The sequence below is a fragment of the Bos javanicus genome, chromosome 4 (genome assembly GCF_032452875.1).
Source record: "Bos javanicus breed banteng chromosome 4, ARS-OSU_banteng_1.0, whole genome shotgun sequence".
Taxonomy (NCBI): Eukaryota; Metazoa; Chordata; class Mammalia; order Artiodactyla; family Bovidae; genus Bos; species Bos javanicus.
Window position 1 is genome coordinate 112,920,311 of NC_083871.1, and position 282,891 is coordinate 113,203,201.

General features: G+C 48.5%; 7 protein-coding genes, 2 long non-coding RNA genes and 8 other non-coding genes across 25 annotated transcripts; 7 read left to right on the forward strand and 10 right to left on the reverse strand.

Annotated features, from left to right (window-relative positions):
- Positions 1-15,043: 15,043 nt before the first annotated feature.
- PDIA4 (protein disulfide isomerase family A member 4) lies at positions 15,044-32,685 on the reverse strand. Its single transcript, XM_061415032.1, has 10 exons — positions 32,309-32,685; positions 26,877-27,054; positions 25,736-25,941; positions 23,591-23,729; positions 22,956-23,161; positions 22,693-22,851; positions 19,928-20,079; positions 17,433-17,586; positions 17,000-17,233; positions 15,044-16,290 (listed from the first exon to the last, which is right to left on the reverse strand). The coding sequence occupies exons 1-10, from the start codon at positions 32,394-32,396 to the stop codon at positions 15,875-15,877; spliced, it is 1,932 nt and encodes a 643-aa protein (XP_061271016.1). The 5' UTR covers positions 32,397-32,685; the 3' UTR covers positions 15,044-15,874.
- A 14,846-nt stretch (positions 32,686-47,531) lies between these two features.
- Positions 47,532-75,473, reverse strand: ZNF786 (zinc finger protein 786). The gene is made up of 4 exons (XM_061415484.1): positions 75,296-75,473; positions 60,115-60,378; positions 51,909-52,061; positions 47,532-49,792 (listed from the first exon to the last, which is right to left on the reverse strand). The coding sequence occupies exons 1-4, from the start codon at positions 75,471-75,473 to the stop codon at positions 47,958-47,960; spliced, it is 2,430 nt and encodes an 809-aa protein (XP_061271468.1). The 3' UTR covers positions 47,532-47,957.
- Positions 75,474-75,625: 152 nt separating this feature from the next.
- ZNF398 (zinc finger protein 398) lies at positions 75,626-102,362 on the forward strand. Of its 2 annotated transcripts, none has more exons than XM_061415034.1 (6): positions 75,626-75,937; positions 79,151-79,507; positions 86,053-86,179; positions 87,174-87,287; positions 94,960-95,073; positions 96,317-102,362. In XM_061415034.1, exons 1-6 carry the CDS (start codon positions 75,914-75,916, stop codon positions 97,462-97,464), a joined length of 1,884 nt encoding a protein of 627 aa, XP_061271018.1. In that variant the 5' UTR covers positions 75,626-75,913; the 3' UTR covers positions 97,465-102,362. The 2 variants fall into 2 exon arrangements, with proteins under 2 accessions (XP_061271018.1, XP_061271017.1); XM_061415033.1 differs by having other exon boundaries at positions 75,815-75,937; positions 79,112-79,507.
- Positions 102,363-103,312: 950 nt separating this feature from the next.
- Positions 103,313-109,023, reverse strand: LOC133246603 (uncharacterized). Its single transcript, XR_009736086.1, has 2 exons — positions 108,218-109,023; positions 103,313-103,643 (listed from the first exon to the last, which is right to left on the reverse strand). It is a non-coding gene; the product is annotated as an uncharacterized LOC133246603 (long non-coding RNA).
- ZNF282 (zinc finger protein 282) lies at positions 108,966-134,945 on the forward strand. Its single transcript, XM_061415035.1, is given in 10 exon segments — positions 108,966-109,499; positions 112,369-112,788; positions 121,196-121,322; positions 121,834-121,953; positions 125,824-125,943; positions 127,542-127,655; positions 128,940-129,053; positions 132,343-132,435; positions 132,438-132,512; positions 132,515-134,945. Coding segments are annotated over 10 exon segments (2,028 nt in total). The 5' UTR covers positions 108,966-109,334; the 3' UTR covers positions 133,195-134,945.
- Positions 134,946-143,722: 8,777 nt separating this feature from the next.
- On the forward strand, positions 143,723-160,496 carry ZNF212 (zinc finger protein 212). Of its 2 annotated transcripts, none has more exons than XM_061415037.1 (5): positions 143,723-143,985; positions 156,120-156,504; positions 156,606-156,732; positions 157,697-157,786; positions 158,562-160,496. In XM_061415037.1, exons 1-5 carry the CDS (start codon positions 143,738-143,740, stop codon positions 159,371-159,373), a joined length of 1,662 nt encoding a protein of 553 aa, XP_061271021.1. In that variant the 5' UTR covers positions 143,723-143,737; the 3' UTR covers positions 159,374-160,496. The 2 variants fall into 2 exon arrangements, with proteins under 2 accessions (XP_061271021.1, XP_061271022.1); XM_061415038.1 differs by having other exon boundaries at positions 143,866-143,985; positions 156,115-156,504; positions 158,562-160,495.
- A 6,557-nt stretch (positions 160,497-167,053) lies between these two features.
- ZNF783 (zinc finger protein 783) lies at positions 167,054-182,458 on the forward strand. Of its 5 annotated transcripts, none has more exons than XM_061415039.1 (8): positions 167,054-167,489; positions 168,217-170,806; positions 170,907-171,308; positions 171,394-171,520; positions 171,683-171,811; positions 176,360-176,488; positions 177,498-177,650; positions 179,406-182,458. In XM_061415039.1, exons 2-8 carry the CDS (start codon positions 170,747-170,749, stop codon positions 180,227-180,229), a joined length of 1,824 nt encoding a protein of 607 aa, XP_061271023.1. In that variant the 5' UTR covers positions 167,054-167,489; positions 168,217-170,746; the 3' UTR covers positions 180,230-182,458. The 5 variants fall into 5 exon arrangements, with proteins under 5 accessions (XP_061271023.1, XP_061271025.1, XP_061271026.1 ...); XM_061415041.1 differs by having other exon boundaries at positions 177,540-177,650; XM_061415042.1 differs by having other exon boundaries at positions 177,573-177,650.
- LOC133246607 (uncharacterized) lies at positions 177,963-178,876 on the reverse strand. Its single transcript, XR_009736087.1, has 2 exons — positions 178,480-178,876; positions 177,963-178,039 (listed from the first exon to the last, which is right to left on the reverse strand). It is a non-coding gene; the product is annotated as an uncharacterized LOC133246607 (long non-coding RNA).
- Positions 182,459-191,474: 9,016 nt separating the features above from the next.
- Positions 191,475-191,546, forward strand: TRNAC-GCA (transfer RNA cysteine (anticodon GCA)). The gene has a single exon. It is a non-coding gene; the product is annotated as a tRNA-Cys (tRNA).
- An 11,337-nt stretch (positions 191,547-202,883) lies between these two features.
- Positions 202,884-202,955, forward strand: TRNAC-GCA (transfer RNA cysteine (anticodon GCA)). The gene has a single exon. It is a non-coding gene; the product is annotated as a tRNA-Cys (tRNA).
- Positions 202,956-204,185: 1,230 nt separating this feature from the next.
- On the forward strand, positions 204,186-204,257 carry TRNAC-GCA (transfer RNA cysteine (anticodon GCA)). Its single transcript has one exon. It is a non-coding gene; the product is annotated as a tRNA-Cys (tRNA).
- A 4,912-nt stretch (positions 204,258-209,169) lies between these two features.
- Positions 209,170-209,241, reverse strand: TRNAC-GCA (transfer RNA cysteine (anticodon GCA)). Its single transcript has one exon. It is a non-coding gene; the product is annotated as a tRNA-Cys (tRNA).
- A 1,603-nt stretch (positions 209,242-210,844) lies between these two features.
- Positions 210,845-210,916, reverse strand: TRNAC-GCA (transfer RNA cysteine (anticodon GCA)). The gene has a single exon. It is a non-coding gene; the product is annotated as a tRNA-Cys (tRNA).
- A 13,353-nt stretch (positions 210,917-224,269) lies between these two features.
- Positions 224,270-224,341, reverse strand: TRNAC-GCA (transfer RNA cysteine (anticodon GCA)). Its single transcript has one exon. It is a non-coding gene; the product is annotated as a tRNA-Cys (tRNA).
- A 6,039-nt stretch (positions 224,342-230,380) lies between these two features.
- TRNAC-GCA (transfer RNA cysteine (anticodon GCA)) lies at positions 230,381-230,452 on the reverse strand. Its single transcript has one exon. It is a non-coding gene; the product is annotated as a tRNA-Cys (tRNA).
- A 6,071-nt stretch (positions 230,453-236,523) lies between these two features.
- Positions 236,524-236,595, reverse strand: TRNAC-GCA (transfer RNA cysteine (anticodon GCA)). The gene has a single exon. It is a non-coding gene; the product is annotated as a tRNA-Cys (tRNA).
- Positions 236,596-251,288: 14,693 nt separating this feature from the next.
- Positions 251,289-279,282, reverse strand: ZNF777 (zinc finger protein 777). 3 transcript variants are annotated; one of them, XM_061415046.1, is made up of 6 exons: positions 279,196-279,282; positions 273,008-273,868; positions 271,631-271,757; positions 269,535-269,648; positions 255,693-255,944; positions 251,289-252,820 (listed from the first exon to the last, which is right to left on the reverse strand). In XM_061415046.1, exons 2-6 carry the CDS (start codon positions 273,851-273,853, stop codon positions 251,661-251,663), a joined length of 2,499 nt encoding a protein of 832 aa, XP_061271030.1. In that variant the 5' UTR covers positions 273,854-273,868; positions 279,196-279,282; the 3' UTR covers positions 251,289-251,660. The 3 variants fall into 3 exon arrangements, with proteins under 3 accessions (XP_061271030.1, XP_061271028.1, XP_061271031.1); XM_061415044.1 differs by lacking the exon at positions 279,196-279,282 and adding an exon at positions 278,407-278,586; XM_061415047.1 differs by lacking the exon at positions 279,196-279,282 and adding an exon at positions 278,025-278,191.
- Positions 279,283-282,891: the final 3,609 nt, after the last annotated feature.

A 282,891-nucleotide genomic window follows, 5' to 3' on the forward strand; every position in this document is an offset into this window, starting at 1 on the left:
TAGGTTCACTGTAATTAAGGTGGTTCATTCCTAAGTATATGTCCCTTTCAAGGAAGCAGTCAGGTGCACAAGGAAGGGCGCAGGACCTGGAACACCCACAGGCTTCCTGACGGTGGTACTCCTAACGCTGCCTTACCTCTCTACCGGGTCGACTAAACAAGATGGTATTTGTGAAAGCACCAAGGAAATCCTCAAGGTACCTCGGATTGCTTGCACTTGTAAGGACAAACCAGTTTCCTTTGTTATATACCCATTTGTGAGAGGTACGCAGTAGTATGTCTCACTTCTGATGCTGTTAGGAATTTACATTTCCATCTAGCTAAGAGGTAGGAAGATACTGTTTTGCACCCCCCACCCCCCACCCCATGTCAGATGGAAGAGGCTGCTTAATGATTTTCTTAAGGTTATGCAAGAAAGTAAGAACAGAACCAGGATGAGAAAATGGCTCCAAGGTCCCACCCCGGAGTCCTACAATGTACTCTGCCCGTCTCTCACTTTCTTCTATATTTCCAGACTGTCTTGGAGTTGGGTTTTCTTTCTCCAAAACGCTCTCTCTTTGAGAATGTTCACGTCTCTATCTTCAAAACTTAACAGGATTGTCAACTTTGAAATGTCTCCTAATTTTGTTGATTAATCATTCATCCTATTGATATTCAAAGCATTTTAAAATCCTTACATATCTTTAAAGACTTTTTCCCTTTTTTGGCAAATGATTTAAAGGATGCAGAAATTAAATAAAAAAAAAACCCACACCATGAAAAATGGGAAAAATAAAATCCTCATTCACCCCCCCGCCATTGTCCGATTTTCTTTCCTTGACCTCTTAGAATATATACTATCTTTCCCAAATCTATTTGAGTGGGGGTATGGGGGCGTCCCTGAGGGGTGGGGGAGCTTCTGTGCTGGCTTTCCTCAGATTCATTGTTGGCTTCTGGAGGGAAAGAACTATTTTTTTAAAAATTGCACTACCAGCTCTTGTCTCAATGATAAGACAGTGTTGACTTCCAAATTTTTTTAATCAAAATCAAGACAAGAACAATGTATTTAATAATTAGAAAAGGGGACAGATCTGCAAAAGACTAGTCAAGTGCAGTAGTGAGAAGGGGGGAAGAGTAGAACGAGGAGTTCGATCTGTAACTGACTGTGAACAATCAATTGAGATAACTCACTACCTTCGGACCAGCCGATGTACATTGCAGCCGCCTACAGTACTTAAAGCTCAAGTATTCATTCACTTTTACCTTACAGTGATATTTCAGTTGGCATCTATAAAGTACAACACTTGCAATATGAATAATATGCACCTCTTAACACACACACCCCCGCCCCGAGAGCACCTATTTATCAAGAAATAACAGAAATGTGTTTAATGACAAGAATCAGAAGCACTGCTGAGCATCCTGGGAAAGAAACATGCAAAATTAGCATCTCGTCACTAGGGCGTGTCTCAGTCCCGTTGGTCGGGGGAGGCTCAGCTGTCCAATCAGCGCTGACCTCCTTTGTCTGTTTACCACACGTGACCGGCGAGACCGCTCAGCGAAGTCCGCAGAAAGCTGTGAGCCGGAGCTGATGAAGTCTTGTGCCTCCCCACGTCTGTAAATCCAGGCGGAGCCACCACACCCTGGAAGCAGCACTCTCGCATCTTGGAGTCGGCTCCCTCCAGAAGGGCAGAGGTGTTTCCGGATGACTCAAGATCTGCCCCTCCTCCTTAAATCCCAAGTGATTAAAAAAACAAACAAACCTGAGACCACCACAGGGATGGGAAGACAAGCCTCTGAAACACCCAAACATATTGGGTGCTTCTGAGGATTTCAGAATTTGAAAAGGTCAAAAGACAGAAGCCGAAGGTCAGAAGTGAGGATGACGAAGCGAAGGCAAGAGGGACAGATTTCTGTAAAAGCCTCAGAGAGGCAAAACTCAGAAGGACCTGAAAGTTCACCCCAATGCAAAGAACAGCACAAGGACTGCGGAAATGCGTCTGGGACAGCCAGGTCAGGAATATTCTGGGGCGGGAGGAGGAAGGCAGGAGCCAGAGGGCAAGCAGCTGCCCCTTTGGGAGTTCAAATCTCCAGACCCAGACCAAACACACCCCTTAACCCCTTGAGAAATCAGAATTGCTGGCTGCCCGCCTGACTCCCCTTGTTGCCTGGTGTATGGCAAATGCTCAATAAATGTGGTGAGGGAGTGAATGAGATATGGAAAATGGACAATCCCAGAAAACCAGATGCAGGCAAATGTCCCAATTTTCAAGAAGGGAAAAAGAGTAAGACTTTCATAAACCACAATCTCTAAATTGATATTGGTCTGGGGCAAAACTCCGGAACAGATTATTTAGGACCTCCTAAATAATTGGGACCCAATTTGAAAGTAGTAAGAAAAAGTCAAGCATCAAAATAACTGAATTTCTTTTTGTTTATAAAGGCACTGTTTGACGTGACTAAATTGTTCCCATCTCTTCTGCTTTTTTGTGGGCTGGAAGTCCATTCAACAGCCAGAATCAGAGGCTGCTGATGGGGACTGAGGCCATTCTGGGTGTGCCGAGGGGCTGTCCCTTGGCCGGACCTTGTCTAACCTGTTTTCATCATTCACGTGAATGAGATATCTCATTCACATGTATTGAGGACACAGTAGGTAAGATGCTGTGAGAATCAGGAAGGCAGGAGAGATTAACAGCAGGGGCTTATTTCACATTATCTGGGCTTGAGTCCTAGTTTTCATCACCTACTAGCTCCGTGTCTTTGGACGAGTTGCTTACCTTGCTGGTGTCTCAGCCTCTCCACCCTTAAAATGGGCATAATCAGAATATCTATCTTGTACGAGGTGTGGAGGATGGAGCGAGAAGCCTTGGAGAGAGTTTACTTCTGCACATAAAAATGTTTGGTAAGAATGTTAGGTCTCAAGGTTCAGAAGCATTTCCCCTGGCTGAACAGATACAATCTAATGAGAAACTAAGAGATACAAACTAACAAGATCAGATCAGATCAGATCAAGATAACAGACATAAATTAAATTTCTCTTTTCAGTTATAAAGGAAAGGAAATCTGAGCAGGTACAAGAGAATCTCACAAAAATGCAAAACCAAGTGGAGTTACACAGAGGCTGTCCCCAGGAAGTGTTCTCTGCTCAGGGTGAGCCCAGAGCTCTTTTTTTTTTTTTTTAATTCAATTTTTATTTTCAAATTGAAGTATATTTGATGTACAAATTACATTACAGGTTATATTATGCAATACTATATACAATATTATACTACAGGTTATGTTACAGGTGTACAGTATAGTGATGCAGAATTTTTAAAGGCTATACTCTACTGTACAATATATCCTTGTAGCTAATCATTTGTACCTGTTAATCCCAGGGCTCAGTTTTTTAAAAGACACTGGCAAACTGGAGTACCCAGGGGAAAGTGACTGAGGTGGGAACTTACATTTCCTCACACTTTCTTGTCTTTGCAAACATGCTTTCAACTAAGTATTCCATTAGATTTGGTCCTCGTGACAATCCTGAGAATGGAGTAGGATTGACAATATTTTTGCTGGTTTTATGGCCGAGAAAAATGGGCTGGAAGTGGTTCCGGGGTTTGCCCTGTTAGTAAGCTCAGTGGTGGCAGACGGGTTTTGGAAGGGGTAGTACCCGATTCCAGGGACAGCTCAGTCCCCGATGTCCACCCCGATGTCCTCCCTTCTTCCAGTCAGCCAAGGGTCAAGGTGAGCCAGGCTTCCCTGACCCTGCTGGCTCAGAACCCTCCCCCTGGGGCTCAGGCCACCCTGGCGGACAGCCCTGCAGAAGGCGGAGGGGGCTGTCTGCCAAGGTCCGTGCTCCCTTGACGCTTGGATTTGTGGGCCTGGTCAGCCCCCCAGGTTGTCCGCCCCCCAGGTGGGCGCAGTGCAGCCTGTGGTGCTTTCCCCAGGAGGCCGTGTCTGTGGGCTGGACCAAGGAGGACCCACCGGCCGGGGCGGGTCTGCGTGGGTAATGCAGGGTTGCTTTGAATGTTATCATAAGCAGACAGTGAAAGTACTTCATTGAAAACCTTTTGACAATGTCTGCCTTGAAGTTCTAATCAATTAACTTATGGCAAAGAGAAGAGAGATCACCCTGATTTTATTAAAGATTACTCTCCAAATGGTCCCAAAGTGCTGTATGAGGGCAGGATTTTCCCTGTTTCCATCTCTGTGCTCTCCCAGGCCAGGTGAATTCTCTCAACCTTCCCTCCTTCCCTTCATTCTGAATCTATCTGGGAAAGGTCCCCTTTGGTCACATCTCCTCCCCCCCGCCTTTCCAAGATGGGGCCCAATGGCCAGCAAGATTATTTGTCCCCAAGGTCCAAGAGTCAGGAGCCCGTGGTCACCACCACACACTTACCCAGGTTCCTATTTTTTCAAAGCCCCAAATTTAGGCAGCCTGGGGCCGAGCAGGTGGGTGAGCAAGGCCCCTTAGACACTGAGGTCAGGCAGCCACCCTCAATGGGTCTCAGAATTCAGTGGGGGCACACCATCCACCCTCCTGTCTGAGCGTCCTTAGCTCCTCACGTGTTACAGCCCTGGGTCACAGGGAAACAGACAGGGAACCAGAACAAACAATCAAAACCTGGGGAAATGACACTTAAAATTGTATGAATACCAAAGACTGGGGCAGAGAGAAGTCATGTCGTTTTCTTATAACTCACTGATACCCACCTGGGGAATTGGCTGAAAATCAAACATCTGCCTTCTTTAGCCCCTTGTGCCTTTGAATTGTGAAAATAAAGCTAACAATATTTTAAAAATGGATTAGGGACATTCCTATTCATGGTTAAGAATGATTAAGAAATGCCATTCCTTAACCGCTGGTCCAGTGTTTAAGACTCCACACTTCCACTGCAGGGGACTCAGGTTTGATCCCTGGTTAGGGAGCTAAGATCTTGTATGCAGGGTGCAGGGTGCATGGGAGCGGGTCTGACCTTGGCATCCAGCAATGCGAGCCCTGGGGTCTGAGTGGACCACTGCACGGGGATTGTGTGTGGTCAGACCAATAATACCAGTTGTCATAGTTGACTTGGGAGCTATAATGAAACAACAAACTGGGCTGGAGGTCCAAGTCCCAGCTGATTTGGATCTTGGTGAGGACCCCCTTCCTGGCTTGTAGACAGTCAACTTCTTGCTATGTCCTTACGTGGCCTTTCCTTGTTGAAGTGCCCGTGGAGACAGGAGGCGCTGGTCGTCTTTCTCTTCTTATGAGGACATTAATACCACCATGGAGGCCCCACCCTCAGAACCACATCTAAACCTAATGAGCCCCGAAGGCCCCACCCCCAAGTGCCATCACACTGGGGGTTAGGGTTTTAACATACGGATGTTGTAGGGGGGACAGAAACATTCGATCCATAACGCTGGTACCCACTTGGATGCTTTTTCTGTCCAGATGGTTGCAAAGCTGGAGTGGTCCCAGGAGTAAAGACAGACCAACTTGGGTGCTCCCTGCTCAGCGCCCTCCCTTTCACCCGCCCCCCCCCCCGAGATCACAGCTCTCAGTCCCTTGGGTGCATGTAAATCCCAGGCTTGGGCATCTGGAGCACTGGGTCCCAACCAGAGGGCTTCTTCCCCAAGAATCTGTGTCCATGGCTTGACTTGTTCAGTCACTCAGACGTGTCTGACTCTTTGGGATCCCATGGACTACAGCACGCCAGGCTTCCCTGTCCTTCCCCATCTCCCAGAGCTTACTCAAACTCATGTCCATTGAGTCGGTGATGCCATCCAGTCATCTCATCCTCTGTCGTCCCCTTCTTCTCCTGCCTTCAATCTTTCCCAGCATCAGGGTCTTTTCCAGTGAGTCAGCTCTTCACATCAGGTGGCCAAAGTATTGCAGCTTCAACTTCAGCATCAGTCCTCCCAGTGAACATTCAGGACTGATTCCTTTAGGATTGCCTGGTTTGATCTCCTTTCTGTCCAAGGGACTCTTGAGAGTCTTCTCCAGCACCACAATAGAAAGAATCAATTCTTCGGCGCTCAGCCTTCTTGATGGTCCAACTCTCACATCTGTAAGATGACTACTGGCTGCTTTCTCATAATCTCTCAAAACACGAAGGCCTTGCCTGTCCCCACAGTCCTGTGCCAACCCAGTGACACCGGTGGGCACAGGGACAGGAAGCTGCAGTGGCCCCGGGTGACTCCTTGAGGGTCCCTGAGGTCCTGCACCCCCACCCCACCCCCAGGCAGCACTTCCACACTCACCCAGGAGGATGAAGACCCCAAGTAGCCCTCCTTAGGCATCTCTGGACTTTGGGTGGACGCGGTCTGGGCTTTTCACGACCTCAGCTGCTCGGTGTCCTCTCCCTCCCAGATTTCATCCGTTCCCCAGGGAGGGCCCGGTCCCCCACATCCTCCTTATAAACAGACCTCCTAGGGCCGGAGGGAAGGGCCACGGGTGCCAGCCTGGATGAACGGCGGGCCCTGGAGAGGTCTTGGGAGGACACTGCCCTCCTTCCAGCCTGGCCCTGCCTCTGTCATCGCGCCTCCCTCAGGAGAGTTTCCTCAAAGGCCTTCTGAAGAGTCAGGCCCACCTTTCTCTGACCGCCTATGGGAGGAGCGGGATTGTCAAAGCCGCTTTTTGAGAGCAACAGCTCCTTTTCCATGCCTTGGTCTCCAGACTCCGAAGAGGGGAACCAGAAGGGAAGAGATGAGAGGGAGGCAGAGACCTTTCAGTCTGATCAGACTCTTCGGTTGGGGGGCGGGGCATGAGAGGCGGAGCCTGGACATGAGGGGCGGGGCCTGGCAGCCCCGAGGTCAGAGCATCCGGAACCTGGGCTGGTGGTAGCAGCCTGTTTTCACCTGTAATAATCCTGCAGTGACAGCCCAAGGCATTGAAACAAAACCGTGGATGGGAGCTCCTGACTCCTCGCAGGTCTGAACGGTTGGAAGTGCCCTGGGCCAGGCCCGCCTCTTCTCTGGGCCTCAGTTTCCTAAAAAGGGAAAAGTTAGAAGTGCTAAAGCTCTGGCAGGAACAGCAGATGTTGATGGGGGTGGGGGAGTTGCCTCCAGCGAGTCCCACCCCCAGGGACCTTCCCTGACCCCAGTTAGCCTCGGGGTGACCAAAAAGCAAAGGGGTGTGCTTCCAGGGTGGGGCGATCAGAGAAATAAGAGGAAGGACTCTGACAAGCACAGCTAGCTGCTCCGGACACCTGTCGAAGTGACCCATGAAAGGCAGTGCTTCTGCCCGGCCAAGTGGCCATTCTCATGTTCAAAAGTGGTCGAAGCACAGACCATTCTGTGCACCCAGCAATCCATCTGAGCAACCCTGACAACTCAGCCCAAATTCCAGCAGCAGACTCAACTCTTCAGCTTTTCTAAAAGAATTCCATTTTTAAGCTTTCGTTACACTCAGGGCATCCTCGGTGCTAGTTTCTTTCTTGTGATTATAAAACAATCAGGGAAAAAAAAAAGTGTTGGTTGCTCAGTTGTGTCCAGTTCTTTGAGACCCCATGGCCTGTGGCCTACCAGGCTCCTCTGTTCATGGGATTCTCCAGGCAAGAATACTGGACTGGATTGCCATTCCCTGCTCCCAACTCAGGGAATCAAACCCTGCTTTCCTTCATTGCAGGCAGATTCTTTACCATCTGAGCCACCAGGGAAGCCCCAAACTCTGGGCCAGTTTCTAACCAAACCCAGCTCTCAGATGCCTTTTTTTTTTTTTTTTTTGGCCTCCACACAGCATTGATACAATAATGTGAATTAGATCCAACACTTAAAAATTAGGGTATTTCCCCTTATATGTGGACTCTAAAAAGAAATGATACAAATGAACTTACTGACAAAACAGAAACAGACTCAGACTTTGAGAAGGGATAGTTAGGGAGTTTGGGATGGGCATGTACACACTGCTGTATTGAAAATGGATAACCAACAAGGACGTACTGTAGAGCGCGTGGAGCTCTGTCCAATGTCATGCGGCAGCCTGGATGGGAGCGGGTTTAGTGGGGGAGGGGTACATGTATCTGTATGGCTGAGTCCCTTCACTGTTCACCTGAAACTATCACAACATTGTTAATCGCCTATATCTTAATACCAACTAATACATTTTTTTAAAAATTTAGGGGATTTCACATGACAAGGTCGGACTTTTCTGGAAAAATCAGAATAGCAACGGTAGGACCCGAGTCCTACGGGCAGCAAGTGCCCCCTGCAGGTGGGACCCAGAATCGCAAGTGTGCCCTGGTTACCACCACTCCCTATCACACATCCACCCCCCAGCCTGAGGTTCTTTGAACACTGGAGTTTTCAACCTCTGAACTGGAAGGCCTTTTAAGTCTCCAAAGGTATCACTTTTCAATCCAGCCTGAGCTAAGCTCACACTTCTTTATATGAGAAAAGCCAGAAAGAATAGACAAGAGTTCCTTCTCTTGCTAAAAGGCCCCCAATCGCAGTCTTTACCAATAAGTGGTCCTTTGTCCTCCTCTCTCTGCCCCGGTATCTCTGTAATCTAAGGTGGGAACACCATTAATTAGAGAACTGTGCTTTTTCTGTCCGGTGGGGCTGAGCCGAGTGAAAGGCAAGGAGAGGCAGCAGCTGAGGGGGGCCGTGTTGGGTGAGGGGAGGGCAGCGGGCCCCTTTCTGCCTGACCCTCAGGCCTGTGGACCCAAGGATCTGAGGTTCTCCACCGGTTCATTCAAATCGGATTCTGGTCTGTGCTTGGTCCTGGGGGCCTCCTGGATCTCACTTCAGCTTCCCCGAGTCCTGTGCTTTGTGCAGCTGGCCACGTGCCACGTGGGTAACCGGACAGACATACAGTAGGACGGATGCTTTGCCTTGGGAAAGACACCAGAGAATGTCCTTTTAACATCTCTGATTCATCCTGACAGGAAGCAAGAAAGCGCAGTAACACGCCTTCTCGGGTTTCATACCTTTGCTCCAGCTGATGGGATCTTGAAAAGATGGGGTAAATATACCTGTGACATTGCCGCCGAAGTACCCAGAGATGGGCTCAGGGGTCAGGCTTGTCCTCAGGCTCCTGGAGCCCTTCCTGGCCCACATCTGTGAAGTGGGTGGAGACAGAAGAGAGGGAAGACACCAGTACTTGCTTGTGGCCTGGGGAAGGAACCAAGGGCTTGTGTGGTGTCACAAAATGCACCTGTGATCACAAGGCTCAGCACCAGGAGCATGGGTCATTGTGGAGCCCCGAGGATCCATGCAGGGGACAAGCCAAGGCAAGTCCCACCTGCCCCAGGGACTCCAGCACACAGGTGCCTTCCAGGCTCTGACAGCTTTAGCAAGAACCGCACACTTCAGTTCAGTCCCTCAGTTGTGTCTGACTCTTTGCGACCCCATGGACTGCAGCACACCAGGCCTCCCTGTCTATCACCAACTCCTGGAGTTTACTCAAACTCATGTCCACTGAGTCAGTGATGCCATCCATCCATCTCATCCTCTGTCATCCCCTTCTCCTCTTGCCTTCAATCTTTCCCGGCATCAGGGTCTTTTCAAATGAGTCAGTTCTTCGCATCAGGTAGCCAAAGTATTGGAGTTTCAGCTTCAGCATCACTCCTTCCAATGAATATTCAGGACTGATTTCCTTTAGGACGGACTGGTTGGATCTCCTTGCAGTCCAAGGGACTCTCAAGAGTCTTCTCCAACACCACAGTTCAAAAGCATCAATTCTTCAGCACTCAGCTTTCTTTATGGTCCAACTTTCACATCCATACATGACTACTGGAAAAACCATAGCCTTGACTAGATGGACCTTTGTTGACAAAGTAATGTCTCTGCTTTTCAATATGCTGTCTAGGTTGGTCATAACTTTTCTTCCAAGGAGTAAGCGTCTTTTAATTTCATGGCTGCAGTCACCATCTGTAGTGATTTTCAGTTCAGTTCAATTCAGTCGCTCAGTCGTGTCCGACTCTTTGCGACCCCATGAATCGCAGCACGCCAGGCCTCCCTGTCCATCACCAACTCCTGGAGTTCACTCAGACTCACGTCCATCGAGTCACTGATGCCATCCAGCCATCTCATCCTCTGTCACCCCCTTCTCCTCCTGCCCCCAATCCCTCCCAGCATCAGAGTCTTTTCCAATGAGTCAACTCTTTGCATGAGGTGGCCAAAGTATTGGAGTTTCAGCTTCAGCATCATTCCTTCCAAAGAAATCCCAGGGCTGATCTTCAGAATGGACTGGTTGGATCTCCTTGCAGTCCAAGGGACTCTCAAGAGTCTTCTCCAACACCACAGTTCAAAAGCATCAATTCTTCAGTGTTCAGCCTTCTTCACAGTCCAACTCTCACATCCATACATGACCACAGGAAAAACCATAGCCTTGACTAGACGAACCTTTGTTGGCAAAATAATGTCTCTGCTTTTGAATATACTATCTAGGTTGGTCATTACTTTCCTTCCAAGGAGCAAGTGTCTTTTAATTTCATGGCTGCAGTCATCATCTTCAGTGATTTTGGAGCCCAAAAAAATAAAGTCTGACACTGTTTCTACTGTTTCCCCATCTATTTCCCATGAAGTGATGGGACCGGATGCCATGATCTTCGTTTTCTGAATGTTGAGCTTTAAGCCAACTTTTTCACTCTCCACTTTCACTTTCATCAAGAGGCTTTTGAGTTCCTCTTCACTTTCTGCCATAAGGGTGGTGTCATCTGCATATCTAAGGTGATTGATATTTCTCCCGGCAATCTTGATTCCAGCTTGTGCTTAGGAGCCCCCAAAATAAAGTCTATCACTGTTTCCACTGTTTCCTCATCTATTTGCCATGAAGGGATGGGACCGGATGCCATGATCTTAGTTTTCTGAATGTTGAACTTTAAGCCAACTTTTTCACTCTCCTCTTTCACTTTCATCAAGAGGCTCTTTAGTTCTTTTTCACTTTCTGCCATAAGGGTGGTGTCATATGCATATCTGAGGTTAAGAACCCCACAGAAGCATTTATTTTCATTCCAGTATTTCCAAAGCCAAATCACCAACAGGATCTAATGTTAACAGAGTATCAGTCTCCTTCATGAGCATTCTGCCAACACATCTTGGGAGATGCTGGTGGAAAGAACACTGGGTCCAAGTTCCTGTTCTGGTTTCTCAGTTTACTGTGTGGCTCTGGGCAAATTATTTAGTCCTCTGATCTCTCTTTACTGCCTTTATTTTGTGACAGAGGTCATAAGACCTGTCCTGCCTACATTTCACATGAAATGTGCATATTTGGAAGCTTCTGAAATCAGATAGTACCCAGTAACCCTGCCAATCTGATTCCCCAGGCCAGAATTGAGGTCCAGAAATCTGTGTATTATACAAACACAGACACACGCCCTCCATCTCGGGTTTATCAGTGTCTGAACAATTGCCAGGTCAATGGCTCCATCCTGGCCCATCAGAACAGGTGGGAGAGGGACTTCTCTGGCAATCCAGTGGTTAAGACTCTGCACCTCCAAGGCAGTGGACACAGGTTTGATCCCTGCTCGGGAAACTAAGATCCAGCATGCCATGAGGCATGGCCACACACACAAAAACAGAACAGGCAGGAGAGACAAAAAGATAAGTGGTTCCCAAAAAAGGGGAGAGGAGAGGCCTTGGATTCAGCATTTCAGGGGCTGATGTTCTTTGTGTACCAATTTCCTCTTTCCGACCCAGGGGATCACATAGCAGGTCAGATGACAAACACTTAGGACAAGGGCTGTGACTTCTTTAACCAGAACACCCACCCTCCCCGGAATTCCCACACTCCAGGAACAAAGCTAAACCCCGGGGAACACGTCATCGCATTGGAACCTTATGAATACTCTGCAAAGGAGGCTGTGTCTTTACCTTACAGATGGGAAAACAAACTCTGAGAAGAGATAAGTAAGTTGCACTATGTCACACAGCCCAAGAGCAGAGTCAGCTTGGATTGCTGCTTTAATAACTCGGAATGGAGGCTAGTCCTGGGCACCTGTCATCAGTCTTATACAATCTGGTACTATTTATTCCTTCTGTCTGGATCTCTTCAATTTCCACATCTCCTAGGTATACCACCGAGACAGTGACCGTTGAACGTTCCTTCCTCAAAACTCGTGCAAAACACAACTCAACTGACCCAAGTCATTGCGCCATTTTCTTCTGAAACTGGAGCAGTTGTGGGAAAAAGAAGAGGTGACAGAGATGCTCTAGCTGAGATGCGACAGCTGATGAACCAAACAGGCTAACTGTAAAAAGACGTTGTTTGAGAAAAGTGGGGAAATCCGGACAGGTACTGGATGAAGTACTGCTTATTTTCGTGACTGTGATAAGGCACTGAGGTTCTGTAGGAAAATGCTTTCTCAAATGTGTCGGGATGAAATGACATATCCTGGCTGTGTCATTAAAAGAGGGGATATGAAAATGTAGCCCTTGGAGTTGCAAAGAGTTGGACACGACCTAGTAACTGAACAATGAAAATGTAGCAAGATTTTTTTAATTGTTTTAGGTGGATGATGAGTAAAGGGCATTGATTATATAATGTTCTTCCTTTCTGGTGTATGCTTGAGAAGTTTCCTAATTAAATAACAAAAAAGTTGATTCAGACCCTGGATGTGATACCCATCTTCTCAGGTCCACTCACTCACCCGCCCCAGCTCCTGCTGGCCCCCGACTGTTAGAGCCACTCGGTCCCAGAGCAGCCTCGCTCCTTGCAGCGGGCCCTGGCTCCCCTGCTGCTACTGCACTGGCTTTTCTATAAGGGATATGCCCCATTTTGGGGTGGGGCACAAACCCCAGGTCTACCTTTGCAGACACGCACCCTCTTCCCTTCTTCAGCTGTAAAGTAAGCACAAGGGCGTCTCCCTCACAGATCACTTAAGTGGGATAACCCAGCAAACTGCTAGACACAGGGCCTGGCTTTGCTAAATGTCCAATAGATATTGCCTATGACTCCCGCGATTACTCAATCTGATCACACCACTTACCTACTTAAAACCATCAGTGAGTGCATGCTCGGTCATGTATGACTCTCTGGAGCCCCAGGGGCTGGAGCCCACCAGGCTCCTCTGTCCATGAGATTTCCCAGGCAAGAATACTGGAGTGGGTTGCCATTCCTTTCTCCAGGGGAATCTTCCCCACCCAGGGATGGAACCCGAGTTTCTCCTTTGTCTCCTGCATTGGCAGGCGGATTCTTTACCACTGAGTCACCTGGAAAACCCCAAACTATCAGTTCAGTTCAGTCGCTCAGTCGCTCTTTGCGACCCCATGGACTGCAGCACGCCAGGCCTCCCTATCCATCGCCAACTCCCAGAGTTTACTCAAACTCATGTCCATTGAGTGGGTAATGCTATCCAGCCATCTTATCCTCTGTCATCCCCATCTCCTCCTGCCTTCAATCTTCCCCAGCATCAGGGTCTTTTCCAATGAGTCAGTTCTTCGCATTAGGTGGCCAAAGTATTGGAGTTTCAGCTTCAGCATCAGTCCTTCCAATGAACACCCAGGACTGATCTCCTTTAGGATGGACTGGTTTGACCTCCTTGCAGTCCAAGGGACTCTCAAGACTTCTCCAGCACCACAGTTCAAAAGCATCAATTCTTCGGCGCTCAGCTTTCTTTATAGTCCAACTCTCACATCCATACATGACCACTGGAAAAACCATAGCTCTGACTATAGGGACCTTTGGTTCCCTACAAATTTCTGACAAGGTCAGAGTCCTGACTTCCTGCAAGAGGACCCCAGCACAGGGCCCCACGTCTTCCTGCCTCAGCTCCTCTCGCATCCCTGCTTCCCTCGTTTGCCATGCGGCTCGGTGCCTCTTAGCCTCTGCACCTGCTGTCTCAACCTGGAAAGGTCTCACGCTCCCCTGGGCTCTCGGGGCAGCCTCTCTGAAGGGCTGGCTCCCAGCTTGGACTCCCGGGGCCAGCTTGTCTCCACCCTGGCTCTGATCACACTGGACTGTCATCAGTTGCCTTGCCAGTCCCCTTCACCAGCCTGTCAGCTCCCTCACCAGCCTAGGGTCAGCTCTCCCAGGGGCCTGCTCTCTACAGTCAGTACAAGATGACCTCACCCAATCCTCCATCGGACCACTTGGCTTCCAGACTGAATATCAGAAGCGGATAGATACTTTGACTTCTGCCTCTGGGTGTTTGCATTCACTGTGTTAAGTCTGCTGGGCTCCTCTTAAAAGGGCAGATTCCGACTCGGCAGGTCCGGGGCCCAGCCCAAGACCATGTGTTTCTGACACACATCCGGCAAATGCTTCTAGTCCCAGGACACGCTGAACTGACTCCCACCCTCTGCTGGGCTCCAGCCAACTCATCCTCGGGTCTCAGTTCAAACTCCACTCTAAAGGCCATCTTGCCCCTCCCAGCGCCCGGGCCTCCTCTGCAGTCCCATGTGCGCTGTGTAAAGTCTCCCCGACCAGCACCGAAGTCCAGGTGAGCTGCATGAGTGCCTCTAGGCTGAAGGACAAGGTTCAAGCCCCACATCTACACTGCCTCATGTGAGCTTGTGGCCCAAACTCGGGGATGGGGTGGGGTGGGTGGGAGGAGCCCTACTCATCCACCTGTCACACTGGGGGACTCACCGGATACCCTCACCCGCCCAGTCCCCAGTCCACCTTGGCCAGACTCAACTAGCAAGCGGATCATCTGGGAAGGCTCATCAGGACTGCCCCTTCCCGTGCGGGCTGCCCTCCGCCCTGCCACGCCCAGCTCCTGCAGCCAACACACCGGCCTCTGCTCAGAGCAGCCTCCAGCTCACCTGTTCTATCAGCAAAATTAGGAGCAGGTGAGCGCAGACAGCACACCTGGGGAATGAACTCCCGAGTGAAGCTCTCATCACACAAATCGTGCAGAGCTCTGAGGGCCGGTCCAGCTTCCCATCCCAGCGGGTGCCCTCCGCCCGGCTCCAAGGCACACCCAGAGCCTTGTCCTCCACCACTGCCCACCCGCACACAGGAGCAGGGCCCACCGATGGCCTCGCCCGGGTCAGGAGCCCCCACCCCCAGACGTTCACAACTGGGGTGAAGCCACACGCACGCTGCAGGATGGGCGGGCTGGGAGCCTCCCCTCCAGGCCCAGACCAGGTTTCTCCATGTCCAGGGCACCGAGACCCTGGGACAGGATTGTGTTCTCTAAGACAGCGATGGACGCTTGTTTTCAATCATTTTTTTATTCCACCACGTCAGCCTACCTACCCTATCCTTCCTGCCACCCCGAAGTCTCCACTTGGGCCCTGGCTCATCTCGCCTCAGCCACGGCGGTTCTGAAGGCAGTGCTGCTAGCCTTAGCAGGGCGACCTCTCGGAGGCTGAGCCTCAGGACCTGGCTTCAGGGGCCTGGGGGCACCTGCAACAGGCTCCTGCCCGCGGTCCTCGGTCTGGGAGGAGAAGGCACGGTGATGCCCACGCCTGCAGAGATGCTGCTTCTCCCGGTCTGGCGGCGGCTCAGAGTCGGGCCGAAATCACGTCCTTGGCAGGGCGCCTGGTGACCATTCTCACTTCGTGCCCCGACGGGAAAAAAAAACAAAAACCAGCAGTCCCATCTTCAGCTAACAATTCCTCAGAAGACGATCAAATAAAAGGCAAAAGGCAACACAATTTGGCAAAGGTTTCTTAAATTTTAAATTAAAAAAGGAAAAAAATGCACACAGAATTCAACTTGCCTGCTTTGAAGAAATATATTAAAGATGGTGAAAAGTTAAAAAAAAAAATCAAACCCCAAATAACAATAAAAATAGATGTCTCCTCTGTAAAATTCTGGACTAATCTACTGAGTCATTCATATCTATTTAGTATTCAGAGCATGAAGGCAAAATACCAGAGTATAAAAAAATTAAAACACAAAACTAACCAAAACACTTTGAGATACTGCCTGTGAGCAAGCCTGCCAGGCTCGCAGCTGGCGTGGGCCCCGCCAGTGACCACTGGAAGCTTCGCTGGGTCCGGTCCCTCCCGCGCTCGCCCTCTGCAGACCCCCAGGGCCTTCAAAGTTCTTCCTTGGTTCTGCTCAGTTTTGTGGCATGTTCTTCTATAAACTTGCTCAAATGCTCCAGGTCTCTGTTTCCGTCCTCAAATTTAATTGGGTTCTTTTTGTCCCCACTGGGGGCGAAGTAGATGGTGGGGAAGCCCTCGACTTTGTAGCGGTCGCTGGTGACGTCGTTGGCCGTGGCGTCCATCTTGGCGATGACCAGGTTCTTGTGGCCCTTGTACTTCTTGCCCAGGGAGGTGTACACTGGCTCCAGCTGCTTGCAGTGCCCGCACCAGGGCGCGTAGAACTCGATGAGGACGTCCTTCTTAGGGTCCATCACGATGGAGTCGAAGGTCTTCCCCACCACGACCTTGACCGGCCCCTTGTTGTTCTTGGGCACCGGCTGGGATTTGATGACTGGCTTCAGTTTTCCTGCCAGGGAAAGCAAGCAAGGGGGGGTGTGAGAGCCGAAAGGCCAGCCCCTGGTGGCCACGACTGGACCAGGCAGGGAGGCTGGCCCGACGTGCAGGAGGCTGGGGCAGACAGACATCGCCACGGCCAGGCTGGGCCTTGTCTCCAGAGCCCAGCCCCTGGTTCTGATTCCCCCAAATCCTGTACTTTCCAGTCCCTGCAAAGGCCAGAGGGGGTGCAGATGACCAGTCGCACCAGAGGCCTAGCAGACACGATCCTCTTTCAGAGGGGCAGTCACAAGAGAGGCTGCCAGTACAGAGGGGTCACTAAGAGGGCAGTGTGCAGGCTGGAAGCCTCGGCGGGCAGCAGACTGAGCAGACAGGATGGGCAGGGAGGTCTGCCCACCTAGCGGTTGCAACAGCAACCCTGAGCCACGTGCCCAGTCAGATCAGAAAGACACTGCATTCAAGGCCAAAGCAAGTTTACCACATACAAGAAACTTATCTGTTGCACTTTAATTTTTAAAATAAGGTTTTTTGAGATTTCTAAGACACCTGTTTCTATTACAAAAACAGAGAAAATGGAGCAAAGAACAGGGATTCTCCCATTCCCATGCTGTGCACCCTTGGGTCCAAGAGGAAGCACAGGCCTGGGTCCCAAAGACAAGCTGGCAGGGGCTGCAGAAGCGGGGTGCGGGTGTGGGTGTGGGGGTGGCGGGGTGCGGGCCCACCTTTCTTGAAGGCGGTGACGAAGTCGCGCAGGGCGTCGGCGTCGAAGTCATCGGGCTCCATGGCAAACCTGCGGCCGCCCTCATCCAGGATGGCCGCGTTCACCTCCTCCCCGCTCTCACTTAGCCCCAGGTCCTTCAACTCCGTGGCGAAGTCCTCCTCATCGGCCACGGCGAAGGTGTACTCGGGGAAGTCCTTGGCCACCCCCAGGACCTTGTTCCGCCAGAACTGAGTGGCTGAGAGGGGACCGAGGGCTTGGGCTCAGGGCTCCGGGGGCTGGTCCTGCCTGATCGTCCCTGCGGCTCGAGGAGGGCCGACGGGACTCCCAGCTGCCCCCCTGATCAAGCGGGGAGGGTAGGCGGTGGCAACTCCCCCGGGAGGAGGAGGAGGACCCCCGAGGCCGTCCTAACCCGCACCCCCCAGCCCGGGGCTCACCCGCGCGGTAGTCGAAGCTGAAGTCCACGCTGTAGTAGACGACCACCAGGGGACGCCGCGTGTACCGCTTGGCGTCAGCAGCCTTGCGGTGGCCAACCAGGGGCAGCGTGTGCTTCACCACGTGCTCCGCGATGGCCGCGGCCTCCGTGGAGTCCTGCGAGAGAGGGGCAGGTGAGGCGCAGCTGTCTGCCACCGGCCTGGGGAAAAGTCTGCCCCTAGGGACGTCACGGGGCTTCCCTGGTGGCTCAGAGGGTACAGCGTCTGCCTCCACTGCTGGAGACCCGGGCTCAATCCCTGGGCCGGGAAGATCCCCTGGAGGAGGGCATGGCAACCCACTCCAGCACTCTTGCCTGGAAAATCTCATGAATGGAGGAGCCTGGCAGGCTACAGACTATGGGATCACAAGAGGCGGACACAACTGAGCGACTTCACTAGGGACATCACAGGGTCCCTACTCCCCCAGTGAACCCCAAGTGAGCCTCTCGGGTAGCCAGGGCGCCCTTCCCTCTGGGTCAGGGCTGGCTGACCAGGTCAGTTGGGATCTGCTGGGGGGAGGCCTGGCTCCCGGATGACAAAGGTGCGAAGGTGAGCTGAACTGGGCACAAGGTCTCACGTTCCTCTGGCTGAACCCCACAGTAGCCTGTCGGGGACACTACAGGATGAGATGATCAAAGTGGCCGTTGGGGCTCTGGGCTCTGCCTGCAGAAAGCCCACCCCTGACTACTGGTGACAGAAAACCCGGGGGGCCTGGGGAAGAGCAAGGGGCCAGACACCTGCACCACAGATGCGGAACCTGAGGCCTAGGAGGGTGAGGCCATCTGCTCAGCAGGAGAAGTGGTGGATGACCACCTCTTTCCCCTAGAGTCTGAGTCCCATCTGGATGGACGGTCAGGGAGGCAGCAGGGACAAGACAGAGCGGGCAGTGGGGGCCTCTCTCATCAGGATGGCCCTGGACCGCTCGTCGCAGAGAAGACAAACTCCGGGGGCACCCAGGACGTATGTGCTCCACAGCGGAGCACTCAGCACCCACGGGCCCAAATGGGAACTCAATGCCTGAGCCCTCCTCACTCACGTCTGCAGCAGACTGTCTCCTCACCTCCAGGCTGTGTGTGCTGACTTTACATCTGGCTTCATCTTATCCGTCCTGCCCTTGTCTTCCCTTTGTCCTAACGCCTAGATCCATTTTTTAAAATTGCATGTTATGTTACGTAAATTTTTACAAAGCAGCCCTTAAATAATTATGGGGACAAAATTGGTATATAAATGATACCAATACATTAATAAAAAATGGTGAATGTAAGATCAGGCCGAAGCAAAAAGAGCAAAGTAGCAGTGATGTGTTTAACAGACTGCGGATCTCAACCTTTCAGGGTCAGGGGCCCCTTCGAGAATCTACTGAAAATTACAGACAGACCCCTTCCCTGGGAGCAGGCACACCACACAGAACTGCGTCTGGTTCCCATGGCCCCCAAATCTCAAGTTCATCAGGGCTCCTCTGTGGACCCAGAGTCAGTATCTCTGGATAACAGAAAAGAAGCTGGAGGGGCAGGGGTGATGAGACCTCTCCCGTATGTCTTGGTTGGGGACAGAGCACACCTGCCCGTCACCTTAGTCTCCTCCTAAACGGCTGTGGGACTCTCTAGGCGTTAGTTCACTTCTCTGCATCCCAGTCTCTGCTTGTCAAGTACAACATCTGAATTCAAGATGTAAAGTCAAAGTTGCTTGGTCGTGTCCGACTCTTTGCGATCCCATGGACTTTGGGAATTCTCCAGGCCAGAATACTGGAGTGGGTAGCCTTTCCCTTCTCCAGGGGATCTTCCCAACCCAGGGACTGAACCCAGGTCTCCTGCATTGCTCGCAGATTCTTTACCAGCTGAGCCACAAGAGAAGCCCAAGAATACTGGAATGAGTAGCCTATCCGGTCTCCAGAGGATCTTCCCGACCCTGGAATTGAACTGGGGTCTCCTGCACTGCAGGCAGATTCTTTACCAACTGAGCTATCAGGGTAAGGTTTCCTCCAAATGAGAGTATCTGTTCCATGGAGCTCATGGCCCCTGGGAAGCACTTGGAACATGAAGTGGGAGCCAAGCTCACCCACCCCTCTTGAGATGAGTGTGTCACCTCTTTAGGAAGACTGAGAGCAGGGGGGGGCCCAAGGAGGAGGGAAAGGCCAGGTCCACAGGCCACACCCACAGCTCTACCCAGTGAACAGAGCAGCATGTCAGTGCTTCGTAGCCCTCAGCACCCAAGCCACCTGCCGGCGAGTGAGGCTTCTCTCCGAAGGAGCACCACGGTCTGGCCAGGAGCTGGCCCACCACGAGGTACGGAGAGGGGGCCACCCTCCTGCAGAAGCAGGTGGAACTGCGCCAGGGCCTCAGCCCCACGACCCACTGGGCGTGTGAGGACCTCCCCCATCCCCGCCACCCCGTGACCCTGACCTGACCGAGAGAACTTCAGGACGATCGGACGCCCCGGGGCTGGCACCCCTCACCCACCTTGATGTCCATCACGTAGCTCTTGGGCTCATATTTGGACTGGAATTTCTCAGGCTGCATGACGACCAACTTCCCCAGAGAGACCTTCAAGAACTTTGCTATTTCAGTGCTGAAAGTGTGGTGGAATTTGTAATCCTCTCTCAGGCTGTTAGCTGAGGAATTGAACGATAAATAACACACAATTTATTAAACTGCTTAAATGATTTAGATTCAACTCTACCCACATCAGCCAAACCAAATGCCCAGAAAATGGTGTAATTAACCATGAACGCTGTGTGGATAATATCCAGAGCTTAGACACTTGAAAGGAGTTTGGATTAAAAAACCTGGTATAGATGTAATACTTTAAAATCTATGTATATCTGAATTTATTTTTAAAATAAATCTGAAAAAAAATGAATAAAAATAAACAATCAGAACCTTCACAGAAAAACTTCATCTCTCGGATTGACTGTGGTCTCTGACGCTGAGAAGCACATTAACCCAGACCGCCAGCCTGACCCTCCTGAGTCTGGCATGAAAACCCTCCGTCTGCTCAGGAGCTCACTTCTCAAGTGGCCCGTTTGGGCTGCAGTTTTTCTGCTCTATGGATATGTTGTGCTGTACTCAGTTGTGTCTGGCTATCTGTGACCCCACGGACTGTAGCCCGTCAGCCTCCTTGGTCCATGGAACTTTTGCGGCAAGAATACTGAAGTGGGTGGCCACCTCCTCCTCCAGGGGATCTTCTCGACTCAAGGATTGAACCTGCATCTCTTGAGTCTCCTGTATTAGCAGGCACATTCTTTACCATTGTGCCACCTGGGAAGCCCTACGTATTTTAATTTAAATTTCGGGAAACTCTCAATGCAACCCCATGGAGATACTCCAGAATGGAGGCTGGCAAACTTTCTTAAGGACCGGACAGGAACTGTCTCAGCTTCGTGGACCTCATGGTCTTGACAACTCAGCTCTGTGCTGACTAGCATGCTGTGTCCCCAGGGAACTTATAGAACCAGGTGAGGGCTGGGTTTGGCCCGTGGGCCAGCCTATCAACCCCTGCCCTGGACCCCGCAGGGGCACCACCTCGGGCCTCCTGCTCTGTCCTCACCAAGGCCTCCGATCCACCCTGAGCAGAGTCTGCGGTCCCAGGAAGGTGGGCCTGTGACTGGGTTACCGAACAGGCAGCTGAGGGCACGGCACGTCTCAGGGGAAGCAGGGCGCAGTCTGGACAAGCTCAGACAGACTTGGACTCAAATCACAATTTTGGAGCTACTAGCTGTGACTTGAGGCCTGCCAGCTACTCACCACCCTGAGCCCCAGTCCCTCCTGTAGAAACAGGTCAGGGAGCTCTCAGACCACCGTTAAGAACAAAACAGCCACCCAGAGGAGTGTTGCAGGTCAGTCTCCCACCTGTTCTAAGCTACTAGACACGTGGGTATCTGTGATCAAGTGGCCATGGAGGAGACAGCATCACCTCCAGAGCTTCCTGCCCGGCCCCCTCGCTCACAGACCCCATCCTCCTGCCAGGACCCCCTCTGCTCCTGCCCTGTCAGCCCTGTGTCCCTGGGGCGGTCTCTAGTTCCTTCCCCAAAGTCCACGCACCAGGCCCCGTGACTGTCACCCCTACCTGAGCCTAACCTGCCCGGCCACAAGGGGCCACAGGCATCAGACTGGATGTGCGGCGGCTAGATGGGCAGCACTGGGGCCCCCCCAGCCCTGAGCACCAGCACCCACGTACTGACACGATCCCTGGGGATCTACAGGCACCCAGATGTGAGGGCTGGGGCTCCGTGGCTGCCTGTGGCCCTGGGTGGACGAGGGGACCCCCTCTGCAAGTTTTTAGAACAGCTGGATGACCCGGTTCCTGAATCAGTGAAGACTGAGGAAGCACGAATGGACTTCAGCCCCACTGTAACTTTTACAACGTCAGTCTGCAACTGACACATGCACAGCTAGGACCGTGCGGCACAGACACTAACACTAAGTGGCAAGCAGAGCATTTAACAGATCACGATTACGACTTCCAAGTAGAAAACCAAGCTGTTGTGGCGTGTATGATGGGGTGAGGGGTACAGGGGACTCAGGAGCTGCTGGGGAAGACCAGGAGGAGCCTGCCTATCCCCCAAAGACCGTCTTTGGTTCATCACCCAGGGGCCATCCAGGGCGGCGAGGGCCTGGCCCTCATGGGGCACTGCTGAGACGAGGTGGTGGTTAACTTTGCCTCCCAGACCAGCCTCACTGGGCACTTGGCATCACCGGGCACTTGGCTGAGCACTTCCACCACTTTATCTCCACTAATGTAACAACCTTCCATGCAAGACAGGTCTCCCTGTTGGCTGTGAGATCTGCGGGTTGACCGAGTCACTGACTGCCCACTTGGGGCGGCTAATCACCCACAGAACAGGGACTCCAACCCAGGTCTGACGCAGAAACCCTCCTTTCTGGTCAAGACCCTCCCCTGGCAGCGGGGCTGGCTCTGAGAAGGGGCCCCAGCAGAGGAGGAAAGGAGGTAATGACTTTGGATGAACTTGACAGGGCCCCTGCCCTCCTTTCAGACCCAGGAAGGAGAGAGCACAGCCTTCTCGTCTGCTTCCTGAGAGATCGCATCACTCACGTGCAGTTAAGGCAACCAAGAACCAATCCCCAACCCCAGAAAGGAAAGCCCATTCCCACATATGCAATCTCGATCCTTCCTCAAGCCTAAATCGACGCCCAGGGGTCTTATACAACAGCAGCGGCCCCAGAAGGCCTGGGCGCGGGCACACTGGCCTGAGACCCCTCCTCACCCGCATCCTGGTACAGCTGGTAGGCAGGGTCACTCTCCGACTTAAAGACTCCGATGATGATGACATCGTCCCCGTCCTTCAGGAACTCCTGGACCTGCTTGAGGGCCAGGATCTGCTTGGAGGGCGGCCCAGACTGCTCCATCATGTAGTCGACGATCCCTAGAAGCAGAGCGCACGCCTGAGCGGGGCTGGGGGCTCGGGGCTCTGGGGCGCCCGGAGGTACTGGGAGCTCCCCGCACCGAGCCCAGAGGCGGCAGCCCTACCGTATTTTTCCCGTGGGCCGTTGTAACTGAAAGCCTTCCCCTTGCGGAAGATCTTCAGGGTGGGGTAGCTGGAGACGTCGAACCTCTTGGCGAGGTCTGTCTCCGCTATGGCGTCAACCTTCGCCAGGGGGATCGGGGGAGAGCTCTTACTCAGCTCTTTGGCGGCCTTTTCATACTCGGGGGCCAGTTTCTTGCAGTGTCCACACCTGCGAGAGTGAGCAGCTCTGTCAGGAGCCTGTTCCAGAGTGGACGCAGCCTCCCAGCTACAGGATGCGCAGACACCCAGCCTGAGTTCCCGGGTGACTTGCAGAGATCTGCCAAGCCAGAGAAGCCCCCAGGCAGTGTGGAAGCCTGACATGGGCTAAGAGATGGGAGAGGCCATGACAGTTCTGTTGGTTGGACAGCTGGAGGGGGGAGTTTCAACCTATCCTATCCCCCAGCAAAGACTCTAAAACCACCCCTCCCAGCCGCGCCCACTTCACCTGGTGCACGGTGGGCACTTGGCACCTGCCAGCTCCTCGGCTGGCTCTACCTCACGTGCAGGGGTCTGTCTCCTGCCACCCCTGCCCCGAGCTGCAGCGGGTACAGGATGGGCCTAACCAGTATCTGGTCACAGGAGACCGACACCATCTTACCAGGGAGCATAAAACTCTACCAGGATGATGTCGGCGTCATTCACCACTTCATCGAAGTTGTCCTTGGTCAGCACGAGTGTGACTTCTGGTGGAGGTGTCCAGTTCGGCTGGGAGACCTCTTTGACCTTGGCCACAATATCTGGAAGAAACCCCACAAGACTGAGCACGTGAAGGCCCCTGGCTCCAGGGGCAGGTGGAGAGGGTAGGGAAGAGAGAACATAGGGCCACAGAACAGGACACGCTTGATTTCCTGAAACCCAAGCCCATCTACTGCAAGGAGACCAAACCAGTCAATCCTAAAGGAAATCAACCCTGAAAAGTCACTGGAAGGATTGATACTGAGCTCCAATACTTTGGCCACCTGATGTGAAGAGCTGACTCACTGGGAAAGACCCTGATGCTTGGAAAGATTGAAGGCAGGAGGAGAAGGGGGCCATAGAGGATGAGATGGTTGGATGGCATCACCGACTGAATGGACCTAAGTTTGAGTAAGCTCCAGGAGATGGTGAAGGACAGGGAAGCCTGGCGTGCTGCAGTCCATGGGGATGCAAAGAGTCGGACATGACTGAGCTACTGAACAACAAAGCCCATCTATAGCCAGGGCCCCTCCGCAGTTTGGGGACCATGGTGAAGAGCCCGAAGGTCCAAGGTTTCCAACCACCACCCATCACATGTCCACACACACTGCTCAAGGCAGTCTAGCCCAGCCTGATGAATGAGACTGTTAAGCACGCCCCGAAAGGTCACCTCGCAGTGTTCAACCGCATATGCCTAGTAATAGTTTGGGGAGCATTCCTCTCAAGGCGTACAAATACATCTGTGTTTAGACACGCACACAGAGCACTGGCACGTTACACACAGCATAAAATTTAACTGAAGTTGAAAAAAATGGGAGGAGCAGTAGCTCCAAGGCCACCTAGGCTGCACCAGCATTGCCTGCAAAGCAGTTGCAAAAAGGCCCACTTGTGGCCTAGGTGCCCGGAGACTAAATATATGCTCACAAAGCACTTCCCAAGTGGTTCTCAGGAGCAGCGGCTGCCCACTGTTTCTCTCCCTTTGTGGCCCTGAAATCTGCCCAGGAGCCAGGTCTGAGAAGCACTGCGGCGAAGCGCCAGCTTTCAGACTGGAGCGCGAACAGCAGTGCCTCCTGGTGCAGGCAGATTGAGGCCCGGGGCGGGGGGGGGGGCCTCAACTTGGGGGAGCCCCTTCTGAAGACACATGGGAGGTCTGGTGCCCAGGGAGCCCGCTGCGCCAAACACTGCCCTCAAGATGCCAAACCGGACCACGTTCCTAGCTGTGAGGTGTCAAGGGCAGACCAACCCCCCCACACACACACATGCCTGCCTGCAAAGGTCAGACTCTTGAATGGCTCGAAGCGAACCTTGAGATCAAGTCCACGTGACTCACGCTCGGATGAGGAGCCCAAGGCCCAGCCAGGGGGGCCCTTGTGGGGGACACAGGGCTGTGCGATGGCAAGAAAGACCCCAAACCTACTCGGTGTCATGCCCACTGTGCCACACTGGGAGTGAAAAATGCAGCAGAAAGCAATCTATTTTTTTTAAGCCTTCAAAATGCTGAAGGCTACCACGGTGTTATCTGTCCATTCATTTAATGAAACTGATGTAGTGCCTGATGCAAGCCAGGTAGAGCTCCAACAGGCCTGGTTTTAGAAATGCCACCTGGCCCCACGCACCTGGTTTTAGAAACACCAGTGGTTCTGTGAGCTCTGGACCCACGGGCTTGGCCAGCCCTGGGTGCTCATAAGAAAGAGACTATTGAGATGGACCTGACGCTCACTGAATCAGAAGCTCTGGGCGAGGCCTTGGCAGTCTGTCTCAGAGAGTCCCCCACCCTGGGTGTCAGGCCCAGCTAGACGCTGGTCCACAACACTAGCGAGGCCCGTGGCCTTTAACACAGCAGCTCCAGATCTTGAATTTCACGGCTGTCAAGTGTACCCCCTTCTTGTCCAGGACAAGCTTATTCTGATCAGAGTCACTGCGGACGTTCCAGCAGGTATTGCTGCCAGTCCACTGGGCTGGGCTTCCTCTCTGTTATCCAAGTTGCCCTCCCCTCAACCCCTCCCCTCTCCCTTCATGGGGAAGGGAGCCCCGGCCCCCACTTCCTCTGGCGGCTCCGGGCCCTCACCTTCCTGGGTCCTGGAGCCCTCGTAGTCAACCTCCTGGCCCTTCTTCAGGATCTTGATGGTGGGGTAGCCACTCACGTCAAACCTGCTGGCCAGCGCCGACTCTGAGGTCGCGTCGATCTTGGCGACAGGGATGGGAGGGTCATTCTCCTTCAAGGTGGCAGCGATTTTTTCGTATTCTGGAGCAAACTGTTTGCAGTGCCCGCACCTGAGAATGAGATTTCAGGGCGGAGAAGCAGGTTAACTGTACCCAAGGAGGCTTAAATCCAGCTGTATGCACAAAAACTGGGGCACTGGAACCAGAAACGTTTGCGGTTAGCGAGAAACGCGAAACGGGGGAGGCTGAGACGGCTCGAAGTCAAACAATCCCAGGGTGAATCCCAGCTCCACCGAGGGCAGGTACTTTCAAGATCTCCACACCCCCACGTGAAGAGAAAACTCTGCCTGAAAGACGCTGTCTTTTCCGCTCGTCTCAGACGTGGATGGCGCTACAGGACCAAGAGCGATGTCAGCGTTCTGATGCTGACGAGTAAGGGTGTTACTGCCACTTAGAAATGAGTTTTTCCCATTTTCAGTTTTAAGTTCCAATGTGGTAACTACTGATAAACGTGACCCACATAACAAGCTAGCTGAGGTCCTCAGTATTTAAGGGGTTAAGGTGTCCTGAGACCAAAATGCTTGAGAACACATGATCTATAAACCAGGAATGAGGTAACTTCACAGGTTTGCCCTGAGGACTGTTTAGAGACTTTATACGAAGCATCTCATACTATGCTGGTCAGACAACATTATGTATATCTTCACTATTTTGTTCTCCCCAGTGGACTGAGGAGGACAGGAGAAAGCAAAGACAGGATTATGAGATGGAAAAACAGCAGAAGAAAGGTGAGAGAAGGAGCCCAAGAGTCACCACGAGCTGCCCGATGAGGGTGAAAGATGGGAAAGCGGGGCCGGTCCCCACAGGGTCCAGTCTGCGTGCAGCTGGGCGGAGGAGGGGCTGAACCTGCACCAGGGGACGCATCTGTCACCCCTGCAGGGCTGTGTCATCACAGCTCATGAGCCACCCGCAGCTGCAACTAGCAGAGGACGGGTTCACGTTTTTAACCACCTAGACCTAAAACGAGGCAGGGCGCGTGTCCTCACCACGGAGCGTAGAACTCCAGCAGCACCGTGTCTTTGTCGGCCACAAAGTTATCGAAGTTCGCGTCATTTAGGATCAAGACGCCGTTTTCCTCCTTAACTTCCAAGTCATCGTCGTCGTCATCGTCATCCTCGTCCTCCTCCTCGTCCTCCTCGATGGCATCCTCTTTGTCAGAAGAATCTGTGCAGAAAACGCCCAGGCAGGTTAGGAAACTGATGACCTTCCTCCTTAAGTCTTCCCAGGACCCCACACCTTCAAAATGGTCATGAGTCCTGAGTGGTCCCTGAGGGTCACCACCACGAGAAGAGGCGGTGACCGCGGGCCTCCCGGAGCCCATACATCTGCATGTGGGGTGGGCACCTCAGATTTCACTTAAAGGGAGGTGATGGCTAAAAGATGGTGAAAACTAACTACAGGTCTAGAATTTAGTCTAAACACTGCAGCAGGACTTGGGGGTGAGGTGGGACCGGCCCCCACTCAGATGGAGCCCCCCGGCCCAGCACAGAGAACCCTCCTTCCCGGCACACAGGTCTGATCCGCCCTGTAGCAAAGCCCCTCACCCACATCCAAGCTGTGTGTTCGGGCTCCTCCCTTTGTAGGTCCCCCCACGTCCGTGCTCAAGGTCCAGGCTAACTTCTACAGACATGTTCCCCTTCCTCACCCTCTCTGCTTTCCACAGGAAAGAAGGACTTGCCTCCAAGATCCCATCCTCGCCCCTGCAGATGACTGCCTGGCCCCCCAAATCAGTACAAACAGGAAACAAATCTTGGTTCTCAACTCTTTCTCCCTGGAGGTTACTCGGGCTGACTTTGTAAGTAAAACATGATTCCCCACCTCCCCCCTCCACACACCAACCTTTCCCTGAAGGATCAGAACACCCATGGGGTATTTTTTATGCATATCTCCTAATCCGAGATGGATTAGCAGTCCATCATTCATAACGAAAAGCTGAGAACCGCACTTATTTCCTGTTAATACTTTTGTGGGACACCTGGCGGCAAAGTTCTCTTCCCCAGAACACAAGAATATAAGCACATCTTATCACCAACAAGGCTCGACTGGATTTGCTGCTGAACTACAGGTATGGAAACCCTGAACGGCAGCTCTCGTTACCCAGGTTCCCAGCTGCTTCCACATAAGCAAACAGAAATGCAGGTAGCACGATTTCGTCAACTCCAAAGGCAGAACGTTTCAAGGGGCCCATTACTTCTCTTTGGAGATGCTTCCCGGGAGAGAAGCCAACACTGACAGCAGGGCTGACGTTAGGGCTTGAGAACCCGCCCGGGAACCCGGGAGCCCCCTGGGACTTGCCCTATCTCAGCACCCACGTCCCCAAACCAGACCCACTGCTGCCTCTGCAGCTGCTCAGACACGCCAGGGGCTGCTCTGGGCAGGGCGGCAGCTTTGCTTGTTATCATCAAGATCTACCGACCTGTACACTTATTACCAAAAACAAGCTGAAAACCCACCCCGCCCCCCTGAGCCCCACTTCCCTCCACACTTGTCCCTTCGAACACCCACAGCTTTTTCCTTTCACAAGCCCCTGTCCTCCACTGTGGGGGCTGGAGTAAACAGCTCTAAAATCCAAACAGAAACGCCACCAACTTGAGAAGGTGCCTGTGTACCCTGGGCCAGGCTGCTTCCCCGGCCCCCCATTTTCTTCCTACCCTCCCCGAGCCTGTCAGCACGCCCACTTCTCCAGCCACCTCGCCACCTCCCTCCTCCACAGCGGGGGCCCTGCGGGCTGGACAGGCTTGCAGAAGCCCCAGACCCCCAGCGCTGTCAGCGGGAGGCTTGGGGAGAGCGATGAGAACCAGGTTCCCTGGATGCGGAAGGGGCAGGACCCAGAGGAAGACAACCGGGCTCAACCCCATCTCCACCTCCCAGGCTGGTGGCCTAAGCTCATTTCTTTTTTCCTTTAAATTTATTTATATATATTTTTTGGCCACGCGGTGAGCATTTGGGATCTTAGTTCCCCCGCCAGGGATAGAACCTGCAGCCTCTGCATCAGAGGCTCAGAGTCTTAACGACTGGTCCGCCAGTGAAGTCCCAGGGAGATCTAAGGACCTGATGCTCTTGAGAACCTCTGGGTTTACACCCGCTGGCTCCGGGCTCCTGGTACTTCTAGGAACACTACCCACAGCAACTGGGCAGGGCAAGTACCAGCTGGCCTCTGTTGGCCTGTGGAACCCTAATACCGGCTTTCCAAAAGGCTGGGCCGACGGCCCCTCACCTGAAAGTCCCACCTGAAACGGCCTGCATGGGGACCGCAAACCCAGAGGCTCAATGCGGGGGGCTGTGCAAGGTTCTCTGCTCCGGCCGGGGTCCAGGAGGCAATGTACGCCTTGCCCCAGATCTGGGAGCTGCTGCGGGCAGTGAGGAAGGCCCCAGGGCAGCGCAGCTGCCAGGGTGCTCAGCTCAGCCTGAGAATCAAGCTTATCTGCAGGCAGATGGAAAGACTGGAGGAAGGCTGGAAAGAAAGCTCAGAACTTAATCCTCTCTTCAAGCGAGGAAACAGCTTGGGGAGGAAGAGGGACTCGGCTGCCAGTTCAGTGCACAGAGATAAGGCGAATTTTATAAAAAGGAAAAGCAAAGAGGTTTCCGACCTAGCCCCAGCCCACAGTGGTCTGCAGCACTACAGCGATGGGGTGCTCACGATTAAATGGGGACCAGGTTATGCTGTGACAGAGCTCCTAATAGGGAACTCCTTCATCGAAACTTTTTTAAGAATGGATTTTCATTCTGCATTTTTAAGGACAAATAAAATGACAGAACGTTCCCTACATAATGAAGGATCCTCAAGCACATTAAGGCACAGCCCCCACCTTCCGCTGCTCCCCAAATTGCCAACAACTCCCAGGGTTGACTCCTCTGCATCTGGAGAGGGTGCTGGCTCCGTATTCCCCCGGACTAAACGCCCCCACCCCCTGCATCCCAACAAGGAAGATATCTCACAGTTTAATGGGGAAACCACCTCTTACAGGGCTCCACTTTTAAAGCTGGACACTCTAGGACAGAAGTATATGCCCAAAGCCTCCCAGCCCCTTCTGGAAGGGTGCCATCCTCCTCCGAGCACCCCTCCTCAACAGGCCTCCAGCATCATCTCTGCACGCTGCTGGGCCCATCCGCCAAGGCCACTCCTGAAATGCGGGCCCCTCCTAACCACGTCACTGCAACCCCAGTCCACTCCCAGCAGGACACCTGACAATGCCGGATCCCACCCAGCCTGGACTCACGCCACTTCTTCCAGCATCTCCTCACCTGCATCCTCAGCTGGCGTAACAACAGACTCAGGAATAACATCATCTAACTGATCATGTTTCATGGGCCACGCACTGTGCTGAGCTCTTACACAATGCTCTGAGCCCCTCTGGGGAAACATACTACATGCCCTTCACCAAAGAAGAAACAGAACTTCAGTCACCTGCTCAGGAGCACAAGGCTACTGAGGGGAGGGTCTTGACCACTCAACTGCTATGCCTTGCTGGCCCATCAGACTTTCTTCCCAGGATGCCCTAAGTTTTTTTAACCTTGTTTGATAATTACTTCCCAGAAGTGAAAAGCAGGCAACGACCCACATCAAAATATCTCCTTTATACTTTTCTGGTTGGCAAGATGTGAGAACAAGTGAGAGGCCTGATAACCCGAGGATCACCCATCAGGGCTTAAGTTCTATTTAGTAACCGTTCTTGGGGGCACTGATGGGCCCAGACACCACTATGCTGTTTGAGTCTGACATGCACAAGAGGCGGGAAATTCCCAGGTGGTCCAGTGGGTAGGACTCCACTCATTGCAGGGGGCACTGGCTGCATCCCTGGCTGGAGAACTAAGATCCCGCAAGGGGTGCAGTGCAGCAAAAATAAATAAAATGCACAGGAAGCAAAAAAGAAGGGGGGAACCCCTTAAGACTGGGACCATCTGGGGTAAAGGGAAGTGTGGTCCCAAAATAAAATCCACAGGAGGAGTTACCTGTGACAGAAGCTAAATGTGAAGGGAGAGGGATGGGAAAGAGTCAAGGTAACCACTAGAAGCCCCACTCCAACCAATTGACCACAACGATCCCTAGGCTCACCCTAGAGGCAACTGCCTCCCAGGGTCTCCAGTGCATCAGTGGCCTGTGACAAATGACAGACTCAGTCATCCTAATACCCGTGATGTCCATCCACGTCTGCCACTCTTCCAGGCCCCTTGAGGCTCCCCGCAAGACAGAATCATCTGATCGGAACCAAGACAAAGCTACTCTGTTTCAAAACTACCATCCACCTCCACTGGTCCTCAAACATTAACGAGTCAATGAAATGTGTTTAAAATGCTGACCTGAGGGCCCACCCTTGCGTTCTTCCGGTTGGATATATTCTGGGACTCCGTATTTAAATAAGCACCGGGCAATTTGGATAAAGGTCCCAAGACACACTTATAGGTGACACTGCTCTCTGGTTCTTGTGGGCAGGTGTTCTTTTCACCAAGCGCTGGTTTTCAACTTCCTTTTCTGTGTGGGTAAAGACTCTTGAATAAAACTTGTATAAGAGTTACTCAATCTGAAAGAGTATAAAGTTCGCACTTCCCTTACACACTATCTGAAAAGGGGGGTTATTTATATTGGAACAAACTCAAGAGGAAAAAACACTCTAGTTATGCAGAGAAACGCCAGAGGAAGGAGTTAAGGCCAGTAATGTGCCGTCCTGTTCTCTAGCAGTAGCAGTCTTTTCTTAGGTTTTCTAATTCTCAAAGTTCTCACACACCACTTATTTTTAGCTAGCCGATTCCAAAGAAAAATGCAGGACCGATGGCTGGTAGGAGCGAACGTTCCTCCCAGAGCCGGCGCTTTATGGGCAGAGGCCACACTGAGCCCTAACTCCCGGACCTGGCGCAGTGACTAGCACATACAGTCGGTGCCGAATACATGCTTGCCGAAGTGCTACCTACCTCCAGTTTCCAAAAGCCATCCCTTTCCCCCTCAAACCAGAACCCTCGAGTTAACTTCTATCCAAACCTACAGACCACATTTTTCAGGCGTAAAACGCTTGCTGCCCGCGGCTGTCCCCAGGGCTCCCATTCGGGACGTCACGCCCTCGCCCTGTTTTGAAACCAGCGGCCCCCTCTCCCTTCCCACTCCTTGGGCATGTGAACCTCAAATGCTTAACCAGTTCCCAAGCTCCCCTTCCCAGGAGTGGGCAGTCAGCCTGGACCCGAGGAAAATCGGAGCAGAATCAGGGCGAAGGAGCCAGCGTGCAAAGAAGGCACTTTACACCCTCTCCGCGGTCCAAGCCTCGGTGGCAGCCCCGGACTCCTCGCCGCCCTCCTCTCCCGGAACTCCCAAGCGATCCTGTCGCCCCGCTACAACCTTCCAACTCCAGCAAGTTGCTGGTCCGCGCGGCGCCCCCACCCCGTAACGCGCGGCCCGCAGGCCGGGCCAGACGCCGCCGCCGCTCACCTTCGTCCGGGGCCCCGGCGCTCGCCACGGCCAGCAGCTGCGCCAGGGCCAGGAGCAGGACGAGCATCCAGGCTTTCCGGGGCCTCATTGCGGTGGTGCTGAGCGTGGCCTCCTTGCACGAGCGGCCACTGGGCGCTCCCGAACCTCGGGCTCCGGTCTCGCGGAGCCAAGCGAGAGAGAAAAACCGCCCCGCCCCCGCCGAAGACCTCCCTGGCAATTAACTGGAGGGCGGGGAAAGACGCGGGCCGGCCAATCCCAGTCCGATCTGGGGCGCGGGCCCCGAGCGCCGCGGTGCGCGTCCAAGCTCGGCTGCACCACCCTCCGCGTGGAACCTCCTCCCCGGCCTCCTCCGCGCGCCCCGCGGCTCGCGCGTTTAAAGCTCAGAGCGCTATCGTGAGGTGCCCCCTTCTGATTGGCTGCTCCGCGGCCTCCAATCAGCGGCTGCCACTCGGTTTACCCGGAGCGCACAGGCTGAGAGAGGGAGCTGGGGAGAACAAAGGCGGCGGGCCGGGACCCGAGGGGCGGGGCCGGGCTACGCCTCGGGCAGCGATTGGCAGGCAACGCGGCGGGCGGGGCCTGGGAAGCGCGAGGTGGGCGGGGCTCCAGGCGGCTGAACAGGGCTGGAAGAACACGTGTCCTTAGCGGAGCTAGGGGCAGAGGGGACGTCTGAGCTTACCTAGGGGACCCCGCGAGGCTCAAGGGCTAAGCGGAGGAGGGGCCTGAACTAGTCGGTTGGTGGGAGAGAGAACGGGACTCCCCAGTCGGCTCCCTGTTCGTGATCTTTTTGATTTCTGCTTGAGCGACTGAAAGTTTGCGTTTCTTTCCTGGATTAAAACACAGATTGGCTTTGAGGGCGGGGTAGCTTGCAGTAAAAGTGAATCCAGAACTAGGGTTTGGGAGAAACCTTCTTTCTAGGGTTTTATCTAGGAAAAAGCTATCAGGTGCGTGTCTAAACTTGGCTTCATGTCATCAATTTCTCTCCTGATTTTCTGCAAAACTGACATATCGGATAGGCAGTATAGTGGTTTATAGAATTCTAACTATAGACTTCAGGTTTTCCCTCCTGACAATTTAAGAGGAAAAAAGCTAGGTTAAGATAATGACTTTTGTATATAGAGCCGTGATGTGTCTCGGGGTTTGAGGTTTCTTTAACACCTGGAAATTCATATACCTAGAGTTACAGAAGACAGGTCAAAAAACAAAACTGGAGAGTCTAGAAGTATTTTTCTGTGTATATAGATTGTCAGAAGAAAGAAAGCTAACTACTCAACAGGCTTTAACAGTTAGAAAGTTTTATTAAATTTAACGAATTTCTGTCCAACTACTGAATCTGATAGTACCCCTTTCATTTTTTGTAAGGCAGGAAGACATTACTTAATTAACTTCAAGGACAGGGTGAGTATGCACTAAGTGATTTGTCAGAATGCTATGCATGTAGAATATCAAACAGTTCAGTATCATTTTAAGAAACTCTTCAAAAAGATAGTGTCCCAAGCCAGAATTTTTATCTTTCTTGGTAGTTTCCTCTGAATCCTTATGAAACTGAGGATTTTGAAACCCATTTGTCCAGATGTGGCACAAATACTACCAATTTCATTAAGACCCTTTGTTGATGCAAGGTATGAGACGAAACCTCTTAAAATGCCATATATATATTTATTTATTTATTTATTTATGTATACACACATACATGAAATCAGTATCGTATTACTTGTGAGATTAAAGTAATATTTACTTTTTAAAAAAACATTTAGTGTATGACAGAAGCTTACTCAACAGCAAAACATTAGTTTATCAAGTTGAAAAGCTCCTAGGTTTTTTCTTTATCCCCAAATCTCATCCAATTTGGTTATGGGAACAAGTAAGCTGGGAGAATCTGTGTTCAGGGAGAGAGATTTTCCTGATGATCTCCAAGATCCTCATAGCTAGTTGTGAATAAAGGAAGGCTTCCACAAAGAGCTGGCTCCTGGCTTGTCCCCAGGGCTGCCATTTAACAGTTAGCTTATGTTTACAGTTAAATTTGAACATGTGCTTCAAATGCACTCTCTAGAGAAGTGGCCTCTGGGAAAATAATCTTCGCCATCTAGATAGTCTCCAGGTGGATCTGTGACAGTGTCATCACCAGCTTGGCACTTGTGTCAGTTTTCACAGGCCAAGAATATATAGTCAGAAACCTGTAAATTGAACCCAGGCAGCTGCACATCTGCATGCCCTGAAAGCACAAGGCCAATGATCCATCTCTTGGGGACTTAACCCCTGTAGGATGAATCTGTTTCTTCTCTGTGCTGGAGAAATCAGGAATGGTCCTGACTACCCTCCCGTGGTTCTGATACAGTTCTCTTTCAGGAGAGAGGGGAAAAGCTGAAGTTTTTGAAAATAAAGGGATTCATTTGCAGGAAACTCTGCCTCTTCAGGCAAACACCACTGTAGCCAGAGATACAATTAGCATGGACTTTTCTACATTTTTAACTTAATATCACATCATACTCATTTCCCTCACGTTATCTTTTTTTTTTTTTTTTAAGGAACTGAGCTCTTTCTAGAAGGGTCCACCCTGACTCATGAAGATGAGACACTGAAATGAGGTCATGCCCACACTCAGACTTCCTTTAGCTGCTCAGGCAGTTACCTGAGTATGCCTACCATATTCCTTAACTCCATTTCTTGCATAGCTGAGACCTGGTACCAGACTCTGTCATTCTCTTTTAGGGTATAATGTTATTCAGCTGCTGCCAACTTTTATTGCATCTTCCAATGATTTGTGTATTTATTGCCCTTAATGTGATTCAAAATAGCAAAATGTTCACACATACAGGAGTGGCCAACCATTGAGAATAAGACTAAGCTGACATTTTTGCAGGAGATTGTGACAAGACATTCTTTCCAAGTTTGCAGATACAGGTAACTTCCACGGCCATTTTTTTGTTAAGCCAGTAGTCTTGGCCACCATTTCTCACTGCTCTGCACTGTAAGAATTCTTAAGATGATGTTTTAAGACCCAAACTCAGAATATTTTGAGGATTTTTTGATATGGACCAATTTTAAAGTATTTATTGAATTTGTTACAGTATTGCTTCTGTTTTAATGTTTTGGCTTTTTGGCCTCAAGGCATGTGGAATTTTAATTCCCCAATCAGAGTTCGAACCCTCACCCCCTGCATTGGAGGCTGAAGTCTTAACTACTGGACCACCAGGGAAGGCCCAAACTGAGATTATTTTAGTATTCAAGTTTTATTGTCACTAAATGTTAGAAGTTCCAGACATTTGGGAGCTATAACTAAAAAGACCTATGCCCTTGTGGAAATTAAATAGTAAAACTTAAACACAGAATACTTTTATATTAGAAGCAAAAAATATTCACTGTGTTTGCTGTGAAAGGTTAGAAGTAGAGGTTCTGGGGTCAGACTAGATGGTCTTGAGTTTAGACCCTACCAACTTTATTTACTCATTCCATATGTATTGAGTGACAAGTGATTTTCAGTGTGCAGACTTACACATATATTGTCATCAGTTTAGTTCAGTCGCTCAGTTGTGTCTGACTCTTTGTGACCCCATTGAGCGCAGCACACGAGGCTTCCCTGTCCATCACCAACTCCCGGAGTTCACTCAAACTCATGTCTGTCATGTTGGTGATGCCAGCCAACCGTCTCATCTTCTGTCATCCCCTTCTCCCCCCGCCTTCAATCTTTCCCAGCATCAGGGTCTTTTTCAGTGAATTAGTTCTTCACATCCAGGTGGCCAAAGTATTGGAGCTTCAGCTTCAGCATCAGTTCTTCCAATAAATATTCAGGACTGATTTCCTTTAGGATGACTGGCTGGATCTCCCTGCAGTCCAAGGGACTATCAAGAGTCTTCTCCTATACCACAGTTCAAAAGCATCAATTCTTCGGCGCTCAGCTTTCTTCACAGTCCAACTCTCACATTCATACATGACCACTGGAAAAAACACAGCTCTGACTAGACAGACCTTTGTTGGTAAAGTATTGTCTCTGCTTTTTAATATGCTGTCTAGGTTGGCCATAGCTTTTCTTCCAAGGAGCAAGCATCTTTTAATTTCATGGCTGCAGTCACCACTGCAGTGATTTTGGAGCCCCCAAAATAAAGTCTCTTACTGTTTCCATTGTTTCCCCATCTATTTGCCATGAAGTGATGGGACTGGATGCCATGATCTTAGTTTTATGAATGTTGAGCTTTAAGCCAACTTTTTCACTCTCCTCTTTCACTTTCATCAAGAGGCTCTTTAGTTCTTTGCTTTCTGCCATAAGGGTGGTATCATCTGCATGTCTGAGGTTATTGATATTTCTCCCAGCAATCTTGATTCCCGCTTGTGCTTCATCCAGCCCTGCATTTCGCATGATGTACTCTGCATAGATGTTAAATAAGCAGGGTGACAATATACAGACTTGACATACTCCTTTCCCAATTTGGAACCAGTCCATTGTTCCATGTCCGGTACTGTTACTTCTTAACCTGCATACAGATTTCTCAGGAGGCAGTTAAGGTGGTCTGGTATTCCCATCTCTTGAAGAATTTTCCACAGTTTGTTGTGATCCACACAGTCAAAGGCTTTGGTGTAGTCAATGAAACAGAAGTAGATGTTTTTCTGGAATTCTCTTGCTTTTTCGATGATCCAACGGATGTTGGCAATTTGATCTCTTGTTCCTCTGCCTTTTCTAAATCCAGCTTGAACATGCGGAAGTTCTCGATTCATGTACTGTTGAAGCCTAGCAATTGGAGAATTTTGAGTACTGCTTTACTAGTGTGTGAGATGAGTGCGATTGTGCAGCAGTTTGAACATTCTTTGGCATACCATTGAGATCCCACATGCCAGGGAGCAACTAAGCCCATGTGCCCACCATTACTAAGCCTGTGGTATAGAGTCCAGTAACTGCAACTACTCGGAGAAGACAATGGCACCCCACTCCAGTACTCTTGCCTGGAAAATCCCATGGACGGAGGAGCCTGGTAGGCTGCAGTCCATGGGGTCGCTAAGAGTCGGTCACAAGTGAGCGACTTCACTATCACTTTTCACTTTCATGCATTGGAGAAGGAAATGGCAACCCACTCCAGTGTTCTTGTCTGGAGAATCCCAGGGACGGGGGAGCCTGGTGGGCTGCCGTCTATGGGGTCGCACAGAGTCGGACACAACTAAAGCGACTTAGCAGTAGCAGCAGCAACTGCAACTACTAAGCCCTCACACCACAACTGCTGAAGCCTGTGCACCCTAGAGCCTGTGAAATTACAAAAATACAAAACAGACAAAAAGGATTCAATGAAGAATTTGGGACTTTCCTGGTGGTCCAGTGGCCAAGACTCCCCACTCCCAATGCAGGGGGCCCAGGTTTGCCACAACTAAGAGCTGATATGCTGCCACCAAAGAAGATCTCACAGTGCCGCAAGGAAGACCCTGTGCAGCCAAATAAGTTGGTATTTTTAACTTAAAAAAGAATTCAGTGAAGAATTTTAAGAGGGAGAATGCCATGGAGTTGTATTCATTTTATAAAGATCACTCTGGTGGGCACGTGGCAGTGGAAACCGACTGGAGTCAGGAACACCAGGTAGGAGGCGGTCTCCTGCTAACCCAGGTGAGAGATGGTGGTGGTAGCTGGGACGAAGAAAAATAGTAATATTAAAGTGATAACAAAGATGTGTAAAAATTGGTGATTGACCAAGATGTAAAGGGGAGGGGAATGAAGAGACACTAGCACAGCTGGTGGTGCCTTTCAATGAGATGAGGAACAAACAGGAGGAACGTGTGACTGGCAGGCAGGGACAAGCGGAGGGGTGAAACCAGCAATGACTTCAGTCTGGGGTGTGTTGAGTTTATGATGCCTGAGGCATCCAAGAAGAGATATACAGTGAGTGTATATGTGGGTTTGGAGCTTAGGAGAAATACGAGTATATGATGGGCAAGTGAAGTGTGAATGGACGAAATCAGCCATGGAGAGGGTGTTGAGGGAGAAGAAAGTGGAACATGCAAGTCTGGGAAGCAACATTCCAGGGATTGTTCAAGGACACAAGGAGGTAAGAGTGATCATTTTGCTATGAAGGAAAAATTTCATGAGAGAACAAAAAGACAAGGAACAACAACAATGTATATTAGTTTTTCAACAGAGAAAAATACCTTTTTCAACAGAGAAAAGTACCTCACTTTTCATGAAGTATTTAAAAATAGTAATACATGTTATTTGTGGAATATTTGGAAAGTACAGGAAGGAATAAAGAAATATCAGAAGGAAAAAAATTCCAAAGATTACTTCTGTGAATTTTGTGGTTTATCACCAATCTTTTTCTGTCAGTGTGCATATATAATAAACACACCCACATTTTCTTTTACAAACTGAGATACTATGAATCCAGTCTTGGATGCTGTTTGTTTTCTTTTTCCATTAACATTATATTTGAAGCATTTCCCCACTTTCATTGGTACTTTAAATAATTGGATAGAAAGCAAAATAGGTATGATTTTTTTTTTTGAAAAGGAAAACCATTTTAGAGAAAAATAGGAGAAAAAAATCTTCCTTTTAGGTAAAGCCTACTCTGACTTAAGGTATACCACCTTGTCCTTGATACTATGCTGAATATCCATCTGAGCTAACGTGTCAGTAACAGAACAGAAAACCCAGATGAGTAGTTTTTTCTTACTTTTTAAAAAATTTGGCTGCACTGGGTCTTAGTTGCAGCAGGCGGGACCTTTTAGCTGTGGCACTTGGGATCTTCAGTCAAGGCAAGTGAACTTGTTGAGGCATGTGGGATATAGTTTCCTGAGCTGGGCTCCCTGTGTTGGAAGCACAGAGTCTTAGCCACTGGACTACCAGAGAAGTCCCAGAAAACCCAAATGAGATGATCATTTTTAGTGAGGGGAAGGCTTTGGACTGTGGCAAAGCTAGATTTGCACCCTGTAACTGGATGCATAAGTGTAATACCTATTGGGGACTTTCCAGGTGGCTCTAGTGGTACCTAGGCTTCCCTGGTAGCTTGGACTGTAAAGCGTCTGCCTACAATGCAGGAGACCCAGGTTCGAGCCCTGGGTTGGGAAGATCCCCTGGAGAAGGAAATGGCAACCCACTCCAGTATTCATGCCTGGAAAATCCCATGGACCAAGGAGCCTGGTGGGCTACGGTCCATGGGGTCGCAAAGAGTCGGACATGACTGAGCGACTTTTCTTCTTCTTCTTCTAGTGGTAAAGAACCTGCCTGCCAACACAGAAGACATGAGAGTTGCAGGTTCAGTCCCTGGGTAGGGAAGATCTCCTAGAGAAGGGGATGGCAACCCACTCCGGTATTCTTGCCTGGAGAATCCCATAGACAGAGGAGCCTGGTGGGCTACAGTCAATAGGATGGCAAAGAGTTGGACACGACTGAAGCAATTTAGCACACATGTACGCACACCACCAGATAAGATGCAATGAGATAAACACAGCATCACATCTTGGCTAACTCTCAGAAGGCAAATAAACTGAACATAATCATGAAGATACATCAGGTACACCCAGATTGAGGAACAGTCTACAAAATAACTGCCCTGTAACCTTAAGAAGTATCAAGGCCTTTACAGCCTAAGTTTGTCTTTTTTTCTAGAAACTTACTGAGGGCTGAAAACAAGCAAGTTGCAACATCTGAATTTTTTTTCTTCCTGACAACTCCCTAATGCTCCATATTAGTATGCACATGGTCTAAGTCCCAAGGCACTAGAGATGACAGCTACTACCTAACAAAGACTGTCACCTTCTCAGACCAGGACAGTCATTACTCCTTTTACTCTACTTTTTCTATGCAGCCAAATCCAAATTTTAGGATCAGTTACACACAAACCCCCATCCTGTTAACAATTTCTATGTCTTTTAGGACTCTCCATTTTGTAAGAGAAAATGCAATTCCAAGACGTTTTAAACGATAAGGAGATGTTACTGGTTCACACCTGTGAAGAATCAGGGACAGAATAAGCTTAGGAACTGCCTAATACAGAGCTCAAACAATGTTACCAGGATGAAGTTTCCTGATCTCTCAGTTCTGCTTCCATGTGTTGGTTCAGCATTTCTTAGGGCTGCCTCCTTCCTCATTCATATCCATCAGGAAGGAGAGTGTTTTTTTCCCCATGTAAATCATTCTCAAAGGATGAGGTAGTTATAACACAATTCTCAAACAGCAAAAGTATGGGTAGTTTTCTCCTCTCAAAGATGGCATATTCTACCTTTAACATCAGCACCATCAGCATGAAAACTCTAAGTGGATGATTTTCAGTCCAGTTACACTCTTTAACCACTATGTGGATGACTCAATCACTGCTGAATCTTCAACTGCAAAAGTGACTTGACTAAAAATATATGTGACTTTAAAAGACACTGGATGGGTAGGTCAAGTTTGTTGTCTTGTTAAAGGCTGACCAAGTAGCAAACAGAAAGTACGGATGACTTGCTGAGACTTGCTTATCCTTTGATTTCATGAATTACTCTCAAATTTTCAACAAAACACCTCATGTCTACAGAGATCAGTCTCCTCCATACCTCTCATCACACACATGTGAAATTCATTTTGCTGCTTATCCAGATTCTCTTACTCCTGTGCTCAGAAATAGATTACCATGTCATCAAAGGGCACTGCCACCTGGACCCCCAAACACATTTCTTTCTGTCTCAGTAATGTTTAAAAGCCTTCTACCTTTGTTTTTATCAGGCAGGAAGTTATGACATACATCTTGAGAAGCCAGACATGCAAAATGGGCAAGGCTTGCATGACCAGAAAGAGCTTGTGATGGTTTTTCTGGTCGTCTTTCCAAAATTTAATGTTTGTTGCAAACAAAGCAGATTTATACCCTGACAGAGGTGGAACATTCAACATATAGGCCCTTGTTTTACAGGAACAGTTATGGGGGGCAGGGGATTCATAAAGAAGTCAGTCACTGGAACTGCCAGAGACACTCATTTCTGACTGGAGAAATACAACTGAAACAAAGAGTTTGATTCAATAAAAAGGACATTTGAGTGCATCGCCTAAGACACGTCACGTAAGTACCTATAGTATGGCAGAGTTGTGTAAATGTGTTTAAAAAAAAAAAGTGTGATAAAGGACACATAGAACTGTCTTCAACATCTCCTGTGAGAAATCTGAAACACATTTATGTTTCTAAGAAAGTTACATTTACAGAAACTTCTACAATTGGTAGTCTGACTCCACTAAAATGAAATTTAAACTGAAAACTGACCATTTGCCCCGAGAGCACGTTAGGAATGTCAGAAAGAAATGATAAATCATCCACAATCTTTTCAAGACCATTTGCATAATAAAATCAAAACCCCAATTTCCCCAGAAGATGACAAAGGGGAATAAGGAAAATGCCCTCTAGCTTCCTGACAACTTGAAATATGTGAAACAGAAGCTTAATTAAGCAGCCCCAGCCCAAGAGAAACAATACTGTTGGTATTAATATTTACTAAAGGAAAGAAGCCCCAATAAATATTAAATATGTATTGAAGGGAAGGGAGGAGAGCACAGAACTGGAACTCTACAAACAGGCTATATTCTCAATCATGAGCTATGTGACCTGGGGCAAGTTACTTCAACCTCTCTGTAACTCCCTTTACTCATCTCTAAAATGAGGGAGTTGGGTTATGATCTCTAAAGGTTCTATTCTAAATATCATTTTTTTGTGTGTTAGTGTAAAAGACAGTAAGAAATTGTCCTGTTCCTTGAGAAATATTAGTTTCGATTTAAACTAAGTGTCTGGAACCTGAGTTACTGTCACCCCTGGGGATCTTTGAAAGATTTGAAACTAAAATAAGAGTTGCAACCATCATTATCGTTTTCTAAAGAACTGCACTCCCTACAATTGCAATTTATTAATAGTATTATACTACATGCCCCCCATGGGATCTCTTTCCCTTTCTCAGCCGTAATTCCTTCAGCTCTCTCTCCCACGCTGTATCTTTACCAACAGTACTCCAGCACACAAACTGAGCTTCAGAGAAACAGGAACATTCAGAAAGCCCTGGACTGACTGTAAAGTCAGTGACTATGAATAGGCCTCTTCCATTCATTGATTCAACAAGTATTTCCAGCTGGGGTCACACATCACATGGGTAACAAAGATTTTTAAAAATTACTTCTCTGCTGCAAGGAACTTAAGTGTACACGGCTGAGAGCATGGATTTCCCTGCACAGCCCCCTCTGGGCAACACACAATCTCGGCTAAAGCTGCAGATTTCAGTCAGTTCGAGCATCCAGGACCGCGCCTCCTCCTGGCCGGCTCCCGCCGGAGCAGACTTTTACTCCAGCGACTGCGCACTGACCCCTCTGCCAGGCCGAGCGGTTACTGCTCCCAACTGACACCTGCAGTCTGGGTAGCCCCAGATCCGAAATATGGCCGCTGAGCCAACCACCGGCGTGGTGCCGGGCGGTATTCCAGATCTCTGCGGGACGCAGGGTTCCCTTTCCCAAGGCACCGCCGCTACTGCCGCTGAGAACCAGGCTCTAGCGGCCGCTGGGCGGAGGGGAGGGCGGGGCCTGCGCCCCGCCGCCTTTCTGGTCTGGCTTAGGGCCTGGGATCCCACAGCGCCGCCTACAGGCAGGAGGAGCCAAGAATCTCCAGAGACATCCTGGTAGCAAGGCGCCTTCAGCTAGCTGTTCAGTCGCTAAATGCTGTCCAGCTCTTTGCGACCCCAGAGACTGCAGCACGCCAAGCTTCCCTGTCCTTCATTATCTTCCGAGTTTGCTCAAATTCATGTCCATTGAGTCGGTGATGCTATCTAACCATCCCATCCTCTGCTGCCCCTTCCCCTTTGGCCTTCAGTCTTTCCCAGTATCTGAGTCTTTTCCGTTGAGTGGCTCATTGAATCAGGTGGCCAAAGTACTGGAGTTTCAGCTTTAGCATCAGTCCGTCCAGTGAATATCCAGGGTTGATTTCCTTTAGGATTAACTGGCTTGATCTCCTTGTAGTCCAAGGGACTCTCAAGAGTCTTCTCCAGCACCACGATTCCAAAGCATCAATTCTTTGTCAGGGTTCAGCCTTCTTTATGGTCCAACTCTCACGTATCTACGTGACTACTGGAAAAACCATAGCTTTGGACCTTTGTTGGTTAAGTGATGTCTGCTTTTTAATAACACCATCTAGGTTTGTCATAGTTTTCTAAGGAGCAAGCATCTTCTAATTTCATGGCCTGCAGTCACCATCTGCAGTGATTCTGGAGCCCAAGAAAATAAGATTTATCCCTGCTTCCGCTTTTCCCCCTTCTGTTTGCCGCAAAGTGATGTTAACAGATGTCATGATCTTAGTTTTTTTCATCCTGATGTTCATCCAGTAGGTGTCCATGACTCCCAGGATGTCTTGACTGGGAGTGCTAAAATTTAATTAAACTCTGGCCTCTTTCTCCTTTGATAATTACACAAGGTTGGACCTAAAATGGACAGGCATATAAATCAGGGAGGGGCATCATGTGTAAGGTTGTCCTTTTTCTGCCTCAACTTTTGGTACTCCAAACTACTCCTTCTTGTCTGTGAAAAAAACTAATCAGTAGTTGACCTCATAGAAGACACAGACATTTTTATTTGAACCAACCTGAGGATTATGACAATGGAGACAGCCCTTCAGAGAGCTCTGAAGACTGTTTCACCTGTCAGAAGTCAAAACACAGTTATACAGGTTTTTGAAACAAAGGGGTATACATCAAAGTACTGTAATGAGAGTTTATATATAGTCCAACAAGGCAACTAGTGGGTTACTGTGACCCCTTTGAGGACAGAGAAAAGAATATTAACTCCTGGGGCGTTACACTGCTGGTGCCAGGAGGAAACTGGCCAGTAGGCACTCCTGTGTCCTCTAAGGGGATCTAGTTAGTGTGTAACGCAGGTGCACAATGCACACTAGAGGGGGGAGAAATCGCAGAGGGAGACTTTTCTCTTTCGGCTATGCTGCATGGCATGTGGGACCTTAGTTCCCTGACCAGATCATCCTGAGCAGTGGAAGCTCAGAGATCTAACCAATGGATGGCTATGAAGTCCCCAGGGCAGAGAGACAATTTTATGTTTAAAAACTTTCTTGCCCTGTCTTAAAAATAACTATTTCATCACCCTCTTCAGGGCTTTCCAGGTGGGTCAGTGATAAAGAGTTTGCCTGTCAATACAGGAGATGCAGGATCAATCCCCCTGGAGTAGGAAATGGCAACCATCCCCAGTACTCTTGCCTGGAAAATTCCATGGATGGAGGAGCCTGCTGGGCTACAGTCCATGGGGCTTTAAAGAGTCAGACATGACTTAGTGACTAACCACCACCACCACCACCAACTGGTTATCTAGCTGATTCTCTCAGATGTTTCAGGTATATAATCATACAATGCATTCCATAATGTTAATAGCTCAGCAGTGATCTTGATTTTAATGGGAAAAAATGTTTAAACCACTCTGTCACTTTAATATGATCATTGTTGGGCAGTCATATTTATTATTCCTTTGTGTGCTGTGTGTGCTTAGTTGCTGTCATGTCCGACTCTTTGGGACCCTATGTTCTGTAGCCCGCCAGGCTCCTCTGTCCATGGGGATTCTCCAGGCAAGAGTACTAGAGTGGGTTGTCATGCCCTCCTCCAGGTGATCTTACCAACCCAGGGATCAAACCCAGGTCTCCCACATTGCAGGTGGATTCTTAACTGTCTGAGTTACCAGAGAAGCTCAAGAATACTAGAGTGGGCAGCCTATCCCTTCTCCAAGGGAACTTCCCACCCAGGGATTGAACCAGGGTCTCCTGCATTGCAGGCAGAGTCTTTATCAGCTGAGCTACCCAGGAAGCCCATTCCTTTGTAGAAGACAGAACTTTTCTTTTTTTGGAAGTCACAGATTCCACCATATTGTGGTAGCATTGATTTTTTAAGAAATTTTGGGTAAGAAAGGAAGAGAAGTTTTAGAAACTTGTGCTTAAAATAATACCTTCGTTCCCAGAAATCCCTCAATTCTTTAGACACCACTCTGGTATCTTTTTCATTTGTAATGTGGGCAACCTGGAGTACTTGGGTTTAGCTGGGTGGTGCCCTTTTTCTCAACTTCCTCCACAACACTTCCAGTTTCTAATAAGATTCAAACACTGGATCTTTTACTGCCTCTGAGATCCTCCAATTCTGTACATATTTAAGATCTACTTAGTCGTGCCAGGTCTTAGTTGTGGCACACAGATCTTTGATGCTCACTGTGGCATGCAGGAGCTTTGGCTGTGGCATGCAACTTCTTAGCTGCAGCATGTGGGATCTAGTTCCCTGACCAGGGGTTGAACTGAGGCCCCCTGCATTGGGATTGTGGAGTCTCAGCCACTGGACCACCAGGGAAGTCCCAGGTCAAACCAGTTGTAACAGGTAGTATGCGAGAACACCAAATCGGAGGCCCTGGCCTTCAGTCTCCCTCAAAGCCTCTACCTTATCACATCCTCCTCCTTCCCTTTCCCCACTGGGACCCTCCTCCTCCTGTTCCTCCTGCTCCCTCATCATGGGCCCTCATCTGTATCAGGGCCCCTGACCCTTCTTTCCTCATGCTTGTGAGGCTGGCTGCCCCATGATCACCACTGAGATAACCATGTATCTCTAGTGATTATGTGTGTGCTCAGTTGAGACTAAGTCTAACTCTTCCAATCCCATGGACAGGCTCCTGTCCATGGGATTTTCCAGGCAGGAAGACTGGAGTGGGTTGCCATTTACTCCTCCAGGGGATCTTCCTGACCCAGGTACCGAACTGGCGTCTTCTGCACTGGCAGGCAGATTCTTTACCACTGATCCATCTGAGAATCCCATAAATCTGGGTAAATCATATCACTTCTTAATATTATCTAATATTATGTAATATCTAACAAATTTGTTAGTGTCTGTCACATAGGAGAGTGAGCTAAAATCAAAGATTTATTCTGATTTGAAGTTCTATTTTGTCACTTAAAACTGAAGGCCTTCGTCCTCTGATACTCTCATTATTAACAGACTAAGAGCTACTTGGCTGGAGCCAGGGCTATCCTTCAGTAACGTTTTCCAAAGTTGAGTCCTGCAGAACTCTTATGTCTACAGATCACAGTGTTGGGGTAGGGGGGAGATGGGGGAGAAAGGAATCCCATGATCAAACAAATTCAGAATATTATAATACATAATGTCTTCCTCTTGAGAGTCATAGATTGTGTGTGTGTAGGAGGGAACTGTTTAACTTATTTAAAGTAATCAGCCATGTAATTCTTTTTTCCCAGAATATCTTTGGATGCAGTGTTTCAGAGAAAAAAATCAACTACGAACCATTGCTTTTTTTTTTTTTTTTTCCTTCTTTTTCTTGGCAGCGCCTCAAAGCTTGTGGGATTTGAGGCTAGTTCCCCCACCAGGGATTGATTTGGGGCCACGGCAGCGAGAGCGCATGGAATCCTACTGAACCACCAAGAGATTCTCAACCTCTCAATCGTTGCTTTATAGTAATGTCTATTACAGTCTAAAGATGTTTCATTTTCTGTCATCCTGCAGAATTGCAGGTCAGCCATTCTCTTACGTGAAACATGAACCCTCTAAAGTCAGGAATTCTTTGGATGGAGTACAACTCTCTCCCTGAGGTATAAACATTCTGTTCTCATGCAACCTGCACCGAATGTGACAAATGGGGTGTTTTCCTGTATTTCTATTTGTATTATGTTACTTTGAACGTTTGCTTGAAAACTCTCTACGCAGAACTGTTGTTGCTTGTCATGCTTCCTGCTTAGCTTTATTACTTTGTCTTAACTCAAGACTTTAGTCATCTGCCTAGAAAGTCACTCCTGGAAATCTTGTTCACTCTCAGTTGCAAACAACATCTGTGTTCTGGAACTCCCAAACCTACCCCCTGTCTCTATCTCTTATATAAGTTCTAATCTGGGGGAGGGGGAGGTAAACGAGGAGTCTGAGATTAATATATACAGCAAAAAGAACCTAACAGCACAGGAACTATACTCAATATTTTGTAGTAACTAATAAGGGAAAAGAATCTAAAAAAAAATAGACACACACACATATATATGTATAACTGAACCACTTTGCTGTACACCTGAAACTAACACATTGTAAATCAACTACACTCCATCTGAAAACAAAAAACAAACTCTAGTCCCATATAACTTATCACCTTCAGTTTTTTCTTCAACCCAGCTTAACCAAAATTTTCTTAAATCATCTTTTCCTTAAGGGTAACTATGCATAATCACTGTGGAACCTGCTATGACACTTCAGCATTCACATCGACACACCCCAATTCAGAGAACTCATTTTATTGCTATTAGCTTCAAATAAATGAATCAAACCAAACTCAGTATCATTTCAGACCTGCAACAGAATTCACTGGATTGAAGCCCCTGCTTATGTTCATACTATGAAGAGAAGAGCTGACATTTAACAGTCACCCCATGCTTTTGAGAACAGTACTGGAGGGCTTTCCCGCTGCCTAATTCAAGTCAGGATTTCAGAGTTAGCTTATTAGCATGTGGTGGGAAAATGACCCCATAAGATGGTGGGAAGAATAGATTAAAAAAATATTAATAGCTGGTGATGTTTTAAATGAGAGAATCTTCGTGGTTTCTCCTATTCCTAACTCGCATTCCATTCTTGCTCTCTTACCAGACGTGGGGTTCGGCTGTGGCTTCCCAGGCAACACCGATTCTGCTGACTGCTTTGGGTGCCCTCAACTCCAGTCGGCCTCAATCATCTCAAACAGCTGGCTGAGCCTTTTCTTAACGTCAGGCTCTCTGCGGACACGGCAGGATTTCGTGTGCACTCGCACGTGTTCGGCCAGTTTCGACTTGTAAATGAAGCCCTTGCCGCAGTCCGCACAGGCGAACGGACGGTCGGGCCGGTGGATGCGCTGGTGCCGGAGCATGTGGCCCCTTTCCCGGAAGTTTTTGTCGCACTCAGGGCAGCGGAAAGGCCTCTCCCCGGTGTGCAGGCCTTGGTGGCTGAGCAGCTGCGCCTTCAAGCGGAAGCGCTTGTCACACTGTGGACACTGGAAGGGCTTCTCGCCTGTATGCGTCCGGACGTGCTCCACGAGCTTGGACTGCTTGGCGAAGCCCTTGCCGCATTCACAGGAGAAGGGCATCCGGCCTCCGTGCAGCAGCTGGTGCGCCTTCAGGTCGGCCTTCACGCGGTAGCTCTTACCGCAGTCGGGGCACGGGAAGGGCCTCTCACCCGTGTGCAGGCGCCGGTGGCTCCGCAGCTGCCCCTGGAGGCGGAAGCGGCGGCCGCAGTCCGCACAGCTGAAGGGCCGCTCGCCGCTGTGCACGCGGAAGTGCTCAGCCAGCTTGGACGGCCGCGTGAAGCCCCGGCCGCACTCCGCGCACTGGAAGGGCCGCTCGCGGCTGTGCGTGCGCTCGTGTGCCTTCAGGATGCCCTTGAGGCGGAAGCTCTTGCCGCATTCCGCACAGCAGAAGGGCCGCTCGCCGCTGTGCACCCGCAGGTGCTCGCGCAGCTTGCACGGATGGGCGAAGCCGCGGCCGCACTCGTCACACGCCAGCGGCCTCTCACCTCCGTGCCGCAGCCCGTGGGCCCGCAGCGCGCTCCTCAGGCGAAAGCCTAGGCCGCACTCCGGGCCTGTGCAGGGCGGCTCATGCGAGGGCGGCTGCCGGTGGAGCCGCAGCCGCCCACGTTGGCGGAAGGCCCGACCACACTCAGCGCACCGGCAGGGCCGCTCCGCGCGGTGCACGTGAGTGTGGTCGGAGAGCCTGCATCGCTGGGAGGGTCGCCGGCTGCACGCACCATAGGAGGGCGGTCTCTCCCCTCCGGGGCCAGGCTTGAGGGCCTCCGGCCCCCCAGCCCAGCGGCCACACTTCCGACCAGCTAGGTTCGAGCTCGGAGGGAGCTCGTCCTGCTCAGAGGCCGCCCCGGCGCCCTCTCTCGGGGAGACTGGCCTCTCCATGCCCGGGGGGCCCCGGGAGGCACCCTCGTCGCAACCGGGGTATGGAGACGGCCTTTGCGGTGTCACACGCTGGCCACACGTTTCTTCACTTTCGAGGCCCAGCGGGCGGCTCTCCTCAGCCCGGACCGCCAGGGGGCTAAGCAAGTGCGGTTTCCGGTGGAAGCCCCGCCCACATCCCGGGCAGCGGAAGTGAGTCTGGCTCCGAAGCTGCTGTGCCTCGGGTTGTTTGCTGAGTTGCTTCCAGGCCTTCGAGTGGCTCCCCTGGTGCCACTCTAAGAGGTCCTCATTCCAAAAGCTTTCCCCACAGAAGGCACAGGACTGCTGGAGGCCCTCCCCTGAGGCGGTTTTCTGGAAGCCTGGGATACCCAGGGCCCTGGGGCTGGCGATTTTATCTCTTTGGGTGGGTTCCCTGGAGCTGTGGACCGCTGGGAGTAGAGCCCAAGTGTTATGTCTCTGTGGGTTCACGAGGACGACGGCTTGGTCAGGCCTGAAAGAAACATCTTCACTTTTTTCTGATAAGGGTTCACAGGAACGGTGGCTCTGAAGAGGATCTACTTGGAAATAGTAATGAGCTTCTTCTGAACTCACAGCTTGTTGGTTTCCTAAAACTGAAAACAAGATTCAGTCAGTGTCCCAGCCTATGTCATGGCTAAGGCTTTTGTGGCCAGAAGCGGTAATCTGAGGTGGCCCAGGAGCCCAACTTTCATTGAACTAAACCAGCAGCTCCTTTCAGTGGCAGTCAGTTTCATGACCAGGAGAATCATGAGCCCTAGTTTAGGACTAAACTGAACAGACCTATCTTGGAATACTAAAAAAAGGACACTTAGGTCACAAGCGTAGGGCCTAGTCTCTGGACTCAGACTGGGTTCAAATCCAGTCTTTTCACTGTGCTGCCTTTGTCAAGCTAATCTCCAGCTTCAGTTCCTTTTCCTGTTAGAAATGGAAACAGCAATACATAACTGTTATGAGGACTGTATGAGTTAATGTGTGTAAAGTGCTTAATGTGGGCTTGGGATGCTGCAGGTACTCTGTAAATATTCACCATTATTATGACCTGGGGACCACCAGTCTTGTCCCATTTGGATGTGCAGACATTCCTGGTTCAAAAAATAATGACGGTACTGTTCCTGGCAGCATTAAGCCCTGACTAACACTATGGTTGGGATTCCCGAGTGGCTCAGTGGTGAAGAACCCGCTTACCAACACGGGAGATGTAGGTTTGATCCCTGAGTAGGGATCTCCTTCCTGGAGAAGGAAATGACAACCCATTCCATGGTTCTTGCTTGGAAAATCTCATGGACAGAGGTGCGCTACAGTCCTCAGGGTCACAAAAAAGTCAGACACAGCGTAGAGACTACACACCACCACTATGGTCACGTGTAACCCGTGAGCTGCCCTAAGACCAGCTGCTTCTCCCTCCTCACCTCTATTCCTATCAATCTTGTAAAAAGGTTTCTTAGAAGAACTGATAACAGATGGTAAAAAGTGAAATAATTTGTGAGTAAAACTCTACTCTCCTGAAAGAGGCAGCTAAAAAGTAAACTATTGACAAGATTTCTTGGAATGATATTCCCATTTGACTTTCCTTACTCTGTTAAAGAATCTGCCTGCAATGCAGAAGACCCCAGTTCAATTCCTTGGTCAGGAAGACCCACTGGCGAAGGGATAGGCTACCCATTCCAGTATTCTTGGGCTTCCTGCATGGCTCAGCTGGTAAAGAATCTGCTTGCAATGCAAGAGACCTGGGTTCAGTCCCTGGGTTGGAAAGATCCCCTGCAGAAGGGAAAGGCTACCCACTCCAGTATTCTGGCCTGGAGAATTCTATGGACTATATAGTCCACGGGGTTGCAAAGAATCGGACATGACTAAGTGACTCACTTTTTTCTTGCTCTAATACTGACTGTTAAGAATCCAAAAATCTTAGACTTTCTTATCATGACAAGAAACAAAGGAGTTGCTGATTCCCCCTGCCTGAAGAATAGCGCGTATTTGCTGAACTCTTTACTGTGTTGCCAGATATCATTTTAACAATCTACATATATGCTGCTACTGCTAAGTCACTTCAGTCGTGTCCGACTCTGTGCGACCCCATAGACGGTACCCCACCAGGCTCCCCCGTCCCTGGGATTCTCCAGGCCAAAACACTGGAGTGGGTTGCCATTTCCTTTTCCAATGCATGAAAGTGAAAAGTGAAAGTGAAGTCGCTCAGTTGGGCCCGACCCTCAGTGACCCCATGGACTGCAGCCTACCAGGCTCCTCCGTCCATGGGATTTTCCAGGCAAGAGTACTGGAGTGGGGTGCCATTGCCTTCTCCATCTACATATATAAACTCATTTAATCCGACTCTTTGTGACCCCATGTACTATACAGTCCATGGAATTCTCCAGGCCAGAATACTGGAGTGGGTAGCCATTCCCTTCTCCAGGGTATCTTCCCAACCCAGGGATCAAACCCTGGTCTCCCACATTGCAGGTGATTCTTTACCATCTGAGCCACCAGAAGAGGATGAATAACTGGCCCAGGTTACCTGGAAAAGGCAGGACCCAGACTCAGGATGCAGAACCCATAATCCTAGCTACTGTGCTTTACTGCCTTTCTCTGGAATATACCAGATGTTAAGCCTCAGTTCAGTCAAACAGGAAGGCACCACCAAAGAAATGGAACTAAGAAACATGAATGTGATGTCTTAAGGACAGAGCCTTAAGAAATCATCTTAAAACTCACCTGAAAATGGCTGTCCCTCAATAAGTGGATCAAAATGCAAATCAGCAGCAGAGCAAATTATGTTTCTTGATTCCTGTGATTCTCCCCATTTCTTAAAGAGTTCTCTCCCCTGCTCAATCCAGGATATTAGTTCTGGTTTGGGAAGTCCATTATCTGTACAGAAAAGTCAGAAAAAGTAGTTTGGTTTCCTTGAGCACTAAATTTAGAAGCACAGTAAGTTGTTTTTAAATTTCCTAAATCTACTCCTGGTAAAATATATGAGAAGAGATGTTTGAAAAATAGAGTATAGGTTTACACAAAGAGAAGCAAAACTGCCCACATTGTGTAACACTGCTTCCTGACTGACTGGGACCTTTAGATGAGTTGTATGTTTAATTTTGTTTTGGTCCTTGTAGAGCTAGCAATGCTGCATTCTGTCATGGGTTTATTAAAACTTACCAGTAGTGTGCTTTGAGAATGCTGGAACAACACCTGAGACAACTGGCAGTATCTTGGGAATACAGCGTAAACAAAAATAAGAGCAAGAATGACTGTTCTAGGAAATTTCAATGTACCTAGCTTCAGCTAAAACATTCTCTGAGGAGTACTTTCGGTAACATTACAATCACAACCTAAAACACAGTAGACTTCTGCTAGAATAGAAGGGGTTGCAATGAATGAACAGATGAAAATAGTTACAAAATTCTCTAATATATGACCCTAGTCCCCTGGAAGAAAAGTTTACTCTATTTTCAAGTAAAACTTTCTTTCAATTATATTTAAAAGAACCAAAAGTATGCTTCATGGGTTGCTAAAGAGAGATTAACAGAAGGTCCAGATCAGAGAAAGAGGATAAGCTGGGTAATGCCTTAGGGATAAAATGTCAGAGAGTAATCATGTACATGTGGAAACTGAGCACACTGTGCCAGATTCCTCACTAGCCCTCTGAAATCTGACTTCAACCCCAAATTAATTCCAAGGCTCCTTTCATGATAAAAGGAATCACTATCTTTTATTCAAATCCAAATACCTATTCTCAGTCTTCATCTGGGTTGAACTCTCTGCATCTTTTAAAATAAAACCATCTTCCTAAAAAAAAATAAGAAAACAAGTCCATGTATAACCATGTCAAAAAGAATAAAATACTACGAATAAATTTAATAAAAAAATAAGATACAATAAAAATCATAAAATGTTGAAAGTAATTCTAAAAAGTCCTAAATAAATGAAACGGTATGAATTGGAAGACTTAGTATTGTTAAGATGACAATATTCTCCAAACCCCATCTGCTTTTTCTTTTTTGGTAGAAACTGACAAACTGATGGTAAAGCAATGGTTAATTCAAACAGTGTGGTATTGGCATAAGGCTAGACATAAAGATCGAAGAAGCAGAATTCAGAATCCAGAAATAAACTGCCATTTTTATGGTGAACTAGTTTTCCAAAAGGCTGTCAAGATAATTCAATGGGGGGAAAGAAGGCTTTCCAAAAAACGGTGTTGGGACAACTGGATATTTATATGCAGAAGAAGTTGGATTCCTACCTCACACCGTGTAAAAAAAATTAACTCAAAATGGATCAAAGAAGGGGAATAAAAAGGATCAAAGACCTAAATATAAGCACTAAAACTATAAAATTCTTAGAAGAAAACATAGGAGTGAATCTTTATGACTTTGGATTTGGCAATGGTTTCTTAGATATGACACCAAAAGCTCAAGAAACAAAAGAAAAAAATAAACTGGACTTCATCAAAACTTAAAACTTCTGTGCTTCAAGGACACAATCAAAAACAGACAACCCAAGAACCAGAGGAAATAGGCGCAAATCACATATATGATGTGGGTCTAGTATTCAGAAGAAATAGAGAGCTCTCATATCTCAACAGTAAAAAAAAAAAAAATTTAAAAATGGGCCAACTATTAATATTTTAATAAACATTTCTCCAAAGAAGATATACAATGAAAAGATGCTCAACATGATTAACCATTTAGGAAATGCAAACCAAACACACAATGATACACCACTTCACATCATTTGATCTTGATGCTTGAACATTTCTTTTTGGGTGGCACAGTAATCATGACTGGATTATTTTTCTTTCTCTATAGATTCAATTAACTGGTAACAATGAAAATAATGTAATATCTTGGATTAATGTTTTAGAAATACTCCATAGAAACTAGAAAGCTTGATTATGGTAATAAGACAGAATGTAAGTATCAGAAATGCTGCAATATAAAAGAAGTGGTCTGGCTGGCAGGTGTTGGCAGGAGAAGCAGAGGGAATATAGGAGAACTAATTACCTTATCTTTATAGACTGAAGGGATCAAGAGATATCAAGTTGATGAAACATGATCTAGAAGTTTATCATTTAAATTATAAAGGTAGCAAATAGAGGCACTAAAAAACTATCAAAATTTGAGAAGATGATAGAAGAAGGATAGTACACAGTAAGGAGTTAAGGCTGTCTAGATGACACCACCCTTATGGCAGAAAGTGAAGAGGAACTAAAAAGCCTCTTGATGAAAGTGAAAGAGGAGAGTGAAAAAGTTGGCTTAAAGCTCAACATTCAGAAAACAAAGATCATAGCATCTGGTCCCATCACTTCATGGGAAATAGATGGAGAAACAGTGGAAACAGTGTCAGATTTTATTTTTTTGGGCTCCAAAATCACTGCAGATGGTGACTGCAGCCATGAAATTAAAAGACGCTTACTCCTTGGAAGAAAAGTTATGACCAACCTAGATAGCATATTCAAAAGCAGAGACATTACTTTGCCAACAAAGGTCCGTCTAGTCAAGGCTATGGTTTTTCCTGTGGTCATGTATGGATGTGAGAGTTGGACTGTGAAGAAAGCTGAGCGCCAAAGAATTGATGCTTTTGAACTGTGGTATTGGAGAAGACTCTTGAGAGTCCCATGGACTGCAAGGAGATCCAACCAGTCCATTCTGAAGGAGATCAGCCCTGGGATTTCTTTGGAAGGACTGATGCTAAAGCTGAAACTCCAGTACTTTGGCCACCTCATGCGAAGAGTTGACTCATTGGAAAAAGACTCTGATGCTGGGAGGGATTGGGGGCAGGAGGAGAAGGGGACGACAGAGGATGAGATGGCTGGATGGCATCACCGATTCGATGGACGTAAGTTTGAGTGAACTCCGGGAGTTGGTGATGGACAGGGAGGCCTGGCGTGCTGCAATTCATGGGGTCGCAAAGAGTCGGACACGACTGAGCGACTGAACTGAACTGAGGCATATGGACACCACTGTAAAAGCTGACAGGAACATCATCCTGGAGGAGGAACTGGCAACCCACTCCAGTATTCTTGCCTGGAAAATCCCATGAACAGAGGAGTCTAGCTACAGTCCATGGGGTCGCAGAGCTGGACACAACTGACCACAGCACACACACACACAGAGGAACATCATAGGTTAAAGATACACAGGGTAGTTTATGGATATGCATAAGGCATGTGTCCATGTGGAAAATCATGGCAACCTCTGAGCACACAGTGATTAAAAGTCCTGACGTGTATTTAGTCATCTCTGACCATGTTATATTACACACTGTCGTAAGTATTCTCATGCAGCAACATCTACCCTTGAGTAAGGGTTAGCAATACTTACAGATATTAATGAAAGTCTCTGGGTAAAAGTGCCTTTTTGAGTTAATTTCTGAGAAACCTGGCGAACTGAGAAACAGGAGTTATCGAGTGACTGAGACCCCTAACAGGAGCCAGTTCCATGCATTAACCAGAGTTAAAGACTTCTTACCTAGAGAAAGGAGAATCTCATAATTGGCTCTCATTACTTGCTTGTAAAGCTCCTTCTGCCATGCCTCTAGATTCTGCCATTCTTGCTCTGAGAAATAAATGGCCACATCCTCAAAAGTCAGAGGTAACTGAAATTATAGACATGATACATATACAGTCATCAGTTCAGTCGCTCAGTCGTGTCCGACTCTTTGCGACCCCATGGACTACAGCACACCAGGCTTATACAGTCATTATTGCTTCAAAACCCCACTGCCTTGTCATCAATTTAAGAATTTCATAGTGTAGTGTTTTTGTCTGTTAGGCAGCTTCTCCCTTGGGAACAGCTCCTCCCCTACTCCCATCGTGTGGTTCTGTTTGGTGACCACAACCACCCCTTCCACTTTTTTTCTCTATGCTTCACCCAGCTACGAATGCATATGTATAGAATGGAATTCTTTCATTTTTCCTTTAAACAAAAATGGGAACAAATCACTGTATAACTTCTTTCAGTGTCATCTTCCTGAAAAGTGAAAGTGAAGTCGCCCAGCCGTGTCCGACTCTTTGTGACCCCATGGACTGTAGCCTACCAAGCTCCTCTGTCCATGGGATTTTCCAGGCAATAGTACTGGAGTGGATTGTCATTTTCTTTTCAGGGGATCTTCCCGACCCAGGGATCGAACCCGGTCTCCCGCATTGTAGAGAGACGCTTTACCGTCTGAGCCACCAGGAAAGTACTAGGTCAATTTATATAGGCAAAATCGGGTTTTTCTAAATTGCATTATTCATGGGTACACATACCCCACTGATGATACGTATTTTCCATTTCCTTTATAAATTACCAACAATGCTCTGATATGCTTCTTTATATATGAGTGGTTTTACTTCTGCAGGAAAAGGCTAAAAATGAGAACTACTAAATCAAAGGATAGAAACACCTTCTATTTACGAGATATCACTAGACGGCCTTCCCAAAAGAATGCAGCACTTAACCCTTGCCAATAAAGAGAGACATTTTTTTAAAGAGCCCCTTTAGAATGCCTTGTAGGGCCCACTTTAAAATTTAGTTATCTGTTTGTGGCTGTGCTGGGTCTTGGTTGCCGAGTGGGCTTTTTCTCTAGCTGCGGTGAACGGGAGCTATTCTCTAGTTGTGGTGCTTGGATCTCTCATCGTGGTGGCTTCTTCGCTGTGGCGCACAGGCTCTAGGGTGCAGACTTCAGTAGTTGTGGTTCCTGAGATCTACAGTGAAGGCTCAACAGCTGTGGCGCACTGGCTTAGTTGCTCCGTGGCATGTGGGATCTTCCTGGACCAGGGATTGAACCTGTGTCTCCTGCATTGTCAGGTGGATTCTCTACCACTGAGTCACCAGGCAAGTCCAAAGGTGTAAAGGTTCTTCACACCTTTGCCAGCACAGATGTTCTTAAACTTTGCTTGTTTATTTATTGGCGTATGTGACAGGTAAAAAATTTTATTTCATTGTTTTAATTTGCATTCGTGAGACTTTGCAACCTCATTTCATATTTGGGGGGGTTCCCCACATATCTTTGCACATGCTTGCTCTCATCCTTGGCTCAACATTTTAGTGGGCTTTTATAATCTGAATTAACTTTCTTACATTAGGGTTAACAGATGACTTAAAAGACTTTCCCTATTCTAAAATTATAAAAGATATTCTGAAATCTTCATAATGTTTTTTATGACTTTATTAGAATGAAATCTTTTTCCATCTGGGACTTATTTTTATATGTATCGTAACAAGAAGGGACAGAATTCTTTTTCCAAAGAGATATTCAGCTGTCACAAAACATACTGACTAGTCTGTTTACCACGGATTTGGGATCATTTTTTCATAAACTAGTTTTCCATTTATACTTGGTTATATTTTTGTTCCACTGGTGATTCTGTGTATTCTTGCTGTGATACTGCACTGTTTAGTTCTTACATTTTTATCAAATTATTTGCCATTTAAAGGGATATGGCCATCTACCACCACCTAGATCCTGATCTTTTAATTGGAGGATACTTGCTTTACAATGTTGTGTTGATTTCTGCTGTACAACATTACAAGTCAGTCATATATATATATGTGTGTGTGTGTGTATACATATATGTGTGTATGTATGTACACACTCCCATTCCATTGAGCCTCACTCTCATTACCTCCTTTTTTTAAAAGGAAATTGTCATGACTTTTCTTGTCTGTTTCCTCTTTTAAATAAACAGAGAAAATATTTTGTCAAAGTTATACAAATACTATTGGGATTCTGATGGGAATATACTAAATAAGTGAATTTTTATTGAACTGGATCTCTAAATTATGAGATCTTCCCATCCAGAAACATATCTTTCATTTACCTAGATTTTTTGTGTTAGTAAAATTTAATGTTTTCTTTGTACAGATCTTATATAAGTCTTGCCAGATTCATTCCTAGGAATTTGAGAGTTCTGGTTGCTACTATGAGAACTGAACCGAGTAGGAATATACAAAGTGCACACATGCATCCCCTTAACACCGTCTAGCTGCCTTAGATTACCCTGTGGTGAGCCCTACCTATTCCCACTTGGTGTGACAACCTTCCCTCTGAGTCCAGATAATGCTCCTTCACTACTTTACACTAATTCTAAAGCTACACCCCTTCTAATACCCACTTTTACAAGCAAACTTCAGATCAAGGAGTAATTTCGACTTGCAAGTCTTATTATTTAAGGAATACATTTCATCAGGCTAAAGTACTTCCTCTGATGTGTCTGGGCAAAGTAAATAGAAAATCTAGAAAAAATTCATCCTTCGAGGTGCCACAAAGAACATTCATGATTCATGAAAAGAAGTCAAAATATCGACATTAACAGGAGTTTGGAAGAAGTTGACTCCAACCATCATGGATAACATTGAGGGGTTTGAGATTTCAGCAGAGGCAGTAACTGCAGATGTGATGGACGTAGCAAGAGAACTAGGATTCAGAGTGGAGGCGAAGGTGTGACTGAACTGCTGCAAACTCGTGATAAAAGTTTAACAAATGAGGAGAGGCTTCTTATGGATGAGCAGACAGTGGTTTCTCCAGATGGAATCTACTCCTGCAGAAGATGCCATTTAGATTGTTAAAATGACAAGAAAGGATTTAGAATATCATAAACTTAGCTGATAAAGCAGTGGCAAGGTTCAAGAGGACTGACTCTAATTTTGAAAGTGCTACTTCAGGTGAAATGCTATTAAACAGCATTACATGCTACAGAGAACTCATACCTGGGAGGAAGAGTCAATCCATCCCCCAAACTGCACTGCTATCTTATTTTAAGAAATTGCCAGTCATGCCAACCTTCAGTAACTACCACCCTGATCAGTCAGCATCCATCAACATGGAGCAAGACCCTCCAACAGCAGTAAGATTACAACTTCCTAGAGGCTCAGATGATGGTGAGGACTTTTAGCCATAGAGTATTTTTAATTAAGGGTTGTACGTTGCTTTTTAAGACATAATGCTGCTGGAAACTCAACAGACTATAGTGTAAACATAATTTTTATACATCGTGGGAAACAAAAAAAAGAAAAAGACTTCTTTTATTGTGATATTTGCTTTATTGCAGTAGTTCTAAAACCAAACCCAAAATATCCCTGAGGTATGCCTGCATCTGTAATTTTCACTATAAATGTGTTGCATATCTTTTGCATATTTAGGAATTACAGTTTTTGCTGAGATTATTTATTATATTTTTCGGTCTTTTTTGTTGTTGTTGCTATGTTTTGTTTTGCTAAGGTCTTTAACAATACCTTAAAAGTAATCATCTTATGAGTTCATTTAGTAATCAGCTATAGCCTTATGAAATGTATTTCTTAAGCAGTAAGACTTGAAAGACGAAATTACTCCTCCATCTGAAACTTGCTTGTGGAACTCGGTGTAAAAACGCTCAATACGTAAGCTTATAAAACACAGGAAGACATAAAACCTCAATTTCAACGAAACACTAAATAAAATAATGTATATCCTACTTAGGTCTTTATATTCGACTTCTATTCTTTCCAACGTGTCCTCCTTCCTTCTTAACACACTTCAACACATTAGGGTTTAATTTTGACCTTGCCAGCTATCATTTCAACCATTCATAATCTAAACTTTAAAAAATATTTATTCTAAATTCGGTAACTTATAATGTAAAAACCGACTTAACTTTAACACCCAGCGCTCGCCCCACACGAATTTTGATCCCTTCCCTCGTCTGGCCCCATCACTCACGGGCTCCCATGGCCCAGACTCTGCAGTTTCTCGGTCGGCTTTGTTCAGGGTTGGCCACGGGGGAGTGGAGGTCACCGGCTCGGTCCAGGGTCCAGTCCCCACACCATGCGCCTAGCGCGAGCCTCACCCCGCCCACCAGTCCGCGTCCGCCGCGCGAGGACCCCAGGACGCTGACCCACCGAGCCGGAACCCGCGGACCCTCCCCGAGCCTGGGTCTGGGCGTCCGCGCGGGGGGAGCCCGTCTTACCGGAGCCGGCTCGGCCATGGGCTCTGGCGGTCCCACCAGGTGCCCGGTGGCACCGGGCTACCGCCAAGCCAAGCTCCAGGCGGCCCCGCGGCACCTCCCCCGCGGCGGCCTCGCGCCCCGCTCCGACCCGCAGGCCCGGCCCGGGCGCGGTGCACGCTGGAACTCGCGGGCACCTCCGCCCCACAGCGCCCCCTGCGGCCGGGAGGAACGGGCGCCGCCCATTCTGTGCGGACCTGGCATCTGGTGCAAGCTGGATGACCAGTCCTGGCAGTGTGTTGGGAGAGTCAGGGGAGGGAGACCGAGACGAAAAGGGTGTGCGGTGGGGGAAATGCAACGTCAACTGCAAATGGAAGGAGAGGAGACTTGCTCTTTAATGAGACGGAGACAATGAGAATTAGTGCAGGGGTTTGATTCCTCGCCAAAGCCTTCCTTAGTCAAGGATTAGTTTCAGGGGGTCATCTGTGAAGTGGTCCCAGGAATCAAGTGAAGGAGGTGAGAAATCAAGGGGGATTAACGAGCAGGTCTCCCCTGCGGGCAACTGGGAGTCCATCTTGCTGGGGACTCAGGGTGCAGGCCACTCCTGAGAACAGTTCTCCCAAGGGAAAGGAGGCTCGGTATTCATCCTCAGGATGTCAGGCCGGGGCAAGGCATCACTGACCCCATGAACTTAAAGTAGGAACACGACTCACAGTCTGTAAAATCCAGGAAAAGGTCTATAACCTAAATATGAAATGGATCTTAAATTTACTCTGCCTTTCACTTTTAAATGGAGTATAATCTATAAAAATATTGAATCACAGTGCTGTGCACCTGAAGCTAATATAATATTGTAAATCAACTGTGCACGCATCTGTGTGTGTGTGTGCTCAGTCACTAAGATGTGCCCGACTCTTTGCGACCCCATGGACTCTAGTCTGCCAGGCTCCTCTGTCCATTGAACTTTCCAGACAAGAATACTGGAGTGGGTTGCTATTTCCTTCTCCAGGGGATCTTCCTAACCCAGGGATTGGACCCGCATCTCCTGCATCCTGCGTTGGCAGGTGGGTTCTTTACTACTGAACCACCTGGAAAGCCCAAAGCAACTGTTCCTATCAGTTCAGTTCAGTCCTTCAGGTGTGCCTGACTCTGCGACCCCATGGACTGCAGCAAGCCAGGCTTCCCTGTCCATCACCAATTCCCAGAGCTTGCTGAAACTCATGTCCATCAAATCAGTAATGCCATCAACCATCTCGTCTTCAATAAGATGAAATGAGACTGTCCTTCCCTTCTCCTCCTGCCTTCAATCTTTCCCAGCATCAGGGTCTTTTAATGTCAGCCCTTCCCATCAGGTGGCCAAAGTATTGGAGCTTCAGCTTCAGCATCAGTCCTTCCAATGAATATTCAGGATTGATTTCCTTTAGGATTGACTGGTTTGATCTCCTTGCAGCCCAAGGGACTCTCAAGAGTCTTCTCCAACACCACAGTTCAAAAGCATCAGTTCTTCTTTATGGTCCAACTCTCACCATAAATCAATTGTAGTTAATTGAAAAAAAAAGATTTAAAACTTTTTCCATCGAAAAACATCATAGAGAAAACTATGTCACAGATTGAGAAAAAAATACTTGCAACACGGAATAGCATATAAATACATATAAATAACTGCTAAGAATCATAAACTACCCTAGAGGAAAATGTGCAAAATTCACGGAAAAGAAAAAAAAATGAGTAGGCAATAAATGCACCACAATGTTCCATCTCATCATTAGTCAGGCAAATGCAATATGTTTATGAAGATGTGCATATCCTGTCATCTGGCAATTCTTATCTCAGGGCTATTTTTGCACATATACACAAGAGCCATATCCTAGGATCTCTAAAGGACCATTATTTTTAAAGTAAAAACAGGAAAATAATTTAGATGTCCAATCACCCAGAGGATTGATATCTTATGGGTTGGTTTTTTTTTTCCCTATACTCTGAAAACTAGCAGTAGAAATTAATGAACTATGGCTAAAGGCAGCACAAATGAATACTATTAACATAATGCTGGGTGAAAAAACATGTTAGAGATTACACGCACTATGGTCCCATTTACAAAGACTTTAGGACATATAGAACACTGTATATTATTTATCAGTAATATATATATAGGAAAATGATGAAGATCTGTTCAGGAATAAGCACCCAATTTGGGATAGTGGTGACTGATAGGGACTGGGGCGGAGGAGGAGTGCTGAAGAGGTGATAGCAGAAACCAGAGCTGGTCACACAGGTGCTCCGTCAGTTTGACTAATGCCTTACATCTTAAGTTGGGCCAAGGGCACAGAGGCAAACATCCTTTACACCCTTTAAATAGCTTGAATGTTTAAGGTGCATTTACATAAACTGATCAAGTTATTGGGGTTTCCCAGGTGGTGCAGTGGTAAAGAATCCGCCTGCTAATGCAGGAGATTCGGGTTTGACTCCTGGTTTGGGAAAGGTCTCCTGGAGAAGGAAATGGCAACCCACTCCAGTATTCTTGCCTGGGAAATCCCATGGACAGAGCAGCCTGGCGGGCTGCAGTCCATGGGGTTGCAGTCAGACACGACTGAGCAACTGAGCATACATCTATTTACATATGGTAATGTATATGTTTCAGTGTTACTTTCTTACTTCGTCCCACCCTCTCCTGCCACAAGTCTCTATGCCTGCATCACTATTTGCTACGCTGCAAATAGTTTCATCAGTATAATTTTTCTAGATTTCATATACATGTGTTAATACACGATGTTTTCCTCTTTCTGGCTTATTTCAGGCTCTAGGTTCATCGACCTCACTAGAAATGACTCAGATTCATTCCTGTTTATGACCAAGTCATATTCCGTTGTATATATGTATCACAACTTCTTTATCCATAAATTCATCTGTTGATAGACATCTAGGTTGCTTCAGATGTGTTAATTTTTAAGGAAACATTTTACTTTGAAATGATTTGATTCACAGAAAGTTGCAATGGTAGTAGAGAAAAGTGCATTATTATAGTACACTGTCAAAACCATGAAACTGACATTGGCACTGTGTGCAAAATTCTAGTGGTTTCATCACATGGGTTGGCTCATGTGACCACCCTGCAATGGAGGAAAAAAAACCCATGCCATCACCAGAGGTCTCCTTTGGGCTACTCCTTCATAATCACACTCACCATAACTATCTATAACTATCTGTAACTTTGTCATTATAAAAAATGAAGTCATAGCATACAACCTTTTGAAATTGACTTTTTTTCAGTCATTATAATGCTCTTGACATCCATCCAAGTTGTTTTTATTCATTATCAATATTTAATTCCTTTCTATTACTGAGTAGTATTCAATGGTATGGATGTACCATAGTTTGGTTAACCATTTACCTTTTGAAGGATGATGTAGCTGTTTCTAGTTTTTTACTATTACCAAAAAAGCTGCTGTAAACAATCCTATACAAGTTTTTGAGTGGGGGTACGTTTTCATTTTTCTGGGACAAATGCCCAGGACTATAATTGCTGGGTCATATGGAATGTTATTTGTTTAGGGTTGGGGGTTTTTTTGGTATTGGAATTGTTTAGTTTTTTAAGAAACTGTTTTCCAAAGTGGTTGAACCCTTCTACATTGCTACCAGCAACATATGAAAGATCATTTCTCAGCACCCTCACCAGCATTTGGTAAGATTGTTATTTTTTATTTTCACTATTCTAGTAGTTCTGCAATGATCTCATTGTGGTTTGAATTTGTGCTTCTCTAATGAATAATAATGATAAACATCTTTTCATGTGCTTATTTCTCATCCACATATCCTCTTTGGTGAACCGTCTCTTTATGTTTTTTACCCATTTTCTAATTTCATTTTTTGTTTGTTTTGTTAGTATTGTGTTTTGAGAGTTTTTTACATATTCTAGATAGTTGAGTCCATACTTGGCAAGTTATATTTAATTGATTGTAGAGTTTCCTGGATTAGGTTTGGGATATGTCTTTTAAACTCTAAAACCAGTATTCAAATTTTTCATTAAAACATTATTGTATTCATGGTAACTCTGAACTCGAAAAATCACTCAAACTGGTTAAGTTTTCCATCCTTTCCTAGAGGAAGCAGTCTCCAGTCTTCCTCCTAGCTTTTCCTCATTTACTGATGAAGATGGTCTTCTTGGAGGCTACATTCTTCAGCAGCACTCAGAACTTGAGCTCAAGAGAAATCAGGACATTCACAGGGCCCCGGCACAGGGCCAGAATAGCGCAGAAGCGGAGTGGACCACGGGCGAGGCCCCAGGTTTCTGCACGAGGCTCCAGCTATCATGTCGCCTTCTCCCTGAAACTCCCAGGACATGCAAAAAATTTCTGTAATATATGCTACCTACTACAGCTCCTTTTATGTCATGTTTATATCTGTCGGATTGAATTACATGCCCTCAAAGATATGTTGAAGTCTTAATCCCTGGTGTTTGTGAACGTGATTTTATTTGCAAATGGGGGCTTTGCAGATATGACTAAGATGCAAGTTGAGATGAGGTCATATGGGAGTAGGGTGGGCCCCTCATCCAGTGTGACTGGTGTCCTTATAAGATGGGCGAAGTGCTGTTGGTCCAGTGGCTAAGACTCCATACTCCCAATACACGGGCCTGGGTTCCATCCCTGGTGCCACAACTAAACGACCCAGCATAATGCAATTGAGCCAAATAAATATTAAAAAAGAAAAAAAGAGGAGGAAAAGAGAAGCAGGGACACAGAGGCACAGGAAGGGCACTATGGGATGACACTGGCAGAGACCGCAGTGATGGCGATGTGTCTACAAGTCAAGAAACACCAAGAATTGTCATAAAACCACAGAAGCTAGGTGGGAGCAAGGAAGCTCCCTTCCTGGATCTTCAGAGGGAGCATGGCCCCGTGGACACCTTCATTTCAGAATTACAGCCTACATTACTGTGAGAAACTAAATTTCTGTTTTTTTAAGCCACCCAGTTGTGGTACTTTGTTGTGGCCACCCTAGGAAGTGAGTTCAGTTCAGTTCAGTTGCTCAGTTGTGTCCGACTCTTTGCGACCCCATGAATCGCAGCACACCAGGCCTCCCTGTCCATCACCAACTCCCGGAGTTCACCCAGACTCATGTCCATTGAGTCGGTGATGCCATCCAGCCATGTCATCCTCTGTCGTCCCCTTCTCCTCCTGCCCCCAATCCCTCCCAGCATCAGAGTCTTTTCCAATGAGTCAACTCTTCACATGAGGTGGCCAGAGTACTAGAGTTTCAGCTTTAGCATCATTCCTTCCAAAGAAATCCCAGGGCTGATCTCCTTCAGAATGGACTGGTTGGATCTTCTTGCAGTCCAAGGGACTCTCAAGAGTCTTGTCCAACACCACAGTTCAAAAGCATCAGCCTTCTTCACAGTCCAACTCTCACATCCATACATGACCACAGAAAAAACCATAGCCTTGACTAGACGGACCTTTGTTGGCAAAGTAATGCCTCTGCTTTTCAGTATGCTATCTAGGTTGGTCATAACTTTCCTTCCAAGGAGTAAGCGTCTTTTAATTTCATGGCTGCAATCACCATCTGCAGTGATTTTGGAGCCCAAAAATGGGTACATCATATAATTACACATTATGCATTGAGTTGAAATTATTTGCTTTCTTGCCACTTCCCACTCCTAAGTAAAGCTATGGCCCCTGAGTAGAGAAAGTTTGTCTTACTCTACTCTTTATCCCTTGTACAATAGCTGGCACTTGGAGGTACTCATGAATGATCATAAAACTTAAAAGAAATGTTATGATGTCAATGGTCATTGCTGACTCTTCCAAAACCCAAAAGTTGTTCATCTGTTTATGCGTGCATGATCAGTTGCTTCAGTCGTGTCCAACTCTTTGCTACCCCATGGACTCTAGCCCGCCAGGCTCCTCTTCCATGGGATTCTCCAGGCAAGCATGCTGGAGTCGGTTGCCATGTCCTCCTCCAGAGGATCTTCCTGACCCAAGAATAGAACTCGCATCTCCTGCATCTCCTGTATCACAGGCAGATTCTTTACCCACTGAGCTACCTGGGAAGCCCTCATCCGTTTATACCTGGTAGGAAAAAGATAATGCTGCATACTACTGAATGTTTTAAATAATAATGTCTTTGCAATGAAAAATCTGTAGCCATCTTCAGCCATCTCTGGTAGGCTCTCTCTTCTTACCTCGTTCAGTTAACAATTTCACATTAATGTTGGTTTAAAGGCCATAAAGGAAGTAGTGCAGCAATGTGGTCAAGAACTTGGGCTGTGGGGGCTTCCCTGGTGGTCCAGTATTTAAGATTCCATGCTCTCAATGCAGGGGACCTGGGTTCAATCCCAGGTCAGGGAACTAGATCCCACATGCCACAAGTAAAGGTTCCTCATGCCTCTAAAGACTGAAGATGCTGAGTGCTGCAACTAAGACCTGGCACAACCAAGTAAATAAGTAAATATGTTTTTTAAAAAGGGCTTGGGCTGTGGATAAAGAACAAGGTCCTACTGTATAGTACAGGGAACTGAATTCAATATCCTGTGATAAACCATAAGAAAAAAAAGAATATATATATACACGTATAGCTGAGTTACTTTGCTGTACAACAGAAATTAAACACTACATTGTAAATCAATTCTATTACAATAAAACTAAAAGAAAAAGAAAATTTGGGGCTGGGAGGTTAAAGGAACTTGTATTTGAATTCTGACCTGTGCACTTCTTAGTCCTGTGACCTTGGGCGAATTATTTCACCTTTAAGGCATGTTATCTCTATTATAGACTAGTTGAGAAGGCAGGAGGAGAAGGGGACGACAGAGGATGAGATGGTTGGATGGCATCACTGATTCGATGGACATGAGTTTGAGCAAGCTCCGGGAGTTGGTGATGGACAGGGAAGCCTGGCGTGCTGCAGTCCATGGGGTTGCAAAGAGTTGGACACGACAGAGTGACTGAACTGAACTGAGAAGATTGGATTATATAATATATTTAAAGAGCGAAGAATGGTCTCTGACATTTGGTACTCAATAAATGTTAGTGGTTATTGCTATAACAAATCATTCAAGGGAAAGACTTGAAGTTTTTTTTTTTTCCCATAACCAGAAGAAAATTTAAGAATTTTCTTTATACTTTTAGATTAACATGACAAAACACAAATTTAGATGGCATGAAGGGAAACACCAAAAGATTTGAATACATAGAAATAAACTTTGGGGAACTTCCCTTGTGGTCGAGTGGTTAGGACTCCCACTCCCACTGCAAGGGGCAGGAGTTTGATCCCAGATTGGGGAACTAAGATCCTCCATGCCACATGGTGTGGCCAAAACCCAAATGAAACTTTGGAACATTAAAAGACACAACAACAACAAAAATAAAGCAAAAGTGAGATTTATATATTGCTGGTGGGAATGTAAACTGGCCTAACTTCTCTGGATAGAAATCTAGTCATATATCTCAAGAGTCTAAAATAGTCATACCTTTGCCCAGTAATCTCTTATTCCTGACAACTGCATCTAAGGAAATGATAAAAAAAAAGCTTATAAAAACTATGAACTGAGACACGAGATAGATGGTCACCCCACATCCCCCAGGATGAGCAGTTGGAGTTCGTCCTCTGTGGACCAAAATCCAAAGCGAAAATAGCAGGGCAATCGAGAGAGCAAGCTGAGCCCTGCCCAGATAAAGATAAGAGGCCACATATTTCTTATTCTCGAAGTTAAGGAGACCTTCCTGACTAGAAAACTCCTTGGAGGTCAAAAGGGGAGTGATGTCAAGTTTACCCATAGGCCTCTTCGCTGGAATCCATCTTGGTTGAGGGATGCATGTGCACACATGGGAAGATTCTGAGATAAACCAAATATGGACTCAGAACCAGATAAAGCAAGATGACTGGCCGAAGAAAACCCAGAAGAATGCGCCCTGCAAGTGATTTAAACTACCACTAGGGCATGATTCTCCCTCTGAGTCCTCCTATGTGTCTATCCACATGTATTCGACTCTTTCGCCTCCTAATAAACGCTTTACTTGTTTTAGTACTTTCCATCTTTGTGGGAATCCTTTTCTGTAAAGCCGAAGGGCCAGGGTCTTGTCACTGACCATTGGCCTAGTGGCTAGGATAGGGTGCTCTCACTGCGGCGACCTGACTTTAATCCCTGGCCAGAACCGAAACCCTGCTTCAAGCTGCTGCAGACCGAGGCCACCCGAGATCAGGAAAAGGAGACTCATCTTAAATGTATGTACTGGTAAAAATTAGAACCTAAATGTATAAATAAATTATTAAAACCTGTACAATGAAATAATGTGCAAGCAATTCATTTATATCTTAAAAGAATATTTAATACCGGGGAAGATATTCAAGTACACTTAGTAACAAAGGCAGCTTGGAAAATAGTACTTCTGGTTCCAACTATGTTAAACAAACAGACAAACAAAAATACAGAGGAAAAAAGAGGCCTGGAAGGATAGACACCAAAAGGCTGAGTGATTATCTCTGAATAAGTGCAGTTATAGGTGGCTTTTGTCTTCTTTATGAAAAAGTAAAAGTGTTGGTCACTCTGTCGTGTCTGACTCTGCAACCCCATGGACTGTAGCCCGCCAGGCTCCTCTGACCATGGGGTTCTCCAGGCAAGAATACTGGAGTGGGTAGCCATTCCCTTCTCCAGGAGACCTTCCTGACCCAGGGATTGAAGCTAGGTCTCTGCCACTGCAGGAAGACTCTACCATCTGAGCCACCAGCGAAGCCCCTGTCTTCTTTCTACATCGCTGTGTATTTCAAATATTCTGCAAAGCACGAAAAAGTATAATAAATGTTACTGGAGAAAGACAAAAGGCAAAAGTAGGGACTTCCCTGGCAGTCCAGTGGTTAAGACTCCATGTTCCCAGTGCAGGGGGTGCACGTTCAATCCCTGATGGGGGAAGTAAGACTCCACATGTTGTGCATGGCATGGCCAATTTAAAAAAAAGAAAATGTAGAGGTGTCAATTTCAGAATTCTGGTGGTCACTGGTGGCAAAAACAGAAAATGATTCAACCTATTTACATAATATAAATATAAAATATTTAAATAATTTAAAAATAACACCCATTCTTTCAACTGAGATGAATAATAGCCACTTGGAGATTTCCATCTACAATCATAATAATTTGATCACGTACAACTCCCAGGCCTTTTGCATATTCCCAGATGAGAACTACATGCACGTGTACTGGGAGGGTACTATTTTCTCTTTCGGAGAAGGCGATGGCACCCCACTCCAGTACTCTTGCCTGGAAAATCCCATGGAGGGAGGAGCCTGGAAGGCTGCAGTCCACGGGGTCGCTGAGGGTCGGACACAACTTCACTTTCACTTTTCACTTTCATGCATTGGAGAAGGAAATGGCAACCCACTCCAGTGTTCTTGCCTGGAGAATCCCAGGGACGGGGCATCCTGGTGGGCTGCCGTCTATGGGGTCCCACAGTCGGACATGACTGAAGTGACTCAGCAGCATTTTCTCTTTGGCTTCAAGTTCAGTGTTTGGCCACATTTTGCTGTTTAGCTGTGGCTTCAGCCTTGGCTGGGCTTCCCTGTTGGCTCAGATGGTAAAGTATCTGCCTGCAATGCAGGAGACCCGGCTTCGATTCCTGGGTTGGAAAGATCCCCTGGAGAAGGAAACGGCAATCCACTCCAGCACTCTTGCCTGGAAAATCCCATGGACGGAGGAGCCTGATAGGCTACAGTCCATGGGGTCGCAAAGAGTCGGACATGACTGAGTGACTTCACTTCACTTCACTTCAGCCTTGGCTATTGTAAAGTGGAATAGGTGAATGCTTGTGCAATACCATTTCTGGCGTCCTTAAACCTGTAAATGAGTAAGACTGTACTGTGGATAGATTTCCATTGAATTCCATCAGTGCACCAATCTTCAGTAACGTCAACAGGGTATGTCATTCATTGTTAGTAAATGAATATCTACTTTCAAACTTAAGTATTCTAAATTCTAGTTTTAACTTGAGGTGGCAACTCTATTGATCTGCTTTAGATGTTGAAATTCTAACAGTCAGTTGAAGTATACAATGAATGTATGTTTAATATTGCCAAAGTAAAATGCTACAATAATTACTGACAGTTATGGTAGGTGTGTGTTGAGTGTATGTAATAAATGAAAACTTTCAAATGAACATATTACCAGTTAATATGAATACTGAAAGAATGTTAGCCGGATAACTTATTATATCCTTTATGAGCCTACAGGTGTTCAGAAAAATATAAATATGACCACAGGGCAAAATAATAAAGATTAGATCATATCACAATTCTAATTACTGTAGAATTATTTGGTGAAATTGCATGCATAACACAAAGTAACCTTTAGAAACTAATGTTTAATTATTTAATTCCATGTAGTCTGTGGCTCTTTAAAAAGAAAAAGCCCTTTTTGGTAATTTTTCACATATTAGGAGGGTAAAATTAAATGCAGAATGTGAACATGGCTACATCAAAATTTCACAAGGATAAAAAGTCATGTACAAGACATGATAAATCATCTTTGATTGAGATGTGATTAAAAATACAGAGACAGCAGGGGGAGAAAAGGGGAGAGTTTAGATAAAACGAGACACCCAGTATACATTCTTCTCTGTAAACAATGGACTTTACAAGAATCCTTTTAATAAGACAGTGGCTCATAACCTGGGATCTGTGAAGGGTAATATTTTTTAAAGCTTGTAGAAATAATTACTGTAGACTGATAACCAGTTTTCAGCAATTGAAGAGAAAGGATTTTTGAGATTAGCCCAAGCTATGAATTCTAAATATTGATTCATCTTAGAAGCATTCCCAAAATCTTTTTCCTGATTTATACTTTGTTGTGCCCCAAAAGGTTATTGAAATTACGAAATATGCTACCACAGTATGTATTTCTGGACATGAAGAATCAAACTTAATTTTTTTTTAAGGTTTGACAACATAGAGGACTAAGGATTACTTCAACTGTGTCACCTCTTTCCTTATTTGATGAAAGATTCCCAGGTCTCACACACATAGTGAACTGGACTTTGAGAAATGTTCATGGAATGTAAAACTTGTAAAAAGAAATGCATAAAATTATCGACTAAGAAACAAATACGGTGAAAGCAATGAGGACAAGTGTACTATAATTTGTTTACGCTCTTCAGTTCTATATCTGAAAATGGTTATGCCTTAAGAAGATGTAATAGAAAATAACTGGCTTCAGTGATTTTGTAGACATATTGTAGAAAGATCATAGACCACTTTCAAAATTTCCATTCAGCCAATGACGAATGATATGTCACACAACAATTTTTGAAATTGTCATGTCCATATGCAAGATACTTAAACAAGATAGAACAACAGCTATTACATCCTTCAAAGGCTCATGGAATACAGAAGGCCTTAATTTTGTCTTTTCCAGAGAACATTACTAATGCAGCAACACTTACTAATAACCAGTGGTGGTCTGCATGGAAAGCACTTTGTCTGTTGATACTCGCTGAATAAACTTGAGAGTGGAAGCCTGCCCTGAGACTGCAAGCATGGCCTACAGCGCCACTGCTGAAAAAATTTCCCTTTGATTCTATTCCAGGGAAGATGCTAAAATTGATGTGCATACAAAGAAAGCCAAGATGCATATGGACACTTCGATTATTTTCTTAACTTGAACCCAGTTAAATTGTTCCACTGTCCCATTTCTAGATCCCAGCTTTAAGAACAATTTTTCTCCAGTGATTATGTGTAGCAGCAAGAACATATAAAAATATTAGTGAAGTGAAAATCGGTCAGTTGTGTCTGCCTTGTTGTGAACACATGGACTGTACAGTCCATGGAATTCTCCAGGCCAGAATACTGGAGTGGGTAGCCTTTCCCTTCTCCAGGGGATCTTGCCAACCCAGGGATTGAACCCAGGTCTCCTGCACTGCAGGTGGATTCTTTACCAGCTGAGGCACAAGGGAAGCCCCAAAACATTCAGTTCAGTTCAGTCACTCAGTCGTGTCTGACTCTTTGCAACCCCATGAACTGCAGCACGCCAGGCCTCCCTGTCCATCAACAACTCCCGGAGTCCACCCAAACCCATGTCCATTGAGTCGGTGATGCCATCCAACCATCTCATCCTCTGTCATTAGGGTTTAGAAATAAAAAATATGAGTATGACCATCTTGAATTTGCTTCTAAAAATATGCATTTTCTTCAAACAGTTTGTAAAACCTCAGTCATTAAAATTACTTCAGTAAAATGTCATCACCACCCCCCCAAATTTTGAAGGCCAAGAATTAAAAAAAAGAAAAGTCATTACCTTAATAAGCTGTTATTTGTGGTCACTCACCTAGAGCCAGACATCCTGGAGTGTGAAGTCAAGTGGGCCTTAGGAAGCATCAAAGCTAGCGGAGGTGATGAAATTCCAGCTGAGCTATTTCAAATCTTAAAAGATGATTCTGTTAAAGTGCTGCACTCATTATGCTAGCAAATTTGGAAAACTCAGCAGTGGCCATAGGACTGGAAAAGGCCAGTTTTCATTCCAATCCCAAAGAAAGGTAATGCCAAAAAATGTTCAAATTACCGTACAGTCAACTCATTTCACATGCCAGCAAGATTATGCTCAAAATCCTTCAAGCTAGGCTTCAGCAGTGTATGAACTGAGAATTTCCAGATGTACAATCTGGATTTAGAAAAGACAGAGGAACCAGAGGTCAAATTGCCAACATATGCTGGATCATAGAAAAAGCAAAGGAATTCCAAAAAACGTCTACTTCTGCTTCATTGACTATGCTAAAACCTTTGACTGTATGGATCACAACAAACTGTGGAACATTCTTAATGAGATGGGAATACCAGATCACATTAAATGCTTACTGAGAAACCTGTATGCAGGTCAAGAAGCAACAGTTAGAATCTTACATGGAACAACAGACTGGTTCCAAATTCGGAAAGGGGTACATCAAGGCTGTATATTGTCACCCTGCTTCTTTAACTTCTATGCAGAGTACATCATGAGAAACACTGGGCTGGAAGAAGCACGAGCTGGAATCAAGATTTCCAGGAGAAATACCAATAACCTTAGATATGCAGGTGATACTACTCTAAGGGCAGAAAGTGAAGAAGAACTAAAGAGCCTCTTGATGAAGGTGAAAGAGGAGAGTGAAAAAGCTGGCTTAAAATTCAACAGTCAAAAAACTAAGAACATGGCATCTGGTCCTATCAGTTTATGGCAAATAGACGGGGAAAATGTGGAAACAGTGTTAGATTTCATTTTCTTGAGCTCCAAAACCAATGCAGATGGTGACCAGAGCCATGAAATTAAAAGACACTTGCTCCTTGGAAGAACAGGTATGACAAACTTAGATAGCGTATTAAAAAGCAGAGATATTACTTTGCTGACAAACATCCATCTAGTCAAAGCTATTGTTTTTCCAGTAGTTATGTACGGATGGCTACATACATAGTTATCCATATGTGAGAATTGGACCATAAAGAAAAAGAGTTACACCATAACCTATAAATTAATGCTTTCAAACTGTGGTGCTGGAGAAGACTCTTGAGAGCCCCTTGGACAGCAAGGAGATCAAGCCAGTGAATCCTAAAGGAAGTCAACCCTGAATATTCATCGGAAGGACTGAGGCTGAAGCTGAAGCTCCAATACTTTGGCCACCTGATGAGAAGAGCTGACACATTGAAAAAGATCGTGATCCTGGGAAAGACTGAGGGCAAGAGGAAGAGGGGGAGACAGAGGATGAAATGGTTAAATAGCATCACCGACTCAATGCACATGAATTTGAACAAACTCAGGGCAATAATGAAAGACAGAGAAGCCTGGCATGCTGTAGTCCATGGGGTTGCAAAGAGCTGCAACTGAGCAACAACAACACAAGAGGAAAGAACATTTAATGGTAATGTTACCATATTATGCTGTCAGAACTAGCCTTATGCCCAGAGAAGTTCAGCTGAAAATGTTGTATTTAGTAATACAATTGTTTCTGTGCCCAGCAGTTGACAGGCTGGTAATTGCCATTCTTGCCTTGTAAGTTAAACTTTAAAATTTTAGCTTTTCTGTTGTTGTTCAGTTATTGAGTCGTGTCCGACTCTTTGCAACTCCAAGGACTGCAGCAGGCCAGGGTCCTCTGTCCTCCACTATCTCCCAGAGTTTGCTCAAATTCATGTCCATCGAGTCAGTGATGCTATCTAACCATCCTATCCTCTGCTGCCCCCATCTCCTTTTGCCTTCAATCTTTCCCAGCATCAAAATTTTAAGTGCTGCTGCTGCTAAATCGCTTCAGTCGTGCCTGACTCTGTGTGACCCCATAGACGGCAGCCCACTAGGCTCCTCTGTCCCTGGGATTCTCCAGGCAAGAATACTGGAGTGGGTTGCCATTTCCTTCTCCAATGCATGAAAGTGAAATGTGAAAGCGAAGTTGCTCAGTCGTGCCCGACTTTTAGACCCCATGGACTGCAGCCCACCAGGCTCCTCCATCCATGGGATTTTCCAGGCAAGAGTACTGGAGTGGGTTGCCATTGCCTTCTCCGAAAATTTTAAGTACTACATTTTAAATAATAAATGAATTTCCTTATCAAGAAAATTCAGATTTCCCTCCCCCTTTTTTTTTCTCTCTAGAAGTTCATTCTGTCATGGTGATATTCTGATTCAGAGAATAGCAACTTTTAACTGTCATTAGTCATCTGACCAAAATATGTTTTCCTTTGCGGTAGACCTCAAAGGACACACTGCAGGTATAGCTAGTCTAAAAATAGCTTTGTAGGCTCAACAGTAGGTGCCCCAACAGGACCCTTCTCATACTTTTAGAGGTGATTTGCATCTACTTTGCCTGTTAGGGGCATTGACTTGAATCGTTTACTGAAATACAGATTCAGGAGGACTCCAGTCAGGTTCAGCCTGTTTGAAGGAGGACTGGGCTGGAAACAGAGTTATGTGTTTTATGGTTTTTTTTTTTTTTTTTTTTTTTTTAACTGTAACACACGCTCTGTCAGCCTGAAATCCACAACCTTCGTAGATAACACTTGGTTCTTCGCTGTCGGTTAGCACAGACCCAGCAAACCGCAACTCCCGTCATCCGAGATGTAAAGACCACTGCCGAGTAAGTTTTGCTCTTGACACCGTCCACGTGGGATGGGAACCGCTTCCACTTGGGAGCCACATTTGCAGTTTCTGCCAATGATGAACGTGGTTTTCATCACAGATCTTTGTATCTTGTCCCTCATTCTAACCCACTGGCTCCGGTCGCCCCGGTCCAGCACTTAGCCCTGGCACTCCGCCCATTTCCACCTTCCTGCAACCGGCGGCCCTCCCCCTGGCGCCTCCCCTCAGGCGAGACCCGCTGATTGGGGTCTAGGAAGAAAAACACTTCCCAGAACGAGCCCCGGTTTGTGGCTGGGCCCCGAGTACCCATCTGTGGAGCACTCCCGGTGACTCGTGAGAAATCGGGACCACCTGGGTTCCAGAGCGGAGCCGAGCGACGCCGAGCAGAAGCCCGGTGGGGCACAAGTGGCCGCCGGGGCCGGCAGGGGGCGCGCTGCCGCGGCTTGCGGGCGGCGCGTCTAGGCCCGAGCGGTCCCTGGGGTGCGCTCGGTGCCCACAAAGCGCCAGCTGAGGGGTCGCCGCGGGCCCAGCGAGTGGGGCCGAACACGCCCGCCACCCGAGCTCCGCCGCACGGCCGCCCGCGTCTCCACCGCGTCCCCGCGTCCCGAGCAGGCCGGGCCCGACGGGCTAGCGAGAGCCCGGGCCGGGGAAGGCAGGGCCGGGCGCGCGCCGCCTGCGGAGAGGCCGGGGGGCCGGCCTGCGTGGGGCGGCGGCGGCGACTCCGGCTCCGGGCCGGACAGCGTAGGGGCCATGGCCGAGGCGGCCCCCGCTCCGGTAAGGGCGGCCCGCGCCGCGCTGAGCGCAGAGAGCCCGGGAGGGTCAGGGCGCCTCGGGCTCTGAGACCCGGACCCAAGGGGAGGCGGGGGGAGGGCGGGGAGCCGGCCTCCTGTCAGGCGCGGGGCCCCGGAGTTGGGCGCAGCCCCGACGACTGAGCAGAAGACGCCTCTCTCGGGGTCCCGCCGGCAGGGGAGGGCCCGGGAGCGGGGGGTACCCCGACGCCGGGCACGGGTCTGGGACCGCTCGCTCTCCGCTTCCTGCGGTCTCCGCACCTCCGTGCGAGTCCCCGTCTCCCCATCCCGTTTGGAGGTTTGCAGCAGAGACAGCCTCTTACCCCAATGGGAGGAATGAGTTCAGAGACAGTCCCCCCGCCTGGTGCCAGCCCCGCTTGCAGCCCCGCTGCAGGACACGGGGGCAGGGGAGGGTGGTGGCTTGATTTGATGTTTTCATCAGCTGTTCTCCAGCCCTGGGAGCGGACCCCACAAGAGTCACCCTCGCTGCAGCCCCCGACCCCCACACCCCCACCCCCACCCCGAGCGTCGTGCAGCCACAAATGCGGGGTGACGGCAACAGTTAGGTGTGTTGAAGGACCGCGGGAGCGCAGTGATCCCCAGTGCCCAGCGCGTGTCGGGGGATGCCGGACACACAGGAGGCCCTCTGTCGGGATTGCAGAGTGCTGGTTTCCGAGCGCGGGATTACCTTCTGCGTGTTTATTCATCCAGCGGATGTTTACCTCAGGCCGGCCGCGGGGCCAAGCCGGCTCTATCCGTGGCTAAGCCAGCCGAGCTGGCCAAGACCGTCCCTGCACACAAGAGCCTCGTGAGAACCAGCCAGGGACGCAATACCAGGACCGGATAGGGAGGCCCAGGATTTGCCAGCTAAGAAGCCTCTGCGCACCCCAAGTTCAGCCATTGTAATGGCTCAGGAGCCAGACTGGCCTACTGAGTTGCTAAGTGAGAGGAGGAAAAGGGGAGCAGCAGCAATGGGGCTGGGGACGGAGCAGAGGGGACCTATTTTTTCCCTTTCGGATCTTGTTTTTCCAATATGGTAGAGACGATCGTGTGTCTGTGCTAGCCCTGTCCAATAGAAATATAATGGAAGCCATATAGATAACCTTAAATTTTCTAGTAGTCACACTTTGTTATTTAAATTTATTTATTTATTTATTGCCAGACCCTCTGCAGTGAAAGCTGCAGAGTTCAAACCACTAGGCCGGCTGGGAATTCCCAGTGGTCACATTTTTTAGAAGTAAAGAGAAACAGATGAAATGAACTTTCATGATATGTTATTTAGCCCCGTGCATACAAAATATTTTAGTATGTAATTAGTATTAAAAAATTATCGATGAAGTTTTACATTTGCCTCCTCATAATACGTCTTCGAAACCTGGTGTGTGTTTTATACTCACCGCACATCTCAATTGAAATGAGGGCATTTCGGGTTTTCAGTAGCCACACGTGGCTACCATATTGAACAGTGCAGGTCTATCCCATGGAGAAGACTCAGGAGGGATTGAAATATTGACTGTAAAAAAGAGATAAGATCAGTGTATTTTAAAATGTGGAAGGAGGTGGCATTTAGAGCACAAGGGTTGGAGAAGGATGAATCTTTTTCCTGAGGGAAGGAAAGAAGAAAGCATATATACTAAGCGACTGATGAATTTGAAGTGAGGAGTGTGAAGAAAAAGAAGAGAAAGTTGAGAGAGACTCCCCCCATTCCCACTCTCCAGGGTCTAATTACTCTTAATTCTCAAAGTAGGTGGTCATGTCATCTCCTGAGAGGCAGGGGCCTGCAGCAAACAGGAGGCTCACTGCTCAGCCTGCAATCCCTGAACCAGCAGTGTTGGCATCACCTGGGAGCTTGTTTAAAATGCAGACTGTCAGTTTTCCTCCCAGACCTACTGAGTCAGAGTCTGCATTTTAAGGGGATCTCCAGATGTGCTCATTAGTTTGAGAAGCACTTTACACCAAGTTGAAGAGGGCCAGGGGCTTGTAGTGGCCAGTGTGGTGGAGGGGGGAAGAACCAGGCAGTGTGGTGTCCCTGCTGAGCTTAGAGACCAGGGGTGTGTGGTGACACCAGTTTACCCTGTTATGCGACTTCATTTCCTTGGGCTTCCCAGCCTCCTTCCAGGAACAGAGAATAAGAACAATTGATTCAAAGCCGGAAGTTAGCCGAGCCGCTGAGGCAGAAAGACAGAGAAGTGAAGGGTTGAAGTTAGCTGAAATGATCAGCCAAGGAAGAAAGCAAAGCCTGGAGCAGGCTGGTAAACCAGAAGCAAATGGAAGGGTCAAGGGTTCAATGGGATCGCAGAGCAGGTGAAAGAAAAGTAAGGTTGTGGGAGCCAGAGAGATCAGAGGTTGTGGCCAGAGAGCAGGTTATCAAATTCATAGCCAGAAAGCTTTGCAGAGATATCCTTGTCCAACCTCCTCTGTTGTAGGAATTTCATTTTTTTAAAAAACTACACTGATGTTTCAAAGTATGCTCAGTGAACGGGGGAGGGGGGAGCCCGTTATTTTCTTGGAAAGACCTAGTTCCATACTCATTTATACAGACCAGTTTCCCTTCCCTAAAATTCTATGTTGGTTCTAGTTCTGTCTGCCCTCTGGAGTAACACAGAGTGGATCAGATTAAACAAGTCTGTTCTGCCTTTGGTTTTATAACCTGCAAGTATTAGAAAAGAGCCACTGTGTTTTCTCCACATGCAACATTCGTAGCTTATTCAACTACTATTTCATGGTGTGGCTGTGGTTGTCAGCTAGGTGGTGGATGGGCAGGAGCTTAATTAAGTCAGTAAAGAAGGGGTTTATCAGAGGGCACGGAGCTCGGTGAAACCTGGAGAGATCCTGGTGCGCTTCGAGCTTTTGCGGAGGCAGAGGATGCCACCGCAGCCTGGCCCCTACGGGGCTGGCTCAGGGCCTTCCACCCCAGGAAATGCCCCAGGCCACTGCTTGATCCAGTTTCACCTGGTCACTGTCTTAGCTCATCCACCCCTGAGTTCTCTTGCCTTTTGGTGCCACTGAGCTCCACAAAGATGAGGCTTAAGCAGGCAGTACTAAAGCTGTACTTAGAGTAATCGCAACTGGCCACGGAAGCAGTGCTTATCTGATTTTGCTTTGGATTAGGGCCCCTTCTAACACTAAGTGTCTCCTCCCATCTCCCCACTGCGCACAGACTTCCGAATGGGATTCCGAATGCCTTACCTCCCTGCAGGCGCTCCCTCTTCCCGCAGCCCCAGCAGCAAATGAAGCTCACTTGCAGACCGCGGCCATCTCCCTGTGGACGGTGGTGGCGGCCGTGCAGGCCATTGAGAGAAAGGTGGAAGTCCACAGCCGGCGACTGCTGCACCTGGAGGGCCGGACGGGGACGGCAGAGAAGAAGCTGGCCAGCTGTGAGAAGACAGTGGCGGATCTCGGAAACCAGCTGGAGGGCAAGTGGGCTGTGCTGGGGACCCTGCTGCAGGAGTACGGGCTGCTGCAGAGGCGGCTAGAGAACTTGGAGAACCTGCTGAGGAACAGGAACTTCTGGATCCTGCGGCTGCCCCCGGGTATCAAAGGAGACATTCCAAAGGTAGGCCTTGCACTTGGACGTGGGGAGTGCAGCCCCTTGTCCTTGCTGTTGTTCAGTCGCTCGGTCGTGTCCAACTCTTCGTGACCCCATGGTCTGCAGCACGCCAGGCTTCCCTGTCCTTCACCATCTCCCGGAGCTTGCTCAAACTCACGTCCATTGAGTCTGTGATGCCGTCCACCTGTCTCGTCCTCTGTCGTCCCCTCGTCCTTAGACTGTTAGTAACGGGTGGTCTTGGTCAATCAGTGAGGCTGGAGGAACCAGAAGTGGCTCTGTGTCTGTCTATCTGGGAAGCATTCCATGTTCAATTTACATGTTCTGGTCATGGGAAATGTCAGACTTCAAACTGGAAGACTCTTCTTAGCCCAAAGCTATCCGGCAGATGGTTTTTTTTTTTTTTCTTTCTCCTACCCATTATCCCCAAGTCAGTTTTTTTCTGTATTAACCTGTCTGCTGCAATCTTGATTGGAAACAAAATTAAATATCATTGAAATCAGTCAATTTGAATTTGTTGGGAATCCTGGTTTAAAAAAAAAAAAAAAGACAGAGGAATGAGATGTAGAGTCAAATGGTTGGTGTGAAGATGGGGGGCTGTCTGTGGGGCTGGGATCCACAGGGGGCCTGTCCTTCACTCTTTACAAGGTGCACTCTAGTGCTTGGGCCCAGCCTCTCCAGAGGGAATAGCCCATAAAACAACAGGAAATAAACGCCATTCTTGAGCTCTGGAAGACAGAGGCAGCTAGTTTCCAAACATGCCTGTTTATTTATTCATTCATTCAACAAGTATGTCTTGAACACGTACTGTTTGCTTGGTATCTAGTTCCTGAAGGCACAGCAGTGAACAATTCATGCAAGCTCCCCTGGAGCTTAAATTTTAGGGGGAAAGATGGTACAAATAAATAAAATAAATCCATTTAAGTGCCTCAGTGAAAAATAAAAGTGTTATCTGGTGATTTCTTTTTTAGATTGGATGTCAGAGAAGGTCTAGTAAAGTATTTAGGCTAAGATGACAGGAAGGAACCTAGTGGGAGAAGGTCTGAGCAGGAACCTTCCAGGCAGAAAGAATACCTAGTGCAAAATCCCAAAGGCACAAACAAACTTGGATCGCCAAGAGGAAGGAAAAAGACCAACTGGCTGGTGTGCCGTGAACAAGTAGAGCATGTCCAGAGACACGGGGTGACTCGTTAGGGCAGGGCTTTTCAGCCCTGGTTCTACAGGAGTCATCTGGGAGACTTTGAAAATTCTGATGGGCATCATGGCTAGATGTTCTAACTTAGCAGGTTCAGGATGGGGCCTAACCATTGATCTTAAAACTCCATAAACGATTCTAGCATGCGACTCTGGTTATAAACCACCAATGTAGGGCCCTGGAGACCAAGGTGAGGAATGTGGTCTTTATCTGAATTAGAATGAGAAGGTTGGAAGGTTTTAAGTGGAGGAGTTGTATCTGGTTTATATTCTGAAAGAATCTCTTTGGCTGCTACCTGGAAAATGGCTCACGGGGGTAAGAACAGAAGCAGGGAGAAAAACCGTAAGGCAGCTGTCAGGGCAGGAGGGCCAAGAGCAGCTTGGCTGAGGGTAACAGCAGTGCAGGGGGAGACAAGTGGGCAGATTCAGGACGTTTTGATGGTGAAATTGACAGTAAGATTTACTGATGGGAATTAGGGAGTGACAAATTAAGAACAATACTAATTGTAAATTTACTGCATGATAATTTCTGAGCACTTACTGTTGTAAGTACTTTGGTTACTTTCATAAGAAGCCTAACTTGCCCAAGCTCATACAGTTAGTAAATATAAATAGTAGAGTTAGATTGTGACACAGTTGGCTCCAGAGCAGGTGCTCTTAACCACAGACTCTCGGGTTTTTGACTTGGAGGTCTGGGGGGATGGTGTTGGTGTTTACAGAGGTGGGGAAGGAATTAGTGCCCCTTTGGCGGCGTTAGGTTTGATATGCCTAGGATATGTTCAGGAATGATGCTAAGCAGTCTCTGAAGCTCAAAGGTGAGAAATATTTGGAAATCATTGATGTGCAGATTGTATTGCAAGTCATGAAGGCAGAAGCGATGACCTTGGGAGAGAACGTGGAGAGGCAGGACAAATGAGTCCAAGGACCAAGCACCAGGGGCGGGAGTGGTGGCCAGTGAGTGTGTGGGTCACAGGGTCAAGGGACAGTGGTTGTGTGGGCTGATATGTTGCTGAGAGGTCTAGAAAGATGAGGGTGGTGAATGTAGTTTGACAGCACAACTTCACCGGGGACCTTGCAGGAGCTGCTGCAGGGCAGAGTGGGGGATAGAAGACTGAATGTGGGGTGGGGAGCACACAGAGGAGATGGAGACTCCGTCAAGGAACAGGTGAGCAGCTGGCCGGGAAGGTCAGAGTCAGCATCTGAGAGAGAACCTTCCCCTCTGTATTTTGTGTGTGTACCTGAGTGCTTCCTGAAGTTCTTTGGAGTAATTTAAACTTGGTATTGGGCTATAAGAATAGCAGAGAAGGTAAGTTAAAGTTACTTACTGTCTTACATGGGTAAATGAATAACATTTAAACTGTCCCTCTTAAACTTCCAATTTGTATATAAAATAATGTGATTCCTCTCAAAGATTACTTCATGAAATTAAAATATATAGAAGATTTACTAGATTGAAATATGGGCCATAGGGACACTTTCATGTCCTTGATTTGCTGAAAATCCTCCTACTCTGCCCTTGTTTTTGAATGTCAAGTTCAAAATAATTCTTCTTCAAAAATCGTTTCTTAATTTTCATTTTTTGAATTGTGGTAAAATATGTGTGACGTAAAATTGACCATTTTAGGGGAGGGGGGTAAAAGAAAAAACATTTACCATTTTAACCATTTTAAACAGACAGTTCAGTGGCATTAAGTACATTTCCCTTGTTACGCAGCTATCACAAGCATCCATCTTCAGAACATCTTCATTTTGAAAAACTTTAGTGATGTACCTATAGATCCTCCCAGGACCCCCTCCCCTAGCCCCTGGTGACCCCCGTCCTGCTTTCTGTCTCTGTGAATCTGTCTGCTCCAGGTCCTCATCTAGGTGGGCTCATACTGTATCTGTTTGCTTGTGAGGGAGTATTTTCCTGGGCATGACACCTTCAAGATTAATCCATGTCCTGGCAGGTGTCAGAATTATCTTTTTAAGGCTGAGTAATATTCTACTTCTCTCACTGTTTTAAAGGCACCAGTCCTTTTTTTCATTACATCAAATGCCATTGGTGAAAAGTTTAATAACAAATCAATTCTCGTTTGTAAGAAATATTTTTTTTTCTCTATCTGGAAGCTTTTATCTTCTGTTTGTACTTGTTATGTCTTGGGTGTAGGTCTTTTAAAATTTATGTTGGGCACTTGGTGTCACCTTTCACAATCAGAAGGCTGATTTTCCGCTCTGGGAAATTTTATTCTGTGATTCTGTTTTTACAATCTTTTGTTTCCCCCGTCCACATTTGTTTTTCTGTTCTCTTTGTGAAATTACTGTTTGACAGATGATGGATGCTTGTCTTTGTCTCTTTAACTTTTCCTTCATATTTTTCACCTTTTAAACTGGAGTTCTGTTAGTTTTCTTTCCAGCCTTTCTGACTTTTAACAATTACATATTTAATTGTAAAGAATATTTATTTTCTCCTTTTTAAAAGCAGCCTGAATTTTTCTTTTTTAACGGATGCAATATCGAATGTCTCTGGGAATATGTGTTAGAGCTTTTTAAAATGTATTTTTTTAACCTAGGATTTTTTTGTAGTGTATGTTCATCTCGATGCTGTTAATTTTACTTACTTATTCATTCATTCATTTATTTTATTTCTTGGCTGCACTCTAGAGCACAGGCTCTAGGCACATGGACTCCAGTAGTTGCTGCATGTGGGCTCGGTAGTTGTGACTTGCTGGCTCTAGGGCACGTGGGCTCAGAAGTTGTGACCTGTGGGCCCCAATGTGTGCAGGCTACAGTAGTTGTGGCACACGGGCTCATTGCTCCACAACATGTGGAATCTTCCCAGACCAGGGATTGAACCCGTGGCCCTTGCTTTGGCAGGTGGATTCTTAACACTGTTCCACCAGGGAAGTCCAGTTTTACTTTTTTTTTTTTTTTAATTTAGCTACACTGAGTCCTAGTTGTGGCTCGCACTCTTAGTTGTGGCATGTGGGATCTAGTTCCCAGACCAGGGATCGAACCCAGGCCCCCTGCATTTGTGAGCCTGGAGTCTCGGCCCCTGGACCACCAGGGAAGTCCCAGTTTTACTTTTTTAATATTGAGTAATCCTTGGTTGGTTGTTCATATTTATAAGCGAAGGATTTGATTAATAGGGTAATTAGTGGAACCTTGCATTTTTCTCTACCACCGTGTCAGTCTTTTTAAGCAAAGGATCTTTCCTTTTCACGAGAGGCTCTCTCCTTAGATGCCCCATATAGGTGGGCTTTGCTTTAGGGTGCCATGCACAGAGCAAACAGGCAGTGCGGGGGGTCACCAAGAGGCCAGGAGTGAGGCAGGACTCTGAGATGTCAGCCACACCGGGATGGGGTAGGATGGGCCAGTATGGGTACTGTCTCCAGACAGGTTTTTAGGTTTCTTTAGAGATGAAGTCTGGGTTTCGGCTTTGGGGTAAATGCTTCTTTACCAGGGCTGATGAGGACAAGAGAGGGGGCCCTGCTGTTCCAAAGATAGACCTTCAGACTGCAGTTTCTAACCACTGTTACTCCTACTCGGCGTCTCTGCCAGCTTTGAGCTTGCAGTTCTCTGCATTCCTCGCTGCAGTCCCTGTGCGTTGTCAGAGACGCCGTTTCCTTGTACCCAGGCCCCAGCACTGGCGCGTCCTCTAGGTCTCAGTGAGAAGCCTGTCAGAAATTCTGATTGGGGCATACCCTCTCCTTCTCGTTCTTGGTACTGTTACTAATATTTAGTCGCTCCTGGTCTGACTTACTGTCATTTCAATGGAACTTGGGTGGGAAAGGAAGTACATGTGTGTTAAGTTCACCATCTTGAACCAGAAACCCATCCTGATTCTTCATTTTGGTCATCGTTTTATCATATGTGTTTCTGTTGTAAACCTTCACAAATCTTTTGTGTAGTGAGGTTAGATAAAACTTGACTATTGAGTTCATCTACATTTGCCCTCAGCTTGATTCTAGATGCTGAGCAGGATGTGAAATGAGTAGTTTATGATGCTAGTAGCTCCTAAGGAACAAAATTTATGGTTGATGTCACAGATGAAGCAATTAGAAAATGTAACTGCCTCACAGAATTGTATAGACCTTTGTATTTTAAAGGATATTGAAGTTTATGAAGATGAGTATCTTTTTATTGAATTTTTTAATTTGGGGAGAAAAAAAATACACACATACACACACACACACACATATGTATCAAATTACCAGGAGTCTTTCTCATTCTCTTTCCTTTTTCCATAGCATCCTGTTTTTATTTTATGGATTTAATCTCTCTCAAATCCTTATGTTATTACTAGTAAGGTTTTTATAAAGATTCTGTTGCCTAGGTATTTCTATTTTTTCCACACTCATCCTCCCCCTCTTTTCATTTTAGTCTTTCTTGATCATGCTGTAGGATTTCTCAGTGGTCACTGATACTTAAAAGTTAATTCATACTTAAGAATAAAACTGTGGAAAGCTCTCAAGTGGGCGAAGGAAGAATGAGCCGTTATGATGATGGCAGAAGTAGAGAAGCTTTCCACTAGGTGACAGTGCCCACACCTGGTACCTTAATACCCCAGGCCCCCCTTTGATTTCTCTACAGAAAGACATATCCATTTGCCTACGGATAAGCTCCTAGCTTTAGACAGCATTATGCTGGAAGGTGGGGTTCCTTATGACCATTCCCTTCATGCAACTTGACTCTAGCTAGGCAGAATCCATAATTGTTCTCTGAATGCATTCTCTAATTTTCCATGCTTAAGTGTTTTTCCCATTCCCATTAGGCCTGTTTATAACCTACCTATTAGGACTGACCAAAGTCCCACCTTTTCTAGACTTAGTCCAGCCTCTTTATAGCTGTTTCCAAAATCTGTTGTCCAGGTCATTAAGCTGAATATAGTCGTGTACTTCTTTTAGACTGAAACTGTATATTTATAATCTTGCTGCTTAAGATAAGCCTCGTACTTCACGGATATTCACTATAGGCTCTGTTCTGTGAATTAAACACTGCTTTGCATTTGTACCTCTCTCTATTGATGACTAAAACTCACAGCCTTAAAGTTTGTCACAGTGAAAACATCATCAGCTCTTAGAAGTTAGATCTGTGTCTTAAGTCTTGCCTGTATCCTTTTGGCATCTCACATAGGTTTTTTGTAACTAGTAGACATATATATATAGTTGGAGAAGGAAATGGCAACCCACTCCAGTATTCTTGCCTGGAGAATCCCACGGACAGAGGAGCCTGGCTGCCTGGCTACAGCCCTAGGGGTGCACAGAGTCGGGCACGACTGAAACCATTTAGCATGCACGCAGGCATGTAGTAGAGATGTGTTTGTAGTAGAGTGATTGAATGCGGTGAGAGGAGCTAACCCCAGTGTGTCATAATTGCAGGTGCCTGTGACATTCGATGATATCTCCATCTACTTTTCCACTCCAGAATGGGAAAAATTAGAAGAATGGCAAAAGGAACTTTACAAGAATATCATGAAGGGAAACTATGAGTCTCTCATCTCCATGGGTGAGGCTAAGTTGGCACGGTTTGAATGAGGGGACAGCATCTCCGAGCAGTCTCAGAGCAATCCCTTTTCCTCCAGTGTCTTCATTTCCCTCTGTCCTCATGCATTTCTGGTTCCAAGCCAAAGATGTCCAATTCACCCTTGCTAAATAGGAAGTCACAGTTTCTCCTTCTGCCAAGTCAGGGGACAGAGGGTGAAGTTCAAGGTTGTGGGTGTGCCAGCTGCAGTGATCTCCATGGTGTCCTTCCTATTTATGGCCTCACCTCTCCTCGCTGAGGCGCCCTCGCTCTTACTCCATGGAGGCAGCAGTCCATGGGCCTCGCCTCTCCTCGCTGAGGCACATGCACTCTTAGTCCATGGAGGCGGCAGTCGGTGGGCCTCACCTCTCGTTGCTGAAGCGCCCTGCTCTTACTTCATGGAGGTGGCAGTTGGTGGGCCTCTCTCCTCGCTGAGGCACATGCACTCTTAGTCCATGGAGGTGGCAGTCCACGGGCCTCGCCTCTGCTCACTGAGGTGCATGCGCTCTCACTCCGTGGAGGCAGCAGTCGGTGCTCAAGGAGCACACAAGCCTTTCCCACACATCACCTCTCCTCCCACTGGTTTCCCAATAGACACCGTCCATGGTTGGAGGTGAATGGATGGGGAGAGCGGTCTAGACCAGCTGTCCCCAACCTTTTTGACAACAGGAACCGGTTTCGTGGAAGGAGACAATTTTTACACGGATGGGGTTGGGGCTCATGTTTCAGGTGATAATATGAGTGATGGGGAGCAGCATATGAAACCTCACTGGCTCACCGGCTGCTCACCTCCTGCTGTGTGGCCCGGTTCCTAACAGGCCACAGATGTACCAGACCAGGCCTTGGGGACCCAAGTGATAGACTCAAAGAAATTCCCTGGGACTGTGGGCCTCACAGCCTTCCGTTCAGCTTCGATGGCCATTAGTTGGCATCCTCACTGATCACTTGTCATACCCTCTTTCCCATTTTCCTCTCGTAGATTATGCCATGAATCAACCCGATGTCTTATCTCAGATTCAGCCAGAAGGAGACCGCAATACAGAGGACCAGACTGGGCCAGAGGAGAGTGGGATTCCCACCGACCCCAGCGAAGGTGAGTGGAGGAGAGATATCCACTCTTTGTCTCCCCTTCCTGGTCAGAGGTGATAGCTCGGAGCAAAGGTAAGCAGGGGCTTCTGGAGGCTCTCGGTCCTAAAGCAAGGAGACTGTGAATGGGTCAGCAGGCCCTGGAAATCACCTTGTCCAAAGCCTTCACCCGTCAGTAGCACATGCCTGAGAGTATTGAGGGAGCATGTGTCCAGCTGTTCAGAAGTGTTGAGGGGCTGGGAGTCTGCATGGTCCCTCAGGGATGCACAAAAAGGGCAGACCTGATGATGTCCACCTGGGTGAAGTGGATTTTTGCCCAGTTTGGGAGCCAGTTATCACTAATTAACTCCCCCTAGTTTTTTTTTTTTTTTGGTTGGCAGCTATTTGATATTATGGGGGGAAGACTGCTAGCCCAAGTACAGTTGTTATTTCTCTCAAGTCCCACCTGTTACCAGAAAAATTTCATATAGATTTTGTTTGCTAGATAGAAATTTCATCCTCCAGACATCTCTGTGAGATGAACATCTCTGACAACCCACCCCTATTCCATGCACTGGTATTTTTTTCTAGCATTTTACTATGAAATTTTCAGTCAGAAAAGTTGAAATGATTTTGCAACAAACACTGAGAGACCAAGCACTTAGATTCTATCACTGACATTTTATTCTGCTTCCTTATTACATGTGTGTCCATCTCTGCATCCCTCTGCCATCCATCAACACATCCTATTTTCTGTGTATTTCACAATCAGTGCAGATAGCAAGACATTTCCTCCTAACTAGTTCAGCATGGATATCATTAACCTAGAGTTCAATGGAGAAGGCAATGGCACCCCATTCCAGTACTCTTGCCTGGAAAATCCCATGGACCAAGGGGCCTGGTGGGCTGCAGTCCGTGGGGTTGCTAGGAGTCGGACACGACTGGGTGACTTCACTTTATTTTTTCACTTTCCTGCGTTGGAGAAGGAAATGGCAACCCATTCCAGTGTTCTTGCCTGGAGAATCCCAGAGACGGGAGAGCCTGGTGGGCTGCCGTCTATGGGGTCGCACAGAGTCGGACACGACTGAAGCGACTTAGCAGTAGCAGCAGAGTTCAATACTTGTTTATATATTTTGTGATACACATTTTATATACAATGAAATTCTCAAATCTCAAGTGAACTTTCTCTGAATTTTGAGGAATGTATGTCTGCCACACATTGTTTTTAAGAATGTGTAGGTGATTATATTTAGGCAGTGCAACAGGTTGAATTTTATTAATCTCTATACCTTGGATATAAATAATGAGTCTAAAATCATATCACAAGTAAAGATGGGTTATTTGATTGCAGAAAAATACCTGACATAGACCTCAGTGAGAGAAAATGAGTATGTCATTTTATTGTTTGGGGATGAATGGAAATGGTGTAATTTGGTTTTGTGATGATACCTGAAAGTTTCATTTAGCTGCCTTTTTGTCAATTTGTTTTTACCTTGGTTTTCAAGACTCCATTTTTGGGTAGTCACCTTTTATGCTTTAATATACTTTTACTTAAAATTAACAGTGTAAGCATTGAATTTATTTAATACTCTGGTTTTAGTCTTTAGAATTTTAGTTTGCATTGGTAATTACCAGCCTAGTTTTTTACCTGAACTTAAAGATAGGAGTCATAGAATTTAGACTGATTAATATATAGCATTAAAAAAAATCATGCATGTCTAACCTTTAGAACCCTTAATATTTTCCCCCTTTTAGGTTTAATTATATTTTCATGACTTTTTATTCATTTAATTCAATTGTTTTCTTTTGGTTGCTCAAATTGTCAACAACTGACTTTTAAACCATCTCCTATGTCCTTTCAGTACTGCCTCAGTACTTGTTTTCATTAAAAAAAAAAAAAAAAGTTCCAGACTGTGTTGGAGTTTCCAAGACTTCTACACTCAAGTAATTCGCTGGGAGAACACAGGCCCCAGCATATAGCCATGCTTAGGGCTGAGATTTATTACAGCAAAAGGACACAAAACAAAATCAGCAAAGATCAAAGGTGCTAGGATGCAGTCTGGAGGGAACTGGGGGCCAGCTTCAGGGTCCCCTTTCAGTAGAGCCTCATAGACCACACTTAATTTCTCCAACAACAAGTTGTGGCAAAAGACATGGAGTGTCGTCTCCCAGAGAGGCTCTCCAGAGACTCAGCACCCAAGGCTGGTCCCATAGGCCCCCTCTGTCTGGCATGTACCAAGATTCCAGACTCCCAGAAGGGGAGTGGATCTTCAGCATAAACCACAATGTAGAAACAGCTGAGACCCAGCGAGGCACTCTTAACATTGAGAAGAGCTTGAGATCAGTACATGGAACTACTGGTCAGCCAAGGGCCAACCTTGGGAGCAGGCCTTCCAAGGACAGGCAGTCTCAGGCCTGCTGTGTTGACATGGGGCTACTTTAGATTTTCCTTCTCCTAACCCATTAAAAACGTCCTGATTCCTTTCAGTGGAAAATAGTGTTAAGTGTCTGGTCGTCAAGGTGCCTAACAGACTGTCCTCGTGGATGCCAGGTGGATACTAATGCTGGGCCACTTCAGAAACAGGACTAATCAAATATTTTTTTCATTGATTATTCTTCACTCTGTTTATATCATTTTCCCCATCTTGTTCTAATAGGAAAAGAAAAGAAGAAAAACTTCTCATTATTGAGCAAGCAGCTGTCCTCTTCTTTAACATCATCATCTTTTTAAAATTAAAAATTTTTTTTTTAAATTTTATTTATCTATAGATTTTTGGCGGTGCTGGGTCTTTGTTGCTGTGCCGGCTCTTCTCTAGTTGCAGCCAACGAGGGCTGCTCTCTAGCTGTGGTTTGAGGGTTTCTTATTGCCGTGGCTTCTCTGGTTGCAGAGCACAGGCTCTAGGGCACTCGGGCTTCAGTAATGGCAGCTCCCAGGCTCTAGAGCACAGGATCAGTAGTTGTGGCACAGCGGATTAGTTGCTCCTCAGCATGTGGGATTCTCCCAGATCAAGGATCGAACCTGTTTCTCCTTCATTGGTAGCTGGATTCTTTACCACTGATCCACCAGGGAGGCCCTTCAAAATTAACTTTAACTCACTTTGTAATTTGTTAGTAGTATGTTTATATTAAAATATTGATGTATTTTTAGAAACAATTTTCTAAAATATGTTTGGATTTTATCTTTATTTCTTATAAGCCCATAATTTATTATCTTACTCCATTTTAGAGCTTTAGAAAGAACTGTGCATTATAATTAAGTAAAAATATATACAGGTAGAATAGATTTGGGGATAGTAAGGATACCGTGTGGCACCCCTTCTTTTTATGTCCAAATATCTTGGAATTCATTTTATATTCTGTCTTAGTCACCATTATCTGAATCTGATGAAGAAATTATTATTCCTTCCAGGGAGCAGTCATTGGTGCCTCATATCTTGGATAAAATTGCTTCCAATTAGTAGAAAATAGTAATGAATGAGAGAATGCAGAAAAATATAAACCTGAGATTTTCTGAAATTCTTCTTCATTACTAGGGCCAAAATGCAGACCAGCTCTGTGTGTGTGTGTGGCCATTATTTGGTCACTGATAGTTGTAATATTGAACTCCAGTATTTTAGAATTCTTTGGAGAAAAGCCTTAACCAAGAAGTTCAAACAGAATAACAATCAAAAGCCCATTATCTAGCCCGTCTTCTAGTTTGGAAGCCATGGACCTGAGCCAACATTCTAGAAAAGTAAAGTAAATTCATTCCCAAACTTGCGGTCCTGAGGAGACTTCTTTGCTCATTGATTAGGGTCCATGGCCCTTATCTCCTTTGTCACTGGTCACTCTTGTCCAGCAAGACCATCTTTTCCTAGACAAAATCAGTGACTAAGACATCCCAATATGGTAAATCTTTATTTTTGTTTAGCCTACATGCAGACAAGAATTACCCGGGAAATAAAACTTAGCTTAGTACACAAATACACAACATAGTCACCTGCTGTGTTACAGTTCCAGATCTGCTTCATGAAAGTTGCAAAAAGAGTTTTGTATCTTTACCAACGGTAGTTTCGTGTACCAGGCATTTTCATTGTCTGCTTAAGAATTCATAGCTCAGCATCAGTTCTAACTCACTCAGTTCATAACACCTTTGTACACATCCCAGAACCTCAAGGCTCCAGCTCCTTCTCAGACAGCTTGGGCCCTACCTGCTTAAAGCACACATGATAACATTCAACCAGTGTAGACAATTAATTTTATATTTTCTTGTGATTTGCCTTTCTATTTTAACCACCTCTCGAACCTAAAACCTCAGCATTTCTTGATTTCCTCTTACCTGATCAGTATTTTCAGTTTCTCTCTTCTCTAGCTTTCCCCAAAGCCTGCTGCTTGCATGAACCAGTGATTTGACTCTTCTGTGTCTCTTTAAGTGTCCACTGTTCGGGCCCCCCAGGCCTGTGAGGGTGTACTCCAGGTCCCCTTGTGACTGGGCCAGCAGTTGCCCTTCTGTCACCAGGCAGGTGACTGCATGAGGCCCCCTGACCACTCCAGTTCTCCTGCTCCTTTCATCTCACTTCTAAAGGTACTCAGCCCTGCACTCCCACCACTCCCACCAAGTGTAGTAGACACAGCCATGTTCCCTGCACCCAGTGACAGCAGTGCTAAGACCCAGTTATTTAATAAAATAAATACTTACGTCGTTGCACTAATCTAGTTAGTTAAATGATGGGAGGAACTCATTTTAGCATCAGTATTCAAGAAGACCCTGGGTTACTTTCCCGGGGTTCCCCAGGTTCAGTGAAGGCACACTGAACCAGTGACGGGAACAATAGCCACCCCATTTCTAGAGAACTGCCTTGGTGTTTCAGTCCTCCTCAGCTTTTATGGTTGGCTACTGACTAATACTGTAACAAACGACTGGAAAGAATCCACATGCCCATCCGGGGGAGATGCTGAGTGCACAGTGGTGCAGCTACAGAGAGGAATGAGGAGGGTCTCTGTATAATGCTGGAGACACGCATCCCAGAATATATTGTGAAGTAAAAAAGGAAGATCCAGGACAGTTGGTGTAGTATGCCTCTTAAAGAGGGAAAAAATGAAGATGTATGGAAGATTAAAACAAAAGCCAAGGAGGATGGCTACCTACACAAGGAAAGAGACTAGAGATGGAAGCTAGATCTCTTTGAATGTATTTTATACTTTTGATTTTGGAGCCTTGTAAATATTTTACATAGAAAAATAAGATATAAAATCAAACACATGCTGAAAAAACTAAACTGTATACCACAAAACATCGAGTCCATATTTTTGTTAATAATACTGGTATAGTTTTGAAATGTACATTCAGATAAAGCAAACATTGTGCAGTGTTATTAGGAACCAAGATTCCTAGGATAAGAGAGAACAGATACAAGTATTAAAGCAGTTAAACACTGTAGTTTTAAATATGGTCATAAATATTAATGTACATTCATTATATTTGGTTTTTCTAAATGGTATTTTATAGCTCTGTCTATTGAAAAGACCTAGAAGCAGTGACAACCTATTAACAGTTAGTGTCCTTATCATCCAGATTATGGTCTCTAAATTCCATTTCTCAGATTATTGATTGTGTGCTTGGAGCGGAAAACATATCAGATGAATCTGGTCTAGTTTGTTATACCAGAAATGGACGAAACTAGATATTTGATGATGTGAAAAGACATAGAACTGATCTGAAGGGGCTCCCCCTAGCCAAAAAGGGACAATTTGAGCATCAAAAAGAATAATGACTTGAACTTACTTCTGGAACAGAAACAGATTCACAGACACAGAAAACAAATTTAAGGTTACCAAAGGAATTAGTGGGGGGTGGGGAGAAGGAAATAAATGAGTTGGGATTAACATATACATACTACTATATATAAAATAGATAAACAACAAGGACCCACTGTATAATGCAGGAAACTATATTCAGTATCTTGTATTAACCAATAATGGAAAAGAATCTGACAAAAAATACATATATATATATATGTGTGTGTGTGTGTGTATAACTGAATCACTTTGCTGTATACCTGAAGCTAACACAACACTGTAAATTAATCATACTCAATTTTAAAAATGGTTTCAGAAAAGAATAATGACTGCAATTGATTGAAACTCACCAAATATATAACATTCTATGAGTTCATAATGATAAACTAGAGAAAAAATAGTCAAAACAACTTGAATCACATTTGGAGGTTCTAGAGCACCAACTCGTCATTTAGAAGACTGATGAATGAAGCCGTTAACATATATATTATATATATATGTTTATAATATATATAAACATATGTATAATATTTATAAAGTCTTGGAGGAAGATAAGGTTGGACTGTCGTTAGTACACTTGAGCCTTGTAGCTCAAAGTAGGAAGTGGGAAAGGCAGCCCACAATGTGTACAGAACCCTGTATTCTCCTGTCTGTCTGCATAACCTGACAGTCTGTTGGGCCTTGTCCAACCTCTTATTTCTGCTTTGTGTATACCTTTAGATCCCAACAGTCTAAAATTTAAAAGGCATTGAGCAATAACAGTGAGTTCTGTTCATTCACTAGGAATAAAACCATAACCTGTATACAAGGCTTTTTTTGATAAATAATATAGAGAGCTTGAATTTACTCTCTGGACCCTGTCAATGTGCCAGCTTGTTCTTTTAGGCCAAAAAAGGCTATATAGACCTTGGCTGGAATAGCAAGCACAGCTGTTTCTGTGCTGAACAAATGAGGCATGTTATGTGCAAAATCTTTAGAGGCTGTTCTTTTTTATTTTCCAAAAGAATCCCCAAGGCCTGAGGAACTTGGAAATACTATTCTCCCTACTCTCAGGGTTTAGGAAACAAAAACCTGTGTCATTAATAAGCAAAAGTAATATGTTGTCTTGAAAAGAATGTGACATTGGGAACCTGAAAAATGTTTCTGAGCAATCAGATCTGTGCTTAAACCTGATTTTGTAATTCTGATAATATATTTGTTTTTAAATTAACATTCTTAAAAAGTTTTTGGTCAGTCTTGTTTGTTTGGTTGTTGTTGTTGTTTCTGTATTTTAAAGTAAACCTTTGATAATATAGTGTTTTACTGTAAATGTTTCCTTACTGGAAATTTACTTAACCTCTGTGGGCCCCCTCTAACTTAAATGGAGAGGAGATCCTCTGCTTCCTTATCTCATAAAAATGCTGTGAGAGAAAAATATGAAAACACTCTGAAAGTAAGTGTGTTGATGAAATGAAAGGTACTCATGCTTCTAGGTGATTTCAGGATCTCCAAAATAAAAATTTTGATTTGTTTTGAAGGGTCGGGAAGGTCCCATGGAGAAGGGCATGGCAACCCACTCCAGTATTCCTGCCTGGAGAATCCCATGGACAGAGGAGCCTGGCAGGCCACAGTCCATGGGGTCGCAAAGAGTCGGACACGACTGAGCGACTATCACTTTCACTTTTCACCACCAAAAATAGTGAATCAAGGTGAGTCTATCATGGAAAGATTCATACATTTGGTTTCATTTTGAATTGGTTCTCTGGATGTTACATGTGTTTTTGTTTTTTTAAGCCTGATTTTGTTTTGTTGTTATAGTTAATTAGAGATAAATATTGGGGCAAAATGTAGTATTCAGCACACCAGCATGATTATTTCCACTTTCTGAGTCAAGCCCTGAAGACGTTTCTCTCCGCCCCGCCCCCCCAAACCCCCCCAAACAGAGCCTGGCATTTCAACATCAGATATTCTGTCTTGGATTAAACAAGAGGAAGAGACCCAGGTTGGTGCCCCGCAGGAGCCCAAGGAGAGTGACATGTGCAAAGGTACCTATGCTGGTGAGTACCGAGCCACCCAGGCTCAGGGTGTGTCAGACCACTGAGTAGAAACCGCAGAGGAAGTGGGGTTGTGGAAGCAAGGAAGTGGGTGAGGAATGAGAAAAGTGGGCGGGGGGAGGCTTGTTCAAGTAAGAAATGAAACTAAAATCCAACTAAGATAAATTTTAAGTGAGAAAACACACTCTTAAATGTGAAGACAAATTAGAATTGTCAGAGGAAGGAAAAGAAGTGCACACGGATGAAAAGTATGAGGGGAGAGAAGGGCAGAACATTGGAGGGTCACGTAGAAAGGGCCGAAGTGGGATGGGGGTGGGGGAGACAAGTCAAGGCACCAATGAGGGTGTTAGTGTTAGTGAGGAGCTCTCCCTAAGGACAAAACCATGACAGGAGAAAGCACCTGTCTTCTAAGACACTTAGCGCCATCCGTATTTTGCTATCTGAACAGAGGAGAATCTCAAGGTCAGAGGAGACACAATAGTTCATGCAACTGAATGCAACCTATTTATCTTTTGTACTCTGTGCTTAGACTCTGGAAAATAAAAATTAAAAGAGAAAAAGAGTTTCTGCTCTTCCAGAAGTTTTGTTGGAGGGACACATTTCAGTACTAGGCATGCCTGTTATTGAACATCAAGGGTGAGTGGGATGGATGACTTAACTTATACACAAGAAATAAGGAGTCTGGAGGACATTCCATCAGTTATCTTTTAGGTATTTAGATAAAGCCTGAGAAGGACGTGAAGCTGGAACTGGCCTTAGAAAACCGGTACCAAGTGTTTGGGTGTAACCCAGGAAGCTGGGAAGAGAGGGGTGCATTCTACAAAAGGGAGGGCAGGGTGAGCAAAGATACGGGAGCAGAAATGTGTACTGTATTTTCCAAAAGACAAAAGGACAGAGAACTATATTGAGGGGTTCATCTGACAGAGTAAGGAGGAACAGGATTAGATAGAACAGATGAGTTTACGCCTGGTCACAACAGGCAACAGAGAACACCTCAGAGTGTGCGTGCCAGGAATGAAACAGTGAAAGTCGCTGGAAAGACGGATGCTAGGGCCCTTCCTGTCCAAACGGAAGCACCGCAGAGGCTCGGTAGCGAACTCTCCGGTGATGGACCACGAGCCCTGCAGACACCCTGGTGGTTTTCTCAGCCCTCTGCTGACTTCCTGCTTTGCGCCAGGCAGGGACCCGGGAGAGCTGCGGGGAGCCTGGGGGGTGGCCGGGGGTGACCCTGAGCCCTTTCTTGCAGACGAAGAGCTGGTCATCAAGGCCGAAGGCCTCGCCAGAGCCTCCCTGTGCCCCGAGGTGCCCGTCGCCTTCTCTTCACCAGCAGCCGCAGCTAAGGAGCCGTTCCCAGACATGGCCTTCAAGAGCCCGCAGTCTGCACCCTTGGCGCCGTTTGGTCGTCCAGCCACCGACCTGGCTGAGGCCTCGGAGGGACAAGTGACCTTCACGCAGCTGGGCACCTACCCGCTGCCGCCCCCAGCCGGGGAGCCGGTGTTCTCCTGCCACCACTGCGGCAAGAGCCTCAGCCAGGACCTCCTGCTGACCCACCAGTGCGGCCCCCCGGGCGAGCACGCCGCCCCCTGCGCCCAGTGCCCCAAGCACTTGCCCACGCCAGCTGACGGCGGCCCCCCAGCCCCCGCCCGCGAGACGCCCCCCACCTGCCCGCACTGCGCCAGGACCTTCACGCACCCGTCCCGACTCACCTACCACCTTCGGGTCCACAACAGCGCCGAGCGCCCCTTCCCCTGCCCCGACTGCCCCAAGCGCTTCGCTGATCAGGCGCGCCTGGCCAGCCACCGGCGAGCGCACGCCAGCGAGCGGCCTTTCCGCTGCGCGCAGTGCGGCCGCAGCTTCAGCCTGAAGATCAGCCTGCTGCTGCACCAGCGCGGCCACGCTCAGGAGCGGCCCTTCTCCTGCCCGCAGTGTGGCATTGACTTCAACGGCCACTCGGCCCTCATCCGCCACCAGATGATCCACACGGGCGAGCGTCCCTACCCCTGCACCGACTGCAGCAAGAGCTTCATGCGCAAGGAGCACCTGCTCAACCACCGGCGGCTGCACACAGGCGAGCGGCCGTTCAGCTGCACGCACTGCGGCAAGAGCTTCATCCGCAAGCACCACCTGATGAAACACCAGCGCATCCACACTGGCGAGCGGCCCTACCCCTGCGCCCAGTGCGGCCGCAGCTTCCGCTACAAGCAGACGCTCAAAGACCACCTGCGCGCGGGCCACGGGGGCGGCTGCGGCGGAGACCGGGACCCCTCTGGACCGCCGCCGGACCCCCCTGGGCCCCTCCTACCCGGGCTGGAAGCCTCGGGCCTGGGCGTGAACCCCGAAGGTCTGGAGGCCAATCAGTGGTATGGGGAAGGCAGTGGGGGCGCGGTTTTGTAAAGCTGTCTCCTTTCAGGGTTGTCTGTGTGGGCAGGGTAGGGGAAAGAGGAAAGCCCCGCCACCTCTCACCCCGCGGTAAGGACTGCTTGGCACGTCGAGGAATGTGGGGTCCTGAACACTTGACAAGAGCCGTGTGTGAGTTTCGGAACTTCACAAGAGCACCACGTTGCGAAACCCAGGAAGACCTGGAAGAAAGCCCAGCTTCCCCATCTTTTCAAAAAAAAAAATATGACCGAAGCAGAAGTTAGAAGAATGTCGCAGAGGTTGGAAAGCAAGGTTCAGCCTCTGATGATCCATCACAGGTTAATAAGTTGAGAGTGGTTGAGCTCTATGTAGAGTCAGGTGCATGGAAGAGCCTCCAAGCTCTGAAGCCCACCGTGAGGCAGAGAATGTTTGCCCTAACCTTGCTCACTTCCTTGGTCGTGTGATGGCTGCTGGAAGCCAGTACCCAAGCCCTCCCCCTGCTCCTGCTCCCCTAGCAGAGCTCCAGTGTCCTGCCCCGCCCGAAATGATGACTCAAGACTGCCTTCCTAGGTCTCCCGGAGTAATCATTCTAATATATTTTGTTTAATATTGAGTGAGCAAAAATCTTGATGTTAAAAGCTTCTTAAGGAGAACAGTTCTTTCATTAGCTTAATTTGAAGCATCCAGGCTTTTACTGCCATTTAAGCTACTAGAAAGCTTTGCCAAGGTCCTAGTTAAGAACTTGGAGGCAGGATATGCAGCCCCAGCTTTAAAAGCTAGAGATCCCAGAGAAGTGACAGAACAGCCTAGAGTTTGTGCCTGAACCATGTTCCCGAGAGCCACTATATGCCATATTCTTCCTATCATTTCCAAGCCAGTAGGCTGGCTTTTCCATTCCTGGTGTCTGATATTCTGACAATCATCAACGGAAAAGGCTACAGCACCTTCTAGAAGCATTACAGAGTCCTGGAAAGTGCCCAAGGCCTCTCAGCTTTTGCTTCCTCAGTGGTGAGATGACAGTTACAATGCAGCTTTCTTGAGCCGGCTCAACCCCCCCGCCCCCGGTGATGGACAGATTGAGGGGCTTCATAGACCCCTGAGAGCTAAGCACCAGACGGGGCAAGGGCAGCCTCTTCCGCTGGCTTTGCTTCTGGGGAGATTTGCCACCATGTGTACCTTTGTAAGGGTCGGTCAGTCACCAGGAAGCATCTGAGCCTGGTCCCGTTCCTAAGCGACTTTGCAGCCTGGCCACTTTCCCTTTACAGATCTCACATTTTCATCTGCAATGCAAGGCTGGTGAAAGGGAAAAAGTGAACCTTTAGGATTAAAAAATATATATATTGTGGTACATTCCTTCTGCCAAAATCCTATCTATCTCTGGTGGTTATCCAAGGAAAGCAAAACAAGACAGCAAAATCAAGGCAGAGATGTTCTTGCTGAAACTTGCCTGAAATCAGTTTGATTTGTTGTTGACTTGGTTGGAGACTGGGATAGAAGAGAAGCGCGCAGAAGCCCCAGGTCCTGAGCAGAAAAGTTGTTTGTACCTCTGGTGCTCTCCTGTTTCCCCGGAACCTCCCTATGGTGACTGGGACGAGGTCTTTGAGCATTTAGGCAAGACACTCTCTTGACGAAATGATAAGGGAAGGACCCGTTTTCCCCGTCGTCACCCAGCGCACACTTCACCCTGCCTCGTTATGTGTGACTGCACTAGGAAAAAGTGTCAGCCCAGCTTTGCTCCCAGGAGGGTGCTTCCTGAACATGCTGCTTTCTGGATAATCACAGGTATAAAATATCTGCTCTGTGACATTCACAACACCACACGTCACAGGAGCCCTAAGAAATGTGTGTGAGACCTAGTCCCCTGTCATTACTACAGTTGGAAGGCAGGGGTATGGAACACACCACGAGAGATGATGAACAGAACCTTGACATACTGGATTGAAGAGTTTTCTAGCTAGAATCTGGATCCACTGCCATGGAAACGGGGAGCCCTGGGGATCTCAGTCTGAGTTCCAGCTTCACGGGTAACCACCTCCCCACCAGGAACTCAAGACTGAGATCAGCTCTGGTTTGCGTGTCCCTAACGAAAAAGAAGAGTCACAATGCTGTCCCCCATGGTGAGCTCCCTTCTGAAGAAACGGACTTGCACGTTCTCCAGGGTTTGCCGGAGAAGGCACCCCTCCCTGCACTAGATGCGGTGATGGGTAAAATGACCTGGAGAATCCTTTTACTCGAAGGTTTCCTGAGGACACAGAGCTTATTAATGAAAGAGACCTGGGGATTGAAATACTGCAGAGAGGTCCCACAGTCCCTGTTGCAAGGAACTCTAGCCACAGTTTGGCAAGAAGTGAAGAGTTCACATACCCACGAGGCAAGAGCCATGAAGCTGAGTGAAAGGGAATGGCAGGGTCCAGCCAGAAAGATAGAAGTGGAGGTTATCCAACTGTCAACCATCAAACAGACCAGGGTGCAGCCACTGTACCTTCTGGTCTCCTTTCCCTCCACAGTCTTCTCACCATGTAGAAATCCAGTCCAGGTCTAAATTAGAATTTGTTTGCTTGAGATGCAAAAGTGGATAAGTGGGAAAAAAAAAAAAAAAAAAGACCATTGGGAAAGATAAGTCCAACAGAGAGGTTCCAGTGTGTGGAGAAACTTGGCTCAGCAGGGGCTTCTGAGACAAACCATACCTTTAACAGAATCTGAGGATTGGTCATCCTGACTGGGCTCAGTAGGAAGGAAGACTGAGAAACGTGCGCTCCATCAGTCTGCCCTCTGGCCGGGAAGTGTGTACTGTCACACATCAACAGGCACCATCTCCGGGGGGTGGACCCAGCTGTTGACTGTAACCAGATTCACGCTTTGCTTCCTTACTAGATTTTTGTTATCACCGTAAGATGAACCTCTGGTTCCGCCCCCCCATGTGAACCTAAATGGAGTTGATCGTCTGGAAAGTGAAAGAAGATGACTCTGATCTTTCTTGCTGGGTGTTTGTTACTAGAATGCCCTGGCCGGGTTCTGGCTGCTTTACATAGCTTCCTAGCAGTGCTTTACAGAACTTCCCTCACCATTAATAATAGCCTGCAGACTTCCCATTGGGGGACTCCGCTGGGCTTCTTTGTGGAGCATTTTAAAATATTTGGGTATCCATGGCTATCTCAGCCAGAACCAGACTCTAGAGCTTACCCGGGAGTAATAAATGTTTACTGTCTCAGTCTTAGAAAGTCTGGTTGATATGAGAGAACCCGAGTCCCTTTATATTTGTGCATTCCAAATGGGATGGAGAACCCACATTTCCGCTCACATGTCCTTTGGAGGAGGAGCAGAACACACTGGCTCCCCGCCCCTACCCTATATCCTACACTGTAGCTTCTTAGACAATAAAAAGCATCCTCCTCAGCTGCCTGAGGACCACTGAGAAGCAGGGAGGAAAAGTGAGATTCTCCCAGAATGCTTTCCCAGACCAGGAACTCTTACCATCAATGCCGTGTTCTCTGCTCTTGGTGGAAACCTTTGACCCTGCTCTCTTCACCCTACAAAGGAAGCAGTCTTCTCACAGGGTTTTACACAGAGGACATTCTTTGACTTGGGAAGTGTCAGACTCTTATAAGCGGAAGATCCTCCAGGTGGGGCACATGGGCGGGAGATGGGGGCAGGGAGTGCTCGGGCCTCACAAAGACATGTCTTGTGGGTTAGTGCAGCTTAGTGGTGTAGGGCGTGGGTTTGGTCCAGACCTAGCGAGTCCTGACGTCGTAAGAAGTGACATAACAATTTAATCATCGTGAGTCTAGTTTTCCTATCTGTAACATAGAATGATGCTAGGTCTTGGATGTGTCAGGGTTTGGGGGGAAACTGTGAAAGTACTTGGCACAGAGCCTGGCACACAGAGGTGTCAGATCGGCAGCGGTCAGGAAAGGTGCAGGCCAACTGGAGAGGGAACTGAGGCCATGCTGCGGAAGCGCGTGGCCACTTGATGACTTAGCTCCTGCCTCCCATCTATTGCTTCCATTTAGCCTGTTCTTTTACCTATTCTGTATCTCCTGACTCCCTTAAGTTTGTGTGTGCCGTGACACCAGCTGGTTCAGATTCTAAGGTGGGGAATCTGGCCCTTCTCTTGCTATGTGTGTGTGTGTGCTCAGCTGCATCTGACTCTTTGCAACCCCACGGACTGTAGCCCACCAAGCTCCTCTGTCCGTGGGGTTCTCCAGGCAACAATATTAGAGTGGGTTGCCATTTCCTACTCCAGGTGATCTTCTCAATCCCAAGGATCGAACCCCCATCTCTTGCATCTCCTGCATCTACAGGCGGATTCTTTACCACTGCCCCGGGGGCTTCCCTTCCTCTTTCTATACCAGGCCACAGAAGTCTCCAGCCTGCCCTTGGACTCCCTGCCCTTGGGTCAGGTGCTCATCTTGGCTTAGTCAGCCATGTCAGGAGGGAGGGTCCTAGGTCCCTCCACTTGATCTGGGGTTGGTAGACTCTTGGGAATGGGCAGACGGTAGGGCGTTTCTAGTACTGCCTGGAGAGCAAAGACTCTGCTTCCCCTGTGTCGGGCTTCCTTGAAAGACTTCTACTTCGGCAGCACAGTGCAGACCAGAGCCCATGGCCAGTACAGAAAGGACCTGGAGGATGCTATTGCTGTATCTTGCAAAAGAAGTAATTTGTTACTTTCTGGGGTGTTATTCTGCCTTCCCAGCCAGGCTCCACTTCCTTTTCAAATAGGTGACTCAGGCCATAATTCCCTCTCTACACACATACACAATGACTTTTGTCACATTGCCTCTTGAAAACAAAAAATTACTCCGCCCCTTAAGACCAACCCCCACTGAAGAATGCAGAGAGATACAGTCAAATCAGAGAGGACTCAAAAGCACCGTCCTGCAATGTTCGTAAAATTGCCAGGTTACATTTCAAATAAAATATCTGATAAAACCTCATTGGGCTTTGTGGCTTTGTGTCTGCTATTAGCAAAGCCAGAATTTACTGAGAAATCCTGCAGCTGATCTAAAAATGAAGCTACCCAAGAACTGGGGCCACGTCTTGTGTGTCCCTCCTGGTGCCGCATGCTGTCAGGAACGTGGATCCTTGATGGATTAATATGACTCTGCAGTAGGAAGACCACCTGTTGTTATTTAGTCACTCAGTTGTGTCTGACTCTGTGTGACCCCATGAAGCCCTCCAGGCTTCTCTGTCCATGGAATTCTCCAGGCAAGGATACTGGAGTGGCCTGCCGTTCCCTTTTCCAGGGGAACTTCACACCTCCTGCATTGGCAGGCAGATTCTTTACCACTGAGCCACCCAGGAAGCTCTGAAGAGTAGGGATTCTGGTTGAGATTAACATTTTCTACCTACTTGGTACAATGCAAGCCACTTCGATTGTGTAGATTACACTATCCTAATTCTAATGGGCAGATTGAACAAGGTGGTAATATAACTACAATAATTGAATTCCAACTCTACAATCATAGAATTTAAGGTTTTACTAACTAGGACTGTTTTCGTTGCCTGGTTTCTCCCCAAATTCTGCCCTATCGAGTGATGCACACAGCAGAATGAACACCTTGGAGAGGTATGCATTATTACAGATTAAAGTGTCTCATTCTAACCATAGTAAGATTATTCCAAAGCCACACAGATGGACAAAATTCTAGCAAAACTATAAGAATTCATTTTAAATACACAGTATATGTTTGCATTTTTAAGCATAGGAAAACAAAATAATGATTGTTCTAGGGTGCTGGGGTCATTCAGTGGTTACTTTTTCCTGTAGATTTTGTGTCATAAGAAACATTTTGTATATAGCATTTCTAAAGTTTTTGTAAGAATAAGGATTATGCTAATGATGAGGTCCTAGAAGCAAGTCAGGGAGGCCAGAGTTTCATCTTGGTTTGGTTTTCTCATTTGTAGTATGAGGACAGTACATGCTTTACCGAGTTAACCCAAGGTGTTGTGAGGCTCAAATGAAGGAAGGTCTTTAAAAGTGCTGTGAAACATACTGCAGGCCTAAAAAGGAAGTGTCCATATAGGAAGTACAGGAGAATTACTTGTTGATCAGTCAAACAGTTTCCTGGGTGTTCCTTAAATGATGCTTCTCTTCATTCAAGAATGGGCAGTGGTTGTTGCTTCACTTCCAGTTTGCTTGCCTTTGCTGGGGGGAAGCTAGCTTGAGACTGCAATTTGGGAAGCAGTGAGAGAGCAGAAGTACTTGCGGGCAGAGACTGAAAACAAAGTTTGGTGCAAAAAATATCAGATTGACATATATAACGTGACCTATGTAATGTGTTGACTTCTACCAGCAACTCAGGCAAGATAACCAGTTTTACATATATGTGGAATGATAAAACTGGAAAGGCAGGCACATTACTGGAGAGTGTGTGTGTGTGTGTGTGCGTGCACGCTAAGTCACTTCAGTCATGTCCAACTCTTTGCGACCCTATGGACTGTAGCCCACCAGGCTCCTCTATCCATGGGGTTCTCCAGGCAAAGAATACTGGAGTGGGTTGCCATGCCCTCCTCCAGGGGATCTTCCCGACCCAGGGGTCGAACCCACGTCTCTTACATCTCCTGCGTTGGTGAGCGGGTTCTTTACCATTTGTGCCATCAGGAAGTGGTTAAACAGAATTCAAAATTAAGGATGTATGTGAAGCTGTGTACAGCAAACCAGTTCTTGGCTTTCCAATTATAGTTTTTAAAAATTATGTAAGAAAAATAATATCTGCAAGCCAACCTCAAAGAGTAAACAGCAGGACAAAAGCAAAAGAATAGTTATGTCAATAATATTTTATTAGTAGGAAGTAATAATTTAGGATGCTTATGTCCCCAGGGAGATCTTGTGGGGCTGAGACAAGGATCTGAGGACCAGCAGGGAGCTTTCTTTTTATGCTGCTTTGTTCTTGGAAGAATATTAGAATAACATGGGGAACTAAAAAAAAAATATGTCGGGGCTCACCTTGGCATGATTGAATTAATCTGGGATTGTGGTAGGGGGGCCTGGATGCTTTGTTTTTAAAGTTCTCCCAAGTGGTTCTACATCTTTCCAGATGGCTCAGTGGCAAAGAATCTGTCAATGCAGGAGACTCAGGAGGTGCGGATTTGATCGCTAGGACAGAAAGATCCCCTGGCGGAAGAAATGGCAATCCACTTCAGTATTGTTGCCTGGGAAATCCCATGCACGGAGGAGCCTGGTGCATGGACTACAGTCCATAGGATCGCAGTCAGACATGACTGAGCGACTGAGCATGCCCACAGGTTACGTAATTCTACTGTGCCTGCAAGTTTAGAAGATCATAGAAAGGAAAAGTGAATTACGGGACTGGAAATGACCAGTTAACCTGCTTTCCTAAAACGGAGCTGTGGACTGAAGATAAATAAAGAATCTTTGAATCCACAATAGAAAGTCATGATTTGATTCTACAGGCAGGACTCAGAAGGAAACAAGGCTATTGGAAAGGTTGTTAGAAAAGTGCTGATGGATCTCAATAGTCAAGTGAGGCCCTCCAGAGGCAGCATTCACTTCAGCTGTGCCCACTGCAGGCTCTGTCCAGAGACCCGGTATCAAAAACACAGACAGGAGGCTGGATGGGCACAGATGGGGACAGTGCCAGCATCTGCATCATGGTTCTCTCTCACCTTCATCAAGGTGAGGCCAGCACCTCTGTGTGAGAAAACTTTGCTAAAGAACCAAAAGGGACTGGGAGTGATGTTATTACCAGCTCAGGCTTAACACACGTTTTAATACCTTACTTGTTGCATTTAGAAAGTATTAGTCGCTCAGCCATGTCCAACTCTTTGTGAGCCCATGGACTGTAGCCCACCAGGCTCCTCTGTCTATGGGATTCTCCAGGCAAGAATACTGGAGTGGATTGCCATTCCCTTCTCCAGGGGATCTTCCCAACCCAAGGATCAAAGCTGGGTCTCCCTCATTACAGGCAGATTCTTTACCATCTGAGCCACCAGGGAAGCCCATTTAGAAAAATTGGTATTATTGTGGATGAACACTAGACTTCATTATAAATGAATTCTGGACATTTTAAATAATCAATCCACACTTATGTGTTGAAGGGCTGCCCGCTGGGAAGATTCAAGAAAACATAGTGCAGTCATCGCCAGCCTGCAGCACATCTTCTGCATAAAGGGTTTCTATGCCCTGGTGCCTGTGTGTTAGGACTGTTGAGTAGTTGGCTTAGTCACCAAGCAGTCACGTATTGAGGAGAGTACCACAGAGTCAGTATGAACTGAAGAGAAGCCAGGGAACTCCTGTGAACTCATCTCCTGTGTCAAGGCTCACAAAGAAAGTGATGGAATGCCTATTTCCAGTAGGGTGAAAATGAACTCAAGAGGGAAAAAGTCGTATTTTCTCCAAACTTGGCATAGGTATAAAACAGAACGTTACTGAGAAAGAGAGGGAGAGAGAGAAAAACGTGTGTGTGTGTGTTTGGACATCTAAAGTTTGAATTAAAATGTTGGCGAAAGGTGGATCTGAAAAAGGCAAGGGCACTGAAAACTCATTAGCAAGAGCAAATGGACCTTAAAACTGTAAAATGCAAAATATTTGACTGGGATCCACATTAACATTTTCTGCCTCTTCTAAGTTGTCTAGAGCTTCATCATCTTACCCCCAGCAACCCTCCCCTTCATAAAGTCTTGCCTCTGATTTTTAGTTATACTTAGGATGTCAATGGCTTTGAAATCTAAGGTGTTATCCTTCCTTGGAGGTCGGCCTGGAGTGTCTAAAAGTGCAGATAAGAAGTTGTAACCATGGAAGCATCAGTGGGAGAGGCGAACTTGAGGATTACGCTTAGTCCTTAAGCCTGCTTGTTAAATTAAGCAAGGAGCGACACGGAGATAAAAGGGCAAATCTGGTTACCCTCTTCACTTAGCTAAGAGGGAAGATAGAGGTTTTCTTCCTCAAAGCTTGTGGTTGTTGCAAGGACACGGAGTATACAGGAAGCACCAAGAGTTGGAGTGGTAGACACATGTATTAGGGTTCTCTAGACAGAACCCACAGGATACAGAGAGATATTTAAGGGGAGATTTATCATAGAAATTAACTTATGCAATTATGGAGGCTAAGAAGTCCCATCACCTGCCATCTGCAAACTGGAAAACCAGGAAACCAGTGGTGTCCATTCATTCTGAGTTCAAAGTCCTAAGAACCAGGAGCACCAATTTTCAGGGGCAGAAGAAGGTGGCTGTCCTAGCGCAAAGAAAGAGCCAATTTGCTCTCCTTATGCCCTTTTGTTCTCTTCAGGCCCTCAACGGATTGGATGGTGTCCACTCACATTGGTGAGGACAACTTCTTTGATCAGTCTCGGATTCAACGCTAATTTCTTCCAGAAATTAGACCCACAGACCCACCCAGAAATAATGTTTTACCAGCTACGTGGTCATCCCTTGGTTCAATCAAGCTGACACATAAAATCAGCCATCACGACACACAGATATTCTGGCATTTTTGAATTCCCTCTCCTTTGTCCTCTCTGATATCCTTTAGCTCAGCACGTTATCACTTCCAATACCCGGTCCAGAGCATATGCTATCTAATTCCTGGGTGAGGAGATGAAAAGCAGCCCGTTGAGAGACTGAAGTCCCAGCCCCGGGTCCTCCCCCTTCAAATGTTTATTAACAGTGACGCTTGACATCTATAATCCACTCCATCCAGTTGCTCGTTCTGCTCCTCGGTAAGTTAGATAACTGCCTCGTAGTTACTCAGTGAGTCACAGAGACAAGTCTGAGGACTGGCCACCTCTCCCAGCGAGGCTCTCTCCCACGCACGCTGGGTGGGATCTCTCACCCCCTTCAGCCTTTTGGTCACTGGAGTCCATGATTCCATGAACCTGTGTTGCTATCGCAGCCCTCTCCTCCTGCCCTTCTGGTTTTCCCTCCATTCCCCCCACCCCACCATTCACCACCCATATGCTGTATCCACTACTGGCTTTTGTGATCCGTGGTTGCTAGGGTTGGGAGCTATAAAAAGCCCGTGCATTTAAATTCTGTTTGAGTTGAGTAGCTTTGCTCATATCTCATGACAGTGAACTGAACTCGGGCTGCCAGGGGTGAAAGGGTGATGGCTGGCTGCAATGTGCAAAATTCATCCTCCGTGAAGGAGAAATGTAAAGTGGAAGTACTATACGGTACCTTATTGTGTAAAAAGAGAAGCAGTTATTATAATTAGTTTAATGCTTAAGAAGGGAAGTAATTTTACCTACTTAATACTGGAAAGACAGCTTAAACCCTTGGGACTAACCTAGCCTCTCTTCCACCTCTAGGAACGAGGGAAGATGCTGATGATGTATATAGATCAGAATATATGCTCTGAAATGTGTCTCATGGGCGGAAATGAATTCACCTGGAGCTCTTTAGACTCTACTTGTCTGGTTCCCCTAAAAATAGTGACATGATATTTCCAATCAGGGGCAGCCCATGGCCAGGGAACAGAGGGAAGGAAATCACTGACTTCTGGGAACATAGCCTTTGCTAACCTGTAAGCTCCTTGAGATAATAGTAAGTCCGTGAGATGCTCAGTCTGTATCCTGGACGCATGCACAACAGAGAAAGTACTTGATAACTGTCCTTAATATGGTGCTCTAAGCACATGCCTCCCTTGGGCCAATAATGCCCTTTACTAAGTGCAGTGGAAGAAAAGAGTACTAGTTTGTGGTGGTTCTCTGGCCAGGTCTGCCTCTACACAGGGCAACAGTAAGCTTTGGAGATCTCTGTCTTAACAAGACAGGGACCAGTCATTTAGGAAAACAGTGTAGACACTATTTTGAGGATAATTACAAGGACTTACCTTTTAGAAGTAAATACCTTTGTTGAGTGCCTATAAGCACTGTTGTCATCTCATTTGATTTTATAACTGTGGAATGTCTCATTAGTTTCTTCATTTATATACGAGGAGACCAAGTGAAGCTCAGAGAGGTGAAATTGCTCAGTTACAGCTAGTGAGTGGTGATTTTGGAATTTAAACTCAGGTACGTGTGCATGCTAGTTGCTTCAGTCATATTTGACTCTTTGTGACCTCATGGACAACAACACTGGAGTGGGTAACTGTTCTCTTCTCCAAGGGATCTTCCCGACCCAAGGATCAAACCCAGGTCTCCTGTGTTGCAGGTGGATTCTTTACCATCTGAGCCACCAGGAAAGCCCTGACACTAGTAGGTGCTCAGTAAATAGTTGTGGAATGAGTGAATGAGTTTCCCCTTCCCACTTTTTCTCCATCAGCCTATCTTGTCTTCTTCCCCCATCCTCCTCTGACTTGGCCTGGTGTTCCAAACTGCCGTTGACCTGCATTTAAAGGTGCCGGATGAGGCTGCTGTTAAAACCCAGGGCTCCTTTCCTGGCTGGAAGGGTCTGGCCCTTTTCTAACCCAACCCAGGTCACTTCTCTGGCATCCAGGCAAAGGCCCAGAGTTGATCCAGGTAAATCTGGATCGAGAAGAGGGACAGTGGGGGAGGTGAAGCCTGCAAAGGAGTGAGGCAACAGGCAAGGCCAGAACAAAGGTGGCTGAAGACAACTGCAACATTTTCCAGAAGGGTCAGGTCCTTTGGGATGCCCAGTAGATATTAGCCCAACGGACAGAAATCCCGCCCCGGGCTCAGGACCCTGCGCGGTTGGGGACTTTGGGGCAGGCCACCCGCACCGAGGGGCCCACGGGGCTGGAGGGCCACCTCGGGGCGGCGGTGGCTCCGGGCCTCGGAGCGGCCCCCGTCGGTCCCCGCAGGCGGGCAGGAGCTCGGAGGCCATTGGCTGGCGGCGCGGGCGGCGGAGGGGCGGGGAGCGCCGCCGAAGGGGACTGTTTGCTCCTACGGGCTGTAGATGGAGCTGTCCGGCCCCGGCGAGGGGGAAGGCGCCTGGAAAACGTTCTTCTTCTCCCTGGCCGGCCCGAGCGGGGGAACAGCGCTCCCAGGATGCAGTTTGTGTCAACACGGCCGCAGCCTCAGCAGCTGGGCATCCAGGGCCTGGGGCTGGACAGCGGGAGCTGGAGCTGGGCGCAGGCCCTGCCCCCGGAGGAGGTCTGCCACCAGGAGCCGGCGCTGCGCGGGGAAATGGCCGAGGGAATGCCGCCCATGCAGGTGGGTGCACCCCCGCCGGCGCCATGGCCGCCCGCCTGCCGTGGGGGCGGGGCGCGGGGCCGGGGCGGCGGGGGGCCCCGGGTCGCGGGCGGGGGTGGGGTCGGGGGGACGGGGGCTCGCGCGGCAGGCAGGGCCCGGCGCCCTCGCAGGCCCCCGCCCGCACCCCGGAGCGGCGGGCCCCCGAGGCCGCGTGCCGGCCGGGCCCAGAGCTGGCGCCCCGGGGAGGCCCCCGCGGGGCCGGGGATTTGCGGGGGGAGGGCCCGGAACGCGCGGTCCCTGCCGTGACCGCGTCCCCCACCCCGGCCCGGGCTCGCCTAGGGGCTGGCCGGCCGCCTCGCGCCGGGCCGGGGACGTGGGCGCGCGGGGTTCCTGGTCAGATTTTACCGCTGCGGCCAACTCAGACAGAAAGGTGTGTTTAAATGTTGTACGGCCATCATCTCTCCCCAAGTGTAACAGCGATTCACCGTTTCCCCCTGGCACCGGCTGTGATCGAGGAAGGGGCGGGTGAGCGGTGCTTTTGCCCTCTTGCCAGCGGTGGGCAAACTTGGCCGCACTGTTAGAAGCACCTGAGCACCTTTCAAGACTCCTGACGCCCAAGCCTCCTCCAGACCGGTGAAATCGGAGTCTCTGGGGTTGAGAGTGGGCACCAGTCCGTAAGGAGCTCAGGGTGCAGACGAATTGGGGAGCCAGAGCTCCAGGGCTGTGTGTGAGGCGGAGACAGGCCTCGATGGCCTTGCCAGGGGCAGAGGGTGGGAGCTGACCTCGGCTGGACTCCGCCAAGCCCCCCTCTGTCCCTGGCCTGGTTCTCAGCCAGCCAGGTTCTGACACGTCGGCCAGGAGTTGCTGTGTCCTGTCTGACCATGTTTCAGCCTTACGTCTCCAAACCTGTTTAGGGGAGCAGAATCTGCTGCCCCAAAATCTGCCTCCTTGGCACCAGGATTATTTTAAGATGGTTATTTTAGAGGAGCTGCAGGCACAGGAGACGCTCTGAAAACCAAGTAGGAGTTCCCTTTGTAGAAGAGAAACCTCCATCGCTGTACCAGGAAGAGGGCATGACTCAATCGCTAAAAACTCTGTATCAGAGGAGAAGGCAGCGACTTATATCTGCATTAACCTGTGCCCTTGCATCCTGTCCTTTCCCTGGTCACCCCCATAACTAACTCCCCAGCCCCCCAACATCATCGTTTGTCCTTAGCTGTAGGTGGTACTTCATACAGTGGTTTGGGTCATTTTGGCAGATCACTCAGTTTTCTGGGTCTTGCCCATGTTTACAGGAGGTATGTTTGTTTGTTTAGTCGCTCAGTCGTGTCCGACCCTTTGCGACGCCTGTGGACTGTAGCCTGCCAGGCTCCTCTATGGGATTTCCCAGGCAAGAATACTGGAGTGGGTTGCCATTTCCTTTTCCAATGCAGGAGGTATACGTCTTACTAAATTTGTTTTTCTCATGTTGATCTGTCTTATGGCAATTAGACTGTGAGACCAGGGAAGAACCTAGAAGGGTAGAAGGAAAATTTTTCTCCCCCAACACCTGTGAAAAGTAAACTGCGCCCAGTGACGTTCTGAACTTCCACCCATCAGCCCTTGCCCCGTTCGGTGGGCCAGGCTGGAATGACACCTCTGTGTGCCGAGGGCACGGCTTTGCTGGAGATGCTAGGACGTCTCACCCAGGCCCTGCTGCCTTTTCTCCCATGTCAGGAGTCGCTCCCTGGAACCTGTGTGATCTTCCTCTGTGGCTGCCACAGCCACTCTCAGTCTGAGAGGGCCGTGAGCGTGTCTGTCCTGACCTGCCCAGCTCACCTCTGAGTAACAGGTCTCCACTTCACCCATCCTGAGGGCCCCTTCAGCAGCAACAGAGAGAACAGAAAGTGACCCTTCCCCTGTCACATGGCAAGGAGGGACCATTTCAGCCCTGCTGACCAGCAAGCCCCGGGCGCTGGTGGGGTATGGGGCCAGTCCCCGGGTCAACAGTACACGGTGACCACCCCTCTCTTGGTCATAGGGATCAACTCTTAACTTGCATCCTGGGGACTTTGCCTTTCTGGGTGAGGACCCAGAGCTGGGGGTACTGGAGGATCAGGGCCATTGGGCACCCCTCCCCCAGGGAAGCAGGAGGGGTGGGGGGATCTTCTCTTCCTCTTAGAGATGCTCCCCCCTCGCCCCTCCTCCGGGAATGACATTTTCAGGCACACCCACTTTGGGAAATATGAATACACAGTTGTGTGAGGAGACAAGGCTGCTCGCCTGTTCTCTGGCTCGGGCTCCCAGTGTCTCCCGTGCCCCCAGCCCCATTATCTGAACTGTGTTTTTGTCAAACTGCAGCACCTAGAACCGCTGCAGTAGGCGGTGCAGAGCCGTGCTCTGGAAAGGCACTTCTCTGGGCTTCTATTTCATCATCTTTAAAGCAGAGCTCTAGGATAATCGTTCTTGCCCTAACCTGCTTAGAGATTGCTGGGACGATTAGGGGCGCGTGACTGATGTGAACATTTTTGCTTTGAAGCAGCAAACGCTGGGCAAGCTCTGCGGAGTTCACCATTAAGTCTAGCCCATGAAGACAGCAGCTGGTCTCGTCAAAGAGAGGTGGCCTGTGACAGTTTAGGACAGGGTCCACCACCTTGACCTGCCATGGGTCAAGGTGGGTGGTAGACTAGCGACCAGCCTGACTCCCGCAGGCCGGAAGTGGGAAGGTCAGGTGGGTGGGTGCCCACTAACTGCTGCGGACGTTAGTGAACACGCTGTAGCCAGAGAGGCAGGGGCTTGGCAGGAGAACGGGGATCTGCAGCATTTGACGCGTTGTCCCCTGCTCTCAGGCCACCCTCGCTCCTCACACGGGGTCTCATGCCGGCCGTCACTTCCCCTCCTCTGCCCGCAGGCTCAGGAATGGGACATGGATGCCCGGCGACCGATGCCTTTCCAGTTCCCGCCCTTCCCAGATCGGGCCCCCGTCTTCCCCGACCGCATGATGCGAGAGCCCCAGCTGCCCACAGCGGAGATCTCGCTCTGGACCGTGGTGGCCGCCATCCAGGCTGTGGAGAGGAAGGTGGACGCCCAGGCCAGCCAGCTGCTCAACCTGGAGGGCCGGACGGGGACGGCCGAGAAGAAGCTGGCCGACTGCGAGAAGACGGCCGTGGAGTTCGGGAACCACATGGAGGGCAAGTGGGCCGTGCTGGGGACCCTGCTGCAGGAGTACGGGCTCCTGCAGAGGCGGCTGGAGAACATGGAGAACCTGCTGAGGAACAGGAATTTCTGGGTCCTGCGGCTGCCCCCAGGCAGCAAGGGCGAGGTCCCCAAGGTAAGCGGTAGTCCCCAAGGAGCAGGGAGGACAGTGAGGACCATCACCTTGATTTCATTTTGTCAGGCCTTCTCACAAACGTCTCTGACGCCCTGTTGCCCAATGTCGGTGTCCTCTCAAAGCCGGCCTCCACTTAAACAACCTCGTCTGGAATGTTCTTCTGCAGGGAGGCTGGCCTCCACCCGTTCCCCATAGAGCCCGCGGGTTCTGTCTGTGAGCCTTTTGCCCTCTCTGCTCCCAGTCCCTCCCGAGGGGTCTGGGTGTCTGCAAATTCCTAAAGCTTTTCCCGCCTGGGTTTTCGCCTTGACACCTTCAAAGACCGTTTGTCATTGGCTGTTGTCTGTGCCGGCTCCTCTGCACGCAGCTGGAGAAGACCCGAAACCACTCTGAGCAGAGTCGCTAGAGTCATGACCATCACCAGCGGGCCCATCTCACGATCAGAATTCACGCTCCGTTTCCTGTTCTATTTTCCCTCCCACCTTCTCCTGGCCCATCAACCCTGCACTCTTGGTCAACGGGCTGCTCTCCAGTCCACTGAGAAGACGGGGTCCCCCTACAGAGACTTCCACGTCCAGCCATGTGTATTCTGCCTTTCTGTGGGCTCCACCCCTTCACCTGCGCCAGGAGTCACGCAGCCTCTCTCCCCTTCGCCCCCTGCACCGTCACCTCCTCCCCCTCCACTGGCTCGTCCCCACCAGCCTGTAGACATTCTGCACTGCCGCCCATCTCTGGAGTAAAACAGCTCCCTAGACCAGCGTCTCCCGCCACTGCGACTTCATCTCTCTGCTCTGCTTTAGAGCAGTCTGCATTTGCTGTCACCAGTTCTTTCCCTCCATTTTCTCTCCTTCCCTTTTTATTATAGAGAATTCAAACCTATATAAAAGTAGATAGAATTGCAAAATGAACCCTCATGAACGCATCGTCCAGCTTCAGTGGTTACCAGCTCTTGGACGGTCTTCTTTCATCTCACTCCCTACCCATGTCTCCCTCCCATTTTATCTTGAAAAACATCTCAGACAGCAGTTGTGGTTTTGTTGGCCATATTGTGACGCGTGAAAGTGTCCGACGTCAAAGTGTCAGTCTCTTTGTGACCCCATGGACTATACAGTCCATGGAATTCTCCAGGCCAGAATACTGGAGCGGGTAGCTGTACCCTTCTCCAGGGGATCTTCCTGACCCAGGGATTGAACCCAGGTCTCCTTCATTGCAGGCAGATTCTTTACCAGCGGAGCCATAAGAGAAGCCCAAGAATACTGGAGGGGGTAGCCTATCCGTTCTCCAGGGGATCTTCCCAACCAGGGATCAAACCCAGGTCTCCCGCATTGCAGGCAGTTTCTTTACCAAGGGAAGCCCATCGTGAGGCATGTGGGATCTTATTTCCCCAACCAGGGATCGAACCCAAGCTCCCTGCATTGGAAGGCTGAGTCCTAACCCTGGACTGCCAAGGAGGTCCCCAGCAGTTGCTTTAATTTTAAATATTTCAAAGTGTAGCTCTAAAAGGTAAGGACTCTCTTTTTAAAGTAAAAATCTCAATACTGTGGCTACCACAACAAAGACCTCAGCCTACTCAAATATCCAATCAGTGTTCCGATTTTCTTCCAAAAATATTTTGTTCTATAGTCTAGTCTAAGTAGTTGAGGCGTGCCTGACTCTTGCGACCCCCATGGACTATAGCCCGCCAGACTCCTCTGTCCATGGGATTTCCCAGGCAAGAATACTGGAGTGGGTTGCCATTTCCTTCTCCAGGGGATCTTCCTTATCCGGGGATGGAACCTGGGTGTCCAGCATTGCAGGCCAGTTTTTTACCAACTGAGCTGCCCAAATGTGAACTTAAATAAGTCTACACACTGTGATTGCTATGTCTCTAAGTTTTTTCCCCCTGTAAGTGCCTCCTTTGTCTCTCCCATATTCCCTTGTAGTACTAGGCCATCTGACCTGTGGACTTCCTCACTGTCTGGACTCTGCTGCTGCATCCTCCCTGCTCTCATTTATTGTGTTCCTCTCTTCTCAGTCTTCCAGTAAACTGGGGATTGGGTGATTCTCCCTGAACTCATGTAGCTGAGGTTCTTGCCACCACCTCGTCATCCTCTTGTCCTTGCCAGAGCTCTAATGGTGTCCATGATCATAGAGCCAAGGATCATTAGAACCACAGTATTAAAGTCCCAATCTTCGTCTTCCTGCCCGCTCAGCAGCGTTTCATGCAGGAGACCACCCTTCCTAGAAACACCCTTTGGCTCCCGGACACCCCTCCCCACCTTGGTTCTTTCCCTACAGCACCAGCTGCCGCTTCTCAGTCTTCTTTGCAGTTTCCTCTCCTTTTCTTACGTTTGGAGTGGGCCCGGGCTCCTCCTGACCTGCCTGCAGTCTCTCCTCCCTCCCTCGTGATTTCACCCAGGCTCAGCGCTATAGATACAGTCTGTGTGCTGTCAACTCCCGAGTGCAGTCTTTCCCTCCCACTCTTGCTCTCTGTATCCTGCCTAGACTTCCTTCTCGAATGCCAGATTCACATTCCTGCCTGCTAATTCAGTATCTCTATCAGGCTGTCAGTAAATATCTTAGATTTAACTCAAACCAAACTGGGGCTTCCCTGATAGCTCAGTTGGTAAAGAATCCACCTGCAATGCAGGAGACCCCGGTTCGATTCCTGGGTTGAGAAGATTCCCCTGGAGAAGGGAAAGGCATACCCACTCCAGTATTCTTGGGCTTCCCTTGTGGTTCAGCTGGTAAAGAATCTGCCTGCAATGCAGGAGACCTGGGTTCGATCCCTGGGTTGGGAAGATCCCCTAGAGAAGGGAAAGGCTACCCACTCCAGTATTCTGGCCTAGAGAATTCCCAGTTCATGGGGTCACAAAGAGTCGGACACAACTGAGTGACTTTCACTTACTTACTTAAACTGAACTGATTTCTGCCTGAACCCTGTTCTCCTCAAAGTCATCCTCATCCTTCCAGCTGCTCAGGCCGCAAGCCTTGGGGTCATCCTCGCCTCCTCTCGTTCTCACACCTGATTTCCATTATATTAGTAAATACTATCTGATTTTTCTTCAAAATATACACACAGCCCCCCTCCCACCCCCCGCTGCCTCCACTGTTCCCACCTTCGTCTAATTGTAACCACCACCGCCCCCTGCCTGATTCCTACTGTGGCCTCCTCGCTGGTCCCCTTGTCTCCATCCTTGGCCCCCACCCCAGACCATCTATTTTCAACAGAGCAACCAGACTGATCCTTTTGAAAAATAGTCATATCACCTCTGTTTAAAGCCCTCAAATGGCTCCCCAGGTTATTCAGTTTAAAAACCCCCATTTTGTCAGTGGTCCCCTCCCTCAAACCCACCCTTCTGACCTTATCTCCCTTCACCCCCTCTTGCCCACTCCTTGATGCCAGCTCACCACAGGGTCCCCCTGGCAGGGACTTTCCTTCACTGAAGCCGCCCTCCACCCCAGGTCTCTCCCATCAGGGGTCTGCTAGCTGTCACTGGATCAGTGTCCCCTTCATGGCCACCCAGCCCAGCACACTCTTTCCTGGGTCCCTGCTCTCATTTCCTCCAAGCAATTAAGCATTCAGGTATCTGAAATACTTTCTCTGTGTCTCTTGGTTGGCTTTCCTCCACGTGGTTCATTGCAGCATCCCAGTGCCTGTGACAGGACCTGCTTGTAGCAAAACATGTGTGCCGAGTGACTCTTCAGCTGGAGGGCTCACACTTCCACGTAAGGGCCTGGCCCTTTTTTATCTTTGGTTCTGGCAGTTAAGCCAGTGGCTTGGCCAGAGGAGGTGCTGGACAGTGATCCATCAAGGCCTCGCAGAGCTGAGTCCTAACAGCGGTTCCTCCCTAAGCCGCCTTCTGCCGCTGCAGCCCGCGGGGCTGTTCTGTGTAGAGTTTGGCGTATATACTGTGTTGCTGTGTCCATCTCCCCACACACCACCTTTTGCTCTTGTCTGTGCTCTGCACTCTGACTCAGTGCTGAGTCCTGGCCCCACTGTGCATTCTGTGTGGTGAACCACGTGTTGGGGTCTTGATTTGTACCTCACGGAACATGGCTTACTTGTGGGGTCCGGAAGCAGAAAGCTTGGGTTTGAATCTTGGCTTTACCATGTATCAGTTTTCCTACCACGGGTCAAGTATGTTTTTTGTTGTCTCCGGGCCTCCTCAATTCCTCTTAGGAAAGAAGTGCCCTTTAAATAAGTCATTCAGCAAGTGAATTCTCAGTGGGTCCCTCTGAGCTTCAGTGTTCTCGTCTGTAACATGAAGATGATAATACGCTTGATTTGTGGAGCTGCAAGGACTGCTGTGACAACACCGGGTAGCTCATTGTATTAGTTATCCACTGCTGTGTAACAAATACCCCAACACTTAGCAGCCTAAAAAAAATTATTTTTTATCATCTTACAGTTTCCATGGGTTAGGAATTCAGGAGCAGCTTGGCTGAGTGGTTCTGGCTCAGAGTCTCATGAAGTTATAGTCAAGCTGTTGACCGGGGCTACAGTCATCAGAAGGCTCAACTGAGGCTGGAGGATTGGCTTCCATTTGCTCCTTCCTTCCTGGCAGGAAGCCTCAGCTAGTTCCTCACTGCTTGAACCTGTCCTGTAAGGCTGCTTAAGCATCCTTATAACATGGCAGCTGTCTTCCCCCAGAGTGAAGGATCCAGAAAGAGAGACCAGGATGGAAGCTGTAGCAACTTTTATGACCCAACCTCAAAAGTTGTTTTACAAATTTGTTGACATACTGAGTGCAGCACACTAACAGCACCATCTTTTAGGATATTAAATAGCTCAACTGGAATTCCATCACCTCCACTAAGACGCTTGCTACTTGGAAGGAAAGCTATGACAAACCTCGATAGTGCGTTAAAAAGCAGAGACATCACTTTGCTAACAAAGGTTCATAGAGTCAAAGCTATGGCTTTTCCAGAAGTGAGAATTGGACCATAAAGAAGGCTGAACACTGAACAATTGATGCTTTCAAATTGTGATGTTGGATAAGACTCTTGAGAGTCCCCTGGACTGCAAGAAAATCAAACCAATCAATCCTAAAGGAAATCAATTCTGAATGTTCATTGGAAGAACTGATGCTGAAGCTCTAATACTTTGGCCACCTGATCTGAAGAGCTGACTCATTGGAAAGATGCTGAAGCTGGGAAAGATTGAGGGCAGGAGGAGAAAAGGGCGGAAAAGGATGAGATGGTTAGATATCATCACCAACTCAATGGACATGAATATAAGCAAACTCCAGGAGATAGTGAAGGACAGAGGAGCCTGGTGTGCTGCAGTCCATGGGGCTGCAAAGAGTTGAACATGACTTAGGGACTGAACAACCAAACAGCAGAAGTTGTACACCAGCACTTCTTTTTTTATTAGAAGCAAGTCACTCAATCTTGCTCACACTCAGTGGGAGGAGAATTAAGCTCTATTTCTTGAAGGGACAAAGAATTTGTGGATGTATTTTAAAATATCCACAACCATAAGGCACCATGAGACTTAATATTGTGGGCCATAGTTTTCATTCCTTGTAGACTCTTGGCCTTGTTAGATACATTCTCTTTGTCAGATCCAAGGAAGGCCGTTGTCTCTCAGCTCCTCTGTGCCTTGTGGGTTCTATTAATTGTGTAATTATTCATGATGATTCATGGATAGTCTTTTCTGTCTGGCTGAACTGTACGCTGCCCGTAGTCTTGGACCATGTTTCAGACTTCTGCCACATCCTAGCACAGTGAAGTTTTTACAAAGTGATATCTTTTTCCACCTGGGAGACTATGGTCCTAGAATTCTGACTGGTGAAGGGAGGCAAAGGGGTTGGTGTGTTGGAAAAGGTAACAGATTTTTTTTTTTGGCTGCACTGGGTCTTTGCTGCTGCACACGAGCTTTCCCTAGTTGTGGTGAGCAGGGGCTACTCATCATTGTGGTGCACAGGATTCTCTCTGCGGTGGCTCCTCTTGCTGTGGAGCCTGGTATGTAGGCACGCGGGCCCAGTAGATGTGGCACACGAGCTTAGTTCCTCCGCGGCACGTGGACTTTTCCCGGACCTGGGATCGAACCCACGTCTCCCGCATTGGTAGGTAGACGCTGATCCACTGTATCTCCAGAGAATTCCACCGACTTGGTTTTGAATACATTTAGTGTGAGGTCCTTAAAAGATGAATAAATGAAGCCAGTCAGAAGGCCGTTGAAATGTGAACTCTGAAGGGAATGTTGAAGAGTGTCATCTACAAAGAGGTACCCACAGAACTTGTAAAAGACAAAAGCAAAAAAAAAAAAAAAAAGGAAATTGCCAAGGGGAAAGGAAACAGGGAAGAGTGAGGGCCAGACCTTGATCTCGGAGGGAAGAAGGAGGAGCTGTAAGGAAGATGAGAGCCAGGCTCCGTGGCTGTGGGAACCAAGCAGGAGATTTCAGGAAGGTGCTCTGGCATCTGTGAGGACTGAGGGGTCGAGGGTTATCGGCAGGAAACTGACAACCTCCCAGAAGGTGGTTTCAGACAGAATGGGGCTCAGGGGCAGATTTCAGGGAGTGAGGAATGTGTGGATTGTGAAGAAAACACAGAGCGTGCATCTTGGGAATGTTTCTTTTTTTTTTTTGAGCCATGCCAAGTGGCATGTGGGATCTTATTCATAGGTACCTGACCAGGGATGGAATCCATTCTCCCTGCAGTAGAAGCATGGAGTCTTCACCCCTGGACAGGGAGGTCTCTGGAATGTTTCAGGAGAAGAAGGCTCGTAGCCTCACTCAAGGTGACAGAGTGGAGGGCTGGAGGCCCTGAAGTGAGAGCAGGGTGGGGAGAGATGGAAGATGCCCGAGGGAGAAGCTGGTGTGGACTGCGTGTCACCAGCAGGAGGAGGAGGAGAAATGAAGGGCACGTGTGGGGAGTCGGCTCGCCGGGGAGACGGGCCGAGCCAGGAGCTTGCGACCAGCAAGCTGCCGTCAAAGGGAGACTGGGGGTGGCTGGGGAGAGTGAAGAGTTCGAAAGAAGCCTCCCGGGGAACACAGTGAGATGGAAACAAGCCGGCCAAGAGGCTTGCGAAGCAGCCTGGAGCCTCAGCCAAGAGGTCAGAGTGTATCTCGATTGTCACCTGCAGAATTTCGTGACCTTTATCTTGGGCAGGGAATTTAAATGAAGATGGCGGTCTGCCTCAGTTTTCCTAGGTTGGGGGTTCGCCCAAGTCTGTGGAAGGTCCAGGGGACTTGAAGTTCTAGTTCTGTTTCTACAGATGGGAGTGTGCCGCCAGGCAGTAGGCGGCATCCAGGTGCTACATGGCACCTGACCCTGGCACCTCTCCTCTGTGTACAGGCACTGCCCACTCACCAGACAGCGCGCCCGTGGGCCTGACCCCAAGAGGGCAGCTTTTTCTAATTCACACCAAGGTGCCATGTGTCAGGTACCAAGAAGGATGGTACCAAGAGTCAGGGCTTGGGGAGAACCGAGGGCTTGGGTTTCAGGGTGAGGGGGAAAGGCTGGTCCAGCAGGAACAGAAAGTGGTAGGAAGTGAGGCTGGTGGTCAGCACAGGGCAGCTCAGATCCTAAAGTCACGGAACTGAAACCATCCTGAACGATGCTGTGCAGATGAGGCCACAACGGTTAGTGACCGCAGTGGGCACAGGAGACCTCGCCCACCTGAGATGACAGCTTTATGGGGCAGACGAGATGCCCCTGAACCTTGTGACTGACATTAGACAACTGATGACTCAGGCTCCAGCAGGACCTTCCTAGTGTGGGCAAAGACCATTGAACACATCCAGCAAGTGCTTACTGACTCCGAACTACGAGCTTCTAGATGCTTGGGACATAGTGGTGCCCAAAGCAGATCAAGAGCCTTAGCACCAGCAAGTTTTAGTGACAAAAATGTAGCTGTGTACCTAGAGGTGACAGAAGTACAGCTTCTCAACAAGATTTTATTGTACTTGATTCCCTGAGACTCTAAGAACCTACCCTATGTCTGTCACCCTGAACACCAAAAGCTTGACTTTTGGGTACCCAGTTGACCTTAAAGTGAATTTACAAAGGATGTGGTTAAATGCCTCATTTTTAGTTTTTTATTCTATTTTTTTTCAAACTTTTAAACTTTTCATTTTGTATTGGCATATAGCCGCTTGACAATGCTGTCATAGTCTCAGGTGAACAGGAAGGGACTCAGCCATACATATGCATGTATCCATTCTCTCCCAAACTCCCCTCCCATCCAGGCTGTCACATAACTTTGAAATGCCTCATTTTTAAAAGGCAGTGGTGACCATCCTGTTATTGGAAGCTCAGGAGAATCAGAGTAGACTGACTCCACTGAGACAGGCCAAGCAGGATGGGCAGGTTGGGGCCATGTGGACTGGGGCCAGAGTCTGGGGTGGAGCGGTCAGTGCCCCTCCCGGGAGCTGGGGAGGAGCAGCAGGCAGAAAGCACCAGACTAACGCTGTTGTTGGCCCAGGTTCCAGTGACCTTTGTGGACATCGCTGTTTACTTCTCCGAGGACGAGTGGAAGAACCTGGACGAATGGCAGAAGGAGCTTTACAACAACCTGGTTAAGGAGAACTACAAAACCCTGATGTCCCTGGGTAAGTGTGCCTTTCGTCCCCCAGGCAAGCATCTCTGGAGTGAGGGGTTACATGCTTCTCAACCCAGGATGCACCCCTAGGCAAGGTGTTTCGTGTTTATACTTCATGGAAATTCAAGAGACAATGTGCTTCTCTGTTAGGAAGTTAGAGCAATTGATAAGAGTATGGAAAGTAAAGACCCAGGAACAGGGCCTGTTACTACAGAACTGAACACTCTGCTGCTACTATGCTGGAAATACAGCCCAACAGCATCCCTAGGCGCTACCTCCCAGCAGCCCTGGAGAAGCCACTGGTCTCTCTGCTGCTATTTCTGGGTTCCAGAACCCAGCTAGTTCTCCACCAGGAACTGGAGCATCCACTGACTTAGACTCTCCTGAGAGATGACCTGACATAACGGGCCACCTGCTGAGAGGGGCGCCAGGGTACGGGAGGGGAGGGCTCCCCATCGCTGTTGATGGAGACCCTTTGGTGAACGTCCCTCAGCCCTTCCTTGCCTTCCACTTCACTCCAGACTCGGAGGGACCCGTGTCCAAGCCAGAAGCCCCATCTCAGGCTGAGCCCCGGGAAGAGCCCTGCGTGTGGGAGCAGCGTGACCCAGAAGAGAGAGAGATCCTCATGGATCCAGACACAGGTGATGGCAGCTGCAGACAGCCCCAGGTCGGGGTGGGGCGGGAGAGAAGCCCCCATCCCAGCATGAGTTCTGGGGGGCGGTGGGGCGCAGCTTCTCTTAGTTGTTCGTGGGGCCGGTTCTGCCGCCTTGCAGATTTGGCGGTCACGTACAGGAAGTTTCAGGGCCAGAAAGGCCACCATGGAGGTCCGTCTTTTGGGTTAGAGGCATGTCACTTGAGATGCCCAGGTGAACTGGAGACGATGGGGAGGGGCGGCCTCCCAGGCCTGACTGGGGCTCTAGACGTGGGAGCGGCCCTGCCCAGGCAAGTGGGCAGAGAAGGCTCTGTGTGGGTGTGTGGTGTGCGTGGGTGCATAGTGTGCGTGGCTGTGTAATGTGCATGGCTATGTGGGGTGTGTGGTGTGCGTAGCTGCGTAGTGTGTGTGGCTGCGTGGTGTGCGTAATGTGCGTGGGTGCGTAGTGTGTGTGGTGTGCGTGATATGCATACGGTGCGTAGTATGCGTGCTGTGCGTAGGGTGCGTGCTGTGTGTGGTGTGAGTGGTGCGTGTTGGTGCACGTGGCCGGTTGCTTTGTGCCTGGCTGTCATCCCCAGCATTCTCAGCCTGTTCTCACAGGCAGATTTACCCTCCAAGGCTGTCCCCTCACCCAAGGGGAATCTTAAATTCTAAGAAACCAGTTCCCTGAGAACATCACACCAAGTGACAGGAAGTATACAGGTTCTCGGGGACTTGGCTCTCCTGACGGTGTCGGACCAGGTGAAATCTGGTCCTCCGACCTTATTCTCTGCCTCGTCACAGCAGCCTTCCTGTCGGGGCCCTCTGCTCCTCCTGTCTTACACGTGGAGGGCGTATTTACCAAAACCTCCCCAGAAGCTTGCTCGAAGGCAGCCCCCTCCCTCCCAGTGTGCTCTCTTTCAGTTCAGTTCAGTTGAGTCGCTCAGTCGTGTCCAACTCTGCGACCCCATGAATTGCAGCACGCCAGGCCTCCCTGTCCATCATCAACTCCCGGAGTTCACTCGAACTCACGTCCATCGAGTCGGTGATGTCATCCAGCCATCTCATTCTCTGTCGTCCCCTTCTCCTCCTGCTCCCAATCCCTCCCAGCATCAGGGTCTTTTCCAATGAGTCAGCTCTTCATGAGGTGGCCAAAGTACTGGAGTTTCAGCTTTAGCATCATTCCTTTCAATGAACACCCAGGACTGATCTCCTTTAGAATAGACTGGTTGAATCTCCTTGCAGTCCAAGGGACTCGCAAGAGTCTTCTCCAGCACCACAGTTCAAAAGCATCAATTCTTCGGCACTCAGCTTTCTTCACAGTCCAACTTTCACATCCATACGTGACTACTGGAAAAACCATAGCCTTGACTAGACAGACCTTTGTTGGCAAAGTAATGTCTCTGCTTTTTAATAAGCTATCTAGGTTGGTCATAACTTTCCTTCCAAGGAGTAAGTGTCTTTTAATTTCATGGCTGCAGTCACCATCTGCAGTGATTTTGGAGCCCAGAAAAATAAAGTCTGACACTGTTTCCACTGTTTCCCCATCTATTTCCCATGAAGTGATGGGACCAGATGCTATTATCTTCGTTTTCTGAATGTTGAGCTTTAAGCCAACTTTTTCACTCTCCTCTTTCACTTTCATCAGGAGGCTCTTTAGTTCCTCTTCACTTTCTGCCATAAGAGTGGTGTCATCTGCATATCTGAGGTTATTGATATTTCTCCCAGCAATCTTGATTCTAGCTTGTGCTTCCTCCAGCCCAGCGTTTCTCATGATGTACTCTGCATAGAAGTTAAATAAGCAGGCTGACAATATACAGCCTTGACGTACTCCTTTTCCTATTTGGAACCAGTCTGTTGTTGCATGTCCAGTTCTAACTGTTGCTTCCTTACCTGCATATAGGTTTCTCAAGAGGCAGGTCAGGTGGTCTGGTCTTCCCATCTCTTGAAGAATTTTCCACTGTTTATTATGATCCACACAGTCAAAGGCTTTGGCATAGTCCATAAAGCAGAAAGATGTTTTTTTGGAACTCTCTTGGTTTTTCGATGATCCTTATTGACATGTAATTCACATTGCCATAAATTCACGTTTGGAGTGTAGGATTTAGTGGTTCACAGGCTGGTGCAGCCATCAGCACTATCTAATTCCAGAATATTTCCTCATAGGGAACCCCACACCCGGGAGTAGTCACTCCTGTTCTCCATACCCCCCAGTCACTGGTCACTGTGGATCTGCCTATTCTGGGCATTTTGTCTAAATGCCTCCTTCCCTGGCTTAAGCACCCCACACGTTTGAGGTCAGCTGTGATGACCTTTCCCATGAAAGCAGTGTAACCTCTATCCGTGTGTCACATAGAACAGAGACCACGGTGTCCATTTAAGGGGGGACAGAGCAGACTGAGAGCCAGAGAGGCCAAGTGACTCATCCGCTGGGTGGAACGCAGACCTGAGACCCAGATCCATCTCTTTCCTCCTGCCTGAGCTGTCTCCTGCCGGGGCTGGTGGTGTAAGCCACACCAGAGAGCCTCGTAAGAGGAAGATGCCCTGTGGTGGCGCCTTGGGGTCTACATGGAAAGTGCATTATTGTCCCTTGTGCATAGGGTGCTGTGCGTTAGCCATCCAGGAATGGGGCTGGGCTGCTCCCCTTTGCCCAGTCTAACTTCCTGCTAATTGTGTGTGTGTGTATGTGTATGTGTCTGTGAGTATGTCTGTGTATGTCTGTGAGTGTGTCTGTGAGTGTCTGTATGTGTCTGTGTGAGGGTGTCTGTGCATGTCTCTGTGTGTGTGTCTGTTTGTGTTGTTGTGGGTATGTGCCTGTGTGTGTGTGTCTGAGTGTGTGTGTATGTATGTGTCTGTGTGTGTGTCTGTTGGTGTGAGTGTGTGTGTATGTGTGTGTCTATGTGTATGTCTGTGTGTCTGTGTCTATTTGTTGGTGTGTCTGTGTGTGTGTATATTTGTCTGTGAGTGTGTCAGTGTGTGTCTGTGTGTGTGTGTCTGAGTGTGTCTGTGTGTGTGCATGTGTCCGTGAGTATGTCTCTGTGTGTCTGTGTGTGTATGTGTTTGTGAGTATGTCTGTGTGTGTCTTTGTGTGTGTGTCTGTGAGTGTCTATGTGTGTGTATGTATGTGTGTATGTATATATGTCTGTGTGTCTCTTTGTCTGTTGATGTGTCTGTGTGTTTATCTGTGTATCTGTGTGTCTTTGTATCTGTGTCTGTGTGTCTGTTGGTGTGTCTATCTGTGTGTCTGTGTATCTGTGTGTCTGTCGTGTCTGTTGGTGTGTGTGTGTGTCTGTGTGTCTGTGTGTCTGTGAGTGTGTCTATGTGTGTGTATGTGTGTATGTCTGTGTGTCTGTTGGTGTGTCTGTGTGTGTATGTGTCTGTGAGTGTGTCTGTGTGTCTGTGTGTATGTCTGTGTGTTTATCTGTGTATCTGTGTCGTGTGTCTATCTGTGTGTGTCTATGTATCTGTGTGTCTGTGTCTGTTGGTGTGGGTGTGTCTGTCTGTCTGTGTCTGCTGGTGTAGGTGTGTGTATGTGTGTGTCTGGCCCGATCTTTCTGACTGGGGTGCAGAATGAAGCCGGATGTCTCCCATGCGGAGGGAGCCCTGTGGCCTATCCTAATAGTACCCACCCCGCACAGGCTGTCTCCATGCTCTCTGCCTTCCTTCTCTTACCTAACTCTGCGGCATGGCCCACCCCCTTGTCCTGGAGGTTGATCACCCCCTGCTCGCATGCCCTTCTGCTCCTCAGGGTTCCTAGGTGCCCATAGGAACTCAAGGCCCCTGTGCTCTCTTCCCTGGTGAGCGCTGTCAGCTGTGCCCCTGACCCCTAGTGACGATCATTCCTGAAAACGGTACCGACCGTGTGACCCTCTGTCCTCAGGAGCAGAGCCCCTGGGGCCAGCACCGGATGCATCCTCTCAGGTGAAGCGGGAGGAGGCCCTGTGTGCCCGGGCTCAGCGGGGCCTGGAGGAGAGAGCCATCCCCACGGAGTCCATAACCGGTGAGTGAGCCGCCTGGCCGCCTGGGCTGAGTGGCAGAGGGAAGAGTCTGCATGGTCTACAGGCGCCCATCATTCTCTGACGGGTGTGCCCGGCCAGAGGCCTGAGCTGAAGATGGAGTGTGGGTCCACGATTGATGGATAGGAAAGACAGGGTTTCCCACGAGGCACAGACATGGTGCGTGATGGGGATGAGGGGCCAGCACTTCTAGCCTTAGCTGTTCTGTTTTCTCTTCTTTGTAACATCAGGTTTTAACTATTCCTTTCTCCCCTCGAAAAACAGTGTCTGCCGAAGTACTGAGAGTGAGGCATTTTAGAGGTTCGGTGGGTGGGGAATCTGTGGGTCCCTAAGACCTGCTCCCAAGTGGGAAGAACTGATTTGTTTTAAACAAACACAGCTGTTGCCTCTGTGCCAGCCACCCCCCTGCCCTAGGCGCCGTCCTGACGGGCAGTCTGGGTACTTCGTCTTTGACAGCATCCATCCAACATGTGTACGTGAGCGCTCTGTTCGAGAAGATATGGCTTAGTCAGAGTTCTCCAAAGAAGAGCAGGGTGTGTGCGTGCACACACATGTGTAGAGAGAGAGTGATTGAATTGAAGGAGTTGGCTTTTGCCAGCTGGAGACCGGGGGCAGCCTGCCGGTAGGATTCACCTTTCCTCGGGGAGTCAGTCTTTTCCTGTTTGGCTGTCAGCTGGTGGGAGAGGCCCACCCACATAACGGAAGGTAATCCACCTTATTCCAAGTCTACGGGTTAAGTGTTAAACTCCTCAAAACAAAACAAAACAACATAACAGCATCTAGAGTAATGTTTGGCCCACTATCTGGGTACTGTTGCCTAGACAAGCAGACACATAAAATTACCCATCAAAAGATACAGTAATGTCCTGTGACTATAAGTTAAGATGATAGTATAAGTTAAGATAAGCTCTTAACTTACCCGTGGGTTAGACCTCCACAAGCCTCATCCCCTTAGTCAAAGCCTCATACTCATAGGCGAGTGGTAACAGCCCCCCAGCAGAGGAAAACAGCTTTCCAGTTCATCCAGCTCGTTCCTCGAAAGCCTATATAGCCACATTACTATCTCCAGTGGGGTCTTTGAGATAAGATGGCAATAAAAGGTAAGTGAGGTTTAATGGAGTCTGCAGAGGAAAGAACAGGTAGGTTACATCTTAGAAAATTCCCGCTAAGATGGTGAAGATAAAAGGCTTTCTTGTTGTTCAGTCGCTCAGTTGTGTCCGACTCTTTGCGACCCCATGGACTGCAGCACGCCAGGCCTCCCTGTCCTTCACCGTCTCCCAAAGGCTTCCTGGAAGTGTCATTTCCCTGGCTGGTCCTTGCAGGAGGAAGACCTCCGTCACCGTGGAAGGGGTTACATTCCTGAAGGACATCCTGTGATGTCATCACTCATAAGTAGTTTCCACTTATTCTCAGCAAAAGCACGAGCAGTGGAGGCCAAGCCGACCTAAGGCTTTAATGGCCTCGAATGATTACCGCTGACGTTTAGGGAAAAGAACCTATCGAGAGACGAGAGACGTAAAGCAGCACCTGGCGGGAGGGCCCGTGTCCCCTAACCCCTTTGCTGCTCTGTCCCCTCAAGCAGACTCGCCGGCCTCCGCGCAGGATCTCCTGTCCCGGATCAAACAGGAGGAGCCCCCGTGCGTGTGGGACCAGCAGGACTTGGCGGAGAGGGACATCCCAACGGACCCCAACTCAGGTGAGCGGTCCGCCAGTGCACGTGGAGGGTGATGTGCCTATCTGCCAGGAAATCAACCCGACTGAGTCACTTTGGTCAAAGGCCAGTGAGAGACTCAGGGAATGAACCACTGCGTGTTCCCCAGAGGATGACTTTGTACACATTTTGGTGTGTAACTACTAGAAAAGCGAGGATTTCTCTAAAGGAATCCTTACATCAATAATTTGTCCTGTCAGTGAACTGATACTGAAATGACATAGCTGATTTGTGAAGTATAATCGACAAGCCTTTTTATTTATTTATTTTGTACTTTTTTTTGGCCATGCCACGCAGCATGTGAAGTCTTAGTTCTCTGTCCCAGGATCGAACCTGCACCCCAGTGGAAGCACGGAGTCTTAACCACTGGACAGCCAGGGAAGTCCCTAAAAAGCCTTTTAAAGGTGCATATTTCTGACAGAAAGTAATTTACATTTTCTGGAATTTTCCTTGAGCGAATACTAGCTAGGTGACTCCCAGAAAATTTCTGAGGGTAGTCCAGGCATAAAAGGAAGCATAAAAGAGCAGTAGGGAAGCTCTGCCCACCCAGGCTGCACGTGCGTGTATGTGTGTGTGTGTGTGTGTGTGTGTGTGTGTGTGTGTGCACGCACGTGCATGCGTGTATATGTGCTTATGTGTGCACATATGTGTGTGTGCACGCATATGTGCATGTGTTCACGTATACTTGCAGAGTGGAGGAGGCCAGCGTCATCTCATCTGGTGGTTGTAACCCCTGGGGACACCAGGCAGAGAGGCCGATGTAGAGTCTGGGGTTCCGTGCAGTGTGTCAGCTCTACAGCTTCACACGGTTTGGGGTGGGGAGCTGAAGGGCTCCAGGACAGAGGAGAAAGCCTGATAAGAGAGGCAAATGTTCTGCTGCAGTTCTCATTAATGACCCTTGTCCACCGCCTCTGCTGTCGCTGATCATGAAGGCCTCGCCTTCCTCCCTCTGTCCTGTGGGCTGTCAGAGGCTGGGCTCCCCTCTGGCCTGGTGCCACAGATGGCCCTGGGGCTCCCAGGATGCCAATCCTGGCTCTGTCGCCACACGGGCCTCCTGAGAGACGGGCCTCCTGCCTGGCTGAGCCCAGGTGCAGCAGCACCAGTGAGGTCCATTCAGGGAGGCCTCACGGAGGGTGGGGGCACAGGATACCCAGACTGCACACACCCTCTGGGCCGAGCGGCGGCCTCTGCGTGTGGTGGTGTTTGAGCCTTAGGTAGGATGCTCAGCGAAATGAACAGGCTCTAAGTCTGCCTTCTTTCCCCAAACAGAGTCTCTGATCTCCGCCCACGACATCTTGTCATGGATAAAGCAGGAGGAGCAGCCGTACCCGTGGGGCCCACGCGACTCCATGGATGGGGAGCTCGGGTTAGACTCTGGCCCCGGTGAGTGGGGCACCCAGCCGGGCCCCTGGGTATTTGGTCCAGAGGGATGGCCGCTCACCCAGCCTGCCCCTTACAGGGTGATGCTCTGTCGTGGCGGCCTTTCAAAGGCCTGCATCAAAGCACTGACCCCTTTCCTTTCGAGGATTCAGGGGTGTTAGTTTCCTAGGATTGTCTTAACAAAATACCAAACAGTGTGGCTTGAAGCAGCAGACATTTATTCTCATAGTTCTGGAGGCCTGAAGTCTGAAGTCAGAGGTGTGGCACGGCCCTGCTCCCTCTGAAAGCTGTGGGGGACCCCACCTTGCCTCTTCCTAGCTTCTGTGTTTGTTGGTGATCTTTGCTGTCTTTTGATCTGTGGATGTATCACCCTAATCTTCTGTCTTCACACCGTCTGTGTGTCTGTGTTTTGTAAGGTCAAGGAGTCACGTTAGATCAGGGGCTTGCCCTCCTCCAGTATGACCTCATCCTAACTAATTACCCCTGGAAAGAGCCTGTTTCCAAAGAAGGTCACACTCTGAACCACTGGGGAGATGCAGATTTTGACATATCTTCTTGGAGATATGTCTGTCTTGGAGATAACATCTTCTGTGTTGCTGTTGTTCAGTTGCTAAGTCATGTCTGGCTCTTTGCTACCTCATGGACTGCAGCACACCAGTCTTCCCCATCCTTCACTATCTCCTAGAGTTTGCTCAAACTCATGTCCATTGAGAGGATGAAGCCATCCAACCATCTCATCCTCTGTTGACCCCTTCTCCTCCCGCCTTCAATCTTTCCCAGCATCAGGGTCTTTTCCAGTGAGTCGGCCCTTTGCATCAGGTGGCCAAAGTACTGGAGCTTCAGCTTCAGCATCAGTCCTTCCAATGAATATTCAGGGTTGATTTCCATTAGGATGGACTGATTTGATCTCCTTGCTGTTCAAGGAGCTCTCAAGAGTCTTCTTAATAGCCAGGGAAAGGAGAGTGGACTGGGAGCGAGCGGACCTGAATGTTGACAAAAGTTTCAGTGGCATGCTGGGACATGCTGCCTGATTGTGAAAGTCTGAAAGAGAATGGAGGTAAAGAAGTACTGAAAGCAAGTATAGCTAACTTAAAAAAAAAAAGGAACAGAGAAATGAGATAAGCTGGTAGCTGGATAGGGGGAGCACATGAAGTCAAGGGAGGGTTAAGTTGGGTGAAGCTGTGTCATTGTGTCTGGAAGGATACTCACTGCTTTAGAATCCTCATTCAAACTGCCTTAAAGAATAAAGACAAAAAAATAAAACTAAAAAAGAGAATTGCAGTAGCTGAGGACAGAAACCCACCCACCCACACTCAAAGAATAAAGACATTTATTCTCTTACGTAATGAAGAGGTGGTCTGGTTTCAGTCTCAGTTAGTTCAAGGATTCAGCTGTATTATCAAGGCCCCAGTTTCTTTCCAGTCCTTGCTCGTCCACCCTTGGTATGGATGGAGCAACATGGCCACAGCTGTTCCAAGCATCACCTCCAGCCCCAGAGGGGAAGGAAAGACCATCTTTTTTTCCTTACACTGTCTCCAGGGAGAGAGGAAGCCTTCCCAGCAAACACATCTCATCGGCCAGAACAAGGTCATGTGCTTGTATCTGAATCAGTTACTGGCCAGGGATTTCCAGAGTTATCAAGTCTTCACGTTAGACGCTGGAGGAGAAGGTGTGACATCGTTTCCATGGAAAATGGAAAAATGGGACACACTGAGCTGCAGGGTAGGAGGCCAGGGTCTGAGACATGTGGTCTTTTCCAGCAGTCTTCAGCTCCTTGAGTCCCCTGGGCAACCCCGACAGAGGAAGGGTCAGAGGGACCCAGGAGTTAAGCTGGGTCAGGAAGGTAGAGCACCAAAAAACGTGCCACACCGAGCGTGATGCAGGATCAGAGGAGGATTGGGACCGTTTGGGGTTGGGTTTCCCGGGAAACAGTCCCCGAGATGGAGGTTTCCTTGGGGGTCCTCTTGGGAATAACACCTATGAAGGAATGAGAGGAGCAGATTGCGGAGAGGGAGAAGCAAGGCCCACAGTGCAGCGGTGACAGAGGCCACAGCCAGACCTACCGTCAGTGTGGGCTGAGATGGGGGGTGGGGGCGGGCTCAGCCCAGCCTGTTTAGGAGCAGCTGGTAAGGAACACGGGTCACAGTTTGGGGCTCCTGTAGGAAGAAGGGACTGTGAACGACGGATCCAGGAGGTGATGATGGAGGGTGTAGGAAGGAGAAGGCTCCTGAACGCAGTCATCAAACCCAGTGGTTCCTCGGGGGTCGGAGTCCTGGGCCTGAGGTCGCTGCTCTGATTGACGCTCTGGGCTTTGTGTCCCTCTGACCCCACGGTAGTGCGGGAGCATGGACTATGGAGAGGCAGGGATGCAAGCAAAGAGCATCATTGCAGGAGCAAGACTGGTGCTTCCTGGAGAGGCTGGCCAAGCAGCCACTTCCACAGCAGGAGGTGCAGAGTGCCATGATGTCTGCTCCCCACAGACGGGGTCTGAGGCCAGATGGGACTCGCACCAACCCAGTTGACCCCACTGCTGTAGGAGGCCAAAGGCTGCGTGCTAGGTGGAGATGCAACCGCACATGGGAGGTGGGAGGCATGCCCCCAGCTCCCTGCATTCCACTCCCCTAGGCCTTTAGACAGGCTTTTCACCTGGGATGGTGGTGGTGGTTCAGTGGCTCAGTCGAGTCCGACTCTTTGCCACCACCCCATGGACTGTGGCCCACCAGGCTCCTCTGTCCATGGGATTCTCCAGGCAAGAAGACTGGAGTGGGTTGCCATGCCCTCCTCCAGGGGATCTTCCCAATCAAGGGATCGAACCCCGGGTCTCCTGCATTGCAGGCAAGTTCTTTACTGCCTGAGCCACCTGTGTGGTGGGTTCACCTGGGATAGGTTCTGGCAAATCCTTTCCCTCTTGTCAAGAAATTCTCTTTAGATAAATTAGCATGGAACATACAGTTAAGTCTATTTCCGGGCAATTCTGCCTTTCAAGGGAGCTTTCTCAGAGCACCGCTCTTCCCAGCATCTGGGGGTGTTTCCTGACCTAGCTGCGTGACCCCCTCCTACCCACTTCGGGTGCCTCCGGTTCACGGCTCTGTGCGGGTCCAAGGGTCAGGCAGCCGTGTTTAATCCCCTCATCCTCGGGGGAAGCTGGGGGCCCGCCAGCCCATGATTCGCAGGAGGCCTCAGAGGACCTAACCAAGGACCTGGGGGCCCCCCCTCGCAGGGACGGTTGTGGGTCCCCCGCGCCCCGGACGAGCCGTATCAGCATGTCGCTTCTTCGTGTCTCTCCCCCCAGGTGACAGCCTGCTGATGGTGAAGAACCCGGCCCCGGCCCCGCCGCCGCCGCCGCCGCCGCAGCCCGCCCCGCCGAGCCTGCCCCCGCTGCCGGCGCCCCCGGAGGACGCGGGCGGCCCCCGAGCCGCGGCGGGGGCGCGCTGCTGGACGACGGCTTCCCTGCGCTGCCGGGGAGCGCGGCGCGGGCGGCGAGGGCGGCGGGGCCTCGGGTGGCTGTGGCGGCGGCGGCGGCGGGGGCGCGGGGACGGCGGGCGGGGGTCCGGGCGGGGGCTGTGGCAGCTGCTGCTCCCCGGGCGGCCTCCGGCGTAGCCTCCTACTGCACGGCGGCGGCGGCGGCGGCGGCGGCGGTGGGGCGCGCAGCAAGCCCTACTCGTGCCCGGAGTGCGGCAAGAGCTTCGGCGTGCGCAAGAGCCTGATCATCCACCACCGCAGCCACACCAAGGAGCGGCCGTACGAGTGCGCCGAGTGCGAGAAGAGCTTCAACTGCCACTCGGGCCTCATCCGCCACCAGATGACCCACCGCGGCGAGCGGCCCTACAAGTGTTCTGAGTGCGAGAAGACGTACAGCCGCAAGGAGCACCTGCAGAACCACCAGCGGCTGCACACGGGCGAGCGGCCCTTCCAGTGCGCGCTGTGCGGCAAGAGCTTCATCCGCAAGCAGAACCTGCTGAAGCACCAGCGCATCCACACGGGCGAGCGGCCCTACACGTGCGGCGAGTGCGGCAAAAGCTTCCGCTACAAGGAGTCGCTCAAGGACCACCTGCGCGTGCACAGCGCCGGCGGCGGCGGCCCGGGCGGAGGCCCGGGTCTGGGCGCCCCGCGGCCCTTGCAGCCGCCGCCGGAGCGAGACTAGGGCCTGGCGGCGGCGGCGACAAGAACAGGGCCGGGGCCGGGGGTCGGGGATGGCGGGGCGAGCCTGGGGGGCGCGTCCTGAGGCTCTCCCCGTCCCCCCCCACCACGATCCCGCCCTCGGTTCTCCGGGCGCCTTCCCTCCCTCGAGCCGCCACCTGCTGGAAATCGGGAACAGGAATTGCACTCCAGACGGGGTATCCCCCTGAGGGTGGGAGGGGCGGGCTGGGGTCCCCCTGAGGGTGGCGAGGGCGGGGCAGGGGTCCCCTAGACCTGTCCGGCTGAAGGGGCAGCCCAGCTCTTCTCACGGGGTGGACCGAGGGGCTTCCTCCCCCAGGGACGGTCCTGGAAGGGCAGCGAGGAGGCCAGCACACACCCCCCACCACCCTTCGGGCACCTAGCCTGCCCATTCGGCCTCTGGGGCTCTGGGGTCTCAGATTGTGGTCAGGGAAAGCCACCCGGGAGTCTCGGCCCCCTGCTGAGATGAAGAAATAGGGTCCTAAGGGTTAAAGCGACCCTAAAAAAGGAAGCCGAGGTGTCCAGGTGAAAGAGGAGGGACGTGCTAAGGGGTGGATCTCCGTGATGACAACACTGCCTCGCGTTTGAATAGCGCTTTATACTTTTTTTAAAAAACACGTTTTTCTATCCGTTATCAACTTTCACCCTTAGCCTGTCCCTCTGAGGTAGGTGGGGTCGGAGTTTCCCGACTGGATAGCTGAGGAAGGGGAGACATAGCTGAGATGGTTTAGAGAGGCGGGCGGGGGACCAGGGCCAGGCCTCCAGCGGAGTGTCCACCCCACCACACACACGCTGCCTACCTCTGGAACTGGAGAGACCTCTGTGGTCTGGTCTCTCTGCCCCTGACCCACCACACATAAATCAGAAGCAACAGGGGGCCCACTCATGGGGTCATGGGGTGGGGAATGGGCAACGGGTTGACTACAAAATGCCCCAGGAATGTGCTTCTGGAAGGTTCTCGGTGTTGGGGCACCACTGGGCAGGAGGCAGGTTCCCCCCGCCTCGAACCTCCAGCTTGTCCCTCCCACCTCCAGCCCCTCAGTGTGGTGCCCCTGGCCCTCCAGAGGCAGCTGGTGCCCCGGCTCAGACCTCGTCCTGACAATTTCCTCCTTGCCTGGGGCTATGGGGTGAGGGCAAGGCTCCTGCTGCCAGAGCAGCCAGGCAGGACGTGAGTCTCATCCCAGGAGGGCCCAGGCCAGTAGGTGCTAGCCTCTGAGAGCCTCTGTCTCTCTCCTGCCCTGAGCCTCCCAACTGGTGCTATCTGTTAACCGGCCATGCCCCGTGGACTCGGACACAGACCCTCCTGGGCTCCAGACCCTGCAGGCGCCCGTGGGGGGTCGGGGGGTCGGGGGGTCGGGGGTGGCCCCCAGGGGACTCCCCACCAGTCGGTGCATCTCTTCCGTGGTCCTGATGGGCCACAGTCTCCATTTCTGCGTCTTGCATGGCCAGGCACTGGGGTGGGGTGGCGTGCCCCAGGCCCCTTGTTTGCATCAAGAATGACTTCTCCCCTGGATCCCACTTCTCTCCCAGCCGGGGGGGAGGGGGCCACAGTTCGTGAGTGCTCTGCCTCTGCCCTTCCCCTCATCTGTGCCGCTCTGCTTTCCTCAGACCCCTTTTTGCCATGCAAAGGGAGTTCCTGAAATTAAATAAAAGGTGTCCAGATCGCAGACTGCATGTTCACAAGGCTGGAGGGTTCTCCAGCGTGGCTTCCTATAGTAAACCCTCAATGAACTGGAATCCAGTTAACTGGGATTTTTTTTCTTCTTCTTCTTCTATTCTGCTTTCAGAAGGAGGCACATCTTAAGAAAATGAGAAATATAGACAAGCTCAGTGGAGTTTTGTTGGAGCAGGAGGGGAACCCTCTAATCTGGTTCTGGTTGGGAGGCAGCAGTATTCTGCTTTTCAAAAGCATGTGGAGAAAATCACCATTTTCATAACCTAAATCATGGGAAGTGAGACCAACAGGGTCGTATTTTGCTTTTTGGCTGCTGAGTGTGTGAAGGAAGGGGGAGAAACCCCTATTGAGACATGAGTTTTGTCTGTGGCCATACCACCCTGAATGCACCTGATCTCGTCTGATCTAGGAAGCTAAGCAGGGTCGGGCCTGGTTAGTACTTGGATGGGAGACATGAGTTTGAAACATCTGCGCCCACAGCTCGAGTTTGTCCCTTTATTTCACCTTCAAGGAGCTGATTTCCAAAGAGGTTTAGTGACGGATGATAAGCGAGAGAGCCAAGTCTGGGTTTGCTTTCTTGCATCCTCGTCCGGTGGACCCCACTGCACCGAGTGCCCCATCGGTTACGCCACAAGTCAGCCCAACCCCCAGCACCGGCCCCGGGGGAGCCCTCGTGCGAGCCGACCAAAGCGGGTGACAGTGTGGACCACCCCCAGACAGCGAGGATCCTCGGTGTGGACCCGGCAGGCCACCTACGGGAGCAGGGTGGTCCTGCTCTGGGGTGGGTTTTTATTTTCCTTCTGCTGATGTGTTAATTAAAAAGTATTTTAATTAAAAAAAATGAATGCATGCAGTAAAAATTGGTTTTAAAAAAAATTATGAAGAGTAAAACTCTTTCCTACCAGATTCCCATTGAGAAGCATCCGCTGCTAAGAGCTTATATGTCCTCTTGGACCTGGAGGAGTCGGGGCGTAAAGGAATGACCTGAGTGGAGCAGGGGAGGAGGGAGAGGTGATGTGGGATGTGGATGGGACACGCCAGGGAGGCAGGAACAGGAGCTGAAAGGCAGGAGGCTGGCCTGGCCAGAGCCGGGCTGTGTGAAGTTGTAGGTGGTGAAGATGCAAGGTGAGTCATGGCCAGGTCACAGCCAGCCTTCAATGCCAAGACCTTTCCATAGCAGGCTGCCAATCAGCCTGAGACCCGTGGTGCCACAGACCCACTTGTAGCCCCTTCAGATCAGATCAGATCAGTCACTCAGTCATGTCCGACCTTTTGTGACCCCATGAATTGCAGCACCCCAGGCCTCCCTGTCCACCACCAACTCCCTAAGTTCACTCAGACTCACGTCCATCGAGTCAGGGATGCCATCCAGCCATCTCATCCTCCGTTGTCCCCTTCTCCTCCTGCCCCCAATCCCTCCCAGCATCAGAGTCTTTTCCAATGAGTCAACTCTTCGCATGAGGCAGCCAAAGTACTGGAGTTTCAGCTTTAGCATCATTCCTTCCAAAGAAATCCTAGGGCTGATCTCCTTCAGAATGGACTAGTTGGATCTCCTTACAGTCCAAGGGACTCTCAAGAGTCTTCTCCAACACCACAGTTCAAAAGCACCAATTCTTCGGCGCTCAGCCTTCTTCACAGTCCAACTCTCACATCCATACATGACCACAGGAAAAACCGTAGCCTTGACTAGATGGACCTTTGTTGGCAAAGTAGTGTCTCTGCTTTTGAATATGCTATCTAGGTTGGTCATAACTTTCCTTCCAAGGAGTAAGCATCTTTTAATTTCATGGCTGCAGTCACCATCTGCAGTGATTTTGGAGCCCAAAAATATAAAGTCTGACACTGTTTCCACTGTTTCCCCATCTATTTCCCATGAAGTGATGGGACCGGATGCCATGATCTTCGTTTTCTGAATGTTGAGCTTTAAGCCAACTTTTTCACTCTCCACTTTTACTTTCATCAAGAGGCTTTTGAGTTCCTCTTCACTTTCTGCCATAAGAGTGGTGTCATCTGCATATCTGAGGTTATTGATATTTCTCCCGGCAATCTTGATTCCAGCTTGTGTTTCTTCCAGTCCCTTAGCATGGCTCAAAAGCAGCGAGTGGCTTTCTGAGAGAGGAAATCTAGAGATGACAAGGTTAAGTTAGATGCTACTGAAAATGAAGAGCCACAGATGAACAAGGTTATCCTATGGTCCGGGATCTGGGCACCATTCCTGGTTGAGATCCAGTCTGGGAATATCGGGTGATGGCCGAGGGTGAGGGGGAGATGAATCAACTTCCTACCAGGCACAAGATGAACCAGCCTGTGTCTGGGTTTTCCAGTATTGGTCTGTCTGATTGTTATTGTTAGAAAAACACGTAGGGAATTCTCTGGCGGTCCAGTAATTAGAACTCTGTTCTCACTGCCAAGGGCCTGGGTTCAGTCCCTGGTCTGGGAACTAAGATCCCACAAGCTGCGCAGCGTGGCCCCCCCAAAAAAAGGAGTGGGGGGAAGAAAATTTGAAAATGTAGCAGCCTTTTATCATCCTGGGACCCTAACAGTTTGGGCAAGGCCATGGCTGTTACTCCAACACTGACTCCTTAGGGAACCGCCATGGAAGGACATCTCTAGAATGGTAATTCTCAAGGAGTCCTGGGTATGAGACAGAATCTCATGTCCCTCCACGCCATCCACTGAGATTCCCATAGGTCTCCTGTAAGTCTCCTAGTGAGATGCTGGCATCATTTGCCGAAGGCTGAGAACCTCTGCTCATACCCGTTTAGACTTATTTTAAACCCATATCATCCCTCAGCATTATAATTGCTATTAGCTGACTGTCTCCTATTACAAGAGTAGACACCCATTTAAAAGTCAAGAAAGATCTATATCCAGTCTTAGAAGATCTATATTCAGTTTTAGAAGTGTAAGCTAGCGTTGGTTACCTGGGTGCATCCCAATGGGATCAATATCCTCTAATGGTAACATAGAGTGTCAAAATCAGCAGTCCTGCCCCACCTCTCAACGATTTGGGGGTGAGGAAAGGTTTATTTTCCTTAGTTAATGCATGCTTTCTGGATTCTCAAATTTACATATCTCTGCCTTAGCTCCCTTCCCCCTTCTGCGGTTCGTCACTCCTAGGATACCCAGAGAAACCCCAAAATCCTAATTTACTCTGGAGGGCAGTTTATTTTTATCTTTGCTCACGTTCTGCCTTCCAAGTCCTGCCCGGGAGCCCATTTTTTCACAGTTAAAATGCCCAGTAAAACTCTTTTGGTGAACAAAATACTGTTTTCCCTCTAAAAGGAGTTCTGCACCAGTTTTTAATCAATCAATGAAGTTTTGAATAGATTTTACATTGATCCATTCAAAATTCAAAAGGGATAAAAGGATATGCAATAATAAAAAAAATCTTGTCACTCAGATACCCAGTTCCCCTATCTGAGCCTGACCAGTCAACCAAGGAGGAAGGGGAAGTTTCTGGGAGGAATCCAGAATTATTCACAGACGCAGAGGAGCCACTGAAGCATCAGTCCCCCACGGGGACACAAATGACTCATCTCTGCTCCTTTCTCTGTGCTGGGAGCATTCTTTCAAGCTAACTTACTCCAAAAAATGGGGGACAAGACTCTTCCTGACTCACATTTATAACTTCACCAGGAAGGAAATTAACCTGCTTCCTCAGCTCAGATTAAAAGGATTCCAGGGATGATCTTAAGTCACAGGCCCACCCCTGGCTCAGTTACTGTGGCCGGGAGGTGAGGGTGCTGTGACTGGGCTGCTTTGAGTCAGATGCCTGCCGTTCACACAGTCACTGTGGGGCTTCCTTGGGGGCTCACTAGTAAAGAATCCACCTGCCAGTGCAGGAGGCATGAGTTCGATCCCTGGTCTGAGAAGGTCCCACAGGCTGTGGAGCCACTAAGCCTGTGCACCACAACTATTGAGCCTGTGCTCTTAGAGTCAGAGCCGCAACCACTGAGCCCACGTGCCTCAGCTAGTGAAGCCCTTGCACCCTAGAGCTGGTGCTCCCCAGCAAGAGAAGCCACTGAGATGAGAAGCCAGGCGCCGAAACTAGAGAGTAGCCCACCAATGGCTGCGGCTAGAGAGAAACCCGTGCTGTGAGGAAGACCCATCACGGCCAAACATAAATAAAAATAAATAAATAAAACTTTATATTATATACATATTTAAAATTTTATTTTTAAAATACATTTTTATAAAAATAAAATTTTATATTTAAAATTTATGTATATTTATTTTTATGTTTAAATTTTAATATTTTGATTATATCTCTCTCTCTCTCTCTCAAACAGTCACTGTGACCTGGCTGGAATTGTCACTGAACAAGAGGGTGGCAGCCCTTTGAATTACATGACTAGAGCCTAGATGAAGCCGTCCCCAAAGGGGAGGGGGTGCCTATATGCTCAGAGGAAGGGAGACGTGCTAGACCAAAGAGGTTAACAGACGTGCTAGGCCGACGAGATTGACAGACATCCACTACACAAATACAGACACTTGAGGTTGGGGTGGGGCAGCTTGAGCCCAAGAGTGTTCATTCTGGGATTCTCACTGACCCAGAAGCTTCGTGGAGCATGCTCCCTAAAGGGTGATTGGTGGGAAAGGAGCAAAAAAGCCATGGTCCCTGCCAGCTAGAGATCTGCAAGGTGGTAGGGGGAACAGACTACAGAGGCAGGTCTCAAAGCTGTGGTCTATAAACGTTCTTGAGTTGAAAAAGACGTTTGGGCTTATGCATATATACATATATATGTTGATATGTATGCTATAAATCATATGATGGACAATTTAAGGGACAAGGTAAGTATTTTAAAGCATTATTTTATTTTTATAATTTTATAGATTTATTTTTGGTTGTGTTGGCGCTTCATTGCTGCACGGGCTTTTCTCTAGTTGCGTCCTGCAGGGGCTGCGCTTCGTTGCTGTGCGAGGGCTGCTCATTGCAGTGGTTTCTCTTGCGGGGAGAAGGCGATGGCACCCCACTCCAGTACTCTTGCCTGGAAAATCCCATGGATGGAGGAGCCTGGTAGGCTGCAGTCCGTGGGGTCGCGAAGAGTAAGACACGACTGAGCGACTTCACTTTCACTTTTCACTTTCATGCATTGGAGAAGGAAATGGCAACCCACTCCAGTGTTCTTGCCTGGAGAATCCCAGGGACGGGGGAGCCTGGTGGGCTGCCGTCTATAGGGTCGCACAGAGTCGGACACGACTGAAGCGACTTAGCAGCAGCTCTTGTTGCGGAGCACGGGCTCTAGGGTGCGCAGGCTTCAGTAGTTCCGGCTCCTGGGCTCTAGGACACAGGCTCAGTAGCTGCGGTGCACGGGCTTAGTTCCTCCTAAGCGTTTGGGATCTTCCCAGACCAGGGCTCGAACCCGTATCTCCTGCATTTGTAGGTGAATTCTTTACCACTGAGTCACCAAGGAAGCCCTAAAGCATTATTTTAAACTTTGTATAATTTGTGATTCGAAGAATATTTTTCCATCACTAAAAATGATGGTTTGAGTAAGATAACATCTAAGGTTACATTCAGCTCTGCAGGTTACATTCATATTCTACAGACATAGAGATGACAGGATCCAAGTACTAAGAGTAAATTTCCTTGATTCCTCTAACACCACTGCCACCAATGGGAATAATTGTGAATGGCACCGAGGTTCATTTAAAGGCTTGTGTCAAGAGCTGAGTGTCATTGGGGAAGGAAGATGGGTGGCTTCTAAGAGATGCAACAAGATGACATTTATCTTGGTGAATTCATTGCAGGTAAGGCATAGAGAGCTTGCCAAAGTGAAAACAAGCCAAAATGAGAAATTACTCGTCACCGAGTGCTTGCTCTATGGCAGGCATTCCGTCACACAAGCACCTTTACTTGTATCTGCTATTTCACAAACAGTAGTGGGATGAAGCATGCTTCTTGAGCTCTTAACCTGGGACAGGCACTGTTCTAAGCACTTGATTTCAACTAACTCATTTAATCTGCAAACTCACTTAATAACTATGAAATATGTGCTACTATTATTCCTCACTAATAATGAGGTCATGGAGGTGATGAGAAGTTCAAGACTTGCCCAAGGTCCGCATCTAGTAAGTGGCAGCACTGGGTTATAGACCCAGGCGCTCTCACTCCTTGGCCCACTTTCTTTTCTTTTTCTTTGTTTTTACGATTTATTTATTTCATTGTTTCTGGCTGCAGTGGGCCTTCGTTGCTGCACACAGGCTTTCTTTAATTGTGGCCAGCGAGGGCTATTCTTAGTTGCAGAGCACAGGCTCTAGGGTGTGTAGGCTCAGTATTTGTGGCTCATGGGCTCTAGGGTGCACGGGCTTCAGGAGTTGCAGCACATGGGTTCATTAGTTGTGGCTCTCAGATTCTAGAGCACAAGCTCAGTGGTTGTGGTATGTGGGCTTAGTTGCTAGGTGGCCTGGGGGATCTTCCCAGACCAGGGATTGAACCGGTGTCCCCTGCATTGCAAAGAGTCTTCTTAACCGCTGGACCACCAGGTGAGTCCCTCAGCCCACTTTCTAAACTGCCGCACCATCTCTGCAAGCCAATCAGACTGCAAACCTCTGCCTGGTGCTGCCTCCCTTGACACTGGAAATTTGATGTGAATATTTTTCTAGAGTTTCAGGCTTGGATGCTGAATCCAGCTGACTCAGAAACTGATGGATAAGCCAGAGTGTCAGTTTAATAATGTCCATGGGTGGTCTGGATATTTGCATCAGCCTGACCGACATGTTTCCCAGAAGCTACACGGGAACCTACATTAGAAGTTTCATTAGAAGTCTCACTGGTGCGCACGTGAATTCAGTAACTGAACCATTTAATGATCTTGGTATCCTATGTCCTGATATGTCTGCCTTCACAATCTTGATACTTTTTTTTTCTATCTGACAGTAAATTTTTGTTGGTTTGAGACATATCTCAGCCAATTTTCTCAGCCCATCCCATTTTTTCTTTAGGTATATTAATGATTCAATTGCTTGTGGATCTGGTTGCTCTGGGCATCATGCCTGCTCTTGGAGTTGACTTTTCCTAGCCCTATTTTTTGATTCACCATTCAATCATCCAAAACTATTTATGAACATTTCTGTGTGCAAGAAATGGAGGATAACAGTGGAGGGCTTATCCACTGTTATGGATTATCCACTATCCATAATTACATTATGCATAGTAATTAGTTTGCATAATTACTATGCAAACTAATGGGAAAATGAGGTTATTTCAGATAGTGACAAATGCCCTGAAAAATTATTAGGTAACAACACTGAGTGTTGGGATGGAGGAGGGTGTTGGGCTGTAGACAGTGTGGTCAGGGGATATCTCTCAGAGGAGGTAAAGTCTGAACTAAGCCCTCATGCTAAGGAGTCAGTCACATGAACATACTTTTCTGTTGATCTTAAGATTTTAGTTCTCAGGGAAAGTGCTTCATGCCTATCATTCAAAGTGGAAATTCATTGCCTGTCTCTATGGAGACAATGCGGCATGAATCACACAATCATCATTGCATTAGTGCTGTGTATTGTGTGCTCAAACGGTAAAGCAGCCATGCTTTTCAACCCAAAACTCAGAATGCGTAGTTTAATATGAAGCATGTAGGCTGGATGTGCTCTCTTGGATTTTCCAAAGCATGATTACTATCACTGATAGGCTTCAGTGGGATGGTCTGGGCACCTAACCCCCTGTTGATATGAGAAATGTGTTTCTGGTTTCTAAAAAGCAAAGTAACAGGTGTATTTTTGAATAAAACTGCTTGCCGTTTGGGAGCATGTCTCTTTTCCCCAACCAGATTACAAGTTCTTCCCTCAGAGAAATGTCTGAGTTTTACATTTTTAAAAAACTTTTTATTTTATATTGGAGTATCGCCAAAAATATATATACTACAATATGGACTTCCCTGGTGACTCAGATGGTAAAGCATCTGCCTGCAATGCGGGAGACCCGGGTTCAATCTCTGGGTCAGAAGATCTCCTGGAGAAGGAAATGGCAACCCACTCCAGTATTCTTGCCTGGAAAATCCCATGGACAGAGGAATCTGGTATGCTACAGCCTATGAGGTCGCAAAGAGCCGGACACGACTGAGACTTCACTTTCACTTTCATAGCCAATAATACTGTGATAGTTTCAGGTGGACAGTAAAGGGACTCAGCCATGGGTATACATTTATCTATTCTTCTGCCATGGGTTTCCCTTGTGGCTCAGCTGGTAAGAATCCACCTGCCGTGTGGGAGACCTGGGTTTGATCCCTGGGTTGGGAAGATCCCCTGGAAAAGGGAAACGCTACCTACTCCGGTATTCCGGCCTGGAGAATTCCATGGACTGTATAGTCCGTGGGGTCGCAAAGAGTCGGACACGACCGAGCGCCTTTCACTTTCACTTCTTTCATTCTCCCCCATGAGTTTTATACGTTTTTTAATCCGTCAAAGCACCTGCCAGAGTGCTGGAAAAGCAGAGGTCTATGTGTTGTGTTAGTGTTAGTCACTCAGTCGTGTCCGACTCTTTGCGACCCCATGGACTGTAGCCCAACAGGCTCCTCTGTCCTTGGGATTCTCCAGGCAGAAATACTGGAGTGGGTTGCCGTTCCCTTCTCCAGGGGATCTTCCCTACTCAGGGATCAAACTTGGGTCTCCTGCATTGCAGGCAGATTCTTGACCGTCTGAGCCACCAGGGAAGCTCTCCAAACCACTGAGAGATGAATTTAAATGGAATTAAATGTTTGATAAGGAGTGGTAAACGTATCACAATAAAAACTTAGACAATTGCTTGTTTGGGGTTCATTAATGAAGCTGTGCTTATAGGAGGTTCGTCTTAAATTTGCAACCTGCCCTTGTCTTGGAAAGTCCTCGTCCTCCGTCCCTCTCGGGCTGAATGCCGAGGTGTTGTTCACCCTCCTGCCGCACGGAGGCGCCAGGGGAAACCCCGCGCGGCGAGGATCGGCGGGTGGCGCCCGTCTTGGCCCGGGAGGGCCGGACTCCCACAATGCACCTTGCATCAACACGGCGCTGGGGGCGGTTGCCAGGAGGTGCCGGCGGGCCCCCCAGGAAACCCCGCACGCAGCCCGAGGCGTATCAGACGGGCCCCGGGTGGCAGCCATGGCGGAGCTGGCACCTGCTCGGGTAAGAGTCCTCCTCGTGCGGGCCCGGGTGCGTGTTGAGGGTGGCGGAGCCCCCGGCCGGGGGCTGGACTTCGAGGTGCGGCCCCGGCGGGGCTGGGCGTCGGTAGTCAGCGGCTGGCGCGGATCCACGCTGACCTTCCCCCGACAACCCCAGAGCCCTGCTCTTTCCCGGACGGTTCCCTCCGCGTCGGCCGTAGCCCCGGCGTCTTCCCGAGAAACTTCTCCGAGGCTTGTTTCATGTTCTTGGATTTGCTACCGTCCCGACCTGTTTCCGTCGCGCCCTGAGAGCCCGTTTTCTGGCTGATGAGACGCGGATGGAAAACCCTGGGTCCCCGTCATTGCCAGCGAACTTGCCCCGTGTTCCGGGACCCCAGGACTCTGCTTCTCTGTGACCAGCTCGTCCTCGGCCTGATGGGGTTGCTCTCGTTCCTTCTGCCGTGCTCTCCTGCTGCAGACTCTGCCCTGGGTTGCAGCCGCGCTGGTTGAAGTTAAGGCTGGGCTTTCTCTCCCCGGGGGGCAGGTGTTACCCTCACGGTGTAAGTTGCTGGCTTTTTGTGTGGGAAGCTGTCGATCTCTTTCCATCTCCTCTCCCACATGTCCCCATTCAGGGAATGGCAAGACGTGGAGCTTGGGCACGGAGTCGGGAAACTGGGTTTTAGCCCGTAACTCAGCTCTCAGCTATCCAGTCTAGTGATTTTAGGTAACTGAGTTCACTTTAAGCTTCTGTTTCCTTAGCTGTAAATTGAATGTTTGGCTAGTTACTAGATGATCTGGTGGCTCAGACAGTAAAGAATCCGCCTGCAATGCAGAAGACCCAGGTTTGATCTCTGGGTCGGGAAGATCCTCTGGAGGAGGCCTTGGCAACCCAGTAAAGTGTTCCTGCCTGGAGAATCCCATGGACAGAGGATACTGGCGGGCTGTAGTCTATAGGGTCTCAAAGACTAGGACATGACTGAAGCGACTGAGTTTGCATCACACAAGGTTCTTGGCAGCTCTGACATTCTCTTATTACGAAGTGTTGGTTACTTTGATGATATAAGAAGATTTGCTGTAGAAAGGGCAGATGGAGTTCAGTTGGTCTTTAGGGCAGCATTTCTTTATCTAGAGACACTTTCAGAATCATGTGAGAGGGCTAAGGAGATCCTGTTGTGAAAATTTGACCATGAGCTGGGTGTCTTGTATTTGATTCTTGTGGGAAGTTGTTAAGAACTAAGAGGGGAAGGATTGGGAGACTTGATACAGTGTGTGTTTTCAATGAATTATGACAAGACACAGATGTTCACAATATCACTATATTTACCTCATTTGATTCCTTTAAGCTAAGGTGATCTAGTCAAAGACCTGCCTTTTCCTCAAGACCACGTTGTAATTCTAAAGTTGGGCTGGAGGATACATTACTAACTTCCAGAATACTTCTTCCTAACTGTTCAGTGCAGTTTCCTACATGTCTTCAACAGATCTTGTTAAAAGGAAGTCTTGTCCTCCAAAATCCCCAAGTATGCCTTAATTAATTTCTGGATCTATCAATGCAGAACATATTTAAATTGTCCTCAAGTGTATTTCGTTTCTCGTCTTCAGATAAAGGATTCTGTAACTCTTATTTGACAGTATGGCCAAAGGGTGCCCTGATGAAAACAACCAAAAATTCTGAGGTGGGGGAGGGAACAAATATATTTGAAATGTAGTTAGTAGAGCATATGAAAGAGCAAGCTCTTAAGAGATAAGAAGGATTTCTGAAGCCAACTCTGAGGACATTTACTGAACATTCATTGGTAGTGTTTATAACCTCAAGGGGCATTGGAAAATAGACAAAACTCACAGCCTAAGATGGGAAGTCTCAGACGCCTTCAACTCCAGTCTTGTAACGTTGAAACTTCAAAGGGCAACCTTAAGGGTGAACTGGAAGTAAGCTCTTACCTCTAGGGAGTAATTGCAGAGAAAATCATGACAAACCTTGGTGCTGAGAGATGGGTACAAGGTGCCCCTTGAGAATTCATGTTGACTCTCCAGTGGGCTTATTGCCTGAATTCATATGACCTCAAATCTTCTCTGAAGTATTCAGCACTTAACTCAGACTTCAAATAATTCTCATAGATAAAATCTAAGAAAAAATGAATTCCCAATAAAAGTTATGCAAAAAGTAATGAAAAACTGAGAAAAAGCCAGTAAAATGACAAAAAATTAGTCATTCAGAGATTTCAGAGGTTGCAATTTCAGAAGAAAAACATTGGAATTCCAATAGGAAACACACACAATCTGCACTGGAGGCCATGTTTGATGAGTGGTTAATGGGCGAGGGTATCATAGGACTGATGCAAATACAAACACTTAGAAGCCCAGTAGATCCCAATCAGGATAAACATAAAGAAATCTCTACCTAGACACATAATGGTGAAGGTACAGAATACAATGCAGAGATAATTCTTTAAAAAGATTGGCTTCAAATGAACCATTCTTAAAACTGATGAGGTTCATCTCAACAACTCTGGAAGCCAACCAGCAGTAGATTGGCATTGTGGAAAGGCTAAAAGAAAATAACTATGTAGTCCCATATTTATACTTCTCAAAAGTATCTTTTAAAAAAATGGTAAAATATTTTCAGACAACTGACAGTTTGTTATTAGTATACTCATTAAAGAAATTCTAAAGAATGTACTTAAGGTACAAGGAAAATTATCCTAAGTGGAAAGTGATAATGTAATAAAATATCCATTAAAATGGGTAAATCTAAACAACTATTGTCTGAATAAAAGAGTAATACTTTCTTGTGGGTTAAAAACAAAGATAGAATTAAAATACATGGCAGCGTTGATATAAATGTTAGGAAGCCGCTGCTGCTGCGTCGCTTCAGTCGTGTCCGACTCTGTGTGACCTCATAGACGGCAGCCCACCAGGCTCCTCCATCCCTGGGATTCTCCAGGCAAGAACACTGGAGTGGGTTGCCATTTCCTTCTCCAGTGCAGGAAAGTGAAAAGTGAAAGTGAAGTCGCTCAGTCATGTCTGACTCTTTGCGACCCCATGGACTGCAGCCTTCCAGGCTCCTCCGTCCATGGAATTTTCCAGGCAAGAGTACTAGAGTGGGTTGCCATTGCCTTCTCCAACGTTAGGAAGAGATGATCAAATTTCAGATGTTTGAAGTCTTTGTAAGCAGTTTCTAGGATGGTTGCTAAAAGCCTAGACATTGGCTATATAACCTAAATTCAAAAGGGAGAATAATAGAATAAGAAAAAAATCAATCTAAAAGAAGGCAAGAAACAGGATGAGATAAATAGCACAAATAAGGTAAAAATAAAAATAGACCAACAATTACAATAAATGTAAATGGACTAAATGTTTTAGTTAAGAGGCAGAGATTGATCTGCCCATCTGGGTTAAAGTTTGGCAAATGGTTTATAAGAGATAATGACTAAAAGATAAAGCTATAGAAACGTTTCACTATAAGAGGATATGAAAACATGTACCAGGCTAATACTAACCATGGGAAAATCCCTGGTGGTTCAGTGGTTAAAAATCCACCTGCCGCTGCAGGGGACACGGGTTCAGTCCCAGTCCAGGAAGGTTCCACATGCCGTGGAGCAGCTAAACTCATGTGCCACAGCTATTGAGTCCTTGTGCTGCAACTCCTGGAGCCAGTGCTCCACAACAAGAGAAGCCCCCACAGGGAGAAGCAATGAGGAATCGCCCCCACTTGCGGCTGGAGAAATCCCATGCACAGCAACAAAGACCCAGCGCAGCCAAAAATAAAATAAAAAAATAAACAGTATTTGTTTAAAAAGGAAAATTGACTTAACTGTATTAATATTGCTAGAGATAAAGGGCTACTACTGCTTTTATTATGGTAAAAGACTTAATTACCATCCTGATAGAATGTTTCTAATCTTATGTGCATCTAATTATATAGCCTCAAAATATAGTAAACAAAAATTGATAGAACTACAAGGAAAATTCACTGTCATAGTAGAAATTTTAACACAACCTTAGTATTTTATGAATAAAAGACTAGTAAGGGTGTAGTGCATTCGATAGAGCTTTCTGAGATGATGGAAATATTCTCTGCCCTGTTCAGTGTAGTAGGAACAAAGTACATGTGGCTGTCAAGCACTTGCAATGTAGCTCACTAGCTGAGGAACTGAAGAACTCCATTTTTAATTAATTCTAATTAAATTTTAGCATCCGCATGTTTCTGGTGGCTGTTACTGTAGGGTAAGGGAGTTAGAGAAAGCAAGGTTCGGAAAAAGAACAAGACCGGCACTTTACAGGAACAGATCACCTTTAATGAGGCGAGAAGGGGCACCAGTCAGACCAGTGAGCTGCTGCACTTACCCAAGAAGAGTAAGTATATATAGGCATATATGTGGAAATCTACTGTCTTAAGGGGGCCTCTTCTTCTCTAAGGTTGTTTGGAGTAGTTAGCTCTTAAACGGCTGGGGCAAGGAATTCTGGAGATTGGCCAGAGGCTGGACCGGCTGGGAGCTGGGCGTAATCAACCTAAATGTCCATTTCTTTTCTTTGGGTGAGAGAATTCTTTGTTTTGCATAGAATGGTGGGGAGGACCCGGAGGGGAGTTTTAACTCCAGACTATTTTGAGCTGTGTAACTTTCCTTCAGTAATACTGTGCAGCACGGACACAGAGGATAATAATTTTTTATCCACATAGCTTCTACTGCTGCTGCTAAGTCACTTCAGTTGTGTCCGACTCTGTGCGACCCCATAGATGCAGCCCACCAGGCTCCCCCATCCCTGGGATTCTCCAGGCAAGAACACTGGAGTGGGTTGCCATTTCCTTCTCCAATGCCTGAAAGTGAAAAGTGAAAGTGAAGTCGCTCAGTCGTGTCCGACTCTTTGAGACCCCATGGACTGTAGCCTACCAGGCTCCTCCGTCCGTGGGATTTTCCAGGCAAGAGTACTTGAGTGGGGTGCCATCGCCTTCTCCGTCCCCATAGCTATCAATATATAATTTCAATGTTTAGAGAGATTAATGAAGAAAAAAGAGAGAAGGCAAAAATGCCCTATTAGAAATGCAAGTGTGTTCTAGTGGTTGATGCTGACTGCAGACTGGGACCTTAGGCAGAGTTGTCGAACAGAACATGTAGACCAAACTGTCCCTGACAAAGCCTCCTCTAGTTGCAGATTTGTGAGCAAAATACATGTTGTTGTCTTAAGCCACTACGTTTTAAAATTATTTATGATATAGCAATTGATGATTGGAACAGATACCTATGGAATATGTTTAAATAACAAAAGATATTAAAAACATGTTAGGAAAGGAGTATGTACTGTGAGTGGATTGAAACATTTTTATTCTAAAGATGTCATTTCTCAGATTTATCTATGAATTTGATGCAGTGCCAGACAAAATCTCTAAAGATATTTTTGTGAAATCTTTCAAACTTGTAGACTATCACCAGCCCCAAAATAATCAAGATACTCCTGTGAAATAAGTAAGAGGGACTTGTACCAGGTATCAATAATTATCAAAAAGCATAGTCATTAAGATGGTAATTTTGGTAAAGCAGTAGAAAATTGACCCATAGAACAGAAGAGAGATGCCAGAAGCAGACTGATTGCATGTATGAAAACTTGGTTTATGACAGAGATAACAGGTAAATGATGGGTTTTTCAGTATATAGTATTAGCTCTGTTGACTTCCCATATGAAGATTGAGGCTTGCACTCTACACAAATACTGTCTCAATTCTAGTTGAGATAAATAATTAAATATGAAAGTCAAAACTGTAAAGTGTTTAGAAGACAGTATCGTGTGATATAGATGTTTTTTATATGCCTGACGTGAAAGTGCAAACCACAAGAGAATTAATACTGAGAAAAAACTCACCTACATTAAAACTTTATATTGAACAGTAGTAAAGAGAATTTTAAAATGAGGCACGAATAAGGGAAGTGATTTGTAATACATATAACTGATAGATTAGTGTACAGAATTTACAGACAAATTGTATCAGACAACCTCATAAATACTTAGAGAAGTCAGATAACCCAAAAGATAAATGGACAAAAGACTTAAGCAGTGAAGGGGAAATTTGAATGGCCAGTAAACATTAAGGAAAGATGTTTATCCCTTGCTAGTAATAACAAAAATGAAGATGAAAACCATAATGAGATATCATTTCAGATCTATAGAGGGACACGCACAAGGGTTTCCCTGGTGTGTCAAGTCAGAAGGTAAAGAATCTGCCTGCAGTGCAACAGACCTAGGTTCGATCCCTGGGTCCTGAAGATAGCCTGGAGAAAGAAATGGCTTTCCACTCCAGTATTTTTGCCTGGAAAATTCCATCGACAGAGGAGCCGGGGGGCTACAATCCATGGGGTTGCAAAGAGTCAGACACAACTGAGCAACTATCACTTTCAGTCTGCTGCTGCTGCTAAGTCGCTGCAGTCGTGTCTGACTCTGTGCGACCCCATAGACGGCAGCCCACCAGGCTCCCCCGTCCCTGGGATTCTCCAGGCAGGAACACTGGAGTGGGTTGCCATTTCCTTCTCCAGTGATACAGGGACACAAATTTTAGTTTAACAGTAACAAATGTTGATGATATTGTGGAACAGCCAGAATACTTACAGACTTCTGATGGGAGTGAAATTGGTACAACTGCTTTGGAAACCATTTGACGTTATCTATTTAAGTTCAGGATGTGTATATACCCTATGAGCCAACAGTTCCCTTCCTAGCACTATGCCTTGGGAAACTTGCCCATATCCGCTAGAAGCCAGGTACAGTTCTATTCATCACAGTACTGTTTGTAATGACGAAGATGAGGAAACATCAGTAGTGGAATGGAAAAATAAACTGTGGTGTAGTCACATGGTAGAATATTATACAGCAGTGAAAATGAATTAATCAGAGCCACCGGCAATACCAAGTTGTTCCCTGGAGTTGTAGAAGAGTGACTTGTTTATATAAAATACTAAAACATGAAAAATTAGAAGAATATATTTTTTGGAAACAAACGTAAAAAAAAAATGAAAAAGGGCAGTTAATAGTGAAAAAACGAATTCGGGATAGTAGTTACTTCAGAGAGTTGCACGAAGGACTGTAAAGTGATACATAGATAACACAGGCACACACGCACACGCGCGTGTTGTGCTTCACTTTACTGCACTTGGCAGTGTTGCTCAGCAGTTGAAGTTTCTGGCAACTCTCCGTCAAGCAAGTCTGTCATCTGCCAGTTTTCCAGCATATGTGCTCACCTCGTATCTCTGTGTCACGTTTTGGTGATTCTCAAAATATTTTGAACTTTTTCATTGTTACTATATTTGTTATGGTGATCAATGATCTTTGATGTTAATACTGCAAAAAGATTCCAACTCCCTGGAGGCTCAGATGATGGTTAGCATTTTTTATCAATAACGTATTTTTTAATTAAGGTATATACTGTTTTTTAGATGTAACGCTATTACATTAGATTACAGAATAGTGTAAACATAACTTTTCATATGTACTAGAAAATCAGAAAATTCGTTTGACTTGTTTATTGTCATACCTGCTTTATTGTGGTGGTTTGGAACTGAACCCACAGTATCTCCAAGGTATTCTCTGTGTGTGTGTACACATATGTGTTTAACTTTAATTAAATAGCTTTTTTACCTGAATGCTGGTTACATGGAGATTTATTGTCACGACTTTATATATTTTATGTATTATGTAAATTTTCTTTTTTTAATCTGTTCAATACAAAAAGTCATCTATCTCAGAGTCAGAAGCAACCTTAAATATCATCTTGTCCAGCTTTGTCGAGTGTCACTTTAAGACTGTGCTTTAGTGTTTTACTCAAGCAGCTTGTAGGTTTCCTAAGAGCAGGCCATAGCTGCAGGCCCGGTGTATGATACATGATCTGACAACAAGATAGAATTTGCAAGCAGGATTGTCCCAGAAAATCCAGAAATGTGGTGAGTGTAAGTGTACTTTTAAAGGTTTCTCATTGCCTTCAGGAGTATTCTTATGTATGAAAGCTAAGGAAAAAATTATAGAGAAGTATGTGTTCAGTGAAAAAGTCAAACAAGCAATAGTTTATAATCAAAGATTAAAATCCCTCTTTCTCACATCCTGAGGCTGACTTGTGTTAGTATAGTTTGGTGAATATCTTCCCACACCTTCCTGTGTGCTAAAACAAACATAAACACTTATGTTGTCTCTTCTTTAGGAAAATGAAGTCATAATAAATGTATTTCCCTCAGAGTTGGCTTTATCGTATCAGTGTATGATGAACATTCTTCCAGATCATACATGTGGGTCTCACTCATTCTTTTTAACAGTTGTGTAACATCATCTTTGTGCCACGATTTATTTAACCATCCTCTTCTTAATAGACATCTAGAGGGAGTCCCTTGCGGTCCAGCGGTTAGGACTTGGCACCATCACCGTGTCCGTCATCACTTCAGTCGTGTCTGGACTCTGCGACTCTGTGGACTGTAGCCTGCCAGGCTCCTCTGTTCATGGAATTCTCCAGGCAAGAATACTGGAGTGAGTTGCCAGTTCCTATATCAGGGGATCTTTCCAACCCAGGGATCGAACCTGCATTTCTTGCATCTCCTGCATTGACAGGTAGATTCTTTACCCACTGAGCCCCGTGGGGAGCTGGTCACTACTGTGGCCCAGGCTCAGTCCCTGATCGGGGAATTATCCTATAAGCCACTTGGTGCAGACAAAAAAAAGACGTCAAGATTATTTCCAGGTTTGGGCTCTTCCAAAGTATGTTGCCAGTAATCAGTCATCTTTGTATGTATGTCCCTGAATAATAATCTGTTTATTTTTGAAGAGTCCCTTGGTGGTATCACTAGGTGAAAGGGCTTTTAGTGACCTTTTGGATATTTTCTTCCCTCAAGTTTGTAATATTTTTCATTGCTTCCAGGAATGTTACGAAGGTACCAGATTACCAGTTCATAATCAGCTCTGGTTGTTGTTCCCTTGCCCCCCTCTCTCATATTTCTCAACCAGGTTGATGAAAAGTGATTTCACTTGGTTGTATCTGCGTTCCTGACCGCTCATGTGGTTGTCTTTTCATCTGCTTACTGACCACCTATATTTCCACTTTTGCAAATAATTTATAGTCTGCAGTTTTATGTTTGGGTTATTTATCTTTTCTTCCCGATTCATATCCTGTTTACAAATATTCTCCCTGTTTGTTTCTAGATTTTGTTTATGGTATCTTTTACGATAGCTAACATTTTCTCCTTCCTTGATACTCTGCGTCCTATTTACTGAGATGTAATTTACATACAATAAAATTCACTCCTTAAGCATAACTGTAGTTCAGGGAGTTTTGAAAAATGTGTTCAGTTCAGTTCAGTCGCTCAGTCGTGTCCAACTCTTTGCAACCCCATGAATCGCAGCACGCCAGGCCTCCCTGTCCATCATCAACTCCCAGAGTTCACCCAAACCCACGTCCATTGAGTCGGTGATGCCATCCAGCCATCTCCTCCTCTGTCGTCCCCTTTTCCTCCTGCCGCCTATCCCTCCCAGCATCAGAGTCTTCTCCAGTGAGTCTACTCTTCGCATGAGGTGGCCAAAGTACTGGAGTTGCAGCTTTAGCATCAGTCCTTCCAAAGAACACCCAGGACTAATCTCCTTTAGAATGGACTGGTTGGATCTCCTTGCAGTCCAAGGGACTCTCAAGAGTCTTCTCCAACACCACAGTTCAAAAGCACCAATTCTTAAGCACTCAGCTTTCTTCACAGTCCAACTCTCACATCCATACATGACCACTGGAAAAACCGTAGCCTTGACTAGACGGACCTTTGTTGGCAAAGTAATGCCTCTGCTTTTCAGTATGCTATCTAGGTTGGTCATAACTTTCCTTCCAAGGAGGACATATGTGTAGCCATCATATTACCAAGTTACAGAATATTGTCATCATCATCCCCAAAAGTACCCCCTAAGTAATTAATTTCCTCCAGTCCCAGCCCCAGCAACCACTGGTCTGTTTTGTGTCTATAGTTTTACCTTCTCCTGAATGTCGTGTAAATGAATGCAGTATGTAGCATTTTGTGTCTGGTTTCTTTCACATTTGTGATTTTGAGATTCATCCATGTTGTTACAGGTATCAATAATTTGTTCCTTTTTATTGCTGAGGAGTATTCTGATATAAGGTGGAGAAGGAAATGGCAACCTACTCCAGTATTCTTGCCTGGAGAATTCTATGGACAGAGAAGCCTGGTAGGCTACACTCCGTGGGGTCGCAAAGACTCAGACACGCTGAGTGACTAACCCTAACCATTCTGATATAAGGTGTATCTTTCGTAGGGCTGCTGTAACAAAGGCCCACCAGCTAGGTGGCCTAACCAACAAATTGATTGTCTGTCAGCTCTGGAGGCTAGAAGTCTGAAATCCAGGGGCCCGCAGGGTTGGCTCTTTGCGAGGACTGTGGGGTGGCATCTGACCCCTGCTCTCCCCTGGCTTCTGGTGGCGCCAGGTGCTTCCTTGCCTGGTGGCAGCGTAACCCTGACCTCTGCCTCCAGAGCCGCGCGATCGCCTGCTCCCGTGTGCCTTCGCACCGTGTCTTCCCTCTGTGTCTGTTTGTCTCCATGTCTGTGTTTCTCCCACATTCTTAGGACGCCAGTCACTTTGGATTAGAGCCCACCCTCCTGACCTCATGTTAACTTGATAGGCAGTGAAGACTATCTCCAAGTCAGATCACATTGTGAGGTACGGGGGTTAGGACTTCCTCCTGTCCTTTTGGGGAGACATAATTCAACCCATAACAAACAGATGGACCACCATTGGTTTGTTTATCCGTTCACCAGTTGATGGACATTCACATTGTTTCTGTCATGATAGATAATTTAAAACAAAAGAAAAGAGGAAGCTTGGCTTGCCTGCTCTTTTTAGCCTTTGACGACATGGAAGAGGAGGGATGTTGTTTCTCTGCTTAGATCCCAGCCCACCTTCCTGTTTGGAAAACAGTGCTAGCAAGTAACACAGTGCTGGGCCACAGAAGGGAAAGAGATGCCAATAAACTAGAGACTTAGGAACAGAATGTGTGGTGAAATGAATTTATCCAGTAATCGAATTTTTTGGTTTCATTTGTATTTTTCGTTTACATTAAACTTTTCTTTACATGTTTTTTAAGGGGGATATTTAAGCCTTTGACTTAAATAGCTCAGTAACGGACTGAGTTGGTTACCTGGAGTAGGTCACGGCCAAACTTAAGCGTTCAGTTCTGTGCCACTGGTTGGCCTCATCTCACCCCTCTTTCTCTAGACCATAAGCTCAGGCCCTGGCAGTTCTTCTAAAAGTATTTCCTTCCAATGTCTTGTTCTCCATGTCCTCATTATAGTTACAGAAGCAGCCTTGAATAAAGTGTGTGCCATATAAGAGAATATGGAGCTTTGGGGGTTTAAGACTGCCATGAACACAGTGTGGGCAAGACGACAGCTCAGGACACTTCCCAGGTGCTGGTTTTATTAATTCTGAGCCTCAGCCGCTGTCAGGGACAGACCCTAAAAGTGTGAAGCCTAGGACAGTGCCAGAGGACTCAGGTCATTTAAGTAAATGTTTCTGAAGGATTCAGTTTTCACTCTCCTGGTTGGTAAGGTGCAAAGGTGGATGTGGTGAGTCTTGTAGGTCCTGCTAAGGAATTTTGTCTTGATTGTGGGGAGCCACCTGCAGAGCTGACGTGATCCACTGCGAAGTCGGGCAGGAATGTGGAGGTGAGAGTGGATGGGAATCACATCATTTATCATAGCAGAGTATCACACATACTCTAAAATGTCAAATAGAAAAACATTGGCTTAAAAACATGAATACTGACACGGGAAAGTCATACTGAAACGCAGGTAACAAAACATTTACAATATGATGGCAGTTTTGTTGAAAAATAAAATAAGTTAGAAGTTGGGGGAGAGGGGGGAAACCTTGTAGGAAACATACCAAAATTTCAACAGCCTATTTCTGGATGGTGATATTTTACATACATGTTTGTTTCTTTCTCCTTTTCAGTTTTTTCTTGGTATGGCATATACGTGTAATTTGAGGTATCAGAATATAAAAGCACATGCTTTTTAAACTAAAAAAAAGGTAGAAACTGGGTGCCGTAGTGTTCCTGGACCCCTTGTGTGTTTTTAACCTGTTGTTTGGAAGAGACGCTGACCGCCTGACCCTGCACCTGGTTCTTCAGCACAGGAGGAAGCACCGCTCCAGCCCTCTGACTTCCTCCAGGCCACCCCCACAAGCAACGGAGAAAAGCTCCTACCTGGAGACCACAGAGATCTCGCTCTGGACCGTGGTGGCCGCCATCCAGGCCATGGAGAAGAAGGTGGAGTCCCAGGCCGCCCGCCTGCTGACTCTGGAGGGGCGGGCGGGGACAGCCGAGAAGAAGCTGGCTGACTGCGAGAAGACGGCCGTGGAGCTCGGGAACCAGCTGGAGGGCAAGTGGGCCGTGCTGGGGACCCTGCTGCAGGAGTACGGGCTGCTGCAGAGGCGGCTGGAGAACGTGGAGAACCTGCTGAGGAACAGGAACTTCTGGATCCTGCGGCTGCCCCCGGGCAGCAACGGGGAAGTTCCCAAGGTAAGCCGATTCTCAGGGGCTCTCTGAAGATTTCCCAGTGGCCGGCTTGTCCTTTGTATCCTTGATTGGAGGCCCTCACTGTGTGACGTTTGTGATTCCAGGTGTCCAGGTCACTTGAAAATGATGGCGTCTGCTTTTCGGAGCAGGAGTGGGAGAACCTGGAGGACTGGCAGAAGGAGCTCTACGCCAACGTGATGAAGAGCAACTATGAGACTCTGGTCTCTCTGAGTAGGTAGCGGTTTCCTCCCCGGACCTCGCCCTCAGACGTCCTGCAATTCCTGACCGAGGCGTTTGTGACCCAGGCCACACCTGGGATTCTCGTGGCTGTGGGTCCTCTCTTGGCCTCCACCAGGTTGAGTAATGGGAATCTGCAGGCCCTCAGTTTAGGAAGACTCTTGGAAAGGTTTTGTATTCATGTAGTCAGTCCTTGATAGTGTTTATACTAATAGATAAGATGTCATCATGTGCGTTAGAGTGTAACACAGCTAGGATACCTCAAGCTGGTTTTAATATTTAGGACGGCTTGACAAGAAATCCTTTGTTACCTGGGATGGGCAGGCAGCAGGGACTCACCAAACAATGTTTCTTGGCATTTTCCTGGAATTAACAGCCAGTCCTGTGGTTTCAAAGTTCATACTGTGTTTATTAGAAGTGCTGCTTGATAGGTAAAATAATAAACGCATTTTGTTTGGTTCTAAACTCCTTTAGAACCGAGGTCCGTGGAGGCTTGTCCAGAAGGCCGCTGTGACCAGAGCAGAGGGAGGGAGAGGGAAGGGGCAAATGGTTAGAGAGGAGACTGCGACCTTGGCTGGGTCACAGGTGCTGGTGGCTGTTGCCTTGTCTGTCCCGGTGGGGACAGCAGTCCTGACCTTGCCTTGCAGCGCTGTGGCCCAGATGAAGTTAGACCCCTGGAAAGGAGCCCCCGACCGTGGGAGGTGGGGGTGGTGTTGGGAGAAAAACAGGGAGCTCTAGGGCCTGGCCCCCAATGGCTGAGAAGGAGCGTGAAGACAGCCGTTAGCCGAGTGGCTCCTTCAAATCGGCCATAATTTTCTGAATTGTCTGAAACTGCTCAGGGAAAGTGACAGTGAATCTTCTGAAGTTTTACCATCAGCTCCTTGACCTCGGTCGCCTTGTTCACTGGCAAATGACCAGTCCTGTTTTCTGGGCTCACACTGTGCCCTTTCCAACCCAGAGGTGCTTGGCCAGCCTGAAGGAGAAATGGAGTTGGGTGCAGAGATGCCGGGTGACTTGGAGGAGGAAGAGTCTCGTGGTGTCCACCCAGGTGAGTGGCTCCAGAATATTCCATGCCCATCCTGCCCCCGGCAGCCTGTTGTGAACTTTGCCACCACCAAACTGCCCCACGCCGATCGGCAGTCACCTTGTCCGGCGTTTGTTGTAAACTTCTTTATGGTTGTCGTCAGTTCACCTCTTATACGTGGCTCTTACCTCCTTCACAGCTGCGGGGAGTCCTTAGGACTCGAGGCCACCTCGCCCTTCCGTGTGCCGTACAGGGTAGAGTGCCTAATAGACCTGAGTCAGAACCCAGCGGAGACTGAGAACAGGGTGGTTCATATCTGCAGGAGTGAGGCTCGCTGGGTAAGAGGCAGGAGAAGCCACTGGGAACCAGGTCATCTGGGGAGACTAGGCAGGAAGAACGGAGCTGGATACATGGATTTCTAAGCTACAGGTTTAGGTGTGTGTTTGTTTTATTATTCACATTTATTACTTTAACACTTAACACTTAAAGTAGCTTATGCGTTACCTGTGTTTAGCCATTTTCTACAGAGGTTGAAAGCAAATTTGTGGACAGGCTTGGAGAACTTATAACAGTGTCCTGTGAGCATACTGTATTTAGAGTCCAGTCAGCACGTCTCTACCCGAGTATAGGTTTAGTTTTTCAGGTCTTGCAAGCCGCTCAGTCTCCTCTTTCAGATTGTCCCAGTTCCCTTGGTCCTGGGGTACTCTGATTGGAGCCCTTCTGAAGCTTGCCGAGGTGCGTTTAGCTCTGAGACAACCTAGACTGTGATCTCTTTTGTGGCTCTCCTTTCTCTTGACAGTGGAGGAGGTCGTGGTCAAGCAGGAGACCCTGTACACGCAGGACAGCTCCGCGGACCTTCCTGGAGAGTGCTCTGGCTTTGCCAACGAGCAGGCTCTCCTGAGCCCAGAGCAGGCTGAGCTCTGGGATGGGCAGGGCAGTTCCATCCTCTTGGAATCGGGTCCTGCGGACACTCGTCTGCAGGAGCCCACTGACGGTGGGAGAGACCCTGGCAGTGGCAGAACTCTGGGCTGCCCCCCGAAGCGCAAGTGTCACAAGCAGCTGCAGCCGGGTCGGGAGTGTGGGCAAGGCCTGCAGCTGAGAAGGGACAGCGCTGGCCCCTGCGGATGTCCCGAGTGCGAGGCCCCACACCCGCAGACCCCCTCGGAGCCAGAGGCGAGCCCCCGGCCCCGGCCCCAGCTTAAGCCGCCAGCCCGGAAGGCGCAGTCGCTCCAGTGCGATGCATGCTCGAGGAGCTTCCGCTGCCGGGTGAGCCTGCTGACCCACCAGCGCTGCCACCTGCAGGAGGCCGCCCGTGCTGGCCACCCGGCCCAGGAGCGGTTCTCACCCAACAGCCTGGTCGCCCTGCCTGGCCACATCCCCTGGAGGAGGAGCCGGGGCTCCCTTCTCTGCGGTTACTGCGGCAAGAGCTTCAGCCACCCGTCGGACCTGGTGCGGCACCAGCGCATCCACACGGGCGAGCGGCCCTACAGCTGCCCTGAGTGCGAGAAGAGCTTCGTGCAGAAGCAGCACCTCCTGCAGCACCAGAAGATCCACCAGCGGGAACGGGGCGGGCCAGCCCTGCAGCCCGCCAGGCCCAGCGGCCTGCTCTAGGGGTGCCAGCCCCTCACCCAGCGGAGGGGGGGGTGGGGGGAGCTGGCACTGTCCCCCAAAAGACACTGCAGGGTCGGGGACTGACTTCTTCCTGAGGGGGCTCTCTTTCATTTGCTTTCGTGACCAGGCGCCGGGCCGAGCCCAGAGGCTGTCCTGAAATCCAGGGGAGGTGGGGAGCCTGGGCCAGGCCTCTCCTGCCATCTCTGGTTTTCCCGTTGGAGCCAAAAGTCTCGGGCTGGGGGTGGCTGTCTGACCCCGCTGGGCCAGTGGCCTCTCCCAGCCTCTGGGTCTTCCCAGGGGTTGAATCAGGCCAGAGGAGTGAGCAGGCATGTGGGAGCACAGCCCCGTGGGTCCTCCTCTTCCGTGGTCTGGTTCCTGACAAGTAGAGGAGATAGTTAAAGGGAACTGCTTACCCTGCTCTGAAGAACCTTTTTGCGGGGAGGGGGGAATTACATTTTAGTTGATGAAGAAAGCCCGGCACTGTTTAAATTTTCAGAGTCGTAGAAGTTGTTCCTAACAAGGGGACCTGGCTTGCCCTCCAAGAGGGAGTCACTCACAGGCTCGCTCAGCCTGCTTACGTTCAGTCAAGCCAGAGGCCGGGACGCAGTGCTGAGCCCCCTGTTGTGGGGGTCCTGGGCTCTTCGGGGGGCTAACTGACCACGAGGGACAGCATAGTGAGGGAGCCCCCAGAGCGCCTGCTGGGTGTGAAGGGTCCAGGAAAGGAGCTGGGGTACGGCTGCTGTTGCGAGGGCGACTCCTCCCTGCCCTTCCAGCCCGTCCCTGCTGTGGTTCCACAGCCTCCCGGGGTGGAGAGCTCCGTTTTCACTTCGGTGGTTCAGCTTGTACCGTGCAGTGGTCCCTTGAGTTGGTCCCGGTTACACCAGTTGTTTCTTGAGGTTGTTCAGATCACACACACTCCACACTTGTTCTGGGCCTGACTTCCTGAGAAGATGGAGAAAAAGCGCCGTGTCCCTCAGGGGTGTTGAATACCCACCTGCCTGTTGTGTTGGGGAGGTGGGAGCGGGCTCCTGGCTCCTGTGTGAGTGTCCCCTTTGATGATTTGCAGTTGCCTAGAATAAAACTTGCTACTGGCAAAAAAAAAAAAAAAAAAAAATGTGCTCCCGTTTGATGTCTTTCTCCATTTGTTGAAAATTCCCTCCTGGGGCCAGGGTGAAAGCCTAGTGGCACAGCCTGGCCCGCATCTTCCTTAAACCCGGGCAGCAGAGAGGAGGGCACGCGGGGGATACTCACCAGTGTCTCTGGTGGTCGAGGGCTATAGACAGGCCGAGTGTGTGAGTCGTTGGGAGGTGGGCGATAGGGAGGGCAGGTGAAATGCTGTGGTACACGAGGAGTCGTTGGGAGACAGGAGTGTTGGCTTAGGTGTCTACGTAGCCGTGTGGGTCCATCTTAAGTACTTGGTGCTGATGGGGAATGTAAGAAATTGAATGAGATCTGTAACACAGTACTATTTCAGCAAATGAAAAATGTGCATGTATGTGTGTGTGCACTGCCCAGTCGCGTCCGACTCTTGGCAGCCCCATGGGCTGTAGCCCGCCACGCTCCTCTGTCCACGGGATCAAGTCATTTTGTAAGAACACACAACTGAAAAGTTCTATACAGGCTTTATGGTTGCCCCTGAGGTGAGTGAGAGGGATGTGGAGATTAAATAGAAACGAGCTTGGTCTCTGTAAGGTAAGGGGTAGTCTTGATATAGAGACACAATGGGGAGGGAGGTTGTCATAGGACAAGGCCCTGAGAAGTGCTCAGCTCCACCATGTGCAGGAGACCTCTGGAGCACCTCCTGAATCCCTTCTCCAGCCTCCTCCCCATGACCTTTTGCGTTAGAGACACCCCCTTATCCCATCCCAGGAGTGCTTTAACGTGACCGGCCTTTGCTTTGCATTTTGGGGAGAAAAGCAAAATAGGAGATAGGGTCCTGTTTCTCCAGCAAAGTCAGGTTCTTCTTGAGGAAGGGAAATGATTGTATCACTCCATTGGACTAGTGTAGTAGCGGCACCCAGGGAGCAAACCCACATCTCCTGTATTTCTTACATTGCAGATACCTTACCCATTGAGCCATAGGGGAAGCCCAGTGTTTTCACTGGAAAAGACCCTGATGCTGGGAAAGATTGAGGGCTGGAGGAGAAGGGGATGGTGAGAATGAGATGGTCGGAGGGCATCATTGACTCAGTGGACATGAGTTTGAGCAAACTCCAGGAAGTAGTGGAGGACAGAGGAGCCCGGTGTGCTGCAGTCAGTGGGGTTGCAAAGAGTTGGACAGGACCAAGTGACTGAACAACAACAACTGTTCCAAGTTCTTCACGTCAAAATGAACTTCTTCCTCACAAGACCCTACATGGTGGGTATTACCCCATTTTCCACGTGAGATGTGAGGAGAGACCCGAGAGGTGATGTAGCGGAGTTGGCTGTGACCCAGGCCATCTTGCCTCAGAGCCCACACACTTGACCACAGGCTCTCTTGCTTCTGGTGGACCACGATTAAGGACCTCATGTCTGCGTTGGATTCTAAGTCCTTGTTACCTGAAGCGTGGCCTCTGCACTGGCAGCATCGGCCTTCCCTGGGAGCCCAGTAGAAATGCAGACTCGGAGCCTCACTGCATCAGACACTGCCTTTTCACAAGATCTCCGGGTCATGCTCTGCTCACAGAATGCCCTGTTTGCCAGTGATACAGAAAAATCTTGCCTGCTTCAGCTGTCCATTGAAAGCCTGCTCTGTTGGGTGATGAGAAGGTAACAGGCAGTGCAGCTGCCTGAAGGACAAGGATGATCAAGTTAGCTTGAAATCAACACATAGTGAAGAATGAAATGCCAAACACCAGCGACTAATCTGTACTATCTTCTTGCTGTTCCTGCAGGTAAGGTCCTCATTGTCGTCCACCTAGCTTTTCATTCAGTAACCTAATTGATCTCCTATTCCTAATCACATCCTTTTTCCTACCAGAGTTATTGTCCTGGAACATAAATTGGATATGGCCTTTCCTCAAAGCCTTAGGGCAAGCTTTTAAGTGTAGAACTCAAGACTTGGACCACCTAACCTGCTCCGGGTTTCTTCACCTTTCATACTAAATTCTCTATGCTGCTGCTGCAGTGGGAGTCCTGTCATTTAATCAATAAGCCGTACTTCCCCATGACCACATTCAGCTCATGTGTTGCCTCTCCTGGGAATGCCCTTCTCTGTGAGCCAAGTATTTGATACCATCCCCTTGTGGCTCAGCTGCTAAAGAACCCGCCTGCAATGCAGGAGACCTGGGTTTGATCCCTGGGTTGGGAAGATCCCCCAGAGAAGGGTAAAGGCTCCTTAGTCCAGTATTCTGGCCTGGAGAATTCCATGGACTGTATAGCTCACGGAATCACAGAACATGACTGAGCGACTTGACACTTTTCACTCAGCTTGTAGACCCGCTTTTATGAAAGCTGCCCTCGTTCATTTCTTTTGTTCAGCAAATACATGTCGAGCACCTGTTACTGAAGCACTGTTTTAAATACTTGGGTTAAGGCAGTGTAGAAAAGAACAATCTTCGCCTGGTTGAATTTCAGTTCAGTCACTCAGTCGTGTCCAACTCTTTGTGACCCCATGAATTGCCAGGCCTCCCTGTCCATCACCAACTCTGGGAGTTCACCCGAACTCATGTCCATCGAGTCGGTGATGTACATTCTATCAAAATCTGTTTCCTTAAAAAAAATTTTTTTAATTGAAGTATAACGATATCCCTGCTGGTCCAGTGGCTAAGACTCCATGCTCTGAAAGCAAGGGGCCTGGGTTTGATTCCTGGTCATGGAACTAGATCCCACATGCTGCAACCAAGTTCACGTGCCATAGCGAAGATTAAAGACCCTGAATGCCACAACTAAGACTCGGTGCGGCCAAATGTATAAAATACTACAAAAATACACCATGTACTGTAGCAGTAAGATAAAAAGATGAGAAAGTTATTGTTAAAAAAAGAACACCAAAAGAATGAAGTATAGTTGATATACAATATGTAAGTTATAGGTGTACGCTATAGTGATTCACAACTTACAAAGATTATACTCTATAGTTATTAAAAATATTGGCTATACTCCCTGCCCTGTACAATATATCCTTGTAGCTTATTTTGTGCATAATAGTCTGTACCTCTCAATCCCCGACTCCTATGTTGCTTCTCCCCACTTCCCTCTCCCTATTGGTAACCACTAGGTTGTTCTTCGTGAGTCAGTTTCTGTTACATTCACTAGTTTGTTGTATTTTTAAGATTCCATATATACGTGATATCATAGAGTATTTGTCTTTCTGTATCTGACTTACTTCACTTAGCATAATACCCATCAAGTCCGTCCATGTTATCACAAATGGCAAAATGCTACTTTTTAATGACTGAGTAGTATTCTGTTGTGTATATGTACCACATCTTTTTCCACTCATCTGCTGATGGGCACTTAGGTCGCTTCCGTGTCTTGGCTATTGTACACTGCTGCTGTGAACACTGGGGTGGAAATCTGTTCCGCTCGTGTACTGTACATTTGCACAGCCTTAGATTTTGTTCACTCATGAATATCCAAGTCTCCTCCATGTGCAGTCTCCAGAGGGAGGGATAAAAGGTTAATAAATCTGAGACTTTGTTCTTGGGCTTACAGTTTGTCAGGGATATCTAATAGAAGATCGAAAACGATATGTCCTAAGTGAAGCTAAAATCTGTAAGAATTCAGAGAACAATTACATTCAGCTGTGGGACATTGCGAATGGCATTATGAGAGATGCCTTTGAGCTGGAAGAGATTCTTTTGAGCTGGACCTTTAAGGATAAGTTGAAGTACATTCTAAAAAGGAGTGATATGACCAAACTAGATGTTATGGGGTGTGTACCAATAAACAGCAACTCATTTGACTCAGCTGAGGGTGCGGTGGGAGGAGGGGAGTAGTGGGGACGTAGTTGGAAAGAGAGGTTGGGGTCAGACTAGGGAGTTTGGACTTTACTGAGTTAGTAATGGGATGCTGAGAGTTTTGAGCAAAAGGGTGATTTGTATCTAGCTGCGAATTGGGACGATTACCCTAATAAGAGCTTTTGCTTTTGTTGAGGGCAGGGGCGCACAGGGGATATGTGAGAGGCTTTTGAGTGAGACCAGCAAGAGCCGATGAAGGTCTGATTGGGTGTAGCTGCGGCCGGAAGAGAGCGGTGCACGAGATCACAGAGGTAGAGTCAACAGGAGGCGATGCTTTTTGAAGGCAGGGACCAGGTGTCAATCGTATCCGGATTCCACAGCTCCGAGCTTGGGGGCCTGGCATGGAGGTTCTCACCGAACGTCCGCTGAGTGAATAGGTCTGACAGTTCACAGAACAGGGAGCCCAGTGCTGGGTCAACAAGGGAGGGCTTCGTGGTGCAAAGGGATTTGCTTACCCTTCTGGTCTCCCTCTGCTAATACCTCCCCTCTTGCTGCTTTAGAGGAGGGTGTCCGCTTCCTAATCTAAAGGTAGGGGGCGTGGGAATTCTCTGCCCCATCTCCTGGTGGAGGATGTGGTGGTGGGGTCACTAGCATCAGAGTACCTGGACCCTTCCCTCACCCTACATGACCCTAGGTATTGTTTGAGTGGCCCTCAACCTCTGACAAGCCCACCTTCTGCCGCAGAGGCTGATGGTTGACTGTGCAAAGAGTGGCCTGTACCTGGTTGGAGTCACCCCTCCCTCCAGGGTCTGTGCCTCTACTGTGGAAATCCAGTGTTGTCAGCTCACCCAGAGGTACTCAGGCCCTGGAGACCTGCTCCAGAAAGGAGCAAATCCACAAGAGAAAGATTAATAACTAAGGATGCACATCATCTTAATTTATATTAGAGCTGCGCCTGGCCTGACACCCAGGCTGGTCTGCTCAGGAAACCACATGATGGTATCACATTTTTGTATTTTTTGTTAATATGTTTATAAAATTGGAGCCTAGGACCGGGAAGCAGCTTTGGGAGCTAATGGGCAGGGCAGTGTGATCACTCAACAGCAGAATCAACATCTCATGGCAAACAGAAACAAAATTTTGTATGCGCCCCTGCCCCGCCCACTCCAGCCCCAGACTGGAAATTCTGAGACCAGTGCCCAGCAATCTGTATTTTAATAAGCACTCCAGGAGATCAGGATACTAAAACTTGAATACTGACTTACGGAAACTTTTCTAAAAAACTCCGACCAGCTGTCAAAAATGAAAGCACTCTTCCTGGAGCAAAGCCTGTGAAATTCTAACATTTCTTCCTCTCCCATCCATTTTCCAGACTCTTTCTGTTTGCCTTGGACACTAACTCTTATTTTATGAGATCACAACTTATAAAATTATAAGAAATTTGTAATCCTTAATACATTGGTCTGCCTGACCCCTGCTGAGACCTGAGGGGGCGCTCTTTTGTTTGCAAACTGTCTTAGATCAGGTTATTTCAACAAGGATTCCCAGAATGAACCATACCATATATAGATTTGATTTCTTGTTACCTTAAAGTAATACTTCCTAACCTTGTCCCAGATTCTAGGGGTGAACCTGACCTGAAGAAGGTATCAATTTATTTGTGTTCCTACTATTAACTGATCTCACTTTTGCTTGGATCAGATATATGAGCTAATCATTTTCTCCCTCCCTCCCAAGAGAAAAAAAAGAAAACATAAAGAAACAAAACTGCAGACTGATTTCTAACTCTTCCAAACCTGGAAGAGTTTCCAGGCTTGTTGGACAGAGTGAGATTATTGTGAAATGCAGAAAAGATAGAAGGTAAACTTAAACTGTATACAGCATATTTTATTTTCTGGCTGCCCTGCACCTTAGTTTTCCCAACAGGGATCGAACGCACACCCTCTGCATTGGAAGGGCGGAGTCTTAGCCACTGCACCACCAGGTAAGTAAAGCGTGTTTTACTCTAGGTGTATGCACATGAGCGCAGGCTGAGTCACGTTCCACTCTTTGCAACCCCACGGACTGTAACCCACCAGGCTCCTCTGTCCTTGGGCTTTTCGGGGCAAGAATACGGGAGTGGGGTATGCTCTCCTCCAAGGAATCTTCCCGACCCAGGGATGGAACCCGAGTCTCCTGTTTTGCAGACGGATTTTTTTTTACCACTGAGCCACCTGGGAAGCCCATTTAAGTTTACATTCTGTGATTAAGAGGTTTTCCAGAGTAAGGCTCTGTGGGTTGCAGATAAGGGGAAAGTAGGTCCCAGATTGAGTCGTTTATTCCAAATGCCTCAGGGCCTGAGTTAGTGGTGGATTTAGTCCTCCCGACCCAGAGGACCCCCCAGCTGGTAGCTGGCAGGCGAGTGGCAACTGGGTGTGGCAGAGCGGGCCATCCAGCCGCGTACCTGCTGGGAAGGCGGACCCCAGGGAAGGCGGAGGAGACCCTGGATCCCCAAAGGGAACGAAGGAAGCAGGGTTGGTTTATTTAACGAAATGCAGTTTTCTTGAGATCCTTCTCTTTATTCCGGAAAACTAATAAAAGTTTAAAAATACTTATCGATCCCTCCCACTCCACCTTGGCTTTCCCCGCGCAAAATGTATACCCAAACTAACATCAGAGGTGTTAAAACGGCAGATCAAGTGCATACACAGTTGAGGTCACCTGGCGATGACTGAACGTCTTGCCCCAAAGCCTCGAAGTTTCCAACGCGTTTCCTTTGTTAGCTCACTGGCTGGATTCCACCCCCCCCCCCCCGCCCCCCCCTGCCAAGCACCCCGCCCGGCCCGGGGTCGAGGGTCGGCTTCGCCCGACGGAATCCCGGCCGGTGGGCCCCGCGGCGCGTGCTGCCCCGGCGTCGACTCCCGCGGCCCAGGCGAGGGCGGGCAGCCGGCTCCCCCTACGCCCGGCGGGACCCCCGCGGCCGCCCGGGGCTGGTGGGCACCGAAGGCCGCGGGAGTGCGGTCCTTCGGGCTGCAGGGGGCGCTGCGCGCGGCCTCTGGCCCGGCCGCGAGCGCAGCTCTTGTTTAAAGGGCCGGCGGGGCACGTGGCTCGGACGCAGCTCGCGGCCGCCCCGGCAGGAGCTCCGAGGCAGGGCGGCTCCGCTCCGCCTCCGCCGCCGCCCCGCGCCGGCCCCCGGGAGGAGAGCCGCGGAGCGAGGGACGCGGGCAGCCATGGCCGAAGCGGCGCCCGCCCCGGTAAGCGCCCCGCGCGCGGACGCCCAGCCGCGCCAGGCCGCCGCATGGACCCGCGAGGGTCTCGGTCGGGCGGCGCCCCGAGCGGTCCGCGGCGCGGCCTCCTCTCCGCCGCCTCCGCCCCGCGCCCGCGCGTCCGGCCCGCTCGGGCCGCCCGGCTGCCCTCGTCCCGGCCGGGCCTTGGGCGGCCCAAACGCCAGGCCGTGCGCGGCGGGTGGGCGGCCCCGACGTCGGGGGAGCGGCCGGACTTTGCGGTCACACTTAAGATGACAAGCCCTCGTCTTGGAACCGAGTGGCGGTCTCCTCCCGTCCATTGTCTCACTGGAGGCCTGGAGGCCCGGCGGCCCGGAGACAGGCCGGGGGGTGGGGCGGGGTGGGGGGGGTGGACAGGCACCCCGGCCCCATCGGTTCTGACGACCGAGGTCTGAGGCTGCGCGGGGAGGGGGGCGGGACGCGCCCAAAGTTGCACACCGAGTCGAGTCGAGGCCAGAGCCTGACGCCCACCTGGGGCTCCGGAGTTGGGTCCCCTTTAGGGTGCACACGTGCGCTGACAGCAAAGAGAAGGTGTTGAGTGCTGTTTGCTGCAGGGATTGTAGGCGGGTGTTTTTGTTTTTTGTTGTGGTTCATAAAAGATTAGCAGATACTGAAATTTTGGCTGATAATATACAGTGTGTCCAGTTTGGAGAAAATAACCTTTTGGCCTTTTTTTTTTTTTTTTTTTTGGACATAGTAGAAAAACATTTGTGAAGAGCTCAATCCACCGTGCACACGGGCTGAGTCTCTCAGTCGTGTCGGACTCTTTGTGACCCCGTGGACTGTAGCCCACCAGGCTCCTCTGTCTATGGGGTTCTCCAGGCAAGAATACTGGAGTGGGTTGCCATTTCCTTCTCCAGGGGGTCTTCCTGATGCAGGGATCGCGCCGGCCTCTCTTGGGTCTCCTGTGTTGGCAGGCGGGTTCTTACCACTGCGACATCAACCTGTATCTACCATTATTAATACATCTTAACAAGGTTTTTGAAGCCTTGATTTTTCTAGATGCTGATTACTTTGGATACTTTTTAAGGAGGAACTTTTCTTCTTTAAGGAGGACTTCCCTGGTGGCTCAGATGGTAAAGTGTCTGCCTACAATGTGGGAACCCCTGAGTCAGGAAGATCTCCTGGAGATCCATGGCCTCACAAAGAGTCAAACGTGACCTCACTTTTACTTTCCTTTTCTTTCCTCTTTGGTGAGTTTGGTGTCTGTGTGTTGGTAAGGGCTCTCTGAGTGCAAGGGCGAAAAAGAGGATGGGCCTTCTTGGGACTTACAGCCCTGCTCCTTGGGGGAAGCCCCCAGCAAGGCCTTTCCCTGGGGCTACAGGTGTCGTCTTCAGCTCCCACTTAGCCCAGGACCACTTTCTCAGCACTTTTCCTGGCCCTTCTCATCTGCCTCTCTCCTTCTGCTCTCTTGCAGCAACTTGAGATCCCCAAAACATTCACCCAGCAGGATAGACTTGCCCTCAACTTTGATTAGCCCCTGGTATCACACTGTTAATTTGACTGTCTATGTACACAACTTTTCTCCAGCACAAGGAAGAACTGCATTTTTTTCTGCATCCCCATTGTACTGACTGTTGACAGGTGTTTAGTCATTGTTATTGAATGACTGTGTTTAATTGTTTAGTCATTCACTCATTCACTCAGTAGGCATTTACTGATCATCTGCTATAAATGAGGCACTCTTTTAGAAGCTGGGAATACAATGGTGAATAATATATACCTTCATGGAGCTGATGTCCTCATGGATCTTATGTTCTCCTGGGGAACAACACAAGCCATAAAACAGCGTGAAGGAAGGGCTAGCAGGGGGCCTAGTTTAGATGTGTTAGTTGGTGAAGGTCTCTGTGAGGCAGTGTTTAAGCTGGAGTCTTAACAGAAGAGGGAGCCAGGCGTAAAGAGGGGTGAGGGAAGCGCTCAGGCAAAGGGAGAGGAGAGAGCCAGGTACGTCATAAGAATCCCAGAGGCTAGGGGAGCTGGCTGGTAGTTAGTACCCAGGAGGATATAAAGTCAAGGAGGTAGGCTGGGATATGATAAGATGTTTAGATTTTATTCTGGGTACACCAGGAAGCTGTCAGTCAGGGGACTAAAATGCTCTAGTGTGTATTTAAAAGATCCCTGGTCAGCCTGTGGGAAATTGATTGCGGGGAAGAAGGGTGACCTGGGGAAACCAACTGCGCAGAGCAGCAAGGGTTCCGGGCAAAGGGGCCTGGGGCCTGGACTAGTCCCCAGAGCAGGAGAGGCAAGGGCGGACTTGACGTAGTTTTAGAAGATGCACAGATAGGACTTCATGGTGAGCTGACCGTGGGGATGAGTACAGAGAAGGGGTGAAGTGGTCCCTCCGTCCAGCGAGGCTTTTAGCGAGACGAACTGGGGCTGAGGCCTGGTTGTCAGGCCCTGAGGTCAGCTGAGAAACTTCAGAAGCTCTTTTCCAAGACATTGAGTTCAGTTCAGTTGCTCAGTCGTGTCTGACTCTTTGTGACCCCATGGACTGCAGCACACCAGGCTTCCCTGTCTATCACCAACTCCTGGAGCTTACTCAGACTCATGTCCATTGAGTTGGTGGGTAGCCATTCCCTTCTTCAGGGGATCTTCCCAACCCAGGGATCAAACTCAGGTCTCGCGCACGGTGGGCAGATTCTTTACCAGCGGAGCCACAAGGGAAGCTGAAGAAGACTGGAGTGGGTTGCCATGCCCTCCTCCAGTGGATCTTCCCAACCCAGGAATCAAACCGGGGTCTCCTGCATTGTAGGCAGATTCTTTACCAACTGAGCTATCAGGGAAGCCCCCAAGACATTGAAGGACAATGTAATGAACAGGGTGGAGTAGAAAGGCCATGTGAACGACTTACTGCACTCCTGAGTTGGACCCGCCTTCAGCTCAACATCCTCCTCATTGTCAACAATACAGGGCTCAAGTTTATTGAGTGTTTGCCACATTGGGCATCATCATGTTAAGTGTTTTTTACTAAGACAGTATCATTAATTCTCACAATCCCATCATGTAGGTATTATTATTACCCCTTTTTACAGATGTGGGGTTGGAGTTGAAATGCATAACAAACTTTGCAGAGCTCAGCCAGCTTGTGAGTAGTACCACTGCCACTGAGCTTCTGAGTGCCAGAGGACAAGACCAAGACCAGGAAGGGAAGTCACCTGTGCGAGGTGACAGATGCTTTTCCTCCTGATTCCCACTTGCTAACACCCTGGTCCAGCCTGTCCTTGAGGATGGATATCCCCCCTGCTCCTCCCTCTCCTCCGCTTCCTGCTGGGTCCTCAGGATCCCAGGTGGGGCTTCACCTGGGAAGTGCCATTCTGAGGTTTCTCTTTGAGATGGACATCTCACTGGATAATTGTGATCATATTTCCCCTTGCTTTTGCTGGACAGGCTCCAGAGAGGGACAAACCAACAGGGGATGAAAGGCCTTCGACTCCTTCTCCGTCACCCCAGCCGGCCGCTGAGAAGAATTCCTACCTCTACTCCACGGAAATCACGCTGTGGACCGTGGTGGCTGCCATCCAGGCCTTGGAAAAGAAGGTGGATTCCTGCCTGACCCGCCTGCTGACTCTGGAGGGGCGGACAGGGACGGCTGAGAAGAAGCTGGCCGACTGCGAGAAGACGGCCGTGGAGCTCGGGAACCAGCTGGAGGGCAAGTGGGCCGTGCTGGGGACCCTGCTGCAGGAGTACGGGCTGTTGCAGAGGCGGCTGGAGAACATGGAGAACCTGCTGAGGAACAGGAACTTCTGGATCCTGCGGCTGCCCCCGGGCAGCAAGGGCGAGGTCCCCAGGGTAAGCCCTGGACACCGGGGGTGGGATAGCCCACGTTCCCTGCCCGTCGGCGTGTGGGTGAGCCTGCGTGACCCTGTGGTTCCAGGTGCCCGTGACCTTTGATGACGTGGCCGTGTATTTCTCTGAGCCAGAGTGGGGCAAGCTGGACGAGTGGCAGAAGGAGCTGTACAAGCACGTGATGAGGGGCAACTACGAGATGCTGGTCTCCCTGGGTAAGGCTGTCTAGATGATGCTCTGGGCCCTGCCCACAGATGGGCCTCCTGCAGGCTGTGTCTCAGCTTTGGCTTCTGTTCCTCCAGGTGTCGCTGCGTCTCTGGGCACCTGGGTGGCGGGTGTCCAGTCTTGACCCAGCTCTCTCTCTACTCTGCACGCAGATTATGCCATCTCCAAACCAGACATCCTCACCCGGATGGAGAGGGGAGAGGAGCCTTGTCCTGAAGGCCCGTGGGGCCGGAAGGAAGGGAACGAGAGAGAGGAAGTGTGCCCCAGGAGGCCAGGTGCAGGTGAGTGGGGGCGTGGCCGGGGCTGGGGACAGTCCATGCGTGTCCCGCCCTTCTGCACTTCCCACAGTGCGAGGCCAGGAAGGAGCGCAGGCCCCTTAGCTCAGGGCAGGCCACGCTCTGGCTGCTTTCACCCGTTCTACCTACCCCCTACCCCTCACCTCTGGCAACCCCCAATCTGTTCTCTGCATCTGTGATCTTGTTTTTGTTTGTTGTTTAAAGATTTATTAATTAATTTTTGGCTTTGCTGGGTCTTTGCTCCTGCATACGGGCTTGGTCTAGTTGCAGCAAGCGGGGGCTGCTCTCTAGTTTCGGCGCATGGGCTTCTCAATGCGCTGGTTTCTCTAAGGTGCATGGGCGCAGTAGTCGGGGCAGGTGGGCTCGGTAGTTGTAGCTCACAGACGCTATAGAGTGCTGCCTCAGTAGTTGTGATGCAGGGGCTTAGTTGCTCTCTGGCATGTGGGATCTTTCTGGACCAGGGATCGATCCTATATGTCTTTGTGTCTCCTGCATTGGCAGGCAGATCTTGACCACTGGACCACCAGGGAAGCCCCTCTTTGTTTTTTTGTTTTTTCTCCTACTGCTATACATTTATTAAAAGGTCAAAAATTTTAAAAGACCAAACACACTGGCAAGGATATGGAACAATTGGAAGTCCCAAAGTCTTCTGGTGGGAATACAAAAGGAAACAACCATTTTAGATCATGGTATGTGCTGATGTGCTCAGTCGTGGCTGACTCTTTGCAACCCCATGGACTGTAGCTTGCCAAGCTCCTCTGGTCATGGAACTTTCTAGGCAAGAATACTGGAATGGGTTACCATTTCCTACTCCATCTTGGTTTGTTTTAAATAGATTCCATGTATGAGTGAGATCGCTTTCTCTGTCTGACTTATTTCACTTAGTGAAATACCCTAAAAAGTTTGTTGCAAATGACAGGATTTCATTCTTTTTTATGGCTGAATAATATTCTGTTTATATGTGTATATATATACATATATATATACACATACACACACACATACACACATATACATACACACACACAGATACACACCACATTTTCTTTATCCGTTCATCTGTCGGTACCCTCAAGTTATTTTCGTATTTCAGCTGTTGTAAATAATGCCGCGGTGTGCAGTGAACGTTGGTGTGCAGATACCTTTTTGAGTTAATGTTTTTGTTTTCTTTGGGAAAATGCCTGCATCGCTGGACCTTATGGTAGCTCTCTTTTTCATTTTCTGAGGAACCCCTATACTGCTTTCCCTTGTTGCTGAGACATTTTACCTTCCCACCAATAGAGCACACAGTTTTCCTTTTCTCCACATCCTTGTCGTTTCCTGTCTTTTTGAAAATAGCTATTCGGACATGTAAGGTGATGTCTCACCATTTCCCTGATGGTTAGTGATGTTTAGCATCTTTTCATGTGCCCACTGCCCATCTGTACATCTTCTTTGGGAAATGTCTGTTCAGATACTCAGATCTTCAAATGTTAATTGATTTTTTTTTTGCTATTGAGTTGTGTGAGTTCTTTATGTATTTTGGATCTTAACCCCTTATCAAGTGAATGACTTGCAAATATTTTCTTTCATTCCATAGGTTGTATTTTCATTTTGTTGATGGTTCCTTTTCTGTGTAGAAGGTTTTTAGTTTGATGTATTTCCCCTTGTTTATATTAAGTTTGATGTCCCTTTGTTTATATTGAATCCAAAAAAAACATCTTTGCCAAAACTGATGTCAAGGAGCTTACCGCCTATGTTTTCTACTAGGAGTCTTATAGTTTCAGGTCTTATTCAGTTGCCTTTCTTTTTGTGATTATCAGCTTTATCCTTCTATTATAAAATTCCCCATCAACTTTTCACCTAAAGAGTTTAATGGCCATTGAAGACTTCCCTGGATTCATTACTGAATTAGGGGTTGTAAAATGGTGAAATTTGGTCATTACTAATAGGGCTTCCCTATTAGGTGCCCTGGCCTGCTGCAGTCCATGGGGTGGCAAAGAGTCAGAGGCGACTGACTGAACTGAGGGCTTCCTAGGTGGTGCAGTGGTAAAAAATCCACCTGCCAGTGCAGAAGGTGCAAGAGACGCAAGTTCAATCCCTGCATCAGGAAGATACCCTGAAGGAGGAAATGGCAACCCACTTCAGCATTCTTGCCTGGAAAATTCCATGGACAGAGGAGCCGAGTAGCCTACATTCCAGGGGGTCACAAAGAGTCAGACATGACTGAGCATACGGGCATCGGCACCTAGTAGCTGAAATTCTTTTATAAAGAATAATTTCCCTAACCAGCTCTTTTAATTACCTTGAAATATGGTCTGTACAGAAAAGGCAGATTAGCTGCTTAAATATTTCTTGTCATCAATTTTTGGAATGCCAAAGGTGACCAATACTTGGGCTTTTCTTTCTTCCTTTTTTTATTATTGTAACTTTGTAGGTGAATATTTTATACATGCAGTCTTTTGCAACCATTATTTTCATGCTTACATTGTCCCATTCTTGGCTCTTGGGAACCCCTTCAAGTTGACCTATAGGTCATTTTGGTGTAACTTCAATGGCATTCAGACGCACAAGATGTTGTATCATTTACATTTCCATCAGTGTTGTGAAAGAGGGCCTCTTTCCCCACAGCCTTGCCACTAGGGAATGTGGTCAGACTTGTAGGATTTTAGTCTGCGTGATAATATTTCAGTGTAGTTTAGGAATATTTCAGGAATATTTCAGTGTAAGGAATATTTCAGTGTAGTTTAAAAAAAGATTTTTTTAGAAATAATTCACAGACTATACAGTTCACCCATTTAAAGCATACAATTCAGTAAAAGTGAAAGTGAAAGTTGCGTCTGACAGGAATTCTCCAGACCAGAATATTGGAGTGGGTAGCCTTTCCCTTCTCCAAGGGATCTTCCCAACCCAGGGATTGAACCCAGGTCTCCAGCATTGCAGGTGGATTCTTTACCATCTGAGCCACTAGGGAAGCCCAAGATTACTAGTGTGGGTAGCCTATCCCTTCTCCAGTGGATCTTCTGATGCAGGAATTGAACTGGGGTCTCCTGCATCGCAGGTGGATTCTTTACCAACTGAGCTATGAGGGAAGCCCCCTTTCACTTTCACTGGTTTCTAGAATATTCATAGATAAGTGCAGCCACAGTCAATTTTAAAACATTTTTTGTCACCTCAGAAACAAGCCCTGTATCTTTCAGCTATCACCTGAAGCCCTGCCAAGCCCCCTAGTCCTAGCAACAACAAATCTGCTTTCTGAGTCTATAGATTTGCTGATTCTGGACATTTCATATAAGTAGAATCATATAATACATGATCTTCTGCGTCTGTCTTCTTTCATTTATGTTTTCAAGGATCATGTGTATTGTACTGTGTATCAGCACTTTATTTTCTTACTTTAATCAAATACGTATAACATAAGATTGACCAAATTAACTGTAAGTGTACAGTTTAGTGATATTAAATACATTCACATGTTGTGCAGCCGTCACCAACATTCATCTCTTACTCCTTTCATCTCGTCAGACTGGAATTCTGCTCCATCAAACAATAACTCTCCCCCTTTCTCAGCCTCTGGCAACCACAATTCTCCTTTCTGTCCCGTTGAATTTGAGTTCTCTAAGTAAGTACTTCATGTAAGTGGAATCATAGAGTATTTGTCTTTGTATGACTGGCTTATTTCCCTTAGCGTGACATCATCAATGTTCATCTATGTCATAGCATATTGTTTGAATTTCTGCCTAATTAAGACTTTTATTGTATTGAGGTAGTTTCCTTCTAGTCTTAATTTTTTGAGTGATATTTTTTCATAAAAGGGTATTGAATTTTGTCAGATGTTTTTCTGCATTAACTGAGATAATCATGTTTTTTTTTCTCCCCATCATTCTTAATGTGGTGTATTCCATTGATCTAGTTTCACATATTGAACCATCCTTGCATTCCAGGAATAAATTTCTACTTGGTTATGCTATTTAGTCTTTTCACTGTGCTGTCCAGTTCAGGTTGCTAGCATCTTGTTCAGGGTTTTTGCATCAATGTTCATAAAGAATATGGTCTGTGATTTTCTTGTAGTGTCTGGCTATGGAACCAGCGTAGTTTTGTTTGTTTATGGGCCATTTTAATTTTTCATTCTGGGAAATGTTCATGTGTCTTCCACTCAGAAATATTCATGTCTCTTCCACTCATTTTTTAAAAATGCATACTTCCTAGGCCCACCCAGAACTTACTGAGGGGAATCTTGGGGGTGCTCCCCAGGGGATCTTTATACACCAGCCCGCTAGAGGACTTGGGATTGGGAACTGCTGTTAAACTGTTTCCAGCCAGGACTCCCTAAAAAAAGCCAGATCTTTGGTCCTGTATGTCATGGTACTATCGGATAACTTAACATACTACATGTACCATTTCTTTTTCTCTTTAGCCTGGAGTAGTTCCTAGGCGATCAGTGAGGTTCACTTCACTGTCATACCCTATGGCCAGGTGACTGCGGTCAGCCGCTCCCCAGCGTCCTGGGAGGCCTCTGTGTCGCCCTTAGTGTCACTGATTTGCATTCCCCAGGCCTGCCTCCGTACCCAGAGCAGATCCCCAGCCCGGTGAGCCCTGCCCAGGAGGAGCCAAAAGAAGGTCAGGCCCTGGAGCACCAGCCAGACTGGGAAACAAGGGTGACCCCACCGGAAATGGGCACTGGTGAGTGAGGGCCTCTGGGCAGCCTTGCGAACAGGGCCCGACAAGCGAAACTGAGAAGAAGCACTGCAGCTCGAGGGTGGGGGAGACAGCTGGGGCCGGGCCAGGCTGCTCTGTGCCAGACAGGCTTCCCAGGAAATGGGCCCCGAGATGGGTCTTAGAGGTGGATTTTGCTGGGAACATAGGGTATTTTCAGCAGGAGAACACAGTCTGAGCAAAGGTGTGAGTTCCTCAGGTATGTTGGGGGCGAGATACACCAGTTTGGCTAGAGTGAAGAAGGGCACAAGAGGGGGATGCGGGGCCTCTTCAGGAAGTGAGGACCATCAGGTCAGTGGAACAGTACGACTTATGTGTCTGGCACAGTGCCAGCGTGAGTGTCCTCCTTCCAAAGGTCTCTGAGGGCTCTGTGGCTCCAGTCATCCCTCCCAGTGTTCTCTGCTTTTGTTTAAAGGAACATTCTTGCCCATCCTGTCACAAAAATGGCTTATAATCCAGAGAGCATCTAGCAGATAACCCAGAGCCTTGTTTTCTGTCTCCAGACTGCTCTTTTGCTAACTTGGTGATCCCCCTCCATGCCAACCTGACCATTCAGTCTCTGGGGTGCTTTCTGTCTGTTTACTTCTGTGCTTCTTCCCCACTGGCTATGGGCCCCTCTGAATATGGGTGCCCCGCCCCATTCCCTGTGTCCGTCCTTCCCAGCCAGTGTGTCAGAGGACTAGACCTTCTTATTGTCCTTGCTCTGGCGCTGGGCCCTGGGGCCTCCCCAAACCTTCTGTCCTTTTGAGGCCCATCAGGGTGACCTTCCGAAGCTTAGGGGCCAGTTGTTAGCACCACCTGCATGGGAGCTGGGGGCACAGCCTTTGCCGCACTCTTCTCACCTCTGAGGCAGAGGTTGGGGGGCTGGAGGTGGGGAGCCGCTACCCTCGGGACAGAACGTGGTGCTTCCTCTTCCTGAGCCCGGGAGCTGGAGCACGTCCTGGGCCTGCTAGGGGATGGCCATGTCTGCTTCCAGGCTGGTGGCTGGGAAAGGCCTTCACGGGACTCTGCCTCACAGGGCCCCCAGCCAGTGTCAGCATTTTGTCTTCAGTTAAACGGGAGGAAGACTCTTCAGATGGGGAGTCACCAATCTGCCCTCCCAGGGACATCCTGCCCAGCTTGGGGCCAGGTGAGTGAAGGGAGGAGGCCCCGTGGCCTCAGCAGAGCCTCGGGAGACCTCGGGGCCCCTCTGGGAGAGGGGGCGGGCTTGCATGATGGACCTGGGGAGCGCTCTCCTCCGGAGGGCGCCTCCCTCACCCCCAAGTATTACTTCCTGGGGCTCTGAGGACCCGGGTCACCTGTGGTCTGGCTCTTCCCCATCGCCGTCTGCTCTGGCTGGGAAGGTGCTGCTTGCAGACAAGCCACGAGCTGCCAGGGGGCGGTCAGGTGTCACGGCTGCCCTGTGACACAGCCCAGCTGGACCGCCTCTCACGTCTTACAGTTTGATCATGGAGGCTGTGATTGAAATTAGTTCTTTCTGCTGAGAGTCTGTGCATATTCTGTGAACCGGCCTTACACCTCGATAAGCAGGAAAAAGTAAAGCAATTATTGCCTATTCTGGCCCAATAGAAAGGGATCCAGCCTGCCCCCATTCCACCCGGGTTCTGGCTTTGGGGGAGGCACGTGCGTGATCTGGGTCCCCCTTGGGGTTGTGGGTGGCCTCAGATGAAGAGACCTGGGAGCCTTGCCTCTTCAAAGAAGAGGGCCTGAGACCCTCACTAGTTCCTAAGCCTGAGGATACCGTGGCAGCCTATTCAGTGCAACAAGGTTTTTTACCTCAAAGTTTAGATGATTCTTAGACTCTTAATGATTCTGTAGCTGGAGGACTAACTTAAAAACAGTGGGTCATTTCTAACATAGAAATGAGGTTCTGCCATGAGTTATCTGTGAGGACTCCTAGGTGAGCCTTGAGCAGAGAACCCACAGTCTTGCTGTCGGGTGCTGCCCTGGGGGCTCACCAGTTAACAGCTCTCATCCTCAGTGGTCTCCCAGCTTGTGGTTTAAGCTCAGGCTTCAGCAACACTGGAAATCACTCCTGTCCTGAACCTTGGAAGTTGCCCGTTGAGGGTGGAGGTATTCATTCTCATAGGCGGGGGGCCAGGTTCGCTGTCACCGGGAAGCCGACTCTGGTCTGGCAGCTAAGGCTGGCGGATGCTGGTCTGGGAGTCGGGGGCGGTCAGAGAAGAGTGTGGTTAGGGGCTGGCTCCAGAGGAAGCCAGAGGAGCAGCAGTTGGAGGATGTGGGAGAACACAGGGCTCCAGGCAGGACTGAGGCCAGGCCCTGCCTCCCCAGCCATGGCGACCCCTGCTAGCTGGGGCTGAGACCGTTGGTCGCTGCCTCAGTCCCGCCTCAGAGTCAGTGGGGGAAGCCCAGGCCTCGCGCCTGCTTTCTGTCACCTAAGAGCGTGGTGCGGGGCAGGCAGTGGACGCTTGGTGTAGATTTGTCACGTGGCCCAGTAGATCTGAGCCGGCCAAGTCACCTGCCAGGTCCAGGCATGAAGCATCTTACAGTCTAGGAGCCGTGAGGGCCTGCAGGGCTCATTGTCCTAGATCAGAGCTAAAATCATCAGAACTTTAGAGGGTCCCATGAGGCCAGCGTGTCTCAGGGTTAAGGATATGGGCCGGTCTTTGTCTCCTCTTCATTTTCCATCCATCTGTGTCCCCTGGTCTGAGCCCTGACCCCGGCTCCTGGTTTTGCAGCGTGGTTTATCTGCCCCAGGCATGAGCACTCTGGGGCCAGGGACTCAGGGAAGGCGGTGTGGGCCGGGCTGGTGTATCTGGAGCCTGGCTTGGGTCGGGGGGTGGGCGGGGGGGGGGGGGGGGTGTAGTCTGCTGGGGGGCGGGGTGTGGCCGGCCCCGAGATCAATGCAGACTCCATTTGCCAGGGGGTGATGCTGTGGTCATCAAGACGGAAGCACCATCTGAGGACGAGATGACGCCAGAGCCGCCCTTCCCCGGGGCGTCCCCGAGCCGGGCCGCGTGTGGAATCCCCAAAGGGCCCAGGAGCAGGACCGGGGGTTCCGGCCGGCTTCACGCAGGGGGCGTTCCCCGGGCGCGGGCCGGGGACTCCCGGCCCACGGGGGCTGGGACCCAGCCACCCCGCGTCCTCCCGCGTCGGCAGGAGCGGGCCTTCCCCTGCCCTGACTGCGGCCAGAGCTTCCGCCTGAAGATCAACCTGACCATTCACCAGCGGAGCCACGTGGAGGAGGAGAACCGGGAGGCCCGGGGCGGCTCGCCCACCGGGTGGGGGGATGCGCACTCGGCTCTGGAGCCGGGGGAGGTGGTGGTGCCCGGCCCAGTCATCCGCTGGCTCCCGGAGGAGCGCGAGGGCCGCCGGCCCTTCGTGGGGCGGAGGCCGGCGACAGCCAAGGTGTACCACTGCAGCGAGTGCCTGCGCTTCTTCCAGCAGCGGAAGAGCCTGCTGCTGCACCAGCGCCTGCACACGGGCAACAGCCAGGGCTGGCCCGCCTGCCCCTACTGTGGCAAGGCCTTCCGCCGGCCCTCCGACCTCTTCCGGCACCAGCGCATCCACACCGGCGAGCGGCCCTACCGGTGTCCTCAGTGCGGCCGGGCCTTCAACCGCAACCACCACCTGGCGGTGCACATGCAGACGCATGCCCGGGGCCAGGTGGGCCCGCCCTGCCCCGGGCCCCCCGCCCTCCTGGGGAGCCCGCCCCGGCCCCGGCCCAGCCGCTCGGAGGAGGGCTGACCAGCAGGAGCCTGCGGGGTCATCCTGGGCAGGACCTTCTCTTCCCCGCCCCTACGGAACTTTTCCACTCGTGCCTGATGCTGGTTCCTTCTGGGATGGCTCTGGAGAGATCCCGCCCCGCTCCCCCTTTATTCAAATGGGAAGCAGTGGCCTTTATGGTGACAGAGTGTATCGGGTGACCAGATGCCTCAGTTCCTTGTCACTCTTTGCTGCCCTTTCTACATTCCTGACTTACAACGGCTCCATTAAGGCTTAGGGGAGTCCACACTTTGGTGGGGGCCTTTGACTAGCAGCATGGAGGGACAAGAGAGCCAGGGTGATAGGGACATTGAGGGCCTGGGGTTTCTCCATCAACAAGAGAAACAGAGTGGACAGAAAGCCTGAAGAATAGGTGCTGGAAATTTGAATTTGTTACTATTATTTTGAAACTTCTTTTTTTTATAGTTTTTCTAAGTGCTTTTGTAAGTATTATGTGTGGTTGTAAAGGGGACCAAGATCTCCTGAGGGATAGGAATTACCCTGCCGCCTCCTTGAGAGGGGATGGCAGAGGCACTGTCCAGACCAGCCTGGGGGTGCCTGCTGATAGTGGTGCCTTGGCTGCTGCCCTGGAAACCAGGTGTCTTCCTAGATGTGTATGCTTGGCCCAGAGTGATTCCCAGTATTTCCCGTTCTTTCCTCAGTGGGTGTTTGCATCCGTGATTAACTCTGGTAATCAGCTGAGACAGGGGAACTAAAGCCTGGAGTGGATGACATTTCCCCCAGGGTCTCAGTGTTCATGCATGCTCCATGGACCCCACCTGATACCTGGGGGGTTGTGTGGGGGGTCAGGTGCACCATGGGCCCAAGAAGCCCTTCCCCTAGGGGAAGGTCCTACTCAGAGTGAGGCTGGTGAGCCAGCGTGGACTGTGGGGTTGCCAGGTCTGACTTGTCATGTTAAAGGACGGAGTGTCTTCTAGAACTTGGGGCTCATGGCAGAGTTAGGCCAGGGGATCTAGGTGAATCTTTTAGCCACCACCAGCCTCACGTTCCTTATCGGTCGAAGGTGACCCACCTGCATCCTCCACCTGAGATTTGTCACGGTCATAATAGATTTGGAGTCAGCGGAATCATAGGAAGCCTAGTTTTTGACCTTTCTTTCACCTTCAGGGCCCCCTTCATCTCCACCCTTTTTCCACTCAGAATCACTCAAGAAGGACCTTTATTTTCTGGAGTGAGTGGAAGGTCCTTCGGGTGCAGAGTGAGATGAGACTTTCCCTTTGGGCTATATCCCACAGGTGCCCTCAGTACCTCAGTGGAACAAAACTCTTACCAAAGCAGAGGTTCAGACGGGTGGTTTGGACAAGAGCATCAGGCCTCAAGGAGACGTCCTGATGGCAGCTAGCTTCTTGTGCCTCTTGAATCACACCACTTTGGGTGCTACCTAGAGACCAGCCCTTGGTTTGGCTGATTTTGAAGCTGCAGTCATGGGTCCTCAGCTGTTCTGATTGTTATCTTGTTTGTCTGGCACTGTGTGGAGTGTCCTGTGTTCAAGCCTGCTTCCAGGTGCCTGGGTCCCTAGCTGTGCCACTTCCTGTTGCCCCCCTCTGACCTTTCCTACCTCTCCTAAAGTCCTGAGCAGAGTTGGGGGCGGGTGGAAACACTGCTTTCATTTCTGGGACAGAGTATACACGTCAATGACAGCTCAGCCAGGCCTGCCATAGATTCTGTTTGCATCCTCCAGCCCTTCCCAGAGGCCCCACAGTCCGGACTGGGCTGTCAGCAACTGTGCAGACAGGATGTGGTGCTAGTGTAGCTGATGAGAGCTTAACCCTCAGCTACAGAGTTAGTCTCAGGTGTTTCCTTGGGGATGCTTCAGGGCTCAGAGCTTCTAGGCCTTTCTAATGCTTAATGCCCTATGTAAATACAGAGACTCAGACCGAAGGAGTGATCGCTATGCACTGGTGCTCCCCCTTCTTCCAAAGCACTCAGTGTGCCAGGCTCCAGGCTAGGCCCTGCGAGTTTGCATGGCACTCAATAGGTGTTCAAAGGACCTTTCTTTACACTAAAATGAATCAATGGAGACTGCGTGACCTGGAAGGATGGAACCTGGTTTGACTCCAGCTCTGGGTCTCGGGTGCCTTGTTCGTAAAGGAGAAGTTGGGGTTCTGGTGTTAAAGGCCCTTAAGAACTGTGACGGTGGCGGAACCTTGGCTGCATCCTTGCTCAGTAAATATGCTGAACTCAAACGAGTGCACGTGATCTGGTTCCTGCTCTCTGGGAGTCAGCGGCGGTGTGGGGAAATCTCCGCCCCGCCACGAGAGTGGACCGCTCAGCAGGACCCTGGGAGCCGCGTTAGGGCTCACACCGCAGGGGCGGGGACTCCGGGCCGGCCAATTGGGGGGTGGGGGGGGGCTCTGGGATTGCACGGGGGGCGGGGTTTCCTGGTCCGGCCAATGGGGAGCTGCCTCTGGCCGGGGGGGCGGGACCCTGCAAGCAGACCTGGGGCAGCCTTCGCGGCGCTCAGTTGATTGACTTGCTGTGTCCTTCCAGGAGGTTCTTGTGTTCCCACGTGCCTCGAGCAGCGCGCCAACCGGGGAGCCCAAGGGCTGGCCTGCGTGGGGCGTCCGCAGTGGTGGCGGCGACTCCTTGGCCTGGCCTCACAAGTGTTGGGCCATGGTGGGTGGCCCAGCTCCCGTGAGGGCTGCCCTCGCAGAGGATAAACCTGCCCTCCTGGAATTGGAGAGGTTCAGTCTGGGTAGTGTCAGTCGCTCAGTTGTGTCTGACTCTTCAGGACACCCATGGACTGTAGCCCACCAGGGTCCCCCGTCCATGGGATTCTCTAGGCAAGAATACTGGAGTGGGTTGCCATTTCCTTCTGCAGGGGATCTTCTCAACCCAGGGATCGAACCTGGGTCCCCCGCATTGCGGGCGGATTGTTTACCATCTGAGCCATAGCCTGGGTAGAGGAAGGGGAGGTAAACAGTACTTGAGGCTGAAGGGTGTCTCAGCTCACAGGATAAAAATCCCTTTTTTCTCGGCCCCAGTTTGCTCACCTGTAGACAACCACATTTCCGAGGTTCCCGCCAGCCTTGACATTCTGGGATCCTGCTCGGGATCGGGGTGTGGGGCGGATGAACTGACTGTCCTCACTCCAGAGATGCTCCAGGGCCCGCTTCCTGGATCTTTTAGCTGTCACCGCTCTGAGGGCTTACCTGTGGCTCAGGCGGTAAAGAATCTGCTTGCCATGCGGGGAAACCCAGGTTTGACCCCTGGGTCTGGGAGATCCCCTGGAGAAGGAAATGGCAATCCACTCCAGTATTCTCGCCTAGAGAATCCCATGGACAGAGGATCCTAGTGGGCTACAGTTGGTGGGGTTGTGAAGAGTCCGACATGACTGACACTTTCACTTTTCCTCTGATGAGCTCAGGGAGATCATGACCCCATTCGCATCCCCTTCCTAAGCTAAGGTCAGTGATGTCGTCTGGGGAGGTGATTTCCACTCCAGTCCGGGCCCTTGGCTTCCTTCTGTCAGCAGTTTTGCCTCTAGCTGTGTGAGGGTCCCGTAAAGCTCTTCTAGGTCTCAGCTCTGATTCCTGTCAGGATGTATTTGGGTGCCTGCTCACTCTTTTATGCAAGTCACCAGGGTGTTCCTACTATTGCTGCAAGAGGGGGGGGGGTCTGTGTCATAGAGGATTTGGGGCTAGTGTCTCAGCCTCTGGTTTTTTTTTTTACCGAACTTGCAAGCCCGTGTGCTGGACACACAGTGAGGCCCATCAATACCAAACATTAGAGTTTGGAACAGAGAAAGGCTTATTACAGATTTGTACAAGGAGATGGGTGGCTCCTGCCCTAAGAACCCCAAAGTTACTGAAAGCTTTCAGCAAGTCTCTTTAAAAGCAAAAAGTGAGGGATGGGTGTGGTTAGTTGCAGACTTAGTGTCAGATCTTTTGTTCTTGAGAGCTGGTCATGGTCAGGTAACATTCCTATAAATCTCTACCAGATGAATGCTATTCTCTGTTCTGACAAGAAAGGGCAAAACCCCAAGGTACAATTTTCACCCTCCCAGGTCCCAGACCTGACTAAGAGAAGGCAGATCTCAGGTGGCAGCTCCTTCAGGGCCAGGTTCCACACCCTGCCCAGCTGTCTGAGGGAGCCAGGCATTCAACCCAACTGGCCCCCAGTCTCCTCAGGCGGCCCAAAGGGGGAGACCAGGTCTCAAAGACTATGACCAGACAGGTGGTCACTGCTATTAGCTCACAGAGGGGAGAGGTTCACCGCTGCCTCAAGGCCTGGAACGAGGCTGATGGAGGGCCTTGGTAAGGGCTCTGGAGCCCCTCAGGACACAGCCCCCAGTCTGTTCCCTGAGCCCTCCTGCTCACCCTCTGGCCCAACAAGGATGGGTAAGCTGAAGGGCCTCCAGGAGAAGGCCTGAATCGCCCTCTTAGCTCACTCTCCACCTGATGGGCACCACAGCACTGACCCTTGACTGAATCACTTCCCCAGTGGTCCCTCACCGACAGTTACCAGTGGGCAGGTAACCAATAGCTGAGCAGGACAACTAATGGTGTGGCTCACTGCCGGTTGGATGCTTGTGGGCGGGGCCCACTGAGGCACCACGCAATGGCTGAGCAAGACCTGTTGCCTAGTAACAGGGTGCAGCGTAATGAGGCCCAGCAAGGGCTGCCTGCCAAGGGCCGTGCTCATCCTGCTCTGTTAGTTTGACTGAGCCCATCCCTGGCCAGTGCGACAAGGGCTATCAAGATTTTTGTAACAGAGCTTAGCCATTATTGTGTGTGCCCTTAACCTGTGCCCCGTTGCCAGGCAACGGTTATGGGGGGCGGGCCCATTAGTGGTCCTGCTCAGCCATTGGTGGGGAGTCCTGCTCCCCCATTGCTGCAGTGGGCCCCTCCCACAAGCAACCAACAGCAAATGAACCACCGACCGTTAGTGGGCGGTTCAGCCAACTGTTGGTAGAGTGGTGGTGGTCAGGTAAAGAGTGAGGCGAGCGGGGGGCACCCCGGGAACAGGCTGGGGGCTGTGTCCAGCAGGGCTCCAGAGCCTTCACCAAGGCCACTGACGGGACCCAGGCCTTGAGGCAGTGCTGAACCTCACCCCCTTCCCCGCCTCTGTGATCTAAAGGCAGCAGCAGTTTTTATAGGATGCCCCCGCCATCTGGGCAGCCTGAGGACCAGCTGAGCCATGGGCACAGTCTCCCTCAGCGATAATGGCAGGCATGGTCTGGATACCCGGCCCTGAGGGAGCCAACTGGGATCGGCCTGTTCAGCCAGGACCTCGGACCTGAGAGGGTGAAAGCTGCCTCTGGGGACCGTGCCCTTTCTTGTCAGAACAGAGGATAACATTTGTTAGAGGTTTACAGAAATATGTTTACCTGAGTGTGACCTGACCTCGGAGCACAAAGGATCTGACACCAAGACGTTTGTAACAACTCACCTGGCCCCTCCCTCACCTTTCCTAGAAAAGGGCTTTGCTGAGGGCTTTCGGGGAGTTTGGGCTTTTTAAGGCATGAGCCACTTGTCTCCTTGTGGGACCCTCAATAAAATCTTTCTCTGTTCCAAACTCTAACATCTTGGTATTGTTTGGCTTCACTGCGTTGAACACATCAACTTGTGTTTCGGTAACAATTTTTCTGTTTCTGAAGGTAAAGGAGTCACCTCCTGGTAGACACAACTTCAAAGTGGTTTAGATCCATGCCTGGAGGCCAGACTTGTGAGGAGATCAGCTGTTGTTCCCTACCCTGTGAAGACGGAACCTGCCTCCTCCAGGCTACACCTTACACTGGGCAGAGACCAGACTCCGAGATGGAGCAGTTGTGCCGTGGGAGAACGCGGGAAGGGACAAGGGTGTGGTGGCCGACCACATGGGCCTGCAGAGCTGACCGCACCTCCTCCCTTTCCTCCCTCATAGAGGGTGCCACCACCAACCCTTGCTGCCCACCCTTGCGGAGATGGTGTGGGAAGGCCCTGGAGCCTGGGTCTCAGGATGAGGGCGGGCCTGGCTCCCACCTTTGCCTGCAGAGGGCAGCCTGGCGTCAGGGGTCCTTGTTTCTGGAGAAACAGAGACAGAGGAGGGTGGGATAAGCCGCTTGCAGTCACATAGCCAATTGTTAGGGCAAGATCCAGGGAGCGGCGTGCCAGTTACCACACAAACGTCACCGTGGCCTGAGATGGTCCTGGGAGCATGGGGGAGGGCAGACCAGACACCCCGTCCTGACGTCTAGAAGGGTGTCACACAGCAGAGTCCTGATGGCAAGGCGATCGTGGGCTGGAGGGTGGCCTGCCTCTGAGACCTTCTCCGACCTGTGTCTGCCCCCACGTCTCTCCGCACCTGCTCTCAAGTCCTCACTCTGAGCTCCAGTTTCTGCTTTCTTCTGTCTTCTCCTCGGCTTCAGTCTCCTTGTGAATCGGCGCTGAGTCTTCCTGGAATGTCCCCAGCACTTAACACAGTGCCTGACATATGTGAGTAACAAATAACGAGTGCTTATTAAATGAAAGAAAGAAAGAAAGTGAAGTCGCTCAGTCATACCCGACTCTGCGACCCCATGGATAGTCTGACATTTTCTTTGGGGAGAAAAGTTTGCCTTTAAGCTGGTCCTTTGAATAGGTAAACTAAATCACCATGAGCTCAGACGTGGAAAGAAAGTGGTGTACTCAACCAGGGTATTGAGTAGGTCGCATATAAGTTTGATGGTAAAAGTAGCATTTCAGACTCCTCCTGGGGCAGGGTGGCCCCTGTGGTTTCTGACCTGTCTTTGAGTGCTGTTACTGCAGGAACCGGGGTGTCACTTCCTCCACAGCAGGGCGTGGAGTGAGCTGGGCCCTGCACTGCAGTCAGCCTGTAGCCACCAAGGCTGGGTTCCTACAGCAATTGTGGAAGAACTGGGCTGTTTGGTGGTTCCCATGGAGATGCCAAGCAGCCAACGCCTGGTTGAAGTGCCCTGGGAGCAGAAGCCCCAGCCCCGGCTCAGCTCTGCTGAGCTGTGGAGCCTGGGGGTTTGCTCCTGAGTGGGGGCTCAAGTGAGCACTGGGAGGTGGAGGCATGAGGTCCAAGGGGGACCTGGGGTCCACCATGGGATCTGGGAGGCCCCTGGGGTTTCAGCAATTACTTTATTGCATTCCACCCACTCTGGAAGCTTTTCCAGATTCATCAGGAGATAACTCTGCTTTCTGCCTGCCCCTCCACCCCCTGACCCCCAGAACAGGCCCTGCTCTTGGGAGCTGCTTCCACACCCCCGGCTCAAATCTTGGGCTGACAGTGCGTGTGCAGATTGCTTTATTTACTCATGTTTCCAGGGGCCAGCTTCTCCTACTGGGACTCTAGGCAAGGTGCAGACTGCATTCTCCTTCAGGAGATCTGGATTGCAAAGTTCCAGCATGTTCCTCAGGGGATTCAGAGGCAGGTCCACATTGGAGAACCAAGGCTGGAGAACCCTCTGAGCAGAGACTAACCAGCCTCTAACCTTTGAAAGTGTGTTTTTTTTTTTTTTGATTCTGCAAATGTGTTTTCACAAGAGTACATTCTCACCAAGAAAATGTGCGCAGATGAAGCTGAAGGGCTCTCTGTGCCTGCCACCCTCCATCCCCCACCCTCTCCCCCAGGCCCCCACTATTTTCCTTCTGGTGTGTAGCCTTTCAGGCTTCTTCCTCATGCATTTTCATACAGGTAGGTAGTGCAGAAAAACACAGGGTTTAAAAACCACACATACCATACTCTGTGTATCATTCTGCAGCTTACTGTCTTCACTGAGGAATATGTCTTAGGGACCTTTTCCTGTTGGCACCTTGTGATCAGCTGCACCCTTGGAGCTCCTGGATTTGGCTGCTTGGTAGGAACTTGGTTGTTAGAGTCCTGATCTAAGTGTGGCAGCCAGTAACAGTAAACGACTAGAATTCAATGAATTCAGTAAAGTTGCAGGATATAAAATTAATACACAGAAATCTGATGATATCTATACACTAGCAAAGATCAAAAGGAAATTAAGGAAACAATCCTATTTACCTTCACATCAAAAATAAAATATCTAGGAATATACTGACATAAGAAGACAAAGGACCTATACTCTGAAAACTTTAGGACACTGATAAAGGAAATTGAAGACAACACAAACAGATGGAAAGATAGAGCCTGTTCTTAGATTGGAACAATCAAATTCTTAAAATGCCTGTACTAACCAAGGCAATCTACAGATTCAATGCAATCCCTATCAAATTGCCAATGGCATTTTTCACAGAACTAGAACAAAATGGCAACCCACTCCAGTGTTCTTGCCTGGAGAATCCCAGGGATGGGGGAGCCTGGTGGGCTGCCGTCTATGGGGTCGCACAGAGTCGGACATGACTGAAGCAACTTAGCAGCAGCAGCAGCAGAACAAAATAGTTTAAAATTTGTATGGAAATGAAAAAGACCCTGAATAGCCAAAGCTATCTTGAGAAAGAAAAAGAAACTGGAAGAATCAGACCTCCTGACTTCAGACTATCCTACAAAGCTACAGTAATTGGAACAGTATAGTACCAGCACAGAAACAGACGTCTAGGTCAAAGGAGCAGGATAGGAAGCCCAGGAATAAACCCACGCACCTATGGTCAATTAATTTTTGACAAAGGAGGAAAGAAAATACAGCGGAGAAAAGACAGTCTCTTTAATAAGTGGTGCTTGGAAAACTGGACAGCTATATCTAAAAGAATGAAACTAGAACATTCTCTAACACCATATTAAAAAATAAACTCAAAATGGGTTAAGCACCTAAATGTAAGACCAGACACTATAAAACTCCCAGAGGAAAACATAGGCGGAACACTCTTTGACATAAATTGCAGCATATCTTCTGAATCTGTCTCCCAGAGTAATAGAAATAAGAACAAAAAATAAACGGGACCTAATTAAACTTAAAAGCTTTTTCACAGCAAAGAAATGATAAACAAAACAAAAACCTACAGAAAAGGAGAAAATAGTTACAAATGATGTGACCAATGAAGGATTAATTTCCAAAATATACAAACAGCTCATGCAACTCAGCAGCAAAAAAAAGAAAGAAAATAACTCAATCAAAAAATGGGCAGATGACCTACATAGCCCTTTCTCCAAATGCTCAAAACAGATCAAAACGACAATGAGGTATCACCACACAGAGACCAGAATGACCATCAAAAAAGTCTACAAACAATAAATGCTGGAGAGGGCGTGGAGAAAATGGAATCCTCCTATACTGTTGGTGGGGATATAAATTGGTACAGTCACTATGGAAAAATGGTATGGAGGTTCCTTAGAAAGCTAAAAATAAAATTGTCATATGATCTTGTAATCTCAATCCTGAGCACTTATCCTGAGAAAATTATAATTCAAAAAACACACCAATGTTCATTGCAGCACTGTTTAGGCAAGACATGGAAGCAACCTAAATGACCATTGACAGATGAGTGATGTGTGTGTGTGTATATATATATTTAAAAAGAATGAAACAATGCCATCTGTGGCAACACAGATGGACCTAGCAGTTATACTAAGTGAAGTAACCCAGACAAAGACAAATATCATAGTATCACATGATATTGCTTATATATAGAATCTAAAAAGATGCAAATAAACTTATTTACAAAACAGACATAGACCCACAGACACAGGAAAGAAGCTTACTGTTACCAAAGTGGAAAGGGGTGGGGGAGGGGTAAATCAGGAGTTTGGGATTAACATATACACACTCCTATATATAAAATAGATAACCAACAAGGACCTACTGTATAGTGCAGGGAACTATACCCATTATTTTGTAATAACCTATCAGTTGTGTCCGACTCTGCCACCCTATGGACTGTAGCCCGCCAGACTCTCTGTCCAAGGGATTCTCCAGGCAAGAATACTGGAGTGGGTTGCCATGCCCTGCTCCAGGGGATCTTCCCAACCCAGGGATCAAACATGGGTCTCCTGCATTGGCAGGTGGGTTCTTTACCACAAATGCCATCTGGGAAGCCCATAAGGGAAAGAATCTGTAAAAGAAAATATATGTGTCTATACTGAATCAGATTGTTATACACCTGAAACTAACTCCACATTGTAAGTCAACTACAATTTTTTTTTAAAGTGTGGCAGCCAGGAGCAAGTGGCTGGGCTAGCTGTGTCAAAATTTCCTCCATGAGCTACAGAAAGGGAAGAGCTGTACCCTGTAGTCCTGGGGACACGATCTGGCATAGTGTTTCAAGATCTGGGTGGCCATTAGATACTGGTGATCTGGAATGATCTCCATTCATTCATTTATTTAATAACAACAACAAAAAATGCCTACCCTGGGCAGGAAAAAGGAGCAGTAATTAATCCCTGCTCTTAAGATGGGCCTTAGAAGTTGGCACAGGGCTTCCCTGATGGTCCAGTGGTTAAGAACCTGTCTGTCATTGCGGGAGACATGGGTTCAATCCCTGATCCAGAATGATCCCACATGCCCGCAGAGCAACTAATCTGGGTAGGGCGTCTGCTGACTGCTCTCCTCTTTCACGCGGTAGACTTGACCGGTGAGCCCAGAGCTGCAGAGTTGGCCCCCTGGGCTGTGTCTTGGCTCCCCTTGACTTCTTTCAGGGGAGTCACCCTCCCTCCCTGTACTGTAGACATGGATTCTGAGTGGGAACAGATACATTCTTACATGACATCACTCCTGAAATGGTTGTGTCACTCAACTCCCCTTGGTTGTGCTAGAACCCCAGCCAGGCCAATAAGGGTCTGGCTCTAGGATTTTTCAGAATTAAACACTTTTCTCCCTGGCATCCCAAGTGTGGAGATGTACACCTAGAGGTGTTTGGTGTAGGAGTCTCAGCTGCCTGGAGAAGATTGTTTGAGAGATTAAAGCTGATTTGAGAAGGAAGCAAAGAAAAAAGCTGAGAGTCCTGATAACTTTCGAATTTCTGGAAGTCAGTTTCTTCTCTGATCTAAATTTCTTAAAGATTTGTTTTCGTGTTCATCCTCAGTCCTGTCCAACTCTTTGTGACTCCATGGACTGTAGTCCACCAGTCCATGGGATTGTTTAATCCCTCTGTCCATGGGATTCTCCAGGCAAGAGTCCTGGGGTGGGTTGCCATTTCCTCCTCTAGGGGATCTTCCTGACCCAGGGATTGAACCTGAGTCTCCTGTGATCTCCTGCATTGCAGGCTGACTCTCTACCCACTGAGTTTCTTTAATCAGTTGATATTTAACTCTGCCACTGATTGTCAGTATTAGCATGATATGATTCTGGACATGAAATATTAGCTAGGCAGTTGTAACTGGGGGTATAGCTCAGTGGTAGAGCATTTGACTGCAGATCAAGAGGTCCCTGGTTCAAGTCCGGGTGCCCCCTTGTTTTCTTCACTCACAGAACCCACCTTAGGGCTCATCTTTCAGAAGAGAGTATTTGGGGGGAAAAGGTGAGAAACGGGAGATTAATAAAGAGCTGGAGAGATGGATGCTGGGTAAACAGACTCAACAGACGTCCACTAGAGGGAGTGAACAGATTGAGACTTGAGACAACAAAACCACGTCTGGCCCTGCACGCTCTGGGCTGGAGGAGACAAGACAGGAAGGAGAGACGCTAGACTGCTGCCTGATGGCAAGATGAGCTGACCCTAGCCCTGCTCCCTCTCCTGGGCCAAGGCTCTCTCGCTGCCTTCTCTTTCCCCTTCCTCTTGCTGTGCACAAGGGTATTTGCAAGAAAATCATTTCTCATCAGTCTGCACATCTCGGCTCAGTTCACAAAGGACTCTGGGGTTTAGGGGCAAAGGCTAACCCTGACGGCCTGAAATCACAATGATCACGCTGTCCCTTGGCAGTTATATCTGCAGTGGGCACAGTTCTCTGAACCATGAATCTCCTTAATCAGCCAGGGGTCCTCAGCACCTGGCACAGAGGGGAACACGGTAGGGGCTCAAAGGATGTCTGTTGAGGGACTTCCCTGGTGATCCAGTGGTTAAGACTCCACGCTCCCAATGCAGGGGGCACAGGTTTGATCCCTGGTGGGGGAGCGAAGATCCCAAATGGCACAGCCCAAGATAAAAAGAAATATCTGTTGAAGACATGAACTGGCTACAGGCCCCTCCCCACTCTCCCCTTCTCCATGTTTGACCTCCAGAGTCCCTTCAGCATCCTTTCCCTTCTCACTACAGCCTTGCCCCCAGCCTTTCCCGGGTGCAAATCTGGAAAGGAAGTCCTTGCTGAAAAGGCTCAGAGAGAGGGTGGGCACCTGGAGAAGGTCCTGCAGGTCAGCACCAGGCTCTGGGGAATCCAAGCTGGTAGAAAAACATTGAGCTTGTACAGAAGTACCTGAAATTTTTCATGTGTGGTTCAGCCACCTGGCCCAAGTCCTGTCCTTCGTTCAGCCCTAAACTCAGAGGAGATCATTTCCCACCTTGAGGAGGTAGGGGCACTTCGCACAGCTGCTCATGTAGGATTTATTTCCCTACATTTATTTCTTTCATTCAACAAATATAAATTAAAATATTTACTATGTACTAGATTTGGAGCTTCCCAGATGGTCCTGGTGGTAAAGAACCTGCCTGCCAAAGTAGGAGACACAAGAGATGTAGGTTTGATCCCTGTGTCAGGAAGATCCCGGAGGAGGGCATGGCAACCCACTCTAGTATTCTCACCTGGAGAATCCCATGGACAGAGGAGCCTGGTGGGCTACAGTCCATAGGGCCACAAAGTTGGACACGACTGAAGTGACTTAGCACGCACGCATGATGTACCAGGGAGAAGGCGATGGCACCCCACTCCAGCACTCTTGCCTGGAAAATCCCATGGATGGAGGAGCCTGGTAGGCTGCAGTCCGTGGGGTCGCGAAGAGTAAGACACGACTGAGCGACTTCACTTTCACTTTTCACTTCCATGCATTGGAGAAGGAAATGGCAACCCACTCCAGTGTTCTTGCCCAGAGAATCCCAGGGACAGGGAAGCCTGGTAGGCTGCCGTCTATGGGTTGCACAGAGTTGGACACGACTAAAACGACTTAGCAGCAGCAGCATGATGTACCAGATTCAGGCTCAGGGTTGAGCATCCTTAAGAAAAGTGAGGCGGGATCCCTGTTCTCAAGGGGCTCATGGAGCAGCAGGCGGGTCCACTGTGGTACAGAAAGTAGGCACCTGAGATGTGTATCTTGTGCTCATCAGTGAGGCTGCTGCCTTCGAGGTCTTGATTTCAAACACGGTATTGGACCATCACCGCTGTCTGCTGACCTTGCCAGGTCTTCTTTCAAGGCACCATACGGCTTTTCATCACCTGCCTCCCCGCCCTGTGTTCTTTCCTCTTGCCCACACAGCTTGGATCCGGTGACCCAGAGAATCAACAGCTCTCTTTCAAATCTCTTACGTATCCGGCCCTCTCTCCCTGTATGGAATCTGCCTGGCAAAATCACAGTGCAGGTATTCGCTTATTCCATGCCCACATCCAAGCAGCCGGACGTTGCAGGGGACAATCACACAGCCATCTTGACAAACTTCACCTGTAACCAAAATCTCGTCTGTGTTGGATGTAGCTCGGGTGGCAGTAGTGATCAAGAATCCGCCTGCCAATGCAGGAGACACGAGAGAGGCAGCTTCAGTCCCTGGGTCGGGAAGATCCCCTGGAGGAGAAAATGGCAACCCATTCTCGCCTGGGAAATCCCGCAGACAGAGCCTGGTGGGCTACAGTCCATGGGGTCACAGCGTCAGACATGAGTGAGCACACAGCACGCGCGCGCACACACACACACACACACACACACACACACACGGAGGAGTCTTGTATATGCTTGCTTTCTCACTTTCTGAGACGGCTTCTTCACCTCTTCTATGCTCTTTTCAAATTCTCAACACTCCCTCCCTCTCCCCTACTGTAGCTGAATATCTTAACTATTCAGACAATGGATGCAATTAGATGAAAACTATTTCCACCTTTCTCCATTAATTCCAAGCAACCAGTCTGTCTGCATTCATAGCAGCTGCCTTCGCCTCTGTTAAGAAGAAATGTTTTCATTCTTATCTGTCAAGGTCAATCTATCACTTGTGAATTAAACTCGCTTCTTGCCTCCTCAAGGACCCCACTGCGTTTTCTCTCTCCTGCATCAACGTTTAATTCCTCTCTACAGGATTGTTGTCTTAGGCACACCACGTGCCTTAATATCACCCGCGTTTTCAACCACTGGACCACCAGGGAAGTCCCTGATTGAGGCTTTGGGTTGTTTTTTCTTTTTAATATTTATTTTTGGCAGTGCTGGGTCATTGCTGCCCTCGGGCTTTCCCTAGTTGCGTCGAGCAGGGGCTACTCTCTCGTCGTGGTGCTCAGGCTTCTCACTGCGGTGGCCTCTCTCGTTGCAGAGCACAGTCTCTAGGGTGCATGGGCTGCAGCAGTTGCCACGTGTGGGCTCAGCATAGCCAGCCCCCCAGGCTCTAGAGTTCAGGTGCAGTAGTTGTGGCGCACGTACCTAGTTGCTCCGTGGCAAGTGGGTCCTTCCCGGGCCAGGGATCGAACCCGTGTCTCTCGTATTGGCAGATGGACTCTCTACCACTGAGCCACCGGGGAAGCCCTAGCACTTACTTTTGGAAAAACCTCTCTTGATCCATGACCCCTCTAGTTCCTGCCCAGTTTCTCTGCTCCCATTTCCCAGAAAACGACTCAGAAGAATTGTCTGTACCTGCCGACTCCACTTTCTTATATCCCAGTCCAGTCCAGTTTTCATTTTATTAATACCTGGTCCATTGAAATGGCCTTCATCAAGGTCATCAGTGACCTGTATTTGAGTAATATTTTGCTGACAGCAGAGACCAGCTCTCTCTGCTCTCTACTTAGCCTCTTGCACTTTTACAAGGATGACCACTCCATCCTCAAAACTTGTGAAGGCTAAGTTTTCCAGACACCTCACTTTGCTTCCATCCTGCCCCACGGGATGCTATTTCTCTGCCTTCCTGTCTAGCTCTCCTCTTCCACAAGCCTGGAAATATTGGGACACCCAGGGCGGTATCCTGGCCTGACTTCTCACCTCTTAGTCCTGTGGCTTCAAATTCCTGTGACATGTCAGTGACTTACGTCCCCAGCCTGGACCACTCCTTACCCTCCAGACTTGAATACCTACCTTCCCTGGGTTACCTAATGGGAATCTCTAGCTTAATTTATCCCATCCTCACCCCAGTCTGCTCCTTCCTAACCCTACTGCAGTGGAGCACAGGGGCCCAAACCCGCCCACCTGCCCCACAAAGAGCCTAGCGGGCCCCTGACTCTCCTCCTCCGGGTTCACACCCAGCAGCTGACTCCCAGCAGCTCCTTCTTCAGAACACTCCCCACCCCACCAACTGTCTCCAGCCTTATCTCCTGGGTTGCACTGTCCTCTTCTTGAGTCCATTCTCCCCACAGTGGCCGGAGCGAGATTCCAAAACCATGGGTCTGATCTCGTTCCCCTGCCACTCCAAACCTCCGATGGCTTCCCCTTGCCCAGACTGAAATAGGAATTAAACCCAGGAGCTTGACAGTAACCCTGGCATCCTACAGGGAGAGCAGCCATCTGGGGGGCCCCCTGGAAGGCTCTCCAGGTGGAGGCAAGCACACCCCACCTCTATGAAACTGCGTTGTCACCCACCCCTTCCCACCCAGATACCCTGGGAACATCCCTCTTTTCCTAGAACAGGGCTGCAAACGCCCAGGACACTTCACCACCCGCCTCTCTCCTCCTCGGGCTCCATCAGTCACCGCACAGAGAGGACCACAAGCTCTGATGCTCCTCCTCGAATCGCCAAGACCTCAAGGTGAAGGCGCAAGTGTGGCTGTGCCGACGGTGTCTGCCATGATTCATGCTAGCGGTCCTGGCCCCAGCCTTGCTTCCCAGTGCGGGTCCAGCCATCAGGAATATAGAGACGTGTGTGACGGTGGAGGTGTGCATGAGGCCCCGAGGGAGTCAGGGCAGGAGGCAGTGGGGGAATGGGGGGTCTCTACAGACACAGTGACACGTCACCTTGGCTTAACCAACAGTCGTTTGAGACCAGAAGGGTCTGGTTGGTGGATTCTGGGGGTGGAGAGTGTGGAACAGTCCCACCAGGTCAGCAAAAGAGCTTGGTCATGGAGCCAGGCTGGAAAGACAGGGAGGGATTTTCCATGTCATCCTCTGATACACCTGACTTGTGTGGTTACCTAAAGCTTGAATATTTAGGTCATTTCAAATTCTTTTCCATTTTAAGGAGACTTGTGATGGATAGGGAGTTTGTTAAGGAATCTTCCCTGGTGGCTCAGCTAATAGAATCCTCCTACAATGCAGGAGACCTGGGTTTGATCCCTGGGTTGGGAAGATCCCCTGGAGAAGGGAAAGGCTACCCTCTCCAGTATTCTGGCCTGGAGAATTCCATGGACTGTATAGCCCGTGGGGTCACAAAGAGTCGGACACGACTGAGTGACTTACACTTTCACTTTCACTTGGCCACAGATGCTGCGTTTGTTTTTAAAATTTTATAACCTTTTAGCAATAGTCCTGAGAGCTAATGTTTGTTGAATGTTTACTCTGTTCCAGGGACTTCTAAGTGACCTGTTTCATTTAACACCCACATGAGCACCAGCACAGGTATTATTGGTTTTCCCATTCTGTTGTTGTTGTTCAGTCACTCAGTCGTGTCTGACTCCTTGCAACCCCACGGACTGCAGCATGCCAGACCTCCCTGTCCCTCATCATCTCCCAGAGTTTGCCCAAGTTCAGGTCCGTTGAATCCGTGATGCCATCCAGCCATCTCATCCTCTGCTGCCCACTTTAAAGATAGGGAATTAGAAGCTCATAGAAGTGAAATGACTTATACATGATCCCACTGCTAGTAAGTGGTTAAAACCAGGATTGAAACTCAGGACTGGAGTCAACCCCAGTTCTCTCTGATTCCAGGGCCCTAGGATTCCTGCTGCTGTTCTGTTGTTGTTGTTATTATTATTACTGTATGCTCATATGCTCACTGGAGAAGGCAATGGCACCCCACTCCAGTACTCTTGCCTGGAAAATCCCATGGACGGAGAAGCCTGGTAGGCTCCAGTCCATGGTGTTGCTAAGAGTCGGGAATGACAGAGCGACTTCACTTTCACTTTTCACTTTCATGCACTGGAGAAGGAAATGGCAACCCATTCCAGTATTCTTGCCTGGAGAATCCCAGGGACAGAGGAGCCTGGTGGGCTGCCGTCTATGGGGTCGCACAGAGTCAGACACGACTGAAGCGACTTAGCAGCAGCAGCAGCAGCAGCAGATGCTCACTTGGTTCTCTTGCTCCAATCCTTTGTGACCCCCATGGAATGTAGCCCACCAGGCTCTTCTATCCATGGACTTTCCAAGCAAGAATACTGACGTGGGTTGCCAGTTCCTACTCCAGGGGATCTTCCCAACCCAGGTCTTGGGTCTCCTACATTGGCAGGCAGATTCTTTACCACTGGCGCCCCCTGGGAAGCCCATGTTCCCTTGCTAGGTGTCCCTTTTGTTTTCCCACAATAACTCAGGTCCCCCAGAGGCCAGGACTCACAACAGCTTCATCCCCTCCATTCCCCCTACTGTCCTGGGTGTCCTTCCCCAAACGGGATAATCGAGGTAGCTTGAGAAGGCAAAGAGCTGACCCAAGGTCAGCAGAGGGAAGTTTGGGGAAGGGTGTTGGCCAGAGGGTGAAGTTCCTGTAGGATACTTCCCGAGAGCAAAGGCACCTCATGACATCTAAACATTGGGGTGCAGACCTCAGCACAGGGAGAGGTCCCTGGTTCTAAAGCTCATGTGAAGCTGGGCCCTAGAAAGCTCATGACTGCCCCGGGGTGCCTCACCCCTAGAAGGAAGGCAGGGAGCCTGATGAATTGTGGGCTGAGGTCCCACCGGGGTGAGGGGGTAACCCAACAGGTATGTATTGGGCTCTGTAAGGAGAGGGCTCAGTTTTGCACCGAGGGGACTTATTGCAGAGATTCAGAAACACATAGGGAAGACAGGAGTCCTGGGTTTGACTGATGTAATGAGCAGATGATTAGACTGAGGGCACAGTTGGTGGAGGTGGGTGACCCACCTTGGCGTCGGTATGGGTGGGAAGGTGGGCGGAAGCCAGGAAGAGGTGAGCAGCTGGGAGAACAGAAGACAGAGGGCGGAGCAAGGGGATGGTGGGGGGAGGAGAGAAGGCTGTAGTGGCGTAGAGACCAGCAGAGGCCACGACTGGGGGGCAGTTTCTAGGGATGACCAGTCCCAGCTGTGTCCTCTGGCCAATGAGGAGCTGAGGTCAAGGCGCTGGGGAACCAGGGATGGGGGGCCCACCAGCCCGGTTGCAGAGGCCACCCGGCACTACCAGAGAGGTGGAGAGGGGGGAGCAGAGGCTGCTGCATCCAGGCTGGAGATGGAGACTCTGGGGGCCGCCCAGCCTTCGTCCAGCGAAGGGGTGCAAAGTGGGCTGTGCCAGTAGCAAGTGGGAACTTTTGAAAAGAAGTTCTTGAAAGACAGTGTGGCAGCCAAAAGGAGATGAGCAGGTGGGGACCGTGTCCTGGGAGTGAGAGGTAGCAAAGACTGGCGAATAGCTTGAGAGATGGTCAGAAGAGAGGGAGGCTGATATCCACCGCTCACCTGGCCTCGGGGAGCTGGGATGACCTCCCTGAGAGGCTCATAAGCACCCAAAAATGCCATCAGCATCATTAGTAGTTAGAGAAATGTACATTAAAACCATAATGAGAGGCTCAGGGAGATGGGAAGCGGGGAGGCACCCAGAGGCTGTGGACCCCATAAGCACAGATGACTCCAAGGGTTGACCTAAATCCCTTCTGCTTTCTTCTGTTTTCCCCATAAGATGGGTGGACAGGAGCAGCCAGTGCCCCTTCTAGGCATGAAAACAAATGCTCTGCCTGCTGCTGACAGTGCTGATGGGGGGCAAGGGGAGGGGGAGGCTGCAGAGATTAGGGGAAGGTGGGTGGGGGGGAGATGAACCGGCATGTGTGTCCAAAGTGGAGCCCAGAACCTGCCTTTCCTCTGCTTTTTCTCTCCATACTATTCAGTTCTGTTCAGTCGCTTAGTCCTGTCTGACTCTTTGCAACCCCATGGACTGCAGCACGCCAGGCCTCCCTGTCCATCACCAACTCCTGGAGTTTACTCAAACTCATGTCCATCGAGTCGGTGATGCCATCTAGCCATCTCATCCTCTGTCATCCCCTTCTCCTCCCGCCTTCAATCTTTCCCAGCATCAGGGTCTTTTCCAATGAGTCAGTTCTTCGCATCAGGTGGCCAAAGTATTGGAATTTCAGCTTCAACATCAGTCCTTCCAGTAAATATTCAAGACTGATTTCCTTTAGGATGGACTGGTTGGATCTCCTTGCAGTCCAAGGGACTCTCAAGAGTCTTCTCCAACACCACAGTTCAAAAGCATCAATTGTTTGGCACTAAGCTTTCTTTATAGTCCAACTCTCACATCCATACATGACCACTGGAAAAACCATAGCTTTGACCAGATGGATGCTATTAAAATACTATTAATAGTCCCTTAGACTATTGTCAATACCCCAGCAACCACTGATCTTGCCACAGATTCATTTGAGTTTTGAAAATTAATTTTCTAGAATTTCATATAAACAGAATCAAGCCATCTGTACTCTCTCTCTCTCTGTGCATACACTCTCTCTCTTCTGGTCTGGTTTCTTTTACTCGAGGTAATTATTTGAGATGCAAGCCTATTGTAGTGTGTATTGATCATTCATTGTTATTGAGGAGAAATGTTCCATTTCATGCATACACCACAATTTGTTTATTCCCTCACCTGTGGATAAACGTTTGAGTTGTTTCAATTTTTGGCTTTACCGAAAACATTACTGTGACTTTTGTGCACAAGCACATGGATAAATGCTTTCAATTCTCTCAGCTAAGTACTTAGGAGTGGAACAGCTAGATCCTATGCTAGGAGTATGTTTCATTTTTTAAGAAACTGCCGAACTGTTTTCCAAAGTGGTTATACCATTTTGTGCTTGCACAGTAGCGTATGAATCTTCTGGTCTCCCCACATCCTCACCAACACTTGTTATGGTCAATCTTTCTCATTTATGTTCTAATGTAACGTAGTATTGGGTTGGCCAAAAAGTTCAGTCAGTTATCTCCATGCAATATTATGGGAAAACCTGAATGAACTTTTCAGCCCAACTCATGTAGTAACTCATGTGGTTTTAATGTGCATTTCTCTAACTACTAATGACGCTGATGGCATTTTTGGGTGCTTATTGCCATCATATATCTTCTGTAGTGAAGTATCTGCTCACATCTTTCATCCATTTCTTCATTTGGGTGGTTTGTCTTCTTATGACGAGTTGTGAACATATTATGGTGCTGGGCTTGTATCAGCTATGGCTTGCTAATACTTTCTCCTGGACTGTGACTTGTCTTTTCATTCTCCTAACGGTGTCTTACAAAGAGCAGATGTTCTTAATTTTGAAGACAAATCAATCGAGCTTCTGGCATCATATCTGAGAAATTTTTGTCTAACTAAAAGCCACACCACCAACCTAAAGATGACAGTTTTCCTTTATGGTTGAAAATATGATATAATAATGAAACATTTCATGAAATTTGTTAAGTAAAAGTCAAAATATTTCTGTTTTATGGTGTAGCAATGTAAAAACTGTCAGGTTCTTTTCCAACATAAAGCATCCTTTGAACATTTTGTGCAACAAATGGGTAGAGGGCCCTCTGGCTGCTCATCTCTGTCCTCTCTCCCATCAGAGGAGTGGTTCTTGTGACTGCGGCTCAGCAAGAACCCTCTCTCTCTCTTTTTAAACATTTATTTATTTATTTGGCTGCACTGGGTCTTAGTTGCAGCATGTGGGATCTAATTCCCTGACTGCGGATCAAACCTGGGCCCCCTGTATTGGAGTGCGGGATCTCGGCCACTGGACCACCAGGGAAGTCCTAAGAACTCTCTTCACTCGCACAGAGCTTAGAACCCATGTTTTGCTTTCCTGAGTAACTGAACATACTGAACATTTCGACTCTGCTTTATTAGCTAGAACAATCTGGGAGAGCTACCCCTTCATATCGCAGTGTCTCTGTGGCTTGGTCTCTCTCACAGACTGTCCTCAGGGTGTCTCCTCTTGGTGGCCCTACCTCCCAAGGGGAGCCCACGGAGCGCTGTCTCTCCTGGGCCTGTCCCTCCAAGCCCGGGATGCATGCTCTTTGCTACTTCAGTCCCTTAGGCCCGTTTCCTAGCAGAGTTTGTCAAAGAAGTCCCCTTTCTGGGGGGCCTGGAGTGGCAGGCAGCATCATGGGGTGGAGACTGCAGGCTGGGGGTCTGACGTGGAGCAGGAGCTGGCCAGTGACCTCCTGCCAGGTCTCTGCCAGGCTGTGCTGCCAGGGAAAGTGCCCCCCAGGCTGGGCTGGGCTGACCTGGCCTCACCTGGCCAGGGAGAGGGCTCATATAAGGGGTTGGGCCCCAGGACACCTGGTCAGGGACCAGTTCCAGCTCCGTCAGCTGTGCTGGAGCTGGTGCCACCTCCCACCCCTCCCCCCGCTCGCCCCACTCTTCCTACCCCTCCCCCTTCCCACATGGAAGCTTAATCTGAAAATATCAATGGAGGGAGGTGGGTCCCAGTGGCCTTAAGAGATGCAGAGGGCACAGTAGGTGTGCAGTCACTTCAGGTGCCAGGAAAACTTGCCACAAAACAGTCCATGGGGACTAGGTCCCTCTTCAGTATTTCTGGACAAAATAGCTACTTCCCCAACTGCCTGAAATGCAGGAGACCCGGGTTTGATCCCTGGGTCAGGAAGATCCCCTGGAGGAGGGCATGGCAACCCACTCCAGTGTTCTTGCCTGGAGAATCCCATGGACAGAGGAGCCTGGTGGGCTACAGTCCATGGGGTAGCAAGAGTTGGACACGACTTAGAGACTAAACCACCACAACCACCAAAGCCCATGAGCCTTGTAGACTCTCCTGCAGACACTTCCATGTGGAGAGGATGGGGCCCTGGGAAGAGTTGATGGGGGACTCAAAGCCTGCTTGGGCTTCTCCGTCAGTGGTGGGGACGGGGAGTCCAGCTCTCTGCCACACCGACACCCAGCCTTTCGGATGAGAGGACCCCCCTCCCCAGCTGCCTCCCCGTTCCCGCTGCTCATGCAGAGCCGCCTGCCCTCTGCTATGAAGCTTGTTGCCCACTGTCTTCCATGCCCTGGGAATTTACCAGCAAGTTCTCATGGTGTTCCACCCCCTCCGCAAATCAATTTCCTCCTGGAGAGGGAACCCAGAGCTGGCTCACCTTATTTCTCCACCATATTTGCAGGTTGAGCGGATGAAGGGGGCTGAGAGAATGAAGCGCGTGGTAAAGGGAGAAGGAGGGGGTCAGCTGTCCTCGGGGGTGGAGTTCTGGCCAAGTTCTTGTCCCTGCTCCCCTGCCTGGGCAGGGGCCCCTCTGCTCCTCAGCACCCTAGTGCAGGAGAGGACGAGGGACCACAGTTCTGTTAGGTGGGGAAAGCCACTGACCGCCCACTGCAAGGCAGATGGCACTGGGGTGGCCCAGGTAGACAGAGCCAGAGAAATGGAAGGAGAGGGGTGTATCTGGCACACAGAAGCTGGCGAGTAGGTGTTTAGGGGTGGATGAGTGAATGAGCGATGGCAGGGAGAGCCAGGCTCATGGGCAAGCTGCCTGCTCTCGGGAGCAAGGCTGTAAGAAAGTCAGGTGCCCAGATCAAGAGGTGCAATTAACACTAAGCACAGATCTGGGGGTATAGCTCAGTGGTAGAGCATTTGACTGCAGATCAAGAGGTCCCTGGTTCAAATCCAGGTGCCCCCTTGTTAACACTTTTTCTGTGACAAGTAGTAAATATAAAAAAATACAAAACCAATTAGGAAGCCCTGGGGTACTCCATAACGCACTGTTCAGTTGTGTCAGCTCGTTGTCACTCCATGGACTGTAGCCCACAGGCTCTTCTGTCCATGGAATTTCCCAGGCAAGGATACTGGAGGGGGTTGCCTTTTCCATTTCCAGGGGATCTTCCTGACCCAGGGATTGAACCCATGTCTCTTGTGTCTCCTGCACTGGCAGCTGGATTCTTTACCACTGTGCCACCTGGTTTCCTGGGGTACACCATAATGGTGTTCTAGTACACACGAAAGGGGTTCTTCGCATTACCTGGGCAAACCTGTGCACCTCCTCGTGTCTAGAATTAGACATTAGGGTTTTAATTAACTGGGGTTATGACTGGTTGCGCTGTGTCACAAGCCTTCCTCCACTGACAGTCGTGATGGCTGAGTCCCTCTCATTAGCAGTCCCCCTCACTGACTTCCGTAGTGTCTCCTGGGCTGATGAGCATAGTCTCCTTGTGACGTCAGCCTCGAGCCTGTCTGAGCTCCAGACACACCTGACCCAGTTATGTGTCTGTGTTTTCACTCCTCCTTTGCCTGGAAAGCCTCTCCAGCTGCTTCTTCCAGCAAATTCCTCGCCCATTGCCTCTGGAAGCCCCTCCTGACTTCCCAGCTCTCACTTCCGGCTCCTACAGCTCTCTGCTTGGGCTTCCGCCACTCTTTGCAAATACTTCAGTTCATAGACTCGTCTTCTATTTGAATTAAGACTCTGAAGAACGGGAACAATGTATTCGTCTCTGTGGCCTCAACATGGATGATAGAGCCTGGCACCTAACACCTTCATGAGTGTCTGTTGAGTGAATGAACGAGTGAGTGAAACCATGAGCACCCTTCTTGAGTCCTCAGAGTATAGCGGAGGCACCGAGTCTGAGGTTCACTAAAGACCCAGAACCAACCAGTCTTGTCTTGATGCGAATGTGCTGGCTGAGATAGAAACACTAGTATAGACTCAAATGACCTTTCCAGGTGTAAAGGGTGGTGCCATGACCATGGCCTGAGGAAGAGGAGGGCTGGAGGGGGGGGGGATGGGAAAGTAGACTACAGCGGAGAAGACTTGCCACCTCCTGGGACGTGTGGAAACAGCAAAGTGAAGGCTAGGCACAGAGCCTGGCTGCAGTGCCAAGGGTGAAAAGGTGCTAATGCAAGGTCAGTCACAAAAGGGGGTATAGCTCAGGGGTAGAGCATTTGACTGCAGATCAAGAGGTCCCTGGTTCAAATCCAGGTGCCCCCTGCTTTGCTGACATTTTTCAGTTACTGAAGCAGAGGCTGTAATTTCAGCCCCTTCCCTTCCTTCCCACATTTGAACATTAAATTGACATGCTATGTCTTGTTACAAAAATTCAGGGTTCACACTAGGACCAGCTCCAAGTATTCTCCCCTGACCATCATACAGACAGTAGATTAGGGGGTCATATTTCTCAGAAGAGGCTGAAGAAGTGGTCTTCTTCAGGGGGCTGAAGCCCACCCCCAACTCCCCCAGGGGCTCTTGTCCTTCCTGGCAGGTGTGCAGACTGCACATTCTCATCTCCTCAGCCTCGCCGTAGCCTCCAGGCAGAAGGTTAGCTGTTTGCTCTTGCTGCTACCCCTTGAGAAGTATGGAGGGTGCTTATACATCTTCTAGTTTCCAGAGGTGACTGTAAAGATTGGAAAATCATGGTAAAAGCAAAACCTCTTTCCTCTCCCTGGGAATTTCTCGAGGTGTTGCTCCCACAACAGATTTGACCACTTCACCCTCCTTTTTATCCTACAGCATTTTCTTTCTTTCTTTCTTTTTTTTCCTTTGACGAGGACCAATTTTAAAGTCTTTATTGAATTTGTCACAATACTATTTTTGTTTCATGTTTTGTTTTCTTGGCCATGAGGCATGTGGGATCTTAGTTCTCCTGATGGGATGGAACCCACGCCCCTGCATTGGAAGGCAAAGTCTTAACCACTGGACTCCCAGGGAAGTACCCCACACTTTCTAGTTTTTTACTCTCAATCTGTATTTCCTTAGTGAGAATGCCTAGAAGTAGCTGTTCAGTTGCTAAGTCGTGTCCAACTCTTTGCAACCCCAAGGACTGCAGCACGCCAGGCTTTCCTGTCCTTCACCATCTCCTAAAGCTTGCTCAAACTCATGTCCACTGAGTCAGTGATGCCATCCAACCATCTCATCCTCTGTTGCTCCCTTCTCCTCTTGCCCTCATCATCAATCTTTTCCAGCATCAGGGTCTTTTCCAAAGAGTTGGCTCTTTGCATCAGGTGGCCAAAACAATGTATCTAAAAGTCCAGATGAAATATTTAAGACATATAAATGGTATAAGGACCCATGTTAAAATTATATTTTCTTTTTTTACTACTAGCATGGAGAAATAGAATGGATTTTTGTTTACTCACCATGCTTCTGGCAAACTTGGTATTAATTTATTAGTTCTAATAGCATATCAGATTCTATGTCTATATTCACAATCATGTCTTTGGAAAATAATGATAGTATTAAAAAAATTCCAGTTGAACTTTTTGCTCCTTTATTGAACTGACTAGGAACTCTAGTTCTGTTATGCTGTGCCTCTCCTACTACTCCCTTAACTCGATTTCGGAAGACTACATATGCTTATTGTTAAATGCATCATATTTCTCAGCACTATCTCTTCACATCACTTGGTATGACTATGTGACGTCATTTCTCCTCTAATAGATTGACTATAAGCTCCAAGAAGGCAGGGATGGTGTGTTCTTTGTTTTCCATTTTACGTTTTTCATTGTATCTAGACAAAGTAGATGCTCAATGAATACTTATATGTTCAGGCAATGAATAAATGAGAAAAATGTTAGTAATGAAAAAAAAATCTTAGTAAAACAAAACAAAAGAATAAATGGTATAAAAGATTCCCTCGTAGCTCAGTCAGTAAAGAATCAGCCTGCAAAGCAGGAGACCTGGGTTCAGTTCCTGGGTCAGGAATATCCCCTGGAGAAGGGAATGGCAACCCACTCCAGTATTCTTGCCTGGGAAATCCCATGGACAGAGGAGCCTGGTGGGCCACAGTCCATGGGGTCACAAGGAGTCAGACATGACTGAGCGACTAAGCACAGCACAGCATTCCTTAATGCACAAGGTAATTTGAAGCACTCTTTCCTATGAAGACAAATTAAAAGGCTGGAAAACTATTAAAAGCAGCTCATTAAAAGAATTAAAGAGCTAACTTTAGACAGACAATGCGAGGTGGAGATTTGAAAATGATGGGAAAACAGGAAGGTAAAGCTCCAAACTACAGGCTGCTTTGGCCCTGAGTGTGAATTTTTCAGTCCAAAAGAGGCAACTGGGATGCTCATGGAACTCGTGGAAGCCTCTCAGGACCAGGGGGGTGAACGTCAGGATTCTGCCCCACCTGGAGTAGAGACACTGGGAGAAGCGTCTCTGTCTTTGGGCTGGGATCCTGAGTCAGGTGAACTGGAAGAAAACAGTCACTGCAAGAACTCACAGCTGGGAACTTCCCTGATGGTCTAGTGGTTAAGACTCTGACTCCAATGCAGGGGGCACAGGTTTGATCCCTGGTCAGGGAAACACAATCCCTTATGCTGTGTGACACCACCAAAAGTTTTTTAAAAATGAAGTTGAATTGTTTTGTTTCTTCAAGAAAAAAAGTCCTCAAGTTTTTATTTTAGATTCCACATATGATACCATACAGTATTTGTCTTTTCCTGCCTGGCGTATTTCACTTAGCACAACGCCCTCCAGTTCCATCCATGTTATTGTGGACAGCAGGATTTCCTTCTTTCTAATGGCTGAATAATAATCCACTGTGTATATAGACATACCACATTTTCGTTATCTGTTTATCCACTGACAGATACTAAATCACCATTTAGAGAAATACAGCTTTGAGGAATATACTAGAAAAGAAGAATAAACATAAATCAAGAATCCATCTAAAAAGTTAGGGGAAAAACTGGATTAAAGAATACTATGAGAAACAGAGGAAATACAGGAAAAGAAATCAATGAAATGGAAAACAAACACACAGCAGAGATGACTGCCAAAACCAAAAGTTTGCCTTTGAAGAGCAAAATTAACTTTTGATGAAACTGATAAGAAAAATAAGACAGCAGACAAAATTAACCAAAAGCAGGAATTAGAAAGAAAAGCTGCACAGTCTTTAGACTTCAAAATAATAATCATAGAACATTATGAAAACTAATGTACAAAATTTTAAGTCTAACAAACCTGTACAAAGAACTTACCATGTGAAAGATACTATTCTATAGACTTAAAAAATACTAAATTTATTTATTTTCACAAAACTCCACAAACTAGGCTCTATTATTTTGCTCATTTCTATTATCATGCCCATTTTATATATGACAAAGCTAAGACTGAGAGAGTTAAACATGTTTGCCAAGGTCACTCCGTTACGATCTAGAGTCTGAATCCATCCGTCATGTTTTAAGAATACAAGGACTTTATGATTACGTTATGTGGAAATTTAGCAAGTACTTTAAAAACACTACAACTTACCAAAGCTGACACAGGAAGAAACAGAAAAGATGACTAGTCCTCTAAGTCTTAAATAGTTATTTTATTAAAACAATTATTTGAAATTCCCCCTCCCCCAAATTCAGATAAGGGTTTTACTGGTGAGTTTTATGACATACTTAATGAGAAATAACTTTATTTTTACATAAAAATCTTTCTAAGAATAGAAAAAATGTATATATTCTAAAATTTCTTTTATGAGACTAGCACAAACTTGATACCAAAACCCAACAAGAATAGTATAAAAATATATGTCAATATCACACATAAACATAGGTGCTGTGCAAAAAAGTTTAATTATTGTCTAACTGAATCCATAAATACATCAAAATGAGTAGGTTAATATCTGGAATGAAAATTTGTGTTTAATTTTATAAAATACAGTAAGTGTAATTCACCATGTTACTAGACTAAAGGAGAAAAATTATACGAGTATCTCAATAGATACAAAAAAGGTGTGGTTTTGAGAAAATTCTACATTGATCCATGATAAAAGAAGTTTTTTTGCAAACTAGAAATTGAAGTAAAATTCCTTAATGTGATAAAGACCATTTACAAAAAGTATAGTCCACAACATGTACTTAATGGTGCAATGTTGAAAACTTTTCATTTGAAATCAGAATAAAATAAGATACCCACCATCAACACATTAATTCAACATGATATTTGTGGTCCTAGTCATTATAATAAGGAAAGAAAAAGAGGAGAAATAAAGATTGGAAAGAAGAAATAGAAATTTCAAGTTTCTTAGATGACATGATCATCTGCATAGGAAATCTAAAAGAATCAACAAAATATTAGAATTAATGAGTGCTTAGCAAGACTACCAATATATACCCTCCATTTCCATACCCCCTTTTGCTTGGCAAAATTACAACTTTTAGAATGATACTCTAGAAATTTCTGCATGTAAACTTTAAAACTCTAAAGTTAGTATCTTCATCTTCTTCCCAGATGACATAAAGACATCTTAATTCTTGTCAGCGCTTTCCTAAAATATTATTGTTAGCCAGTATTTTCATTCTATCTTTTAAAAAAAAAGTGTATAAATTAAACATTAACATTCTTTGGGCAATGACTTTTAGATCTACTAGCATATCTACCAGTTTCATTGTTCAACATCCCTTTTGCATCTCAGAGCTCCCATATGGAATCATTTTTCTTTTCTCCAAAGCATGTATTTTAGAATTTTTTTAGTGAGCGTCTGTTGGCCGTACGCTCTCCAACAGCTTGCGTCTGTTCGCAAAGAATGGTTTGGCTGTGAATAGAATTCTAAGCTGGCTGTTGTCTCCTCTCAACATATTGCTTGTGTTACTGCAGTAGCTTCTGGCTTCTTTTGCAATTGTTGAGAAGTCAGTCAGCAGTTCAGCTATTCTTCCTCTGTCGGTGATCTCAGATTTCCCTCTTGCTACCTTCAAAGGACAAAGTCCTCATCTTCAGCCAGGAGATCAGCGTACACACTGGATCTTGTGGAAGACCTGGGGAGGATCAGAGGAGGAGGACAAATGCATCATCTGAGCAGAGCTGCCTTGCAAGGGTCAGAGGGGTCTCCTCTGCACCTGCTACAGAAGCAAGAACCAGCAAGAGGAGAGAAAATTGGAACTCTCCCACTTTAAGTGACTAAAAGAGTAGGGGGCACCCAGATTTGAACTGGGGACCTCTTGATCTGCAGTCAAATGCTCTACCCCTGAGCTATACCCCCTGCCATGCTAGCCAGGTCCAATTAGCACCTTTGCCTGTGCTGCCACACCCCGAGCTGCCCGAGGTGCCCGTCAGGATGGGTTTGCTGGGTGGCCTGACCTGCTCTACTGCTAACTCACCTCCCTGCCCCAGTAGAAGCAACAGGTTCCTTTCTCCCAGAGCTCAAAACCTCTGCACTGTCAGTCCTGGAGGAGGGCGTAACCTGGGGAGCATTGCCCTGAGGCTGGAAGGACCGATAGAGGTTTTTGTGCTGAGCGCCTGAAACCTAAAGTCCCCAGTGGCCTGGCCAAGCATACAACACCTTGGAGACAGGACACACACGGACCGGATATAGGTCAGAGGTCTCTGCACAATGCCACACCCTAGGACGCAGGCTGGCTTCTCTCTCGTTGCCCCAAATCTCCATAGAGTCAACCCTTTCACTGTTGGGTGAGATGAACTGTCGGAAGCAGTGACTGTCTCAAAGCTCTCAGTCCGCATTCCCATGTCCTGCTTTGGGATCTGGTCTCTGTAAACCTCTCTTGTCCTTTGCCAGCTGGCTGCCTGGTTGGTCCTGCCCCAGGGCTCTGGGGGACGCTGCTGGGCAAGAGTAGCTGTCCTTCCTGCCCGCTGGGTTCCTGTCTGTCTCACCTGGCAGTGACAGTCCATCCCAGAAGATTGCCGCCTGCAGATTGGTGCTCACAGGCCAGCTTTGTCTGGTCTCCCCAGGGACACTAGCACCTCCCTAGGGGTAGGAGTCCTGGATCTACAGAGATTCTCCCTGGACTTGTAAGACCAGACTTCATCCTCCTCTTACTGTGTCCACAGCCCGGGAGTGGGAGAGGCTTCTTGCAGATCCTCCCTCCCTGATACTTAGGCTTCCCCTCGCCCTTTCTGTTCTCTGATTTCTGATTCAATTTTGTCCCCCTCCCCAAAAAGATGTGTTGAATCCTAGCCTCCCAAACCTCAGAATGTGTCCTTACTCACAGAAGGGCATCAAAGATGTGGTTAGTTAAGACGAGATCACGGCGGATTCGAGTGGGCCCTTAATCGAGTCAGATGGAGTCCTTATAAGAAGAGGAGAGACACACGGGGAGAATGCAGCCATGTGAACACTGAGGCCGAGATTGGTGTGATGTGTCTACAAACCAAGGGATGCTGAGGATTGCCAGCCACCACCAGATGCTAGGAGGAAGCCAGTTAGGTGCCTCCCTGAGAGTCTGCAGAGGGACCCCAGTCCTGGATTTCAGTCTTGTAGCCTCCATAACTGTGAGACAGTAAATGCTTATTGTTTTAAGCCATCTATTTTGTGGCACTTTGTTACAGAAGCCCTAGGAAACTGACACACAGAGTAGCAACTATTTATATTAAATTCTGTTAAAATGACCAGTGCGGCTTTTGTCTCTGGACTGGACCCTAGATAATACAGAATCTGAAACCACTAGGGCCCCAGGAAACAGGGGATGGGTTTGGTCTTGTCCTTGATCAAGGTAGTGCTGAGTGTCTGACTGGAGCCTGAATCATAAGGGTGGCCATCTGGGTATTCCAGCTGGGCTCTCCTTTGAGAGTGGTCTCTAAGACTCCATAGTGTCAATTCAGCACAAGGAGGAAAAGGGAACTCTCAAAGGGGGCACCCGGACTTGAACCAGGGACCTCTTGATCTGCAGTCAAATGCTCTACCACTGAGCTATACCCCCAGGTAACAATGGAAATGTGTAATTACCAAAGTTCTTTACAATTCCACTCAGACAGGCTGCCATTCTGACTCCGGAGAGTCATCAGTCCTGCTCAACTGTACATGTCCCCCTTTATACCATAACCATCCTCCTTTTCCAAAAAGGACCATCATTTCTTGGCTCCGACTTGGAAGGTCCCTGAAGTCTCTACCTTAAGATGAAGCCCAGATGTTCAGCAGCAGCTTTTCAGTTGCAATCACTTTCAAATAACCTGTAATGTAGGACAAAGCTGACCCTCTCTCCCAGCTCACCTCCAGATTCCGTGTCTGTATTAGGCCCTTGAATTTTTGAACCATTACTTCAGCCTTCAGTCTCATGTATCCTTCCCACCACCGCTCACTTCTCCTCCCTGTCTTTCCTTCAGCAATCCCCTGCCATCCATGCTGATGTCAATTTTCAGAACTTCTTGTGTCTTTGGGTTTCTCTCTCATTGCCCAGTCATCATCTTTTGTGTCATTCCCCAAAGTGTTCCAGGGGCTTGGTTGATGCTAGGGCAGTGTGGGGTTAAAGGTAGAAGGACTCGATATTAACTCGATATTGGTGCCTAACAACACACCCCCAAACTTAGCGCCTTAGAGCAGTAAGTCTTCATCATATCATGCAAATTTCAGACTCTGGAATCTGGGTGTGGCTGAATTGGGCAATTCTGGTTCAGAGTCTCTCATGAGGCTGTGGATAAGATGTCAGCTGGGGCTGCAACCATCTGATGGTTCAATTGGGGTGGGAGGAGCCACTCTAACCTGCTCACTCTCACGACTGTTAGAAAAAAGGACTATTCCTCATGAGCTGTTGGCAGGAGGCCTGATTCCAACACAACAGGGCATCCTCATGATACAGCAACTGCCTTCCCCTGGCATCAATCTCATCCAAAAACACCCTCACAGACCCACCAAATTTGACAAGGTATCTGGGCACCCCGTGGCCCAGTCAAGTGGACACACAAAATTAACCATCACATAGATAAGCATACATTTAGTTTTGTAAGAACTTACCAAACGGTTTTCCAGAGTGCTTGTCCCACTTTACATTCCTGCAGTACACAAGTGGCCCAGTTTGTCTGAATCCTCACCAGCATTTGGTGCCATCACCTTTTTAATTTTGGTCATGCTCTAGGTGTGCAGCGACACTCCACTGTGGTTCCAGTTTGCGTTTCCCTGATGGGTAATGATGATGATGCTTCTTCAAGTGCTTCTTTACCATCTGTATATCCTTTTCTCTGAAATGCCTGCCCATATGTTTTTGCCCATTTTCTAATTGGATTTTTTTGGTTGAATTTTGACCACTTCATGTATTTGAGGTACAAGTCCCATTTTTATTACTTCTATATTCAGTAACAGGATTTAGCGTTGTTCTCTGTATCTTTACTAAATCCAAATGGGGTAACGCAGAATCTATTGTTCTGCGGGGCTCTTAGCTCCCCCAACATGGATCAAACCCAGGCCCCCTGCAGTGGAAGTGCAGAGTCCAACCCCTGGGAATTCCAGTAGCTTGAATTCTTTTGCACATGACATCATATTTTTGAGAGCTATCTTTGTTGCTCTTTTATCTGGTACATTGAACTTGTAGAACGAAAGTGTAATAGTAAAAGCAACTTGATTTTTGCTTTCACTATCCCTTTAAACTTTCTCAATGAGCTGTTTCTATTGCCCAAGTGACTTTTTAAAATTTAGTTGTGCTATGTGGCATGCAGAAACTTCCCTGACCAGGAGTGGAACCCCTGCCCCCTGCAGTGGAAGCGTGGGGTCCTCACCACTGGACTGCCAGGGAATTCCCCTGCCCAAGTGATTTAAAGATCATGCATAGGTAGCAGAAAGTCCTGCGGTTGCCTCCTGAATTCGTAATTAAAACGGCCAATCTCGAGAGTTCCCTGGTGGCCTAGTGGTTGGGGTGCTTTCAGTGCATGGCCAGTTCAATGAGATCCCACAAGCTGCGCGGTGCTGCTAAAAAAAGCTCCGCCTCCTGTAATAATCAATAACCTGAAGCCTTCTTCCTTCCGTTTTTCCCTTGGTCATTAACTCCACACCCAGGGATGAAACCTGGGCCTCTGCCCTGACTGCGCAGGGTCACTACCACTACACCACCAGGGGATTCCTGCAGGACTGCCTTCAACTTCTCTCCACCCCTAGAAGTGGGAGGAGCTGAGACATAGCCCTTCCTCTTTCTCCTCCTCCAGACTTCTTTCCTGGCCCAAGGAGTGGGGAGGAGGGAAGGGACAGTGGGGAGGAGGGAAGGGACAGAGGTGAGGAGAATGAGAAGGTTCTCCCTTGATCAGAACTGTCGTAAGATAATATTTGCTTTCCCTGGGCCTGGCAAGTATTTGAAATGACTCCTCCGGCGTTTCCATGAAATTCCTCCCAGGCCTCCATCGGGACCGTTCCACTGCTCCCGTGACCTGGCAAAGCATTCTTCTCCTGGCGTTCCTCGACCTGTGTTGCTCAGACTCTCTCTGCTGGGGCCTGTGATCGTCCTTGCACAGAATTTGATTTGCTGCAAAAAGGCTGTCTCCTGCATGGCCTGGGGGAAAATACTCTGGTGCCTTCTATTTCCACCCATTCCCAAGAGCAGTCGGCTCCTCTCCACCTGCAGAGCTTTGTGCTGGACACACCTCACTGCAAACCCCAACTCTGGGATATGTGGACCAAGGCGTTGAGTGGACCTTGTGAAGCCCCTTAGCTAGACTTAAGGATGATCTTCAGGACTCAACTCTTCAGAAAAGTGTTCCTCACCAATGCTCTGACCTACTGCAACCTGACCCTCTCACACCCACAGGGTGGAGACTCACCTGGTTATCAGTCCTGACGCTCAGGACCCCTTTCACTCCTGCCCTTGGGACCTAATACCTATTGTCTCTTGGTCACTCAGTTTAAACTTCCTTTTAAGTGTTTTATTTTCTACATTATTAGAATTCAGGAAGTTTTATTTATCTATTCTACTATTAAAGGACACTGAGGAAGGCTTTCTTATCTCTCCTTGCTATTCTTTGGAACTCTGCATTCAAATGGGAGAGTTTCAAAGAATAGCAAGGAGAGATAAAAAAGCCTTCCTCAACGATCAGTGCAAAGAAATAGAGGAAAACAACAGAATGGGAAAGACTAGAGATTTCTTCAAGAAAATTAGAGATACCAAGGGAACATTTCATGCAAAGATGGGCTCGATAAAGGACAGAAATGGTATGGACCTAATAGAAGCAGAAGATATTAAGAAGAGGTGGCAAGAACACACAGAAGAACTGTACAAAAGAGATCTTCATGACCCAGATAATCACGATGGTGTGATCACTCACCTAGAGCCAGACATCCTGGAATGTGAAGTCAAGTAGGCCTTAGAAAGCATCACTATGAACAAAGCTAGTGGATGGTGATGGAATTCCAGTTGAGCTATTTCAATCCTGAAAGATGATGCTGTGAAAGTGCTGCACTCAACATGCCAGCAAATATGGAAAACTCAGCAGTGGCCACAGGACTGGGAAAAGGTCAGTTTTCATTCCAATCCCAAAGAAAGGCAATGCCAAAGAATGCTCAAACTACCGCACAATTGCACTCATCTCACACGCTAGTAAAGTCATGTCAAAATTCTCCAAGCCAGGTTTCAGCAATACGTGAACTGTGAACTTCCATCTGGTTTTAGAAAAGGCAGAGGAACCAGAGATCAAATAGCCAACATCTGCTGGATCATCAAAAAAGCAAGAGAGTTCCAGAAAAACATCTATTTCTGCTTTATTGACTATGCCAAAGCCTTTGACTGTGTGGATCACAATAAACTGGAAAATTCTGAAAGAGATGGGAATACCAGACCACCTGACCTGCCTCTTGAGAAACCTATATGCAGGTCAGGAAGCAACAGTTAGAACTGGACATGGACCAACATACTGGTTCCAAATAGGAAAAGGAGTACGTCAAGGCTGTATATTGTCACCCTGCTTATTTAACTTATATGCAGAGTACCTCATGAGAAACGCTGGGCTGGAAAAAGCACAAGTTGGAGTCAAGATTGCCAGGAGAAATATCAATAACCTCAGATATGCAGATGACACCACCCTTATGGCAGAAAGTGAAGAGGAACTAAAAAGCCTCTTGATGAAAGTGAAAGAGGAGAGTGAAAAAGTTGGCTTAAAGCTCAACATTCAGAAAACGAAGATCATAGCATCTGGTCCCATCACTTCATGGGAAATAGATGGGTAAACAGTGGAAACAGTGTCAGACTTTATTTTTTTGGGCTGCAGATGGTGATTGCAGCCATGAAATTAAAAGACGCTTACTCCTTGGAAGGAAAGTTATGACCAACCTAGATAGCATATTCATTCAAAGCAGAGACATTACTTTTCCAACAAAGGTCCATCTAGTCAAGGCTATGGTTTTTCCAGTGGTCATGTATGGATGTGAGAGTTGGACTGTGAAGAAGGCTGAGCGCCGAAGAATTGATGCTTTTGAACTGTGGTGTTGGAGAAGACTCTTGAGAGTCCCTTGGACTGCAAGGAGATCCAACCAGTCCATCCTAAAGGAGACCAGTCCTGGGTGTTCATTGGAAGGACTGATGCTGAGGCTGAAACTCCAGTACTTTGGCCACTTCATGAGAAGAGTTGACTCATTGGAAAAGACCCTGATGCTGGGAGGGATTGGGGACAGGAAGAGAATGGGATGACAGAGGATGAGATGGCTGGATGGCATCAGTGACTCGATGCACATGAGTTTGGGTGAACTTGGGAGTTGGTGATGGACAGGGAGGCCTGGCGTGCTGCGATTCATGGGGTCTCAAAGAGTCTGACATGACTGAGCAACTGAACTGAACTGAACTGAACTGATCTAAGGACACACTAAGAATGTTTCTTTTTTTTTGCACATTAATGATAGTGCTGCAATGAACATCTTTGTACATATCTCCTGATGCATTTATGTAGAACTTCTCAAGGGAAAATACCCACAAATGAAATATCTGAATTTTACACACACTTTTAATTTTATGATTACAGTTTTATGTAGTTTAATATTTATTTTACTATTTTTATTGCCAAGACTTTCTCCATGAGTGTAGCAATTATATTCACATTGTTAGCAAATGAAAATACCATTGTCCTCCTCACCAGTTTTTGATCTAGTTAGACTTCAACTTATCCTAAATTATGAAAGAGGGTAAAAATGGTGCTTCTTTATCATTTTAACCACTTTCCATTTCTTTGATGTCTAACAATGTTGAGCATCTTTTCCTGTGTTTATTTGTCATAAAGATACCTCTTCTGTGGGGACTTCCCTGGTGGTCCAGTAGGTAAGGCTCCTCATTCGCAACGCAGGAGACCTAGGTTCTATCCCTGATCGTGCATGCTGCAACTAAGACCCATCCCAGCCAAAATAAATAAATAAACAAATAAAACATTTTTAAAAATCCCTGTTCTGTGAACTACTTATTCTGTCTTTGTCCATTTTTCTATTGGGCTAACTTTTTTTTTTTTTCCCTGATGGCTCTATAGGAATTCTTATCTTTTAAAATAATTACAAAAATTTAAATGGTGGTAAAAAGCACATGAAAGTTACCATCTTAACCATTTTAAAGTGTACAGTTCAAGAGTGTTAAGCATATTCATAATATTTTGCAAACGATCTCCACAAACTCTTCATCTTGCTTATATTCTAGTGCATATCTATTCTCTAATCATGTGTGTTACAAAATTCAGAGTCTCTTGTTTAAGGAATGTTTTGTCATATAAAAATGTAAATTTTGATACAGCCAAATTTATCTTTTACAGTTTGTGATTTTGAAGTTGTGTTTAAGAAAGCCTTCCCTGAGTTATACATATATTATAAACAATGTTTGTGGGCCTCCCTTACAAAATTCGTACATTGAAATCTAATCCCTATGTGTTGATATTTGGAGGTGGGGCCTTAGAGAGGTGATTAGGTCGTGACGGTGGAGCCCTCCTGAAAGGGATTAGTGCCCTTAGGAAAGAGAAGCAGGAGAGCTCTTTTTTTCCCCCTGCCACCTGAGAACACAGCAAGAACACAGCCACCTACGAACCAGAAAGAGGGTTATCACCGGATGCCAAACATGACGGCACCTTGGTCTTGGACCTCCCGACCTCCAGACCTGTGAGAAACAAATTTCTATTGTTTATAAGCCACCCTGCTGCTGCTGCTGCTAAGTCGCTTCAGTGGTGTCCGACTCTGTGCGACCCCATAGACAGCAGCCCACCAGGCTCCCCCGTCCCTGGGATTCTCCAGGCAAGAACACTGGAGTGGGTTGCCATTTCCTTCTCCATTGCGTGAAAGTGAAAAGTGAAAGTGAAGTCGCTCAGTCTCATCCGACTCTTCGAGACCCCATGGACTGAAGCCCACCAGGCTCCTCCATCCATGGAATTTTCCAGGCAAGAGTACTGGAGTGGCTTGCCATTGCCTTCTCCATATAAGCCACCCAGTCTCTGGTATTTGGATATAGCACCCCAACAAACTAAGACAATTGTGTTCTTTATGTTCTTCTAAAAGTCTGAGTTTATATTTAGGTCTTTGAAAGTTAGTTGCTCAGTCACGTCCAGCTCTTTTCAATCCCGTGCACTATAGCCCACCAGGCTCCTCTGTCCATGGAATTCTCCAGGCAAGAATACTGGAGTGGGTTGCCATTCCCTTTTCCAGATGATCTTCCTGACCCAACTTGGGTTTCCGGAAGTGCAGGCAGATTCTTTACCCTCTGAGCCACCAGGAGAGCCCTATTTAGGTCTTTCATCCATCTGAAATTTTTTTTGTAATGGAGTGAAGTAGGGATTTTATGAAACTTTTTAAGAAGCCAGTTATCCCACCACCCCTAATTATACAGTCCATCTTTCCACATTGGTGACACTATCTAGGTGTTATATTCTGAGGTCATACTTCATCTGGAGCTACACTGTCCAGCAGAAATATAATGCAAGCCCCAAGTACAATTATATATTTTCTAGTAGCTACATTATAAAACAAAAATAGTTGTTGAAATTAATTTGAATCATCTATTTATTTAACACAAGATATCTAAAATATTATCACTGCTACATGTAATTAATATGCAAAATCAATAATGAAATCATTTGCATTCTTATTCTTGGTATTAAGTATTCAAAAATCTGATGTAATTGCAAAGGACATTTCCATGTTTTCTGATTGTGCTGCTGCTGCTGCTAAGTCGCTTCAGTCGTGTCCAACTCTGTGCAACCCCATGGACTGCAGCCCACCAGGCTCCCCGTCCCTGGGATTCTCCAGGCAAGAACACTGGAGTGGGTTGCCATTTCCTTCTCCAATGCATGAAAGTGAAAAGTCAAAGTGAGGTCGTTCAGTCTGGTCCGACTCTTAGCGACCCCATGGACTGCCGCCTACCAGGCTCCTCCATCCATGGGATTTTCCAGGCAACAGTACTGGAGTGGGATGCCATTGCCTTCTCCCCTTGTTGTGTATGGAGAATTTCTTTCCTTGCAAGACCTGTACTCTCAAAAAAGAAGTTATAGAACTCTGTTCTCAGGCTCCTTTGAGTTTCTGGAATAAGTCCAGGCTTCCACCACTTCATGGCAAATATAAGGGGAAAAAAATGGAAGCAGTGACATACTTTATTTTCTTGGGCTCCAAAGTCACTGTGGATGGTGACTGTAGGACCAAATTAAAAGATGCTCGGTCCTTGGAAGGAAAGCTATGACAAACCTAGACAGTGTATTAAAAAGCAGAGACATCACTTCGCCAATAAATGTCTGTACTATCAAAGCTACGGTTTTTCCAGTAGTCATGTACAGATGCAAGAGTTGGACCATAAACAAGGCTGAGAGCTGAAGAATTGATGCTTTCGAACTGTGATGCTGGAGAAGATGCTTGACAGTTCCTTGGACAGCAAGGCGATCACACCAAAGGAAATCAACCCTGAATATTCATTGGAAGGACTGATGGTAAAGCTGAAGCTCTAACACTTTGACCACCTGATGTTAAAAGTCAGTTCATCAGAAAAGACCATGATGCTCAGGAAGATTGAAGGCCAAAAGAGAAGTGGGGAGCAGAGGATGAGATGGCTAGATAGCATCACTGACTCAATGGAAATGAGTTTGAGCAAACTTTGGGAGATAATGAAGGGTAAGGGAGCCTGGCATGCTGCATTCCATGGGGTCACAAAGAGTTGGACACGACTTAGTGACTGAACAGCAACAAGCAATAATAAGATATGCTTGTGTAAGTGTTGAAAAGGGGAGAGGGAGGTGTAGAGTCCAGTTTGCTTGCAAGGATGGGGTCATTGTCCAGCATTCAGGGCTTGAGTGTTTGGTGAAGGTGTGGTGCAGAGGCCGGTTTCTGGTGAGAATAGAAACTGCTGGGCGACGCCAGCCCAGTGCTGGTGGTTCTCCATCAGGCCAGTTCTGCAGCTTAGCTCAGGGCGCTGTTCCTGGAAGGTTAGTCTGGAGACTCATTTTCCACCACTCCTACCTAGGGAGATATATATGCTTAAAATGTTTACAGCTTAATCTAGCTTCTGTGCACTTACTGGCACCCAAGTGGCCCGAGGGCCACAGCAAGTGAAAGCCTGTCGTGCTGTACTGCAGCAGCCCTAGGATGCTGAGAGAAGGGCCTTGAAGGACATCAATGAAAGCAGTGTTTCCCACTACCTTTGGTGAAGGACAAGCTTTATTTTTATTATCTTAAAAAGCTATCACAGCTCAGTACGAGTACATCAGACCTGTGGACTTTGAGACCCACTGCAACCAAAGCTGGCCAGTGTCAGATGGTAGAATTTCTGAACATAAATGAAGGTGGTGGGCTCGTCCTTGGACCCCACTTTGAGCAGCACTGGTCAGAGGGCTGTGCTGACCACGCATTCCTCTGGAATCTGGGGATGACGTTCACTCTGCTAAGTTGTCCTTTCATACTATTCATGGGGTTCTCGAAGCAAGCATACTGGAGTAGTTTGCAATTCCCTCCTCCAGTGGACCACGTTTTGTCAGAAGTCTCCACTATGACCCTTCCATCCTGCGTGGCCCTGCATGGCACGGCTCATAGCTTCATTGAGTCACACAAGACCCTCCAACACAACAAGGCTGTGATGCATGAAGGAGAAAGTTTGAAGGCAAAAGGAGACGGGGTGGCAGAGGATGAGATGGTTGGATGGCATCACCGACTCAGTGGATGTGAATGTGAGCAACCTCCAGGAGAGAGTGAAAGACGGAGGAGCCTGGTATGCTGCAGTCCCTGGGGTTGCAGAGTCAGACACCACTTAGCTACTGAATAACAACAACAACTGCTCAGTTATTGTGCCTGACCTCTGTAGAACTCTCTTTTCCAACTGCTGGAAGAACTACATTCAGCTGCTGGTAATCGATTAGAAATGAGAGTGGCTATTGCACTCCTGCGCTCTCTCACCATAAGACCACGCATTTTTTTAAAATTTTATTGAAATATAGTTGATTTACAATGTTATGTTAATTTCTGCTGTACAGAGAAGTGACTAAGTTATACATATGTATTCTTTTTCATATTCTTTTCAATTATGGTTTATCAGAAGATACTGAATATAGTTCCCCATGCTATACAGTAGGACCTTGCTTATCCATCCTGTGTAGTTTGTATTTGCTAGTCCCAAACTCTCAATCTTTCCTCCCCTCCCTGACCCCAGCCACCACAAGTCTGATCTCTGTGCGTCTGTTTCATAGATACTTTGATTTGTGTCACATTTTAATTTTATTTACTTTATTTCCTTTTTGGCTGTGCTGGGTCTTCCTTACTGCGTGGGCTTGGCTCTACTTGTGGTGTGCAGGCTTCTCATTGCGGGGGTTTCTCTTGGTGTGGAGCACAGGCTCTGTAGAGTGTGCGGTTTCAGTAGCTGCTGCACGTGGGCTCAGTAGCCACAGCTCCTGGGCTCTAGAGCACACGCTCAGTAACTGCAGTGCACGGGCTTAGTTGCTCCGAGGCAGGTGGGATCTTCCCGGATCCGAGACTGAACTCCTGTCTCCGGCATTGGCAGGCGGATTCTTTACCACTGAGCCACCAGGGAAGCCCTGTGTCATATTTTAGATTCCACATATAAGTGATATCATGTGACACTTGTCTTTCTCTTTCTGACTGACTTTGCTTAGTGTCATAATCTCTAGAGCCACTGATGCTGCTGCATTATCCGTTCTTTTTAATGACCGAGTAATATACTCTACCAGAGAAGGCGATGGCACCCCACTCCAGTACTGTTGCCTAGAAAATCCCATGGATGGAGGAGCCTGGTAGGCTGCAGTCCATGGGGTCACCAAGAGTCAGACACGACTGAGCGACTTCACTTTCACTTTTAACTTTCATGCATTGGAGAAGGCAATGGCAACCCACTCCAGTGTTCTTGCCTGGAGAATCCCAGGGACGGGGGAGCCTGGTGGGCTGCCGTCTATGGGGTCGCACAGAGCTGGACACGACTGAGTGACTTAGCAGCAGTAGCAGCAGCAGTATACTCTACATTATATCACATCTTCTTCATCCATTCATCTGTCAATGGACATTTAGCTTGCTTCCGTGTCTATTGTGGATAGTGCTGCTGTGAATATAAGGGTACATGTATCTTTTTGAAATAGAGTTTTATATGGCTCTATGCCCAGGGGTGGGATTGCTGGCTCATGTGGCAACTCTCTTTAGTTTTTTGAGAAACCTCCATACTGTTTTCCACAATGGCTGCACCAATTTACATTCCTACCAACAGAGTGAGAGGGGTCCCTTTTCTTCACACCCTCTCTAGCATTTAGTATTTGTAGAATTTTTAATGATGATGTGAGGTGGTACCTCCCTGTAGTTTTGATTTGCATTTCTCTAATAATTAGTGATGCTGAGCATCTTCTCATGTGCCTTTTGGACATCTGTATGTTTTCTTTGGAGAAATGTCTATTTAGGTCTTTTGCCCATTTTTTGATTGGGTTGTTTTTTTTTAAAATTGAATTCTATGAGCTTTTTGTATATTTTGGAATTAAGCCCCTGTTGGTTGCACCACTTACAAATATTTTCTCCCAGCCCAAATGCATGGTTGTCCTGCCCCATACATTTCTATTGTGCAAGAAAGGAATTTCTTGGGGTGGGGGGACTTACAGGCAAGGAGGGCTTCCCAGGTGGCACTACTGGTAAAGAACCCGCCTGCCAATGCAGGAGACATATGAAACTCGGGTTTGACCCCTGGGTTGGGAAGATCCCCTGGAGAGGGGAACAGCAACCCACTCCAGTATTCTTGCCTAGAGAATCCCATGGACAGAGGAGCCTGGTGGGCTGCAGTCCACAGGGTCACAAAGAGTCGGACACGACTGAAGGGACCTAGCACACAGACACAGGCAAGGAAGCAGCCGAGTACACACGGTCCCCTGGGCTCTTTATCCTGCAGAGAGGTGGGTGTGCACCGGGAAGAACTGGGCGCGCCACGGAAAGCGCATCTGTAGCAGGACCTCTCCCCTGCACTGCTTCACCTCCTTACAGGGGAGCTAAGAGGGCCTTGGGCACCTGGTTACCGTAGCAATGGGAGGTTCCTGGTGTAAGAAATGGCCCTGTTAGAAAAACCTTTTTTATTGGCTATCTCAGATCTACTGAGCTGGGTCATTGATGATGAGCTTGAAAAGTCATTGATGGGGAAAGGGCATGAGCCTCAGAATCATCTGGATTTGTGTCTTCTCTGAGGGATGAACAAGCTAGAAATGTCTGTTTTTCTTTTGAAAAAGAGTGTGTGGAGGAGAGCAGACCAGGGCTGTCTGGTGACCTGGCCACTCCAGGTGCCTTTAGGGACACCTGCTCTTTTCATCTTTTTGACCAGTCTTCTTTTAAATGTGGGTTCCGTTCTCAAGCTTGACTCATGGTCCAAGTTGGCAGCTGGCATTCCAGCCATCACATCTATGCTCCAGGTAGGAAGCATGAGTTAAGGTCCCAAAGGGGACATGTTTGTTCTTTAAAGCTTTCTCAGAAACCTTGTCTGATGACTGCTTCTTATTCTTCATTTGCCTGTCCTAGCCAAAGAGAGGCCAGAAAATGTGATCTTTCAGCTGGAAACATAACTGCTTAGTATAAAATAAGAGTTCTATTACTAAGAGGAAATAATGTATTTTGGGTACTTAACTAGTAAGTCTGCCACGTATACACAACACATATATTTATACACATATGTGTGTGTGGAACACAGTTTATGCTTTTTTTTTTGTAAAGGGGATAAACTATGGCCAATACCTAGGGTCTGTATGTTGCATAACTCCAGGGATTATGCAACTGGGGAAGTTGTGCAATACACAACCTGTGTGACTGTACTTGGCTGCCCTGGAAATAACCATTATCTCACCAACCTTCTGTCTATAAAGACCTATCATATGGATGCCTGGTGTTTTTAGGAGCTAATAAAATATTATGCTCTGCTGACGAATTGGTGTGTTCTCACTTCTGTTTAATTCCCCAAAACTCAGAGATGCTTCCTGTATTCAGCAGCAGTGCCTTCTCCTGATCTGGGCTCTTGGGAATAATTATTTGCATCCTCTTCAAATGTTTAGTTCTTGCCTTATTTATTCCCTTCAACTTTTAAAAATTGTGGCAAAATACATGTAGCATGAACCTTATCATCTTAACCAAATGTTTAAGTAAGGATTTCCCAGGTGGCACAGTGGTAAGGAATCTGCCTGTAATGTAGGAGATCCAGGTTCAACCCTGGGTTGGGGAGATCCCCTGGAGAAGGGAATGGCACCCCACTCCAGTATTCTTGCCAGGAAAATCCCACGGACAGAGGAACTTGGCGGGCTACAGTCCATGGGGTCGCAAAGAGTTGGACACAGCTGAGCAACTGAGTATTATAGAGTCAGTGGTATTAAGTGCGTTTATGTTGTACAGCCATCACCACTGTCCAGAACTTTTTCATTTGCCAAACTATACCTCTGTCCCCACGAATTGAGAGCTGGTCATCCCCACCTCTGCCAGGCCCTGGTACCCACCAGTCTCCTTTCTGTCTCTATGATTTTGATGACCTCATATAAGTCAGCCCTTGCCTTTTTATACTTGTCCTGTTGGTGGACTTTTATTATATCTTTTATTGCAAGCTGCCTCAGATCCTATTTTTTGAAGCTAGCTTGGTATAAACAAATAAAATCAGGATGGTAGTAATTAGACACAAGGGAAACACAGAGAAAGCTTCAGGCAGACTTCCTCTACCCCTCCAGGAAATCAATGTGGCTGAGGAGGCGAAAACACAGCACACGAGAAATGTCACAGGAGGAACTGAAGACTTTACGACTTGTTAGAAATTTAGATTCCATGAGGCTAAATGCATAAGAAGGAGGGCCTCTGTATAAGTAGGAGGTATAACTTCCACTGGGGTTAAAAAAGGAAAGAAGCAAGGCACAGGGGGCACCTGGATTTGAACCAGGGACCTCTTGATCTGCAGTCAAATGCTCTACCCCTGAGCTATACCCCCAGCCACCCACAGGGATATCATAGAACAATTCCATAATTGCAGTCTTTCCCAAGCTTTGCTCTCACCATTGTGTGTCTCCCTAGGGAGTTACCTGAGCTGCTTCTCTAGGTGCCCACCTCCATACCTGTCAGAACTGCTCCCCTTCCTCAAAGTCTCCACTCCTATGCCCACCAAACATCCCTCCTCCCAGAGACCTTCTCACCTGCTCCCTCACTATTATCATTATACTGAGGGCAAGAGGAACTCTACCCAGCCCCTTAATGTCTAAGATGCTTCGTTTCTTTTTCCTTTTTCTCCATCTCCCACTCTCTGGTTCGGTTTCCTTTTCCAGGGATCAAGGCCTGGGACCTATAGGAGGCTGTCACGGTCTTGGTTTACTTTAGGAGAGGTGCCTGGCCAAGAAAGCTGCAGCCCCAACTTTCTAGCAGGTGAAGAGTGGGCAGGGATGAGCCAAGAGGTCAGCACAGGTCCAGGGTCTGGGACACGGCTCCAGCCTGCTTCTTCTAGAACTCAGACAGCCCCTGCTGTACAGCCACGCAGTCTCTAGGATTAAGACATCATTGCATTTCTGTTTGCGTCTTTCTTGGTTATGTTGTGCCATCCAATTGGGTAAGATTTTCTACTCTTTCTTTGAGATTATTCTGAAGTGAAATTACCCTTCAAGGGCTTCCCAGGTGGCTCAGTGGTAAAGAACCCGTCTGCCAATTCAGGAGACATTAGAGACCTGGGTTCGATCCCTGGGTCAGGAAGATCCTCTGGAGAAGGAAATGGCAACCCACTCCAGTATTCTTGCCTGGAGAATCCCCATGGACAGAGAAGCCTGGTGGGCTACAGTCCATGGGATCGTAAAGAGTCAGACAGGACTGAAGTGACCTAGCACGCACATAAAGGAGGGTGGTTCTCTGGCTAAGAGTATGGGAGTAGCTATGCTCCTGCTAGAACCTCCAAACAGGCTCTTGAGATCCATTTGTAGGAGAATGTAGGCTTGTCAAGACTCCAAGACTCCACACACATCCAATGAGGCGCTGCAAAGCAGTCTGCCCTTCTTGGGGGGATTAAAAAAAAAAAGGCTAAGAGTTTGGTAAGAGGGTGATTTTTTCCAGATTTATAAAACACTGGATGAACACGCACATACATCTTGGCGCACTTCTCAAATGATTTCCCCAGAGTGGACTCCTAAGAGTGCGGATGCAGGGCCCGGAGGAGCTGGCTGGTGCTGTGTCCTGCAGCCCATCAGCAGGCACCAATCCCAGGGGTTCCCCTGAGCCCTGCCCTTCACCTCCCAACCCCCACCGTCCTGCCCGGTTAGGATGTGCACTCCGCCCAGGGCTGGAGTCTGAACCTGGCAGCATCTCGGTGTGGTCATCAGGTCTGGAACTCAGCTCACAGACCTGCAGCGTCAGACCCCTTGGGCCGGCTCACACAATCTCCCTAATCAGGCTCTGAAGGCCCGATGCACAATAAACCAGAATGCCCTGGAGGTTACCCCGGAAACCAAATTAGCTATCTAAGGGTTGCTTCCTGAGGCTGCAATCAGAGCAAAAGGGAATTGAATGCTCTTGAGGGTTTCTCAGGCCACGGAAAATGATTATGCATTATTCCTGTTCCAAAGTACCGTTCCTTCTTTAGAGGCCAGAATGCTCCGTCACTAAACTGGGAACGTCAGTGTGTGCACAGGCATCTTTCCGGGATCCCTGCATCCTGCCATCCCGCCTCGACCACGCGCCTCCCTCTCCCCCACCTAGTGTCTCAGCTCTATGATCTGCTCATTGTTGATATACGGTAATCCACGGATTGAGGGATGGAGATAACTGTTTTTCTACAAAAACAACTCAATCTCTATTTTGTGCCCCATTATACCCAGCAGCAGAAATTTAGTTAGTCACCTCAGGACTCCCCCAACCATCACCACCCCATCCCATGTCACACCGGAGTTATGAAAGGGCTTTCCCAGTGCCACAGTGCTGGGGTGAGTGGGATCTGGTCCTGCGTGCCGTCTGGACCACGCTGTGACCTTCTGATCCCACCCTGGTCCTCGCCACGTCTCCTCCCAGGTTCCCTGGCTCTCCCGGCCACACCCAGGCAACCTCCCCCAGCTTCCGCAGGCACAGAGTGGGCGCCAATCTTTATTCCCCTAATGCCCTAGCACCCACACTTTTGGCATTTGAAAATGGAGCACTGACAACTTAACTTGCCTTCCACACGGTCATCCCTCCCTGTGTTGTTAAAGACATAAGATTTACCCAGTTGGGTGGGGGCGGGACAGGGTGCGGCTGGGGGTGGGGTGGGGAGAGCAGCCTTCAAAGACAGGAAACCTGGCTTATGAGCTCTGTTAAGACCCAGCTTCCTAACTGAGCTCTTTGTCTCCCCTCCATGACCCCATTACTCTCCATTCTTCCCAGATGGCTCTGGGTCTTCCTAGGAGGACATGTTACTAAACGTTTGCCATGAGTCATCACCTTTTGTCTTCAAGCCAAGCCCATGACATAGGTACTCAGCAAGTCCTCTACTTGAGAACCTTCAAGTTGCAAGCTTTCAGAGATGTGAGCCTGCTCTGTCATGGCCTATCACATCAGCTGCGGACGACACTGCAGCTCGCCATCCGTCTCCTATTGCAGAGGATCCTTCAGCTCTACCATCTCCCACGTCTTCTCCCTCCTCCAGTCAGTCAGTCTTCTTGCCTGTTCACTCAGTGCCAGCCCCTGTATGCCAGCTGTTCCTCCTGGACTACTGTACTTTTCAAAGAACTGTACTATCAGATTAAAAATGTTTTTTTGTGTTTGTTTGCTTGTTATGTATTACTTATGTGAAAAGTATATTATAAACCTATTAGAGTATAGTACTACATAGCCAATTGTGTTAGTTGGGGACCTAGGCTAGATTTATTGGACTTATGAACCAGTTGAACTTACGAATGCACTCTCAGAATAGAACTCATTCAAATCATATGCAGGGGACTTACTGTAATTATTATCCCCGATTTACAGATAAAGAAATGAAAGTTTAGAGGAATTCAGTAATCCAGATAGTCTAACTCCAGAACTAAAGCTGGTGACCATATTGAAAGAATTCTCTCTAAAACACAGACTGAATTGGGTATCTGCCTGGCAGTGCTAGGTAAAACATCAGCCAATTCCTTACTGTTTGATTTCCTTCTAGAATATTTGGGAGATAACGGCTCATCACCCACTGCGTTGGGCCATTAGGTTGTGATCCCCGCTGATCAAGACAGAGGTCACTGTTCACGACAAACCCAGTCTCCAAAAGTCACTCTGGGCCCCCTTCTCCTAGACAGACCTCTGGGGCAGCCCTGCTGATGGCCAGTCCCACCACTGCCTGCTGACTCTAGTTTCTCTTTCCTCTTCAAGTGTTGGGGGTATCATCATCCCGAATAGTGGGGCATTCTAGAACTAGAGGTAAGCACTTCTCCCAATCTCTGGGTGAGATGAGCTGTGGGGGGAACCCTTGAGAACAGGGCCCATCTGGCCTACAGCAGCAGTACTGATGCTCTCCCAGGTGTCACACATCTGTCACCTCACCTGTGCTGCTGGTGATGGCACTGAGGCCACTCAGGAGCCAGAAACCACAGTGACCTGTTCAAGAGGAACTAAGATCCTGCAGGGAATCTTAGGGGAATAAAGCCCCCCCAAAACCAAAAGCTCTTTAAAAAAGAAAAAGATTAACTGGTGTGTTGAGGTGTTGTTAACCTCATTTTAAATTCCCCCATCAAACATTCATCTCATCATTTTGGTAGGCTTTGGGGATGCTGGCTTATGACCATTGCCTCCTTAGGAGTCGTGAGTGGTTCTATTCCAATCCTCTACCTTTATTAGCTTAAATTCTTTTATAAAGAAGACTTTTTTTTTTTTACTTATTAGTTCTGTTGGAATATAGTTCATATAGAAGAGGTAGAACAAATGCTTGATTCTTCCCTTTATGAGCTTTCAGGATACTGAATTGACGCCTTCACCATCTCCAAATTTGACAGAGGGCTCCAGGAGTCTTTGAGCATTCCCTTGTTTTATTGTGAGTGTGAACCTATGTGTGTGTGTGTTCGTGTGTGAGCAGACCAAATGAAATTGCCAGACTGGGTGGGCTGCCCTGGAAAAGCCTTTAAATCCTTTTACCAAAAAAGATTTTTTTCTTACATTTTTTTAGCCATGCCACATATGGGATCTTAGTCTCCCCACCAGGGATTGAACCCCCTGCCCCTGCATTGGAAGAGTAGAGTCTTAACCACTGGACCACAGGGGAAATCCCAAAGAGAAGACTTTAAATAGAAATCAAGTCCAGTCGTGGAGAGTGATTTGTGTGCAAGGTGGAAAGGCTCAAAAGCTTGATGCATGGTGCAGGGAGATGGGACTCACTGGAGAACGGCTGGTTGGAGCCTCCCAAGATGGGAAGGGACCATTGGAGGAGGCTGACTTCTAACAGCACACAGAGTCTTTAGGAAGAATTCCTGCAGAACCAGGAAGGGCCCTGCAAAGGTTCTGGGCTCGGCTCTGAGGGGGTGTGGCCCTGGAGGTGCTGCTTGCCTCAAAATGAGCATGCCTGGTCTCGGAGTGGACCTCTGCACAGACTCTGGATTCTGGCAAAATGCATCAGAAAGGGGAAGGATGTTCAAACTACCCATGCTGGATTCCCCACCAGTCTTAGTGGGTGAGACCTCATTTAATTTGATTATTTTAAAATATTAAATTGTTATCTTAAAAAGATAAATATGAACTCACAGAATTCATATGCTACAATGTTCAAAAGATATGAAAACGTATGCAGCTGGAAGCAACCAAAAGTCCTTCAGTAGTTAAAGAGTCCGTATCGAATGGATAGATGAACCATGGTTCATAGGACAATGGAACAGCATTCAACACTAAAAAAGAAATGAGTTCTCAAGCCTAGGAAAGACCTGGAGGGAACTTTCATGCATATTACTGAGTAAAGGAAGTCCATCTGAAAGGCCACAGTAATACTGTACAACATTCAGGAAAAGGCAAAACTATGGAGACAGTAAAAAGATCAGCAGTTGCCAGGGATTTGAGGGGATAGAGGGAGATATACAGGTAGAGCACAGAGGATTTTCAGGGCAGTGAAAACACTCTGCATTATACTGTAATGATGCCATGTGTGTGTGTTCTCAGAGTGCTCAGGCCTGTCTGACTCTTTGAGACCCCATAGACTGTAGCCCCCAGGCTCCTCTGTCCATGGGATTCTCCAGGCAAGAATACTGGAGTGGGCTGCCGTTTCCTTCTCCAGGAGCTCTTCTCAACCCAGGGATCGAACCCGCATCTCTTGAATCGCCTGCATTGGGCACCACTGTGCCACCTGGGAAGTCCATAATGATGGATACGTTTGTCCAAACCCATAGAATGTACGACACCAGGAGTGAACACAGTGGACTTGGTGACTATGATGTGTCACCGTATGTTCGTCCCCTGTAACAAATGTCCTGTTCTGGTGGGGGATGTTGATAATGCGAGAGGTTATCCCTATGTAGGGGCAGGGGATATGTGGGAAATCTCTGTACATTCCTCTCAATTTTGCTGAGAACGTGAAACTGAAAAAAAAAAAAAAATCTTAAGAATACATTTAAAGATTAAAATGAAGAAAAAAGTACGCAGTGAAAATTCCCCCTCTCTCATCTAACAAGACTCTCTACAAGCATCCCCGGGGAACCTGTGTTAAGACTTTTTTATGTTCTCTTCCAGATAGTCTGCACGTCAGTAAGGAATGCACAGTCTCTCCTTGGCTGTATTTATAAACACAAATGGTAGCATAACAGTCCTATGCTATTGCATCTTGCTTTTCTCATCTAATTTAATTTTGTGTAAATCATGGTATTGCTTACCTGGGAACATTTCTCTTTCTAGGACTCAAACCAGCCCCCAGTGCTATGGGGAATATAGTCCCAAGTAAGGATGAAGGGTGGGAGGCTGGGGGTAGGGGCGGTGGATAATTCCAGGCAATAATGAAGGAAAGCTTCCATACCCTCAGCCTTGCTGGTTACACAAGGTCCAGCAAAGGGAAATTTGGGATAATTATAGGGGGCACCCGGATTTGAACCAGGGACCTCTTGATCTGCAGTCAAATGCTCTACCCCTGAGCTATACCCCCTACTGAGAAAGTTAACCTCTCTCCTCACAACTTCTCACTTTGGTGAGACACCTGTGACACCACTTAATAATTTTAAGACCTGATGTTTATTGAGCATTTATAATGTGCTAGATAAACTGTTCTAAATTTTTATACACTGTATATAATTTTTTACTTTTTTACCATATATAGTTTTAAAAATTATTGTGGTAGTGAGTGCTATCTCCACCACCACCCTCTTTATAGGTAACAATGACACAAGGAATTGAAGCAACTTGTCTGGAGAGTCCCATGGACAGAGGAGCCTAGCAGGCTACAGTTCATAGGGTCACGAAGAGTGGGACATGAATGAAGCAACTACACACACACCCCCAAATCACAAAGCTTAAGCTCAGTTGGTAAAGAATCCGCCCGCAATGTGGGAAACCTGGGTTCGATCCCTGGGTTGGGAAGATCCCCTGGAGAAGGGAAAGGCTACCCAGTCCATTATTCTGGCCTGGAGAATTCCAGGGACTGTATAGTCCATGGGGTTGCAAACAGGTGGACACATCTGAGTATGTCTCACTTTTTCTAAGTAACAGAATTAAGAGGTAAAGGACCACCACTATGTCCTGCCTCAGCTCAGCTGTCCTGGAGGGTGAATTTCAGGGCCTTGGTGCTTCAGGGCCAAGCCGCCTCCCTGCCCTGTGAACCCAGCAAATGCTCCCCATTTTATAACGGAGTTTTAGGGAACAGACCTAACCAGTGCCTTGAGACGACCCACCTGGAGCTTCTGAAAGTCAGATTGCTTGAAGTTTCCTAAATTTCTGAATGAATTAACTTTTTTACAAGTAACACTTTCACATGGCACAGAATTGAAAATGTATGAAATAGGAGCTTCCCTGGCAGTCCAGTGGGTAAGACTCCATGCTTCCACTACAGAGGGCACGGGTTTGATCCCTAGATGGGGAACTAAGATCCTGCATGCCACACAGCCAAATAACAATAATAAATTAAAAATAAAACGTACAAAACAGCATCCAGACAAAACTCAAGACTCCATTCCATCCCAGTCTTCCAGCCACCACATAACCATTTTACTGGTTTCTTGTCGCACATTCACCTTTGAAAGGGAACATTTTCTCTTAGTACCCCAGGGTTAGCTTAATTTTCATTTATGGTACTGCTTGTATCTGTACATACATGTGTATACACAGCTAGATATAAATGCTTCACACTCACAGTTTTATACACTTTTAAGACAAAACAATTTTAGAAGATCAATACAAACAAAATCACAAACCCAGGAACATTCAAGTTAACAGCAATTTGAATAGCAGATGAAATCATTTTGCTAGAAGAGGCTCTTTGCAATGTGCTTGTGAAGCTGCTCACGCCCAGAGACGCAGGGGTCCCCCAGCTCCTCTGCTAACTGCCTCTATTAACACGCCCTCTGACTCTCAAGGCTCATTTCTCATAGGCTAAAGCTGTTACCAAACTCAGGGGTGGCTGCTCACTGTTCAAAAGCCAATTATCGAGAGGCAAGTGTCAGTAGAAAGGAAATATGTTTTAATCAGAAAAGCTGGAAGTCTGGTGGATTCATGAGAAGGTGGACTCATGTCCCGAGACCGGCTCCGAACTGTCTGCTCATCCCTGACAGTTTGTAAACGGGAAAAAAGTGGAAAGAATCTCAGTGAATCGTGGAGGCAGGAGGTTGGGTTGTGTGTGCTCCGTTGTGTGTAACTCTCTCTCCAGGTGTTATCCTGCCCGTCTGATCTGCCTGCAGGATTGCTAAAGGGGTTGTGGGGGTAGAGGACTAGTCATCTTTTAATTCTTCTTTTAATCTAGGAAAAGAATCAACAGGTTAGGCAAGGCATGGAGAGCACAAGTCAGGAGCTAGGTTCAACTGCCTATCTCATTCCGACGAGGAGGTTTTTTCAAGGTTAAGCAGTCAGGGATTTCCCTCGTGGTCCAGTGGTTAAGAATCACATGCCCACTGCAGGGGACATAGGTTCAATTCCTGGTCAGGAACCAAGATTCTGCATGCTGTGGGCAAAAAAATAAATAATTCTTAAAAAAAAAAGTTAGAGGGGGACAGAAATGGGCAAAGAGGGAAGGGGCACAAGAGCTGCTTTCAAAGTCGGCCTCTGATCTTTGGTCATCAGTGTTACAGTGAGGCATGGTGACAGGGCATGGCAACCCACTCCGGTATTCTTTCCTGGAGACTCTCGTGAACAGAGGAGCCTGGGGGCTACAGGCCATGGGGTCACAAAGAGTCACGACTGAGCGACTGAGCACATGACAACATGATTAGAAACTTGAGTACATGCATCACACTGGGCTCTGATTATAAAATGGCCCTGCAAACCAGCCACCGTGTACCTATATCAAGACAGTTAAGACTGTTATTAAAATGTGAATAGAAACTTTGAAAGAATCGTAGGGGAACTCAAACCACTGAGAAGCACTAGTCTGCGGTCCCCTTCATGCCTGGGCACATCCAGGCTGCCCACAGAGTCAGGACCAGGCCCAGAGGTTTTGACTTCTGCTCCAGAATCTTGTCAAGCCTCCTCTCTTTCATGAATCCCACCCCTCTTCCAACCTCTCCACCAGCCAGCGAGAGGAGCCCTTCTGAGGAGCACCCACATCCCAGGGAACACGAGCTGATAAGCTGAGGAACTACATCAGTCTGGTTAGACAGGGCCACTTAAGTCTGTCTCTGGGGACGGTCCTGCTTTTGGGTCTGTTGTCTCAGCATCCAGTTCATGGAATCAAAATGAAGCTTTGGAAGTTCATTTTGTCCAAGGTGAAATACCTGACATTGTCAAGGCTGTTATAAACTCCATTTAAGAGTTCAGTAGGACTTCCCTGGTGGCCCAGTGGTTAAGACTCTGCCCCCCACCAATGCTGGGGGCCCAGGTTCAATCCCTGGTCCATCAGGAAAAAGCAAAAAAAAGGGAGCGGGGAGTGAATTCAATAGAAGATAGAACTTTGTTTTTGCTATAATAATACAAGAACGAAAGTTTTGAAGCCCAAGATTTTAATGTAAACAATGTTCTTAGCAGGGATGCTGTCAGTAAGTTCTAAGCAAATGAAGCAGAAATGTTGTGGGCATGGTGGTGCACACATAATTCACAAGTGTATCTAAACAGGCTGTGATATTCGACCAATTTATATAAAAGCTGAATTGTTTTTAAGTTTTTAAAAAACTAAATTGTTTTTGTGACACGGCTGATTTAATACAAGAAAAGATTTCATGATGGCTGCATGTGGGTGTGCGTGGTAAGTCGCTTCAGTGGTGTCTGACTCTTTTCGACCCCATGAACTGTAGCCCAATAGGCTCCTCTGTCCATGGGATTCTCCAGGCGAAGATACTGGAGTGGGTTGCCATTTCCTCCTCCACGGGATCTTCCTAACTCAGGGATCAAACTCAAACCTGAAGCTCTTATGTCTACTACATCGGCAGGTGGGTTCTTTACCATTAGTGCCGCCTGAGAAACCTAGCAGTGTGTGTAAGAAAGTACAAATAGTTACTGAACAGACCTGTATTGTAGGTCTACCAGTATAGTCACTGTCTTAGACACATCTGTCCCCAGTAGCACTAAGATTTTAGAAATGTTTGAGCCTTTGAAGAACTACTTTGTGAAATTAACCCAAGTGTTCTGCAATGGTATTGGTATTAAACCTTTTTTTTTTTTTTTTGTAAAAATATGCACCCAGAATTGTGTTTTGCACAAACCTCCACTGGTGGCTCAGATGGTAAAGAATCTGCCTGTAATGCAGGAGACCCAGGTTCGATTCCTGGGTCAGGAAGATCCCCTGGCGAAGGGAATGGCCACCCACTCTAGTATTCTTGTCTGGAGAATCCCATGGACAGAGGAGCCTGGTGGGCTACAGTCCATGGGGTCGAAAAGAGTCAGACATGACTGAACGACTAACACACTACACTTACACAGACCTGCTGGAAATCCTTAATCAAAGTTTTCAACAAATGGTGTGCCCCAGAACTTCAGCTTTTGAAACCTTTAGAGAGTTGCAATAAATGAAAATAAAATTTGCAAACAGAAAGACATTGAGACGTCTTGCAAAAGCAAGAGAGAAACTGAGCACATTAAACAATGAAAGTTCACATGGTGTGCAAGAGTTAGTTCTGAATTTCTAAAATTGTGCTTACAAAGTCTCAAAAGAATCTTTGGCTGAAGTTCTTCATTTCAATTGAATAAATTTACATTCTGTACCTGAAGGGAATGAAATTTTCAAAGCTTGGGACTTTACAACATCTAAATTTGGTGAAATATTCAGGAGAATCATACTCATCTCAAGAGCTTTGTCTAACAAATATTTTTGTAGAAGAAATGTACTTTGAGGGACTTGCCTGGCTGTTCAGTGGTTAAGACTCTCTGTGCTCCCAATGCAGGGGACAAAGTTTCAATCCCTGGTTTAGGAAATAAGATCCCACATGCCACATGATGTGGCCATTAATTTAAAAAATTAAAGAAATGGACTTTGAAGGGAAGCAAAAAGACAAGAAAGACCTGTGAAATTATGTGGCTAAAATGTTTATATACTGCAATATAAGAAAATTGCAACTGGGTACTTTTAAAAGTGCTTCTTAATATTTTTAAAATTTTTCTTTTGTGTTTTGGCTATACACCATGTAGCACGTCTGGTTGTAACTCCCCAACCAAGGATTGAACCTGTGACCCAGGCATTGGGAGCATAGCATCTTAACCATGGGGCTACCAGGGAACTCTCTGAGAATACTTTTCAATTAGCCTACTTTGCTCTGAGCTTACCGGTTACTCTAGCACCTGAATCAGAAGTATTTTCATTACACATACTTGGTCTGCAGAAAAAAGACAATTGAAAGAGGCTGTCCAGGGACCTGGAAACCTGTGGGTCTCCTATGTCTCCCCAGAGCTGCCTTGGATTCCAGTCTTACATCTGTCCTGTGGGGAGCAGCCCTCCCTGCTCCTGGCTAACTTCCCTTGTGATAATGAGGAAGGTGGGGCAATGGCTCCTCCCTGGGGCTCTTTCCATCCATCACACCCTGGGGAGCAAGAGGAGCCTCCTGGGACCCTGACCAGCACCTGGCTCCCCATTTCCTTGAAAACGGCAAGAAGCCAGTGAGGTTTCCCGTGCTGCAGAGTGTCCCCAGTCCACAGGTGGCTGGTCCAGATAAGCAGGTGCCTTAAGAGGACACTGCAGCCAGATTTCAAAGATTTACCTCATTTATAAAGTTTTATATTGGTCATATGCTGAAATGAGTATGTTTTGGATATACTGGATTTTAAAATGTGGAGGGTTGGGGCATTCCTTGGTGGCCCAGTGGTTAGGACTTGGCACTTTCAGAGTGCGGGGGTTTGCTCCCTGATTGGGGAACGAAGATCCCACAAGCTACAGAGCATGCCCCCTCCACAATAGGAGATTCGTTTTGCTGATGTCGTTTTACTTTATTTTTATGAAAACATTTCCCAGTTTTAATGAGATATAATTGATATACAATGTAATATCAAAGATGTACAACATGATTTGATACATGTATATATTGACAAATGATCACCACAATAAGTCTAGTTAACATCAGGCACCTCACATAGTTACACTTCCCCCCTTGTTATGAGAACTTTCAAGATCTACTCTCTTAGCAACTTTCAAATATACAATAAAATATTGTTAATATAGTGACTATAGTCACCATGCTGTACATTGCACCCCAAGACTTATTTATATAATTCTGTACCTTTTGACCCCCCTTCACCCATCTTCCCTTTTTTACTTTAAATATTTAAGGTGGCTACTAGTGAATGTAAATTCAGATATGTAGCTTGCATTCCGTTTCTGGAGGGAGCACTGGTGGAGACCTTGGCCTTGGGAAAACCAACCTGGCTGGTGGGCTGAAAGGATTGGATTGCCGGTCATCCCCAAATCCTGATCTTGCGGGTCTCCTGTGGGGATGAAACGACAGTGCAAAGACAGGAAGGAATCTCTCTTCTGATGGGAAAGAGTCGGTGAGTGTTGTTTTCAGGGTGCAGGGGTTGCTTGAACTACAGGGAGAGTTACAGGGACGCAAGGAAGGTCGACTATGCCAAACTCCAAAATGGAACATAAGAAGGGGGCACCCGGATTTGAACCGGGGACCTCTTGATCTGCAGTCAAATGCTCTACCCCTGAGCTATACCCCCTGATGTTATATGACACTCTCAACTCACACCTTTATGCTGCTGTAGCTACATCTGGACCCTGCCAAACTCCACAGCCCCTGCCATGGGCTCCAACACCCATCGTCATTCCAGACTGGTCCTCCTGCTCTGAAACCCAACCGGTCTTCCTCTTCAGGTTGGTGGGAAGATTGATTTGGTCACGGTCTTCAGCCCACACCCGGAAGTGCAGAGGTTGAAGCCCTCTGACCCGGAAGTGCAGAGGTTGAGGCACTCTCGGGTTACCAGGAGAAAACGCAGGTGGCTCGGAACTCTCCCACACTGCCAAACTCGGGTCCGAGCCCGGCCAGCCTTGTTCGTCCTGCTCTATCTGCCCTTTGCCCTACGGTCTCGTCCTCCGTCTCCTCTTCTTCACTGCCTATCCTTCCTCTTCCCACCGCCCTCCAAGCCCCTCAGGGCTCTGCTCTCCTAACCGCCAGACCTCGACTATTCCTCCTTCCTCCAGCCCAATCAAGCAGTGCCCTTCTTTCAAACTCATTCCTTGAGAAGTAATCGGAAGACCAGGCCTAATATATACAAGGCAGACCATTTATTTCCAAAAATGAAATAGGAAGCTAAGAAAATTGTGAGTATAACAGGAGCGATACGGGAGGACTTTTCCATTGTAATTGTTGGTGTTGCTGCTGCTAAGTCGCTTCAGTCGTGTCCGACTCTGTGCGACCCCATAGACGGCAGCCCACAAGGCTCCCCGTCCCTGGGATTCTCCAGGCAAGAACACTGGAGTGGGTTGCCATTTCCTTCTCCAATGCAGGAAAGTGAAAAGTGAAAGTGAAGTCGCTCAGTCGTGTCCGACTCTTAACGACCCCATGGACTGCAGCCTACCAGGCTCCTCCGTCCATGGGATTTTCCAGGCAAGGGTACTGGAGTGGGGTGCCACTGCCTTCTCCGTTGTAATTGTTAGAACATCTAAAACAGCAGAAGGACAGAACACCTGACACCCGGACCCGGGAAAACATTACAAACGTTATGAAAGATCGTCACAAGTGCCTGAGCTGTGTCACAACAACCCTCTGACGCAGAGCTGTGATCAGTACCCCGGCGGCAGAGCCGAGGAACCAAAGGCGCAGGGATGTGCAGTAAGCTGTCCCAGGAGACGTGATTACTAAGCTGGATGCAAACTCAGGCCGCCTGGCGCTGGAGCCCACACACTTAACCCCGTGCTTTACTGCCCAGAGTTAGAGCAGTCGTGAATTCAGACGGGAAAGGAAAGGTTATTTACATAAATGAAACTGGGAGAGTTTAATTAGCTATTTGGGAAAAAATAATTAAAGTAGCAACAAACCTTCTTTTTGTACATCAAAACACAGCCCAAGAGGATTAAAGCATTGTGTATAACAAAACCAAACATATAGGAGAAGAGAATATAACTGAATACCTAACTAATGTCTGAACAGCAGGGAGGGTATGGAAGAAATTCCAACAGAAAATATCAGTAGTTTTGGCTACATAAACATGAAGAGTTTAGGAATATGAACAAAACTGGGAGATTAATGGCAAGTTGGGAAAATATTTTTGTAATTTACCACAAACTATTGCAAATAAATTAACGTGTAAAGGGCCCACTTAGGCCATCAATGCATTGATGGTGCATACTCAGTTGCGTCTGACTCTTTGGGACTCCATGGGCTGTAGCCTGCCAGGCTCTTCTGTCCATGGAAGTTTTCCAGGCAATAATACTAGAGCAGATTGCCATCTCCTACTCCAAGGGATCTTCCTGACTGAGGGATTGAACTTGTGACTTGTGGAAGTGTCCTGTAAGTCTGCTGCACTGCAGGCAGTTTCTTTACCACTGTGCCACCTGGGCTTCCTTTCAGTGAATCAGGGTAGATCTCAGACCAAAGAAATGCAAATTAAAATATAACATTTACCACCTATCAAATGAGGAAAAAATTAAAATAATATTATCATACTAGTAGTATACATTGGGACTGTAAATTGGTACACAATCTTTCTTGAGGGGAAGGGCAGTGTCAAACCAGAGATTAGTTAAAATAATTAATTCCCTTTGACTTGGTAGTAATTTCCTTTGTTGGAATCCATCCTTAGAAAAACCTGAAATGTGAACAAACGTTGGCTCAAGGATATATAAGACCCCATGTTATTTAAAATATTTAAGCAAACAAAATAGAAACTGCTATGCCCAATACTAAAGAGATAGTTAAGTGAGGTATGCTATATCTCCATGATCAAAAACTATTGGGACTTCCCTGGCAGTCCAGTGGTGAGGACTTCACACTGCAGGGGGCACCGGTTCACTCCCTAGTTGGGGAACTAAGATCCCACGAGCTATTTAAATTTCATATAGTTCACAACAATGCATAAATTACATGCTGTCGTTTCTCAGTCCTCACCATATTAGAATCTGTGGGTGTGTGTGTGTGTGTGTGTGTGTGTGTGTGCACATGCTCAGTCACTCAGTCATGTCCAACTCTTTTCTATGCCATGGACTGTAGTCTGCCAGGCTCTTTTGTACATGGAATTTTCCAGGCAAGAACACTGGAGTAAGTTGCCATTTCCTATGCAAGGGGATCTTCCTGACCCAGGTGTCGAACCTGTGACTCTTGCATCTCCTGCATTGGCAGGTGGATTCTTTACCACCAGCCACCTGGGAAGCACCATTAGAATCTCCAAGGGAGGTTTAAAAAACCCCAATGCAGGGAAGAAGGGAACAGCTCAGTTGAATGAATGACAAGGTCACTGATATTTTTAAAGCCAGGGGATTGTGTTTAAATGACAGCATTATCTCAAATGTAAAAATATTTTCAGTAATGTTTTATTTTCATAAACTACCTAGAAATGTAAAAAAAAAATTGTTTTTAAGGACGTGCAAATATTTCTGAATCTGAATCAGGCCTCTTAATCTATACTCAAATGCCCTTCTCAGGCCACAGCCTCAAAAGACCAGTCCCTCCTCCTGACCTCTTCTCCCGCCTAGTCATTCCTGAGACTCCATCACGCAGGTACTTTCCACGGCTTTTCGGGAAGTGAACCTACCTGCTGGGATGCCCAAGTCCATGGACCTGCTGGCGTCACTGTTCCTCTTGCCGATGCATTTACATTTGCATCGTTCATTCCGGGGCATAAAGATGAGGACTAAAAGCAGGGGGGGTTATGGCTGATTTGAAAGCTTTCGCCTTCATACTTTCTACATCCTCCAAATTTTCTGCAATATAATGTATTACTTTCAAAATCAGGAAAAAAAAACAAATTTAAGCGTATTCCCTTCTAGTAACTGCAAGCAATACCATTTGCTATGATATAATTAATCAATAATTGCTTTAAGACAAAAAATCTGGATACTAATTTGGGAAATATGCATTATAATTTACATATAACCCATGTAAGCTTTGATAAGGAATAATTATGTCCATTTTGCAGATGAGGACACAGTCTCAGAAAATTTCCAAGACACTCAATTTCAAGACCTCTTGGTCCAAGTTCTGGGCTGTTACCATACTTCTTCCATCCTTTTGTAGTAAAGGTTGGGTAACTGAAGGAACAGGAGGGTTGAATCAGCCTCTGTAATCACCCCCAGGGATCTGAAATAGTTACCGACACATCTGCCCTATGGTCCCCCTCCATGTTAGGCTGGATATCAATCTAAAATATTGATAAAGGCTCCAATATGTTGAGTGTTTACTACTTTGGCGGTACTGCACGTATCTCTTCCAATCCTCCCTTTGAGGTAGGTACAATTATTATTTCCTATGAAGTAGCTCAGATTATACCCATCTTGTAGACGGAAAAACAGATACTGGAGGGGTTAACTGTCATTTAGTCATTCAACAAACACTTGGGAAGCACCCACGGTGCTCTGGGTTCTAGTCTGGCACTGAGGGTTCAGCAGCGAACAGGCAAACAAGGACTTCATAGAGCTTATATCCCGAGAGGTTAGAATGACAAACAGGAAAACAAACAAATGAACAAAATCATTTCGGATACTGAAAATATTGTAGGAAAATAAAGCAGGTGGATGTGATGGAAGATGACAGGGTGGGGCGGTAGTGAGATGGGGTCATCAGGAAGTGATGATTGGAGCTGAAGTCTGAATGGTAAGAAGCCAGAGTGTAGAAATTTGGATGCAGAGCACTCTGGGCTGTGGGTAGAGACCACCAAGGCCCTAAGAGGGAGCTGGCTTGGCAGGATGGATGGAGGAATGTGAACAGTATAAAGGGACAAGACAGAGATACAAGCAGAGGGCACTGAGATGGGGTAGGGGCAGCCTACAGAAGTCTTGTAAGTTTTGACGGGGTAGGAGTGGAGCCTGCACTGACTGCAGGTCTGTTTCCCTTTGGGTCCAGGGGCCACTGCTTTGGAGACCTTCCTGATGGGCTCTTCAGTGGGCTCAACACAGGGTCTGTCCGATTGAGACAGACTCCCCAGCTCAGTCTGTAAGCGCCTATGGCCACGCGTTTCGGTTTGTTCGTGTTCACCCAGGCGGCCTGGCTCCTGCTGTCACGGGGGCGACTTTCCGGAGGAGCAGGCCCATGGGAGAGCAACACGCTGTGACTCATGCACTTCCTCAGATGTCCTCGTGATGAGTGCCGGGAGCCTGAAAAAAAGAACAGGGCGACCCTCGTCTGTGCAGCTGGAGAGAGCTTCCCCGAGGCAGTGACATCTCCAGAACACCCTGCAAGAGGGGACATGAGGTGGACACCGGTGGTCCAGGATGGGCGAGGGGGTTGGGGCTGAGCCAGGGGAACGGAGAGAAGGCAGGACGCTGGAGTGCGGGGAGAGGGGACGGGCTCTTGTGGGTTGGGCAGTGTCCCCTCAAACCCTTGTCCTTTCAGGAACCTGGGATGTGGCACTCCTTGGCAGTAGGGTCCTTGCAGATAGTTAAGTAGGATGAAGTCGTACAGGATCCGGGTGAGTCCTTTATCTAACATGACGATTGTCCTTATACAAAGAGACACAGAACTAGAGACACATGAGAACGCCAGGTGAGGACAGACGCAGGAGTGATGTGTCCACAGGCCTGGGGACACGTGGGGTTGCTCGCAGTGAAGGGAGGACTGAGGCGTGGAACAGTCTCCCTCAGAGCCTCCAGGAAGAACCAACCGTCCTACCACCTAACCTTGATTTGGGACTTTTTTAGCCAATGAATTTCTGTCGTGTGAAGCCACTCAGTTTCTGGTACTTTGTTACATAGCCCTAGGGAACTAATACGATTCCCAGCCTAGGGCTCGAGAGGCAGGCAGGGTCCTGATGGAATTTTGGATTTCACTCACAGAGCCAAGAGAGGACCTGCACTTTTAAAGGCTCCCTCTGGCTGCCCAGTGTTCCAGAAGCGCCGACATCTACTTAAGAGTCAGCCCCTCAGTATGACCCAGGGCACGGTCTCCAAGACACTGCCTGACCTGGTCATCACATGTGGCCTTTAAATGCCGGGTGATTCTCAACCCCCATCCTGCCCAAGGGACCACCTTCCCGGTTTCCCAGCTTGGCCAGCCGGTACCCTACCTAACCTTCCCTCCACCCCACAAGAAGCTGAGCCGGTGTCCCTCCTGGAGAACGGTTTGGTAACAAACATCAAAAGCCTTTAAAAAAAAAAAAAGCCAATACCCTTTGACAGGGCAATGCCAACTCTTGGAAATAACTACACATATTGGAAAATACATCAAGAAGCAAACAAATAACCAGTCGGGGCCCATCGTCAGCTTCTCAAGGTCCGCCTCCGCCTGGTGTAAATACATCTGCCACTAGCTTAACCGACTCGAGTCGGAGAAAAGTGGGCGAAACAGAGCGCAGTGCGGGACAGGGTCCGCGTCTCTAATTCCCGGGTCCATTGAGGGGGCCACCCCTTCCTCCTTCGTTCCCCGCGACTCGCGGGGATTTCCTTTCCGCGCTTCTCCTCGGAGCGGCTTGGAGCCCTCGGGGTGGGGCACGTCTCGGCGCGCCGCTCTCCTCAGCGCCGAGGCCTCCCCTCCGCACCCGCGGGCTCCTAGCACCCGGATCTGCACAAAGAACGCGCCCCGCGACGCTCGGGGGCCGGCCGGAGCGTGGCGGGGGCGGGGGGCAGAAACACAAGAAAACCAGAGCGGCTTCGGCCCCAGAGGGCTGGTCCCCGGGCGCGCCAGGACGGCGCCGGGCCGCCAGCTCGGTAGGGGGGGCCGCCAGCTCGGTAGGGGAGGCCGGGCGCGCCTACGAGAAGATGCCGCGCAGTGGACCCCGGGCTCCCGGCACAACCCCTTCCTGGGCGCGCGACGGCGGCCCCGCGCCACCACCGAGAGGCCCCCGCGTTCCTAGAGCGGCCGCGGGCGGCCAGGTGCGGCGCGGCGGCCTCCGGGCTCCGGGCTCTGGCCGGCAGGGGGCAGCACGCGCCGGCCGCCGTCCCACGTGGCGCCCGCGCCCCAGCGAGGCCCAGGGCCTGGCGGTGGCCTGCGCGCGCTCAGGGAGTTCGGGCCGGCTGGTGAGCGGGGAGGGGTCGGGTCGACTGAGGAATCTGAAAAATGCAGGTCCCTAGAAATTAGGTTTACAAAATAATACACATTTATTTAGAACATAACTATATAAAGCTATAAAAATCCAATCTGTAACTTAAAAATATATAGATTAAAATTAAGGCCTGGCTCCATCATCCTGCGGCGTCGCTCACAGAGCCCTGGGGAGACAGACGCTGTTCCCATTTCACAGGGGCTGACTCTCGGGGCCCAGATTGATGGACCTGGGAGGCCGGAGAGACAGGCTGAGGACAGGTGCGGCTGTACCCCCAGGGAGCCCAGGCGGGTTCGGAGGGTCCCCAGGGAAGTCTTCAAGGGGCTGGGGGCCTGGGATTGGGAGAGGACTCTACACAGGGGGTCCCAGTGTGTGTGTGTATGTTACGTGTTGCCCCTGGAATCGCTGCTGTCCTGTGCAAACACAGGAGTGACAGTCTAACAGCTTAGCCAGCCCCGGAAAGGGGGGAGGCCTCCCTGAATGCCAGGGAGATGGCACTCCTCCGTGCCCCTGCAGTCGAGCTCTGCTGCCTGCCTGCCCTTGGACTCCTTATCGGGTCGCTGGGTGACCTTCCTTGGACAGGCAGGGCAGCCCAGAGGGATTTCTGTCATCACCCTACGCCACCCTGCGACTGGTTAAGAGGATCAGGCAGTGACCTGGGGGCTCTACCTGATATTTGGGCTGAGATATCAGAGGGAAGGATAAATTTTCTGTGCCATCTTTTACAGGCTTGGATTAGCTTGAATGAGGAAATCATCTGCATCCCAACTGGACAGAAGTTCTGGGTTTTATTTGTGTATTTTACTTGTTTCTTTCCTGCACATTTTCACCTGTGTCTTATTCCCTGGTTAATTTAACAGTAGAGTGCCTTGCTTGGACCAGATGCTGGAGCCAGCATGGGGATGACCTGAAGCCTGCCCTTGAGAAGGTCGAGTACATGTAGGCTGCCCAGGGCCCGTGCCAGGGATGGGACGCCCTGGAGCCCAGGACAGCCCAGAGGAGAGAGACCCTCAAAGCTTCCCCCCAACCCCCTGCCCTCCGCAGTCAGGTTGTGTGTTCGAGGTCCTTGGGCTGCAACTTGGCCTGATCCTCCCTTGCCTCTGCAGTGGAAGTAAGTGATGGCTGTAAAAATAACTTCTGGGATCCTTACAGCTTCTGACAGGGCTTTTCTGGACATCTGTGCTGCTATTTCCTTCAGCCTTCCAGGAATTCGTGGTGGGTGTTAGCCCGCCAGACTTCTCTGGTGAGATTTATAGGGACTCACTGGAGAACCTGATACGGACATCTGCCTGGTAATGTAGAAGTTATAAAGACTAGAGAGGTGCTGTTGAGTTGCTCAGACACGTCCAAAACTCTTGTGACCCCATGGACTGTAGCCGGCCAGGCTTCTCTGCCCATGGGATTTCCCAGGCAAGAATACTGGAGTGGCTTGCCATCTCTGCCCATGGGATTTCCCAGGCAAGAATACTGGAGTGGCTTGCCATTTCCTTCTCCAGTAGACGTGTAGGTGTATCCTAAAAGGAAGAAATCAGCTTAAACCCTGTGCCCTATCAAAGGAGTAAGCACAGAATGTGTCAATGGATACATTAAACACACAGTTTGGATTGAGGCTGGGAAATACTGAAGCAAGGGAGGGGGTTGACAGAACTTGTGGTGGGGGGGGCATGGGGTGGGGTTTAAAGCAGCTTCCTTCTCAGAGACCCCCTCAGTGCAGCCCCCAAGGCTGGGAGGGCTGAACAGGTGGGTTTAGCAGCCCACCCCGCCCCCAACCCCAGCCCCTCTGCCTCCAACTATTTTACATATTTAGCTTCTGAAAATGGTTTTATTTAAACAGGGAATTCTGGGGCTAAAACCAAAAGCTTGAAAACAGACAGATGACGTGCAGAAAACTTGGCTGATCGTTACAAATTTGATGAAGATTTTGTGTCCTGACTCTGAAAGAGTTTCTAAAATATAGATTTAGTTTTTACAGAGAGAGAGGGAACACTTCCAAGCAAGCCGTTTAATTTCACAGGTGCGGAGACGGCTTCAAGTCTTCCTACTGGGTGGTAAATAAAATGAACCTCTTCTGGTACGTTTACGGATGAGACTTAATACTTTCTCTTGGAGAAATAACGGGCTCATTCAATTCAGAGATAAGTTTTTATTCTCTGGGACTCAGACGTTTCCTTTACAGTAAGTAAAAAAAACAACAATGCTATTTTCATTTGGGGGGGGGAAGTGTTGTAAATTAAATTCTGAAATTCAGTTATATGACAATAACATGCTAAGGCAAGTTAATCCTTTTGGTAAAATGAACACCCAAGCATGTTTGTATGCAGTTTAGTTTATGCTTATTGCTAGACTCTGAAGAGCTGGCACAGATCTGGGCAAGAAAAATGTGTCTATTTCTTCTCAATATGTCTACCCTTTGAATTAAATATACTAGAGGTTGATGTTACTTGGATGTCGACTTTTTTAGTAGTACTATGAGACATGAGGTTTAATTTTTTTCCAAACTTATTTCAAAATGTGTCACAAACCTTTGGCTTGGTAAGGCATTGATAAATTCAAGATAGAGTGGGAAATGAGTAATAACTTTAATTGGACATTTGTTATTAAATTGTTTAGGGTGTCGCTTTGCAAACCAACTTGCTGCTTTTGCTTTTGGACAAAATCAGTGAGGCGATTTTCAGTGATGATACTCAATCCATGTAAGATAATACACACCCCAATTTTTTATCTTAGGTTTTAGAATTTGTATCCTTGATGTGCAGAAAATTTGGCCATGGAACCATGGTTCTTGGATCATACCTTCAGTGGAAGAAAAGCAAATGTCATGCTTCATAACCTGTTTAATTTTCTTAATTGAATTTAGCTCAATTGAAATCCAGTGAATTTCAGTCCTTTGAGGGCGTAACTTTAGTATTTGTGTATTCTGTAAACAAAGAATTGATTGAATGTAGTTCTTAAAAAGCTTTTATGCTTATTAGACTATAGTGATTCTAGAAGGAAACAGTTTGTTGTCCCACTATTCATTATTTAAATAAAATTGCTAGTGAGGATAGAAATTTTCATTGGCACATTTTGTCACTAAAATTCAACTTTTCAGGAATTTCCTGGCAGTCCAGTGGTTAGGATTCGGTGCTTCCACTGCAGGGGGCCCGGGTTCAATCCCTGGCTGGGGAACTAAGATCCAGCAAGCCGTGTAGCACCTCTAAAAAAAAAAAAAATTAGCTTTTCCTTATCCTAGATAACGGTCAATAGTGATGCTCCTGTCTTATCGTCTTCAAGTTATTTTGAGAACTGGTTTGATAATTTCACAAAGAGAAGCAGTGAGTTTCATTTATCGGTTGTAGCGGAAGGAATGGTGTGGACCCAAGAGGTAGCCCAAGCCCGAACCAAGTGAGTTAGGGCAGGAATTCGGTTTGATTGTGGAGCAGATGCATGGTCCTGGTGCTCATCTCCGTCGCCCAACTCCTTCTCTGACTGTCGAATGGCTTCGTAGGTCCCAACATAGAAACACACACAGAAAGGGAGCCCCTCGCCTGAGCAGTTAAGCCTCTTCCCAAAGTCCCCACAGAAGAGGGGAACTTGGTCCAGAACGAGGGGGGCTGGCTTGGCGCTCAGCATCTCTGTCTTTGTGTTTGGTGGGCCTGGTGCTGTCCCCAGGTTGCTGGGCTGGCCTGGCCTGTCTGCCGTGTCCACGGGAGAGTCAGAGCTGCAATTCGAGAAAAAGGACTGTTTCGCCTTCTGTATTGAGGTTCCACGGAGAAGAAACTGGGAGGCGGGCTACAACAGCAGTTAGCAGCACCCACTCTACGTTTAAATTCTGACCACATGACTGACCTGGGGCTAATCGCTTCACCTCTGTGAACTTTATCTGTAAGAGGGACTATGCATCCAAGAGAAAATGAAAGTATTTACTTAGCACAGTGTCGGGAACGTGGTAGGACCCAGTGAATCATACTGATAATCACTATTAATGCCTAATAAACTCAAGGCTAGGGTCTGATTTCTGACTGGAAGTTTTCACAGTAGGTCCCTTACTATCTTAGCCCTTGATTTAACTCAGTGTTTTTTCTTCTGCCCTCCTGCCTTCCCTCTCTTTCCTTCCTTCCTTGTCTCCCTTCTTTCTTCCTTCCTGTCTTTTCTTGCTTGAAAAATTATTTTAGCCTGGAGTTACCTTTGGTAGAAAGCAGAAATAGAAGGGTTAGTTGGTGTTTTAACTAAAAACACCCATTTCAAGGAACCCAACGAGAAGTGGTCAGTGCAGAACTGATTGCAAATCTACATCTAGAAGTCCCCACGACGCCGGGCGAAAACAGTAAGAGGCTTCAGCAGCTGAAAATGCTTTCCAGAAAGCCCGAGGAGAGGCCTCGGCCTGACTCACTGTTGCCCTGGCAACAGGAGGGCCTGGAGGCCTCCGTCCTTGATCCCTTAATCTGAGGAGCCGCCACAACACCGCCCCCGGAGAGGTCCCCACAGACACCTGGCTCGTTACAGCTACCCTGCCTGAAAGGAGCGTCAGGGGAGAGACGGCAGTGTGGCCCTTCCTGCCCCTGACAGCGGCCTAAAGGTCTCCGTCAGCCTGCACAGGCCTCAAAGGAGAATCAGGCTGCAGTCTGCGGTGGCTTCTGAGTGCTGTCAAGGCAGCGTAGGGTCTCCTAATCCTTTTGTGTTTCTCCATGGAGCCCAGCACAATGCTCTGCACACAAGGGGTGTCATAAGTACGGCGTCTGCGTGGTGCCGAGCGCCTGCTCCAGTGCCAGTCCCGCGGCCGGCTCGTTCACTGCCCTCTCCTGGGTGAGCCAGCCGGCGGGCAGCGACCACCCGCTCCTCCCCATCTCCGTTTCTGCAGCTGCAGACAGGGGATCCCTGACCCTAAGGCCTTTCTGGCCCCTAAGATTCTTTTTTTTACTCTCTTGCTATGTGTGTGATTTTGGCAAACGTTCGGCACAGGCCAAAATTCTGCTAGGTATACAGATTCCCCTGATTGTACCTTAAATTTTAAAATCTGATGGTAAAACGGAGTAATTTTGAAAAGAGGGGCTCCGACTTCTCTCTTGTCAATAACCATAAAGGTTATTTGGTTATGAGGCCAAACACTTGGGCTTTGGTGCCAAGATGGCTTGAGTTCACGTCTTAGCTCTGCCACATGATGGCTGTGTGACTCTGAGCAAACCAAAGCTCTCTGGGCCTCAAACATTTCACTTATAAAATGAGCATGTGGTGTACATATCCGAGCTACAAGGCCTTAGAAGGTACGTAAAACCTTCAAAAGTGAAAGGACTTCAATACATGGCAGTTGTTCTCTTGGCACACAACCCCGTGGGGACCAATGCCAACTGCCAACTGAGGAATTTGAGTCTGGCTTCTAATAAGTTAAAGGTCCTGGGGAAGTGCCACGAGGGTCCTGCTACCCAGGAAGGTGGGTCCTACCCGCCGCAGGTGCTGGCGTGTGGCTGAGACGTGAGTTTAAATCCCTGTCCACTCCCACTTCAAGACTAAGTGCAGTTGTCTGTGTGATTTAACTTGAACGTCTTTCCACCAAAGTAATTTTCTGGCTGGTGGGGAAATTGCCTTTCTCAGAGATTCATTCTTTTAGGACACAACACCAGTTCACTACCTGCCCAAACTTTTGCTTTTACTAAAATTAAGCTATCATTGGCTTCCCGGGTGGCTCAGACGCTAAAGAGTTGGCCTGTGATGAGGGAGACCTGGGTTCAATCCCTGGGTTGGGAAGATCCCCTGGAGAATGGAACGGCTACCCACTCCAGTATTCTGGCCTGGAGGAGTCCATGGACAGAGGAGCCTGGCAGGTTACAGTCTTTGGGGTCACAAAGAGTTGGACATGACTGAGTGACTTTCACAGCCATAAACTAATCTGAAATTAGCAAACTTTCATTCAGACCTTGGGATGTGTCAGCATCTTTGCTACATATTTACTTTATTGTTATTAAGCCTCAGAACAATGGTTTAGTGTCCGAGGTTCACAGGTGAGGACAGGGTCAGTTAATTAGCTTGTTCAAGGTGACACAGCTATCATGTTTAAATCCACATCTGTTCGACTCCAGGGTCCGTCTATACTTATAGTGACCCCTCTGTTTGATGCTGGTCTGTGGCTGCTGTTGGGCAGATGGAGAGTGGGGATCACACAGGTGTCCAGGAGTCAGGAAAAGGGAGGAGTGACCTGGAGTCCAGGGTGCTGGGCTGCAAGGAGGAATGAGCATGAGGAGGGGGTTAGAGCCAAGGAAGGGGAGGGGGTCTCCCGATCAGGTCTGAACAGCCCAGGTACCCTCAAGGTCTCAAATTCCAAGACTTGTAAAGAATTTGAGCAGCAGTGAACTTCCACCAAACCTCTCCAGAACACCACTGCTCACATCTCTTCAAGGTGTCAAACATCCCTGTTTCCTCTGTCACACTCCTCACCCCCAGCAGCAGATAGTCCACAGACCCATCCTCTGACCACTGCCGGTTCCCCGTCAAGTCTGACTCTGGACCGTTCCCATCGCAGCAGCCCCCTGATACCCACTTGCCCCCATCTCTCTCCTGTTCAGCAGTCGGCAATGGCATCTCCTACAAGATCAAGTTCAAACTCCACACTCTCCAGTCTCGGATCCCAGACTCCCTCCACAACACTGTCTACCCCCAGCCAGCCTGTCTGGCTCCGTTTTCTCTCCACAAGCCCTTTCTCCAGTTCACAGATTACATCAGGCACTGATCCCGGATTCAGCTGGGCCCACTTTCCACGCTTCAGCCATCGAGAATACCCACAGCTGGAAGGCCTTCCTCCTGCCTCAAATCTGTGAAAGCCTCCAGCTCAGATCCCACCTCTGCAAGCAGAACTGTGCTGTGTCTAGGCCGTCCCCTTCCGAGATTGCCCATGCATTTATGACGGGCTTGGCGCTTAAGTGTTTCCCGCACACACACCTAACGACTTGTTCCTGGATCTGAATCTGCTCTCCAGCCGGTTCTGCAGGTCAGGGCCTGACTGGCTGCCTCTCCAGCCCTTCACGCCAGCCCAGGGGCCTCTGCCCCGCCTCTGGCCGCTGGCCCTAATGTCCTTCCATCCTTTTAGAAAATTTCAGTGGAAACGAACATATCATATCCTTTCCAGTCTGCGCTCTTGGGCCGTCACGTCCCCTCTCTCATGCCTTACTTCATGCATCTTTATAAAGGAGGGTGTTGATGACCCCCAGTGGTAAAGAACCTACCTGCCAATGCAGGAGACGCAAGAGATGTGGGTTTGATCTCTGGGTCGGGAAGATCCCCTGGAGTAGGAAATGGCAACCCCTTCCAGTATTCTGGCCGAGAGAATTCCACAGACAGGAGCCTGGTAGGCTGCAGTCCATGGAGTCGGAGTCGGACACAACTGAGCGCACATACACATGGCCCCTTCAAAGCCAACCTTTTCCTTCCCCTTTCTGAATTCCCTGAAAGAAGATCTCATCCTCTGCTCTCCGCTTAGAGACTCAAGACTCAGTCCTCGACCTTCAGCAACTGTTGGCTCTGAGGCTCTCTGCCTTCAGAAGTCTGGCTTCCCCAGGTCCCACCGCTGAGCCAGGCACTCTGCTCGCCTCCATGAACTGTCCCTTCAAATGGCCTGAACCCTGCCAAACTCAGGAGCGGAGCGAGAGTAGACCGCTCTGCGGGCCAGTAACCCGCCCGAAGTTTTCTTTCTGAGCCCCACTGGAGGACAACTGGAATCAATACCTAGCGCAATGAGGGTACACTGGCGCCTTTAACAAGTCCAAGGAGAGCAACTTGGATGCAACATACACATGGGAAGTGTTCTGACTGGTGCCTTTTGTGGTTTTCCCAAATTGGCACCAGGTGCCTCTGCACCCCTTCCCTTACCCACACCCCTCCTCAGTCCTGGGCCACAGCCACACCTCCACCAGCTGCGTTTCCAGCCAGGCAGGAGGGCTGCCTGGTCCAGCTTCTGCTGTCGGTCTTCCAGCCTCGTCCAAACCTGTGCCCTCTCCCTGCCTCCCACCTAAGCCCCACTGTCCTCTGACGCCCGGGCAGGGATGGTGTGCGCTGGGGGCTCCACCCTCCGGTCGGCTCATTCACGTGTCAGGCCTGCCTCTCCGTGCCCCCTGGGCCACCCAATACGAGGAAGCGGCACAGCAAAGGACTCCACGGAACCTGGCCACTGACACTGGGCACATGCCCCTTGGCCATCTCCTCAACCCCTCCCCTTTCACGACCAAACAAAAACGGCAAACAGGAAACGCTCGTCTTTTAAAAATTACTCTATTATTATCAAATAGAACCACAGTATCCAAAATGTCATTATAAAGTTCTATCCCCAACTAAGTGGCCCCGCCCCGCCCCTCCGAGTGGCCGGCGGCCAAATCACGCCCCCCGTGCTGATTGGTTTCATCCATTTTATTGTCAAGGAAATGAACAGCCCAAAGGGGGTTCCCCAGGTCCGCGCTAGCCCCCCCGCCACTGGGGTCTCCCGGGGGAGATGCGGCCACCCTGTGTCGGGGCGGAGGGGGGAGAGGAGGGACGAAGGGAGAGGGGGTGGGGGAGGGCTCACGACAAAGGGGCTGGGGTGCCCCGTGCCCGCCCGCTGGGCTTGGGCCGGGCGGTGGGCCGGGCCGCGCTCACTCGCCCGTGTGGGTCCGCAGGTGGTACTTGAGCGACTGCTTGTAGCGGAAGCACTTGGCGCAGTGCGTGCAGGGGTAGGGCCGCTCGCCCGTGTGCGCGCGCTGGTGCTCCAGCAGGTGGTGCTTCTGCGTGAAGCGCTTGCCGCACTCGGCGCAGTGGTAGGGCCGTTCGCCCGTGTGGATGCGCCGGTGCTCCAGCAGGTGGTGCTTGCGGATGAAGCTCTTGCCGCACTCGGGGCAGGCGTGCGGCCGCTCGCGCGAGTGCACGCGGCAGTGGTTGGTGAGCTTGGACTTCTCGCTGAAGCTCTTCTCGCACTCGGGGCACTTGAAGGGCCGCTCGCCCGTGTGAGTCCGCTGGTGGCGCAGCAGGTGTGAGGGGCGGCTGAAGCTCTTGCCGCACAGGCTGCAGATGAAGGAGACCTCGTGCTTGCCCGCGTGCACGCGCTGGTGGATGACCAGGCTGATGTGCAGGCGGAAGCTCTTCTTGCACTCGGGGCACGTGTAGGGCCGCTCGCCCGTGTGCGTGATCTGGTGCTTAGTGAGGCTGGACTTGTGGCTGAAGCTGCTGTCACACTCAGGGCACTTGTAGGGTTTGGGGCCGCCGCCGCTGCCACCACCAGAGCTGGGCGACTTGGGGCGTGGCTTGAGCCCGTGCTTGGGGGTGAAGCCAGGGCCACGCTCGGGTGACGCGTAGCCGCCGCGGACGCGGTGGATGCGCTGGTGCAGCGTGAGCTGCTGCTTGTGGCGGAAGCTGACCTCGCACTCGGCGCACTCGTACGGGCCCTCCTTGATGTGGTTGCGCTGGTGGATGATGAGGTTGATCTTCAGCCGGAAGCTCTTCCCGCACTCCATGCACGTGAAGGGCCGCTCGCCGCGCCGGTTCCGCTGCTGCTGGCTGCCCGATCCCCGGTTCTCGCCCGGGTGCCGCTCGCCGTGCGACGGGGGCGCCAGCCGCTTCACCGCCGGGTTCCCCAGCTGCAGCGGCGGGGGGCTCTCTTCGCCCTCGGGGGACAGCTCCCCCGGCAGCGGCGTCGGGTACAGGCCGGTCTCGTACCTCCCGGACAGCTGCCCAAGGGACTGCAGGTGCTGCGGCAGCTCATCGTCCTCCTCGTCTTCCTCCTCCTCCTCCTGCTCCTCGGTCTTGATCACGATCCCCTCTGCTCCAGGGGGCGGGGAACGGGGGGGAGAGAGACAAGACGTCGTTAGGTGTTGCCTGGCGCCCCTGACCTGGGTGTGGCAGACCCTTTGCCCACACCTCCGGCCCCGAGCCTTCGTGCCTGCTCGCTCCCCGCCAGGGAACCTGGGCTAGCCGCGGGGCTTAGCTCAGGAAAGGGCCCATTCGGGCCGGTCCGACCAGGCCCAAAACAGGCGGGTCGGAGCCCTGTTTTGGAATTTTCTGCGGGGAAGCGGGAACGACGGGATCCTTGTGGTGGGACGTGGGCGCTATGTGTGCCCATCGCCTGGCACCTCTAGCGGGCAGGGACTCGCAGGTAAGAAGGTACTCACACGCGGAGCCCTCCTGGAGGCGCTTGGGTCCAGGGAGCCAGAGGTTGGTACCCTCAGGACCCACGACGCTCCAAGCCCATCAACACTCCTGTCTTATTTTGGCCACTTGAGGGTCGGGTTTCTACCATGCAAGGGTCCTGACTCATCAAGTTGGCTACCTCTCCCCCTCTGCGGTCTCCTCTGCCTGAACTCGGCTCAGCCTCGTTGGCCTCCTTTCCGGTACTCACCTGGAGATTTCTCCTCCATCAAATCCCCCCTTCTGAGGAGGGGTGGGGGTGGGGGTCTCCAAATCCTGCCCATTGCTTTACACCCAGCCCCAATCCTGTCTCCCCAAGAAAACCTTCCTTGGCCTTCCCAACCTGTATCCCTCAAGCCCTCCTGAGCCCACAGCAGGCGTGGCGGTGCCTCCTGAGGTAGCACCTCACCTACATGGGTGGATGGCTCACTGCAGGCGGACTCCACCAGTCCTGACCCTGGAGCTGGCTGGGGTCTGAGGTAAGTGTTCCATGAACACCCCAAACGGTGATGTCCTCCTCCTAGGGCTCTGCCCTCTAGCCTAAGAAGTTGTCTGTTTTACAGGGTTCCTGGAGAACCTAAGTTGGAGAGTCCGCCAGCATCTGTGTGAATTTTCTCAAGCGCCTTGTTCTTACCTGGCCCTCTCTAAACACTGAATTGGGGAGCTCTATTCTTAGTGGCCAACTTTGTGTGACATGAGAAAGGCATTCACTTTTGAGTCCACCTGTGAGATGGAAGATGTGACAGTCTGACATTTGTGGAATTCTCAGGAGCAAACAACTAAACTTTTCCAGAACACTTTCCACCTACGCTCTCTCCTGTTGCCAATATCCTATCACAGGAGACGTCAAGCAAGAATGATCCCTGTCTCACAGACACGGGGCACCCAAGCTTGCCGCCGTCATATAACGTTTCCAAATAAAGTAAATAAACTGAGACCTCTTCAGCAATTGCAACTGAAGGACCAGCTAGTCTGTCCCCTCAACTGACAGGGAAACTGAAGCTGGCAATGTTCGTGAGCTGGCCAAAGTCTTGTAAGTCTGTCAGTGACCGCTAGGCCACAGCACTTCCAGCTACTCCTCTGCACCCTGTAAGTGGCAGTGTTAAAATTAGAACACAGGTGTGCCGAGTCCCAGCTCAGGCCTCCCCGGCTATAAGACAATGCTGCCTCAGTCCAGTCAGGACGCTCAGCAGGAAGTGACCCAGAACATCCCTGGAATATGATGCTTAAAAGATCAGGAAGGAGGAAGCAGCTTCAGAGGTTGGCAACTCATTGCCCCGGTGTTGATCCTGAAAATAGGGTTGTTATGAAAGGCAGAAGGGAAATACGGGCCTTAGAATATTGGAACTTTCCTTGGGTTTCAAAGTTGTATTTTCTCAACAAAATAAGAAGAAACAGTTGGCCCTAAAATTCAGGACTTGAAATCCCACAAAGAATCTTAGACTATTACTAAGTGGTACTAATAAAACTAAAGGGAATGTTCACAGGGCAATCAATGCAAGGTGGCCTCACAATTTGCCTTGTGTCTTTCGCTATTCTCTAATGAAGGACAACATGGTATGTTAAAAAGGTTTCTCTACTATCATGCAATTATTTAAAAATAAAGAGTTAGATCCACATCGTTTGACCAAGAATAATGTCCATGATAATTTATTATTGTGTGCAAAAAGACAAACTGCAAGGAAATAAAGTGAAAAAAATTTAAATCATTTCTCCGTATAAATATTAACTGATACGATGGCTAATGACTCCTAGTATACTAGACTTTGATAAGCCTAGTATAATCTTAATGATGATTCAAGAAACGTTCAGGTTCATTTCATTTCTGCATACAGTTGTACAATTCCCGAGTAAAACAGTAGCTAAGTAGACTTAGTAGCTAAGTCTAGTAGGATATTTAAAAAATACACCATGAGGATCACATGGGGCTTTTCTCAGGCCTGCATGGACGGGTCAGCATCACAGAAGCCGTCCTGGCAGCGCTCCTGAGAGCACACGTCCTCACAGGGAGCAAGGGTGTGCAGCCTGGTGACCCCGAGGCTTTGAGAGTAAACAGAAACGAAGCCTAGATTCCGCCAGAAAAAGACAGCATGGTCTCAGCCGTTTGCAAAGACGTGTGATCCAAGGTGGAAATCTTCAAGCCAGTTGAGGCTTCTAGTGTGACACAGGGATGACCAAGGACTGACATATCAAGAGACGGAAGTTCTCGCCTTGCCACCAGTGTGTGACCTTCTCGGCCTGCCGAGGGAGGGGCCGGAGAGATGATCTCTGCCATCCCCAGAGGTCCTCATCTGACCTGGTCTTTGGCTGCAACGCCCTCTTTCCTTGCCCGGGGATGCTTTTAAATCCGGGGGCAGGGGACCTGGACCTATGGCCCTGCTTGGTTCGGTCACAACTGTTGAGCCCTCGGTGTCACACAACCTCTCTGAAGGAGACCTCGGCTCCCCCCCAGGACCCCCCACCCTGCCCCCTCTGCAGGCCTGACGACACCAGCTCCCCCCACTCACCTGCACAGTTCCTCTGCTGCACCAGCATCTGCTTGAGCTCGCTGAACTCGCCTGAGCCCTCCGTGGATGCCTCCAGCGGGTTTTCCGGCTCCTGCATGTCCAGGTCCGGCTGCTCGCCACACGGGTCCCCCAGCTCCGAGTCCTGGAAGCCATGCTCCTCTACCTGGCCCATCAGGGGCTCCGGCGTCTCCAGGCTCTCCGAGCCCTCGTCGTTGGTCTGCACCTCGATCTTAATCACGATCCCATCGTGAGCTGAGAAGGCGGGCGGGTGGGGGCGGGAGAGGACAAAAGATGCCAGAACATGTTCATTCCACCTGCTCAGGTTTTTGCAGCCCTGGAATTTATATTTTCAAAAAGTCTTATTTTAGAGACCCTGAAGAAATATCCCGAGTTGGCGGTAAGTAGGCTTAAAATTCTCTGGACACCGTGTAGCCTTGAATATAAACTGGAGTCAAGTTAAAATAGAGGCAGTTTGTTTCCACGACCCCCTGTAATTTTATAAGATAGTCATGGTTTCTTTTAAAAAGAGACCCCAATTCCTTTTCCCAGGTTAGGCCAGAACAAAGCCAACAGCAACTCTCTCTCTCCACCTCAACCAAGTTAAAGACAAGGCTAATCATGTGGTTGGGCTTCCCAGGTGGCTTAGTGATAAAGAATTTGGCTGCGATGCTGGAGATCTGGGTTCGATCCCTGGGTGGGGAAGATCCCCTGGAGGAGGACATGGCTACCCACGCCAGTATTCTTGCCTGGGAAATCCCATGGACAGAGGAGCCTGGCGGGCTGCAGTCCATGGAGTCTCAGAGTCGGACATGACTTAATCACTAAACAATGACAACAGTCATCTGGTCATTTGCACACCCTTTCAAGTCCTGGCCAGGTGTCCTATACCGACAGACCAGAGGCCCCCACCCCCACCCCCGGCCCTGCCCCAGTCCCCTCTCCCAGCCTCCATTTATAGGCACAAGAGGGGGCCGCGGGGTTGTTTTTAGTTAAATAGCATCCGATTACACACATGGCCCTGACATTTTTTTTTTAATCTACTTGTATGTCTGTTGTAGGCTAATTTCAAATGTTGTTACACACAGGCATTGCTTTACATAAATGGGATTATAGCACACATTTCTGGTTTTCAGTGCAGTATTTTTCCCCTTTTAATTTGCCGCCCCTTCCCCTCGCTCCTCACTTGACAAGTACAAGCGTCTCAGGTCACTCCCGTAATGGACCTCACACTTTTCCTCTGTGCTTATGGATGATTTATCACAGCATGTTTATAGTCATGTTTCTTTTCTAGCCATTGGTTGCAAAAAATAAAACTGCCTTATACATAATGCTCTATGTTCCTTTTCTCACTCAAATATACTGTAGAAATCCCTTCACGGCAATTTCTGTACGCTAATGCATCCTTTTAAAAGCTGAGAATATTCCACAGTGAGGATCATATAGCAATGTGTTCAATCATTTCCTTATTGACAACATTCACTTTTTGCTCCTAGGCTTTTGCCCTGGTGAACAGTACTGCCATAAACATGTGTTTATTTATATCTCTAACCAAAAGGAGTGCTTTTATTTTTAGGAGAGTGGCGGGAGTGGGACTTCAGGGTCAAAAATTAAAAATATTTTCGATTCTGACAGATGTCATCAGCCTGCTTATCCACAGGGCTGTGACAATTCACATCTCTCCCAGCACTTTCCCCACATCCCCGCCAGCAAGACATCACTGCTCTTTTTAATTTTCCTCGGTCAGATGGGTATAAAGTGATAACTTACTGATAACTTTAGTAGTTCTACTTCCCTGATGAGGATAATGTGAGTGTCATTTCTTGGTCTTTGAGAGTGGATTCTGTGTGAACTGTGTTCTGTCAATTGGTCAGAGACCTTTGATTCCTGTATTAAAGATAACCCATTTTTCTTACTGGCATTTCAAATATTTCCCCCCAATTCATCATTTGTCTTTGCCTTTGTGTTACCTTTTATCATAAAACTTTCCTAAAGTTTTCATCTCATCAGTTATGTCCCTTTTCCTTTTTATGGCTTGTGGGTTTTCTATTTTACCAGAGGTAAGCAGGAGGTGTCCTCTGGCCCTAGGTGGTTCATCTGGTCTCCCAGATTTTATTCCCAGGTCCTTATAATTTAATTTTTACGTTTAGCTCTTTATTCCACCTGAAATTTGCTTTCATCTTGTGTGTAGTGTGGGGTCTCCACTTTATTTTCTTGCTTATGGATACAGCTATGCCAGCATAAACCCCCTCAAATCACTGTGTTAATTATGGAAACTGTAAATGTACAATGCGTGAACATACACATTCTTTGAACATTTATCCCATAGCTATTGACTGAGCACCAACGACGTGCCATGTGTGTTCCAACGGTGGAACACACGAGGCAACAAAACAGAGCTCCCTGCCTGCCTACATCTCACATAAGGCAACAGCATAATCTATAAACTAGATGGTGTGTTACAAGGTGTAAGTGCTGTGTTAAAAGAAACGGGACCAGGATCCCAGTGGACGAAGCTCCTCACTGTCCTTTGCCATGTTCCCTTGTCCCGCCCGAATGAAGTGGATCACATCACCAAGAAAGCAGACAGCTAATCATACTAGCGACTGATGGCACATGGCCTAACGCTGGGTTCTTTCTGATGCCTGGCAATCCTTTAATTCCTCTCTGATCAGCCGCCTATTAAGTCCCAAACGATGGGGAGTGCACCGCATAGCCAACAGTCCGACAGCCTTCCACGCGGCCTGAGCCTGCTTTCCCTCCGAACTGAGCTGCCAGAGATGTCTTCATCCTACTCTCTGTCTTACAAAAAAGATAAATCATCCACACTCACACCCTGGCTTCCTCCTGCTCCAGCTTGACGTCATCACCTGGCCTCCTGTGTCCCTCCTCTGGGCTCTCTACTACATCACAACCGTGGCTCCAGCATCAGAAAAATACCTTCCCTGACTTCAAAAACTCCTGGAAATATTTTGCTTGCCTTCTCCCTAAGATAATTTTTTAAAACCAGGTACTCATTTGCACCTTCCTGAATAAATACATAAAATGCTTCAATCGCTGCAAAAGATGTAATTTCTGGAGTATTGTAAATATTGATATTTTAAAATAAACTCTTCCATTGCCATTTAATGTTGCCAATGGAATCTTAGAACTCTGGCAATTTAAAACGCACCATTATTCACTTAAAGAATACATGAACAAGTTCTTCTTTGATACTTGAAATTTTAATATCATTCCTTTTCACCTTGGACTTCTATTTCCATTCCCACTTTACCCACAGAATTTTATCCTAATAGAACATATTTTTGTGCTCAGATGCCTTTTACTGATCACCTCATCTACCACTCTGCCACAGAAATGTGCATGTAAATGGAAAGATTAATTTTGCTTTCATTTCTAATAACCACAGGGCTCTAAGAGTTACTTTTCTGCCTGGTTTAAGTCATCCTTAGTTATTACTATTGTGGAATGAAAAATAATTATTCAAGATGGGAAACCAAAAACCTGGAGGAAGTGAATCTCTTACAAGGATGGATAGGGACTTTTCCCCCAATTAGTTCACTTATCTGAGAGTGAATATTCTTATCTCTTGAGTGAGACAGAGTTCAGAATAAATTCTATTCCTACTTTTCATTTTTATAAATATAACCATTGGGAGAGCTCATTTGCATAGATCTGGAGATGGGCTGGCGGGAGCTTTGTTATGGAATCATCCCTCTATTCTGTGAACTTCTGAATTACAATGCTGCAAAAGCACATGGTTAACATATCATCAAAAGCTGTTTTTAATGACCTATTAGCTGACAACTTAATTAGGTTCTCTTTCAATTTTGTTGAAAGCCAGGTATTCCAAATATCTGACTTCCAAATGAATTCGCCATCCAGGCCCCTGAGCCATGCACTTCTGGTCCCCATCCCCGCAACAGTCTGGCTTGTGCCTTTGTTTCACGACCCCAAGGGCGTTTTATACCTCAGAGAAACACTCCATAGTAAGGCAAGATGGGCAGGAGGTGCCTGTTCTTTATTTTCAATAGTGGGAGACCCGGGAGCTAAGGAACAGCACTACTGGGACCGCAAGCGTCCAGCGGCCTCGATGATGCGTTTTATGAAGGAGAACAGATGGACGAAGACTTGGAAACGGGACCCACAAAGCCATCTGTGTTGTGCCTTCTGGGAAAGCCACTTGTACCCCCAGGCATGGGTGTTCCAGCCTGAAGACCAATGCCTTCCCATCCCTTTGTTGTTCAGTCACTAAGTCATGTCCGACTCTGCGACACCATGAACTGCAGCATGCCAGGCTCCTCTGTCCACCACTATCTCCTGGAGTTTGCTCAAACTCATGTCCATTAAGTGATGCCATCCAACCATCTCCTCCTCTGTCATCCCCTTCTCTTCCTGCCCTCAATCTTTCCCAGCATCAGGGTCTTTTCCAGTGAGTCAGTTCTACATAGCAGGTGGCCAAAGTTCTGGAGCTTCAGCTTCAGCATCACTCCTTTCAATGAATATTCAGAGTTGATTTCCTTTAAGATTGACTGGTTTGATCTCCTTGCTGTCCAAGGGACTCTCTTGAGTCTTCTACAGCACCACAATTCGAAAACGTCAGTTGTTCGGTGCTCAGCTTTCTTTATGGTCCAATTCTCATACCTGTACATGACTGCTGGAAAAACCACAGCTTTGAGTATGTGGACCTTTGTCGGCAAACTGATGTCTCTGCTTTTTAACATGCTGTCTAGGTGGGCCATAGCTTTTCTTCCAAGGAGCAAGCGTCTCTTAATTTCATGGCTGCAGTCACCACCCGCAATAATTTTGGAGCCTAAGAAAACAAACTCTGTCACTGCTTCCACTTTTCCCCCTTCTAGTAGCCATGAAGTGGGGGACCAGATGCCATGATCTTCGTTTTTTGAATGTTGAGTTTTAAGCCAGCTTTTTCACTCTCCTCTTTCACGTCCTCCTTTAAGACCTGCGCTCCACCAGACATCCTAGGCTGCTCTCAGCCCATCGTGAGTGTGATTCTCTGTGAACCCAAGCCGTTGTCTGCTCCTCTATGGCATCTAATTCTTTTCCCCTTGAAATGGGCAGCAGGTAGACATTTTTGTGCCTCTCCCCTACTTTCTGAGCAGCAGAGAAGCCAGTGTTTCCCACTGAAAAGTTCTCTCTGCACTGAACAACTTTTGAAACAGTACTGACAACCAACAGCCAGACTGCATTCATAAGCAGTAATCTGTTCTCCCATTTAGAAAAAATTAATCAAAGACTAATACATTGTGGGAACATAGTTTATGACCAAAGGTAGCATTTCAAACCATCGGAAAGGGATTAGGTAAGTGGAGTGGAGACAACTGGCTTCCTGACTAGAAGAAGAAAAAAAAAATCTTCACATGTCTCACATCAAAATAAATTATGGATGAATAAAACTTTAGACATAAATAATGAAATCACACTAGGATTAGGAAAAAAAAAGCACAGTTTTCCCCCCCTCCCCCGTCCCCTCTTCCTTCCTTTCTATAAACAATGTCGAGCTGAGGAACTGGTTACTCCGAGACCCTCTGGGACTTCAAAGATTCCTTCCAGAAGCTACCTGGTCAGTTACACCAAAGATATTGAATATGCACAATACTATAATCTTTAGTATAATGTGCAATCAACTATAACCTTTTGGTGTAAATTTTCTGGAAAAAAAATTTGTAGATTTGCCTTGACATTGTTTGGTGATAAATATTTAATTTGTGATTGGTTTTTCATCTTGTAACTACATTTCTTCATCAGAACTCTTCTGAGATGGGAAAAATCTCTGCTACAAATTGTTTTCAAAGGTATTAAATGTTGTGAACACATTTAATTATTAATGAAGCGGGTATAATGTTATTCTGGGAGACAGTTAAACATTTAATTATTTACTAATTTTCAAATAAAGACGTCAAAGATATATTTTTGAAAAAGCAAGTTGCTAAACAATGTACTTCTATACTGTCTGAAAAAAATTTTTTTTAACAATGAGAAAGCATTTATTACATAATTAAGGCTCTGTGTATATGTGTTTGACTACATGCACATAAAGTGAAAGGAATAAGCTGCTCTCTTTTTTTGGGCTGTGCTGTGCAGCTTGTGGGATCTTAGTTCCCCACCCAGGGATCGAACCTGGGCCCTCCGCAGTGAAACTGTGGAGTCCTAACCACTGGACCTCTAGAAGTCCCGAGCTGTTGACTCTTGAAAGAGAATTATGGAAACTTTCACTCTTTCAGCTTTTTTTCTTTTTGAATTATGTTGCTGCAACTTCAGAATTTCATTGGAAAGTGAAAACCAGCATTGCCACGTTAACTTTCTCCACCAGCTCAAAGCACAGAAATGATGGCTGACACGGGCTTTCCAACCTTCTCATGGGTACACTTTCTGTTAGATTTTTTAAACTTTGGTATATTAATTTTTAAAATCATCTTTAAAAAGTTTATATATGCACATAGGTCAGAGGGTTGAAGAGTTCTTAAAAACTCACTTTTAAAAAGCTCCCCACCATCCTTCAACTTGCTCCCAGAGGCAGTCACTTCCTATCCTTCTAGCTGATTCTTTTGTCATTCACCTTTATACCTCTCTGTAACATAATGACACTGCTACTCCTTGAGTTTTCAGTTTTAAGCATCATCTACTGACTTCCTAGAGCTGGAGAGGACCATCTCTTCCTCATCCATCCACATCTTGTCCAAATCTTTGATTCTTCCCAGTTTGTAATTCTGATTGGATTAACAATGGGTGTTTTTGTTATTGGATTATGTAAATGCTACTTAAAATTGAATCATGTAGCACACTTATAAATACTTTTCTATACTTGTAAACACTTTTCGATTTCCCTGGAGGTAGTTTTCTTTTGTTTATTGGTGTTTAGTCGCTCTTGTGACTCCATGGACTGTAGCCCGCCAGGTTCCTCTGTCCGTGGGATTTCCCAAGCAAGAACACTGGAGTGAGTTGTCATTTCCTTCTCCAGGGGATCTTCCTGACCCAGGGATCAAACCCAAGTCTCCTGCAGGTCTCCTACATTGCAGGCAGAGTATTCTTGCCTGGAGAATCCCATGGACAGAGGAGCCTGGCAGGCTGCAGTCCACGGGGTCGCAAAGAGTCGGACACAACTGAGCGACTTCACTTCACTTCCTTACCACTGAGCCACTGATGAAGCTCCTTCTTTTGATTAACCTACTGTTAATTACCACTCAGTTGGCTCCAAAGTCTCCCCCAACCCTTCCTAAAACCCTCCTCTCAAAATATCCAAGCATAATGGGTATTTCTCAGGTTTACCGACTTGAAAATTTTTCTTCAAATTTATGCTCCAGTCTGGACTTGTGCCTCCAGATCCACAATGTCTTTTGGGGATCCCCTTTGGTGCACCCCAGGGATTCCTTCACCTGTCTTATGTTGGAGCTCCTTACACCTCTTCCTTTGTTTATTTCTTCACTTGGCAAAGTATATGCCCCAGCTTGAGGAAGGGAGTGTGGCAGACCTTGAACATCTCATTATCTTGATTTCATTCTCATATCTAATTAGATGATTCCAGTTAGATACCAAATTCAAGAATGTTGGAAAATACTTTCCAATTTTATAATGTAAAGAACTTTAAAGGCATTGCTCTGCTGGCTTGTAGTTTTCAATACTGCTGAAATGTCCAAAGTCATTCTAATTCTCGTTCCTTTGTATGAACCTGGATTTTCTCCCAGAAGTTTATCAGATCTCCTGGGTCCTCAGCTGTTTTGCAATTCCTTGCTCAAGTATTTAAGGTGACATCAATTTTTACCCGTTGTTCTGGACAGTTGGTGGCTCTTAAACCTGGAGAGTTATGTCTTTAAGTGCTGGGAGTTTTCCCTGAGATCTTTCATCACTAATTCTCTCCTCCCTGAAAATCTGCTATTCTTTTTTTTCTGATTTTTCTATTATCTGGATGGTGAACTTCCATCTTTTGATTTTCTTATTCTCTATTTTCTTTTCTGTTGTTTTGTTCTATTTTCCCAGGTCATATACTCAATTTTATTAAACACTGCTCAGTTCAGTTCAATTCAATCACTCAATTGGGTCCGACTCTTTGCCACCCCATGGACTGCAGCAAACCAGGCTCCCTTGTCCATCACCAACTCCCGGAGCTTGCTCAAACTCATGTCCGTAGAGTTGGTGATGCCATCCAACCATCTCATCCTGCGTCGTCCCCTTCTCCTCCGGCCTTCAATCTTTCCCAGCATCAGGGTCTTTTCCAATGAATTGGCTCTTCCCATCAGGTGGCCAAAGTATTGGAGTTTCAGGTTCAGAATCAGTACTTCCAATGAATATTCAGGACTGATTTCCTTTAGGATGGACTGGTTGGATCTCCTTGCAGTCCAAGGGACTCTCAAGAGTCTTCTCCAACACCCCAGTTGAAAAGCATCTGTTCTTCAGTGCTCCGCTTTCTTTATAGTCCAACTCTCAATGATTACTGGAAAAACCATAGCTTTGACTAGACAGATCTTTGGTGGCAAGGTAATGTCTCTGCTTTTTAATATGCTGTCTAGGTTGGTCACAGCTTTTCTTCCAAGGAGCAAGCATCTTTTAATTTCATGGCTGCAGGCACCATCTGCAATGATTTTGGAGCCCAAGAAAATAAGTTTGGTTCTCGGTTATCCATTTATATTAAAAGTTGAGTACTCAAAAGTGAATTGCAAGTCTGGTGCATCCAGGTAGGCCGTGGTTTCCCAGCAGGATGGTTTGGCTAGGTCATTTCACTGGGAAATCTTTTGGGCTGGCCCTGAGAGTCTCCAGATAAGAGTTTCCCAGTACCCTGCCCTGAGGGTTAAACTTGGATGGGAGCATAATTTGAGGAGTCAGGTTAGGGAAAAAAGCTGGAGATTTCAAGATCTGTCTGTAAGCTTCACTCATTCCCTTGTTTTCAACGTGGTACCCATCTTCTCAATTGTGCCTGGTGTCCACGTCCAGAGATGCTTCTGTCTTCAGAGAATAAGCCTTGGTCACCCAGCAGGGTTGGGTGAGGCCGTGGAGGGAAGCAGCAGTGTTTAATGGACTCTTAAGATGTTTGACTAGTGCTCTGTTTTTAGCCTCACCTTTACCGCCATTTCCAAAGCTACCTGGTATCTCCAGTGGTGCTAGTTGCCGGGTCTTGAGCAGGGTTGGGGTGGACTGCAGATTGGGTTTCCTCCCAGCTTCCTTGACACCAGTTTTGGATTCAGCTTTCTAAATCAGTGACCACTCAGCCATCTGCTCTTAGCCTTCCAAAACTCAGCTGCTGCCGTCTCCTCGTCCATTCCTTTAAAAAGTCCCTTCACTCTTGTTTTAGGAGGAGGGGGGGAGGTGGGAGTAAGCACATGTTCAATCTGCCACCTTTAACTTGGAGTTTTTCTTCATTTTTTAAAAATTATTCTTAGTGAATAAGAAGTGATATATGCTCACTTTAGAAAATGCTAGAAAGCATAGTGAAATATGATTTGGTTTATATTTCCACCCAGTTTTTCCCCTATCTTCTGTGGACGTCGTTGACTTCCTACTGCATTTACATTATCTGCTTCTTTTTTGGCTATGCCGCCCGGCTGCTGGGATCTTGGTTAACCCAGCAGGGATCGAACCTGGACCCTCGGCAGTGAAAGCACAGAGTCCTAACCACTGGACTTCCAGGGAATTCCCTACATTACCCATTTCTATATCCATGTTTCATATCAACTGGCTTCAAACAGGCTTGGGCAATCCTCATCTTAAGCAAACAAGGCTCCTTACCCCACCCACCCCGCCAGCGTTTCTGCTCTGCACTCACAGCTACACTGGATAACCTCCACTTCCTCATCATCTGTCCACTCTTCAGCCCACTCTAAGGCCTCCACCCTGGCCATACCACCAGTGCTTCTCTTGCTAAGACCACTGATACTGCTAATGTGCAAATCCAGCAGACGCTTGGCAGTCTTTGCCTTGAAAGTGAAAGTCGCTCAGTCATGTCCGACTCTTTGCAACCCCATGGCCTATTCAGTCCATGGAAGTCTCTAGGCCAGATTACTGGAGTGGGTAGCCTTTCCCTTCTCCAGGGGATCTTCCCAACCCAGGGATCGAACCCAGGTCTCCTGCATTGCAGGTGGATTCTTTACCAGCTGAGGCACAAGGGAAGCCCAGGAATACTGGAGTGGGCAGCAGATTCTTTACTGACTGAGCTATCAGGGAAGCCCGTAAGTAAGTAAGGAAGAAAGTCTTTGCCTTACTAAACCACAATGCAGCATCAATACTGTTCACCCTGCTCCCTCCCCAGGGAAACATTCTTCTCTTGAACGTTGACACACTATCCTAATTTCTTACTACCTTTCTGGCCACTCCTCCTATTTCCTGTGATTCCTCTGGTTTCTTCTTCTTTTCCCAAACCCTACAACAGTGGTTTTCCACCTTGGGCTGCACATGAGAATCACCTTGGAAGCTTTTTAAAAAATACTAACACCTGGGCCCCACCTGGCCCACTATATTACAAATCTGCTCTGAAAGTCAGGACTCTGGGGGCACATCCTGTGCTCCTGCTCTTCCCCCATCCAGGCTGGGAAAGATGATCCTGTCCACACGATTGAGGCCCCAGGTCCATCTCTAGCTCAGGTCTCTGCTGGGAGCTCAGGTCGCCATCACTCAGTACCAGCTCCTGGACGTGTCCTGAGATCTCACGCCTAACGTGTTGTCTTTCCTCCGAGTCGGAGCCTCCCACTGTCCTACCCCCTCACTCGTGTCATGGCCTGGGAGTCATCCTCAAGACTCCCTGTCCTTGTACTCAACATCCACCAGCCACACTTCATGGACATCCACATCTGTCCCTGGCTTAGGCAAGGTCCTACCCGGCCTACGGAGAGAGCCTCCTGGCTTCCGGTCCTCCTTCTGCATGAGGAGTTCTCCTCCAGGAACTCCCACTTGTGTTTCCACTAAAAATCCCACCTCCTCCGAGGCTTCTGCCAACCACCCGGGCTCAATAAGGCCTTCGCCAGTGTATGTCCCAGAGCCCTGGAGCCTGTCTGCATGGCACTGCCATAGTGGCCGACTGTATTTTTCTATACATGGGGCGTTTAGGTTGTTAACACCATTCTCTTGACATAGTACAGGGTACAAAAAGTATTGGATGAACTAAATAATAGACAAGTGAAAATACGGTGCAAAAATGCTTCACATGTGTTTCAGTGGCTGCATGACCGTCTATCGTGGTGTAATATAGTATTTTTTCATCCTTATTTTTAAAAGATTTTTTTGACGTGGACTATATTAAAAGTCTTCATTGAATTTGTTACAATACTGCTTCTCTTTTAGGTCCTCGTTTTTTGGCTGTGAGGCGTGTGGGAATCTTAGCTCACCACTGCTACTGCTAAGTCACTTCAGTTGTGTCCGACTCTGTGCGACCCCATGGACTGCAGCCTACCAGGCTCCTCTGCCCATGGGATTTTCCAGGCAAGAGTACTGGAGTGGGGTGCCACTGCCTTCTCCCTTAGCTCCCCAACTAGGAATCAAACCCACACTCCCTGCATCGGAAGGCAAAGTCTTAACCACTGGACTGCCATGGAAGTCCCCTGATATTTGTATACCTTAATCCATATTTTGGGATTTTTTCTAGGCTACAGACTCTCAGAAAGGAAATTATCAGGTTAAGTAAATGAATATTTTAAATATTTAAAACATATTTTAAGTCCAAAAAATATCAAATTGCTTTGTAAAAAGGCTGAAGCTACATACAATATATGAGAATCTGGATTTCAGCCATGGCTTCTGGTGTGTTTGCTTCACTCTACTAATCTGCCAGGTGACAGTGGTCTCTGGCTCCCCCAGTCCCCATTCACCCTTACAGGGCTGTGAACAGGAGCCCCGGCTCCGGGGAACTTGAGCAGGGCCAATATCTGAGTCACCTTCAGGCCTCCTTGCCGTTAGGAATTGGAACCATAAATGACAGCTTATGGACTGCATTTACTCAACCAATTCATAGAATGGTGATGTTCGGTGTATTTAGAACCATGACAGTTCTGTCTTCTAGCTGTTTCCCCCTTGGTATCACACTTTCAGGTCTGGCCCTGGGCTGGCCTTGTGGCCGTCCTTCCGAGGGAGAGGACACGCAAATAAGAGGTGACCGCTGGCGTGTTTGGGGTTCTGATAACTGAACTCATAGGACAAGCCTGCGGCCCCGAGGCCAGGGCCCCACACACAGGGGTGCCCTGTGGGCAGTGCTTCCTGTTCCGCTCCTGTCCTCTGCTCCAGTCAGGCTCCTGGTGGCTGAAGACGGTTAGTGGAACAAATGGCACATTCCAGCCACACAAGGCAGCCTCTGTGAGGCCACCGCTGCCCACAGACGCTCCGGCTCGGACGCACTTGTGCCAGAACCAACCCCGCCTGGGGCGGAGCCGGTTGAGGTTAGTTATTTGCTCTTGATTCTGGCCCCACTCAGTGGGAGGCCCACCTGTGATGAGGGTGTGAACAGGCTGACCGCGGACAGGGTCCATGTTCCCGTCCAAGCTCTTCTAAGAAGATGCTAGAAAGGCAGAACCTGGACTACAAAACCCCACGGAGACATCAGCGGGGTTCTAGGATCTTTACCACAGACCACCTCTCCCCTCTCGTTTTCTGCCTCCCAAGTCCTCTTTCTGATTTCTCCTCTTTTGCATGTCTCCATTCGCAGTGATACTGGTTTTGGATGTGGCCAATCAATCCTTTGACATCCAGACTTATTTTCCTCCAAACAAATGTCACATCTTGTCCCCAAACCCCTCTCTCACCTCATCTACTTTTAAATCCATCTTTCTGCCTGCCTGAATGAACTCAGGACCAGCCCCTTCCCTCCATTTAAATCTCTAGGCAAATCTCTAGAAAGTATCGATGCTTTAGGGTTTCTCTGAAACACGCCAGCATTTATTTTTCCTTAGGGTCCCACCTCTTCCTGAAGTTACTTCCGCTCTTACTCCACGTGGCCACCTCCTCCTGGTCCCAGAGCCAGTGACATTCCTTCATACAAGACCCGGCTTTTGACCCCAGTGGGCTCTTCAGCCAGATTATCCTCCTTTTGCAAAAGACAGGATCACCAATGACATTTAGCTACAAAAGACAAGGACTGCCCCCACAGAAGACCTTCAGGTGAGTGACGCAAGCCCAAGAGCAATGCCGAAGAAGGGGCTCTGAAACCACCTGTACCCCGAGAACACCGCGGTGCCAGTGTGGGGGCTTCTGAGTGACCTCTGTGTAAGGAACCGCTCCCCATGCGGACAGACAGTGCCTGGCGTCCCAGGCTGCTGGCCCCTCCGGGTCAGCACACCGGGCCCTGGCTCTCAGTACCCCTCCTGTTTCACAGATGAGAAAGCAGACCTCCAGAAGGCTCAGCAACTAAAACCACACAGTGAGGACGAAGCAAGGCCGGGGCTCAGGGGCAGGCAGCCTGACACTGGGTCTGCTCCCGAGCCCACGGCGGTCCTGCCTGCACCTCCCTGCCACCGCCACCTTGCCGCCTCGTCTGGACCCCGCCCGCACACTGGAGGACGTTCAGGTCAAGTCCCTCCACTCACCAGCCGCAGGCCCAGGGACGTGGCCCTTCTCTGGGGAGCTCGAGGCTGCACCAGCGTCAGCATCCTGACAAGGGAACGCCTTTCTGTCAGTTCTGGTTTTGTTTCCAACAGAGAGTGAGGTGACGCTCGGTCAGGTCAAAAGCTCCCCGAGACCACGGTGTTTTTCTAGTTCCGCCACCAGGGCTGCTGGTGACCTGGAGGCCCCAGGGCCTCTGGGCCGCCCTCCTGCACTGGCCTGCTGACATAGCCCGCTGGGGTCTCCTGTGGGCCACACACCCCACGTGGGGCCTCCCGGGCGCCAAGGCCACGATCGCCTGCAGCCACTCACCGGCACTGGGATCGGCAGGCGCCTCGCCCTCCTCAGAGTCCTCCTGCTCCTGCATGGCCGGCCTCTCCCCTCGTTCCATCTGTGACATGAGGTCTGGTTTGGAAATTGCATAGTCTGGGCAGGAGGAAGAAAAGAAGATGTTCTTTGGGGTGATGTCGCACTGAATGCTACAAAACTGTCCCCTGTGTGCATGTGACACCAGGAGCAGCTGCCCTACTTGAGGCCGCAGTGCTGCAAACCGAAGGGCCAAGTTTCCAGCCCTTCTCCTCAGGGCATGCTGAGTGTGCACATGTGCACACACGTGTGTGTGTGTGTGCTGAACCCATCTCAGGTCCTCCCGGCGGGACCAACAATGGGCCGCACTTGCCGACTGATGGAAACCAGCCCTCGGTCATCTGTGGCTCACAGGTGGCCAATGCCTGCTCGGACTTTCATGACAAAGGCAGAAGATACTTAACATTTTATAAATGAAGAAACTAACCTTAATAAAATCTAGAGGTCACGAAACAAAACACTGACAGGTTTTTTTACATTACAAAAAGTTTCAAGTTCTTTGGAAATAAAGTCAAAAGATTATGAAACTTGAAGAAAACAGTATGTCACATACATTTGTAAAATATAAGGCCAAGGGTTAACATCCACAATTATATATATATATATATATATATAGCCTCTATGGTTACTGAAATAAAAATATCAAAGGTACGAATAGGTAATTCATAAACACATAAAAAAACGCACAAGTTCCCATACCGATACAAGTCAGTATCATTTTTTGTCCACCAGAAAAGACAAATCTTTACAACAGGAGAACCGCGGCTGGGGTAAGGGTGTGGAGATGGCGCTGTCACACTGCTAGGCAAACACACACACACAGCCCTGGGGACGGCCCATGGAAGCGCCTGTGACACTGTACACGAGCACCTCTTTCCTTGGCAAGCCCACCTCCCGGATTCCATCCTGTTGAAATACTCGCGGAAGTGCACACACACAGAGAAATCCTGACTGCAGCCCTCTGCAGCAGGGCTGCCGCTCATCAATAGTTCAATATCGACAGCACAACGGTTCACCAGGAACACTGCACTGCCCTTCAAGCGGGCCTGTGGGCTGACACAGGAGCTGTCTCTGGCTACCGTTGGTAAAATAAGTGAGGGATCCCATTTGTGCAAACCACAAACCACACTTGCACGAGCGCACAAAATGATGGGAAACAGTATAGGCCCCAGGGTCCACGGTGGTTCCCTCGGGGGAGCAGCACTGACTAGAGGGTGGCGGCTGCTCGTTATTATACAAACCTAAATTGTTGCCTTCACACAATTATGTATGTACTTTAAAAAGAAAAGTGGGGGAAAAAAAAGGTACCCCATGGAGAAGTATAGATGGATAAAAGTAACAGTTCCAGCAAGGATCAAATTCTCTATGCAACAGCATATTTAATGTTTTTCTAATTTTGTGTGTGTGCGTGTGTGTGTGGGTGTGGGTGTGTGTCCAAAGAGTTCCCCACATCAGAGAAAAGGATACATACAATACTAAAGCTTATCTTCCTAAGTCTTCATCCTCAAATACTCCTATTAACAAAGATAACAAGAATATACAGATTTGGGGGGAGGAGAGATCTCGGTGAAATTGTGACCTCCCGGTGGGGACCTAGGATGTTCCTTTAATCCCCGGGGTCACACCTCATCTCTGCACAAGGGGGACAAGAGATCACAATCAATGGCAGTATTCATGGCTGATACCTGTTCTAACTCCCGCACAGGAAAGGTGTGCTGTTTAAGTGCCGTTCTCACAAGGCATCTCACACTTTGTTCAGTAAGGGTCTCCTGGACAAACTAATTTTAAGGTTTATATATATATATGTAAACACCACTGATGTCCAAGTTTGTCCCCCGACTCCTGTGGCTTCTCCATAGAGTGGTTTCTCTGTTTACAAACTGTGCTGATCTATGCTGCACTGGTGTATGTGGGTATATGGGTGCCTGTTCTTTTTTATTGGGCTCTTGAAAATGATTTCTGGGCATTCAGAGGCCCCAGAGGTTCCTAACAAGCCCCCAGCAGGCCGGCAGGAAGCCGTGGGCAGACAGCCGTCTTCTTACCCATGGAAACCAGAGACTCGTAGTTGCCGCGCATCACATTCTTGTACAGCTCCTTCTGCCACTCGGACAGGTTCCCCCACTCCTGCTCCGAGAAATGGACGGCCACGTCGTCGAATGTCACAGGGACCTGAAACCACACAATAGGCTCAGTGTGGACCCACTGGAAGGCGTCACTGGGCCTGGGGCTGCCGGATCCCAAAGCCGAGAACAGCTCTGGCCCCCTAGGCTTGGGTAAAAACTCTCAGGCCTGAAGCAGAAAAGGCCCAGCTATGAGTTTTCACCAGGGACCTCTCTAGAAATCAGAAGGCTTCAGCCACTGTCCTGGCCCGAGACAGTCAGGGCCCCGGGCTGTCTGGTCCCCTTCTCCTCTAACAGGATAATCCCTGCTGCTGTAAAGCGTGGTCTGCAGACCAGCAGTGGCACCACCGGAGAACATGCTGGAAATGCAGACTCTCGGGCTTTACTCCAGACCCTCTGATTCAGACTCGGCATTTAGTAAGATCCCCAGGTGACTCAGCCACTTACCCTGGTGGCTCAGATGGTAAAGAATCTGCCTGCAATGCAGGAGACCTGGGTTCAATCCCTGGCTCGGGAAGATCCCCTGAAGGGAATGGCAACCCACTCCAGTATTCTTGTCTGGAGAATCCCAGACAGAGGAGGCCCGGGAGGCCACAGTCCTTGGGGTGGTAAAGAGCTGGACATGACTGAGCGACTAAGACACACACTTCCAGGTGATTCATATACACAACACGACTGCAAAGCGCTGGCCTAGACAACACGGTCCATGCATCGTCCCCTGTCCCCACCCCGGCCCTGCCTTGAGGCTGCGCAGAGAGGCAGTAGTATAAAAAACAAAAAACAGAAAGAAAACCAGTCCACTTTCAAGTGCTCTCCTCTGGGAAACAATATTAAAACCTAACTGTCCTCTGGTGTTTTAGAACATCTCTGAAAATCACATTTTTACTGGCATTAACATGACTTTAAGTTAACTGATACAAATGTTGCAAGCAACAGGGCCCTGTAACATTTCACAGTCTTCCTTCCACCCCCACGGGAAACCACACCGGTCCACACTTGTCCACAGCTCAGCCACTTGGCCTTCAATGCGCCTTTTATCCCCAGATGTCACGAATGAACTTCCTTCTACCCTGACAACTCCTGTCACTAGGACGTCCCTCTGATCTATAACCTATGCTTTTCATCAACAGGAGGAATCATTTGGTATGGGTGTGTCCTGTTCTTAGTGGAGTTGGGGACCAGACATTATCAGATTCTTTTCCTTCTTACCTACGGCTTTCCCTTTCTTTGATACTAAATTCCTAAAATCCATTCCAGTCCCGGTCACTCCTTAGGAAGCCCTGGCTGGGATAAGGTTACCTTGGGAACTTCCCCGTTGCTGCCCGGGGGCAGCCGCAGGATCCAAAAGTTTCTGTTCTTCAGCAGGTTCTCCATGTTCTCCAGCCGCCTCTGCAGAAGCCCGTATTCCTGCAGCAGGGTCCCCAGCACGACCCACTTGCTCTCCAGGTGGTTGGCGAACTCCACAGCTGTCTTCTCGCAGTCGGCTATTTTCTTCTCATTTGTGCCGGTCCTGCCCTCCAGGGTCAGGAGCCGCATGGCTTGGGCCTCCAGTTTCCTCTCCACCGCTTGGACGGCAGCCCACACGGCCAAGCGGGTGATCTCTGCCGTTGGGAGTGGGGTGTCCTTCTGGGCCGCAGCAGAGATCTGGAAGGGGGTGTCCTTTTGGGAAACTGGGCTCTGGAGCAGGGGGTCCATGTCAGTCTCGGGCACGGTGGGGGAGAGGGTCAGGGGGTCTCTCTCAGGAACTTCGGGGGAGTGGAGCGGGGCTTCTTGATGGTGGGCGGAGTGGGAGAGAAGGGACATCTCTTGTTCGGCAGCGGCAGGGGGCGGATATAGGGGCTCTTCTGGGGAAGTCAGGGGGCCCTGGATCCGAGTCTCTTGCTCGGGAGCACCAGGATACAGGAGTGAGGGTCCCTTCTGGAGCACAGGCGGCATTCGGCCAGAAGTCTCTTGCTTGGGGGCGCCAGGAGTCTGGGGTAGGCAGCCTTGCCGGGAGACAGCGGGAGACAAAGAAGGGAGTTCTTTGGGGGGAAGCACGTGGGATTGGAACAGAGTTTCTCGAGGGAGTCCGGCCGGGACCTGACGTGGAGTTTCTTCCTGCAGGACGTTGGGGAATGACAGAGGGGAGGAGCGTTGGGTCTCCATGTCCAACTGCTGGACCTGTGTTCAAGGAGAGAAAGAACACTGTTGAAGGCCAAGAGTCTCCAGCAGGCAAAAAAATTCCGAAGATAAACACCCACATTAAAGGGGCTTCAGGCTTTGTAACAATACGATACGCTCCATGGACATGAGTCTCTTCTTGAGACCCTCACGCTGATCTACGTGTGGATGATACAACTACATTAACAACAGATAAAAGATGGTAACACCACCTCTGCTTCCATAGAGCCGTCTCCTTTCCACAACATACACTTCACAGGAGTCATCTCGCGAGTAGAGGTGTGGGAGAGAAGAAAGGATACTGGCCTTGAACTGGAACACTCGGTTTTCGGCCCCATTTATACCAACGCTGTCTGGGTCCCCCTGGCCCGGCTATTCGACTTATCTGTTCTCAGAGTCCTCGGCCAATAGACAGGGTCATAATATCTCACCCACCTGCTACCTCACTGAGTTCTTCAAGCAATGAGCACTAAATATAGAGTAAAGCTCTGAAAAGCAGTAGAGCAGAATCTTGTCAATGCCAGGCTAGCCGAAAACTGCCAGCAAGGTGGGGCTGGTTCTACGAAGGAACTTACTTCCAAGGTGAACCCGACACCCAGCCCCCCCCACTTCTATTTGTATCATCAGGCAGTCATGGCACCCATGTTCTTTCCCTTGTTTTGTCCAACGGTAAGGACACACAATTATCTTAAGCTTCCCAGACCTTTTGATAAAAGCTGAATTGTTGACTTAATAACATTTTTCAGAGTTGATACAGTATAGGTTTGCCTTTGAAACACTGTGGACACAGCCCCTGCTGGAGAGGCTGAAGGGGCTACTGGGCACCCGGGCTGGCTCCTGTGACATGCAGAGAAGACAAACACTGACACAGGTGTGGGCATGGCAATTCAGAGCCAAAGTTCCCTGGCAGAGGGTCCCCAGCGGTAGGTAGACCCTGCTTGTCGGGGTCCTCCCCATGGTTCATGAGGTGGGAAGGAGGAAAAACAGAGGCCTGGCAGGATGGGAAACAGAGCTGAAGTCAGTCAGTTCTGTGACCTGTGTCATGGTTGGTGGGGACTGGAGCCAAAATAAAGACCGACTCCTTCAATTACTTGAAGGGGGTTTCAATTATTCACACTCTCCCCATTCCCTGACTTGCTATGTCCATGTTCAAGGAAAGCTTGTATCATCATGGAGGTGAAACCAAGGTCTTCTGAGTGATCAGCGCTGTTTCTATCTATCCAGACAATCAATATGTTTATTGGAACTGAAAAGAATTTCTTCTTTATCTATGTTTGTCAAGCACACTCTTCTTTCAGTGAACTGCTGAAAGGCCAGTTATTATGTGCCAGATAGAAGTTATCTTTAAAGTAACTGAAATTCCTTTTTTCTTCATTTGAAAATTAGCATATCCCTGGTGTCCAGTCTGAAACACAGTATGTGCTCAACACATGTCTGCTGAATGAAAAGTATAAATGACAGGGTTACAAAATGTTACTAGAGTTAATAATAATGAGCTCAGTTGGTAAAGAATCTGCCTGCAATGCAGGAGACCCCGGGTTGATTCCTGGGTTGGGCAGATACCCTGGAGAAGGGATAGGCTACCCACTACTGTATTCTTGGGCTTCCCTTGCAGCTCAGCTGGTAAAGAATCTGCCCACAAAATGGGAGACCTGGGTTCGATCCCTGGGTTGGGAATATCCCCTGGAGAATGGAAAGGCTACCGACTCCAGTGTTCTGGCCTGGAGAATTCCATGGACTGTATAGTATAAAGTAGGAAAAATATAGAGTTAATAATGAAGTTCTTTGAATCATCAAAGATGATTAATCTAAACTTATTTATACCTTCTAATGCTTTCTTTCATTTGTTCATTCATTCATTCATGTGTAGCGTAACTGAGACAGCATCAGGCTTTTAAGACAAGGACTGAAGATTTAAGACCTTGTTCAGGTAAAAGGTTTCTGAGGTAGTACAATCCAACAGCTTCGCAGGGAACCAAATGTGAGGGCTAATTAGTCAGGTAAAAGCTGACAATTATTTGGCCTTTATTATGTGCCATGAACTGTGTTTTACAGGGTTTATCTAATTTACTCTTCACAAAACCCTATGTTGCTGCTAAGCCGCTAAGTCACTTCAGTTGTGTCCGACTCCGTGCAACCCCATAGACGGCAGCCCACCAGGCTCCCCCGTCCCTGGGATTCTCCAGGCAAGAACACTGGAGTGGGTTGCCATTTCCTTCTCCAACGCATGAAAGTGAAAAGTGAAAGTGAAGTCGCTCAGTCGTGTCTGACTCTTGGCGACCCCATGGACTGCAGCCTACCAGGCTCCTCCATCCATGGGATTTTCCAGGCAAGAGTACTGGAGTGGGGTGCCATTGCCTTCTCCGACAAAACCCTATAAACAGGGACAATTAGAATTCTTATCCAGACTTAGCACAGGAAGGCACGGAGGTTTGGAGAGGCTAAGGAACTGGCGCAAGGTCACACAGCCGTCTGGCTCCGAAGTCTGAGTTTCAGCCTAAGCTGTAGGTCGCCTCTGGGCCTCTCGTACCAACTGAGACAGCTGGTCAGTGTGTGTTCTGAATCCTTTTTACCTCTAAAATTTGAAGCCTTGGAGATTAAACAAAGACCTGTGGGAAGGCCCTGCCCACGGACATTCCGATTTAATGGTGGGGTCAGGGACCCCTTCAAAAAGCTCGTGTAAACTATGGATTCTCCCCCTCAAAAACACACATGAGCACACACCCAAAATTCAGCAAGCACTCTCAAGGGCATCACAGACCCCTGAACCCGAAGGCTCATCAACAACTAAGCCACCTCTCAACTCTTCACAGGCGAGGGAGTGACTAGATAGGAGTCTCAGACACAGGGAAAGTGACCAGCCTAACACAACACAATAGGTACAGGTATGGCCCTGTCCTCACGGGGGTTTAGGGTATTTGCCTACATGGTAGGAAGAAGGGAAAATCCCCAGGGGCGAAGTGAGTCTCTCAGGCGTGATCCAGGGGTTTAACTGGAAACAATGAAGAAAAGCTTCAGGACAGTATATAAAGCCATTAGAGCAAGGCATCTTTACTAAGTAGTCTAATCAGAGCTCAAAGGAAAATACCAGTTATTTGCTCTCTATTATTAGAGTGTCTCTATCCATTTCCGGATTCTGAGCACTGTAGAGCCATGAGGGGCCACAGAAGCGCATCCCTTCCACTGCCCCCAAATAAAAGCCCCTGGCTCTATTTTCATCAGTCCCAGTAAACCTATGGCTTGATATTACGCTAAGCAAAAAGAAATGGCCAAAGGGAGAAATGGAGCTTGTAAATATGATATGTAAGATTAATAAGCTTACATTTTCAAACTGTTAGGGACAGGGAGAGAATTCCTCTGGTTCTTATTTCATAGGATTTAACCCCACCCCCACCTCCCCCCATGTATCCTAAACGGATGGGGTCTCCAGGATTCATTCATTAGCAGAAAAATTCATCATACCTATCTTGACTTATAAAGCCATGCCATTGTCTCCTATTACCCAATGTGGTTCACCCAGAATTATATACTATTCAAGGGTCCTGGAGACCTAGGCACTTAACAACCATTTTGTTTTATTTTTCATAGCGTTGCTTTTATTGTTATCATTATTATTATTTTAAGACCTGAGGCTCTTCAGAAAAGCCCTATATCCCGACCCCTTCCTGTACCCAACAGGAAACTGAGGCTCCGGGCTCTGCCTCCCATGCAGCAATCCTCCTCCCAGCACGACTACTGCATTTTAAAGAGCAGGTCTGCGGGGAGCTCTGGAGACTGATTTTTAAGAACGGCCCCTGATAGGGGCACACCAACCCCCAAACCCTTCGTAGCTCGCTTCCCCAGACCCCAACCGTCCGGACACCCAGAGTTCGACCGAGCCTCCGGACGCAGGGAGGCTGGAGGCCGAGGCGCCCGAGCCCGAGGGTCACCTGCTCCCCACGCCGGAGACGCTCGGGTGGGCGCTGCCCGGCCTCCCACCCGGCCATCACCTCCCCACGACCCCGACGGGCCGCGGCCCCAGCGCGCCGGCCCAGGCCCCCGCCCCAGAGGAGGCCGCCGCCAGGGCCGCCCCCCTCCCCGTCCAGGCCCGCGGCGGCCCGGAGGCAGGTATTTCTGCGGACGCGGGCGCCGAGCCACGGATGACTCGCTACGTGACCTTGGGGGCAGGCAGGGCCGGTCGCCGCCAGAAGTCCGCGCCTCAGTGTCTCCGCTCTGCGAAATGGGGAGAGCCGCGTCAGCGCCGCGCTCCGGCCGCGGGAGGCTCGGCGGGGCCGAGCTCTGCGGAAAACGTGCGGCGGCAACCCCGACGGACGCGGCGCCGGCTCCGCAGGGAACGAGGCGCGCCGCCTCGGCGCCCGCCTCCGGGCCCGCGTGCGTGCCAGGCCCCGGGCGTCCCCGCAGGCGCGCCCGGACGGCCGCCGGCTCCCCGGCCCGGCTCCACGCCCGCAGCCACCCCCCTAGCCCCCCGCCTTCCCGAGCAGGGGTGCGCGAGCCCTCCGGGTCCCCCGCCCCCACGTCGCGGCGCTTCCGTCCCTTACCGAGACCCCAGGCCGGGCCGCCGAGCCCGGGACACGCAGGCCGTCCCCAGGGCCCCGAGTCCGCGCGTCCGTGCGAGCGCGGGCCGCCCTCGCCGGAGCCGGGGCCGCCTCGGCCATGGCCCTGCGCTGTCCGGCCCGGAGCCGGAGTCGCCGCCGCCGCCGCGCGGCCCCACGCAGGCCGGACCCCCCCACCCCACCCCCCGGCCTCTCCGCAGGCGGCGCCTGCCCGACCCGGCCTTCCCCGCCCGGGCTCTCGCGGCCGTCGGGCCCGGCCTGCTCGGGGCGGGCGGGGACGGAGCGGCCGAGCCCGGCAGCGGCGTCGGAGCGGGGCGCGCGGCGGTGCGGGTGGCCCCGGCGGGCTGCGCCCCGGCCGCGAGCTGGGCCCCGGCCCTCAGCACCGGCCCGCGCGCGCGCGGCCCCTCAGCGGCCGCGACTGCGACCCCCCGGCTCCGGCCCCGGCCCCGGGCTGCGAGCTGCGCTGCCGTCCCGGCGCCTCTTCAGCAGGGGAGCTGCACAGCAGCTGCCATGTTGATACAAACTGCATCCTGGGAGGCATGTCCCTCTCAGGCCGTTTAAAGAGAAACACTCCGAGGCTCGTCGGAGGCTGCAGGAACCCAGACAGCTCCATCTACAGCCGGTAGGAGCGAACAGTGTCGAGCGAGCAGCCGGGGCGGCGACGGACACGCCCTGAGCCCCGGGGCCAGCCCGTCGTGCCGCCCGGGCCGAACCGCCCGGGCCTCCCGCCTCCCCGACCCCCGTGGGCCGCCCCCCCGCCCCTCGGCCTCTCACCTGGGGTCCTCGCCTTGCCGGCCACCCTAGGGCGAGACCCGGAGGCGGGAGAGCGGAGGAGGAATAACCGCGCGCGGCCGAGAGGCGACGTGCTGGGGTCTGGAGGCGGCTTGATTGGCTCCGACAGCCTTCCTCCCGCCGGGTCCCCCCCGGCTCCTCTCAAACCCAGAACCCGGGTCGTTCCCTTTTCAAAAACCTGCGCCTCACAAAGGGATCTGAGAAGCCCGTCACACCAAAGAAAAAAAAAAAGCCCGGAGTTCATGTGACCGGGCTCTGTGCAGCCGGGGTTCCCGGGGAGCCAGCGGGTTGGGTGCTTTTTTTGTGAGACGCGCCCGGGGTGTTTGTTTTCGACCTGAAAGGACGGGATGCGGAGGGGGGATCGGAGAGGGCCTGGGGGGCTGGCGGGGAGGGGCGGGGGGCCCGAGCCGGCGTCCGGGAGGAAACTGAGGCCGGGTCGCGGGGCGTGACTTGTTTGCCTCCGGTGCCTCTTTTGGTCCCTGGGAGGAATGCTCTTTCGAAGGGTGGGGGAGAGCGATCCCAAGAGGAATGGTGGGGAGAGCGTGGACTTGGCGACTCCCTCTTTCCTGGACAGGTTCACCCCCACACACGTATTTATGAAGTACCTACCGAGGTAGCAAGGGCGGGAAATGACACGGAAAAGAAAGTATAGGCAGGCGATGAAAACCCAACTCGAAGTAACTGAAGGAGAGAGAAAAGTAGAGTCTATTTGTTTACCTAAAGGGACCCCCGGTGGGGGCGGGGGGAAGGGGTGGTCAGGGCCGGTGGGCTTGCCCTGAGAGACAACAAGAACCAGACTAAGTCGGCTGTCAGATCTCTCTTGAAAAAATGGAAAAATAAGCGGTGGAGAGAAGGCCAGGGCCACCGAATCCTTTTCTTCCCTTCCCTTCCCCGGTGCTTTTCCTACCATGTGTCAGTAAACAGTGCGTGCGCTGGTTTCCTATCCAAGACTTTTACTTGAATAATGTAGGTCAGTCCATATCCTGTTGGAACTTGCTTTATTTCCATGCATCATTGTTTCTGAGATGGAGTCATGCTTGAGCAAGCATGCCTGGGTCATTCGTTTTAACCACTGTATAGTATTTCATTGACTGAATAACCTCGTTTACTTTCCACTCCCCACAGGGGAATCCCCGTAAATGTCTCTTTGCCCACTGGGCACAGTGGCTCTTGGAGGGACACTGAGACACAGATCCTCGGGGCTGGGGACAGGAGCGCTTTCATCTTCCTTGGACTCCCCAGAGCGCTCACCAAAGAGAGGGGGGCCCAGTGACACACCCACCAGCAGTGCCTAGGTCCACAGCCTCACCAACACTTCCTGATGATGGACATTAACCTTTGCCAGCAGGATGAGTGTGGAATGGCAGTTCATTATTTTACTTATTTATATTTCCCTGGTATTAAGGAAGTTGAGCATCTTTTCATGTTTGCTAGCTATTTGGTTTCTTCCTCTGTGAATTTTCTCTTCATATCCTTTGCTGTAAAGTCTTATTGGTTTACAGGCTTAAAAAAAAAAAACATATTCTGGATATTAATTCTATCACCAAACACTTAAGGTGATCCATTTAAGTCTCCCATCTTACTACTTACTCACCATAGTTGTTTGCTGTGTTCCATGCATTCAGTCATATTTTTTCCTTTTCTTTTGCCTGTTTTTGGATTGAGTACTTTTCTTAGTAATTCTATTTTCATCAGTCACTAATTAGTTATACATCATTTTTAATGGTTGCCCTACGTTTTACAATATACATCTTTAAGTTTCAACAGCCTGCTTCACATAAATTATACCACTGCACCTGTGTGCTTTAACCTTATAGTTTATCCACCGTCCTTTGGGCTGTTGTTCTTAGACGTTTTAACCAGCATACTACATTGTTGGTCGTGCACATAGCAAATATCTTCTCCCAGTCTGTCTCCTGTCTTTTTAAATTTTTCAGAAAAGAAATTTCTTTCTTTTTAAAAAATATTTATTTGGCTGCGCTGGGTCTTCTGCGGAATGCTGACTCTTTGGTTGTGGCATGTGAACTCTTAGTTCAGGCATGTGGGATCTAGTTCCCTGACCAGGAATGAAACCCAGGCACCCTCCATTGGGAGCTGGGAGTCTTAACCACTGGACCACCTCGGAAGTCCCTGTCTTTTCTGTTAACGTTTTTCATGGTTATATATCTTACACAAATATTTATATTTAAATATAATTAAATTTAGTACTTTAACTTTAGGGTTTGTACTTTTATTTTTATTTTCTTCCCTATCCAATGCCTTAAGGATATGTCTCAATTTTTTATTCTAAATTGTTTACAGTTTAACTTGTACACAGATCTCTAATCTAGAATCGATTCTTTTAGCTTTTAATAAAAGTTGCATCTCTACTGAGATATAATTCATATAGCATTAAATCCCTTCATGTAAGGTGTACAGTTTGGTGGTTTATTATGTTCACAGAGTTATGCCCCCATCACCATGGCCCAAGTGTAGAATATTTTCATCACTCTAAAAAGAAACCCTGTACCCAAAAGCAGTCATTCTCCATTTGCCCCTACAACTTCCACTCAGACCTGGGTAACAACTAATCCACTGTCCGTCTATATAGATTTGCCTATACGGATATTTCAAATAAATAGAAATGTAATATGTGGTCAGTGTGTACTGGCTTTCTATACTCGCAAAGAGTCGGACACGACTGAGCGACTGAACTGAATGTTTTTAAGGTTCATCCACGTTGTAGCACGAGAGTATATCATTCCTTGTTATTGCCAAATAATACTGTGTTGTATGGATAGACCCAATTTCAGTTATCAGTTCATCACTTGCTAGGTTTTTAGATTGTTTCTACTCTTTGTTATCAAAAATGCTGCTGTGAACATTTGTGGACAAATTTTTGTATGGACGGATATTCTTATTTCTCTTGGGTATAAACCCAAGGGTAGGATTACTCTTACTTGGACCAACTACTTAATATTTTCAGGAACTGCTAAATTGTTTTCCAAGGAAGCTGCACTTTATATTCCCACCAGCAGTGTAAGAGGGTCCTGACTTCTCCATATCCTCACCAATACTTAATTATCTTTCTTATTACAGTGATCTCTGGGTGTGGAGTGGTATCTCACTTTGCTTTTTCAAAAAATAATTTTATTTTAATTTATTTTTAGGTATTCTGGGTCTTTGTAGCTGCTTGGGCTTTTCTCTAGTTGTGCCGACTGGGGGCTACTCTTCATTGTCGCAGGCTTCTCATCGCAGTGGCTTCTCTTGTTTTGTTTGGGGCATGAGCTCCAGGGCAGGTGAGCTTTAGTAGTTGTAGCGTGTGGGCTCTAGAGCACAGGCTCAGTAGTTGCGACACTCGGGCATCATTGCTCCACGGCATGTGGGATCTTCCTGGACCAGGGGTGGAACCTGTGTCTCCTGCGTTGGCAGGCGAATTCTTTACCACTGAGCCATCAGGGAAGCCCCTCAACCATAGATTTCCAGTTCCTTAATGACTAATGATATTGAGCATCTTTTTATGTGCATGTTGGTCATTTGTATGTCTTCTTTGGAGCAGTGTCTGTTCAGAATCTTTGCCCATTAAAATTTTTTTAATTGCTGTGAAGTACACATGATATAAAATTTAGCATTTTAACCATTTTAAAGTGTACACTTCAAAGTGAGTAGTATTTAGTACATTCACACTGTTGTATAGCC

What these genes read in the sequence shown, in the direction of transcription:
- PDIA4 (XM_061415032.1), bottom strand. Translation starts at nt 32,396, where the DNA reads ATGAGGCCCCGGAAAGCCTGGATGCTCGTCCTGCTCCTGGCCCTGGCG. An exon ending in GGGCTCCAGGACCCAGGAAG is followed by an intron (nt 23,730 to 25,735) that starts GTGAGGGCCCGG and finishes GGTTTCTTCCAG; the next exon opens with ATATTGTGGCCAAGGTCAAA. An exon ending in GCTACGTGATGGACATCAAG is followed by an intron (nt 17,587 to 19,927) that starts GTGGGTGAGGGG and finishes CCTCTCTCGCAG; the next exon opens with GACTCCACGGAGGCCGCGGC.
- ZNF786 (XM_061415484.1), bottom strand. Translation starts at nt 75,473, where the DNA reads ATGGGTACTCGGGGCCCAGCCACAAACCGGGGCTCGTTCTGGGAAGTG. An exon ending in GACCGGGGCGACCGGAGCCA is followed by an intron (nt 60,379 to 75,295) that starts GTGGGTTAGAAT and finishes ACACACTGCCAG; the next exon opens with GACTGGTCATCCAGCTTGCA. An exon ending in TGAGGGACAGCCATTTTCAG is followed by an intron (nt 49,793 to 51,908) that starts GTGAGTTTTAAG and finishes TCTTGTTTTCAG; the next exon opens with TTTTAGGAAACCAACAAGCT.
- ZNF398 (XM_061415033.1), top strand. Translation starts at nt 75,914, where the DNA reads ATGGCCGAGGCGGCCCCCGCTCCG. An exon ending in CCGAGGCGGCCCCCGCTCCG is followed by an intron (nt 75,938 to 79,111) that starts GTAAGGGCGGCC and finishes CACTGCGCACAG; the next exon opens with ACTTCCGAATGGGATTCCGA. An exon ending in TCAAAGGAGACATTCCAAAG is followed by an intron (nt 79,508 to 86,052) that starts GTAGGCCTTGCA and finishes TCATAATTGCAG; the next exon opens with GTGCCTGTGACATTCGATGA.
- ZNF212 (XM_061415037.1), top strand. Translation starts at nt 143,738, where the DNA reads ATGCCGAGGTGTTGTTCACCCTCCTGCCGCACGGAGGCGCCAGGGGAA. An exon ending in GCAACGGGGAAGTTCCCAAG is followed by an intron (nt 156,505 to 156,605) that starts GTAAGCCGATTC and finishes TTGTGATTCCAG; the next exon opens with GTGTCCAGGTCACTTGAAAA. An exon ending in GTCTCGTGGTGTCCACCCAG is followed by an intron (nt 157,787 to 158,561) that starts GTGAGTGGCTCC and finishes TTCTCTTGACAG; the next exon opens with TGGAGGAGGTCGTGGTCAAG.
- ZNF783 (XM_061415039.1), top strand. Translation starts at nt 170,747, where the DNA reads ATGGATATCCCCCCTGCTCCTCCCTCTCCTCCGCTTCCTGCTGGGTCC. An exon ending in GCAAGGGCGAGGTCCCCAGG is followed by an intron (nt 171,309 to 171,393) that starts GTAAGCCCTGGA and finishes CTGTGGTTCCAG; the next exon opens with GTGCCCGTGACCTTTGATGA. An exon ending in CGAGATGCTGGTCTCCCTGG is followed by an intron (nt 171,521 to 171,682) that starts GTAAGGCTGTCT and finishes CTCTGCACGCAG; the next exon opens with ATTATGCCATCTCCAAACCA.
- ZNF777 (XM_061415044.1), bottom strand. Translation starts at nt 278,523, where the DNA reads ATGGCCGAGGCGGCCCCGGCTCCGGCGAGGGCGGCCCGCGCTCGCACG. An exon ending in CGGCCCGGCCTGGGGTCTCG is followed by an intron (nt 273,869 to 278,406) that starts GTAAGGGACGGA and finishes CCTTGAACACAG; the next exon opens with GTCCAGCAGTTGGACATGGA. An exon ending in GCCTGCCGATCCCAGTGCCG is followed by an intron (nt 255,945 to 269,534) that starts GTGAGTGGCTGC and finishes CCGCCTTCTCAG; the next exon opens with CTCACGATGGGATCGTGATT.